Source organism: Camarhynchus parvulus, chromosome 13, assembly GCF_901933205.1.
Source record: "Camarhynchus parvulus chromosome 13, STF_HiC, whole genome shotgun sequence".
NCBI classification, from domain to species: Eukaryota; Metazoa; Chordata; class Aves; order Passeriformes; family Thraupidae; genus Camarhynchus; species Camarhynchus parvulus.
Genome location: NC_044583.1, coordinates 8,117,732 through 8,406,089, shown reverse-complemented (window position 1 = coordinate 8,406,089; position 288,358 = coordinate 8,117,732). Strand labels below are relative to the sequence as shown.

At 41.6% G+C, this 288,358-nt stretch overlaps 1 protein-coding gene across 4 annotated transcripts; it reads left to right on the top strand.

The window, feature by feature from the left end:
* The first annotated feature begins 65,573 nt into the window (after nucleotides 1–65,573).
* FSTL4 (follistatin like 4) lies at nucleotides 65,574–285,854 on the top strand. 4 transcript variants are annotated; one of them, XM_030957556.1, is made up of 16 exons: nucleotides 65,574–65,617; nucleotides 82,011–82,146; nucleotides 92,579–92,612; nucleotides 143,912–144,160; nucleotides 186,218–186,408; nucleotides 189,905–190,025; nucleotides 247,102–247,268; nucleotides 258,231–258,351; nucleotides 264,619–264,780; nucleotides 265,804–265,938; nucleotides 267,456–267,482; nucleotides 272,582–272,700; nucleotides 275,403–275,552; nucleotides 276,153–276,260; nucleotides 279,236–279,345; nucleotides 282,561–285,854. In XM_030957556.1, exons 2-16 carry the CDS (start codon nucleotides 82,018–82,020, stop codon nucleotides 283,261–283,263), a joined length of 2,526 nt encoding a protein of 841 aa, XP_030813416.1. In that variant the 5' UTR covers nucleotides 65,574–65,617; nucleotides 82,011–82,017; the 3' UTR covers nucleotides 283,264–285,854. The 4 variants fall into 4 exon arrangements, with proteins under 4 accessions (XP_030813416.1, XP_030813415.1, XP_030813418.1 ...); XM_030957555.1 differs by lacking the exon at nucleotides 65,574–65,617 and adding an exon at nucleotides 77,555–77,664; XM_030957557.1 differs by lacking the exon at nucleotides 65,574–65,617 and adding an exon at nucleotides 77,682–77,827.
* Nucleotides 285,855–288,358: the final 2,504 nt, after the last annotated feature.

Genomic DNA, 288,358 nt, shown 5'->3' with positions numbered 1-288,358 from the left:
TTGGGATCCAAACTTCTTCATTGGGATTTGTTTAGAAGTCCTGACTTCCTGCCGGGCAATCACTATTTACAACAGTCAGCACAAAACTATCAGCCTGGAACTTTGAAGGCATAAAGGCAATTAACTTCTCATTTTGTGCTCAAAAGGAATCAGACACTGTTAATGAAATCCCAAATCTATGTTCAAAACTCTCCTCTTGCATGGAGACATGTATTTGGTGCAAATATCTCTCCCAGTTCTTCTGTATATACAGTGCAATGCCTACCTGAGGCAACCTGTGCATGAATCCAGCCTCCCCAGGACTTTTGGCACAGCACCATCCCCTAAATAAGTGGTTACTCTGGATACCCTTGTTCCAAATGTGATTTCCCCTGAGTGCAGCCCAGATGATGCCTGCAGGACTTGGTGATGTGCTGAAATACAGTGAACATTTTCCTTCCATCTGCCATTTGTTACCCAAGCTCCTCTTGGTCTGCCTTAACAAAATTGGAATGTGGTCCAGAGAAGTGGAAGCCCAGGCTAACTTCTACCAAGCAGATGTTGTAAAGGGCTTGTTTTATCTTCTCAGCCTGTGTGAGTTTGAAAAGAACAAGTTGTGAGTTTTAGGGGTTCTCTAAAAGAATTCTGTGAGGTGTTGATGAGGAATATGGTGATATGTTGAACACATGGAGCGTGCCTCTTATTCTGATAAACATTGGATGTGGTTACTGTGTTTTCAGACTTCATCCCTTACATATGCCAGCCATGAGCTGCTTGACTGGCCACTAGCATGGGCAATTTCTAGGTGGTTGTTGTTTTGTATGCACAACTCCATGCCTACAGTTAAATATTGGCAGAATTTTAGTACATCAACAAACACGATGACCCCTACTGAGCCATCCATAAGCCTTCCTCCTGTTGGTACAGATAGCAGCAAGCACAGTATTTCTCTGGATGGGCAATTTGCATGGTCTGTCATCTGTGAAAGTGAGAAGATTTAAAATGCTCCATAGTAAATGATTGGAAAACTCAGGCATTGATGCTGTGGGACTGCTGGGACTTGTGCAGGGTGTAGTTGATCTCCCCACTGCCTCACTTATCTTCCCAGGTACATCCGCTCAAAATTCATCTCTTCTGAGTGTGCATTTTTGTTCCGTGACTTGTCAGATTCACTAATGTTGATCACTTACTTCCATTATTGTCAAGACAACATCTATTGACACAACTGGACAGACACGTCACTGCAATTGGCCAAACCATCTCAGAAATGTAGGCATTTTTCTAGAAGTGTTCCAATAATATATTATTCAGGTTTGCTTCAAGAATGTAGAAACAAGAAAGCCATTTACTTTGATCTTGCAGAGATTTTGACTAAGGGATACCATAAGGGTTGAGGAAAGTGGTTAACTACGAAGATTTATTCACTGTGGCATTTCAGTACTTAAAAAGAGGGGTTATAAAAAAGAGAGTAAATTTTTACACAGGAGGATAATCATAGGACAGTGGGGAATAGCTTAAAAATTAAAAGAGGAGAGATTAGATGTTAAGAGGAAATTCTTGCCTGTGAGGGTGGTGAGGCCCTGGCACAGGGTGCCCAGAGAAGCTGTGGCTGCCCCATCCCTGGAAGTGTCCCAGGCCAGGCTGGACAGGGCCCTGAGCAATCTGGTCCAGTTGAAGGTGTCCCTGCCCACGACAGGGGGCTGGGACTAGATGGTCTTTAATATCCCTTCCTACCCAAACAGTTCTGTGCTATACTTCATCAGAAGATGTTAAAATTTTGTTTTTATAATTTTTTAATACTTCAGGTTTTATTAGTTTTCTGTGAAGTTCTTTATTTGTGAGATGGATATACTTCTGAGATGTTCTAAAACTTGAAAAAATGCACTTGCTCTGTCATGGTCAAATGCTTGTCCTACTAAACAAAACATACACGGATGTTTTACTGATTATAGTTCATGCTCTAGGAAACAGGGAGCATCTCTGACTCCAGAGGTCATGGTTTGGGTGAGAGGGTGCTGCTGGGTCTCAAGTACAGCTAAAGGTGCAATGAGAATCCTTTTCTGTTGGGTACATGGCCACAGAAGGCTGGATAGAGCCTAGAAACTCCTCTGACTGCTCTGCAAATAATCATGGCTTGCAATGTTTTTTTATTACAGACCTATGGACTAAAATTTTCAAAAGCAAGTCAGGCTCTTGAACCTGTGCCCTGATGGGTCACTAGGATATAGTCTCCATAATTCTCAAGGGCCGTTGCTTTAAAGGTGGAAAGTCAGGGGAAATCTGGCCCATAAAAGCTTGTAAAGCTCTGGCCAGCACCAGTTTTGAAAACACTCGAGTGCTGGAGTGAATTATACTGATACACTGACAGGCAACACAGCTCTGCCTCCCATCCCCACCCACACAATAAAGACAGCTGTTAATTTTCATATGCCAATTTGTGAACTGGGATCTCCTGGGAGCTGCTGCACGTTCATTTCATGGGAGCACAAAGCCATGGGCGGGTGGGGTGGAGAGTGAGCAGCAGGAGCTGGCTCAGCCCTTGCAGTAAAATCATCCACCATTCCTGAACCCACACCAGAACATTGCTTAGCCTGTGCCCTGGACTGCAAACAAATGTGTGAGCTCTCTTATCTCTTATCTGGGATAGCCACACCATCATTATTGCAATAAATGGAAACAAGCATGCTCGAAGCTGTGTGCTTTTTAATCAATATGGAGTCACTTCTACTTGCAAAATTTTTTGTTGTTGTTGTTGTCAAGAGCTAAGCCAGCAATCCATGATTATAATGGAAAGACTAACTGTAATAACTGAGCATTGTATCACACTGAATGGCTTTCATTTACAAAAACAAGCAGCAATTCAGTGATATAGATGCTGGAGTTGCTTTGAAACACGGTCAGACCTGAGGGATAAATAAATATCTCAAAAGAATTGTGGATTATTTCACTTGCAATACCTACAACAAAGGAAGGAGCAGAAATGATTGGGGTTTAAAAAAGCCTGGTGCTTGGTCAGGGAAGGAATCTGCACTACCTGGTAGAGTTGTGGTGCAGAAGGGACAGACTGTGGCAATCTCCCAGCAGATCTCACATTATTGCACATGCTATATTCCTCTGTAACAAGCCTTTGAAAAAGCAATTTTAAAAATTCTGTGGAAAAGTGTTATGACCACACTATGCTGTTATTTCCCTAGCAAGACCAGGTCCTTGATTTGGTATGCAGTGTGGGCATTGGTACTAAAGCCATTTTGTGCAGGCTGTACATCGTGGCTTGCCCCATGGTCATGATTTGGGTTGGAGGGGACCTTGAAGATTGATTTGTTCCAACCCCCCTGCCACAGACAGGGACACCTTCCAGTAGAACATGTTGTTTCAAGCTCCATCCAGCCTGGCCTTGAACACCTCCTGGAATTAAATGTGATCGACTCCTTCACCCCTGTGAAAGAGCAGATGGATGGCATGGAATTTAAGGCAGCTTTGTTACCTCAGAGAGATGAATGTTGAGACCTACAGTGCAGCTGTTATGGCTCAGCACATTGTTTTTTCTACTGGCACATTCTTTCTTCTCAGTGATAAGACCCATAATATTTGGTGAAGGGACGACTTAAAATCTGACTCATTTTCTAAAAGTTGCTACATGCATAAAAACAGAGTGAGGGGAAAAAGAAAGGGGTTGGTTTTGCTGAAGTGTTTAAGGGAATTTATGTCAGGGGTGGGGAGTTTGAGCAGATGAAAATGGAAACTGAAGTCTGAGAAGGTCCAGCTTAGCCAGCAGGTTGTCATAAACTTCTCTCACAGATGAGGCTGAGCCCTGGCTGACGTGCAGCCACATCACTGTCACTGCCTGTTCCTGCTGCACTGCCTCACTGCCCTCAGCCCATATCAATCACCCCACACACCCAACAGCAGCAAATTCCCTCCACCACTGCTTCCTCCATGGGCTGGAATGAGGAGGAAAGGCTGTGAAGCTTCAAGGGATGCATTGCATGAACAAAGCTCAATACAACTAAATTAACCTCCATGTTGCTTAAATTAATGGTGCTCTTGATGGTGACAAGCCAAAGTAAACTAGGAAGGACCACCTTTCCTGAACAGGAGCTCACATTATGCTTTTTAGATCTGTGAACTGGAAAATTAATGGGAGGTTTTACAATCTCTTGTTGTACTTGGAAATGTAGGGCTTTGATATGCTCCTCAGAAATACATATTTTTAAAATTATACTTTGAAAGTATTGATTTCTTCAAAAGAACTCCTTATGTCATAATGATTTTTGCTATACACTTTATGTAAGTGTATAAATAATGTTTACAGAATGATAGTATATTTTATAATCTCATATATAGGCCAGTATTCCCCAAAAGCATCTTCAGAGCAGTGTGAAAATTGTTATTACTATATGAGCTCTTCACTTGTACACATAAATCTATCTTCCATGTGGGTTTTTCATACCCTGATGGGGCTGCTGCATTTAACTTCTTTCTCAGTCTCAATGTACCTTAATTTCAATTGGGAATAATAAATTATCATGGTAATTTGAATTATTCTCAGGCACAGAATTACAAATAGCAGGAGGTAATCAACATTGTTTGTTACTCACACTAGAAAGAGGCCTGAGATGATGATGGTGTAAGGAAACTTGAAGAAAAGTGAATTATATGCTGCATGTGAATTAGAGATGTGACAGCCAGGAAAAAAGCCTTATAAAGGCATCTGCTTTTTCCAAGGAAGGTAAATGTGACACAGACACGTGAACTAGAGAGGAAAATGACAAACAGAAGCTTGTCTGCACCCTCCACTGCTTAGGAGTGCTTTCTCTAATGGCTTCCTGTATGATTTTGTTCTTCCACTAGTGATTATTTCAGTGACTATCAGGCCTAAATCTGATTTTAAAAAGCATTTTTCTGTGTTAAGTGGGGGGGCGGGGAAGTGAATATTTGTCCTGGTTGTTTCTGATCTGTGCTTCCCTCTGAATTTCTAACATTAGTAATAATTTTTACCCTGCAAAAATATCCACAGTTTAAGGACTTGGTATGAAAAAGAAAGGACCAATAGCCCATGGTTAATGATACCTAGTCTGCTATTCCACTATCTACCTAAATGGTTTATAGCTCCACCTGTTCCCCTATTGTACCTTTTATTTCTGCTGCTACTGGACTAGAGGGGGAGGTAAGCCTTTCAGCACTCTCCATCGACTTTAGAATAACAGTTATGTTGGGTTTGCTTGCTGTTCTTACACTTGCGCACATTCTGTACTGTTTTCAAGGAAATCTTTTCCTCCCTCTTTTTACCCCTGTCTTTTATCCCTCAGCAGTCACTGTTCTCTTGCCTCTTGCATGCAGAAAATGAGAAGTCTGCCTTGATGTCTGCTAGATTGTGGGTTGCCAGTTTTCTTCTTCCCGTAATTTTCTAATGAACAGAGATGCAGGTGCTGGAAGAGCTTTGCTTGACTCCAGTTGCTGTCTCTTGGACCAGTCAGGATCTCCATAAAAGTTTGCTATTTTCACTATCTCCTGAGATAATCCACATTTAGCCTTTATCTTATGGAGGCAATTTTGTTGAGACTATCAATGGCTTTTTCAAAGTCGATAAAGTTAATGATGATGGGTGCACAATTCTCCTCTGAAACCTTCTTGTTTTCCTCTTAGCTGCTTGTGTGCCTCTGATTTCACCTGCGATAAAAATATCCTCTAACCAAGTTTTTCCTGATGCTGACAGCAAGTCTATGCTGCAGCAATGGGTACAATCTGTCAGATTACAGTAATTTGGCAGGTTGGCAATTAAAGCCATTTTCCAGTTGTTTGTTGCTTTCTTGCCTCTCTGGGTTTACTTGTGCTGGTTTAACAGCCCCACAGTTGTTTTCCTACATCCTCTTTTTATGGGCTATTTTGCCAGCCCCTAAATGGCTTCTGCTGCACCCTCTACCTTCCTGACTGTGAAGAAACTCTTGAAAATACTTTTCCTTCTCTACTAGTTTCTTATCCCAAATGTTGGCATATACCACAGGAAATCCTCCACTGGCAGTTTTTCCTTCATCTGCAACATTTTTCAGTCTCTCTATCAATTTTTTAGGGTTTTTTGTGGTGGTATTTCTCAGCCTGGCATGGGAGGACATCAGGCCCAGCAGGATGAACACTGCTGCGGCATCTTTTTTGACAAAACAGATTTCATTCTGCTGAACTAAGACAGAACAGGCAATAATCAAGAGGGACAGGGTAAGGAAGGAAATCACAGAATCATAGAATGGTTTGGGTTGGGAGGAACCTTAAAAAATTATCCAGTTCCAAACCCCTGCCATGGGCAGGGACAGCTGTGACCAGGTTGCTCCAAGCTCCCTCCAGCCTAGCCTGGAACATTTCCAGGGATGAGACATCCACAGCTCCTCTGGGTAACCTGTGCCAGGGCCTCATCACCATAAATTTCCTGCTTTCTGCATCAGCTCTTATTTGATTAACACATAAAAGAAAGAGACAGAAATAGGGGAAAGGTTTCCTCAGTACAGGGAGAAATTCTCTCAGTGCAGTATTTTTGTCCTGCATCAAAAAGCACAAGAAAATATTTCTGCCTTCTTGTCACTGGATGTTTTGCCTTCTTAACCTCATTTGCTTCACCCCTGCAATCCACACAAGGATGAACATTACTTCTATTATGCTGGAAAACCTTGTCCATCCTAAAGAATGTTCTTGTTTCTCAGGAGGCTGCTGAGAGCTGAGGCTTTCTCCTTCTCCTCTGCTCCCTGACCACAGTTGTGACTGACTCCTCTGGGTGTCTGTGCTGCACCACTGGCGATTTTCCCATTAATGTGACATTTAGGCAAGTGATTATAGTCTTTCTGTCCAGGCTCAATGGTATGGCAGTATTCTGTGTGATTTTTTTATTGATGTAAATAAGTAATGTGGGTCCTTGTAAGTAGGATCCACACTTATGTATTCACTGACTATAAAACTGAGACCAGATCTTACCTCATTTGTGAATTTAGCACATGCTTGATGCTTCAAAGGATCAAAAACCACACATAAAAGTCAAGTTGGAATTTCCTTCCTATTTTAGACTTGTACTGATATTACTTTAATTGCTGTTCTGGGGATCTGTGAATGCAAATGGGCAGTTAGACATTTTGGTGCTTATTAACACATGCTGGTCTACTAATGTCATGCAAATTGTTAAATCTGCGTGGGAAGATTAGACAAATAGTAGCAGATGTATTTTTATATGCTGTGTTATGTGCTTGATTTTTTTGAAAAACAAATATCCCTAGTGGGAGAACTGCCATATTTGAAATTCCTTTTTTATTCTTTTCTGAATGCGTGAGAAAGAAAGTTTTGGTATATCTCTCACAGTAACTACATCAAGGATGGCTTAGGATCACTGCCAGACAGGAATACAGGCTGGTTTGAGCACAGAGACTTTACTGGATCCAATTCTAAAATATGACCAGATTATATTTGTTCTGGGATGAAAAGTGAGAAAGGAAGCAATGCATCTATAAAACACTTGGCATGGAAGAGAGAGCAGTTTTGGAAACAGTAATTATAGGAATGACTTAGAAATCTGTACAGAGAGTTTAAATAATAGAAGGAGTGGTGGCAGGACTGTGCAGAGTATCTTGATCACATAGAGATCATTGCCACTTATTATTTTGTTAACTTTTAAAACAAGTTCTTTCCCATGTAAAATTTGGATCTTGTATTAGTAAGGTGACTAAGCTCCTGAGGAATTCAGACGTTAATTGTAAACTTTGGTTTCACAGCTATGGATATAGACACACAGCCACACACCCATATAAATATCACATTTCCAAGAGCTAAGTCACATATACAGAGAGATTTTCAGTAGCTTGACAAAAATCCTGGTAGACATTGTTCAAAGCAAGCAAAAATATAATTTTTCTTCTGAAAAACATGTAGCATGTTGAAATCTAGGCAGACACCTGTTTTGTTTGAAAACTAGACAAAAAATATAGATGGTAAGTCCTTAAATATTTGAAGCCCTGGCTTGTGGCAGCTGATCTGTGAGCAGAGAAGGGAGCCGCTTGCTTGTCCTTTGACTCAAGGGCTTTCTGCTGCAAGTGATGAGGGCTTAAATGTGACTGAGGATGAGATTTTGTCCAAAGTAGGTCAAGGGAAGAAAATCTTTCGTGTTTGCCCAGAGCCCATCTCATCCCTGGAACAGGAGAGACCAATGAGAACCACCAGCTTGTGGCCCAACAAACACAATTATTGTGCACTGTGTCTTCATTTGGATGCCACGCTCAGTTAATAACCAGATCCCCACCATACTTTTTTATTGCTTAGGCTGAAGGAGAAAGTAATTAAACTTAATAGGTATTGCCCTTGCTTTAAGGCCACTATACATTTTAAGCTGCCAACAAAAGCAATTAATACTAATAGAAGTCATGATTCCTAAACAAAAACATTTGTATGCCAAGTAATCTACAACATGTACTTTTGGGAATTTTTTTTTTCATTCTTATGCATGCTTATGACCATAAACTTGCTGCTTCATCGGGTTCGTTCTCCAATTTTTAGTGAATTTTCTTTTTTTTTTTTTTTTTTTTTTTTGGTGTGTATCTCCGAATGTCATTTTTTTCCCATGGGGTTTCTTAAGAGAACCTGTAAGTTCACCATAATTAAAAAAACCCAAAACTATATTAACAACTTTTAATTTGAATGCAAGTAGGAATTCTAAAATATGTATTTTGTATTGCAAGTTCTAATAATGCTGGGTAAGCATTGGGCATAGCTAATTGACCATATGGCTCCTTGATATCCACATGGTGGAAGATTTGTGTCATCATTAGAAATATGATGATGTCAACATCTTAATGCAGCTCAGCAAAGAGGTGGGTACAGCCAGCTGAAATACTCATGCACAGATGTGGCTATATGATCTTTGACTCATGATAGACAATGTCTCACCTGGAATTAGTGCCCTGTTTTTCCATCATAAATCATTTTCTACTTACCTGCCAGACTTTGCTTGGTTGGCTGCTGCATGAGAAAAGATCAATTTTTGCATAGAAGGAAGACAGAAATTGCTTCTAATTGTTTTCTGGGGCAGCCGTTAAATCATCCAAGTGAAACTTTGGTATATTTCCACGAACAACCCATTGCAATACTTTAATGACCCAATTATTTCAGTTCTTGAAAAAATGAGCAAGTAACTTCAACTCTTGCCAGCTTCCCAAGGACAAAAAGCCCAGTACGACACATATTGTCTGTTCTGTCAGAAGGATGCCAAAATTCCAGTCTGCTGGGTGCAGAACTCCCTGCAGAGCTTTGCTTGCTTGTGCTGAGCAGAAGAGAATCAGCACAGCATCAAGTTGTGCAGAGAGGAGAGGAAAACTCTTCTCTGCAGCTCTGAAGCTTAAACATTCTTAAGTGGCAAAAAGTGAAACACCTGCCTTGGGTTACAAACCTTAATCAGTGCCAGAGAGCTGTAAGTTTTCTTTTGAGGTTGCTTTTGTCCACCTTCCAACACTAAATTGTCATACCTTTTCCTCGATGTCAAATATTCCCGAATACCAAAGATTCCCGCGTGTGTTTGCCACTATTCTGTGCTGCCCTTAGGCCAACTCAATGAGCTCATCTCCAGGAGCTTTACACAGAAATAAAGATGTGCTTTGTTTTTCTGCCACTGGGTACAATCTCAGTCCTTCTTGTAGTCTTTGGGTGTTTCTTGTAGCTTCTTCTCCAGGCCAGGTTGGACAGGGCTTGAAGCAACCTGGTCTAGTAGAAGGTGTCCCAGCCCACAAGAGGGGGTTGGAATGAGATGAGCTTTAAGGTCCCTTCCAACCCAATCCATTTTGTGATTCATTGAGCTGTGAATCCTTCCATGTCCTTCTTGGTGTGTGAACTCAGAAACTGAGCACATTTCACAGCAGTTTTGCTAATGTTGCTTTAGGAGCAATATTACCAGTATGTCATGCTTCCTGCCTGTTGCAATTTTCGGGGGACTGGGTAAGGACAGTCAGTCTCTACTGGAAAAAAACCTAGTGACAAATGCCCCTAATGTTGTTTTAGGTAATATGTTTTCTCTGTAAGGATATTGACCAAAAGGCCATTAAAAATTACTAGCCATCAAGAAGGTTACTGAAGGAAAACAAAGATCTATTGATTTCTTGCTTTACAGATATGCTACTTATCCTGTTTAGCAGTTGCAGTTTTGCAGCAATATTTCTTGTAAGGGCAATTATTAACTCGTGAAATTAGTGATGTGGCCAGGAAAATCCTATGGAGATGTGTATGAGGAGAGGGAAGGGAGGCAGGAAGCAGTCCTGTGGCCACTGAGGAGTGTGTCTTCTGTCTGGCTGTGTGGAAATCATTTACCTCTGGAGGTGGTGCTGGGCTCCACTGTCTCCCTTTGATGTCTGAGTGCTGGATTCAGAGCTGTTACTGTGAAAGCCTCTGCTCAAAGGTTTGCAACAGGGTCTCCTCATTTACCATGCACTTGTAAGTGGGTGTCTGTACATGCCTACACGTACCCTTGGTCTTGATGAAAACAACAAACATGACTTTGAAGAAGACCCTGCCATCTTTGTTTTGTTGTTTTCATTTAAGAGAGACACAGTGTAGCCTGTTCTTGTTGCTGTCTTCCATCTCTTCTTCTCCACAGACTAACAGTGAGGTTCAGTTTAGGATTGTCTTTGCAGTACTCCTCTTCTCTTCTGTTCTCTTCTGTTCTCTTCTGTTCTCTTCTCGTTCTCTTCTCTTTCTTCTCTTCTCTTCTGTTCTGTTCTCTTCTCTTCTCTTCTCTTCTCTTCTCTTCTCTTCTCTTCTCTTCTCTTCTCTTCTCTTCTCTTCTTTCTCTTCTCTTCTCTTCTCTTCTCTTCTCTTCTTTCTCTTCTCTTCTCTTCTCTTCTCTTCTCTTCTTTCTCTTCTCTTCTCTTCTCTTCTCTTCTCTTCTCTTCTCTTCTCTTCTCTTCTCTTCTCTTCTCTTCTCTTCTCTTCTCTTCTCTTCTCTTCTCTTCTCTTCTCTTCTCTTCTCTTCTCTTTTCTTTTCTCTTCTCTTCTCTTCATTTTGCCTTTTGAACACTGAAATAGGTATGATAAAGATTTCACATGACTTCTTACTTCTCATTTTTCTTTGTAGTGAGCAAATAGATGGAATCAGAGCACCCTCTCTAACATCATAAATCAATGAAACATTTAAAGGAAACTCCCAGAGGCTGCTCTAAGCAGAGTCCCTTGAAAATCTCTCCAGACCTGTTTCCAGAAATTTCAGAGCAAAGGAGATGGAAAGAATAATGAACTGCTGGCTACTAGGTTGCTGGGATGTACATGAGCCTAAAATCAGTGGAAGGTCATGATTTTGATTTTTTCAGGAGGTAAACATTCCCAAGAGGAAGTGACTGGAACATGAAATTCGTTCTGCTGGCAGGGTCCCACTGGCTCTGCCATCTGCCCCTGTGCCTGCAAACCCCCTCTCCAGCTTGGGGACAATCTGCCTCTCCGCTGCTCTCTTAAAATTTGTTTTCTCCTTAGGTGACCAATGTCTCTCAAATTCCTTCATAATGTAGTGTAAGCATTTAATTTTTAAAGACTTGTCTTTTTATTAAGTTGCTAATTAATTAGAGTTAATAATTCAGACCTTTCTTCTGTCTCTGCTCCTGGTGTCTGACAGGTTGTTTCATTGCCTCTTTTCCACTTTCATGCTCTTCTGGGGTCTTCATCTCTCTGCCCTCCCTCCTTGACTTTTCCTCATAGCTTGAAAAATTTGACCCTGCTTTTAATATCCCTGCTGGCATTTCACTTAATGATCCTATTACAAATTCCTGAAGCCCTTTTCACTCAAGATTCTCAGGGCTCTATCAGTATCAATTAATTTCCGAACACCTACATTTTATCATGAAGATTTTACAGGTGGGTAAATTGGGGCATGGAAAAGTCAGACCGTGCTCAGCATCACAGCCAAAAGTAGCACAACTTGAAAAGGAGGTGTGATCTTCAGCACTGCTGAGCATCTCTGACTGCTGCAGGCTTCACTTGTGGCTCTAGGTGGTGAAATTCAAGCCAGGGTAGAGTTAATATTCATGCACTTCTCTGTTTCCTGTGTGTTGATGGGAAGGAAGGATCTCTGTTGGTCTGCACACTTGTAAAATGCATAACTGAGGCTAGCATGTCATTAAACTGAGCTCAAAGATGAGCTAGAGTGCAGGGTAATATTTAAGCTCCTCAGATAAATATCAGTGTCCCAAGCATCCAGTGACATAAACATATAACATCAGGAAAGCCACTCTTATCATATCATTTTTGTCTCTTGTGCTTTATCTTTTTCAAACACATTTATCATGAACGAATTTATCATGACAGAGCTGAAATTTGCCACCTCAGTACCAAAACCTTTAATGGCTTTTTCATGTGACCAGCACTGCAAAGGTCTTGTTTTGATTTACAAGATGGACATATAAATATAAATGCCTTCATCCTGACTCTTACTTATTCTTTTAGATTGAATTAATGAGTTTTCATGTCAATACAAATTAGATAAATAGCTGGAAGAACTTGTTAGACTGTTTCTGGTGGTTTGGATTTTTTAGTTTACTAGAATTGATTAGGCACTTGTTGACAAAGGCAAGGGAAAGAAAAAATCCATCACAATTATGCACATTTTGCTGCAAGGCTTGAAAGGCAATTTGGAAATCAAATGATAAAATAGTTAAACAGATATACTAAAAAATTGCAAAGAAACAAAATGCCTGCATTTAAATTGTCAGGCAAGTGTTTATGCACTTGCTCTATGTATGTCATCAAATAAACAGCAAAAAATCTTTGCATCCTAAAATGTCCAGCTGATATCTGGAGATAACATGAGGGATTCTCCTCAAATCCGTGCTGGACCAGGCATGGCTTGGTGATGGGAAGAGGCTTGAATGGAATTCTGAGCTATTCCCTCCCTCCCTGCTGGAAATCAATGGCAAAGCTCATGGTGGTCAGCTGTGGCAGGTCAGGGCACTAAGAAGATCCACCCTGGAGTGATGCTGGGGGCAAGAGATGAGCAGGGAACAGGCACACGGTGATTCTGGATGCTGTGGAGAAGGAAAAAAAGAGCAATAGTTTTTCCTTCTCGTTTAAAGGCAGAATAATATGGACATCCAACTTTATTCTCACGCTTTGAGATAACAACTTACTTGCAAACAGTCAGCAACAGCCAATTAAAAACTAATGTGCAGCAAATCTGGTCACAGTGTGGCACCCTGTTAATGAGCTCGTTCACCAGAGGTTTTGTGTTGTGGTCAGGGAAAATGCTCCTCAATTAGGACTTTTCTGCAGGAGGAGAAGGAAGTTCATGAAAATTAATTTGTCTCTCTGATCGTTACCTTTTCTGACCATTTATAGTGCATGACACTGTCCCACTGATGGCATGTTTTTCTCGTGACCTTTCTCCAGCTCCTTCTGTGGAGCTTCTGCCTGTGTTTCAAAGCTTGTTTTCAAGGTCTGACAAGGAGGGTGGCAGGATCTGAGCCAAACCCTCTGGCTGGAATCACTCAATGGAAAAGACATGTGCCCATTCCTGCATATTTGATACATCACTTCTAAAAATAAGAGGACTTTTTAAAATCAAAGAACAACGGATTTTCCATTTTACGTCAGAAATAAGTCAGGGGGCTCTGCTATACTGAGCTGTGGTCATAGACCTTTTTCTGCAAGATTCAATTCTGAAACAATATCTACAGAACAGGAGGGTAGATGTTGATTTTCAGCTTGCTATGGGGATTTTTCCATTTTTTTTTCAGAATATTGGAGATAGCCTGAAGGGAACAATGGGTTTTCCAAGTCCTGTAAGATAAAGCTGGAGGACACAGCAGAGCCTTGGAAAATAAATACAAAGTTTCAATACTAAATATAAAATTTCACATCTTTCAGGAGCAGAGCAAGGGCCTCCTCTGCCAGAGCAGGTTTTCTTCCTCAGGCTGCTCTGGGTCTTTGTCTCTGGCAGCCTCAGGCAGTGACAGGGGCTCCTCTGTGCTGTTCCAGGCAGATGCCTTCATGTCTGCAGGTCGTTGTGCTGCCCCACCACAGCTTGCTGCTGAGCTACAGGAGACACAATAATTAAAAGAATTTATCTCCTCTTCCCATGATCCTGCCTACCACAGCAGAAAAACATTCCTAATAAAATAATCTAAATGGAATGGGAAGGAAAGGGAAAGCTGTATGTGCTCAGTGCTACTCCCCAGGGATTGCTCTTTTTTGGGGTGAAAGTGAGCTTTGCTAGCCTGAACATCAGAAACTTAGGCTGAAACTCTGAGTTAAAATGAATTCATAAAACAAGCTCAATTAGGGGCTGGCTCTGCCATTCCCACCATGTAGGAAGGACACTGTGTCACTGTGTTTTTCCTCTCTCTGCATGTATTTGTGCCCTTTTATTTTTCCTGTAATTGTAGAGAGAGGCTTTCTCTCTATTTTCCCCTCAATTCATAGAGATCTTGTAATTTATCTCAGGCCCCATAAAGGCACTTTTTCATGCTTGCTGACCCTGTAATGATGGCTTCTGATATGCAGGAGCTACTTTCTATCTGCTGCTGTACTCTGGTGCTTGTGGAAGGATTGATGCTGTTCATTTTCTGCCACACACCACCATAAGGAGAAGCGATGGAAGGGGCTTCTTCCTGAGACACAGCTCCTGATTTCTTAATAGGAGAGCAATAAATACAATGTCTTCCAGGCATTAAGAGAAAGGGAAGAGAAAGCCAGAGCAGCATCTTTTCCCCCATCTGTTAGTGTGTTTTCTAGTTCTGAATTCCCTTTACCTGCATAAAAGGCTGAGCTGTGCCTTTGTGTGCAAAAAAATAAATGCAGATAATTCTGCTTAATTTAGCTTTTTTGTTTGGTTGTTTTTTTGGTTTTTTTTGCATTTGGCATACTTTGTCTGAAATCTTAGTTAAGCCTCTGCTCTTGGTTATTCCATTGTAGTTTTAGACCCAATAAGAAAAAAAAATCCTTTTATAGTGGCTGTCTGCAGCAGCATTGAGTGCAATCCTGGAATGACTGGTGCACAGTTTAGAAGGTTGCTAGAGAGGGCTGTAAATTATGTCATGTGTGGGTCATCAATTATATAGATAAAACTGTGAAGGAGAGTGGTTTGTCAGAAAAGATAAGAAAAGAGGGACTGAACTTAGATATATTTTCTGTGCTGATAATCTGGTGGCTTTTAGAAGTGAGAGGAGTCACTTGTAGAAGCCACTTAATAAATTTAATGACTATTGGAAGGGACAGGATAAAAAAAGAGCAAGGATAAAATGTTAAGTGTGCTTGCAATTGCAAAATCAGCGCCACTTTTCTTTAAGTTTGCTAATGAGTGTAGGTGTTGTCCGGAAGGAAAGCAGGGGTTGAAGAGGATGTGGATCCCCTCCTCTGACAGAAGGGGAAGGGGCCCCGTTTGAGGGATTTTGGCAGAGATTTGGGTGTCACTCAAGAGCTCCCAGGCTCATCAGGTGTTGTCTCAAGTGATTACACTGAAGATGTGACAAGATCAGGCACTTTCCCCCCAGGGTTATGTGTGCTTCCAGATGTGAAATGGCACAAGAAAAATGGGGACATTTTTATCATTTTTCTTCTCTGTTCCAAGTGGAAGTAGGAAGGAAGAAGAAGAAGGCAATTTACACATCTGAAAAAAAAAATAAAATACACAGAAACCTTTTGAAATATTGAAGGGAGCTTGGGCTATATTTATTGGCATTTCTCCTCTCCTTCACCCAGAGATGTTCATCTTACCCTGTGCCCCTTCGCAATGGGGAGGTGTGGGGCAGAGCCTTCAATCCTTAAATGCAGCTTCAAAGAGAGGGAAGAACAAATCCCTTTTTCTACCTTGTTGTCTTACTGGGGTTTTTCCAGAGCAGGAATCAGAATGACTTCCCATGTGTCAATGACAGAAAGTCCTCAGAGCTCCTATAGGGAAGGGCCCTAGGCAGGGAATAGATGACAAATTTACACAAACCCTGCTTTTACTAATACCCTTGAGAGTGCTTCTGCAGGTGACCTAAACCACTCATTCCCCACATGGGGGGTTTTCCTTCACTAAGTTGCTCTACAGCTTTTGGTGAGGTGAAAGTTCTTCAGGAAAAGATTAAAGGGGATATCCCCTCAAAAAAAAAAAAAAAAAAGAAGTGGGAATTGGAAGGAGGAAATGGAAAGGCTGAAATGCACAGTTGTCTTTTTCGTTTTAGTAGGCTTCCTGTCCAGTCATTTAATGGTCCCATTTCTCATGGAAATAAATTGTAAAACTCATGAATTCCATCCATGGGCTGCTTCACCAAGGCCCTTCGCCTTAAAATTAAACAACCTCCTTCCAACACCAGCCTAATAATTATAAAAAGTAAAGAACTTTGTGGCTTTATTTGCCAAAAGATGGCAATATTCAAACACAGAAAATTTTACAAAGAGGGAGAACTGGAAGTTGCCCCTGCACTTTGATCACTGCCACCTCTGCTCTGTCCTGGAGGGGGGACACTGTCGCCATCCCGGGCTGAATGGCATCATTGTCACCAGGGTGCTCTCTGAAGCCATTCAACATAAAAAGCTTTGCCAGCTCCCATGTCTGAGGGAAGACTTCCATGGGCAGCTTTTCATTAACAGCAAATGTGTTTGAGAAAATTCACTTCTGCTGCAAATCTGCATGACTCTGTTGAAATTATATCAAGTTACATCCTCAGTCAATGTGGATTATTATTTGATTTTATAAATTGTATCAAGACAGTATTTTTTTTCTATTAAACCCAAGCATTTCCCTTCTCTGTGCCTTATTGCTGACAGAAGGCTCTCACACAGCAAAGTTTACCTTTCATTTGTTCCTGTGTAATAACCATTAGGTCTGCTGAGAAATACCACGTTTCTTATGCAATGTCAACACCTACTTCCATTTACTCTTTCTCTTCAGAAAACACAGCATGAATCCCAGATGCTGCAGCATGCTGGTGTCCTTGACCCATTGGATTGCTAAGAGAAAGTAATTAAAGGGAACAAATTGATGACTTTTTAAGCCTGGTAAAACATAGAGCTTTTTGCTTTCTTTGTCCCTGTTGCAGTGATGAAGTTCATTAGGCAAGGGAGGTTGAAGGATGGCCAGGGGGGTCACAGACTCACTGTTGGTACTTCCCAAAGGCCAGAAATCTGAATAAGTCTAGGAATGCTTAGTTTCATATTTTAAATTTACTTTTTATAGTTTGAATCAAAGAGACTTCAGAGACTTCCTCTGTTACTAAATAATTTTCTCTGTTTAGAGAGAAGATAGGCAAGGTTAAACAGGAAGGTTCCATCTAACATTTTTATCTAGGATGTTTACCAACTGAATCTGCCAGCAATTTGTTTTCATTTTTAACTCCTATCTTTAGATAAAAGTCCACAGTATTTTTTGTGGAATGTATCAAAGTCATAAGATGCATTTCAGATACTTGAATAATTCAGGCACTGATGCATGCTACAGCTCATATTTCCACGTTAAAGTAACACAGACGTTATGCTCAGAGTTTTAAATTTTTTATTCCCGTGTGTTAATACAACAATGATTCTGAAAAACTCTTTCAGTCTCCTGTAGTGAAATCTCCAGTACTCTTCAAAGTTTTCACAGTAATTGTCTGCCACATCTGCAAATAAATCTGATGCAAACATATGGTTTGGGGGTTTCTTTAAAGATATACTCTAGCTTCAAGTTAGACTGATAACAGGTACAAGATAACTTCCAGAAACTGCAAAACACAATTTCACCTAGAATTAATGCTTCTGGTTTGGTATCTTTCTTTATTTTATCTTTTGTTAAATAAGAAAATAGAGCAGGGGCTCACAACCAACCATTTTGAACTTTGAAATTGCTGTGTGAGATCTGGGAAATCTTATTGGACCCCCAAAAAGCATTAAATCTCTTATGTCCTTCCCATCACAAGAGTTACTCAAAACAACCAGAAAAGCTCTAATAAGCAGTCCTTTTTTATGTGCTGAAATGGATTTAAGCCTTTCAGACTTCCTACTAACAGGTCCTTCAGGCTGCTGTTGCTCTGGCTTGATGGTGCTCAGCTGAAGGGGCAGCTTGGAGTGCAGCTGCTCCCAGGAGGACATCAGGGAGATGGCAGTGGGAAGATATGAGCCTTCCTGTAAAAATGGGAGCTGCGAAGGTGGGAGGGTGCAAGGGATATCAGGGGCTCATATTAGAACTGAAATAATTTGTAGGAATTATTGAATGAGGTAAAAGAAGGTTATTTGGGACTTTGTCTTAGGTTGGAGGGGTTTGTTGCCCCTCCAATATGTCATGCTGGAAAGCTTGGGAAGTGAAGCAGAGGGAGCAGTTTCTGGAGGCAGAGGAGTTAAGGGCAGTCCTGGGGGTTTCTGTATAGTGAGAGGCTGCATGAATCAAATAAGCCCTGAGAACTGCCAAATACCAGGTGACAGTGAACAAAACTGAGTAGTGTGGACCCAGAGACTGGGGAAACCAGGGGCTGTGGGGATGTACAACTGGGAAATTGCCCCCTTTTACCTGGGGGCTGCATCTGGGAGGTTGCTTGCTTTATGTAGGGTCTATGGGTGGAGCAGGATGTGGGAATTCATTTCTGCCTTGCCATGCTGCTGGCAGGAGCAGTGGGGTCAGTTCTTCCTGGCTGTATCTTCTTGTCCCCCAAAGGGCACATGCAGCTCTGGGCAAAGACCTGCTGTTGGTTTGGCTGAGATGTGCTGCTGAGAATTCAGAGGTGGATTGTGAGCAGGTGACTCTCTGCAGAATGCTCCCTCCTGCATGTTAGAGATCTCCTATTGCATCCCCTAACTCTGCAGAAATGTGGCACTTCTGACCCTGACCTCCTGCCATGAGGGCACAGGGAGGGTCTTGGAGCTCAGGGAGAACAGGGATAACAAGTGGTATGCCAGAAAAGGTCATAGAATATGAATGGAGACTCTCACTTGTAAATATTTTGCATAGTGAATTAATATTGCAGATATGTCTATTCTAAAACTAACCACAGCCATGGAGGAGAGCACTGACCAACAGATATTCAGCCTGACCCAACACTGATCAAAGGGGGTTTTTGGTGCATAAACTAAAGCAGTTGATGAGTAGGCACTTGATTAAACAACACTTGGGTACATAACTTAGGTTAACTTACCAGGTGCTTGAGGAGGGTGACCTGTGCAAGTTGCTCCAAAGTCACTCCCTAAGTCAGCCAGGAAATTCAGAGCAGACCCCAGGAGTCTTCTTCACCCGGCCTAAGCAATGTCATTTACACCCTGCTCGGGACTTGCTCCAAATTAAGTATAAGAAATTTTATATTTATATTGTACCATTTATGTTTTTAATATGATTTAAAAACTGGATGTTATTTCCACTGAAGACTGGGGTTGAAAAGTCCCTTGAGCACTGAAGCAGTTAACTTTCAACAAAATTTATGTCCTGAAGAAGAACCAAATTGCGTCAATTTAATTCCCAGGTCACTGGATTTCTCCTGGTTCAACCAAAGTAGCACAGAGTGTGTTTTTAGAATTTTCTCTAGTTCATTTGTTCATTAGTTTATTTTGGATTTGAGCCCACAGAAATCCCTCTGGAATGTGAACATTGCACAGCTCTTTATATTAAAATTCTGCTCTTTTTAGGACAGGTAAAATGAAGCCATTAATCACGTACCTTAGGACACATCAGTAAATGTAATATTTAATATGCACATCTTCCTATGCAATTACATTGAAAATTATGTGTACTTAAAGACCCTCATAAAACTGGTGGAGGAGAGAGTTGCTTTATGCCAGTAGGACATGGTAGGACATAAATACTTTGAAGTGAAATCCCAAGCAGACTACAGATGTGGTGCAATGGGCTTATTTCCCTGGAGGATCAGAGGCCATTAACACAAATTGCAGAGTTTGTTCTGTTCTCCCCAGAGCTGCTGTATTAATGCACCTTTTGGGTTACCACCTCAGGTACTCCTGGGGCTGGCTGGGAGGTGCAGAACTTGTCCTTCAGCTGCTAAATGCTGTTTAAGGAGTTGCTTCAGGCACAGCACATTAAGGAGCTCTCATCTAGGACAAGAGGTAATGACTTCCCACTGACAGAGGGCAGGTTCAGGTTGGGTACTGGGAGGAAATCTGCACTCTGAGGGGGCACTCTGGTTGCCCAGAGAAGCTGTGGCTGCCCCATCCCTGGAAGCGTTCAAGGCCAGGTTGGGCAGGGCCCTGAGAAACCTGGGACAATGGCTTGGAACAACCTGGAAGTCCCTGCCCCACGGCAGGAGGCTGTAATGAGATGATCTTTGAGGTCCCTTTCAAAACAAACCATCATGTGATTCAGTCCATAAAGCACCATCACACATACAGACACCCATTAATTTATCTCCTCTTTCTTTCTTTCTACCTGGCTCCATTTTCCAAGCCATCCTCTGAGTGGACCAGGGACAGTGAAGCATGTGTGTTTCAGAAACATGTATAAATGGACATTTGAAAGCCAGGTGGGATTTTTATCTCCTCCTTGTACTTCATACTTTCCTTTTTCTCCCTCTTCCACAGTAACAGAAATATTAGAGAAAGAAATGGCACCGTCATGACCACATACAACCTGTCTGGGCATATCCCTCACATTGTAGGAAATATAAATATTTAATGAAAAAAACCCTGCCTGGACTGTATTTATTTCCCGTGGGCAGTGATGCATTTCAGCCAGCCCTAATAAGGGTCTGGACTCTGGGATCTCATTGCTACTTCTGCTGTCACTAGGAAACTGAAGGGAGTTCTAACTTAAACCAAACTATCTTTTCTTTCATACCAAATTCAAAAATCTGCAGTCATATTTAAGTAAGGAAAGCATTCTAGGTTAAATGGTTAAGGAGAAAGGAAAGCCTTTTCATCCATTTCTATTGCATCTTTTGGAACAGTCTGAAGTCAGGACTTCAGACATTTTTCCAGCAATGAAAGCTTGTAAACACTGTGCCTCATTTTCTAATTTTTTCCTTTCTGTTTCATTCCCTAACACTGAATGTTAAGTAATGGAATTACTAAATTTGAGTGTTGGGACCCTGTCTATGAGTGTTGTGGTATTTTTGCAGTAAATCAGTAAATTGAGCTGGGGGTTCACAGGTATGGCTTGATGGAACCAGTGACCAAAGAATCTGACAGTCTGATCTTCAGGAGTTCTACAGGATGTTCTTGTGGCCAAGGACAGACCTTTTAAAAATAGAAAGGATGATTGTAATTCAGGTCTCAAAGACAAACAGAGAATTACTGCTCTATTAAGTATTAAAATTCCTGCTCTCTATCTAGTCTATACAGGGGTTTGGATGTGTATTTAGGTTAAAGATTGTCACATGTGAATTTCTAATTTTGAATATATTTTGGAGCACTCAGGGAACAGTGAAGCCCATGGGACAGCTCAGTGTGGGTTAAATCCTACAGACCCATATGTGGTGATGAGAGTCCATCAAAGGATGTTTTAATAGAGGAGGTCTTGGATTAGGATTTGTAGACTACATTTTTAGCTCAGCCACACATCTCATGTCCAGTCAGTCTGTTCCCTTTTTGCTAAAATAGGATGGATGTTTCCATTTGTTAGGAGTGGTATTAAGAAAACAAATCCAATAACTGTGAGTGTCTCAGATGCTGGTGATACAAAATGTCCAGCTCCTTGTGCAGAGAGCTCAGGTCACTAAAACCAAAAACTTTTCACGTTCTGTCTTTAATTTCACCATATGCAAAGAAAAGGAGTATTTAAAGGAGTATTTGAATGATACTCTAAACAGGAAAACAATTACATTGTTTGATTTTCCAAACTCTCTTAATTTTACTTTTTTTTTTAACTTTCATATATAGAAAAATCCCCAATGGAAGTATCCAATATCTGTTATTCTTTGAAAGTATATCTTATTTGGCAGGTGTGTGTAGAAACTCTGATTTTGTGGAAGGTGTAAAGATTACCTTCTCTGCCTGGGCTGGCTGATGCTCTACACCCACCTGACCCTCACTCAATGGCTGTGATGAGGGGGGAGGCAGATGTGCTCTGCTTGGCTTTGGGAATAAAACCCACTTCCCTGGGTGCCTCCCACTCGTTTGGTGTTTGAGGTTTTCTCCACGGGGCTCTGATTTTTCAGCATCACTCTTAGTCTGTAAGTAACTTTTTGTGCATTTTCAACTCTGCTACCTTATTTTCTACATGTTAATGAAACATGGGCTGTTTGTTACAGTTCCCTAATCAAACTCCAGAACATCTGTGTGTTTAATGAGTAGTACTGCCAGTCTTAACCATTCAGGAAGGCTGGATGATGAAAACATTTAACTTTCTGATTAAGGTATATACAAGTCAAAGCTGTGCTTCAGCAGGGTGGAATTAAATCCAAGTGGTCTATGGTTTTCCCAGACAACAATAAACTTCTCTTAGTTTTAAAATGTACATCTCAAACAGAGAAAGTTGAGGCAACCTAAAACTAATCACAGTCAAGGAACTGGCTTTAAAATTGATGATCAGCCTTGTACAGAGAACTGTACACCATGGAAGATGATTGGGAGATGGAGGTTTAATGCAAATGGAGGATCTGGTATTTGTGACCTTCTTATGGTTCCCTAATTTTAACTCTTTTATAAGCTGCCAAAAAATTTTTGAATTTGAGATGCCCCAGGTGGTCCTGACCTGGCACCCCAGCTTGGGATGGTGGCTGTGGTTGGGTGCATGACCTGGCCTGGCCAGGAGAGCCAGAACTATAGAAGATGAGATGGTATCATTCCTGAGAAATTCCAGAAACAAAAGATGAAAACAGAGGTAAAAGGCAGTTCAGGAAAGCTGAAAGGAGCAGGACAGGCACTTTTTGACTGGATTTTCTACCAAAACATAGTGAAAGCTTCACAAGTTCATAAAATGGTGTTTTAAAATATAATCTCTTCAGGCAAGAGAAGCAGATGGAGGGGGTTCCTCTGTGATGGTAAATCAGGCTGGTGACAAGAGCCAGCAGGTCCCAGATCAGCTGGGCAGGAGCTCAATTTCCTTTTGGAGCCAATTTCAAGCACAGAGGGATGTGTTCAAAGATACATCTATGCTCCTAACTGAGATTTGTGCCTTTGAAAATGCCCTTCCTAAATTTCAGTGCAATCTCCCTGCTCTTGGTAGATCCTGAGGCTGTTTATAGTCTCCTTTTATGTTTACCTCCAGGTAAACATGGGGGAGAAACACCTTTTATTGCTGCAGATAACAGTGAAATGAGGCCATGGGATACTCAAGGCTTGCAACCAGGATTTCTGACTGATAGTTCCAAGAAGTTCATTACAATAACAGGATTTCATCATCAACTGATGAGGGATAAACTGAGCTGGTTAATGGGGTCCTCCCCTACTCATGGCATCCCTGAGTAACCTGCACCTGGGGGCTGAATGGCTCTGGAAAACTTATGGCTGATGACTCTCACGGAGAAGGACAGATACTAGCTGGAAAAGTTGGGATATTTGGCTTTATTGCATATAATCAAAGTTTTTGTTGTTTTTTTTTTTTAATTCCATCTTGATAGGCGTTAACTCCCTCTAAAACTTTAAATATGCATATAAACATTACTGAAGTAAAGTTGCTGTATTTAGCAATTCCCTCTAACCCCCATTTTCTTTCCAAGACAAAATGTTAGAGAACCTGTAAAGAATTTCCTCAACAGTTTTATGTTATGAAATCATACAAAAGAGTTTTCAGCCCCCAAACAGGCAAAGTTCCAAGTTAAAGAAGATAAAACAGACCCAAAGCAATTATTAATATTCAGATTTGCCTGTCAGACAGTTAATAAAGATAGTGATGTTGAACATGGACTTTCCTGTATCAAGTAGCTGCACTGCCTGTTGTATGGTAGGACAGTGATCTCAAGGATCTAACCTCTAAAAGTCTATATAAACACATGAAAATCAAACAACATTAAAGAAAGACAAGAGAAATGCACTATATTTTTACTAGCACTTGGGGAATTCTAGATTAAAAGAAAAAAAAACAAAACAAGCATCTTCTAGGGCCTGCTGTTTCCTGAGAGAAATCTATAACCTGTTGACCCCAAAAAACCATCCTCAGCATCTTCAAGCTTTGGTTTGATGATTTCCCTGTACTAACTGAACCCTGAGAAAAGAGCAATTAACAAGAGTTGTGGTTGAAGAAGTTCAGATTTATGGAGGACACCTGACTCGCACAGCCCCAAACCTGCTCTTCATTTTCAAGAATGATGCTGTTCCCTCTGCAGTTACAGCTAAACAGTGCTGCCAACAGGAGTTAGTTCCAGATGTGAAGGACTGTCCTAACTCTAAGAGATGAAAGATTACTGCAGAACCACATAGGGTTTAAATTGAGGAAGTTTTAGTTGCAGGAAAATCTCCTAATGACTGGCATCAAGTAACATGTGGTCTTGGAGTTTTCAGTAAGAGGCATCTGAGCTCCTTTTTAGGAATATTCTGCAAAGCTCCATTTTGATGAGGAACTCCAGTTGTTGATGAGGAGAAGGGGTAGGTCTTTTGATTAAAGTGGTTAAAATAATCTTCTGATACAGAGATTTCTTATTTTATATGAGTCCTTCTATGATTATTTTAAGAGCAACTATTTATTGGAGTGATGGGGTTTGGTACTTTAGGGATTGCAGCCCTTGAACCCAACCTCCTGTAGTGCATGGAGGATGATAATCACCATGCCACAGTGTGGATATTGGCCCCCTTTCTGTCTCTATTCCTCCTTCTCCTGCTTCTCTCAAAGTGTCTCATTTCAATTATAATGCAAATTAAAATCCATTTCCATTTATTAAATGAATCTTTGTTTTCCAGCCAGTCCTAATCAAAACCCCGAGCCAGGCTCTGTTTCTGAACTTCTCTTTGGGGCTGATTTCAGTTGTCTTTAAGGAGACTTGCTGCCATTGCAAAGAGCCCTCAGAGTGCTTGATATTTCAAACACCATTTTAACTTGCTGGAAGACCAGAGGGTTTGAAAGGCTTCAGCAGTTTTATCCAGTCCTTCTCTGGTTGAATTATGTGTCCTTGAATTGCACACATTTACCATAGACCCTCACTAAAAATATGAGATATTTCTTGGATTTTCTCCAGAGATTTCACTCACTAGGAATACTAAGTTTCCTGTATATAGCTCTCAGATCTCTCTCTGTCTTCCTATATGTTTACTCCTTGTCTGCAGTTTTGCCACTATTCAAGTTTATGTCAGCTGCTGACACCATGACTTTTCCAGGTTTGAGGAGAGGAAGCAGTGTTGGTTTCCCTTCCCAGCCCCACCATTCTGATGCACAGTTAAGCAAAGCTAAAACTAGAAATTATTTCAGAGAAGCACATTGGAAAACATGGCAAGAAGGAGGCAGTTCAGCCCCTCAGTTCCCTCCAGCGATGGAGTGACAGTTTCAACAGTGAACTTAATCCCTGCTTAATCCAATCTTCCCAAGTTAAATATTTCTTTGATCTTCAAAGAGAAAAATATGTCATTTTCTCAAATTCTTTATGTCAGAGGAAAATATTATCTGGAGATGGAGCCCCTCATGTCAGAAGGCCTCCATCACCTATTGTTGCATTTTCCATCTTCCTTCTGTGGCCAGCTTTTCTCACCCTCTCCCTGTTGTCAGTGTCCACCTGGAAGAAGCTGCTCCAGCAGATCTGTTATATAGAAATACTGGTAGTTAATCTATGGCAAACAGTGGTGCTGAAGTTATTCTGTGCTGTGCACTAGGCAAAACCCAGAGGCACTCAGAATGTTCCCAGGTAAGCCATACCAAGGGAGCTGTGGAAATGATGCTGTGTTGCTCACCTGTGACTTATTTTGCCAGATTTATTTTCTTCTCCCCATCTTGCTGCCATGATTGTGGAAATTATGCTGAGGGAGCAGGAACACTGCTTTGTGGTCATGAGGGGTTGGGTTTGCTACTAAAAGCTGAAGGGAAAAAGCCTCCCTAGCACTATCTAGTTCTATTGCAGATCTAGAATTAAAAATAAGCAGGAACCAGAATAATATTCTGCCTTAGTTGGGGTCAAGTATTTTATTTCTTGAAAAACAATTTAAATGTCCATAATATGATGTTTTTTTCATGAATAATCTGCTCTACCATAGGCAGCTGCATTTTGTATTGAACTTATTCCCATACAATCTCACAGGTGAAAATGACCCCTATATTTACCACATCTGGCTGAACCATCTTCATGTTCATGGCATTGATATGGTCTTGACCTCAGACTACAGGCTGGAGTTTGCTATTTAGAGGCATGTCAGTACAGTGACATTTAGATTTGACTTGCTTTGGTCACTCTGTTCCCTTATTGATCAAACCTGCTGTACTGTGAATGAGTTAGTCTCCTAAGCTGTATATTGTATTAATACTAGTGATAAGAGGGCATCCGTTGGTGCTATTACTGATATACATCTTTAGTCCATTAAAATGCAAATTTTAAGGTGTGCAGCAGTAGAAATCTCTGCAACTTAAAGCACGGAAAAGCCTGGCTAATTATGACTCCAACTATTTTTCAGATAAGTGAGCAGTAAGTCATTATAAAATTCGTAATGTGAATCCTTTTATTTCCCTTGTCCCCTGACTATTGAGCTGCAGATAATCTCATAAGGCAGTCTCAGTTTCCAGAATGAGTGCCCAAGGGTTTATTCATTATTCTAAATTTGAAAGCAAATAGAGCTACGAGAACCAACCCATAGTTCCTATTATTTGTCTAAAGCTACATAAATATATGCAGCCCCAAGATGTGTAATTTATATCAACAAGACCAAAGATCAAGGATTTTCTTATCATGTAACTATAAGATGCCTCTTCAGTTTGCAGAGATGATTCTTGGGCAGTCCTGTTTCTGGTATCTTCTATTTCAAGGCTCTGCAAGTACTTAGAGATTTATGCCATTAAATATGACTCAAGGACAGATCTGGCCTCTTTGCCAGCACAATGCTGCCCTTAGAGGACAAATATTTCAAAAGTTGCCTCAAACCCTTTCATACACAAGTCCCCATGGTCTCCCAGGAAATTCCTCCCCTGAGCACTTAACTCTGGTGAGCCATTGCACCACTGCAAACATGTCAGCAAAAGAAAATGTTTTTATCATAATAAAGTCAGAAATTTCCAGGATCATTTGTGCAATGGCATTTAGGTATGCTTGAGCCTGAACGTCAATCTTTATATGTGTGAATACTCAGCAGGCAAAGTGTGCTATAGATTTCACTCCATCTGAATTTACTTTCCCACTGAAGCATCTCTTGATCTGGTTGTCTGGTATTTTTATAGTTATTCCTGTTTGAACACAGATGGCCCCATTGTGTTGCAGTCTACAGAATGAATGCTGTTGCTGTGATTAAATAAAGATACAGGAACAATTCAGCCTTCTACTTCACCCTTATGATCTTCCCCTTTAATATGACATTTATGATGGCCATTTTTCTCATTTTCCCAGGTTTCAACTCTTTTGGCCAGGCGATTAACTGTGTATGTGTTAAGTCAAACATAAGCCCTTGGCAATATGGCAGAGTGGCTTTGTAATAAAGCAGGTCTCAGTATTTGCTCCAAACTGAAGAGAAAACTTTTCTTTGAGTTAAAGTTTAGTTAACTTTCCTCATGTCGATTTTTCTTTGACTCTATTTGAAGAGTCCACCTCCAGCTGGCTTTTGAGACGCAACCAAGATCTTTGAAAGATCAGCAGCTACATTAAAGGAAGAACAGAGAGCAGTGCCAATACAGCAGGTTAAACAGGAAAGTCAGTGTCAGGGGCTTTAATTACAAAAATGACACTGTATGGCTGCACTGATGTACTTTGTGATAGTTATATGCAGCGCTGGAGAAAGGCAAACCAGATAACCTCTGCATAGGGTGCAAACAGGGAGAGATTTATAAATGGCGCTTATTGTTCCAGCTCCTGCTGACTTTAGGGCACAGAAGGAAGCAGTCCTGAACCCCTTTTCAGTGGGGACTGGGGATCATCTATCATCAGTGTGGGTTTGGGGTCCTCTCCCACAAAAATATTCTCTGCCACTGGGACTCAGTGAGAGCTGGAATGCAGCAGGCAAGTGCTTCTCAACCACAGAACATTTGAACTCCTCTCAAAAGGCAAATTCAGTTCGATGGTCTTGGAAAAGGGGCTCTTTAGCTCATTTGAGGGATGGGGGACTGGAGGGAAAAAAGAGTTTTTCTGTTAAAAAAATATGTTCTGGTTTTGAGGCATTTTATAAATGTAATTGGACAAGTGCAGCTCCCTCAGCGACTGCTGCTGGAGACTTTACAAGCAGAGAACGAAACACTTTAATGCAAGATCCCCTTCCATGCACATAGCTGCTGGCCCACCTGCAGGGCCCTGTGTCCTGGCCTTCCAGGGTACCTTATGTAATGGGGATTTTTACATTTAAGCTATAAAGTAACAGAATAGAACTCTGGGCTGCAAATGCTTTTGCAAATTAAAAAAAAAAAAAAAAAGAAAAGGTGGGGGAAAAAACCCATTCAGACCTCAATGCTTCTTATGCATGGGTGAGTTGTTCCACAATTTGCACATGGCCACTGCCTGGAGCCTTTGCCTGCAGGAGTGTGTGGGCTGGTACCAGTTCAGGATCTCTCCCTCCACTGGTTCTGGGAGCATTTGACTTTCAGATTTGAGGTGCCTGGCTTGAGTCCTGCTGTCTGAGACAAGCCTTTGGCGTGGAGTCGTTCTGGGGTGTGGGTGGCATTTCTCTTTGTGTTAAGCTATAGTGGAAGGGAGACAAGCTAATGCAGACAAAATTGGCTTTTTCTGCCCCTGGCCACTTCAGATCAATGAGAAGATCTATGGAAACCCTCAGCCTGGAGAAAATAAAGGAAAAAACAAAGGGAGAAAAGAAAACCTTTCTCCTGAGTGATCGTTTAAATCCCTCTGACAGCCTTGGAAATGGAATTTCACTTTCTCCTCCACAATTCCAGCCCAGATTGTTTACTCTTATCTGCAAGCTTGTCTTCACTAGTTTTTCACATTCAGTTAATTGATTGATTGCCACGAGATCGTTAGTTACCACAATGGCAAATCTGCCTGGGTGCTCCCCTAGCATTTGTGGCAGTGCTGTTACCCTGAGCCATGTCCCCGTGTTAACTCTGGAGAAGTATTTGAATAGAAAAACCTGCAGCATCTTTTTACCTGTTTGTCTGTGTATATGTGATATCCACAAACAATCTCTAGATGTAACAAATATTGGGCCAGATTTGCGGCAGAGGAAGTAAAGGTGACCTTTCCTATTAAATAAGGTCCTTGTAATTTTAGTAGCTGAGGTAAACCTTAGCAGGATTCAAGTAACATGTTAAAATACTGATTCCCACAGTGGAGATTGTTTGAATGTATGCTGAATAAAGCACAGGCAGCAGGCTGTGGAGGAGCATCTTTAAATTAAAACTATAAGTTTAACTAGGTCTTAGCAGAAAGCAATTACCCAGGCTGAAACTTGACCCAGCCATCAGAATTAATACACCATCATTCTTGAAGAAAAAGCCTTTGTATATTTAGATTTCATAAGCAGATAGAGGATTGGGTTTATATCTCAGGGGAAAAAGACAAATAGTAAATAGGAGTAGCTCTTGCAGTTGGCTTATTACAGAAAACTATTAAGATGTCATCCTTTGTATGGCTAGTGCCACATTTCCCATCACCTCTGTGGCACTTTACAGGGTGATTGCAGATGTGGTTAACACCTTTGCCCATACAGCTATGATGTTTGCATGCATAATATAAAACATCTTGCCCATAAAACTTTTTTTTCTCCTATATAATTTGTTGTGCCTGCATACTGGTATATATTTTTATTCAATCTTTTACATATAAATGAGTTTTATTGAATAAATGTTGCCATTGTCCATCCTGCACACCATATTTTAGCTCTGTAACTTTAGTGAGTTTATGATTTGTCTTCGATTCTATTGCAGTAACAAGTTTGTTTATTGCTTTTTAAATCTCTTGCACTGACACTGTGTAAAATTAAGGACGTGGTTAAATTCTTTATAGTTTCAGAGTGTTTTTAAAATTTCACATTTCCATAAAATTGGATGATCAGTGCCACAAATCAAACCCAAGACACCATGGTTAGGTAGGTCCGAGCTTGTGGCAAGTTACTGCACAGTTTTAGTCAGAGGATTGAAATATTGTATAAGCATTTTCATCTAGTTTTATTGTTTTTCCTTTTGTTTTACAAGTCCATGTAAGTGCAGGCTGGGAATCAGTGTGTGTCTGGCCATATTTGAAGGTTTTTCTGAGTAAACCAACCTAATTTCCTCTTGGAAGGCAGAGGATGTTTTGTGTGTATGAAACATTAATGCCAAGGCAGTGTGGATTTGAACAGGCTCGTCAGTTCCTATTATTGACAGAAACTAATTACACAGCCCAGTCTCAGGACTAATACATGCACAAATAATGTAACTATAACAAGAGAGGTCTGCAAACATTCAAAATAAAATGAAAACCCACAGGTCCTAATCCTCCTCTTCCTTAAATCAACAGGAGAATTGCCTTTTGGTGTGACAGGTTGTAGTGGTATCTATAAACCAGCACCAGGTCTGAAAAGTGATGGGGATTACTCTGTTCTCTGGCTGGTAGAGCTCAGGATGGGATGGACTGGGCTGGAATGGGCTGGGCAGAGCCCTTGTGTGCTGTTTGAACAATCCTATCATGCTGGGAGCAAGGTTGCATCTTCAGAGAAGACAAGCATTGTGCTACTTTCAAGTGTCCTATGCTGGATGCTGCTAGGCTTCATAGACTATTTCCAGGATTTTTGTGTCATCAAGGTTTAATATAAAGTTAACTAAAATGTAATTTATCATAGATTTCCTAATGTTGAAAGGTTTGGGGTTTTTTTTAATAGTGCCATAGTGAATAAATTTGTACTTGTATGTGCAAGCAAGGAATGTATTTGTGTTCTGTGTGCACCTCAGGTTTTGATGGGAAGACTTGTAATAGTCAAAATGTTGATTATTACAGGAAAACCCAAGACTAAGGCAAGTGAAACACTTTCAAACAGCCTTTTCAATAACGTAATGAACACACATTTTTCCTTTTTAATTTTTGATCTAGTAAACAGGTGATGTGTCCATCCCTTTGATTGCAGCACTGGGGATTCTTCTCAGCTTATAAAAAGATCCTTGTGGCTATTTGGCTCCATTTCATTTGTGCTCTCTGAGCACAGAAATGCTCTCCCTGCTAAACGTGGTTGTTGAACTCCTCTTGTGCTCTATAGCCTTTCCTACAAAGCTTTACATTACAGGGTCAAGAGAGAGGATATCAGATAAAAAATGACATTCTTAGGTAATTCAGTGTGTTAAGGAAATAGAGGAATTTCCATGGGAGTGAAATGGCAAATAAATACCCAGTGAAACTCATAGCAGGGCTCCCACTGCCTCGAAGGGTGTGAGAGCCTGACCATAACTCAGGCACCACTAAATTACCCCTGCTGTTCCAGGGAAGGTTAGTGAGGTTAGTGATTGCTAGCACAGTAATAGGGAGGAATCCAGGGGCAGGGGAGATGTTCCAGGGTGGGAGGAAATAGCAGAACATGTGAGTCCTTCTCTCAGATGGGGAGTGAACAAACAACACAAGGATTGGGAGCTGATTCCTGACTGATGGAGATGGGGAAACAAATTAACTCCAGCAACAAGGTGGAGGTGAGCTTCTCCTTCTGCCTCCCCAGAGCATGAGAGAACCAGGACCTGAACTGCAGCAAGGGTGGCTTGTGTCTGCTTCCTGTGTCAATGCTAATTTTGTCAAAGCAATATTGGGAATTTTCTGGGTGCTGAGCTTGCTTTTGTTTTTTAGCTTCAAAAATAAGGGCACTACATTAAACACCTATAGGTTGGATTCAGGTCTTTAAAATAAAACAAAGTGCATTTAAAAGCTTTGCTTAAAAATATAGATGCTAATTTCCACTTTTATATCATCCCTCTTGCTGCACTATCTGCATTTCTTCCGTGCACTTTAAGTGTTGTGGCTAACATCTGACACGTGTTTCATTCTTCCTATCATGCAGTATTTCAAAACCAACAGTAAATACTTTGCATAATGTATGGGCTGCTTTTCTTGGAGGAATACTGAGACCTGCTTTCCCTGCTGTGCTTCAGGGACCAGGCTCTGCCTGTGCTCAGAGATACAGCCCTGCTCACAAACCCCAGCTCTGCTCCCTGGTGAAGTGTTTCATGTCTATAAACGTGGGGATGCTTTATGAGGTCCACACTCAGCCTATGAACTAGACTGCTCCCCAGCTGCTTCTTTTGCTGTCTTTCCTAGAGATAAAGGTGTGTCTGAAGCCCTTGCAGGTAGATCCCAGTGGGCTGAGAGGTTACTCAACTTGGCTAGCAGTGACTGCAGGGAGCTCAGGGAAATCTTTACTGAGAATTCTTTCTCTGGAAATCTGCTGGGAATATAATTAGGTAGCAAGTCCAGGGTGAGTTGCATGCTGCTACAGTCAGCCTAGTTTAACTAAATAGGTTATCCTAAGTGAGTGTAACCCCAGCTTGGGCACTGATGCAGGAATGCAATGGGAGTGCAGCCGCATGTAGGGCAGTCAGGGGTGTGGGGCTGCAGCAGCATCCCAAAGATTCCTGCACTTGGCTCTATTGTAAGAGGAGAATGACATTGAAATTACTCATACAGAAACGACAGCTGCTGGGAGGATGCTTACTTGCAGTGTGGATGTAACCATATTTTGGAGCTGGCAAATGATGCTAGGTCAAATCCTCCAGGGGACAGGCCTAATTAAGATGTTGGGATCAGATTCCAAACTAATTATGCAGGGAAAGCGAGCTTTGTATCGTTATGTGTGAGTTGCTGCATTCAAAGGTAATGCACAGGGGTTTGTGAAATGGAAGGAGATGTGATCCATGGAGCAAGAGCTGTGCTGGAGCCAGAGCAGCCACCCAGCCTGAGCTGAGCAGCAGAGGGGCCAAGCAGCCTTGGTCACTCAGAGCTACAAAAGCCAATTGAACAGTGACTTATTTTGTGGGAAACAGTGGCGTGACAGAGGATGTTCCACAATCTGTTGGCTGCCTTGTTCATTGTGAATAATTGTAATAAACACTCTGGGAATTGCATCTGTGCCCTCTGCAGCCACCCTGCTGGCCATCCCCAGAGCACAGTGGCCACTGCACCCCACCAGCACCAAAACAACCACAGATTATTGAAACACCTTCTAGGAGTCCTTCCTCCAGCTTACAGCAGAAACTTACACTGTGGTGATGCCACTCCTGTTGTACAATTCCACCAAATATTTTACATTGAGCCACAGCTCAATTTTTCTGAGAAGCAGCATTTAATAGTTATTCTTGCTGTCATGGACACATGTGGCCAGTTCCACTGAACCCATGAGCAGGTCTCAACTGGCATTGCCTAAAACAAGGGACAGACAGTCAAGATAGAAATTATAAGTGTCTCCAAGGATGTAAAAGGTTGCCACAGAAATGATTGGTATAATTCTTTTACCCTTGTGTCAAGAAGAAACAGGTTCATACTGAAGAAGAGCAAGATTGGACATTAGGGAACAGCTTTTCTAATGTTGAAGATAAGAAAAGGTGGGAATAGTGCTAAAACAAGACATCACCCTCCCCATGCAGTACATTTTAAAAGGCTTCAAAACTAGGTTAGACAAACATCTGGGACTATAACCCTGTGACAGCCATGGAAACAGTCTTTTTATTGCAACTCTTCCTCCTGATCTGTGGCTTTCCCTGCTGCAGCCTTACAAGCCCACATTCTTACATAAATTTCTCATAGCTCATCTTTGTAAATAACTAACAAGGGTTTGAAAGGGCAATTGTGTTAGGGTCTTTCCTACAGACTGTGCTATAGAATGAGAATTTCTGAAACAGCTATTGTACAAGGGACTGCTCAAATCCCAATGACATCATTTCAGCCAAAAAATTTCTCCTCAGGCCAGTCAAATTTTGGAGTTACTGAGTAACTTATTTGAACTCCTGTGCTTCCTGGATGAGAGGACAGCTATGCACAAATGGAGAGCAGGACACTGTGTCCTGGTTTCACAGAGGCAGCCCATGTCACTGAGTGTGCTGTCCCTCTTGGTTTTCATCAGGGCATTAGAATGACCCAATTTTCCCTTGCTTTGCTATTATCCTCCCTTGCTTATAGGAACTGGTGATATATAAAATCATCCTTCTTTGAAGAATGTCAACTGCTAAGACTTCAGGACAGGTAGTGGAAATTGCTCATAGAGAAAAGCTTCCAAAAAACCACCTTTCTGGACTAAGTGATGTGGTTTTCTGTGGATAGGCTGCTTGGCTCATGCCCGTGATATGTTGCACAGGGCTCACTGCTTTCCAGGAGAAACAGTGAATAAACAGGCAAAGGGTTTGGGGAGGTGGCAGCCAAAATAAAGAAATAGGTAACAACAGAGGTTGTCACCATTACATCTTCAGACCCCAGCTAATACAAGGAAAAAACCCCAATACTGACACTGCATAAAAATGCAATATAATCAGATGCTATTACAATCTAGATCTGCTTGAAATTCATATGTTTTGGACTGAGGTTCACTTTATATATGCCTCTAAATAGGTTAATGTGCTCCCTACTTCCCCCTTACTCCTGTATCTTAATGAATAACAGGCTTAATCACTCCAGTATCAAGATAGCCTTTTTACAGCCATGCAAATGTTCTTTGGTGTATAATTTGTATATGCTTCACTCATCTATTATCATTGTTCTTTCTAAATGAGAAAATGCAAATGTTGCACCAAGGGCCTCATCTTCACAGCTTACCAAATGTAATTCCTGACAGTAACATGAAGCTGTTTAGCATAATTTTCCTGTTAATAAGCTGCCAATTACAGTAATTTAATTCTTAGTTTCCAAAGACCAAAAGGTATATGATGATTTCCAGTGCCCTCCCAATTAATGTCTCGGGTTATTATTTTGGTATGTCTGAGAAAACAGAGAAATGGGGAGGACTCATTTGTTTAAAAATAATACCAATCCAATTTCCTTTCAAATATTCAGAAGTTTTTCTTATCTGAGAAGCAAAATGTGATTTTGTGTTTGTGCAATCCCCCTTGCATGTGCACATCCATAGGTAGAAAACAACTACAAACAGCATCAGATATCTGTATTATATATGAATGTGAGTCAGCTTGAAAAACTACCAAGCAAAACTTTGTAAAAGCTCTTAGAAACACCTGCCAGCAGTGAAAAAAATTTTTTCTTCTCCCAGTAACTTTTGTTTGTTCCTCAAATGCTTCCAAAACTCAGGTGATTATACAGCACTTTATTAAAGTCAGTGGGAAACACTGCAAGAGAAAAGGGGAAAGAATACTTAAAGAAATGTTTATAGTTGCTGGGAAAGATTGAGAAGTATTATGTTTAGAAGCAATTACATTTGGAGCAGCTCTTCACATACACTGTTTTCTGCTCAGATCTCAACTTTTCTTATTAAACAGAATTTGCATGAAAACAGAATCCCTGTTTCTTAAAGAATTTGTCTGCTCTTCCTTTTTATTTCCCATCTGCTCCTGACATCATCATTTTCCTGATACAACCAAACAATTTCTGAGGCAAGTCAGGCTGATTTTCAATTGAGGAGTAGGCAATAGAGAGTATCTTGGGAATTAAAGGTGCAGCTTTCATTTCAAGTATCTCAGTGAGTAAATGTGGGGAAAAATTGTTTGATTTAGGGTGGAGTTGAAGGAAATAACTGAGCTGGATGGAGCCTTTCAGTTATCTTGCTTTGGGTGAGGACTTTTCCCATCCTACTTGGAAGCAGCTCAAGAACTGGTCCCACGTTTTCTGATGTATTATTTCTTTCAAGAATACATTCAATGACTCTGTGAACAGATTTTGCAAATTTTGTCTTGCATAGTTGCAGTTCAGTTAAAAAAACCTCACCAAAACTCCCCACAAAAATCTAAACCCTCAAACCCTAACAAAAAAAAAAAGGCCAAGTGGTCTAGTGGAAGGTGTTCTGGCCCAAGGCAGGGGGTGGAAGGAGATAAGCCTTAAGGACCCTTCCAAACTAAACTAAAATTTGATTATTAACACCAGGACAATCTTACACAATCCAGTGTCTACAGCAAGGCACGCTCTTTGCAAAGAAATTGCAATTCTTTTCTTTGACGAAAAAAATCCAAGTGAGCTTCTTGGGGGACTTTTTTCAAACATGGAGCACGTTACTAAGCTGGTTGCACATCTTTGATGTTGACGCTCGGCCAACTCCTCCCCAGTGCAAAGCCTCAGGCAAGGGCTCCAACAAGAGGTTCTTCCAATGCCCTGAAAGCTAAATTGAAACTAAGTTATTGAAGTTATTAAAATTTAAGAAGGTGAGAGTGCCTGTGCTAGCTAGGTACTTTTTGATAAGTATGTACTATTAATAGCACTTTAAAAATCCCAACTCAAGATCTGCAGTATAGGTACTTTTCAAGATGCTTTTGACTATTATGAGATTAATGGATACGGGGCAGTTTGAAACTGGTACATTAATTTTAATCACTTATCTCTGTTTGTATTAATGAGAGAGAAGTGGGCAAATCCTACAGAAAGACATGAGAATATATATACCTTATATATCTTAAAGGCATAGGTGGTGCTTCTGCATTTTGGGTTCAAAAATTCTTGCTAAGCACAATGGACATGGAATGATACAATGACAATGGAATTTTTCAGATATATGCAGCTGGGCAGGGAACTGGTATCTGTAATTGTGGCAGTGCCACTTCTCTATTAGGTTAAGCAAATTCTGAAATAAATCTGGGGAATTAAATAATTGTATTTCTTCCTACTGAAGACCTTCCTGTGTGGACATACAGAGAGTTCTGGGGTATGTTTGCCTGTGTTTTTACTCTGAGTGCAGTTTTATGAGCATGTTATGGGTTTTTTCACTCACTTGAGTGTTTGGCTGGTACTTAATAACTCAGATCAATCATATCACTTTCAAGTGCCTTTGATATAAATTTTTTTTTTTTTTTTTTTTGGTTTATAGACTTGAGGCTCTGTGCTATTTCCTTGCTGGCCTTGAAGCTAGTAGGTGCTCTTCTTTTCCAGGCTGACCTCTCTCCCTTGCTCTCACTGTGAGCTCAGTGCCACAGCCCGAGGCTGGAAAAGCGCCACAAGGGGCTGGAAAAGCGCCACAAGGGGCTGCCCTGGAACTGGTGTCAGGATATTAAATGGAACAAGGAAAGCACTTTGTATGGGAGTGACATCCATGTGAATCTGACCAGGGGCACCACCTCAGTGCCCACCCACGTTAGGTCTGTGCTTTCTCAGCCTGAGGACCAGAACCCAGCGTTAGTCACTAATGATGCACCCAGTGCAGGGCGGGCTGGGGGCTGCTGCCATCCTGCTGGCTTTGTGCTTCCTCTTCAGGCAGCCCCGAGGTGATTTAACACAATGGGATGGGATGAGTGCTCATCACTAGGAAGCCTGCAAATGTTTGTAGTTATAATTAGGAAATGTTCTAACACTCCTATTAACCTGATTGATGTGAAGTCTTGCTTAGGCAGAAAACTGATTTTTCCCCAAGTGACTCCAATAGAAGATCCATTTAGTTTGAAATGGAACTTTAAAGGAGTGCAAATTACTGCTGATCCCTGTAACCAGTGAACAAATGATTGGTGCATCTTCAAGGGTTTGTAGTGATGGGAGACTCCCCAAAATGAGGATGCATGTTATGAGAGGGTGACATTTTTATCCTGTAGGTAGGACCACAGCAGTGTCTGCATGGACACGTGCTCCATCCCACACCAGGCTGTGCCAGTGGTGCAAAGCAAAGCTTGCTGACACTGCCCCACCCATAGTCACTATCAAATTTAGGACATGTCTGTCTTAAAAAGACAAGACCATTCTATAATTGAGCAGAAGAACCAAGTGAAAAGCTAGGCTGGCCTTACCAGTGCACTGACAGAGGTGTGTCATTCAGGCTGGTGTTTGTGGGGTGTTGAGCTGCCCTTGCCACCGTGGGTCAATGTTATTTCTGATGCCTCTGTACCACCTTCATGGTACCATGAAGACATGCCCTTGCTAACCTAGCAGGGGGATAAAGAAATCTGCTCTCTTTTTAATATCATTCTAGGAGAAAATGGCTGCTTTTCAGAAATAGAATGGTTTCTGTTCAAGGTTTACCCAGTACAAATGCAATAGTGATGCAGCTGAAGCTGTGCTCTGGGCCCCTGCACAATGCAGAGTTTCTGACTTAAAGAAAAGCCTGTGTGCCCAAAAGCATTTTTGTTCTTTAGGTGTATTCACTAGTTTAATAACAGCTCATAAGTCTCCATGCAAACCTTGCTGTCTATGCCATGAACTCCTCTGTTCAAAAGGACTTGGCATTGACCTTAAAACCCCTGAAAACCTGTTAATTTTAGGCAGACTGAAGAAGATATGTAGAACCAGGGTGCATCGTGCTTCACTTGTAAACAGGCAAACAAAGTTCTGCAGTATAATGAAAGGACAAAAATGAGCTCTAAGTAGAGGCAATAGAGAGCCACAATGACAGTTATTTGACACCACTTTGTCCCATGATTATTTATGTATTAGTTGAAGCCACAATAATGTTAAAGTCACCCTCACTAAACATACAACACTTTGTATTTTGACAGCACTTCATAAACATTAATGAATTAAGCTGAAGTAAACACTTCTCTAAGATCAACCTTTCCTGAACAGAGCTGCAAAGGCAGATTAAAGGCAATGAGGAGCACATTGCAGTTCAAGCACATAAAACCACTCATCACCTGTTCAGAACTTGAAGGGAATAAATTTGGACCTTCTGTATGCTGCAGACTCATTAATGAAGTATCAGAAGTGACTTTTATGTGCCTTGTAATTTGAACATTACACTAACATAGGGTAGGAAGGGTCAGGATAAAATGTGGTTCAAAAGGACCTTGCAAATCTCAGTAATTTTGGACTTACAGAAATAGAGAAAATCTGTGCTTATGTGCTTGGGAAAAAAAATGGAAGTTTTACCCCAAGTGAATCTTGTATCTCACCGGTTCATTATCAAAATCCAGGAGATGTCACCTTCAGGGTGTATTTGCATGTAAAAAACCCCAAGGTGTGAACCAGTGCAGCGCAGCAGCCACTGATGTGAGTGATGTGGGGATGGTCACAAAACAGGGGGTTTTGATTTCTGTAAGGAAGGTATGCAGAGCTGTTTGCTGACCATGTCTCTTTTGGCAACAGCTGCTTTTTGGGTGACCCCTGTGCTCAGCAGAATAAATGTTCTCTTTGCCTGAAGCTGTGGTTCCCCATTCTGTGCCTGGGGGCTGCTCCCCCCATGGACAGAGCCAGGGAGCACCAGACTGGCTGTAGGAGGTGCAAAGTTCTCACAGGCCAACTTTTTAAAGATTCTTTACACAAAAGTGCTTCTTGTCTGAGTTTGGGGCAAGCAAAACTCAAATATCTGAAAGTTTTTCTGCTGAACACACAGAAACTCCTGAAAGCAGACTAAATTCCCCAAAAAATACAGACAAAAAACTTTCTTAGCATCTTAATGACCCCTTTGGGAAAGCTGGCCAAGTCAGACAGTAACATTCAGTAAATCCTTGTTATCTGTGCTTGCTTTACTAATGAGCCTGAGTATCATATTCAAATCCCTGTAGCTGGGTCTCATATATTGGCTGCTGTGAAAATAAAATATTTCCATTCAGCAATTGGTGTATATCACAGGGAGCTTGGCTGTGCTCCCGAAATGCCTTTCCTGTTATTAGTGCTCTGTGGGCCTTCAGATGGTCACTGTGATGGATAGCGTGGTGGAGGCCGTCAGAGGGCAACATTTCAAACCAAGAATGCTGCAGCTATTGGAGGGTAATTGAGATATTGTGTATTTACACAGGTCTGCCTCAGAAATATTCCTTTAGCAAAGGCTACATTTGATTAAGGGCTTTCCTCCTCAGATCATGGCGAAGTCAAATTCAAAGAGCAAGAGGAAAGAAATAGAAAGGGAAGCTGGAAAAATAAGATGGAGCATTTCCAGTATAGCCCAGCTAATGACTGGAGATACTGTTTGGAAGCAGATGGATGAGACTTCCTTTTGGAGGCAGGATTTTTCACTGATATGACCCATTTTCTTTTGATCAAATTGATCGTTTTGATCAAGCAACATTTTGGGTAAGGCTCTCCTTCCTCGGTGTGTTTTGCTGCTTTTTTGAGCTGAATTAAGAGGAAAAAATTATTATTTGTAGATTTACGTAGGTCTGTGTCCCCTAGGACCATAAGTAAAATAAACAGGCTCAAAGCTCTGCTGAGATTGTGTTTGGGAAGCTGTGCTTGGTCCCTCTATCCTAAACAGGGACTGGGACTGCAACTGCTGTGAGGAAGGCAAAAGGATTTTAGACTGAAAACACCCAGCCAGCCTAGAAGATAATTGTACTTTTCATTTCCAACCTCTGGGAATTCTCCTAAATGAGATAGAGGAAACAGCATGGGTGGTTATGGAGAGGCTTGCAGGGAAGGTGTGCTTCTAAGTGCATTGTTGGTTCTGAGAGCACAGGCTGTCTTTGTGTGCAGTTTTTATGTCCTGCTGCTTCATTATCTCAGTAACTTATTATAGTTTTATGTCTGTGTTGTGCTGCAAATGGACTGCCCATAATCCCCTTTTTATAGACTTAATCTGGTGGGTGATAAATGCCTATGGATTCAGCACAGCATCTTCCTCTTGGTGGTGGGGCACAGTGTGAGCAATTCCTGGGCAAGCTGAAAACACCCCTCAAGCCTGTATTTTAAAATCCCCTCTATTCCAATCTGACTTTAAATAGGTGTTGGTGCTGACATTTCTGTGTGAAATACAGCAGTGTGTTTACTTCTGGAAAGATCACTGCCAGCTGTCCTAGCTGCAGTATTCTGTTTGCACACTGTGCTAATCTAATTAACATCCCCTCTGGAACCTGGAATTTAACATTGGACAAGACTCTAAAGCTGTTTTTGAAGATTTTGGTAGCTTAGGTACTTGCTGAGACAGGCTGGATGAATTCTAGAAACTGCCTTCTCAAACATTCAGTGAAATAACTATTATGATTTCACATTACCTGTACACACAAGCCAGTTAATTTGTTTTCAGTGAACATTTGTACAAGTGAATTATTCACCCATCTGCAATATTTATCTTTAAAATGACTAGACAATTCAGCTCTGTGTGGAGATGTGCCTCTGTATGAATTCATAAATCCAAGATCACTGGCAGGACATTTTCTGCAGCAGCTGATGATCTATTTATTCTCCCTTTTCTTCTCTCCAAGGGTTAGCCCAGACCCTCCTGCTTTGACATGAACAACAAGTAAACAGCTTGTATAATATTTAATACTTCCTAGTTTGAAAATGAAGGTTCACCAATGCTCCCCACCACAGCAGCTTGTCAGGTGAGCTGCTCAGATTATTATTAAGCAGTTATTTTGTGCTAATTTTTTCTTCCCACACTGCAGACATAATGAGCATAAGGGATTATGTGATGAGCTGAAATTACTGAGCTAAGTGAGGAATTGAAAATGCAAATGTAGAGCCCTTGCTACTATTAATGGTCAGCTCTGAGCCTGCTAGCAGAGGGAATACTTTTGGGAGACAGTGTTTCTTTCTGCTCAGAGATGCTCAGAGCTCCCACACTCTAGGGCAGCACAAAGAGGACACTGAGGGGCATAAAATCACTGTTTTAGATAATCCTACCAATATTGCATTTACTGGGACTGCCCCAGGGCTGGCACTGCCCCTGGCAGGGAAGCAACTGGGATTGCTCTGGTTTTAGATGGCCAGTGCTTTTCCTGGAGGTAAAATGGGAAGAGTAGTACTGGCAATTGGTAGCTGCCTGAAGTAATGATTCTGAAAGTTGTTTCAACAGCTTTACCTTAAGAGAGTCTCAGCTTTAAAGAGCAGTAAGGATCTTTTTTAAAATGCCTTTTCAGTGTGGTCATTAATAAAGCCATTCTTTGCCAGGGATGATGAGCTTGAGGGAGAGACTTGGGAGGCTCCACCCGAGCCTGGAGATTTGGGGCTTGATCTCAACTTGTACAAACTAGAGCAGTTCCAGCCAACTAAGCAGTAATTTCCACAACCTTAAGAAGTAGTCCTGAATATCCATGGTTTTGAGGAGCAAATTTGCTGAAGCATTTACTTAAGATCTGCATTCTGTGGATATCTCAATACTTACTGAAGTGCTGAGGGCTGAGCAGTGCACTGAACCGTGCTGAGTGAGGGACAGCTTTTACCAGCAGTTAGTAATTCCTACACTGACACTTGGGTCTAATTGCTGACATGCAGCATACAAAGAACTCTACCTGAATTTCTCTCCAAAGAGTCTCTTTTTTCAAATATTTTCTTCATCCTTCTCCTGAAAAAATGAGAAAAGCAGGCTTCTCTGAGACAAAAGTATTTTTTTTCATCAGGAAGGAAAGGTTAGATTTGGCCCAGCTTTAAATTATTCTGAAATGACTCACAGATTTTACCTTGAAAGTGAAGTGGTTTGCTGCATTAAAGAGACTTGTGAAGAAAGCAGCTAACACACAGTAACCTATTTCCACCAATTTTAGGATTTAAGTTCTGCTAATGTCTATGTACCCTTTGTTAACATCTACATGGAGAACAGAGTGTTTTACACTTGAACTTTAGTATCTGAAAGTGAGAACAGTGCAGCTGCAGTTGTAGTTATGGAGCAGAAATGATCATACCCACTCTGGCTCTGACTGTTAAGTACCCCAAAAAAAAACCTGCTAGAGAGTAGATAAGTCATCTCCTGTGACAGGAAAGATTTGCCTAGTAAAGGGAGAATCTAAATCAAAATTCTCCTGGATTAACTAGACACCAGCTTTCTAACCTGTGTAATTTTGTTATCTGAGCTGCTTTCTCTCCCGTGCCCCTGTCCATGGTGCTGTAATTAGCTGGATAACTAACAGAGCAGTGTGACATTGCTAACAGGGACATTGAAGTTTTCGTTGAACACGCAAATTAGCTTTGAGGTTTCCTGCAGTCCTAAAGATTTTATGGTAATTTTCCATTTCTGCATAGGCATATTTGCATTTAGCAAGACAGTTTCACTCTAATCATCTGTCAGTTGTTGCCAATCTGCTGTCACTTGGCTAGAGCCATCAGCTTAGAGAGTCTTTAATATTACTGTGCCCATTGTCTTTAGTGGGCATCTGGAAGCTGGCTCCTGGGGACTGCTCAAGGATATTCCAGAGCCAAAAGGGCATCAAGGCATCAGTCTGACCTAGTGAACCTCCCAGACCAAGTCTGTAAAATGCTGTGGGCAAACTGAGCAGCAGAATCTGACTGCTAATGCCTTGCAGAGCATTCCTTACCTTCCACTCTTGTTTTTCCATTTTCCTTTGATCTGATCTGCTCAAGCACAAGCCATGGTGTAACCCCTGATTTTGCCCACAAATAGAGACATCTATGGGAACTTTCCACAGGTATCATTTGTATGAACACCTTCATGTGGCTATTGCTATTGGAAAAAAAAGGAGCAAATCAAGAATAACTTCAGAGCATAAATTCTCTGGATGTCTCCTCTCTCAGCCAGGTTGTGTTTTCATTACAGAGGCTGGGACAAGACTCTTGCTCCTTTGTTCTCCTGCTGTGCTGAAATGCAGTTTCTATTATAATGGGGCTTTGAGTAGCCTGGTCTAGTGGAAGCTGTCCCTGCCCATGGTAGGGCTGGATTGGAGCTCGGTGAGATTTAAGGTCCCTTGCAACCCAAACCATTCTAGGACTCCATGAATATCAATCAATTAAAAACATGGCACCCCTGTAACCTGTCTTTCATTCATTTTTCAGACTGGAGTGGTTTTTAGTGCTGTGCAGTGTGTCCCTCCTCCTTTCAGCTATCACCTTCAAAGTGTTACAAATGTCATGACTTTCCTTTGCATTTCCAGACTATCTCCATTATTATCTTTGGGCACAACCTGCACCTCTTCAGAGCCCAGACAGCCAAGCTGTTTCCTTGTCCCTCCTCCACTGGCCTCCTCTCTGCTGCTGCAGCAGGATGGTGTCTCCTGGCCCCTTCCTCTGGCTGTAGTCCTCTGGGTCAAAGGCACAAAATCCTGCCTCACTGTCCAGTGTGTTTTCAGAGCATGCAAAGATTCATGCCAGCTCACAGTTCCCCCTCCTGCAGCCCTGAGGGAGCTGTGCCCAGGTCCTGTCACAGCCCAGACCTCCTTTGTTGGCCAGTTCCTTGCCCAATTGATTATTTCACCAGCCTCGCTGTTTCAACAGCTCTATTGAAGTTCATGTAATTCCTGTTTCCAGTCTCAGTCTTGCTGCCTCTTGCTGTCCCTTTCTCAGAAATATAAATCAAACATTAATATTGATCAGCATTTAATGCCAGGCACAAAGGAAAATCTGCTTTCATGTGATGTGAGGTATTAATAAAACATTAATGAGGGCAAAGGAAAAGGTTTCAAACATGATGGCGAGCCCATCTTTCCTCCTCCTTAAACACAGGAGGCAGGTGCCTGGACTTTCAGCTGCACTGAAATTTGGATTTGACTTTTAAATCCAGATTTGGAAAAGTCAAGGGACTTATTACTCAAAAGAACTGACTGAGGGACCTCAGATGCTTTGATCCTCTGTATACACAGGATGCTTTCTCAAATACCAGTGCTCTGCATTTTAACATCAATCATTTTATCAAAGTCGGACAGGTTAACCACTTCCAAATGCTTTGCCTCATTTAGCCAGACATTTACTCATGCTCTGCTATGTGCTCCCCATGAAAGTACAGTCAGATTTCTAATGGTGTGGGCTGGTGCTTAGAAAGCAGCCACTGAGCTCTACTGGTCAGAGGGACTTTTACAGCCGAGTGCCTGCTGTGGATCAGGGAGACATGGGCAGCTGGACACTGCTTGTCAGGAACCTCTCACATATAACTCAAAGGCTGAAAGTGCCTTCTTGTTATCCCCCTATTAGCTTGAGAACATGGGGAGGGACAAAATAAGGAATTCAGGTGTAGAGAAAAGAACCAGAAAGTTAAATGCAGTTAAATCTGTTTGGAGGATTTTGAAATGAATCAGATTACTTTGGCCTCCTTCTAACCAAATCAGAGATATCACATCTCAACTCAGAGAGACAAGCAACCTCACTCTTTGCTGTGTAAAGGGAATACAGAGACAAAGCTAAGAGAAAATTGAAAGGCAGGAAAAAATGAAAACTGGAAGAGGAATACAAGATGAGAAGAGCAGAGGACCGAAAGAGAGGAAGATGAACACAAACATAATGAGAATTGCATCTATAAAATAAAAATACCTAAGACTACTCTGTTGTAAAATTATTTTTTTCTGGGCAGACTGTGAAGCAACTTCACCAGATATATCCAGCTGCTCTGGCAACACAAAGGCATTGCTGGATGCACTCCTGGTGCATTAGGTTTGATGCTCTCCTGGATTACACCTGGCTTTGATGTGGTTTATGCTGGTGCGTGTGAGAGAAGATGTACTCTGAGAACAATTGTCAACTAATAACAGTATATTAGAAAGATAGGGTTCAAAAGGTTATGAGAGCTGCCTAATCTGAAGATCTATCATTATACTTCAATCATCAGATCCTGCTAGGAAAAAAAGAGCTACTCCTGGCTCTTTATTTATCATGAACTTTGAAGAAACTTCAATGTTTACCAGTATCTGCTGATTGTTTGATCTTCAAGTTAAGAGTAGCCCCTGATAGATTTATGAGCTGCTGAAAGAAAGTGAAGAAGAGTTGTGTTTCTATCCCACTATGGAGTAGCTAGAGACACTGAAGTCCTCTAAATCATTACTGATTATTAGGAAAACTTTCGTTTTCACTGCTGCTGGATGACAGCTCATTTCAATTTTGCTTTCTGAGGATCCTCTCCATCAATGACCTGCAGTCTGCGTAAGTGGGAATGTAAAGCAATTGACATAAAATCAATGTTCATTCAGGAGTGTGTTGGATTTTTTTCCTCTGTTTCTAACAGGTATTTATCAGGTGTTATGACCTGGCAGCCTGAGGCAGATGAGCTTCCAAATGCAGGACCCCGGGGCTTGAAGGGAGGCTTTGAGCCACTGTTGTGTTGTGTGCTCAGCTCCACATCGAGATTAAGTATCAGGTTTGTGTTCCTGACTTTTCTCAAAACTGGTCACTGCAGTTATTTCCAACACTTGGACACACTGGTGTAAATTTCACAGCTGATTCACTCAGAAATTTCTTGAACAACTGCTTGGTTTTAGTACGTGTTTGAGTACTGTGAATTTGGCACAGTTTAATTTTTTATCATTTTAGGTGAAAGCGAAGGTGGAGAAAAATATAAGTTTGGTTAGCTGGGTTTTTTGGTCATGTTTTTTAAGTAGGTCTAAAGCAGAATTTGTCACTTGTGAACTTAGAATCAGGATTAGATTTTCCAACCACTATAGAAGAGATATTAGAGGAAAATTTAAAGGAAGATTGAGCAGATGTTCTGGGATTTTTTTGAAGAGGTGAAGTGGAAGGAATCCCAGGGATTTGGGAAAGAAAAGCTGATGCCTATGGATCAGTTTGGCACTGAAATCACTGCAGGATACACATGGTCTCTATGCTGAAGGCTGAGTTACAAACAATTTCCTATTTAAAGACAATACAGTATTTAATGTAGATTTGAAGCAGGTAGCACTAGAAGAGCTCCAAGAGGAACCTCTGCAAAGAGCATTGAGCCAAGGTGGTTCTAGGCACGACATCTCAGGACCCTGAAAGAGCAAAAATCTTAAATGCAGACAACAGGGGAAAACCTCCCAGTCTTTGCTCAAGCACTAATCTAAACAGCCTTGTCAACAGAGGTTTGAGCTCAGGGGCATTAGGGTTTATTTTTGACTTTTCAACCCTTTTTTAAATTTTGAGTAAATTGTTTTCTTGCTTCCAGCCTCAGTTTCCCGCTCTTGAAAAGGGGATTTGTGTTACTATCTCCCTTTACAGCAAACTTTGCAACCTGTTCCATAAAAGTGTGTACTAGGAGTTTAGCCCCCTTTGTTGTACCCAGATAATGGTTCTCCATTAGCCATAACCAATGGGGAGAAAAGGCCCATCATCCAAGGAGGCTGATCATGGAACCTGTCCCTCTCATAAGTGAAAGGAGAGGGACAAGGTCAAGGCTGCTGTGCATATCTGCCTCTGCATGCCATGCCTCTGTGAGGGATGGAGGAGTTTAGCTGCCAGGGCTGCTAATCTGGCACTTTTAACCAGGTATCTATAAAAAGTGGGAAAAATGATGACTCATCAGTCTCAGGTCCTTCTCAAGTGCTCTTGTTAGAGGCTGTTTGCAGTGGTCCATAGCTTTAGTCTGCTAAGAGCAATTCTGCTCATGGTCCTGTCTGCCCAGCAGATGAGCAAAATTACTGACAGCAGAAATATTCTGAAACAGAGGATATTAAGCAAGCACAGAGATGACTGATGTCTGCTGTTCTCCCAGTGGAGTTATCACTCATGTGATTTAAGTTCACTTCAGTGACATTTCTGCCCTTGAGGATTTCTCTCCTTTGCAGAGCTGTGTGCACTTTACTTGAAGTTTTGTAAAGAGCTGTGGGGAAGGATCTTCCTGTGCAGGGCTGTGCTTCCATCAACATCACAGGCATCAGTCAAGCAGAGCTTTTCCAGTGAGAGTAAATGTCACAAGTGTCGCAATGCCTGAGTCAGTTCTCTGCTGTTCATTTTACCAAAGCTCAGGTCCTCATGTCAGGCTGTAGAGTCTTCAGCTGTCTGAGAGTCCACCACTTCATGTCACCCTGCAACAGCACTTTTGTCAAAGGGGAGTCAGGCTGACTTCACAGATAAAGGCAATAAATACTGGGGAGGATCTTTAGATCTGGAATGGGTGTCCCTCAAAAATCTTTCTGGCTTTAAGTACACACTGCTGGAGTGGCATTTGTGGAGGTTACCCATACCATGGCTTATGAGAACAAAGAAGAGGCAGAGGAGCTATTCCTGCTATTCCTATATCAGCCAAGGCAAGGAATAAATCCATCATCTTACATCAACATATGCATCAAAGCCTATAAATAGACAAATAAAGTAAGCTCATACAGTATCAAACTAGAAAAATGTGATGTAACAGCTTCATTATCATATCTATGTCTTCCTAATTACACTCTGCTGAGATCACTTGCAAGCCTAGCATGTATTTCTGTATAATAGGATCAAATGTATTTGATCTTAAGCTGTTTTCAACAGAAAGCTGAAATGAAAGGTGAGAATCAGAAAAGAGCATGAAAATTATTGCCTAACATTAATACTAAAAGTATTTTCTCTTAAGAAAACTTTCCTCCTGTGACCCATTTTCTAGAATCCATCTGTATATTCATAACATGCTCTGGGAGCTGGGACTGAACACCAAGAATCTCACAGGCTGGGTTGGCCATATGCTAAGAAAAGCAGCAACTGTACATGGGGAAGCAACTTGTGGCAAAGGGAAAACTATGCCTCCTGCATAAATCATAATATTGACCAAAGTAATATTAGTATCTGGACTCAGAGGTCGTCTGAAATACAGCCTTGAAATACTTTTGCCTTCTGTGCTCAGTACTGGTTTTAGTCACTGGTGGTTTTGAGTGAGAGTTGTCAAAAAAAAATAGAATTCCTCATTTGGGAATTATCAACTCTCACAGTAAACAGACAAGGAAAAGTATCTGATCTTTATCATAATGTGATAAAGTGACTGACAGAGTTTTGGAAAGGATTGTTTCAAACTTCTTCTTGTCACGCTGTGCTTGTCAGAGTCTGACAAGCAAGTCTCGATGGCTCCAAGTGCTGCTGGTAAGATTGAGGTGTATTAGGAAAACTGCTCTCTCCTGGGCATGAAATTACTCCAACAGTTGCTAAGGAAATGTATTCCAGTAATCTATGGCCACTTCACATGTGCTGCAGATCACTGGCAATTGCTTCAGCAAAAATAACAGCTGTATTAATCATGTGTAAATTCCTCAGAAAACAACTACTTGCTTTATGCAGCAATTAGAAAAGTGAATTGATTTAATTAGTGTATGCACATTTTGTTGAATGTGTGCACATTATTATTCTACCAATTTCACAGATGCAAACCCTGAGCTCACAAAAAAAAGGCATCCTAAGAAATCATGATGTCAGTTGTGTGCTCAGTGTGGTCTGCAGTGGGTTCTCACACCAGCAGGATCAAATCCAGCTGAGTCTCAAGGCCCTGGACACCTGCCCTGGTCAGTGATCCTCCTTGTGAGCAAGTTGGTTCTGACAAATTGGTTCTGACAAATGGGCTGGTGTAGAGGACAGTGGCCCTACAGTGTGATATAATTTTACATTAGGAGCACTGCACTGAGATATGCAGGATAGCCTTTCCAAGAGGTCCTTGCCAAAGAAGCTTGTTTCTGGGACAGTGAGTGATGACTGAAGAAAATGAACAGGAAAAGTTAGAGGAAATGTTCTGAAGAGTCTTACTGAAGCTTTTTTATTCAGTATTAGTCTTATCCAAAGCTGCAGTAAGTATGAGCATTGCTGGAAAGATATGCAGAGTTCTGGCTTTGGGAACCACCCTTCAAAGTTAGTAAATAGTCCATTGGCTGGATCAAAACAAAGGGTAATGGATTCAAGCTGAGAGAGGGTAGATTAAGATTAAATTTTAGGAAGAAATTCTTCCCTGTGAGGGTGGTGAGGCCCTGGCACAGTGTGCCCAGAGAAGCTGTGGCTGCCTCATCCCTGGAAGTGTTCAAGGCCAGGTTGGACAGGGCCAGACCAATCTGGGATAGTGGAAGGTGTCCCTGCCCATGGCAGGGGGGGTGGAAGAAGATGAGGTTTAAGGTCCTTTCCTACCCAAACCATTCCAGGACCCCATGATTCCCTGACTGTGTTATTGCTGCCCACTCCAGCTAACTGGAGACAGCCCAGGGCTGTGTTTCAAGGGATGCTGAGGGATGTCATCCAGCTGAACTCTGCAGTCTGTGCTCCCTGTGTAGCATCTCAAAGTGCTTCCAGGGTGGCTGGCAAACTTAAAAATGCCTTGGCATAAGACTACTAGGCTTTATCCTCCCTATAAATTTGTCCAAGGACTAGGAGTGTTTTAAGGCACATCAACCTAAAGAAGTTTTAGAGTGCGCTGGAAAAGAGCAATAGTGCTGCAATTTACAGCCAGGAACACTCACCTGGACAATAAGAATCCTGGTGCATTGAGCTGAAAAATATGCTGCAGTGTATGGTATTGGCTTGTTTGTAATAAACCACTAGCCTGGTACATTTTATTGGTTTTACAGCCATTTATTGTTTTGTTTCCAGAAATACAGTATGTAAGCAAAACCGATAAAATACTTTATTACATAGCAATTGTTCAAGAAGGGGAAGACCTATCAGAAGAGGTATCTCTTAAAAAGTATTTAGTGGGTGCCATGTATTAGGGGACAAAATAAAAGGGATGGTTGAAGACCATGACAAGTTCCCCACTGTCTTTAGGTGGGATGGATAGAGAGTTCTTCACAAGGCCTTGGACAATTATCCGTGAGCTTTAGCAGTTGAATCTCAAATAAGAGCACAAAGCAGAAGAGCAATATTTACTGTTGGTTATTTATCATGCTTTTTTTAAAAGGTTATCCAGTGAGAAAGCAGAGAGAATCACCTCTGAGACAAGACAGATTGTCTTAGAGGAAAGAGCAGTTGGACCCAACACCTATTGCATTCAGGTGGCCAGCTGTGGTTCTCCTACCCCTTCCTTTGGATTCTTCTCCTATATTGTTTGATATGCTTGTTTACACTCAAGTAAACTCTTTAAAGTAGAGTTTAAAAGTAAACTCCACTTTCTTACCTGGGCAGCATATTAATACAGTGCATATAATGAGCTAAAAAATCCATGTGTATGTTTGCAAGATGGGGACTGTGGATTTCAGTATTTGTACAGTGAGGCTTGTTAATGACAAATGATCAATTAGTGTCAACCTCACAGGACCAAGCCCAAGGAGATGCTGTTGTAAGAAAACCACCAGAGTTCTGATGATTTAAGACAGAGGAGTTCACCATGGTGTATGCTGGGGATTTTACCAGAAATCTCAGGAAATGTACAAAATAAATGGCAAAATGTTGTATCAAAGCAGTTAGAGATCAGATAGCCTTAGAACATTTTTTCTCATCTTTGATTATGGTTAAATAATTTATGTCAGTCTTCAAGTGCTCCAGAGCAGCTCAGCACTAATGTCCAGTGTATTTCCAAGAGCAATGTTATCACTCTGCCTCTTCAGCATCCATACACCCTGTCAGGAGCAGCTTTTCCAGGAAACAGTGGAGTTCTGTGGTGTAACGTTTGTCTTTCCAGCCCCATTGAACAAGACCCTCCCCCTTTACATTTCCATGTAGATCAGCTCCATTGGTTGGAGCATGGCACTGGTAACACCAAGATTGTGGGTTCCATTTGGGTCACTCACTCCTGATTTGAACTTGATGATCCTTGTGGGTCCCTTCCAACTCAGCAAATTCAGTGATTCTCTGTGAAACAAAATAAAAGAGCCTCCAAACAAAAATTCCCTCCATTTCATGAGCTCCAAAAGGTGCATGTGGTTTTGGTTTCAGAGGTACAGAATGGTCATGGACCATGATCCCTGGCTTTGGACATGCAAGTTGGGACTATCAGCCATAGAAAGAATAGCTCTCCCCAAAGGATGCCTTTGAGAAACCAGTTTCTTTCAACACACGTCAAGTATTTGACATGGATCAGGGAGGAATGTTTGGTGGATATTCAGTTCCACCTGCAGCCTTTCAGCAGCTTGAAATGTTCTCTGTATCCCAGGTCCTATTTAACCTTTCCGTTCAGCTGTCTGTAATTGAGCAGCTCTTCCCAGCACACCCACTACAGCTTCATCCTTAAACTGCAGGAACTAGTTCCAACCTATTATTGCACTGCTTAATGAGCCCATTCAGGTTGTTTTGGAAGAGTAGTCCTCATCGTCTTACCCCAGGGATTTAAATAGGCTCATATATCAAGGCCAAGCCTTGATAATTCCTTTATTTCTGGTGGCATTTTAAATCACACAGAAACCAGCAGCTTCTGAGCAGGGAAATAACTTCCTACCATTAGGCAGCACCTATCACCAACCAAGAACGCTCTTGAAATTTATATTCTTAGCTGTGGCACTTGCTCAGAACTAATGAATTGGGCTGGGACAAACAAATCAGTTTTTCAAATATTAAGTATCTCATCAAAGGATTTGCTTCCAATGATGTGTTTTAGCAGTAAGAGGCTAGGGTTTTTCCTTTTCTTTTCTGTGTTTTTGTTTCCTTTCCAAACCCATATCCAATTCTGTATTGCTTTTTCTGAGTGTATCTCTTAGATCTCTCACACCAAGCCCTTGTTTTACTATACTTTTCCCTGTGTGCCCACATTCTCTGGTTTCTTCCTTCTCCCTTAAATTTCTTTAGCCTGTGAGTCAAAGGTTCATTATAGTGACGAGGGAGCAAAACACTAAACCTTTCATATCAAAATGAGAGCTTTTCTTTTGAAGAAATAACCTGCATTACGGTAATAATGAGCAATTATAGGAAGTTGGTGGCATTTCAATAATTGTACTCCTATTGTTTTGCTCAATAGATGTTAGTTCACATTCTAGAGAACTCCTTTTTGTACTACTAAGATCATCCTTGTAAAATGACAGATTTCCTGACCTTTTTGCTCTTCAAAGGATTTTCACCGAGCGCGCTTGTTCCACAGAATAATTGTTGAGAGCACTCCCGAACCCCAGGTACTTTCAGCTGAACCTCTAGCAGAGTGAAGTTTTTCAGCTGCAGAATGTGAAATTCTCTTGACCCCTGTTGAGAAAATCCCTACAGATGGATTTCTTTATAAATATTGTTGTAGAAATAGAAATTTATTACAAAGGCAGGAGAGGATGATACAGCTCTTTCCTTGGAGTGATTTTTACGGGGTTTGGAGCTTCCCTTGCATAAGGGCAGGAGGATTGTGGCTAGAAGATAAAATTGTCTTCCACAAAAAAGACAGAGGTTGAAAGCAGTAGAAAGAATAATTATTGTCCAGAAGTTCTTATTTAAGCAAGAAAATCAGGTCTAGACTTGATTTAGGATTCAACTAAAGGCTGACAACAGTCTGAATATAGCTGGAATTTTAACATGAGATTTGTTGCACAATACATACATCCTAACATATTAACTGCTCAGTGTTATTGATGCAATTGGAAATCAACTCACTGATGTAACTCTACTGCTGCTGAATCCCATGGTGACATCCATGCTCTCCCTGTGAATCTTTCTCCACCATTTTCTCCATGAAGTTCTCAAAATATATCCTGGCGTCAACATGCTATCCCTCTGCAGCCTTGCTCTGTGACCATGCTAGCTTGTTCCTCCTGGGCCAGGTTTGCCATGTATCCCTGAAAGGATTTGCCCCACGGACATGTGGTGATAAGAAGTGCTTTGAATTCATTTCCTTGTGCTTCTATTCCTGATGCCAGCTCTTGAACTCAAGTACTTCTTTAGTCTTTCTTTCTATTGAAGTTGATTGAGAGGGTTGAGCCATATACAATATTCAAATTGCTTTTATGCATGAAGAGATTTTCAAGAAATCAGTGCACTCTTTGAGTGACATAATTAATACATGAACTGGCTGCCCTTTAAAGACAGCAGTAATGTTCCTTACAAAGACCGATGCACTAATAGTACATTCAGTAATGTACTTTTTAAAAGCTAAATTCTTCATTGTTGGTATTTGAGTAGGACACAGAATTAGGCATGCTGAGCTGTATTTATTAGCAGAAAACTGATTATTATTACTGACCAATCTGCTTTTTAATGATTCAGTGAGCATGTTGTTTTTTATAGTAATGAATACGGGGCTCTTAATCAGGTGATCTGACAAGTGTGCAGTTTGCCTGGAAAATTATGCTGGATTAAAAGTGGTTTTATGAAGAATAAAAAAGGGGAAAGAACCTATAAAATGTTGGCATTTAAAGGAGAAAGAGTCAGGAAATGCTGAAGGAATAGAGCAATTCTTTTTGTTTATCATCTGTATGCAGGTATTTGGCCAAAATTCCCAGTTAGTGTTGTCAGAGATACATTATGCTCAACTCAAGACAAATTTCAGTTCTGGTTTTAACATCTACTGAAGTCCAAAGGAGGAGGACTGAAATGTTCTTTACAAGCAGGAGAGCAATATGGTACTATGAAAGGCCTCTGTAAAAATCAGATGGTTGCAACTCCCCTGGGCTCTGGGGACATGTTTACCTTCCTCTAGTTAAAAAAAGAAATAATTATTTTTACTTTGAGTACATATTTGTCTCATTTCTTACTCACTTATATGCCCCTAAGGTATCTTAGTCTTTCTACCAACCTGATCTATTTTCTGATACTGATCTTCTCTTACTTCGTACTCCTGAAAGTGCCTTCCCCTCTACCTGAGGGCCTGGCCTGGAGGATGCTGATGGGTCTTGGGGGCTGCTCTTCACACTCACCACAGACAAAGCAGATTTCACGCTGACAGGGTCTATGAAAGGGAATAACCGGCTTGCACCTGACAACAGTGATCGAATGAGGCTCCGTGGAGACTTCTGCTGACTTTGATGGCCTTTGATCAGTCAATAATGAGTCACTGTCACCAGTGACCTTTATCAATGTATAACCTGAAGAATGAATACACTGCTAAAAAATACATCAAACTTCTCTTTTTTGATTTGCCTTTATTTAGCAATCTCTCTCCCTGTTCTGGTCTCCATGATTGACTAGAGTGTACTTTTGTATTTCATTCTGTTGATCCAGGTGTAAGTGGGCGTCCAGTTCTGAGGTTCAACTTAAGAGTGATTGATCACCTTCCACTGCAATTTACTTTATAAAGAAAGCAAGAAAAAGCAATTTCTAAAAGAATGATCCAAAGAATTTGTTCATGGAAGACTCAATGTTCTAAGAAGGTAGATAGGAAACACCCTAGGGAGCAACTTCTAGGATTAGCACTACTGCTTTTCAAATTCTGGCATAAGAACAGAATTAACACTCCAGTTTTTGTCATGTGCTCTACATTCCATTTGGATAATCAGTGTCAGTCTGTGGCTGTTGTTTCCCAGGCCACTCACATGCTGAAGACTGACCAAAAGCTCGTGAGGTCAGTGTAAAGAACCCCATTGATACCAGTGTGCTTGTGTCAGCTCTAACTCACAGCACTGAGGCCCTGCTCATTGGGCACAACTTAATCCAAACAGTGTGTGCTGCCTGCAGGAACCACCTTTGACTTTATAAACTTTCTTCTTCTAAGCCTTAGGTCTGAATCTATGCCTCAAGAGAATTTCCCCTGAAGCCACTGAAAATGTGTGTATAAATAAAACTCTTGGAAACAATCGTTGTGTGTTACATAGGAGGACCAGGTATGCCTATTCCTCTTTCTTTTTCCTTCAATTTTCTTCACTTCCACAGCCAATACACAGAATCTTGATTAGAACTTCAGTGTAACAGGTATGTTTTCTTTATTTGTTTCAGGAGAAAAGCCATCAAATATGACAGACAATGAAAACAAGGCATGAAAGAATTTTCTGCTTTATGTTCTTAAAGAACTAAATGGAGCAAGGAGGCAATTTCAACTCTAGTCTCACAAACAACCTTACTTTTTTCCTCCTAGGTTCAGTATTATCTTTGTATTGTGCACCAACCTCTTAAAAAAGGGGGTGTGTGAGGCCGATAGAGAATAAGGACCATCAGTGAATCAATATAGGTGAACTAACTCCAGAAGTAAAAGTGCATTGGAGAGAAGCAATATTACATTATTTTTGTATTGTCTGCAACACCTGAGCCCTGAGTATCATTTGGAAATACAAAAATGTCCTTTTATCTATATTGTGAGCCTGAAAGGATTCCCTGTCTGTTTGCTTTTTGTCATCAAAAGCTCTTGTCTATCATTGCACAGTATTTTGTATTGTCTTCTGTAAAACTCTGAAATGACTGTTTAGATTGAATGCCTCAAGTGAGCACTAGGTAAGCCAAAGAACACTGTATTTCTTTTCAAGACCTGGGAGACAGATGCATCACTCAGTACCATCTTTTCTCTGTATTACAATCACAAGGTGCTTTAGTGCTTTTGTTTCACAATGAGGAAAATTGCTCTTCTTTTAACCTATCTTGAAAACCACTTTGTGGCACTTGTGAAATTTAGTATAGAGATCCTGTAAAGTTTAAACCTACAGTTGTGTAAGCATTAGACACTGATGTGGTCTGCAGTGGTCCTTACCAACAAGCAAATAGATGAGAAACATTCACTGCAACCTCCACCCTCAAAACTGAACCCCCACTGCTGCTATTGTTATTTGTTATGGTAAATCTGAGATAGCTGACAAAAACTGGGCTGCATTCTGCCAGGAACCATGTAAGTTCAGAACAGTAGATGCTCTATGCTCTGATGAGCTCAAAATTTGAAAAGACAAGGCAGCCTTGGCATGAGGTTAGGAGTATAATCATGTTTTTCAGTAATCTCTCATCAAGTGATGGATTTGTGATATTTTTTAAAAGAAGGATCAAATACAGTCTTCAACTATTATGATTCCCTGAAAAGCTTGTTCAGTTAGCTTTGAACACGAAAAGCTTTTTCGTGTTCAAAATCCCCTGGGTTGGAGCTGGATGATCTATCAGGTCCCTTCCATTCTATGATTCTGTGATCCTAGAACACTATTTTGTTGAAAAACATTGATGGCGTAGGGAACATTTCTACACACACAACCCACTAAAAACAATCTCAGCTTCTTCTCTAAGCTTCCAAGGCTGAACACCAGAGCCATTGTGGTCAGATGGCTGCTGTCCCTGCCATTAGAATCTGTAGCTTTCCAGCACAGGTTTAAATTACACCACAAAGCACTACCAGAACTGACTGGTCCCATCATGAAACCCTCCAGATATTAACAGTTGCAGGGGTTGTGTACTTTGATTGCAATATTTGTTTTGAAGTACCTTTAATATTATAAAACAATTTTCAAAAGCATGTTACCTAAAGTTAGAACACTTTTAGCCTCCAGGAATGAAAGATCCAAAATTAATCTTTATCTAGGCTAGGCCAAGTGAGCTCATGTTTTACATTATTTATTATGAAGGTCAGCTATTATTCTTTTCAGTGTCACAGTTGTAGACATTCAGTGTTTCCCCACATCCTCAGTGGAATAGCTTTCTAGTAGTAACAAACTGGGAACCAGTAGAGAGTCCACAAGCAGAGGTGGCTTATTTTTACATAACATTGTGTTGATTGTCTGGAAGTTTTGTAGTAAAAATCAATAGGAACCACAAGATGGGGAACTGGAGATCTAATATTCTATTTACATTGAGTTGGTAATAAGGAATATTACGGTAATTAAGAGATTTTAACAAGATATTTATGTTGTTTTCCCTATGGAAGCCATGGATTACTAAGAGCACCCTGTGTACTATTCCTGGATATGCTAAGCAGCTGCCTGTATTTTGCTCCATATTTCAGTTGTACTTTGAGAACTTTTCTCTGTAGTTAATGGTTTTCTCACAAAGTACATATTCAGTCTTCTGTGCAAACCTAACTACATCTCCCTGAATAAGAGCCTATTATGGCAATTAAGAGCTGCTGGTAGCCATGGAAATAATCATGTTTCTTGACCTGATGAAGGTGTTCTGCTCTCCTGCATCTCAGCTTTTGGGATAATTTACACATTCCTGATTTAGATGATGCAATGCTATTATTGCATTTTTGAAAATATGAGGCATAAATCAGTGAGAGTGGTTGCTTCATACAGGAAAAAACCCAGTTCTTGGGTGCACACATTACTTCTGACTGAAATCAATCCTGATTGCTCACCAAAGGACAGAACTAGTCCTGTGCAACAACAAAGAAACTGAGCTGACCAAGAAACAATGGGACCTGCACAAGGAGAAAAATATTGACCATACTCCGATGTAAAAAAATAAAATGTGAAAAGTCCATAATTTAAAGCTGCCCCAAGCCAAAATAAATTATTCAATCCTCAATTACATACAATTTCTCTGTAATATAGAACTATCTTAATAGTTTTTGTAAAAATCAGTCCATAGATCCTTAATATCTATGCATGTGTATAAATACACACATATAAAATCTCATGCCACAGTAATAATTTACTTTGTTTTATCAAGATTAGCTCTTTTTAGTGTGTGTCCATGAATAGTTATCCTGTTGGACTCTCTGTACTATATGATCTGCAATAACACCAGCAGTAAAATAAGGGTTTCCAAGTGTGACTTCTTTGGATTTACTCCCATATTCTGTATGTATAGTACAACAGCATGAAGCAGTGCCACCATGAGAATTAGCTGGAACAATAAAGCTGAAAGCATCCTTTGCCAGTAGCCTTAATTCACACCAGCTTTCCCTTCCCAGGATTGTCACTAATAGCCAATCTTAAATATTCTTAAATATTATTTAATAGCTGATTATTATTGCTAAATTATATGAATATTTTTTTCTGTGATTAGACAGAGAAGCTGCTTTGTATTTCAGGTTCCTGAATGGATATGTTTGCAAATATTTTGCCTGGCACATTTATTTAGGAAGAGCTGAAATCCACATTTCATGAACATGTTTTCTGAGTCCTTTAAATCCCTTTTTTACAAACACATCAATTACTCCAGGAAAGGCAGTGAACTTTTCTCAGATATGAGCAAAAATAATTTAAAATTTGGATGAATATAGGCTTATTTCTTTGCTTCATAGCTTCTTCAGTTTTATTTGAACTGTAGAAGAATATATATTGAATTAGGTAATAGAAGCTATGTTGGAAAGTCTTTGTCATTCAGCAGTTGCAGAAGAGCAATCTCAGGCAATGTGGCTTGGCTCATCCTACCTAATTTTGGGATTTAACTGAGCCACACAACTGAACCTTGGTTTTGGCATTTGCTAGCATTGCCCTCCTAAGACAGAAAAAGGCATGTTATATCTGAAGAAAATCATCTCCTTCACAAATGGTCATGACATAAAACACTCATTTTTATTTTATTTTTTTTTACATGCCAGATAAGTCAGCTCTATGGAACAGAAATCGTAGATTAGCCAGCCAGCAGCTTTGTCTGTGTAAATAGGTACATTTTGCTCCTACTGAGAGGCCCAAGTAATTAAATTTGTGAGCTCTTCCACAGAAGAATGACAACATTCATGGACTTCTGATTTTTTCCCTACCCCATCTTCACTCAGCCCCGGACAGGCAGGATTGACTTCCATCTCTCCATGGTGCTCCTGGAACTGCCAATGGATTTGTTGAATTGTGATAATAATTTTTAGGCTGTTGGCCACACATTTGTTATGAAATGAAGTAACTCTCTTCACATGAGCTGTCAGACAGAAATTACTTTTAGTCACAATCAGTCTAAATTTCAACTGGAGGCTTCAAGGTGATGGCTGTGAACTTTGTCACCAAGTAAAGGCTCATGAAGCATCCAAGCTTTTACATTTTTAACTCGAATAGGACTTCTAAACTCCTGTGTTGGAGAAGGTATTGTTTATATGTCAAAATTCTATAGCATTAAATGAAATAAATCCATATTTCTGCAGATTGCTTCCATCAAATTTGACTTAATTTCTTTAGGCCAAATTCTGTGCTCTCTTCCTTCTTCTGTTGAAAGCAATAAATGCTTTAAATAAACTCTTGGGAAACTTTCTGGCCTCATGGCAGTAAAACTCAGAAAAGTGATCAAAAACTTATATATTTATAGATTTTATTAGGCTTAAAAGTACCTCTGTTTTCTCTGTAAATGTTTAGGAGTTATTAAGTACATGGCAATCTTGTTATGCTTGTTATAACATTTCATCCTTAAACCATTGAGTATCGAGCCCATGAACTGAGGCTTTGAGATCTTTAAAGACTGTGGAAGGAGCTCGAATAGGAGGGTGAGCATCCATAAACTCTATATTGTTACACACACAAGGACCAGCGCTGTACTTTGCATTTGAATATTTCTCTTCAATGCCTTTTGCTTACACTTCATTTTTAATCAGGTACGTTGAACGCAACCCAAAACAAGACCTTTACCTAATGCTGAGTTTAATGACCCTTTTAATACCAGCAGAGCTGTCCTCCTTCACTCCTGCTGCTGTTCCCTGGTAGCTCTGGAGCGTTAAACGTGTTATAAAAATGTCTTTTTGGTACGGTTCGCAAATTAACTGAAAGGCACAGAGAAGCAGTATACTCATCCAGCATGAAATCAAAATCTAATCAATGCAGATTATGTTAGATTAGCTAAGCAAGTAAACAATTAGCCAAGTTAATGTTACCTACCATGTCCTTCAGCACTGAGCAGTTAAGGAATTTGTCTTCCCAGACATGTTTAGCTCCAGCTCCTGTTTGTGACATTGCAGGTTCTTGGATGAATTTTTCAAGCTACTATCTCCTGACAGCTATTTATTTTCATTCTGTTGTGAGTCTTGAACAAAAAGGAAGAAAATGTTGGTAGGAACAGGGGAGTCAGCTGCTTTGGAAGGAAATGTGGGTTTTGATGTGGACATATGATGCAGAGTAAGGAATTGTCCTCAGGCACACAGCAGCCTCCCTCCAGGCTGAATTACACAAGATTATGATGTTGCTCACCCCTCTAGCAGGGCTGAGGCTGAATCTACAGGTTGTGAATCTACACCCTATCTTTTAGAGGCAAAAAAGTTCTAACCTCATATGACTGATTTATGGCAAATATGAAAACTAAATAGGTAGTTTGTTTTGATTTTTTGTAAAAACCTACAGTAGCTTGGGTTGGAAGGAATGTTGAACACCACCTGGTTCCATCTCCTTTGTCACAAGGAGGGACACCTTCCACTGGACCAGGCTGCTCCAAGCCCTGTCCAGCCTGGCATGGACACTTCCAGAGAGAGGCAGCCACAGCTTCTCTGGGTTACAAGATTTTTTGGGGGCATTATTGGGGGTTTTATTATTATTTTTGTTGATGTGGTCATGCGAGTGTCTGAGTTGTCTCTGAATTCTCATATTGTTCAGACTGACTTTTCTTATTAAGGTCACAGTCAAAGTGGAATTAGCATCTGGGACTTTGGTAGAGAAAAACCTGCTCCATAGCTCTGCCCTTTCTTTTAGGTCTCCTGAAATTCACTGTTTAACTGGCATGGACTGATGGGTTTCAATACGTGTGTTGTGTATGCACAGATCTTTTAAAATATTGCATTTCGCCTTTGATTTTTTTCTGCCTTGCTTTCATTTGTCTCCGGATTAAGATCAGCACACCAACAACAATAATTAATTTAGCAATCTCAACCCAGTTTCTGACCATCCATTTGTTAATATCACTGTTACCAAGCCACAGTAAAACTTTGTCTCACTTCAAAGTTCTCACAGAAATGTAGGAATTAAATTGAGTTTATTTGAACAATAAATACCCAAAAAACAAGCATGATCAGTTTTTAGCTGCTGTTTCTACAGAATTGTAGAATGGAATGCATCCAGTGGTCATATCTAAAATATTACCACTATCTTCTGTCATTAACATGAGCTGTTTCAACTTTTTTCATTCTAAAACTCACTTTTATTTTTGTTGGGTCCATCACTTGCAAAATCTTACTCAACCTTAAAATTTTTTTATGATTTGTGAAGGATTGCATCCTATGTTAAACAGTATTATAGTTGGTAAAAATTTTAATTCACAAAATTATTAGTATTAAATCTGAACAGTGATTGCTATACCTGGGCAAATGATCCATATATTTCAATGGGATGGAATGAAAATCACAGAACTTTTAAGATGCTTTAAGCCAAGCTCAACTCACCACATATTTTAACTTCTCTTAGTAGGGAGGATCTTGCTGACATTAAGTAAGTAGTTTGACTTTGCAGCATAAAAATTAAGAAGGTCAAATACAGTTTTATTAATGAATATTTGGGATATTTTCCCACATTAGCAAATTAATAATATTTCCTTTTGATCTTAAAAGGCTTTGCTGAATCATTGCTGCTTCCTCTTTTTCTGACAGAGAAATTTTTAGGAATCCTGAGGAATAAATTGCCAACACCCAAAGCCAAAACCTGCTGGTGTTTATATGTTTCCAGATGGCAAATACATGAGGGATTGGAAAGAGTAAATAAACACCAATTTCTATATACAATATTTTTGCTTTTAAGTAAAAACAAAAAGGAGAAATGTGTACAGAAAGTCTTAATGGGCCAGATACTGGCTAAAATTTGTGATCATAGTTTCTTAACAGTGAAAGTAAGGGCTTTGTGGCTGGCTGGCAGGGGCAGTGGAGTGGGGATGAAATGAATGTGTGCAATGATTTCCATTGGTTCCAGAAGGTTTCCAGAATTTTCTGCCTTTTTGTCAGCTGGCAGGTTATCACCATGTTGACAATGGAACAAAATCTGACCCAGTGATGGGCCAAAGAGGGCACAGGATGTTCCTGTGGAGCTGAAAAAGCCATGGGACGAAGAGGAACAGGGTGGGGATGGGCATTTTTGGGGCTCAGCACCAGCTGCCCGCTGTGTTTTACCCCTGCTGCCTTTGTGCTATCCTGGGGAGCTGGCTGAACCCCTCTGGGCTCCATTTCAGTGAGAAGAACAAGAAGAAGTCTGTGGGCAGGGGTAGAAGCAGCAGTGAGGGGTCTTCATGAGCTCTGAGACCTTTGCTTCCCAACAGCCTTGGATTCATCAAGAATTGCACAAGGATGCTTTTCCCTTCACATTGTAACTCATATACAGTGTGTCTTTTCAAAAAAACTATGGAAACTTTCCCATCTATGGCCTTTCCCCATATTTTATCATTTGCTTCCAGACTTATTTTAAAGGGTATTTGGTTAAAACCAGTAACATTTCCAAAGCAGTCTGCCCCTCTCCCCTTAAGGTGCAGCAGAGGAAGAGACATCCCTGGAGATCCTTGACCCTACCCCACATGCCATGTGCAGCTCCTGGGATGCCCAGTTAGTCCTGACTCTGCTTCCTTTACTCACCCTGTGAAAGCTTATCCAGCAAATGGCCTGTTTGAAAGATGAGTCCAATCCCAGGGTAATGTATTGTTTCCCTTATATTTAACTTTAGCTGATCCCTACATGAATTTTTTAGCAGGAAAGTGTAATCTGTCTGGGAGATCTTGACAACAGAGGACAATGGAAACTTCTCAATCTGAAGAATTAAATGCAAACCCGTGAGGATGTGTTGTGATCAGAGGTGGTTTGCAGAGAAGTCCAAGTCCTGCCCAGCACCACTGAAATTTTCTCCTGAGAAAGGAAAATGTTTGGCATCATCTGGACATTCACCACAACCATCCAGCTCCTTGGGACCCTTCTGCAGGTGCTCTGTCCAGCTCCTGGCCCTGCTGCTGTCACAGAAGCACAGAATGGTTTGGGTTGGAAGGAACCTTAACAATTATCTATCCCCAGTCCCCTGCCATGGGCAGGGACACCTTCCATAGACCAGGCTGCTCCAAGCCCTGCCCAACCTGGCCTTGGGCACTTTCAGGGATGGAGCAGCCACAGCTTCTCTGGGTAACCTGTGCCAGGGCCTCACCACTCTCATAGGGGAGAATTTCTTCCTAAGATTGAATCCAAACCTTCTCTCTCTGTTTAAAGCCATTTCCTGGTTCTTTCACTGCATAGCTTGTAAGTCATGGCTGCAATATGAACACCAGGAGCAAGAAACAGAAAACGGTTTTAGCGCTCAAGTCAAAATGAGATTTCTTGTTGTTGTTGTGTTGCCAAGTATGCAGCTGAAGCCTTTCCAAGCAGATCTTTGGGAGACACGGATTTCCATTTATTCAACTGTTTGAGAAATTTGGGGATTGTTGCAGTTGATTGTCATATTAACAGTAGCAAGGATGCTTATCCTGTGATGTGGGTCTCTGGAGGCTACAATGATACAAACAATCCAAGCAAAAATACATGAAAATGTTACATGCCCAATGCCGTGAGAATTCTAATGCAAAAGAACCTAAATACAAATGAAAATGTTGATTAATACAGTTTTGTTGAATTCATAAATAAGACTGATTCATATAAAAGAATTCAGCTTTATCAAGTAATAGTCATAGGCTGATTTCAGAGACCTGAAAGTTTGAAAGGACTCAAACTTTAAATTGTGTTGCCTTTTAATTTTGAATTTAAAAATAAACCCTCTTTGAACAACTGAACTTGTAAGGAAATTGTGTTGTGGTTCATTAGAGAAATTCTGTATTCTCAGCACTTTTTTGTAAAGAAGAAAGGCAATCAAAAATTTTGCAATCTGTTTTAATTTTAAGGCTTTAGATTACTTAAGTGCTTTGATAATGTAAAGAAGTCTCTGTTAGAAAAAGGGAGCAAATTAATTTCTTGGTCATTTTCCAAAATTTCTTCTAAGACACATTTTCTTATTTTATGCTGGTCAAGAATCCAGATTATGAGATCAGTTCAAATTTAACGAGTGTTGAAGTCCTAAAAGTGTAACTGAAGGCATATAAATGAAGAGAAAAGTTACTGGGCTCAGGGAATTGGGATTAGGGTGAATTACATGTGATTTTGGCAAGGATTCACACCATTTTTGACACTGTCTTTTCAATTAAATTCTGTTTATTTTAATTTTTTATTCTAGTTTATCCACTTCTACAGCTTGATTCTCATTGTACTCCCTCGTTCCTGTTAATTTATTTTGATGGAGTACGCCTTGATTCATGGAGTTATGGAGGTGGAATGCTTAGCTATTCCAAATGAGCTGGATTTGTGTGTACCTGGGAATTAATGGGCAAAAGGGGAAGCACAAGTCGAGATTTACAGGTTCTTCCTTTCTCTACACCATTTTTAGGATGGTTTTTGAGAAATAATATGGAACAGAAAGGATCAGAGTAGCTTCTGGTCAGGAGCAGATGCCTCTTGCATCCTGAAAAGACAGAGGACTTCTGCTGGCTTGTGCTATGGCCCATCCAAACTCCAGCAGGTGCCTGTGAAAGCTTGTGTGCTCTGATTCACTTCAAACAATGTGTTGTGCAATGACTGTAAAGAACAAAAGCCTATCAATAATCAAGGGGTTGCGGTTAAAAAAATTAATGGCTCTCAATATAAAATTGGATCTCCAGGTCTTCACTCATCCACTTCAGAACTAGTTCAAAGCTATCCGAGGTAATAAAAGACATTGCTAAAATAAAAGACCTATCCAAGCTAATAAAAAACTTGACAGAGTTACTGTGTGTCATTTTCCAGGGAGCTGTAACTACTGTGTTATAGCCAGTTCATTGGGAACTAAGTACAGAGCACAAACCACTGACGAAGCTTTGGAAGAGGGATGAATTATGGGTGGACCAGATACAGACACAAAAGTGCCGTGCTGGAGGTTAAAGCCATTCCAGAAGCTGAATGCCTTTGCTTCATAGAAAAGGATGTGACAATGAGTTTCATTTAAAGACTGAATCCATTTGCCATGGAAACAATGAGGTTTTGCTTTTTTAATCAAAATGCAGACAAGTAATTTCTTAGGCAAGCAAAGCTCTGAATTATGCTAGGGAAGATACAACGTGAGTAAGCAGTCATTTCTGTAATATAGCTATAAAATATTATATTATACATATACATGAAATAAAGAAGTGATTGAACTTGTCATTTAATTGTATTATCAGATTTGTAGCTTGTGAAAATGTCAGGGAAAATAACACAGTGCATAGGAAGGGTCGATTTATTAATTGTGGATAATTTTTGAGCCAACTCCAGTCACTGCTATTGTATTTCTTATTTATAGGTATTCATCAAGTTGCTTGGATAAATAATTTCAACCAGCACATCAGTTTTTTATGGTCTTCCTACTTTGATTGCATCCTGGTTCTCTACCAGGATCAGTGACTGTTCGAGAGGCAACACAGCGTCATTGCTACCTGGATGCCTGTTACATTTCCAGTGGGAGGGCAACCTTGAATACCTGGTGAGTTTGAGCTTTTTGATGATGTGACATTTGTGGCAGTCTAAATATTTGTAATCTTTGAAAGAACAGGAGAAAAGGGGTGATTTATTCATGTGTGTTTTTCTAATTCTTGCCCACTTCCTTCCAACTCTATTACAGCTGGCTTCATTAGCTTCCTAAAGTTGAATCAAAGAAAAACTTCAGTTAGACAGTTGAACTGAGGGCCAAATCTTGGTCTAGATATCTATTTTCACTCCCACAAAAACTGGAAGGTTTTTATCAATAAGAACTTTAGGACTTAAACCTATCACCTAACAAAGCAAAATTGCCAGCTGGACCTTGAACCAATATGTCCATATATGCTTGAAGTATGTTACTGTCATTATTTTCACCAGAAAAGCACAATGACTTGGAGGTTTCTACTCATGTGAGGAGAAACATTCACATCCCTCTTCTTGGCAAGATTGCCTGAAACAAAGCCTCACCCACACAGATTTCCTGGACAGGCTATTTCTGTGCCTTCTTGGAAACGCAGAAACATTATGAATGTCTAGAAATAATTAGGAGGAAATTTGATCACCTGAGATGGAGCAATCAAGTGCTGCTGGAGAAGGGCTGCATGCACTCTCCAGCAGGATTTCCAAAACTACATCCAGCATAGGTCTTGGAGCACAGAAATTCATGGATTTTCAAAATATTTCAAGGCCAGATATACTTCTGGAAATCTTGCCACATCTGTAAGTGAATGAGAACAAAATGGAGGAGCTAATCAGGAGCTCTTCCTTCCTTCCTTCCCAGGGGAGAAGCTCTCCACATGGAGCTACAAGCTCCCCACAAAGCTCACATCTTCCAGTGGGGCAAATTGCTCTTGTGTGAGGTGGAAAGACATTTGGGAGCATGGAGAGTGGGGCAGGAGGAAAGCGGAAAGTTTTATCTACTTCACATGGGAACAATGCTGTAAAAATAGGTTTTGTCCTGGTTTTAAAAGACTTTTATATCAAGTTCCATCAGGTTCATGCCTTGACTCCAGCATCCCTATAAAGGTAAAGACCTCTAAGCCTGGCAGTATTTCCTCTTTATGCTGTGACTTTTTTAGTTTAAAGCCCTAGTTATTTGCAGAAACTTGTTTGTAGGTTGCTTGGTAAGCCTGGGGTGAACAATTTTCCTGGTTTTCAGATTTCAGTTTGGGGCTTCAGGCAGGGAGAGACTATTTAAATGAAGATATTAGATGGTGCCCATTGCCCTGGGGAGACAGGGTTCAAAATCTTCATTAAGGCCATGTGAGATGCAAGAGGGAAAAAAAAAAGGATTAATTTCTTCATGTTATTCATAGACAGGAATATATTGTCTTGAATATCAGTTGTGGGTCTTGTCCCTCGAGACCTGAACACGCTGACAATGAGGAGTCTTGAGCAGGTTCTCAGCCATTAGGGAGTTATACAATGCATGAAGAAGGTGAGATGAGAACAGGGACTAGATCTGTCCCTATTCTCTTATTTCTTCCTGTTTAAAATGCATCAATATTATAAAAAAAACCAACAAAGAACAAAAAAACCCCACCAAACAGAATAGTGGCAGATTCTGTAATTCATCAAAGAAAAAGTAGAAATACCATTTATAGAGCCTGCAGCTGACACTTTTTCCTTTCTTTTTCCACCTGAATCTGAGCTAATAGGAATAATAACTATTTTTTCTGCCCACTGACCCAAAAGATATGTGTTCTTGTGCTAATCCACTTCTACTGGTATTGACTGCTGGTCCCCAAGGGTTTGCCTTGCGGAGTCAGAAATAAATTACCCATCCAAATCAATGAAACTCATGCCTGTGGTTTACACAGATGTAGCTCTATCACCCATACACAAGTGATAAGTGCTTGCAAAGTACTTCCACACTTCATTCTTCGACCATGTTTAAGCCGCTCTTGGGAGAAAGCCACTCATCAGCACCTGGTCCCTTTCAGACCATTGCTCTGCTCTGTAGTGCTGTTGGGTTAGAGAAATTGAAATATCTTCAAAAACAGCATTGCTTTTGCTTCTTGCTACAGAAACAATAAGTTAATTGAGGGTTGTGCTGCTGATGTCTTGGTGACACCGAGGTTACTGCACTCCCTCAAAGCTCAAATCAAAGTCAGAAAGCACAGCTACTTCACAGCCTGTGTTGTGTCTGGTACACCCTGGTTTTTAGTCAGGTTGGTACATTATTTATCAGCTGCCAGAGAGTTCACTGACTGCAGGATTTGTGCTGCGAGTGAAAGAAGAACTAAGTCACCTCTTGTGCTGATCATTTGAGAGATCCTCCAGTAACATTAAAATACACAGGAGAGGGATGTATGCACCAAGTTTGTGCCAGGAAGTTGTGGAAGTGATTCAAGAACTCAAGAGCAGCACTAGTATTATTTAAAGGCAAGTCAAGAAATCTCAGGCTGAAGGGAGCTCTGTGAGAAAATTCTTGCAGATGCTGAGTTTGTATGTTGGAAATCTCTGCTGAAGCAGCCACATGGAGCAGCATCAACCAGAACATCCACAACCACAAGAGAGCAGACACAGTGTAGGTGAAATATCTCAGTTCAGACTGCATCAGGAGCTGTTGTGAGGGTGAGAATGAAATAAGAGATTTTTTACATGTATTAATCTTATTTAATACCACAGCCACAACTGTTCATCCTAATATCCTAAATGTGTTTTTCATCAGAACTTCTGCTTCTAGGCATAAAAAAAGACTTTGTAGATCAGTTTTCACTATTGATTTAGAATCCAAGCCTCTGCTTGGCTCTTTTAGTTACAAGTCAGCTGGAGACTTGTTGCTTTCGACAGCATCAAAATATGCATATCCCAATCTGATTGCCTGAAAGTGGTCATGGATTTAGCTGGTTATACTCACTAAGTGATATTTTTTTTTCCAGAGGCCAAAATCAAAAATTATTTGGAAAATAACAGAAGTGCAGACAAAATGATGTGGATGGCACCTGTGGAGGTCATTCAGCCCAACTTCCTGCTCAAGGCAGGCTCTGCTGGGGCAGGTTGTTCAAGGACTCATCAATTCAAATTCCAAATACCTTGAAGGAAAGATCCTACAACTTCTTTGAGTCCTTATTCCTGTCTTTAACTGCTCTTGGGGCTACTTCTCCCTCCCTTTATCCACCAGATCATGCATCCTGCACCCTTGGCCATGCACATTGTCTGTGTGCCCATGGGACACACTTGGTTCACCTTGCTGCCCTTCCTCTCTAGCTGCAGGTGCAGTGATGTCCCTCCTGAGTCTTTTCCTCTAAAGGCTGAACTTATTTAGATATGCCTTTATTCTTTTTTATGACATCCCAGTGTAGCAAGCATAACTACAAAGAATTTTGATTTATTTTAATTCACTGTAATACTTTTTCAATCTGTACTTGTAAATAGCTGAGATAGGAAGATGTACTTGTGCCATTTCCTTTCATACAAAACTTCTATTGGCTCTGTGCAAACTTTCAATTAATTCATTCCTAATTTTGACTTTGCTCCCATTTTGGTTCCTTCCACTCCTGAGTAACCCCCAGCAGAGTGACCCTGCCATTCCTAAAGGCAGAACATGAAACCGAAATTTATCCTGAGGAGCTGAATAGGAGGCAGGTGGTGAAAGCTGTGTTCAGCTGAAAGGATGCTGAAGGAAGAGCACTCAGCCTCATGGCACAGTGGCTGTGACAGCACACAGCTATGCACCACTTCATGGTGCAAACAGATCCTTGGGGCTGGGCTGGCGTTTCCAGGCCTCCTCTCTGTTCTGCAGTGCTGCAGCTGTTGGTGCCTCCTTTAAACCAGCTTAAGTGCCTCCCTGTGACTTGTAGTGCCATATTTGCATTGCAGCACAGATGTACCCAGTGTAACATCACATAAACCTCTGCAAAGGCAACATCTGGTCCATTAAGTGCAGTAGAAATACTGTTATTGGCTCCAGTAGGCCTGCTAGCTCATTTATTTATTTTGCATTATTTTCTAGAGAAAATAAAAGTCATTCATATGATTGAGTGACCTGTCTGAACTAGTGAGAGCTCTGACCCATACGTTTGGCTGCTGAGCAATGACATGGCTGCTTGAATGACTTGCCCAGACTTTATGCTTTCTTCCAGGTCTCTATTATTCTCACATCAGAAAATTCAAAGATCTGAAATCACCTAATAGTTTGAGGGAGACAATGCCTTATAAAAATGTCATTGCTATTGACTTTGTGGAAGATTTGATTACAATGAATTGTCAAGGAAATGATATAATACTAAACATTGACAATGTAATATCCAAGTGTAATTCTGAACAATAGGAGACAAGAGAAAAAATACATTTTCTTTTATTGCAGCAGAGACTGTTGCTAAACGGATAACAGAGACTCAGCGTAGCAACTAATGAAAGTGATATGTTTGTATTGGAAGAGTTACAGTAGAATTTTGGCCAAACATGAAAAATATATAAGGAAAAAATAATTCCATAAGCAGCTGAAACAAATCTAAAACTTATTTTTTACCCCTTAAAATATTTTATCAAAATGTGCCACAAATAAGTTGCCATATACAAGGCAAAATAACCAAAAATCAATTTTCTATACATGGTCCCAAGACAGATTTGTTGAAGCTGTTTAGCACCTTACTTTCTCATTGGTGTGTGATTGAGCCTTAAGCATGAGGAATTTTGACTACTGGCTCAAACTATGGTCCCAAATATTCTCTGTCATGCTTGATTATTTCCCCACTTCCTCTCTTCTCCCTTGAATTCCATCCCAGCCAGAGATTTATAACCCATTGTCTCACTTCAGCTTGGGATTGTGCTTCAGAGCAGCCAAATAGCTGTCCACAAGAAAGTAAAAATCTTAGTACGATTCCAGCCAGAGAGTTTTTATCTTTAAAACATGGCATTCTGAAGCCTAATGTCCTCTGGTTTTATTAGCTCTTCTAGAGGGGTGCTTGGCTGAAAGTGCAGCATCTGCCACCAGCTCCTTGCAGCTTTAAAGCCTCAGTGCCAAATTTCCAGCCTGGGCACAAATTTTACAGGGCACAGTGGGTGCTGGTGGAGGTGTTTTGCTGTTCCCAGCATTCCAGTTCCTCCAGGATCCAGGCACTGCAGCAGTGCACAGGATGCAACCCTTCCTTGGGCCAAGGGGAATTTGGTACCGTGGTCACTGCAGAGAACAGTGGGCCCTGCCTGTCTCTGGGAAACTGTCACTGACACATTTTATGAAAAATCCCTTCCTTAGGATTTTTTCTCCTGAGAAGCTGAGAGGCCTCAGGAACAAAATGTAAACAATGGTTATCTGCTGCTGTGGAATGCAACAGGTGCATCTGTGATTGGTCTCATGTGGTTGTTTCTAATTAATGGCCAATCACAGTCAGCTGGCTCAGACTGTCTGTCTGAGACACAAGCTTTTGTTATCATTCCTTCCTTTTCTATTCTTAGCTAGCCTTCTGATGAAATCCTTTCTTCTATTCTCTTAGTGTAGTTTTAATATAATATATATCATAAAATAATAAATCAAGCCTTCTGAAATATGGAGTCAGATCCTCATCTCTTCCCTCATCCTCAGACCCCTGTGAACACTGTCACAGGAAACCATCCTTTTTAGAGGTAAACAATCGTTTTTCAAGGTAAACTATCTTTTCCACCCCATTTCATGGGAAGCAGAGGGGTTACTGCTGTGCTTCAGAGCCAAATCTTCACCTGAGCACAGCAGGTATAAACCCTGCCCAGGAGCCTGTCATGTAGAGGGGACTGCATGGCCAGAAACACTAATTTAACATGAGGGGAATATTTCAGCCTAAGTGGTCTCTACTGTGTATAAAACACTCAGTACCAGTAACATTTGCTTCTTCTCTCAGTAGTAAAATATATTTATTTGTGAAGTGGATCCTAATCTATCTCAGAACAGTGTTTTTAGTCTTTCACAGTAGCATTTATAATGATTGAAAGTGTAGGCTGGAGAGGACATCTTTCCGTAGCAAGGAACAAAAATAAGAATAACTTTTCAGTATTACCATATATCAATAGCCAATTATTTTTGTAAGGATGGGTTCTGGCTGGCTGCTAATGGACTGACAATGAGATAAGTCTTCCAGGAGAGAAACCATCGTTTTAAAGATGGAGTGGCTGGCCTTTTAATTTTAAGGCATTACCAAAATCACACCTTTCACCTTTAAAAATTGTAAATGATCGCAGACTTGTTCTAAATCATTTAATTGCTGTTTTAACTGAGCCTGGCTCATGCTTTGCAGGGGTTTGTCTTTCTTAGCACTGATGGTGCAGCTTAATTTCTTAATTTTTCTTGAAGAACGACAGCCTCCTTGCTTGTACTCTCCCTCCCAGCTGCTTTCTGGCCATCTGTCTGTAAAGGCAATTTTAGGAATCTGCAGACAATTCACCCTTGCTCATATGCATTTCTAGATCCTGATACACAGCACAGATATGCACGGTTGCAAAGTAAAACCTATTCAATGAGATAAAATGTGAAGATGCTTAAGAAAGCTTTTTCCAATGTTTCAGATAAAGCAGGCTCACATTTCTTCCTGCTTTTTTCTTCTGCTTATTCTTTTATCTTCACCTGTTTCATCCATCTGCCTCTTTCTCTCTGACATAAGGAGTATGATGACATGGATTAGGAGTCCCGTGTCTCTCTCTATCTCTGCTAGAGCTCCTTGCTTTAAACTTCTCAAAAACAAGCTTGAAAGAAAGACGACCAAATGCTCTAGAATTTGCACCAAGGCTTGTCTGTGACTTGACTGTATTTGCAAATAGCCAACGAGCTTGGGAAAAATCTAAACACCCTGTTATTATCCACATTCATGGATCAAAGTCCCTTCTTGTTTTCAGATGAATGCTGCTCGCTGCTTTTGACAGTGTCTGGGAGAAGAGACCAACAAAATATTCAGATATGAGGAAAAAAATGAGGAAAATTGGTGCCATTCCCAAAGCCACAAGTTGGATTGATGGCCACACGATCTGCTCCCACTGCTCCCTCCAATATTTGGCCATGTGCCTGTGCCTCCCAGGACAATGGAGAAGGAGGGAGCTGCTCAAAATTGCCACAGCAATTTGAATTCAGGTCTCTGGGGCTATTTATTTGAACACTACACATGTTCGCTACACAGCAACAAGCCAGCTGCTCTGACAACTCCCAAGAAATAAGAAATGTGCCTTGAGTTCCTGTGACATTTTATATTCCAAATTTTGCCCAGTGGCTGATGGTTCCTTCCTCAAAGAGACATATTGATTGTGGTACACGTAAGGGTAAGTGTGATAGTGTTCAGTATTTTGAGCTCATCATCTGTTATCCCATTCCCTTTGTCATCCGATGCCCAGACACTATCAAATTGGAAGCAGTAGCGTAGAAAATTACAAACAAATCAAAAAAGACTACAGCTGTGAAATGAATCAAACCACTGTTTCCACCCTTCGCATTTCCTTCAGTACAAAACTTATTTTACCACAAAAAATTACAATTTTTTGTATTTTGGACTTATAGCTATGAAGGCAGGGATGAAGCACTGCAACAGAACACCCACCAAACATTTAGGAAACCACAACAAAGACAGAGGATGGGTCACCAAGGCCAGCACCTTGGCTAGATCTGTGCCTCAACCCATTTTGACCACCCAAAGAACATTCCACTGCTGCAGACATTTGTTCATAGGTATTCCAGCTTGTAATGATGTGGGAGAGCAGCACCCAGAGAATCCCCTTGTGTGTTTGAAGCTCTTGACCTTGGTCCTCTCCATTTGCTGCATCTTAAGCAGGGTGATGTGATTGGAAAAGTTCAAGTCCAAGCTCCATGTCAGCTTTTCAGAGCAGCCCCTCGTTGTGTGCTTGCTATACCCCGAGAGCAGGCTCTGAATATATGTGTGTTTGTATGAAGATGACCACATTAAATTTAAGCAGAAATAAATGGTAATTTAACTGGCACAGATACACAAGGCTGACATAATCTCTAAAGGTTTGAGGCTGCTATTAAATTTGTTCTCCTTGTTAATTTGTGAGCAAGAGGATAATGAAAAACTGGTAACTATAGAGTTGACATAAAAAGTAAGAGAAATACAGTTGGCAGGGATAATTTTATGCACTGTCAAAGTGAAAAGGCTTTGCTAAATGTACATAGGCAAAGATACACACTGTCATCTTAATGAGTAATTAAAAGATGGACTTCTAATAATTGAATCATGACTCTTGTCACATTTGTATTTGTTTAATATCTCTAGTTTTGATTGAATCTTGTTTTGAGTTCCGATCTTAATCAGGTCTGATTTAGGCTCTTGGTTCAAATAACTCAAAGTGATGAGCATGAATCTTGTTGTCCTATTACCTCCTCAGCTTCTTGTTCCCAGTGAATACAATGTTCTTTTGAAATATCATTATTAGTTACTGCATTAAGCTAGCAAGACTGGACAAGTGAGGTAGGTGGGTGATATGGTGGTTTGAATTTTCAAAGAGGAAGCCTTCTTCTCTTCTTCTCAACATCGCTTGCTAGATTTTGGAAGTACTTCAAATGGCTGACATGGTTACAAGTTAATTCCTTTGCTGGTATAGTTCAGGGAGCCTTGGCTATTTGCATTGCTCTGTTGTGCAGGTTTTTGTAAATCAGGAAAGAAAAGCTGTGTAAGAGATGATCATCTGTTCTTTAAAACTATTTTCCTTAAACCAACTGTCATGGTCACCCTGAAATGGGATCATATCTTCAGTGACACAGAGCTGTGCCTTGCCAATCTGTTTAAAATTTCTCATCAGATTCCTGAAGCCCCATCAGTCTAAGCTAACAAGAGGTTGCACATTTCCAGCTCCTCTCACTGAAGTACACAAAGCTGGGACTGGTACAAGTCTCTCCTTCTTCACAATCCTCAAATTTGCCCACATCATATTAATCTATTGTCTCTTGCAACTTCAATTCCTCTAAACTTCCAGTGTTTTCTGGTTCTAATATCCATTTTTTTAAAACAGAAGGAATGGGATGATGCTTTAAATCTCATTACAGTGAACAGGTTATCCTGTGTTTTGATGAAAAAAAAAAAGCTTATTTCTCCCCTTTCTCTGCCTAGGATTTTTTAGGTGCTCAAGTCTGTCTTTAAAACCATCAATTTTTTCTCTTCTTTTTAACTGCAATCATTGTTTTTTTGGGTCTCTTCAATTCCCAGTTCAAAAGAAAGCAACAATTATTTTGCTTCAAACTCATCCAGCCCTGAAGATGAGGAATTTATCACCTTTTCATTGCCAGCCTGCTCAGTTTATTTTTTCAGTTTTCTAAGAAAGCTTTTTGCTTTGCTCAGCTTCACAAAGGTGGGTGAACCAGAGCAAGAAGACAGCCAACTCCCTCCCTGAAAAGCTCCCACAGCATCTGTTCAAGAACACCTCTTGGGATGCAGACACCCTTCCACAGGGCTGTTAAAGGTCTCAGGACAGATTGAAAGTGTTTGCAGAAGTGGGGTATGGAGCTGGCTGGAGCAGAGGGTGTGATGAGGGGTGCTTCCATCTGCTTTTTATAAACAAGACTTGCAAAAGGTTGGAAACACCAAAAGATTTTGAACCAGAATACCAGAGAAATGCACAGGACCCAAATGTGTGAGAGGAGGCACTAAAAATGCTTGTAGGTACCTACTTCTGTCAGCGGTGGGAAAGGGATATCTGGCTTGGGAGCACGGACACCCTCAGCACCTGAGAGCTGATGGAAGAGCAGACCTTGTTGGTCCAACCCTGTGCAGGGCAAATTTATTCCTTATTTACCTGTTGAGATGCTCAGGGTGCTTATTTAAAGGTTCACAAGCAGGTGGTGAGCCCTAAGAGCTCCAGGGAGGGACCTGTCACTACAGGACACGAAACAACACGATGCACACACCGCTGCTCTCAAGGTGAAAAAAGAGAAGTTTTATTTCTGACTCCAACATTTATAGATTTCCAAAAGTGACAGCGGATTGGAGGGTGAAAGTGCCACCTCTCCAATGACACTGGACAAACCAACAGTCCATCAAATTTCTCCTCCTCCATAAAAGAATGCAAAACAATAAGTTATTTACAGAAAGCGTGTGAGAAAGTTCGTTACAAGAATGTAAACATCAGAAGGCTTAGAAAATCTTTAAAAATCAGGGCGATAGGACCCCACAGCCCCTCACTGCGGTTACACAGCTGATGGCACAGGGAGGTCCTGCCAGGCTCGTGGCACTGCCCACAGCTCATTCTGCCACCTGCCTTGGCTGCCAGCCCCTTGAAGAAACACGGCAGCCCCAGCCTGTGCATTGAAAACTGCATCAGATGATGTAAAATGAGCAAAATGTTCCTCCTGCTACAAAAGTGAGGTGGCAAATATCACCCAGGCAAGCTGCTGGTGGGGAAGGAACTCTGTATCCTCCAGCATGTGTGGATATAAATAAACACAGGCTGTGCAGATACTTCAGATGTCTACTAATGCATCTTGTATTTATGTCCAACTTGAAGAGATACAGAGAGATTAGTAAATACTTCAAATTGACAGCACAGACATATTTTCATAGAATAAATGATGCTGGTAAGTGGAGAGACTTTTCTTCCTTCCCTTCAGGAAATGGGGAAGAATTGTCTGCACTGATATTATTTCCAATTTTTTTCCTCTCAGGAAAGAAAAAAAGATCTCACCAGAGATATCCTATTTGTCGCTGATTAGATTTCAGTGTTATTTTTTTAAAACCTCAGATCTCTTAAACCTATAGGGCACCTATGAAATACAGACTCATTTCTTCCAGGACACTCTGCAAAGACCTCTCTTATGTTGCCTGGGCACAATTCACTGTGGATACTCCATTTTTTAAATTGCATTTGTGATTTCTTTTTAAAATCTAAACCTTAAATCTGCAATTTCGTATCGTCTAAAGAAGACGATAACAAAATAACAAATCCCTATGAGCCATTGTGATGGTTTGGGAGAAAAAGATCCATTTATTTGCAAACACTGAAAATATTTTAGTGGTATTGGATTTAACAGGCCAGAAACAAAGGTTCTGGAAAACCAACCAGTCTGATCACTTGGTATTTCCTGCAGAGAAAATAGAAAAGAGAAAATAAAATCGCCCAAATTTAGTTATGAAAGAGCCACTTCTTCAACTTCGTGCTGAATTTTGTAGACTGATTTTTTACTAAGCACATTTTCTCCTGGACTCAGACCCAGTTTTCCAGAGTAGCCCATGTCTACTAGCTATGAGAGGGATCCTGTCCTTTTCCTGCTAAAGCCAATAGCAAATCCAAACTAATTTTGCAGGCGATAAGATTCTTTACAGGAAGAAACACAAAATTTGTCATGTTTTATCAGGTCCTTTAGACTGCTCCTCTCCTGTTGCTAATTCTGAGTGCTCCATCACCTTTGCCTAAACCTCCTTGTAGCTTTTGGTACAAATACAGACATATTCTGGTTCTGTGGTCCTGCCATGCCTCCTGATCGTGCAAACATCCTTGTTAAAAGCTAGATAAGAAATTATTATATCAATTTTGTTTTGGAAATGAGATGAAGAAGAGGAGAGTGAATGAATTTTGATGTTTGCCTCTCTTTATAAACATGATTACGTGGGAATAGAAGGCACACCTCCAGAACAGCCCAATGCCGTGCAGTGCCCGCTGTGGCAAGTCACGGCGTCCCACCGCAGACAATCCGGTGTCCCACGACGTCTCCCCCGTTTGACGGCCACACGGCGTGGGGCCAGCGGTCCCGTGTCGCCATCGCCCCGCACCAGCTCTCCGGAGCTGCGGGGGGCGGTCAGACCGAGGGGCGGCTCAGCAGCCGCACCCCGCGGTACCGCGGTACCACGGCCCCACGAGCATCCCCCGGAGCTGCTGACCCCCCGCGCTCCGGGCACGGCTCCGGGATGCTCCCGCCCGCTGCCGGGGCCCGGCCCCGCTGCCCCCCCAGCCCCGGGGCGGTCCCGCCGCCCGCACAGGTGCCGGGATTGGGCGGAATATGCAAATGCGGCGCTGACGTCAGGCGGCTCCGGCCCGGAGAGCAGAAATAGGGCCGGCCCGGCCCGCGCCGCGCACTGCCCGCACCGGCCCCGCCGCGCTCCGCCCCGCCCGCCCGGAGCGAACCCGGCTCCGGCTCCTCCCCAGGTGAGTGCGGCCGGAGCGCCCCGCGCGTTCCGCTGCGCCCCGCGCTGCGTCCCCATCCCCGCTGACGGCACCGCGCCGCTTCCCTGCGCTGTCCGCTCCTCGGGGGGCCGGGGGTCTCTGGGTGCCGCCGAGCGCTCACCCCGCGGGCCGGGCCAGGTAACAGGTGTGTGCCTGCGGCGGAAGCGGGGCGGGACGGGCTGGGCTGCGCTGCGAGCCGGGACCTCCTGCGCCGTGCCTCGCGTGTCGCACCGTGGACGTGCCGCCCGTGTCGTGGGCTGGCATGGGGCGGACGCGGCTGCCGCCCCGGGGCCGCGGTGCCGCAGTGCTCGCCCGGCGGGGCCGCCCTCGGTGGGCGCGGGTTCGGGCGCGGGTCCCGGCGCGGTCGCGAGTGGGGCCGGCGGTTCCCGGCTCGGCCGCCGGGTGGCGCCGGGCGCCGGTGGCGGCCCGGGCCGGCCCGAGCGCGGGGAGCGGTGCCCGGTGCTCCGCCGCGCCGGCCGCACGCTGCCCGGGGAAGGGATGCCCTGCGACTGCTCCGTCCGTCACCTCGGAACAAAGCGCTTTGGAAACGTGTCGTGGGGCCAGCTTTGAAAACCGAGGCGAAATCTCTGCGAGGTTCAGGAGTTTCTTGCTGGTCCTGCATCCTTGTTGGATTGATGCCCTCCAGATTTATTCTGGAGCTTTGAAGTGTCTTGGAGAATTTCAATAAAATGAAATCTTATTGAATTTAATAAAATGAAATATTTTAAAGTAGCTTTTGCTCAAATGAATAGTCCGGTTTGTACTTACTCATCAAAGCTGGTTCCAATGAGTTCTTAATGCATCCAAACTTTTAAGTATTTAACTGTGGACAGCTGACCGAGTAATTATTTGGTTTCATTATGTCTTGCGAAAATGACTGGCTTTTCTGCTTAATTTTGTAGCTTAGTTCTGTAGCACTTAACAAGAAATTATGGATGTCGAAATTATTTTGCCAGCAATGGAAACGCTGTTTAGATAAGGCTGGAGCAATTGGAAAGGTTGATGGCAGGAGCTAAGGACCAGATTCTTATCTGGTTTTAATAGCATCAGTTTGAATAGAGGTAATAGTTACGTCCAAATGCTTTTCTTTTGCTATAGCAACAGTCAGAACTTCAGGTAATTAAGTTCAGCCTCTTTCTGATCTGAAGCTTGTTGGAAATTATTGAAAGCTATTGCAAACCAGTAATTTCTCAAATAAACTGCAATTTAAGTAGCCCTGAAACAAAACCAATAACTGCTTTTGGCAATTTTTAAAATCTCATTGTGGTCACCGTAATTGAATATGTAGAGCTTTTGTGTTATGGAGGAAAAAGTTGTGGGATCACTGCAGGATCTGATTGTTGCGTGTCACAGAAATGCTTTAAACAGTTTGTGCTGTTCTCCACTCAAATGGCCAAGATGCTTGGTCCCTGTTGTTTTTCAAGGTGACCCTTTTTGCTTGAGTAGCTTCCAAGCCTGTACCCTACAACCTGTGCTTGTCTTTGGCTGGCATCTGCTTGCTGCTCCTCCACTGGAGACGTTGCAGCCATTTGCTTTAAATTCGAGGCTCTCCCTGTGTGTTGGTGCCTGCCCAGACCCATCTGGCCTTGGGATGGGTGTTTTGCTGTTGCCATCGTGTTTGAGCTGCTTCAGATGACAGTGCACAGCCTGGTGCTGCTGCACTTGAGATTCTTGCCAGAGCAGTGCCAGCTGCAAGGAGAGCTGGAGGGCTGCTCTAGCTCAGAGGAGGAAACCACAACCTTCAGGTAAACTTCTTGGCTTTGCATAGTATATTCTTTATCAAGAGCCAGTATTTATTCTTTCTTTTGAGTACAACTGCTTGTTTTATGCAGGCATTTCCATATGCAAGCTTTGATTTCTCTGGACAGTGATCTCCGTACAAGCTCAAATCCAGCAACTCTGTCCCTCCCTTGAGCGAGGAAAGGAAATGGATAGTAAAACTTGCCTGAGCTTACAGCGGTGGTCTGGATCTATTCAATCAATTTGAGTTTTTCTGTTGACTTTAGGGAACTTGGAACCTGCAGTCTGATAGTGTTTTGTATGGTGTAGCTGCAGGCTGGGTTCTGCAAGGAGCCTTCCCTTTAGCTCAGGGTAAGGCGGTGCTGAGCTCTGGTTTAGGATGCCAAGTGCCATGAAAATGCTGTGTAACTCCAGAGTAAGCTCTCTGTTGATATTTATGGTACATATTTGTTGCTTGATTGAGGCTATTAAGATATATAATGTGTATTAATGTGTCCTCCTCTTACTGAGACTGAGAGCAATTAGTGTGCTGTCAGCATGCAATAAAAATAAGTGATTTCTAAACTGACTAAAGATGTTGTAGAAATTCTATTTATAAAGCAACCAGAGTTTCTATCAGGTAGAGTCTGCCCTTTCAGTTTCGTCAGTGTTACAGATCCTAATCCAAATACCTTCGTGCTTTCTGTCAGTTGTTTACTAAATATACGTTAAACTAGTGATTTCCCTGTTTTGCTCCAGGATTGTAATTTCAAGCAGGATATGATTCAGAGGTCTCTAGAACTGCTATGTTATTTGTTGTGATGGAATCAACTGAGCACACAAAATACCTCTATTACAGGAAAAAAAAAACAACCCAAAACCCTGTGAGAAACAATGTTGCTGTGCAAGAGCAATTCATAAAGGAACAATGTACTTGTCTCTTATTGAAGTAGTGACTTTGCTTTATTAAATATTTATTTGTAGCTCCAGTAACATTACATCTGAGGTTCATAATTGGAATTTAGAAAGACTAATAAATTTTGATTTCATCCTGAATGCTGTTCATTTGGTGTGTTTACATTAATGCCAAGAAAAGGCATTGCTTGAGCTCTGTGGGTGCTGTTTGCTGTGCTCAATCTAGTGATGGTGTGTCTTTGAGCAAACAAAATACCTAAGATTGTCATTGCTGGTGTAAATGGCCACGGCTCCAAAATTAGGAGTGATGCACCAAGGCTTGGATGTACCCTGTGGCAAATGCATGGCATGAAAACACTGTAAAATGAGTCTTGTCAAGACAAGGTATGTCATGGTGAGTTAATTCAGCTTGGCTGGATTTTGCCATTAGCAGGTAGCCCTCCTTGTTGATGTGCATGGCTCCAGCCAGGCAGCAGCCTGTAGAAATGCTGTCACTTCATTAAGGGTCATTATGCTTCATTAACGGGTCCATTTTAGCCTTCCTCAGCCATCTCAGAAATGGTTCCAGGCCTGAATATTCCTTTGGTATTTTAATTGTAGAAAGTAATGGCACAATCTTGTGTTATTGTTATGGAGGAAGCACAGCTCCTGGTTGAGCACCAGCACAGGGCTGCTGTGTGTGAAACACAGGAGTTCCTTCTGACACCACTTTGAATAACTGCATTGGTGTTCTTTCCAAATTCATTTAAAAAAACTACACAAGACAAGAACCACTGCTCAAAGTGCATGCAGATTTAGTGGGAATCCCTCCAGTTCCCCACAGATGATGTGGGGCTATGGTGAGCTTTTGCCAGGGAGATGGTGCTGCTCTTGAGTGGAGTGAGTGTGGGAGGGATTGGAAATGTCTCTGCTTGGGACAGAGGAATTTGAGTGCAGAAATCAGACCCAGATAGGACTCACCTCTGTCATGGCTGGAGAAACACATCAGGCCTCTTCACCACAGGATTTATTTTGTGTCTTTCAAGTTTGGGTGTGTTTGGTGACCATCTGGGCAGGTATCCTCCTTGGGAGGATGAACACTGTCCCTGTGTGCTGGTGTGAGCTGTCAGTCCTTGCTCACCCTACACACCTGACTGTAGCCAAGGGGGCTGCCAGTGGCTGTATCTGCTCAAGGCAATGTCCCCCTCTGACTCAGAGGGGAATAATGATTTTATTTTCTGTCACAATGCTGGGAGCCTCCAGCAGTCAGAGAAGCAAAGGTGTGTGTCTGGCATCTTCCTGAAAATCTGCTGAGGGTGCAGGTGTGAGTCCCTGACTGTGAGTGACCCTGTGCTGCTGGGGGCTCTGGAGAAGGGATAAAATTCACCCTTTGCCTTGTGCACTACCACAAGACCATGTTTTGATGTGGTTTGCTTTTGGCCACAGTAGTTACAGAAACCCCAGGACTCTGGTTCTGCAGGTGCTGTGTGGCAGCAGGCTGGGAACAGCATGTCCTGAGGAAGAGAATTTTGGGGTAAAACTACTACAATATGGGGATTCATTGCCAGTACACTGGAGACTGTAGAGCTCTGTGGGCACTGAACGTGGACAGACACTGTCAGCTGAAGCCTCTGTGTTACCAAACCTGAGCTGGGTTTTGTTGTAAGATGAATATTCTGTAACTGTTTCATTTTTTTTGTTGTTTTTTTTAACAGACTCGAAATGATGACACCAAGGAGCTTTTGGTGCTCTCTTGTACTGCTGGGGGTTTTCCCACTGGTCACAAGGGGATGGCTGGATGTGGACCAGAGCAGGAGCCTGTATTCAGATGTGGGGAGGTTGCCTCAAGAGGTACTGTACACCAGCTGCTGCTGCAGCCACAGCTCTTGGGTTTCTGTTCTTGGGCTGTGGGCAGGCTCTCCATATTGCAAACAGGGAACAAGTGTGGGCTTATCTGTGTGTATTTGCATTAAGCACCTCCTGACGAGGTCAGTGAAAAACAGTGAAACAGAAACTCTTACACTTACTGGGTGTATTGACATCATCTGGAAGTGAAATTATGCATCTGGCTGTTGTGGAGATGCTGTCTTTGCCCCAAAGACCTTACAGTGTGTTGTGTCCTGGGGCTGCTGACATCAGTGAAGCTAAATTTAACAAGCCAACTGTCCTGGCTCTTCACTTGGGTCAGTGGACATTTAGGTGAAACCTAAAAAAAGCTCTTTTGAAGGAAAGCTGAGCCATAGGTGGTTCTGAGAGAATCAGCAAAATTCCTGCCCAAAGTGTTTTTCTCCAGACTTCCTGATGTGACACCTTTGTGAAGCACAGAGGAATAGAGAAGGGGCAGGGAACAGTGGCTGTAGTGAGTAGGGATCTCCTTCCACCCCAGTGCCCATCTTGCTGGGGCAGGACAGCAGTGCCTCCTCAGGCTCAGTCCTGGCCTCAGGGAGTGCAGAAGCAGCCGAGCCTGTTCCCAGCGCTGAAGGTGACAGTGTTGGCTGCTGTCACAGGGGTGTGCATGGAGCAGTCCCTGTCCCAGCAGTGTCAGAGCAGCTGTCCCAGCAGGATGCTGGATTTCTGAGCCAGAGCTCAGCGCTGCTTGTGGCACAGATGTACGCTCAGATTTTCACAAGTCTCAGGCTGAGACATGTGAATAAAGCCACAAAAATCTGGAACTGTGACTTTGTTGAGCTGTAAATGATGAATGAATGCTGAAACAATTTTAGCTATTTAATTAGTTCCTGTATGTTCCCTAAATGGTTGCTCAAATGTCTGAAAGTGAGAGATGGTGCAGAAGGACAGGAAAAGGACACTTGGCTATTTTTTAGCTGCCATTGCCTTGAACACTTATGTGCTGGCAGACACATCAGTCAGTGCCAGGCTAATGATAAGCCCTTGATGGATTCATGTTGCAATTGGATCTATTTAAGCCTTGGGATTTGGTTGTAGTTGGAGGATCCCATTTCTCCCAGTCACACTCTGTCTACAAATACCCAGTTATCTGCATTATAGTTTAAGCCAATTAAAAAAGTGCTTTTTGCTGCTTAGCAGGGCTCAAAAGTAATTTCAATGGTGTTGGATGCTCTACAGCTGTGAAGTCTGTTTCAGGTGTATTTTGTCCTTGAGGTATCCAGCCTCTGTTCTGTAAAAGTGAATAACAGCTCCCTTCCACACCTCCTCTGTTATTTGGACACTGTGTAGGCTCAGGTAGTACACTGGCACTTTGTTTAACCTGTTCTTGCAGAATCTCTGATCAATTTTGCTTTTTTATTAAAAAATATTAAATATTTTGCATGCTTGTGCAGTTTAAAAAAGTCTCATTCTTTACAAATGCACATTAGTTTTGATTTTTTTAAGAAAGTTGCTCTGAGGAATTAAATTCGTTACTCAATTTACTTTAACATAAATCATAGAATTATTATATTACTTGAAAGACATTAATTCATTTGATCTTTCTCTAAAGACCATAATGTTATTGTACCAATTACTTGATCTTGCTTGAGGTGGAAGGATCTCAGCTAAAAATGTATTTGCTCAGGTTTGCACAGAATTTAACAAGTGTAAATATTAAAATCATGAATGTACAAAGAATGCAGTGAAAATAGATTCAAGAAATGTAAGTTATAAATCAGATTTTTGAAAAAAGTATCTCTACAGAAAACTTGTTTCCACAAGAAATAATGTTTATACAGTGTGGCACCAAACCCCAAAATTAATCTGAATGCTCTGAGCATAACTTTCAGATAGGTCAGTGGAACTGAGATAATCACCTTTTGAGAGTAAACAGCAGTTACTTTCTCTTTCAGAAAATAGTTTATCCATAATACCTTTCTAATAATAAAAATCACCTGAAATCCTTTTCTAGCATTAGAGGGCTTTGTTCAATTTGGAGCTCCTTATCTGTGAGAAGTTTGTTAGGTTCCAAATTTTATGGTTTGATTAATACATAGATCCATTAACATGCATTTAAAAAATATTAAATCACAACTAGAAATGCTCCTAGCAAGTCACTAAAACTGCTTTAAAAATGAGTAAAATGTTAATTTGCAGGTCAAATAATTTTGAAGTCTGCTCTGATGGAAAATTCCTGTGAACCTCATCAAAGCAAATACGTGGGTATGGGTCACTGACCTTCACTAATACTTATTCTGATCTGCATAGGAACAAGTTTACTGAATCAAAAACATTGCTTAATTTATGTTCAGATTGCTAAATCAATTTCTTCATGGTATGTGGTAGAATTATTGCAGCTGTGCTTTGAATTTATTAAAGAAAATAAGACTACAAGGCTTTCTGATCAGAACCCAGCCCTCTAATATAACAGTGATGTGTGTTTTTCTTGATGTGCATCCTTTCACCCCTCAAGTTTATGGGATGTTCCTGAGAAGAGGTTTCTTTTCTGGAATATTGTTAGTCCTGATTAGAATAGTTAATAAGTATGTATATACAGTATGAAATTCCAGTTTCAATGAAAGAGCTAAAATAGAAAAACTAATTAAAAAAAATACAGCATTAGTGTTTGACTGGAAAGCTGCAACATTCCTGGTTTGTATTCATTTTGGAGACTACTGCTGTGTTGTGTGAAATGTCTCATAGGCTGGTTCCAGGGGTTGCAGGAAAGCTCTTGAGGCTTCTGGGCATTGCATGTGGACTTGGGTGAAGCTTCTCAGGGCTGGACCATCATGAGATTAAATCCTGTTCAGTGGAATATGTCCTGAAATATCAGGTATATAGAACTTACCGTTCTGGGGTGTTGGTTTTGGACAAGTTTTTGCCTCTGCCTTCAGCAAGTCTGATTGCATGTTCAAGTTGGATGTTCTAGAGGTGACTACAATTCATGGGCAGCTCTGTGCTGGCTCAGAAGGGCTTTGGGTGGCCCATGACACACCAGGTATTGTGATCTTGGGTCACCTCTTCCTTCTAGAAAGGAATTCTCAAAAAATGCAGGTTTCTGAATCATTGCCAGTGATAGTGAAGAGAGTTTCAGTATGAGCAGAAGAGAGACAGTCTGGATCTGAAATAAGCCTGGAGCTTGGGTTTTGAGGAGAACTTGGCCAGGAAGTTCTGATGGAAAGCCAGCAGTACTGGTCTGCTCAGTCTCTGCTGGGTAATCCACACCAGTAGCTCAGGCTGAGGTTTTTTTTCAGCCTCCTGGGGTATTTTGCAAAGCATCTGAAATTTGACAGCCAGCTTCTCCCATTCCCTGCTTTCTCTGTGAGAGGCTGATTCCCTGTGCATGCTGAACCAAGCTGTTTTTGCCATGGTTCTTGGGGCAGACCTTGCATCTCCTTTTGTGAACCTAAAATGAGCAGAGCAGTGCTGCAGGTCTTCATGAGCCCTTCCAGGAGCAAAGCTCCTCTAACACATCATCACAGAGCTGCATTCTGGAAATTTAAATTCTGTGTTATGTTTTCTGGGGCACTGCTGGTGGGTAGCTTGAATAATATTGTCCTAGCTTGATAGTGTGAAAGTGGAGAATAATTCTGTTTTGTGGTACACGGAGAGTTGTTTTGTGCTGCATTTTTAAGTATTTGGATGTCACCAAGCTCCTGAGCAGTGACAGTAAAGGCTGGCAGGCATTCTGTGGTCTGTTTAGGGCTACAGAACCATAACTGCTCTGTGGTTTCTAGAAATACTTAATTGCTTTAATTTGCCTTTCATGCTGTGCTATTTTTGCCGCCCATCCTCCTACTTCAGAAGTCTCAGGAACCCATGCAGAGCCCCCCACGCTCCTGTGGGGAGAGGAGCTGTGTCCCTGGGGAGGCTCCTCTGCACAGAGCTCACAGGTGATGCTCCATGGGCTCATTTTTCAAGGCACCATAACTTTCTTCTTGCTGGCATTTGGCAGGTATTGCCTCTGTTGGCTATCCATTGTTTTTGTTCATTAATTGTTACTTGAAGGAGAGCACAGATTCCCATCCCTGGAGGTGTTCAAGGCCAGGTTGGATGGGGCTCTGTGCAGCCTGGTCTAGTAGATGGTGTTCCTGCCCCTGGCAGGAGGTTGGAATTGGATGATCTTGAATTCAAAGTTCTATGGCACCTGAACTGCTCAAAATCTCCAGGTATAAATGTACAGCAAACAGCTGGATCAGACCAGCCCTTCAGTGCCCTCATGCCCAGAATAAAGCCTTTCTCTGGAGTCCACTCACAAGCCTCAACTGTACTTGTCTGAGTATCAATTATTGCTGAAATTTCTAGTTATATTCAGATTCTTAAATGTTGCATGACTTACTGCTGCATCTGAAGATGACAGTAGGTTATTCTGGGCAGCAAGGGATTCATAGGGATGATTTTGGGCTCCTTCCCCCAGCAAAGTCATGTTTCCTAATCTGACAGACTAGGAAGGGATTTTTTTCTGAAGCAAGTTAAAAAATACAAAGGCTTTTTTTGATAAAAGCTTTTTGCTTCCAATTCAAATACAGACACGATTTCAGAGGATGAGCTTGGAATAAAACAGGCACAGTGTATAAATTTTATATACAGTTGAAGATCTAATATCCTGGTATTTATTTTAACTGTTAATAATAGTAATGTATTGTCTACCATTTGAGCATTCTTCCTGATTTTCAGTTTGGAGAAAGGAAGAAAAGAATCAGATTTAAATTTAAATCTATACTGTGCTACAGCCTGCTGCTGCTTCAAGCATTAATGAAAGTACAGGGAGACAAGACTTAAGTTTATTTTTCTATCACTTTGGTATGTAGTGATAGTTCACTCCTGCATTCATGTGGTATCTCTAACAAGCAGTAATTGCTTTTTTGTAGAGCATCCTAAATCTTAACAGGTATCTTATCCCTTTGGAGATGAGAAGCTTTTGCTCTGAGTGCTGGTTATCAGAGCATCTGCAGCTCAAGGTGCTGTGGAATGTTTTGATAATATTTATATTAGGCATGTTGAGGTCCTTCCTCTGCATCCCCAACCTCCCCCTCCACTTTCTTCTGTGTACTCACAGGGCTTAATAAATGTTGTATCTTACAGGATGCTCTTGTACTTGAAGTACTAGAAAATGTGAAATTTGGAACAAGGCAGGCACTGTACACTTGAATGACAGCAGAAAATTAGAAGAATTTTGGTTTACATGAGTGGTTATGGCTCAATAGTGAGTGTCAGGGATTGTCAAGATGCATCTAAAGCACAATCTGAAGATGAAACCCACTTGGTTGCCATCCCTTACAGAACAGCAATCCTGCTTCCTTTTTGTGTTTTTAAACTTCTGGTAGGATGCAGCGTGTGGTAGCTCATGGTGGTCCTGCACTGCCCATTTTCCTGGGGGCTGTCACCTTCCAGCCGAGAGAACAGGTCCCCTGCTGCTGCATGGGGCAGTTTGTGGCGCTTGGGATGTTAATGACCTCGGATTTCGGGCTCTTGGATGCTGTCTCTGGGAGCAGAGGGATGTGGGCTCCTGGTGCCTGGCTCTGTGCTGAGCTGTGGCACTCACTGACTGCAGGAATCAAATTTCAGGAAGTTTTTCTCATGTCACGGTTGAGCAACTGTGAAAAATCATACTGAGATAGGGAAATGCTGGTATGATTCTGAAGAAGAGAATAAACCAGAGTAAATCATGTTGCAAAAATGAATCAAGACAATCTTTACCTGGTTATGATGTGACAGAGGGTTAAACTTTGATATTCTGTTCAGAAGCCATTCAGCCTTAAATGACTAAATGTTGAGCAATATTTTTTTCCAAATGTAGCATATTCTCCCTTTGAAACAAAGGTTGTAGCATTAGTTTTTAAAGGAAGGCAGTTTTACTTGAAGTACTTTTGACCACAAAGCAGGGCAATTCTCAGTTTTTAGCTTAGAAAGAGTATATCCACAAATTTGGGATTTGTAAAACAGCTGTCCCATGGGTTTCCCCATCACAATGTGGAAATTTATGGAGCAATACCTGGGTTTCTCATCTGGAGTCCAGAACTAATAGTGAGTAAAATCAGAGATGCAGTAATTATCTCAATTAGCTACCGTATGGATGAGCAGATGATGCTGTGTGATGTGAGACATCAGAGTTCCTCTGTGTTCATACCAGACAGTACAAATCTAAATTGCCAGTGTCTGTACTGATAGCAAGCTTTCTCCAAACAGCAGCATGTGATCTATTTTTTCCTCATGCCTGATCAAAAAAAAAAAAAAAAAGAGGAGCAAATGCTGATTGTCAAACTAAGCTGTGTATTAGTCATACACTGTGCTGATGCTTCAGTCCTCATGCAGAGTGTCCCAGCAGCCCTGTACTGAGTGTCGTTTCATAGAATGGTTTGGTTTGGGTCAAAACTTGTCTAATTCTACCCCCCTGCCATAGGCAGGGTTGCCTTCCACTATCCCAGGTTGCTCCAAGCCCCATCCAGCCTGGCCTTGGACACTTCCAGGGATGGAGCAGCCACAGCTTCTCTGGGCAGCCTGTGCCAGGGCCTCACCACCCTCACAGGGACGAATTTATTTCTAATATTTGATCTAAATCTATCTTCTTTGCGTAACCCCTCACTGGAGATAAGGAGGAGAAGGCTCTGAAGGGGGGAAAAAATCCATGGCATGGTAATCTATTAATAGGAACAGCCACTTCTTTATTAATTTGCTAAATGAGTTAGGGCTGTATGTTTAGAAATTGTGCAGCAGTTAGGCTGATGCTGAGAGCAGGCCCCTGGAGACTTGGGGTGTGCAGAGGTAACATCTGATTTATTGTGAGAGCCAGCAGGAGCCCAGCTGCAGGGACTGGGTTTGATTTATCTGCTTGCACTGCCTTGTCTCCCACAAAGGGTCTGGTAAGGCCAGCCATGCAGGGAACTTGTGGATCTGGAGTGTTACCTGTTCTTCTGCATCTCTTCTTCTATTGCATTAATTTATTGGTTTTTTGCGGCTCATTGTGGGGGTTTTTTGATTTTTTTTTTTTGGTAAGTTTTGGAGTTGTTTTTTCCCCGAGTCCCCTGTATTAAATTTTGGCTATAAAAAGGGGAGCATTTTTACTAAATCTAAATCAGTATTAAAGGGCAAGAGACTGAACCCATTGCAAGGTTATCTGATGGAATATTGTGCTTTTTGCAGTTGGTATCTCTTTTGTATCTGCTTTGGTTATCCATGCTTCAGCATCATTTCCTACTGGGATCAGAGGCCAGGGACAAACAGGGATGGGAAATGCACAGCCGTGTGAAAATCTCTTAATACTGAATTTATCCTGGGAAGTGTTCAAGGCCAGGTTGAGCAGACCTAGTGGAAGGGGTTTGGAACAACATGAGCTTTATTGTTCCTCCCAACCCAAACCATTCTGTGATTCTACCTAAAACAACCCCAAAGTGCTTTTGCTCCTTGCATCCATTGCTAATGACCACAGGAAAACCTGTTTGTGGCACACTGGCTACCAAGCACTGTTTTATGCTGTGTATTCCCACTATGTTGTTGTGTTTTAACTGTGCACAATGAAGTCCCCAATGCTCTGTGTTTGTTATGAATGAAATCTGATTTATCATCAGTGCTCTGCTCATCCATGGACCCGTGACTCATCATTAATCAGGAGATATAGCATAAACCAACTCTTATGCCTTGGCATTCCTTTTGTAAGAGCAGAAAAGGGCTTTGTGCACACCAGTTGTTAAATGGCATCAGGTTCACACAGGTGTTGATACAACAAATTTTGGCAAATGCCATTGGTGCAACACACTGCAGCTACAGGGCAGTGAAGCAGTGTGACAGCAGCTACTGAGCTCTATTTGATTTTGATTTTCACCCCTCCTAATCCAGGTAGAAATAGAAACTTGATGACTCTGGGGTGCTTGGTCTTTTGGAGATGCAGTTTTTCTGTAGCTGCATATCTGGTGAAAGGCAATCCTGAAGCAAACATACTGCATTGATTTGCACATAGTTATTAGGCACTTCAGATACAGAACAGAAGGACCTTTCATTCTGTACTCAATTGACTAGCATTAAAAAGTAGGAAATAGGTGCTAAAAGTGAACCTTGACAAATAAAACTGTTGTATTGCTCTAATGAAATGCTATTTAAAGCAGTACATGAAGAAGCTTTTTAGAAGGAATGGAAAATCCAAAACAGTTTTTCCCTCCAAAGCAGATGATTTATGCTCTGATAAAATTAGATTTTTAGTTAAAGGAATTTGCAGTCATTAAATGGTGCCCATGAAATAAGTCTCATTTATAACCATCTGCTTTATGGCTTCTGCAGAAAAGTATTCCTCAGGCAATGCATTCAAGAACTTTGGTGTCATTTTTATCAAAATAGTTTGGTTCTCTATGGGTAACACTATTAAAGTCTTTGAAACCTCTATGTGATTTTTTTTTAAGTTGAGCATCATCTTCAAGAGAAGTCCACCTGGAGCTGCTGCCTTTTTGTACTGTACTTTAAGCCCTGCTGTGGCTGCCAGGCATTTTCCTGTTTTTTTGTCTACCCTCCTGAAATCTTGAGCATTCTCAGTGTCACTGGAGGTTTCTCTGGGGAAGGGATGTTTTGGGGGACACACCAAGTGCTGCTGCTTTCCCAGGAACAAGAAGTGATGGCTTGCAGCCTGACCTTGTGCCCTCCCACTGCAGTTCTAACAAGCTTTTCTTCTGAACCCTGCATCTGGTTTTTTGGATAGTTTATATTCATCAGAGCTTACAATTATAAGGGGAAAAGAATAAAGGAAGGGAAACTTTGAAGACCATCCTTTGTCTTTCATGATGTCTGTGCAGAAATGGAAATAACAAAAGGGCATTTTATAAAAGTGAGATGAGACTTGGATGTTTGTTTAATAGAGCCTTGATAGTCTATTTCCTTTTGATCAATATAATAGTTGTAATTAGTTTTAGTATTTCTAAGCTTTTGAACTGCAGAGAATTCAAACAGCTTGTTAGTGTGAGGGGATCTGGGGAACTTTAAAAGTATTCTTCTCTTTTGCATATATTGCATGTACACAGGCCTAATGATAGCAGCTGTAGCTGAGTTTTTTTATCCCATGCCCCACCTCTCAAACTAATATTTTGAAAAGCTCAGAGAGGTCCCTGGAGTATAACTGCCTGCACAGCTCAGAGCTTTGCTACATAAAGAGGATAAATGCTTTGAAGTCTGTATTAATCCTGAATGCCATTTTATATATTGCTCAAGATCACTGAGGTGGTATCCTACAGGGAATAATGACAGTATTTTTACAAGCAAATACCCTTTTTTTTATTATCCCCTTCAGCTGACTTGAAGGGTGCTAAGGAGACCATTTCTGGTATTCTGGTCCTTCTCTGATGTGGTGGAAGCTTTGGTTGTGTGAAGGAAGGAGAAGCAGCATCTGCTGCCTGCACAGGGGATGACAAAGGGCAGTATGAACTGTCACTGTGTTTGGGCAGGACATGGGTGATGGGAGGTGGCCCCTGGGCTGGAGGAGACCTCAGCTGTGGCTCTGTCCTGCCCTGGGACTTTCCAGAAGGTTCTGGGAGGGGGCAGGAGGCAGAAAGGGGCATTTCTGTGGCAGTCCATGGGGACCTACAGCACAGCAGCCTGTGGTGCCCAGAGCCTTCTCTTCTCCAGGCTGAACAACCCCGCCTCTCTCAGCCCGGCTCCGCTGCAGAGCCACTCCAGATGGTCCCCACAATTCCACTAGTTCTAATACTGGCTGCAAGAAATAGCTCCAATGATGGAAATTTGGACGTATTTGTAATTAACCCATAAATAGTGTTACTGCGTGGAATTAAATATTAATTCCTCTGAAGTCTCACCATTAGTATAAGCAGATAGTGTTGCCTGGGAATGCAATACCTTTTGAAACAGTGTTGTTTTAAAACAAGTTTCTGTATTAGAGATGATTGTGATGATTTGCAAAAAAAATTATGCAAAAAAAAAAAAACAAAAATATTATGTAGGTGTGCATGGATTGAAATGAGCACTCAACTTTCAGCATGAGTAGTCCAGTGGCTTTGAAATTACTCAGATGTTTGCAGAAGTCTCTGCTAAAAATATCTGTAATGGTTTCTCCTTCCTCAAGCCCAAATCTTTGGTGTAGTAATAATAACCCTCCTAACTGCTCCCTTTTAACATAAATAGAGAAAAAAAATCAATTTTCAAGACAAATGTTGTGCTTTACAATGTAATTTATCACATAGTGATGAGTCATTTTAGGTGTTATATTTATCCATTAAATATCTGTGGACAAACTGAAATGTGTGCTTGAAATTGCTCCTGAGTTATTGTATTGAGCTTCATAGATGCTTCCCTGGGTCAGTAATTGATGTTTTTAGGGGGGGTTGTTCATCCTGCCTTTGAACAATTCTTGCATTTAATAAAAAACACCACAAAAAAATTCTCTTTTTCCTTATAGGACTCCAGAAGGTTTGAAGTTACAAGAAGAAAAGGTAGGAAAACTGGTTTTCTTTCAGTGTGTGTGTTGGTGTTAAGTATCTTGCAGTAACTTTTTAAAATAAGCATGAGTTCACACACTTGAAAGGTTGTGCTGCTGTGGGTTTTCCAACAGTCTGTGCCTGGTGCTTGTCTGACAGTTCTTAGTGTTGCAAATTGTAGAATTTTTTTTTTCCAATGAAAACCTGCTATTTTAGCACAGAACTTCATGATGGTGTTGGGTGTGCATGTCAAGGTTTGGGTGCTGGCAGGGCACCTAAATGGCTTTAAGCTGAAGGAAGATAATTTAGATTAGATATTGGGAAGGAATTCTTCCCTGTGAGGGTGATGAGGGCCTGGCACAGGGTGCCCAGAGAAGCTGGGGCTGCCCCATCCCTGAAGTGTCCAAGGCCAGGCTGGAGGGGGCTGTCATTCTGATTTTTTAAGATTTTCTAAGCCTTCTGATGTTTACATTCTTGTAACAAACTTTCTCACATGCTTTCTGTAAATAACTCATTGTTTTGCATTCTTTTATGGAGCAAGAGAAATTTGATGGGCTGTCGGTTTGTCCAGTGTCATTGGAGAGGTGGCACTTTCACCCTCCAATCCACTGTCACTTTTAGAAAACTATAAATGTTAAAGTCAGATAATAAACTTCCCTTTCTTTCACCTTGAAAGCAGTGGTGTGTTTGTGTTGTTTTGTGTCCTATAGTGACATTGGGCTTGGAGCACCCTGGGACAGTGGAAGGCACGGCAGGGGGTTGGAACTGGATGACTTTAAAGGTCTTTTCCAACCCAGAACATTCTGTGATAAACTCAAAACCTGGAGAATTTCAGGGAGAAAAAGGCGCAGATGATGCTCTCCATGCTCTGCACAGCACAGCTCCACCCAAAGGTGCTCTGAGCTCAGCTCCTGCTCCTGGACACTCTGCTGCCTCAGAAACAATTGCCTTCTGCCAGGAGAGGCTCTTTGATGGCTCCTGGCAGCCGGGGGAGAATTGGCCATCAAAGTGCTCATTCTGGTTATCATTAATTTTGATTTTGTTCAGCAGATGTTTTCTGGATCAGGCAGTTGCTTTCCTCATCTGTCTTGGTAGAATGTGAAGCAGGTGGCACTCTGCTGTTCAATGGATTAATGCATTCCCTGTTCCCTTCCAGAGCTTCTTGAATTGTTTCAGGCATCCCATATGTTGGGAAGAGTTTGTAACTACCAAGGTTTTACTGCATAAGCAAAGAAGGTCGTGTCCAAGGGTAAATTGTCATTTGGGCAAATAATTTTTTTGTTGTTGTTCTTGTGGTTTTTTTCTTCTGTGAGGCTGAGGCAGCAGAGAGGCTTGAATTAATTAAAAATGCAGCTATTGCTAATGGTGAAATCTATTTGGTTTAGGTGTCCAGTGCGTGTGTCTGTTTGATCAAACTTCTGCCACTCTTCATGAAGCAATCCAGCTCTGTTGTACTTCCCTCAGCCTCAGGCTGAGGAGGGCTCTTGGGTGGGTCAAGGCTGCTTTGGGATGCAGAAAACCTCTTGGTGTTGTGGATGTGGACACTTTTCAGTCATGCCCTGGCTGTAGTTTGTGGTGCAGTTCATTATAGGCACAGAGACTGGATCCCGTCTTGTGGATGTACCTCCAGGCCTTTTTCAGATATGAGTTCTACTTCCAAAACTTTCTTCACAGTGAAAGTAACCCAGACATATGAGAGCTTAAAGATAGCAGTTCTTGAAATCAGGTTTGAGTTTGCAGATTGTGCGCTTGGAGAATGTTACTGCAAAGCAATAACTGAATTTGGAGATCAGTGCCTCAAGACACAAAATTCCCAGGCTAAGTGAGGCTGATTTCTCATTGCTTCCAGAGGATGGGTAAGACTTAACTTTTATTTTGAGGGGTAAAATCATAATTTTTTTGTTCAGAAGTGAATTCAATGTAATGGACTTCTGTTAGAAGCTTCTTAGATCCCTGGCTGGAGTGAAGGGGATGGCAACTGAGGGAGTTAAGATGTATAGATAAATTTGGCTTATGCCCAGCAAGGCAATATGTGGATTATCAAGTCTGTCTGAAGAACTGCAAACTCCTCTAAAGTCAAGAAAATGCTAACATGGTAAATACCTCTTGATAACAAAAGCCTGTTGATTTGCAGAGCTACCTGGGGATTTTCAGCAATGTTTAAGTATCTTCCTCTCTGGAGTTATTCCTCAATAGTGCCTATAAAATAATTCAACTAAAGGCTCCTTCAGAAACGTGTTCAGTATTAAAATGTGCACAGAGCAGATATCATTTGGTGTCAGGAAAAAAATAACAGGAAGGTCAGAATGTTTATTATGCACACAAAAGGATTTCTTCTAAATCTTGTGATATGGTATGAGGTGATTTTGATGAGGCCTTTTTCCCCCTAAAAATGGTAATTTTGCAGATAATGGTTTTTCCTGAGGATGATTGGAAGAGATTGGAAGTTGGGAGTTTATCCTTGTTCTATTCCCTTGGTAGAAATTTTGGCTTTCTCTTAAAAAGCTGGAAAACTAAAAAATATCTCACAGAAACACCCACAAATGTGAGAGCTCAGCAGCCTTATTCTCTATCTGCTTTTATTATCCCAGGCTTATGGATGATCCAAGATGATTAAAAAAAGAGCTTTTGGTGAAAGGAGGGGCAATCCTGGTTTAGACTTTTCAGAATTTTTCTTTATTTTGGGACGAAAGGTTTGAATCCTTTAGATTTAGAGCAGACACTTTTCTTTCAAAGGGAGCAAAGCCTTGATTGTTGTTGAGGATGAAGACACTTTTTTCTTTTTTAGTTGTGGATGAGTGTAGTTCAGCTGTGAGGTTTTGGTTTCCAAAGCATCAGGATTACATAGGCTGGAGAAATTTTGAACCTGCTCCAAAGCCCATTACAGTCAATGAATGGTTTTCCTTTGACTTCCATGGCATGAGATCAGCAGTAATTACATGATCTTTTAATTGCTGTGGTATGGAGGAGAGATGCTTCCCTGACTGCAGCTGGCAGCCACCTCTCAGTGATGTTTGGAGACTGATTTTCTTCTCAATTGCAATGGAAATGGCTGCAGAACTATTTTGTTCCTGGGATGCCTAACTGGTGTGCAAATATTATGCTTTTTAACTAAAAATAATTTTTAATCAAAAAACCCCTCAATCTGAGATTTTATTAGAAGATGCAGGAATATTTTTCTAAATTCACTTTGAAATTTACCTTTGAGTTGGTCACACATTCTACCCAGTGTGGTGGGTCATATTGTATTATATTATCATCCATATTATGCCCATGCAGTGGTGACCAGAAGATGGGGTAGGGTGCCAGGTTTGGTGTTGTGCTTTGAAAACAAACAAAAACAAACTTCCAACCAGCCAAAAAACCTCAAAACACAAGCTCAGGAAACACCAATGTGTGATAAACAAGCACAGGATTTGAATACCATCCCTCTATATTGCTCTGTTGAACTAAAATCACGGGAGAAGTTTGGGCAGGCAGATCTTTTTTCACTAACTGAATCTTTTTTCTCGTTTTTGTGTTAATTTTTCATAATTTTTCCTGCCCTTAGTGCAGAGGGAAGGGGAGTGGAGCCAAAAGGGGAATAAGCTGCACACTCCTTGTTGCTGTCCAGGGCAGCGTGATACTGCAGGAGAGCAGATGGGGAGGAGCAAAACAGGAGCAGGGAGCTGGGAAAAGCAGCAGTTTGTGCAGATCATGTGGACACTGCAGGCATTTAGTGTAAAGGATGAAGAGAGTAGAGAAAGGGATGAGGTGTCAGAATGGTTGGGGTTGGAAGGAACCTCAAAGCCCATCCCATTCCACCCCCTGCCATGGGCAGGACCCCTTCTGTTTTCCCAGGCTGCTCCAAGCCCTGTCCAGCCTGGTCTTGGACACTTCCAGGGATGGGACAGTCACTGCATCTCTGGAAAACAAGTGCCAGCATCTCACCACCTTCACAGGGGAGAATTTCCTCCTAAAATCTACACAGTCTGAGGAGAAGTCCCTGTGCAGGAAACTGGGAGACTGAAGGGCGTGTGTTACATTGGAAGAAACAGGACCAAGCTTGTAGGGAGCACCTGCAGACATTAGGCTGGACAGTGGCAGGGTTTAATTTTAAAGATTGGTGACTTTTCCCTGTGTAATGAGTGTACATGAATGCATAATACTTACCTGCTGCTGTAAATTACACCATACAGCTTATATATGTAAAAGCCACATAGATTTGTGTCTATCAAATTCCCCATGTCTGGCAGAACAGAACCTCCAGTTGTTTCCCCAATTATTTTAATGGCAAGGACACAGGAACTAATTCTGCAACTTCTGGAGCTAACAAATGTTCCCATTTCAGTTGGCACTGTGGGGCTGAAGGATGCTGAGTATGAAAACAAATTGTCTGCGGAGTAGAACTGTGCCCAAGCATATGTATAGTCACATTAAGCATAAAGAGCCAGGTCTTCAGTAGATAGAAATAAGCAAAGCTCTGCTGAATTAATGGACCACCTTTGCCTTTTACTAGCTGAGAACCTAACCCAAGCACTTAAAACTTTTAATTTGTTTTTATGTTGTTCACAATCATCCGTTCAACAAATTAGTGTCAAAAGATGCTTTTGAAACCATTCAGCCAAGAAATGTTCAAGTAAATTGCTTCTGCTTTGACCATATAATCTTATTAAATGAGATGCGACTCTAGATTTATTCAGACAGATGACATCACACTGGCATAAAGATACAAACTTTAAATATCTGGTTTGAATTAAAACTTCTTTGAATTGACACTTGTCTGAAGTTTTCACAAGCTCTGTGTTGTGGATGTCTTATTTGTATATATTTATTACAGATACAGAATCCACATTGTCACACTGTGATCCCTAATCACAATGTGGAGCAATAGAATGAAGTACACCCTGAGCTTTCTCAAGTTGCTAGAGTTGTATTGAAAAATCTCTGCATCAATTAGCAGTGGTAGAGGATCCAGCCAACAGCTTAAGAAATACTTCATTATTCTGCACTTGACATCAATTTTTATGTCCTACATGAAAACCTGACTCATGGTTATAAAACAGTAATGCCCTTCAGAAATTCTATTTACTTCGTCCTTTCTTTTCGCCCACTTCAAATGTTTGCCTCTCCATGGAAGATGACAGGCACTCCAAAATTGGCAGGAATGATAAGTTGCTCTCCTGAAATCCTTCAGGAGCACAAAGTGGTCAGCTGTAATTACTATTGTAGTAAATCACCTATTAATTTCCATTATGTTGGTTTTTTCCTATTACTGGAATTCAAAAACATCTGTGGTTTTTTCCTTATGATTTAGTCAAAACCCACCAAAAATGAGTAGCTGTGCCTATGTTGCTCTTTAGAAGAAACTGTGCCACCAGGATCTTGGTTGTGTGGCTATCCCGGTTACATCCAGATGATATAACAGAGAAAGTAAATATTTGCATGTATATGCTCTGTACACAGCTGGGTGTTCAGAAACACACTGGCTGAATTTCAGGACATTCTTCCAAAGTCTGAAGGACAGCTTTTACATTAAAAATCCCTGTTTTGTTGAATCACAAGTTGGAATATTTTCCATGTTTGTTATACTAGTTTTAACAATTACTCAGTCTTTACTTCAAACAAAATTTTTTGTCTCTGCCCATCTCAGCTGCTTTATTTTCATAGAAAGTTTTATTATCTCTGGCTTTGCCATTCACTGACAACATATGCTTTGAAATCTATTACTCAGGGAAGGAAGTTTGGGTCAAGATATTAATCTGATGTTTAGTGCCTGTGTTTCCAAGGTTATGAAACCACAGTTTCTCAGATTTTTTTGTACTTCATCCCGCTTGAACAGCCTAGCCCTAGTTGGGAAGGGGCAAAGTTGTTTGCTCCCACCACCTACCAGCAGTGGTGTTTAATTATAACTTGGCATATTTTGTGCTCTTAAGTGGCAGGAATTAAAAGAGGGAGTAAAACTCTGTGGAGGGGGAAGAACCTCAAATAATCAACACATTAGCCAGTGCTGGGCACAGTAGTAAATTAAACAGGAATGTGAACGCTCCTGGGCAGTGTTACTATTGCTGTTTGTATTGCACGTGTCTGGGACGAGGAGCAGAGAATTGCATCTTGGCCAGGGAGTTTCTGAGCAGCTCCTGAACCAAACAGGGCTGGTCCTGGTGGTCACATCATGCTGACAAATGACTGTTCACAGAGGTGGAACGCTTCTGAAAATGTGAATGGAGCCATGGCTTAGCCCAGCTTTGCCATAGGCATAGCAAACCCCTTGCATGCCCATCTCTCTGATTGTTGGAAACAGAGGGGTTTTGCAGAGTTAAGGTTCCTGTAAAATGGATCCATCAGTTTCTGTAGTAGAGTACTTTGGGGCAGGAGGAGGAATGAATTCTCTTCATGGCAGAATGGGCATGACTGTTTAGTAAGTAAATAAAATAGAGTGTGGCTTTGCTAGAGCAGCAGATTGATGGACTTGAAGGAGCTGGAGTGAAAACTTCTTGAGTGGCAGGAAATCGTGAAATTGTTTCCCAGCAGCAGGTCGGATCAAGCAGATTGTGGACAAGCTTAGGAAGTGGACAGCTTCAGTTCCCAGTGTGGGAAGACGGAGAAGATGCATATGAGTCAGAAATCTATGAGACCTTGTGAGGATTTACAGGGAGATACAAAATAACATATATATGTGTTCCATACTGCTGTACATCATAAATAAGTATGCCCAGTGCAGAGTGCTGAAGCTGGATGTGCCTGAAGGCATCTCTCTTTTTCCATCTGAAATTAGAACAAACTCTGCTGATTTGGCAGCTGAAAAAGCTGCATGTGGTGTTGGCTTTAGTCAGCCCTTACCTTCACAAACTTCTCTAGTTTTTCCATCTAAACTGGGAACTCTTTTGGAATATGCTGCTTTGTCCTACAAAACTTGTTTTGGCTGCATCTTCAGCCTCTCCAAAGCACTTTTCTCCAGCTGCCCCAGAGCTGTAAAGCAGGACTAGTTTGCACTGGTCTTCTAAGATTACCTGTCTTTAAGAATGAGAGAACATATTTTCAGACAAATGGGCTTTTCTTAAGTATCATTAGCAGCAGCCAGGTTGAAATACAGTGAGGTTTGAAGTCATGTTGGATTTGAATTTTTTGGTTGTTTTCAGTGGTGCATTGTTCTTTCTATGAAATTCTACTTTTGTGCCCAGCCACATAGCTCTGGTGAAATGCTGTTGTTACAGAGAGCATTTCATGATGTGGAAGCCCCTCTCATACAGAGCAGAGATGTGAGGCTTGTACATGATATTGAAAGGTGCAAATGCACTGTAGACCCAGAGTTTTCAGACCAGCTATAACATAAACTCATTTGTAAAGGCTGAATAAAAAACTGGCAGCAGATGTTTCTGAAAATGGCAACATAATGTAAGATGCAAGCACTGTCAAACAAATCAGTTTATCCAGCATGTTTTAGATATTAGGAAAATGAGTAAACTCACACTTTCAAACAAAAGATCCAATGTCCAGGATCGCTTCTGGGTCCAGTCAGATTTTTGAGTCATGATTTTTGAACATGCTACTAGTCTACTTAATATGTGTAAGAGTATGGTGCATTTTCAATTTCAGACTTAATAGGTTTCAACATGCCATTTCTTCTTGAACTGAGCTTTAACTGTGAGGCAGAGCAATTAGGGTAATATTACTGGAGCTTCAACTCACTGCTCAAATATGAGCTAAAAATAAGAGAGGAATAACCTTCTTTGTGCTCTCTTAGTTCAGGTACTTACTCCCAGGTGGTCATGGCCTCAGCCTGTGGAAGATGGAGGTGCTGAGCCTGTCACTGGGTTAGCCCAGCTTGGGGGGATGATTTAGGGCAGGGGAGCTCTGGAGGTGACATGGACAGTGGCTGAGGCCAACAGCAATCTTTGCAGTGCTTCACTGTGGGGCTGTTATAGTCTTGCACCATATCCTGCTCTAGCCAAACCCAGCAGAATGACAGAATCCCAGAATAGTTTGGGTTGGAAAGGATTTGAAAGGTTATCTCATTACAGCCCCCTGCCATGGGCAGGGACACCTTCCACTATCCCAGGATGCTTCAAGCCATGCTCAGGCTTGCCTTGGACACTTCCAGGGATGGGACAGACACAGCTTCTCTGGGCAACCTGTGCCAAGGCCTCACCCCCTCTCTGGGAAGAATTTTTTCCTAATAGGATGTGAAGAATGAGCCATTCAGGTGTTTGGGGCCATAGCCATGTCCCTGGCTGCTGTTAGAGCAAGTACTCTGCTTAAGTGAGTGGTTTTCAGCGGGGCCCTGCTTTGTGTGTAAATGGTCCTTTTGGACTTTACATTTCTAAACAAGATTTCATTTTGGTAATTAGCATGTGTCAGTATATTTTTAATAAGAACTTAGGAGCCTGTGAAATGGTCCAGTTCACGGTGCTTGGGAAAGAAAAATCTGCTCTGTATAAGGTAATGTAATTACTTTTCTAAAGGAGTTTTTATTATGCATCTAACTGCACATTTACTGTTCTTGATAGACCCAAATAAAACCAGAACAGAATGAATAAGCCATTGGGTAAATAAAAGACGTAAAGCATTTATAAATATGTATTTAGTCAACAGAGCTGATTGGCCACTCTGCAACTGCTCCAAGGTCTCAGTAATCCAAGTTTAATAGCCTTCCATAAATATTTCCTTGTTTGTCATGAGACTGGAGTTATTTATCCATGCCATGCTGCTTGCTTGTGTTTGATGAGAATTTTTGAAGAATATTAGGCAGGTTTGTTGTTTTGCATATAACATAATGGGCACTGTGTGTTTATGAAGTAGCATGAGAGTGATCCTTGTATTTTTGTCCCCATCTCCTCCTCATTATTATCCTTGCCTCTCCCTCATAGGTGGTATGTCTTTTTGTCATTCTTTTTACTCTCTCAGTTTTAGTGAGGTTTAGATGTGCCTTCTTTCTGCTGAATTTCTAAGTTCTGTCTGGTAAAGGGTCTCCAGTAATGTGACAGTCTTTAGGCTGAATATCAGCCCAGATGCTTTTTTTAAATGAGTGTAAAACTGTTTGACTCATTTCAGGTATCACGAAACTCATGCAGTAACCAGGATTATTAAACCACGTTTAACCAGGATGAAACTAAAATATGTGCAAAGTGATTCTGGACCTATAGACTTCAAAGCTGGTTCCTTGCAAAGGCATAAGTTGGATTTTGGCTTTTAAATTTGTTCAGCACAGGGGACCATGTCTGGTTATTAATATACTGTTTCTGGGGTTTGTGTGCACAATAGTTGTTGCAAAGGCTGAAATCTATCTTGCACAGCCAGCAGATAATAGCATCAAATTATGCTCTAGCTTGGAAAATAAAAAAATACAAGAAAAAACTGTTGTGTTTTCCATCTGCAGATTTGGAAATTTTTCAAAATGTCACTTCTTACAAGATTTCAATTTAGTTTCTCATTGCAACCGCAAAGTAGGTGACAGTGGCATGCAGCGCTCCTGCCTCTAGTTGTTTTGCTTTTCCCATTGAAATTCTATGATGTGAATTGCCTATAACAGGATCTTTTTTCTTTACTTTTCATATCTGAATGCTTTAAAGAATCATTTTTCTCTCCTTTACTGAAGTTAGGTTTTTTATTATCCTGGTTTTTATTTCTTCTTTACCCATAATTATTTTTCAAAAATTATTAGTTTTCCCTAAATTATATAATAGCCACATTTAGTTTTGAACTCCTATTGCCTGTTAAATACAGAAGTTCATCAGCTGCTTTTAACAGAATCAACATTGTGGCAACCCTTATTCCCTGGGAAATAGAATCAGTGAAGCCAGAAATTGGAAGCAGCCCTGTGCAGCTTCTCTGCTGTTACCAACGTGTCCAACTCTGTTGGCACCAGTGTCAGTGAGGGCTGATCCATTGCCAGAGACATTTTCATGGGAAAACACCAGTTGGTGAAAAGAGAGGGTGGCTGTGCTTGGAGCAGATATCCCAGCCTGGGAGGTGCCTGTGTGTGCACTCCTAGATGCTGATAGGATTTCCCCGGTGTGCAGGAGTTGGGATCCAGGCTACATCTGAGCACTGTGCAATGATGAAACTGTGTGACCCATAAAAATTCTGATAAATTAAGAAGTTCATTCTCCTAACTCTGTCATAATACTTTAAGCAGTGACGCTAAGCAGCAGACAGGATGAGACCCTGAGAGGGTCTTTCAGAGAGGGGCTCATGGTCTCACTGCTCAGGGTAGCTGGATTAGTGTGCCTGTTCTTGATGCTGCTTTTGCAATAAGCAGCTGGAGTCATAGGAAAGTTGGAGAGAAGTACAGGTTCTTAAATGCTTGTAAAACCAAGCTGGGTTTTACCATCATGATGATGAACTGGCCAGCCAGGGCTGCAGTGTGTGTGCTGGATAGAGGACTGTAACAGCTTCTAGTGGGCTGGGGGTGTCAAAACCAGTAAGGAGCAACTCTACTGTAAGGCAGAGCATGTGGATTAAGTCAAAGCCCTTACCAGTACATTAAATTATCCAGAAAGCCCTGACTGCTCCTCAATACTACAGTGTGTCCCTATCAGAACTAAGTCTTCACATAAAGATATCAGAAAAGGAGCAGAGACTACTCTTTTCCTTTTGGATATATAATAAACGCTTCCTGCATGGGGAGGTTTGCATTTGGATGACACCTGTAACTATATTCCAAACAGGTCAACTGGATTAGAGAGAGTGCTAAGTGATCATTTTTGGTGACTAACAGAGTTTGTATTATCACTGGATCATCCTAACATGTGTGGAGATGCTGGTGAAGTAATTGGGTTCTGAGTGAACTTGAAAATGGTTTCTTGATTGACCGTGAGACAATGCTGAGAATGACTCTTTCACCCTTTTAATGTTCACCCAATATAAATAACACCACCAGAACAAGTCCTGCCTGATCTGTGTGTTGGGCATTGCAATTCCCTTCTCAAAGGAAGCGTGTTCATCAGGCCTTGTTCATCACATCTGGGCTGTGTTCCCTCTGATTCAATGATCCCATCATCATTCACACATCTTTAACTGAGCACCCCCTAGTATTCTGAAACAGAAATAATAATTACAGCCCTCTGTCTTTCCTTTCACCCCTCTGCCTTTTCAGCAGACAGAAGCTCTAATGTGATTATTTCTCAGGATGCTGTTTGCTCACTGGAGGGTGAGAGGCTGTTCTTGTCGGGAGAACGGCGCTGCGGGCCTCGCTGAACACCTCTGCACAGCACATGGAGCTCTCTCTCTTTGGGAAACCTGTGGGATTATTTTCAGTTTCAAATGTCACAGCAATTAGTATTTGGAATTACGTAACTGAAACATGTTTTATTGTACTCATTTAACAACAGGAATGATGATGAAAATAATTTAAAGTATCCAGCTTATTTTCCTTTGCATCCAGTAGCTAATTTTGACTCAGCCCTCTACCAGTGGAGTTTCCATTTCACTTTCCTGATTTTGCAGCAATAATTTTCAGACTTTCCTTGAACCAAACCTGTTGTTCGTTCTTTCAGTGCGTTCCCAGGGGACGGGAGGATTTCTGTCAGAACAGCAGAGCAGTTCCTTTCAGGAGGCCGAGTGGAAGCAGGAGGAGCGGGAGGAGGCAGTGGCTGGGCGCGCGCGTGCCCCCATTGCTGATGTGCTGATCAGCACACGGCTGCTGTGAGCAGGGCTCTCCAGGGACAGCCAGCTCCAGCGGGAGAGCCATTAATATCCAGCAGCTCTGGCAGTGGGAGCTAAGCATAGTGCACTTATTTAATTTAGACGTTAAATCTCTTTCTTAGCACAAACAAACACTCCTTTGCTGGCTTAAAATTCTCCTCGGCTGCTGTGCGGATGGAGCTTTTGTCTGCAAGCCTGCACTTTTGGCAAGGGCTTGGAGGGGGATGTGGTCACAGAAATATGGAATTGTTAGGGCTGGAAAAAGCCTCTAGGATCAACTAATCCAGGCATTAACCTGGCACTGCCATGTTCCTGGGAGCTCTCCTGAGCTCTGAGCTGACCCATGCTGGCTGGTCGCTTCTGGGTGAGGGGTCTGCATGTCTTTGGGGGCTCCAAGGGTTTAGGTCATTAAGGAGTTAGAGGTGGTTGGTCAGAACTGCTCTGTTGGGTTTACAGTTGAAATAAACAGGCAGAAACTCAACCCCAAACTAGATGCTTTTAGTTCACTTGCAAAATCCCAAATCCCATCTGCAATTTATCAACAGGCACCCTCTAGCATTACTTATAGGTGAAGTGTATTTGAGCAAGAATAAGATAAGATGAGGTAATAATTATTAAAACTAGGATTTGTGCTGGCTTAAATACAACAAAGTTTTTAGGTTTTTTGTTGTTTTTTTTTTTACTTCTGGTGAGAAAAGGTGAGTTCAGATTTTGCCTCTTTGTCAACACATAGGAGGCTAAGCATTGTCTAGATCTTGAGTGAAACAAAATCCTTACTACTTGATGCTACACGTGCTGCAGTAAAAATAAATGTTATTTCCCACAAATACCACTATACTATGTTAGTATTTCTCTTAATTACTGGAAAGATTGCTGGTACTACCCCTGTTTCCTACAGGCAATGCCATATGACAAAAAGAAGGTCTGAGGTTTCCAGGAACATATGCATGGCATATGTTTTCTAAAGCCAAAAGGGTTGGGTTTTGTTTCACGAGATTCATTTAGTCCTTGATAGAGCACACAAACTTTCTTCTTTAAGGTCAGATAAAAATCTGTTTTCTGTGCTGCTAATTTATCAGGCACCAGAATATGAAGGTCATGGTTTGTAGGGAGAAGAAGCAACTTTTACTAGGCCAGCTGAGAAACGTGGGAAGCTGTTGAGCACAGGAACTGTTCATCAGGTCTAAAATGTTAATGGCAACTGTCAGATAGTGAATTCACTCCCTTTATACTTAAACAGAATTTGCTGGTTTTAAGGCTAGTGTAAACACAGCCTTTTTACTTGTTATTGTAATCTAATGATGTGTGTTTGCCAGCTATTAAGATAAAAATGGCTTTCAGGTCTCCCATTCTTACCTCCTTTGGTTTTTTTTTTTTTTGTCTTTCCTTTTTGAAGGAAAAAATAGAGGTAACTTTGGAGAGTGTGTCCTGTGATGCCAACTGATTGTAGGACTTCTCCAAGAGTGTGATTTGGCAGCAAAAGGTTTGGAGGTACACTGTCATGGGGAGGATGACAGTGATGGGCATATTAACTTTTCCCTTTATTTACTTTCTAGCTTACAATTTAGATTTGGTATATTGGAATTTTCTTGGTGGTGGTGGCATGGATGTGGCCGCCCTGCTGTGAGTGTCCCCTACAGACCTGTTGTGAGTTCATTCTGCCCTCTTGAGAGTGGGGCCAGGGTTTCTGTCTATGTAGGGATAATGTGTGCCATAAGGAGTGCTGCTGTCTTCATGCTGTCATATGAAATGGTTTAGATTGGATATTAGGAAAAATTTCTTCGCTGAAAGGGTTGTCAAGCCCTCTGTGCCCAGGGCAGCGGTGGAGCCCACATGAGTTTGGCGCTGCTGGGTCAATGGTTGAACTCAGTGATCTTAGAGATGTTTTCCTAAACATTTCTCTGTTTCTGTGCTTTATGTGTGGATGACAGCATGGGGGTTCCAGCTGAATGCCCAGTGTGTGGCACAATCTCTGCATTAGCTGCCTGGGATGTTATTTTGCCCAGACCTAGACCTTGTTTGGGAGCTAGGTTGTTAGGAATTAAAATTCATGGAGCAGATACTTAGAGCAGATGACGTTTGTCAGGGTGTGATGCTGCACTCCCAGATCCCAGCTCTCTGCCTGTGGGTGCAGCCAGGCTGCAGCTGGCACCAAGGGCTGAGGGGTTTAGCTGCAATTCTCTACTTGCTTCTTGCACTGAGACCTTGGTCAGGATTTAATAGGAATGAAGTCTGATAGAAGTTAAAAAACAATGATCACTTCTTCAATAATACATTTTTCCCCTGAAGATTTCCTTCTGCATCTTCTAATAGGAAAAAACACATGAAAACAGGGTTCACTGGAGTGCAAACATCACCAAAGCTGGTGTGATTTCAGAGATAAAATCAGCTGAAAACTAATTATGATAATATTTAACTTTCTAACACTATCACAAGTGTCAATATCCTCTAAACTGATAGTCATGATGTGCCTTTTTCCTTACAGTGTTAGTGAATCCTTTAGGTCTCCCTGCCTGACAGTGGCAGTCTGTCATTGTTGCTGATCCAACTCTATTGACTCTGAGTTCTAAATAATTAAAATTGTGTGCTTGTATTGGGAAAAAAAGGCAAGAAACTTTCAGTAGCAGAATATCCTGCAACACTGGAGTGTAGCTTTTAGCATTTCCTTCTTAATTGCTGTCTTTAATTTGCAAGAAAGCTGTGACCCTCTGAGTGAGATGGGCTGGTATTAGTGAGATATAGAGTCCCACAGTTATTTGTGTAATTACATAATTATTTGTCTGAGAAAGTGAGGTTTTTTTACATGATGAGAAGAAAGCTCTCCTCTCCAGGTGGGGCTAATGTGGAGTGTGTTTTTAGTGTATTCCCTGGAGGAGAAAAATGCACAGGAAGGAGCTTCTGCTGCTGTTTCTTGCTCTTGTTTGTATTTTGTTTTTAAGAATAGGAGCACAGCAAAGTGGCTGATCATTGAAGGCCATGAGCCAAGACCCCATCCCTGACATGTCATGTCTTACTAAAGCTTTTGAGGAAGCAAACCAAAACATTGTGAACTTAGCTCTATTGATGCCCAAGAGGCTCCATTCTCTATTCTGGTACTTCCAGTAGCAGAAGCAAAGAGGAAATTTTATGAGAGTGACTAAAAATAGTCTTATTGATTCCTGGAGCTTAGTTAGTCTCAGTGATTTCTCTACACAAACCTCGTTCAGTTGCTATTTTCTGCCTTTGTCGTGATTTCAGTGAGGGAGGTGTAAAGCAAAGGTAACATCAATTGACCTAAATACCTAAATAGCTGTTAGTGGAAAAGCAGGCGTAGCATTGGGAAGAGCAACAGGGAGATGCTGGCTCCTCTGGGATGCTGCTGCTCCAATGCTTTATCCTGTATCAGCCCTGCTTGTGCTGAGTGTATGGATTTTCTGGGTTTATGTGCATTATTTCAGCAAAAGTTGCTTTACTTTGGCGAGTCAGGGTGTAACTGATAAACCTGTTGTTTGGTCTTAATGGGTTTGCACACCCTAAGATGTATCTTGACTGTCTTGAGTCTAATACCTGAGTGACTTGGATGCAGTAATAATCTAACTCCTAGACACACAATTCTGAAAATAACAGGAATTCTTTGTATATTTATATTGACTATATATATGTTCTCAGATGGATTTCAGCATTTTATATAGAATTTTATTGGCTGTTGGGTTTTTACCCTAAAAGTCACTGTGTTATCTTAATCATAGCAAGTAACCTTTCTCATGTGTGAAATGGGGATAACACTGGGTAAACTTAGAACTGTTGCGTGGGGTGGTTGGAGTATTTTGGTCTCTTTAAAATAAAGCTCTGTGTGTGTGTGCCAGCAATGTACTTTGCTTTCTGCCCAGGTTCAGCTGATGACACTTTGTGAGTCAGTGGCAGAGCCAGGTACAGGAAGCTGCTAAAATTACTGATGGGTTGGGGGCCACTGTGGTAGTGGGGTCAGAACTTGCCTGGTATTGGGGTGGGGTTTGAATATACCTCAGCAGCATCCCTTGCAAGGTCTGCAGGACATCTCTCCCTTACTGGAGTTACTGAGACAGGAGGGTGGACAGGCTGTCACCCAGACTGTTGTCCCCCAATGATGGATGTGTAGAAGGACAGGTGTGTGGCAGGACCATGATTTGCCCATCAGAAGCTCAGAGTGGGGACCTCTGTGCTTGGTGAGGGCATTATCTGCTCTGCTTCTCTGGCCCCTTATCCAGTAGGGTCCTTTCTGCAATATAGTTCAGACTAAAGTGTGCCTGATACTGTCAGACGTTAAATATCAAATTATGGGGGATAATCATGGGGACATGACATCTTTGGGAACCTCATTGAAATGTCTCTGGTTCCCACTGTGCTTGCTCTGCAATACTGCATCATGTGCAGGTGAGTAGGGAAGTCTCTTCAAGTCTCTTAAGAAAGAGCTTCAAAACTCTTCTCTGGAAGGAAACTTAATGGCTAAAGGAAAGTTGATGGGATCCCCCATGAAAACAGCAGCAAAATGAAAAGGCTGCCAGGGACTTTGCTTGCTGCAGGGAGGAAAACTAGGAGGGAGGTGCAGAAAGGTGAGGGAGATCTCAATTTCTATCCTGTAACAATTAGAAGTAGCTTTTCCTGTGTACATATTTGGAGCCAGTGGTTTCCCTGTTGAAGAACTCAAAAGAATAAAGCTTGACATCCTTAGGTTCACTCTAAAGGGAAACACTGGGCATTTTAGCATGGCATGCCATGACAGATACTGGCATCCTTTCAATGCTGAAAGCTTGCTATGTGCCCTGGTCCACAGGGTATTGCTGGCCTCACTTCTGCATGGAATACTGTCCTTCTGCCCCACATTTCCCTGGAAGTCAGGGCCTCCTTCCCATGACCCTGCAGCACTGCTGTGGGCCAGGTCTGCTTGCTGAGATGCCTTCACTCCCCTCAGCCCATGCTGCTCACTCTGCGTCTCTGGTGGCTGCAGTGGGAGTTGTGTGCTTGGCTGTGTTTGCAAATTTGGCCTTTAGCTGCTTGCTCTCCCGTTTTGTTGACGGCTGGAGAGATCATACAGAACATACAGAGGGATGGGGCTGTGTGCAGTGAATAACAATGAAATGCCTGGTTTGTGCTGCTGCTTGAGCATGGTTTGAAAGAGAACCTTCGTGGTGCTTGTGTTCAGAGCTTCTCTTGAAGCAAGGGCAAGCTTAAAAGGAAAGAAGTAGTGTCAGGATTTCACATCCTAGCCACCACCTCCCAGAGCAGCACCCCTCTGGCTGTCAGACATCACTGTGCCCCTCTAGAAACCCTCCCTACCTTTAACAAGTAGCACTGAGGGTGCTGGAGGTGAATTATCTTTAGAGGAGAACTCTGCTGTCAGAGTGGGTATGACTGCTCTGTTTAGCTGTGCTGAATTATTTTGGATAGTTATTTCTGTGGTATGGACCAGCCCCCAATGACTCTGTAATACACAGCTCTGCAAAACAGCTCCTCAGAGCTGTCTCTGGGGAAGGCAGTGCTTTCCACTGAGAGATGAGATTGCAAGGGCTGCACTTACCTCCCTTAAAAACAGATAAACATTTCAACAGCATGAGGTGACTAAGTGTTATCCTGGTATTTTGTAACTACTTTCTTTGAACAGAGCAAGGCTTTGTTAATACTGTAGTACTGGAGCAATACTCTGCAGCTGACATTTGCAAAATCTCTCATTGTATTTCATTATTTGAACAGATCTTACTCAACCCTAAAGGTTTTGCTTTAGTAAAGGAAAAGCTAATGTGTGTACATGTGATCCAGAGTCATGAAAGAATATGGGTATGCACCCTTGCTTTTTTCTTTCAAATAGGAGATTCAGGCAGAAAAAAAAAAAAAAAGTCTATTTCATGGCCATCTGTGATCTTCCATTCAGTTAAACCAGGGCACCCCAAATCCTGGGAGTGCAGGGATCATGAGCCTATGCATGCATTTAGTGTAAATGCAGTAGTGCTTGAACCACGAAGGCATGGCAGCAGCCCACCAGCTCATCCCACTTTCCGTACTGACTGTCCTGGATTTTGCTGCTGGTTGTTTACCTGTAGGAGGTGAGAGAAGACTGAAGCCTTTACAGATTTGTCAGTGGTCATGGGGAACACAGAAAAGGGCACATGGTGGCATCAGCAGGAATAGATCATGGGCACTGTGCTTTATCTAGAGCTAGTGAAGATTTTACCTCAAATAACTTATCCTGCTCTGTCCTTCTTATCTCTACCCCAGCCTTGCAAAATGTATTTCAAATACACAGTGTCTCCCTGCTTGAGCCAGTTATCTGCCTCTCAACAGCTACTTATTCTTCCAAAGTACTCTATTACTGCTTGGATTTGATTTTTATGTATATACAATCATTTTGCTATTGTGCTGCCTGTGTGTGGATGCAAAACTGCCTTAGCTCCCTGCACTCCATCTTGCTGCAGTATTGATGTTGCTATACATGGTGGTAAAATTAATGAAATTATGTTCTCTATTTATGAACTAGTTTATTACTTTAATTATTTATTGCTACTGCAACTAATTTGATTTAGGCAATATTTAGTTCTGTTTCAGTAACTTCATTTTAAAAACAAGCTGCTGGTTGGAATTCATTGGCATTAAGAACCTGTTATTGATTAGTTTGGCCTCAAACTGTGTGATGAGGAGAGTGGCTGTGTGCCATGCTAAGCCTTCAGCTCAGAATGTTAACAGCAAGCTGCACTTATTTTTCTGGGAATATTTCTTTGGAAAGTGTATGAAGACTTGCAGGTGTGTAAGGACAGTCAAAGCCCTTCAACAATTTCTGTGGCTTGAGCTTATCTTTATAAAAGAGAATAAAGTAAAGACTGCAGAACTGAATAACTGCAATGCATCTCCCACTTTTGTACCTCCATCAGTGCTCAGACATGCCCTTTACTACAGCTTTTTGTTGGTGTAGTGGTGACATGCAGTCTGCTCATCTGTGCATCTCTTCAGTTCTGCTCTCCAATTTCAAGAGCTTAATTCAAAACCTATTAAAATCAATGGTAAGGCTTCCTCTTTCATTTCATTTAATTTCATTTCATGCTGTAGCTTCAATGACTCCCTGGCTTTTCTCTGTGTTGCCACTTTCTGCTGGCTCTTCATGATTCAAAGATGAAGAGGTAAAATGGCTTCTCTTCTACCATCTCCAGTTACCTGGGCTAAAGCTCAAGGGCTACACATGAGAGCAGAAGACAAAGGTCTTTTTTGTAAATTAGAGTTCAAGGTCGGTTTGCAGAGTGTTCCTGAGGGGTCATCCTGTTTTTCCATTCATCCCATAGGGACAGTCTGTATTTGGTGACCTGTCCTGCCATGACCCTGCAAGCCTATGTCCAGAAGTGAGGAAATTATCTTGAAGACTTTAATGCCAGTTCTTTTGCTCTGCAGTAGTTTCTCTGACCACAGTCGTTCTCTTTGGAAATGAAGAAAGCCAACATGATCCAAAGGTTGGGGGATCTTTTCAGGTGGTCAGCACTGGGTTTGTTTATAGCCCATTTGAACATGTGCCAGCTCAGCTCTCTCCTGTGCCCAAGCCAAGGGTGCTGCTGCCCAGCCAGGGGAGGCTGGGGCTCTGCTCCTCTCCATGGTTCTTACATTGGGTCTGGGAAGCTGCAGCTTCAGGTCTTTGCCTCAAATGCCACAGGTGCTTCCAACAGATATAAAATGCTGTGAGTCGTCATGGTTTTTTCTCTTCTAGAGATGCAAGTTATCCTTTTTTCTGTTCTTGAGCTCTTCTATGGAAAAGGGAAGGGCTGAGGGAGGCTTTTCTGTAACCTCCTTACTCTGAGGAGTATCTGTCATGGTTTTACACTGATAATGTATTTAGGACTTATCAAAACCACATTAAACACACAATCTTCACTTAGGACAACAAAAACAACTAAACTAAACAGAAGAAAGAAGTTCCCCACACCAGATCCAACAATAATCCCAGCACAGAACAAAAAAGACAAATTACACAGAAATACACCCTTGGACCCTTCGCTGCAATTATGGTACAAATTTCCGACTATTATTCTACTTAATATGATTCAATGCTTGCTTTACCCGTTGTTTCTCCCAATTAATATCCTTATCTCAAAGTCCTCATGATGGCCTGCAATTCTCCACCAAAAAGAGAATTGTTGTAGTTTGGCCAAACTCCAGGCACCCATGAAAGCTCTTTGCTCACTCACCCTCCCCTGCCACAGCTGGGCAGAGGAGAGAAACTATTTACAAAGGGTTTATGAGTTTAAATAAGGACCAGGAGAAAACACTCTAAGGGCAAAACAGGCTCAACTCAAAGGTACTAAGTGAATTTATTACTATCAGAATCAGAGGATAATAAGAAGTAAAATAAGCCCTTAAAAACACTCTGTGTGGATCTCTGCACCCCCTGTAGATCCCCATGGGCTGCAAAGGAATCTCAGATCTGGCCCCTGGAGCACCTCCTGCCCCTCCTTCTCCACTGACCCTGGTGTCTCCACATTGTTTCCCTCACATGTTATCATCTCCTCCTCTTCTCTGGCTAGAAAAATTGTGCATGTCTTACTTCATTTTGATTTTGTTCTCAAATCTGTTACCTCAGAGGTGTTACCAACCTCTCTCATTGCCCAGCCCTGGCCAGCAGCGTGTCCATCTTCAGAGCCATCAGGGATTGGCTCTGCTGGACATGGTGGAAGCTTCCAGCAGCTTCTCACAGAAGCCACCTCTGTGGACCCCTGCTACCAAAAACCAGGCTATGCAAAAACAGCACAGAATCCTTTACTTATTCTGTACAACAGCGTGTTGTTTACAGCATATGCAGTGATATTAAACAGCTGCTACATCTCAAGGCAGAGGTGACTGCAGCAGTCCTGGAGTGCCAGTGTAAGCTCACATCAAATCCTCGTGGATGAAGGGCTCTGTTAAAAATGTAAGATCATTATCACTAATCTTGAAAGTGGACCGATGCATTTAACATATATGATTATAAACTTTGAAACAAGATGATTTCATCTGGTGGAGCATCTGGGAATTGTTTTTTCCTTATCACGCTGTAGAGAGTGAAAAGTCTTCCCGCTCTCTCGGAGGATTTTGTGGGATTAGTTGCTGCTGTTTGCTGTGTGTATTCCTGCAAATGTTTGTATAATTCTGTGCAGCTCTAGTTCACTCTGCATCCTTCTTGGGGGGTTTTGCACAGCCCTCCCCAGTGATGTGCTGGGATGGTTCCCTTCAGATGGCAGGGAAAATAAGGAGAAGCTTTTCCCATGATCAGTTTGAAAAATGATCTGACAATATGTGCAGGAGTTTACTGATGTGGCAAAGTACTTTCTTGTGCAATCAGTTTGGGAATAACCATACTGACTCAGAAAAATCACCTGATAAAGTGATTTATATGAATGATATTTTCAGTATGAAATGCAACAGCAGCTATGCACTGGCACTTTCACTCAAGGGTTATGAATTCCCTTCTAAACCTCTGACAGCTGGTCCCTCTGTCCAGCCAGCAGCTCTGACCAGATATTTGCAAAGGTCTCCGGTCCTGGTGATTGAAATTTTTTTGCTTATGAAGAAAGTGCTTTCTCAGTTGGATTTTAAGATAAGAATTACAGTCAAAAGTCACTATGAGAATGTGCTTTTATCTGATAAGGACAGCTTATCCCAGTATGGATTTTCAAACTATAAGGCTATTTGCTGTTGTGACAAAAACTGATCTTAGACTTTTCTATTAGAATAAAGCTCAGTAAAGGCAAAACCAAAGCATTTAAGTTTAAAATGAGTAAAGACTTCATTTCATCAGTTTAGCTGCCTGGTTGTTGCTCCTCATTTTCGGAAACTTAACTAGAAAGGAGATGCAGAGGAAGACACAAAGAGGTAAATAGTGTGAGAATGGGAAGGGAAAGGGGGTACTTGGAGATGGTGCAGTTTCTACACTTGGCTGGGATATCAAGCTGGTGTGTTGAAGAGGTAGCAGCAGCTTTTTGAGAGCGTGGGACCCACAAGTGTAAAAGTGGTGAAAATGTCTTGTAATGGAAAATTCCCAAATTCCTGCCAGGGAAAGGACCATGGTAGGCTTATAATTTTTTCCAAAATTAGTCTATTTCTGGCCAGCCAAGCAGGTTTAAATTTGATCAGTGCATAAGGCTCTTAAATCACATCCTTTCACAGGATGTTTTAAGAGTATTACAAGTCTTTCTTGAGATGTTGCTTTCCTGTTTGCAGAGGTGAGAGAGGAGATACTGATGAGAGAGCAGGCAAAGCAAGGTTGCTTGGGAATAAGGATACTCCAGAGAGTCTCAAAGAATAAAAGTTTAATGGGAAGTTTCTTCCTGTTCTTCTTGCATAGAAACAGTTCAGTACAAGCAGAAAAAGTGACAGAGAACAGAGAAAAGAGAAACTTGTAAATAATTTGAGCAATATAGAAAACTAGCATATAATATAATTTGAGCATATGACCTCTTATAATTTCTTGCCCACATTTGAAAGACACCTTAAGGCTTTACTGCAAGGTCTCAACCAGCCTCAGGTCTTGGTATTTTAAATATTAATGATCTTTTCAAAAAGAAGATGTGAGTAAAACAGAGTCTTTTTGCAGACTTTTAAAACTTAATTATTTTACAAAGGTAAACTTAATTAATAGAATCAATTGACACCTGCAGCTGAACCAGCTAATACATTCTCTTCCCTCAAATGTTTGACCTCTACTAATTGATACTATTGTGCAGTCTGCTATAGCATCCCTAACTTTGTTCAGCTATGTGGAAGCCAGGGTTTCTTTTGTAAGAACTCAGTTTGGACTTAATGATCTTGGAGGTCTTCTCCAACATAAATGATTCTGTGATTTAACTGTAACATCAATTCCAAATCCCAAATCTACACTTTTCTTTGGAGATAGGAGTGTTTAAGATGCATTTCATACTTTACAATGGGGCAGTGTAATTACCAAACCTGATTCCACTGAGCACGTCTCTGTGGCTCCACATGGAGTCATTCATTCCTCTAGAAAAACCATTTCAATTCTTGTCAAAGTCAGAAACTTAGGATGAGGTACAATATGTGAAGCAATTCCATGATTTAAGACAGAGGAACTCCTGTTATGCCTCTTGCTTTGCTTTTAAAGCAATTCCATCAAGAGAATTTGAAATCAATGACTTTAAACTCCTCTGTGCATCCACATGTCTCAAGGAAGGACTGGGGATGTTGCTGAAAATTTAAGTAATGACTTTGGAAACCAATAGCAACATGAAATGAGTACATCTGTCAGTCACTGCAGTCCCTGTGTGTGGCAGGAAAGTAGGCTTTAAAATACACCAGGTGAGACACTGCCCCTTGTGACACTGCACACCAGGTTGTACTCCTCTTGATAAAGGTAATTTTTAAGGTTTCTTTTCTGCTAGCACAAAACAGGCGATTAAAGTCAGGTGAAGTTTTGTGCTTGTACAGTGGCTTGGATATAACTTTAAAACATGATGGTTAATAAAAAAGATGAGAAGTAAAAGGGGATGTTAATTTTACTTGGTCTGTAATATTGCAGCAGTTATGTTCAATCATTTGTGAGACAGAAGGCTGTAAAATACATCCTGTAATGAGGTTACAGTAAAACCAAACATCATCATCAATAAAAAAATCTCACTATTTATTTACTCATCTCTAAATAAAGTGTGATTGGAGTAAATATGATGGGAGACATTTAATTAAACTGAATGAAGGAGTGTTGTAAACATCACATTGCAATGAAAACAGAAAATTAATATGTTGGCAGACCACATAGTTAAGACTCCAAAACACATTTATAACTATGTCCTTTTGATAAATGTTTTAGTACCTCTGTGAATGCCTTCAGACTGATTCAAGGATGTCCAAGTGCCATGGTACCTTGCCCAGCCTCTGTCAGGGCTCTTGTCCTTCTTATTTTCAGTTAAAACATTGCAAGTAAAGAATGTTTCCCATAAGGAAACCTGGCTAATACCCACAACTCCATAAAATGAGAATACAGCTTGCATTGGAAGGATTAATGAGTGTATTGTCACAGATGTCAAACAGTTATAGTCGTGATGGCAGTAAATTTTTTCTGAAGATTGCTTCTTTTCTCTTTTTGATATTTTCTGTAAAAACATCAAAACACATTTTAATTGATCCAGTATTTGCTAATATGGTTCTGCTCAGTTTTTCTGTTTTGTTTTGAAATTGGTGGATCCAGAAATGAGGATCCTATTCCAAGAGAGGAAACCTTGTCTTATAATGCAGTTCCTTCTAGAGGTGTTAACTTGGAACAGCTGATGAAAGCCCCAGGTCTTCTGCCTTACTGCAGTAGAGTTTGCTACTTGTATCCACCATGCAAAACGACTCTACTGCCTCTATGTAAATCCTGCCTCCTTTTTTGTGTCTTTTTTTTTTTTTTTTTTTTGAGGGTGATGTAGTCAGTCATGCTCAGACTCCAGTTTCCCACTGGACAAGCTGTTGTTGTCATGTGGTTTTGTAGAATCACCACTGAGATGTTACATCTGATTCTCAAACACCTCTGCCTTTCACAGTGGGAACAAAGCTTAAGTTTCTTTGCTGCTTTTCCAGCCAGACCAGTTCCCAATTAATGGGAAGCCCATATGCCATCTACAGAGCTGCGTTCATCAAAAATGTCAGAATTCCTCATTACATACAAAACAGATGCTGAGAGTTGGGTTTCATGGGAGAGGTGTCAGAACCATCATCACACCAAGCTGGCAAGTGCTGACTTTGTTCTTTTGGAGGACTTTCTCCATAAAACAAGGTCGAAAGGAGTTAAGTTGGAACACCAAGTACACTGCACAGACAGATGAAGCCAGAGACCACTAAAAGCCCTGTCTCTTCAAGTGTACTTTGTGATAGAAGTGCATGAACATCCCTTGCTGCACGTCCTCATCTATAATGGTGTTAATGGAGCTTTGAATAACGCACTGCGGCACCGCTGCAGTCCCATGGTTTTATCATCCTTTTCTCATTATTTCTTCTTCTTCTGTAGGAACCAGACTCATCCTTTCTATTCTTTCTCTTGCTTCCGAAATAAAGTGTGCAGGATGCTGCTGGAATGGCAGTGATGTATGTGCAGGCTCACTGCACTGTCCTGGGCAGCCTCGCACACTCTGCAGCACAGATAGATCTTGTGCCTAGCAATTAATTCCTGTTTCTGCATCCCCTTCCTGCCATTCCCTTGGAGCTGGGCTGAGGAAGATGTGCCACAGCCCTGGGGAAGCTGGGAAGCATAACTACTTGTTTCTCTCTCCTTGTGTATTTAAATGAGTTGGGAGCAGAGCGCTTGCTCCCAACGTTGCTCCTGACATTTTATCAATACTGCCTTCGTTAGAAGTTCACTTCTGTTCATTAAAGTTCCCTTTTTAGATGTAATGTGTCACTTCTGCCCAAGGGAGAAGGAGGGTGTCTGTAGGAGTGGGGCTGCTGCATTATTTTGATGTTGTCAATTCACAAAGAAATGGGTGATATGAGCCTATTGTCTGATGTTCCCCTCCCATTGCTGGAGCTGATTCACATTCAGATTAAAACTCCACAGGTTAAGACCCCTCAGCAATTTTGACTGGTACCAACCATCTGAGCTTGAAACTGTGGGTTTTGTGGAGACAAAGCATCCTTCTCTTCCCTACCCACATCTTCCATTTGACTTGCCAGAAAGCAGCCGTGGCTATCACCTCAGCAAGGCCAGATTTCAAATTCAGTACATGTTTGTAGTGGAAGGTTTGTTTAGAGTTGTGTTCTTAATGAATGTCTTAATGAATATTGCTTAAATCCAGTGTGTGAAACTTTGCCTGGTGATTCCTATAGTGTCTTTTCTAATCTGGACATCAATATGGTGACCCATAGGCTACTGAACTACTATGGAAAATTCTAGGAAGTTATTCAGGCTTCTTTAAAGGCTTCAAGATATGCTACATGTTTATAGCTGTAAAGGAAGACGTAGTTTCTTTTCCCTAAAATTTAAAACAGTCGAGCTGAATGTGGAAAATTGGATAAGAGCCTCTTACCAATAAAAACTGCCATATTTGCAGTGCTCTGAGGTTTCCCATTATGTGCAAAAATGAGCTGTTGGAGGTATGTGGTTGATCATCCCAAAATTTAAAACTGAAATAGCAGGTCCAAACTGCTGGTGATATGTATAAATGCTTGAAGGAAAGACCCAGCTTTCCTTGCTCTCTGAATTGACTATGCCTTGATTCATATTTATTAAGTTACGATAAAAATTCTTGGTGAATTCTTGAGAAACAAATATAATATTAGTGTTGGCAATTAACCCAGTTGTTCTACCATGCAAAAGGTGCAATTTTCCTCTTAATGAAAAATTTAGATCTGCTTTGATCATTTGGAAAGCATGAAGTAAACTAATGAAGCAACTTCAGGACATGAATTCCAACGTTCTCACTAGGTAACTACATAGCATCATTCCTTGTGGGCCCAGAGGATCTAACTATAAACTCAAAATAGAAAATCACAGAAGAAATTGCAATTAATTTTGCAATGCATTCAAAGAGCTGGAAGGAATTGTGTCAGGCTTGAAAGTGTATAATTTATTCTCTTTGCTGATGCATACAGTCTCTTCCTTCTCCCTGAGAAATGGCACCAGCCCTCCAAGTAGAAAAGCTGGCACATAGACATTTTCTAGGGCATTAATACAGTCAAGCATAGAATCAAGGTATTGATAAAGCAAACTGCAACATGTGCAGTAGGATGTCTGGGTGTGCATTGTAGGAAATGCTGTTGTGGTGATGAGTAACATACCCAGGGTGTGGATTCCTCTGGGGAGAAGAAAATCCTGTTTGGGCTGCCCTAGGGGTACCTGAGATTGGTGATGAGTTGGGGGCTTAACCTACATGTTGGTTACATGAAAGGGCAAGAAGTCTGGCTGGGGTACTGCTCATGGTGCTGGCACAGAGCTGCAGCTCAGGCAGCCTGTGAACAGCTTCAGTTTACTAGTCTGGGACTGCAGGCTGCCAAAATCCCTGCAACAAAGCCAGGCCCTGCCTTGTGTGGCTTAAATTACTCCTTCAGGAATGTATCTGCTGTATCTCTTCAGGGGAATAAAGGGATGGTAAATCACAATGGTGCTAATTAATTGTTGTGGAAAAAGTTTTAGCACTTTTGAAGATGATTTTAAAGGTCTTTTCCAAACTTCCGGAAGTTTGGAAAAGACCTTTAAAATCATCAAGTCCCACCATCAACCCAGCACCACCACCATGGTCATCACTCAGCTATGTCCCCAGGTGCCATATCCACATTTCTGAACACTTCTGGAGATGGTGACTCACCACTTCTCTGTGCAATCTGTTTCAATGCTTGACAATCTTTTCCATGAAGAAGTTTTTCCTAATACCAAGTCTAAACTCCTGGTGCAACTTGATGCCGTTTTCTCAGGTCTTGTCACCTGTTGCCTATTTTGCCGTGTAAGTCTTCAGTTCAACTGCTGAACTAACACCAAGCTCTGCCCGGAATGAGGAGCATTCACACCCATCAGCACTTGAGGGCCCTGTTAATTTAGAAACCTTTCAGGAGATACAAAAATTATTGCTGCTGTGAACCTGGCAATAAGGCTGTGAATGACTTCTGAGATTCAACTGCATTGAAATTGTGAAAATTAATAAAGGAGATGTGCAAGCACATGAAAAAGCTTTGCAGGCAGCTTGCAACACTCCTGCCTCATGAAGAGCAGCAGCCTCAGATGAGCTGAGATGAGCAGATGAAGCTGTGATGGGAGGACCTGCAGTACCCAGCTGTGCTGGAAGTTGGACCCAAGGCAGGGTGTGACCAGGAGCCACCAGGACCAGTCTGGGATGGAAAGGTGCTCATGCTGCAATTCATTGCTGCTGTCACTGTGCCTAGAGAGGAAATCCCCACCTGTGGAGGGATGGAATGTAAGAAAATAAAGATAGTGCAGAAGGTAATCTCACCCCTGAGGAGTTGCAGCTGTACTAATCACCAAAGATTAGGAACAGGCCTGCCCTTAATAGGCCACAGCTGTGTACAATAAGAAGACGAGTGCTACAAGAGAGCTGGAATTTGTTGGTTGTGCTGTGAAGAGAGTTGGAGTTGTCGGCTGTAAAGAAGAAGGAGTCAGTGCTGCGAGGAGCTGCCCATGAGAAACCACCGAGAAGGTGTGGACTTTTGCAATAAGATGACAACACCCACCAACAGAAATGCAAGGCTGAGGTGACAAGGTAGGGCAGAGGAACAGAGCAAAGAGAGTTCTGTAAAGTTCATCAAGTTCTAAAAAGGACAACCCATCCAGAGGCTTTTTTTATGTACTTCAATATGTGCATCCATGTGTATAACTGAAAGAGAAAGGTATTAATTGCATTCAGAGAAAAGTGCCAAGATGTGTTTTGAAAAGTATTCAAATATTTTGATAAGTTCTGGAGCACTTCAAGGGGTAGCTGGTTTTTTTCATAGCTTGGTTTGATGTGAAGAGTATCTCTGCAATGTGAAGGAAATTGTATCTTGAAAAGGTATCTAAGCTTACATCGGCTTAACTCTCATTTTCATGCTAATAGGTTATTAGAAACTGAGTTAAATTGAAGACAGAAAGCCTTTAGGGTCTGTTTAAGGCATCATAAATATGAATACTGATGTCTCTTCATGTAACTATTTTTATTAAGGAAAAAAACCAGAGCAATCATTTATCTTGTAAAGACCTTACTGAAAAGAATTATTAGGATGTTAGGTTTATTTTGTGAAACTTTTTGCATTCTGGAAGTGAACACACTCAGTGCTGCCGTCTCACTCTCTGTGCTTTCCTTGCACCAAGGCTGCTGACACAAGCCTGACCGGTGGACCCTGTGCTGCAGGAGGTCTGGCTGTGCACTGAGCCTGGGGAGTGGGGAGGGCTCAGCCTTGGCAACCTCTCCCAGAAAACCAGCAGGGAAACTGTGCACACCTTCTGCAGAAGGTTTCATTTGCCCCCCTTGCTTCGCAGTGTCAGGATCCAGCAGTGTCAGTTATGTGATGTCTGCCATCCACTGTCAGGGGGCATAGTGGAACTGGAAAGCAAAAAACACATCTTTAGAGACAGCTGAGTCTTACAGCATTAGTAGAAAATGTGGTATGGAAACCTGCTCTCTCAGCTGGCAAGGACAGTGTTTCTGTTTACTTCTGGTCATTAATATTTTTCTCTTGCTTCAAAATGGAAAAAAGCCCCAAAGTCTGGGCACTGGAATGGTTCAGGATGAGAGAAGCAATCCACATGTAATGCTTTAGATCATTATTTCCAATCTCATCACTGTGCCAAGAACCCAGTTACTATTAAGCACTGAATTTTGATGAGATGTTTATGCACAAGGCTGGGAGGTTAAGTCTGTTGTCTCAAAAAATCAGCCCTCCTGGCCATTGTCTGAGTCTTGTCCTCCATCTTTTCTGGAACAGCCCAAATTAACAGTTTTGATGATGTGACACAAAAATGTGAAGGATTTAGAAGGATTTATTCACTTTGGCTGAATATAGAAATTTCTTTCCATCAAGGAAAACATTAATTAACACCAGCCACACGGCAGTTAAGGGTAGTTAATATTTACATAGCGTTTTGAATGGGCACGGTGATAAATTTGTATATGATTTTTCAGAGGTAAACTTAATGTGAAATCCATGAATAAACAAGCCACAAACAAAACAAAGTGAATGGATATTAGCATTCTGCATCCATGTCCCTTCTGTCATTTATCCTTCTTGCTCCTGCTGTATTGGAAAGCAAAGGCAGTGGAAGTTGGGATTCTGCATCAAAGGAAGTTTCTTGCTCTTTACTCTGATTTCTTTGCTTCATATTGACCATGCTGTCTCCTAGACTTTAAATTAATGGATATTCGTCCATTCTTCCATAAATAGATCATGTAGGTGATAAGTAGCTCTTTGAGAGTGTAGGTCTACACACTCAGCAAAACTACATGCAGGGAAACTTGCCAGAAGCAAAATCAATCTGTTAAATTTTGAATATTTCAAAGAAGTTCAGTACTGTGTGTGAACAAAGATGCTGTAATGCACTCAAGCACTTTTTTTGGCTACAAAACTATATCTGGTGAAAAAATAGCACTGCTCAAATATTCAGAAGTAAAGAATACCACACAAAAATTAATTGTTATAATGACTGGTCTCATCCTTCTAATAATCCAGCTCAGATGCAGGGCTTTGATAGTCTGCAAACTGTTGTAGTTTGACTGGTCTGCAGAGCTTCCAGGAGAGGATTAAAGCTTCACCTGTCCAGAATGCATTCCCAGTTGTCTGAATTAGTTGGGCTTTGGGAGGTCCTGGCAGTGCTAGCGCCAGTGCTGCTGCCAGTGTAGCTGTGTCCTGCAGGGACCCCAGCCTGGCAGTGCTTCCAGGGCAGAGAATCTGCATGTCCTGCTGTGGCACAAGTGCCCCTGCTGCTGCTGAGGTGTTCAGCTCCTCCAGGGTCTGTGCTGTGAGTGAGTCCAGCAGGAGCAGGACCTGAGCATTGCTCGGGCGCTGGGCCCCAGGGATGAGGCTCTGGCTTGTGGCCAGAGGGATTCCCCTTAGTGCACAGCCAAGCTGATGTGTTGTAAATCTCTGAAAATCTCATGGAGTTTTATTTATGTGGTTTCTTAAAGACCCTGTAGGTGTTTCTTTTAAAGAATCATTTTTGTTCTTTATTGGGCCTCCTGTTCTCCAGCAAAGCTGTTTCTGTTGTATTTGAGGAGACATTCCTGTCTCTCTCCACAGACTATGGCAGTGTACTCTGGTTAGGGCTGTAGGAGAGCTCACAGGGAGAATACATTGCCATGGGTTTATGTTTCAGTTTAGGTGTGATGGAGGACCTTGGTCTGCAGATCTCCACTGTATTTTTACTGCACATGTAATGTTCACTGCTTTTGTGAACACTCTTCTCAATCTTTGCTACAAGTTCTTAGTTGCACAAAATTTTATTAATAGAATGTATTTAAATAATCTTTTGTACAAAGGGATTAATTTTATTCCCTGTATTCTACTGAGTGTTTATTGGAGAAGACATAAAATAATTTTGCAGACTTTTCTGAATTTAATTGGAATAACATTAGCTTACCAAATGCACTGGTTTTGGAGCCTTTCCATACTCCTCTCCCTTTGCATACAGCTGTATGCATCTTCTCCCTTCCTATTTCCAATTAGTTTTCAGCAGCAAGGCATTCAATCGTTCCACTCACATGGCTTCTGCTGTTGCTGTCTATAAATTCTTGACTGTGACACTTTGACTTGTCCCTCCAGCTTGCAGGATTCCCAGGGAGCCCAGCAGTGACCAGCTCACATAACTATAGGTCTGCAATTGAAGCAGTTTCAAATGCAACTAAACATCTGGAAAGGATGTGCATAAACCCTCTATGCCCTTACTGTCTGTTTTTTTGATGTTTCCTTGCAAGTTCAGTTGTATTCTTCTGAAATGAGTTAACTTGACCCTGAAAGTGCTGCAAACAAGTCTCACTCGTTAACCAGAGCTGATTAAACAATGGCAAATAGATGCCACAGGCTATCAGGTTTTTGAAGACCGTGGGGAAGTAGCTGCTGCACTTAGGAGAATTTTCTTTGACAGCACAGTGATGAGTTTTGGCTCAATATTTGCTTGGAATTGTCCTGATCTGCTGCAGAAAGCAGTCTCCCACTGGGATCATCTTCACTGATGAGGAAACTAATTCTCCATCCACCAGTTGTGCTGTGAGGAAATCCCTGTTCTCTGTGTGGGCACATAGAATGGTTTAGGTTGGAAGGAACCTTAAAGATGTTCTTGTTCCAACCCCCGGGCAGGGGCACCTTCCTCTAGACCAGATTGCTCTAAGCCACACCCAACCTGACCTTAAACACTTCCAGGGACAGAGCAGCCACAGCTTCTCTCTCCTCGTTCTTGTTTCCAGGGAAAGGAGCCCTGCCCAAATTACAGGGGAGGTGAGACACAAAAAAGATCCTGTGAAATTAATAATTTTCTCATCCCTCTTACCTATTTCCCTTTTTCATTGAGAAAATGCAGCAGTTCTGGCAAAGGCTGGTGCAGCCTCTTCTGATGCTGATGGTGTCTGACACAGCATTAATGTGGAGTCAGACATGAAAAACAAGGCAAGTAGCATTGATTTGTTGTTTTCCAGCTTGGTTAAGTTCCTTCCGATTGAGGGAAGGGATTTAAATATAGCTTGGCAGTCTGGAGGGAATACGTACAACCAGGAGTTGTGTTTCCACTAATCTTAATGGTGACACTCTACACTACTTCCATGGGATTCTGAAATTATTATTAAGGGTGGGACTCAAGTAATGCTTCCAAAAAAAAAAAAAGGGAGGGGTAGTTTCCCTTGGGTCTCAGTGATCCTTATGGATCCCTTCCAGCTCAGGCTGTTCTATAATTCATCATGGTAGATGTTAAATGCAGCATCTGCTATCCACATTCATGCTTTGACTTCATTGTAATTAAATTCCAGTTTACAAATTGCAAATTTTGATTTGTATATGGGGCAAAAATGCAGGTGAAGGTGAGCAGAGGTATTAAATACAGTCTTATATAAATAACCAGGACGAATATCCATTAATTTAAAGTCTTTGAAGGCACTGCTGGTGCTGCTTTCTGCCAGTACCTGAACATTGAGCTCTGCTGGGCAGGGGGCTGTGCTGAGGCCTCCAGGAAGGGCTGTGATCTCCAGGTGTTCTAAAGGGGAAAAGCACTGTAAGGATCAGCAAGGGAAAGCCTTTACAAGGTGGTTCTCAGACAACCCATGTTAGTAAGAAGGGTTTCATGAGTAGAATTGCTTTTTCCCTAAAATGTTGTGGATTTAAAAGCTCCAGTTTTTTAAATACAATTTTTTAAAAGAAAAAGTGAACATTTTTCCAAAGTTTCAATTTTTTTGTGCTTCATTTGAAGTGAAAGAACACTTTTTGCCATGTAACCTGCCTACACCCTGACTCCTGGGGACCTCGATCAGACAGATGAGTGTGATGGGGCTCAGATGTGGGTGGGAACAGGCAGGAAGGTTGAGTCCTGCTGATGCATCACACCTGGTGGTGCTGGTGGGAGGTGGGGTGGGGAACCTTCAGTGCTGGTAATTCTCTGTTCCCTCCAGTTGCTGCCTTGGTGTGCCTCTCTGTGGTCACATTGAGACAGTGTGGAAGAGGATTGGGAGTCATGAGCAGGAGGCAATGTACCAGGCAGAGGTGGATGTGCCAGGTCAGCAAGCTCTGGAGTAGCACTGATGAGACAATTCCTGTGCTCTGGCTTGACCCAGCAGGACCTTGCCAGGTGTGCAGTGTGAATGGGGGTCCTGGATCCTCTGCAAGGGCTGGTGCTCACCCAAAATGTGTGGCATGGGAAGGTCAAATGTGCATTTGTTCCATGCTCCAGGGGACAGGCAATGCCAGGCTCCTTACGGTGGCAAAAAACCAGAAATGGGCTGTGTGTGCTGGAAAGCATTAATTTTGCTCCCCCTCAAATACAAACCCAAAATAAGCCTGGGGCTGGAGGCTCCCAGCTGTGTAGCCTGGGCTGTGCTCCCCAACCAGGTAAGGCAGAGCCTGGCTCATGCCTGGTGGGGGCACATCCAAGTGGGATCAAAAGACTTTGTGGAGTAGTTTGGATTTGTAATTGTAATGAAGGACTTTCCCCCCAGGTCAGTGAGAAGTGCTTCTGTAGCAGGGATGCCCTGTTCTCTCTTGAGCATGGTTTTGGATGGCTGTACCATCCCCAGCCCTGGAGGAGCCCACAGGGATCACTGCAGAACTCTCAGTGCTGTTGGGAATGAGCATCCATTGCTCTGCTGCTCCACAGGGCTGTGAGAGGACTTGGGAAAGGATGATGGGATCCTTCAACAGAGAACAAGTTAAGGAAGGTTTTAAAGCTTTCATGCAGAGATAACCCTTTGGTGCCTAAAGGAGGCTGCAGAAGTCCTCTGTTTGGATGTTCAAGTTAGAATATGGGATTTTGGTGGTTTTTTCCCCCCTATGTTTTCATGACTCAGCCTTAGGCTGTCTAGCTCAGAGAGAAGGATTTTATCAAGTCATTCATCTTACTAATTTCCTCTAAATTTTTTCTAGTTCCATGTGTGCCCTGCATGTTAACTCTCTGTCAGTGTAAGGGGGCAGCAGGGTTGCATACACTGTGTTTTGTCAGTCAGGGGTAACATAGTCCAGGGCTTTTACTGAGCGTCATGGCTGTGTGGGGGTTCAGGTGTTCAAAGAACCACTGGAAATGCCTCTTTAAATTCTTCTCCAGCTACTGAAATAAATCATAAATAAACTTAAATTATGATCTGTCTTTTTTGCAGATTTCTCTCCCCACCTCATGTAGCAGAAAAATCCATGTTGTAAATCCCCTGTGAAGTGCTTTTTGCTGGCAGTTCCCATGGCTGCATTACAGGGATGCTCACTGCCATATTTCAAATCTTGGGCACCTTTTATTTTCCTCATGCAAGTGTGCTCCTGGGTGCAACTGGGGGAGAAAGACAGCAGTTTGTCTGGATGATGTGCTCTGCAAGCTCAGATAAGAATATCATGACCTAGAAAAGGAGAAAAAAAAAGGCAAAAGAGCCCCCATAACTCAGGGTTTCCTGTTCCTTCAGATAATATGGAGCATGCTCAGCGCACCTGGGGATGGAGAATCATCTCCTGGGAAGCAGTGAAATTAGGAAGTGCTGGTGCTGCTGAAGGTAAAAATGAGAGATTGAGTCTTTTGTCTTTTTCTTACATGAGGCTTCAGCCCTCTGCCAAATTTCCATATTCTGCTCTGAGACAGAAGGGAGCAGCTGTTACCTCTTGCCACCATACCTGCTCCACTTTGTTGCTGATGTTCTCAGTTGAATCAGAGGGAGAGGAGGGGGGAGCAACTTTTCTTGCTGCTTTCTGTTTACCAGGCTGTGTTTCAAGATTAAATTGGGACATGTCTCTTCCTCTTTGGGCCATGGACATGGATGTGCTGAATCTGCACATGGGGTGTAAAAAAGGACTTTTGGACCAAAGGTTCAGGCTCTGTGCTGATGGGGTTTTTTGGGGGTTTTTTGGTTTTGGTTTTTTGGGTTTTTTTTTTTTGTTGTTGTTTGTTTGTTTTTTAATGGCACAGCTTAGCCAGACTTGTCAGCTGAGCACAACAGAAAAGAAGCAAAAAAAAAAAAAAAAAAAAAAAAAAAAAACAAAAAAACCCAACCAAAACAACAAAAAAAACCACCCCGAAAATCTGGGGTTACAGCACTAACTGCAGAAAAGTGGTACTTAGAGTGCTGATGGTATCCTGATAGGGATTCCTATCTTCAAGTTCTTGTTTGATTTCTGCAAAATTCCTCTGTTGAAAAGAGTTGATCTGAATAACAGGAACTGTGGCCAGACTGTAGGCTTGGCTTGGGCTTTCTAGGTTGTACATTCCTTCAATTCAATTCTACATTTGTGGATAGCATAAGTTATATTATGCCACTTCAGAATCATCCTATGACTAATTGCAGGGAGGCTGATGAGACAGAGAATGGATTGGTTGAAAAAGCTAATTTTCAGGTGGGGCTTCTGGCACCCTCATTCCCAATGCCTGACGCCTCAGGGATTCCTATTTCTGTGAGTTTAGGTTTTCCACTAAAAGCAGTATGCTGTGGGTGAACCTGAGAATGGTGGGACAAAGCAGTCACTGTTTCAGCTTTCTTTTGTTTCCATAAGAAATGTTGACTGGTTTAGATTGAATGATCAATTAGTACCCCTCAGCATGCACACACACTGAATTAATTTGATAATCCCTTGGGTAAAAGAGAATATTTTTTGTTAGTATACAATAAGAATCATATCCTGAAATGGGAAATGTCATGATACTGATCAAAAATTTGCAACAGCATCTCCAAAACTTGTTGCCACTGCTGAATACTCTTTTCCTTTCTTTCCTCCTTTCCCTTTAAAGGTGCCTTTCAATACCAACTGCATCACTAAACATTTCAAGGTGTGTTGGTTTTGTTGTTGGTTTGTTTTTTTCCTTTTTCCTGCTGTTAGTACCGAGTGGTTTGTGCTTGACTGATCATTCCTGGTGAAATCCCGTGTGAAACAAGCTGTTGGTGGGACAAGGTGGGGGTACCCAGCTCAGGAAGCAGTTGCTCCATGGCGTAATGGAGCTAATGGCACTACAGCTGTGGGTACATCTGATGTTAAACTACCATTATTTAAACTTTATGATGCAAGAGACTGCCAACTCTCCCACTTGCAGCATATAAATTATGTCAATTGCTCATGCACTTTTTTTAACCCTGATTTCTCTTGAATTATGGATGATAGACAGGGCCAGAATTTGCTTTTAGTGTTCCCTTGTGACTGTGTGTGTGCTGAGTGCGCTGAGCAGTCATAATCTCAGTGTGTGCAGTCAGGGGATGTGTAACATAATTTGGGCTATGACCATGTAGCTTGTACCCTTACCATTTAGGGAGTTACATCTGAAACTTGGAGCTATTTTGGGGCCGGGTGGGTGCTTTGATGCCAGGTTTGACCTGCTGAGGCTGGAAGGTTTCAGAGCTGTGAACTCCACATCCCTGGTGGGTTTTTGAAAGGCAGTGTGATGTTCCCTTTCAAGAGAGCCCTCTGTTGTGGGGATTAGAGCCTGTCTTCCAGGCTTCATTGTGGGGAGGAATAATAGCTCCTGTCTGTAATGAAAATATTATGATTGCCATGCTTTGAAGTTTTCCAGCCCAAATGTGTAGCAGTGGAGTGCATTCAGCTATTCATTTAGTTGACTGAATACTCTTGTGTGGGTAGGGAATGGGTTTGCCTGAAGCAAATTAAAGCAGCACACTCTAAAGGTGATGGGGACCTGCCAAGCTGCTGGCCTTGCTGCAATTTTGACTATTGGTACTGCTCCTCAGCAAGGAAAGCCTTTTAAAAGGTGTCAGTGCTGTGCGTGGATATCGTAAAACTTTTGCAGAAGCAAGTCAAGGCACTGCTGCTTTTAAGATAATTTCTGCAGCATTTATTGAATAATGTGTGTTTTAAGGTGTACTAACAGCAGGTGTTTGTAAATTACATGAGGCAGCTATAAACAGTGTGTCTGCACTCCTGTTGCTGCATCTGGATTAAAATAAAATTTAAGACCTTTTTTTCTTGCTTAAATATGAAGAAAGCTTCACTTCCTGGCATATTGATTTTACAAGCATTAGCACTTTAATCAAACAGCTCTGAAGTGTTGCACTTCATTAACTGATCTTTAGGAGGAAAGTGCAAACTGTTTGCATTGGGTGAAGCCTGTCCTTGCTGATAGCACTTGAAATGCCCAGTGCTGGAAGATGTTAGACATGAGTCTTGCTTGGAGTGGGGGCAGCAGAGCTCAGAGCTGTGGAAATGGCTGAGTGGGAGAAATTAGTGTAGTCAGGAGCTGGGGCAAGTTTTGCTACAGGAAAACCCACAGCACTGTCAGGGAACAGGCTGCCCAGGGCAGTGGTGGAGTCCCCATCCCTGGAGGGATTTAAAGGTATGTGGATGTGGCACTTGAGGATGTGGCAGACTTGGCAGTGCTGGGGGAACAGTCAGACTCGATGGCCTTGCAGGCTTTTCCAGCCTAAATGTTTCTAGGATTCTGTGATTTCATAGGAAAAGTCTTTAGGCTGGTGAAGCCATATGGAAGCAAATCTTAGTTTAGCTCAGAGGAGGTGGGGATGGGATGTAAAATTCTTTAATGTGGCCAAATGAATCCTCCTGCAGAACAAGGTGCTGCTGTAGAAGCTCATGCAGCAGGATCAGCCAGTGGGAATCTGGGCTGGACACTGCTCCCAGCTCTGCTGCCCATTGCTGCACATCAGGCTTCTGAGGGCACTTGGATGGCCAATATTGCATTTCTAATACAGTAATACTGTTTACAGGCATGGTTATGAGGTCTTATTAATAGTAAGTATTGTATAATGAACGCATTTACAAATAATGACTTCATAATGTTGCCTGAATCATTGCTTTAAAAGTGGCTAGAACATTACCTTATTACAGTAATGTTTAAAATCTGAAGTATGCCATCGAAGTTATATTTCCTTCCATATTTTCCTTATTCTTCTGTTTTCTTTTTTTTTTTTCTTTCCACACTTTTATTTTTGACATTTTGCAGTATATGCAGTCACCAGTAAGATATATTTACCAAAAGTACTGTGGAAGCACTTCCAAAGTATTAAACCATGTCTGTTGACAGCAGCAGTCTCTCACTGGCACACATATGTGTAAAATACTTTTATGAGACCATTTAATGGGTGCAGTTCATTAAGACAGGAGAGAAAAGTGCCCATTCTTCCCTGCCAAGAGCCTTGCGGTCCCTGAGATGCTTTGCTAGCACAGACCTCTCTGGAGAAAATCCTTTAATCCTTGGGTGAGCAAATACGATGAGAATGTTCCGTGCTTTGTTGTGTGCTATGATCTAATTGAGATTTAGTGCATTCTACCATGTCCCTGCTGTGGACTCCCCTTGGACCCTCTGGTACTAAGCAAGGTGTTGGCAGCTTTTTTTTCTGGGTCCCAATTTATGCCTTCCAAGACTTTCAGGCATTTTTATATTTTTTTTTTTTTTAGATTGCACATGTGGAATAGTTGTGCTGGCAGAGATGCCCAAGAAGGGAAGAAATGAGATCTTTGGTTTTCCTTTCAAAATGCAATATTTGCTTTATTGAATATGATTCTTTCATATTCCCACCCCTCTGTTTAATAACTATGTATTTGCTACTGATCATGTTAAATACATCTGCACCTCGCACAATGGTATCTAATCCCACAGCAATATTTCAGTATAAAATCAATTGGAATTGCCAGTATAAATGTGTGTAATAAATCCAGTGGGAGGAAGTTTTGGACAGCTTTTGGAGCTTATAAGGGAATTCAAGTCCACAATGGTGCCTGTGCCAGCCTGGGGACACTGAGCCCCTGTGCCAGGTTGTGCCTTTCTTTACTGATCAGGAACATGCATTGGGTTTTCACATAAAAAAATGCAAGAAAAATGGTTGTTCTCCTCATCCCTAAACTCCATTCCTGAGAATCTGAGCCCTCTTTCTAATGGAGTGACATTTACATGAGAAGGGATGTTGTAATTTTTAATTGGTTTATATGTTTTAGCCACTATAGTGGGCATTGTTGAGGCAAATAGGACTTTAAAAGTGAACTTTGGGAAACTTTATTGCAGTTCAGGATCACTCCTGCCATCACACTGAGAGCAATTTGCCTGTTTCTTGTTTTCTTTTTTCTTCCCCTTTCCCTTCCTTGCCAGCTGGTCATTCACTCCATTTCACTGGGAGAGCCAAGGGTTTTTTTTTTTTATTGACAGACTCAGACCTTTTTTCTTCCAAAATGGGCACTCTGCATGTTCTTCCACCTGAGTAACCTGGAGGCAGCCATTTAGTGCCTGCAGGTCCTGTTGGAGGCAGTAAATCACCTTCCAGGATCCCTGTGGGGACCTGCTCTGCAAATGCAGCTCCCATTGGTGTCAGTGAGGATTATGAACATGAATAGTTGGCAGCTCTGGTTTGTCCTTTAGGTAGAGACAAATATTTCCATTGAAAAATGCAGGTTTTAAAAGTCAAAGCTGTGCTACATTATTTAGTGCAGAAAATTTTCAAATAATACCTTTTTTCCTTTTTTTTTTTTCTTTTTCTTAAACATGAGCTCTATCTCATGAACAAGCCCAGCTGTAGGAGCTCTGAAGTTGTTTGAATCTCCCATGCTGGGTGTTAATGGGAACAGGAGCAGTTGAGCACATGCACATCAATAGGAGACTCGGAAGCATAAAAATTGAGTTCTCTCCTGCCTTTCCCTTTCCTATAGAGAAAATAGGCCCCATTAGTACAGAAAGCTTTGGCAAGGTGGTATTTGCAGTCTAAGACTGGAAAGCAGCTGCCATCCCCAGTGTGTTGTTCAGCAGAGGACTTCACTTTTCATTGCTGCCTGTAATCCTATTTACTGTGAGCACAAAATGCCAGCTGGGTTTTGGCTGCTGGATGTGAGGTTCTGTTGTGAATGGGTTGATGCAGTTTCGTGCTGCAGTGGATCTGATGGAGCCACACACAGGGACACACTGCCCAGCCACTGGCAGGGACTGTCAGCCCTTTCCAAGTCATGGTGTGATGGGAAGAGCCAGGCTGGAGGGGATCAAACACGATTTCTGTCTCTAAAGCAAATGTTTTTGGAAGTGAACTTTTTTTCCCCCAGGCATTTGCAGTCATCCCTGTCGTGCTGCTCGTGTATTTCCTTTGCAAGCGTTAGGCTCCTGCATTGCTGTGCTGAGCTACAGAATATTCCAGCTCACCAGGCTGGTGAGGAGGCATTGGTGGGTCCTGGATGGGGTCTGCAGAGTGGGGGGACCCGGGTGCCTTGTCAAAGGGCAGTACCTGCTGCCTCTCTGCTGATAATTCATCACTTGAGCTCCACGTGCTTATGGAAAAGAGTTGTGTCCTTGCCACAGGATGTTCCTATTTACTATCAGTATGTATTTATTTATTGCCTTTACTCCTGCAGAGTCAAATATAGTGACTCTCACTACTTTTTTTCCTTTCTGGTCAGTCATCCAAAAAGATTGGTGGAAATTCTGCCTCTTTCCTTTCTTTTGATCTGTTTCACCATTCCCTTGTTCCCTCCAAGCTGCCCAAGAGCTCTGTGTGCTGATCCAAGGGGTCAGTGGCAATGACAGAGGCTGGGGTGACAGACCAGGGAGTTTCTTGAATTGTCCCCCCTTTTTACAGTGAGATTTACTTCATTTTTCTAAGGCATCAAGGAGTGAGCTTATAAAAGCCTAATTCCAGTCTCCTATCCAAAATATGATGCCTTCCTGTTCTTGGCTCATGCTGGGGATCTCATGTCTCTGCTTTAAACTGGTGCCACTGGTTTTCTGGGGCTTTCATGGTGTTCATCTCACCTGTGTGCAGATGTGACCACTGCTTTGAGCTCCCTGTGTCCATGCTCTCCTTGTCCTCCTCTTGCTGTAGTTGTGCTGCATCCGTGTGGATCAGCCCCACAACATGCCCTGCACCAAAATTCCTTTTGTTCTGTTCCCTTTCTTAAAAGAATAAAAAGCCCCATAATGCTGCCTTTGCCCAGTATACTCTGATGTTGATGACTGATGATTGCTGCTTATTCCAGCTTTTTATCTCAAGCTTTTTCTCTTCTGCTATTAAATGTGACCCTCTTGTTTTCATTTGGTGCCTTTGTATTCAAAGGGAAACATGTTCAGTTGATTTTATCAGTTGTTGCTTGTTTCTATTCCGTGTACAGAGCACTTTTCAAAGGGAAGGGAGTGAATGTACTTTTATTTTATAACCACCCTTTCAGATCTAGCTCTCTCCATGCTTTCCTGGTGTGGGTGACTGAGGAGGGCTCCCACACCCTGAATTCAGGCTGCTGTCTTTGTTTGGCAGCAGGATGAATCCTGGATGGACTCTTTGCATGGCTGTGGACCAGCACTGATGCCATGGAGGGGAAAAAAGCTCATTGTGGGGGTAAAGGGAAGGGGCTCTGCTCTCCTGGGCAGCTTCCCAAACCAGATGCCTGGCCTTACAAATAAAGAAAATTCAGATTAAACTAAAACCATCTGAAACAAAAATACCACCATTGCAGAAACCGTTAATTAGTTATGGATTTTTGTCTATTTTTTCTCTCTTCTGTATTTTTATTTTTAGATTGTGAGTCTCAACCTGAGAAACCAGTGATACATTCTACTCCTCACAATAAAAACGAAAAGCAGCTAATCTTAGCATTTTGGTGCTAATGCTCCATTTCTGCACTGGTACCTTCAGAGCCAGTTTTAACATTATATGAAGTTCAAAGGCTTTTCACTTTCAAAATAGCTTTTTAGTAGGTTTTTTTTTTATTCATCTTACTGTGTTATCCTTTCAGGAGTTTCAGTAGCCAATAACTCTTCCATCAGGTAAATGCACTTTAAAATGCTTCCTTCAGCATAGAACAAATACAGAGAGAGTAAAAGGTTTGTAATGCAGGAGAAATGGCATTAATTCTGCTGTCCTCCTTTGTAGAACAGCACAGGGAAAAGTACTGGAGTTATTTACCTCAAGAGTAGGAAGAGATCTTGAAATGTCATTATTCAGAGGAGATAAATCTTTAATCACAGTCAGAGTGATTTCCATAATTGATGCAAAATTAAAATCCTCAGGGAGAGGCTGAGAAATAGGTTTGCCCTGGGGACAGAGCCTCGAAATTCTGGGTATTAACAATGGCTGTTAGGTCTGACAGGCACTTGCTGACAGACTCAAGGGCTTTGTTCATCATGATATGAAAGCTTCCATGTGTTAACATTGGCTTCAGATGGAGATAAACAAAACGGTGTGTCCACAAAATACAGGTGTCCTGGCTTACATAATAAATAGAAAATTAAACAAGTGGAGAATTACAAAATTAGCGCTAGGTGCAGAAGACCTGCATACAGTTGCTTTTAAAAATAGTGTTTCTCCTTATTTCTTAGTCTTGGAAAGGAGTTCATTAAGGATAACAGAGAATGGGAAAGGGGAGTGCAAATTGCTATTGACTGGTGTTGGGCTGTGGAGATGTTTCAGTGTGGTTTCAAGCTCCTGGAGCATTTCCTGCTCACTCCCACTGACCAGCACTGAATTAAAGCTTAGGGTGCTGCAGTCTCTTGTGCTAGAACAAGGGCAGCTGCTGGGGCACATCTGGAGTCAGGAACTTGGGGGGGATGCTTATATTTTTTTATAGATGTTGGTAACATTGCAATTAAAAGCAACTTGCTCTGCCTGGCCATGCACACACCTGAGTGCAGCTTGTGCAGTCCCAGTGCAATATGTGCATTTGTCTTCAGGACTGTCCCATTGGAAGATGTTTGGTTTGTTTGGATTTGCTATCATTTAAATGTGCTTTGTTCCTGAGTTTTTTTGAACCTTAACAGATGAGCACTACATAATGTATGTAGAGAACATTTTAAAGACACATCCTGCTCTTACTAATTTTTAAAAGCAGTCCCAAGGTGGGATGCTGTCCTGCACATGCTGCCAGCAATGTGCCTCACATGTCTGCCTTGCACATCCCTGGAAGTGTTCAAAGCCAGACTGGAAGGGGCTTGGAGCAGCCTGGACTGGTGGAAGGTGTCCCTGCCCACAGCAGGGGGGTCGAAACAAGATGATCTTTAAGGTCCCTTTCAACCCAAACTATTCTGTGATTCTAGGAAAACTATTTTATAAGCTATCCTTTCTTCTGTATCCCAGTGCAGATATAACACACCTTTCTACAGTATTTGTGGGATTGTAATTCTCCCCATAATGGACCTGTTTGGCTCCTGCTTCACACTTGTGCTGTGTGGTAACACTCCTGAACTCATAATCTATGAGGCTCTAAGGCATCTAATTGGGAAAACATAAATGAAATGTCTTGGGGAAAAAATGTGAAAAGACACTGTGCAGTCTCAACAGTTTCAGGCTGGAGGTTTATGCTGATTTAGGTGTGATGCAGGAGGGACACTAATCCTGTTGCTAAGGTTGCTCCTCAATCAAGAAAAATGTCGGAGTCAAATACAAGTTTGGCTTTACCCAGGAGAAAAAAACCACCCAAACACAAAACACCTGCACTAACACAAATCCCATTACAACTTAATAGCTTTAATATTTTTTCCCCTTTTACTTCCAGCGAACGTTAACTTTCATAGAAAAGCATCAGTTCTCAGAAACAGACTCACAAAATTAATCCAGTCCCTAATTTTCACACAGAGCTCTCTGTCTTCCTTTATGTGTAGTAGTAAATGACAGAAGCATTCCAAGTTGCACATAGATGCAGCTATTGATAGAGTCCATCTGGAAGCTTTTACCCTTGTAAATTAATCTGCGAGGGACCAAAGGGCAGGAGAAGGAAGGGACAGGAAAAGACTCTGTAGATTCATTTTCTCAATAGATTGAGCTGAGTTGTTCTTTGATATTATCACCCTAAAGATTTTTTCCCCCTTCATAGCATGCCTGGTCTTTCTTATCTCCAGGGGATCAAGCAAGGAGGGTGGATTTAGATCAGATATTAGGAAAAGATTCTTCCCTGTGAGTGTGCTGAGGCCTGGCACCAAGGTCTGTTCCAACTCAAACCATTCTGTGATCCTGTGATTCAATTACTGTATATTTAGCTTGTACCCCCTGCTGACATCCATCGTTTTCTAATCTGCTGTTTCTACCTCTTGAAGACTTTTGGGTTGTCTTTAAGCAAAGCTTTAAAGATGTTCATCAAGAATATGACTTCATTTGTAAGGCTGAAGTGTGTGACATGCACCTCTTAAAGAAAAGAAAATTAAATGCTTCTGGAAGTGCTGACACTGCGGTGACACTAATGGAGGATTCTAACCTGTCATGATGAAACCTCCTCCAGTAGCATTTAAACAGTTTGGTGCAAGTCAGATGATTTTTTAATTTACATAGAGCTGATTTCAAGAGTAATGTAATAAGGAAACTGAATGGGTATTAATTATAAAAGCTTATCTATTCCTTTTCCAATTAAAAATAAATAATCAGAATAATGTTGGGGGTTTTTTTGTTACTAGAATGATGAAATGTCTTTCTGCTTCTCTTCTTTGGCTTCAATGAGCTTTATAGACTGATGTCTGAATGAGAAAATAAATAGAAAACTGGGAAAGTCTTTCTATCCAAGCTGAAATAACATTGCATTTGTGCATATGTAAGGGGAAAATAGGCATGCAGTAAACAATTTGATTTATTTTCTAATAAATGGTCTTATTGCAAAGTAATGAGTCAAAAAATAGAAAAAGAAGAGATCTCTGTGAGACTGAAGAATGCTCCTCAGATGGAAACGGGGTGTCTTTTGGTCTTGAAAAATTGGTAATATTGCAATTTACATAGGTGTTGTAAGTGATGGCCAAGCAAGTTCTCTGCCACTGCAGCATGTCCCAGTACACTTGGTTTATTGGTTTCACCCTCCCCCAAGTAGAAATGTTCCAAATGAGGGTAAAATTGTGAAAATTTTATGATAGATGTTGAAAAATAGGTGGAAGTGGGAGATTTCTGCCTGGTTCCAAGGAGCTTTGGGGGCAGCTGTGCAAAGGTCTCTGGGTTTGTGGTGGTGGTGGAGGAGCCAGGGGAGGTGTGGGAGGAAAAGCCTTGGGTTGTGTGTCCAGGGGCAGAGGGGAGCAGGGAGCAAGCCAAAGGCAACATCCATGGACAGATTTAAGGGTTAACAGCTGGGAAAGATCCAGGCTGTCCAGCTTCTCTCCAGGAGCTCCACTGGTAGTGTAATTGGAGCATTCGACATGAAAACAGACAAGGCATCTGTAGTTGTTTTATTATTGGATTGTAACCTCCCCCTGGTCTCTGCCACAAGAATTTCATTGAAGGAATAGCAGAAAGATACATGACACAAAGGATAAAAGCCCACTGAAAACAAGGAAGGGGAGCCAGGCTTGTACTGGGGGTAGGAGCGAAGAAACAGGACAGACAAAAGATTCATGAGCAAGATTAAAGGCAGAAGGACTGAGTTTGAGCAGCGACCCATAGGAATTCCATTGCCTTCCTTCAGAAGAATCTGTTCTTCTGATATGGAGTTTTGCCAAAGGAACCAAAGTATTAATGTGATGTGTTCCCTCCAGATCTGAGACTGAAATTTTCAGCTTTTTTTTTTTTGGGGTGTGGAATACTGAGAAAATTAAAACCGCAATCAAGTAAAATGCATGTGTGTGCGCACGTGCATGTGCATGTTGCTTTTATGCCTCACTGGGTTTCTCACAGCACTGGAAATATGGGTGCCAAAGGAAGCATTGAATTTACTCACAGAATCATTAAATGGACTAGGTTGGAAGAGACTTAGAAGCTCATCTTTTTCCAGCTCCTCTGCTGTGGCCAGGTACACCTTCCACTAGACCAGGTTGCATCAAACAATGTCCAGCCTGGCCCCAAAAATTTAATCCTTCTGGCCCCAAAAATTTAATCCTTCTGACCAAAGCAGGAAATATATTAATTTTCTGCTAGCATTGTGCTGTCTCTTGTCCAGCTGGTTGTGGGGACCTGCTAAGCAGCTCACAAATGCAAGGAGAGGTGTGATGCCAATGGGAACTGCACAATTTTACCTTTGTGTCTATACTTGCCGCGCAGGAGTATTGTAATAAAATTGCCTTCAGCATGCAGTACCTATCAAAGATAAATTTAAATAAACATTTAATAAAGGGCAATTTTATTAATTGCCTTTTTATCATCTCTTTTGAGAAGAGAACAATCAGGAAAATTGTGCACAGTGAAGTTTCACAGCAAGGTTCTAAATATATATGGTCTCATACCTCTGTTGGTGTTTCTTCCTCAGTAATCTCTGTCTATGCTTTACATAGTTTGGGTCTTTTCATCTCTATGTGTCTTTTGTCTCTTTTTTGCTGTTAGTACCCTCACAGACTGCAATACTATCCAAAAATAATATTTGATTAAGCTTTTGATCTCACAGTGGTTAGATGGATTTGAAATGGGACAAAATTAGGCTAATCACACTAAGAATAGCATAGTTACTTCTGATTTGCAAATGCCTTTTCATGGTATGACCTCCAATGGTTTGCAGAGTTCTGACGGATACAGAAAGTAACATTAATTCCCATTTTCAGATGTAAAAAATTGATACAGAATATTTTTCTATAGTATTGAGCGCTTCCTTGGTGTTGTTTGCAGGGTAACTGCTTGCTTTTATTGAGCTTCTGTTGAGAATTACAATTTGTTTTTATTTGGTATTAAACTGCAAACGCAGATTCAGCAGTTCCCTTCATTCTGGTGTCCTTGGTGCAACTATCTGTCACAACCCTTCTTTCCAGAGTCTATTTTCCTTTCCTTTTGGGTCAGTTTTGTTTTTTAAAGTCTATGAATCCTCCTGAAATAACAATATTTGGGAAGTCTTGCTGTCTTTTGTTCTGAGGTGGCTGTCCATATGATCCTGCCTTTTGTTTCATGTAGGCCATCTAAACTGGTGAAAATTATTGATTTTCTGTCCTCCTCTTCCAAGGCTGATGTGTCCCTCTCCATCCTGCTCCAAGATGTGCACAAACCCACAGAGTTGTCTCATGGATCTTGAAAGAAAATAGTTTGTACCTATAGCAAATCATATGCTTGAAACACATCTTATTCTCTGTGTTATTCTCCAGGACAAGTCACCATTTTTGCTTTGTAAAAATAAATAAATTATAGCACCATTAGGCTAGTAACAGAGACAATGAAGTTGCTGTTGCCTTGCCCAGGTGATTTACCATGGCTTCTCTGCTCTCCTGTCAGGCACACAAAGAAAAACCCAGGAACTCTAAGAGAGGTCCCATAATAGAGATTATTATGAAATTCCTGCTTTGTTTCCTTTCTTATTGCATTGTGCCAGTAAGGACATGTGCAGCACACAATTTGCTTGCTGATCATAACCCAGGCTCCATATGTAGCTCAACTTTGGCTGCTTCCAACCATGAGTTACTCAAGAATCTACTTAAGATGTGCTGGGTAAGGAAGGTTTAGGAAGCTGTGCTGCAGCGTCTGACTTTGTGTCACCAGCAAAAATGAGTTGTGGCAAGGGAGGTGCATGGGAAGTGTGTGGATGTGCATAATCTGTGTGGGACTGGGTGCATGTAAATACACACTTGAACTGTACATCTGTGTGGATCACTGTCACAGGGGGTTGGATTTTATTTTTATTTTAATACAACATTTGCAAGGTACATCATTGCCTTGGAAGGGCTTGGTATCAAAGCTTCCAGTTTCAGTCATCTATAATTAAAGTTTCTAGTTTTAGCCCTAGCTCTGGTGTAATGTCTAAACTTCTTCCTTCAGCAATAAACCTGGATACCCAGCTGCCTGCTGGAGCTCACTGTTACTTGAGGCCAAATTTCCTTTTAACATATAAATGTAATAATTTACATTTCTGCTGTGTATAAGTCACTTTCTATGACCAGTGATATGATGGAGCTGTTTGGTTTTTGGGTTTGCTTTCTGCAATGGATTTGTCTTGCTGGTCCTAAGTGAAACCAGTGCTTGTCCTGAACCCAGCCTTCCTTTGGGAGTTTTGAGGCAGTAAGGACTAGGATTGTATTTGGGAGAGAAGAAAAAAAAGCCTGTGTGCCTTAGTCTGATCTGTAACACATTTAGTGGTGTGCAAAAGGTAGATGAGGTCCCTGTCTTTAGGAATTAATGCACAGTTAGAGGATGTGCATTCTCCAATGTGGCAGGAACATCTTAATTTCCTCATTAAAGTCTTGCTTTGAGATGCAAGCAGCCTGAGCTTATGAAGTTCCTGAGCTCAGTTATTTTCTGCCTGCACCAAGCTCTTGTCAGTTTTCCACTGGAATTCCAAATTTCTCAGGGGCAACCAGGATCTAATTTGAGAAGTCAGGTGTGTTCATGGGTGTATGAGGCTGGGCTTCCTCTGTCCATCCTTCTGTCCTTAGTGGAATGTAACACCTCAGACTGTCCATGGTGAGCATCATTAATTGGTGTTGAAGAGTGTCTTGCTTTGCAAGATGATAGACTTTTTACCTATGTAAATTACCTTCTTTGCAACTAATAAATTGAATAAATTATGCCTTCTCCATGCAGTACAGTGGGGCTCATAAATACTTTCTGCAGTTAGTTGGTAGTTTCACTTGATTGCTGTTCCCATTTCTGTTTTTAATAATCCTTGTAAGAGTGAGGAGTTCAGTCACTTTTAATAGTTCCTAAAAAAGCAGTGGAAGGCATGTTTCACAACTGTGAGCTGCACACCAGTGTCTTGCCTGTGGAATCCAACTTGATGCAATCAAGGAAAGTTGCTTTCCATGGTTCATGGTGCTGCTCCAGATAAATTAGTTATTGGATAAAGACAACAGTGCTTGCACAGTCAAACACTTCCTTTCCTCTCCGTTTGCTCTGTTCTGTTCCACACCCTGTTGCTCTCCTTGCTGGGCAGGGGGTCCATTGGTACAGCTGAGTGAGCTTGTGGGGAGCTTTAGTTCTTCAAAGGATTATGCAAATAATAATTGAATTAAAGAGCTGCTGTCAACATTACGAGGTTCTGGCAAAGATAACTGATGTTAGCACTCTGCCTGCAGGCACAGGGATTTCAGAGTGGACTTGGACAGGAGAAGCACATCAGGATTCCAGAATACTTGAATATTTCCTTTCTGGCTGTTTGTGGGGTATATTTCTTATCCCTTTACCAAACTAAGCTGTTTAACCAGGAGTTGTCCATCTGGGAACACGGAGTAAATTAAACTGAACAAAATGAATAAAGCATAAATATAGCCAGGGTATCTGGGATTTTTCCATAGTAACTGGGATAGATGGAGGAAGGATTTAGTATTTTATATTTTTATAGGCTGGTTCTTTAACAAATCTTTGATGTACCATTAAAAAACTTTAAAATCCCATTCTGTGTCTTCAGTTGTGCAAATTTTATATTAAAAATCAAAATACCAGGATTACTTGAGGCTCTTAAGAGGGTTTTTGCTGCTCTCAGGGCAGGGCACAGCTGTCACCTGCTCAGATGTGACCTGGTGCATTAAATTAGAGCAGTACCTTGACTGAGGAGGCAGCAGTAACCTTCAGTGAGATGCATAACACAGTCCTTGGATGGTGCAAGCTCTGAGAGATCAATTTTTAGTGATCAAGGCAGCCCCTGAAGGTCTTTGCTGTAGTTGTATCTGAATGACATTTATATAGACAATAATAGTTGCTGAATCTTGATTTTTAAATAACTTTAATATCAACCACAGTCCCCAAAACATGTCTTTTAAGGAACATTGTGATGGAAAAAGGCAAATGCCTGTGCTGATGCAGGTCCTGCTACTGAGAGGAGGAAGAGGAGGCTGGACCAGAGCTTCCTTAAGTCCTCATCCTTTGGGCTGCTCTGATTTACAGCAGGCACTGATAGATAATATGACCTTTACAGTGAGGTCTCCCTGAGGTCACAAAATTTGGATTTCTGAGGATAATTTGCAAAAATTCTGGAACAATTACTGAAGTAAGTAAAGAATAGTCAAATACTCCTTCCATGAGCTGTGCTTTGTGCACTGCTCAGAGATGCTTTGACCTTCTAGTTTATTACAAGTCAGGAAAAGTCAATATTTCTTAGCTTGCCAAGCTGGAGGAATTTTAATGAGTTATTGAGTCAAATAGGTAATCCTCCAATAACAGACTTTTTTCCCTTTCAGATTTACTGTGATAAAAACAAAGGCTTAATGGGGACCAGGGAAAATGGGTTGTTGTTAGAAACTCTTGCTTGTCTCTGTGCACACGCTTTTAACCCCTTGACCACAAGTAGATGAAATGGAGCTTCAACACTGGGACATTTTGCATTGGCATGAAATGCTGGGCAGGCAGGGGCTGTGTTGATGTTAGCAGGGAATTTAACATGATAAAATGAGATTGACGTAGCTGGTACTGATGCTTCTCACATCTCTTTTGCATGTGATAAGGGGCTGGATGGGATCTGGTCTGCAGTCCTACACTGAACTGTTTGGCTGCTGGAAAAATCTGTGAAGGGAAAAGCGCTGGGTATACTTTAGAAGATGTTGTGGCATCCCAGGTGCTGCAGGGTGTGTTCCACTGGGTGCTGCAGCACGCCTGGAGTAGTGCTTGCACTTGAACATGCTCTGAGAGCTGGCACACACCAAAACCTTTCCAAGAGCCAAACTGCATGTGGTAAATGTAGAGAAAAGGGATTTGCTTCCAAACCATCTTGCTGGTCCAGACTGAGTCCCTGTCTCAGTAGGCAACAGCCTACTGGTAGGACCTGCGAGTAGGACCAGTCTGGCAACAGCCAGAGTCTGGCTGTTGGAAGGCTGTGCAAGGCTGGCAGTGGGTTTTTGCACAAGGAAAGGCTTGATCATGGTATAATGGTGCCTTTTGCAATTCCCCTTTCTAATGCTCAACTTGGTGAACTCCAATTAGCAGAGAATGATCTAATTTCCTGAAAATCTCTTCATTGAGTGTAATGCTAATTATTGCTCTAAGTAGTGGCTTGTTTGGAAGTGCCCTGTCCTGTGTGAATTTTAGTAATGTTCACTGTAAGCCTTTAAGTGAAGAAACTTCATAAGCAGAAAATGTTATAGTACAAGGGCAGTCCTTTTAATAATATCAAAGACCACGTAATATTCAGAATACCATATCCAGTGAATTCTTATAAGCAGTAGAAAGTTATTTTTCACTATATGTCATTACTCAGAGTGTAGGAGTAGGTACTGATGGTCCCTTTTTGGATGACTAGCGTTTTCCCATTTCATTCCCTTCAGTGATATTCAGTAACATTCCTTTCAGTAGCAGTCTTTCTTGGGGGTTATTTGTTCAAAAGCTCTCAGCAGTTGTTTGTGTGAGCTTTCCTTGAAACCTGTGTGAATTTTAGCCAGGAGGATGTTCTGCCTCTGGGTGGGAGCTTCTGGCTCCCATGGTGAGAGCTGGACTCTGAATGTGCACAGGAGCTGAGTGCTGACACTTAGGGCACTTTGCTGAGTTTTGTGGCTGGAGTAGCGCAGGGTTTCAGAATTGCTTTCTGAGTGTAACTCATGGTCAAAGTGTGGGCACTGAAATGCGCTCACTGGGCTTTATTCTAGGCTCCAGTTTTGTGAAGAGCTAACAGAACAAAGGGTTATGTGTCCATCACTTTCCAAGGAAGCGCTTTGAGCACACGCTCAGTGTAGTGATGAGGGAGAGCTGGAGGTCTGGGAGTGCAGATCTGAGCGCTCTTCGAGCTGCTGCTGTTCAAAGGGGAGCGCTTTGTACCTCCAGCACCTTTGCTGCTCCCGTCAGGGCTGTGCTGCTGCAGCAGCTGTGTGGCCTGTTGAGGTGAATGTGGCTCATGGTGGCGTTTTCTGCTGTCCCCAGTGCTGCAGGGGCAGGAGGGGCTGCGGGCGCCCTGCGAGAGGAGGTTCTGCGGCCGGGGCAGCCGGTGTGTGCTCAACGGGGACACGCAGCAGCCCGAGTGCCGGTGTGTGGAGGACTGCAAGGCCACCTACATGCCCGTCTGTGGATCTGATGGCAGGTTCTATGAAAATCACTGCCAGCTGCATCGAGCCTCGTGCCTGCAGAGGAAGAAAATCTACATTATCCACAGCAAGGACTGTTTCTTCAAAGGTAGGGCGTTGTTGAAAATAAATACTTCTGTAGGGCTTTCATCGCTCGTCGTAATCCTGGTAAATGGCTGAATGGTGTGGTTTATTTCTAAGAGCTAAATTTTTCAGGGATGATTTATTCCAGGACAGCAGAGAACATACACAATGTTTTATGCAGCTATTAAGCCCCTGAGTGCCATTGCCATGCAAAATGTAATCATACTGGGAACTGGTAAATAATTAACATCACTGTATGCATTGTGTGCACTGTAGTTGTGCTGCTCAGTACTTTCAGCTGCTAGTTTAATAACTTTTTACAGTCCAATTCATTTGAAAAGGCTTTGAACAAGACAAAGATGTTAAGAAAAAGTAGATGGTGTAAACAAAAGTTTGCTGCAACATTGAGAAACGAAAACCTAGTTAGGCAAATGACACAGGCAAAGGAAAGGAGCTGCTTAAATGAAATAAGGAATGGGGACAGATTTTAAATAACTTTAAAGACAGTTCTGGTAACCAGTGGGATGCATACATCTGGAGCTCTTTTACTGGTTCAGTAGCAAATTTAATTATCAATTTTTCACCAAAGCCAGTCCCAAATCTTTCCCCTTAATATTTTGTATGCCATGTACCATCCTGCCATCAAGGGAGACTGCAGGAGAGGAGCATGTGATAAAATGCCAAAGAATGGAAGAAGCTGTAAATTATTTTACTTCTAATGAGAGGTCTCACAAAGGGCCTTACTCAAGTATATCTTGAAAGCTCATTGCCAAATATGACTCTTTATACCTACAGGAAGATTTGATTGTGTTGTTGCAAATATATCCAGTGACATTTACATGATCAAATATGAAAATAATTCCTTTATCTTCAGCTCACTTAAGCCCCCAAGGAGGTTGTCTGTATACAGAGCTATCCATCCTGAGTTCTTCTTTGCTAACATGATGCTAGGAGAGCCTATTTAAGAAACAGGAGCCCATTTGGAGAGGCTTATTAATATATCCTTGTGATACCCTTTGGAGATAGAAAAGCAGTGCCATTCTTGCGTCTTGGAGAAGACATTGTGTCTTTTTGTGACTAAAATTTTTCCAGTGGTATGTAGGTACTGCTTTGCAGTGCATTGCAAAGTCTCATTTGTTTTGAAATCTGGCTGTGGAGAGGACAACACAACTGGTCAGAGCATTGATTTGGTGAACACTCTGGGTTAGTTTGTCACAGGCAGCCTCTAAATTTACCAAACAAGTAATTAGGATCAATAGACCTTGTAGAAAGTAAATCATGGAAGGGGTCACCCAGAGGCATATTTCAAGCGCATGAGTATGTCAAGCAAAGAGGGATTTTTTGCTTGTCACATTAAAAAGGAGTATCTAAAAAGGACACTTGTGCCTTGCTCCAACTGCTGTGCTTCTGCCCCTGGGTATCAAGTCAGATCAGGGTATGGATCAAGCTGGAAACAGTGTCCATCCCTGAGTAAGATGCAGGTGGGCCTCTGCAGCATGAGAAACCTTGCAAAGAAAGGGAAAGTCTTAATTTCAAAGATGCTCAGCAACTCCCCACTCAGTTCAGGGGATTTTCTTTCCCTGACTACCAAGAACATTCCTTGGGCTTTTCATTCTTGACATCACCTACCTTTTTATGACAGTGTGTCTGCCCTGGGTTTCTATTTGTTCCTTATCACATATAGTGTTAAAGAAAATGAGTTCTTATTGCAGTAATCAGCCCCTGCAGTGGCTGTATTATGCCTAATGATAGAATGTCACGCTTGAATACTTCCCTGAACACACCATGAAATGATGTCAGAAAGTAGGAGTTTTGTGTCCCAGTTTAAAGTAACCCTTGAACTCTTGCCAGGGAGCACTGCTTAAATCTGCTTTTCAGCAGAATAACAGCTTTATGGAAGGGAAGAAAGAAACAAGCTCACTTCTCTTCCCACGTGAATAAATAAAAATGTACTTCACACCTCTGTCTGCAGAGATAACATACAGAAAAAAGTTTACCTTAAGTGGGGAATAATCCCACAGAATGGGACTCCATAGAAATACTTGGCTTCAGCCCTTTTTTCTACCATGCAGTTCCTGAGTAACCTTCTGTGTATCGCTCTGTTTATTGGTACTTTAGTCTCCTATTTCTAAATCAAGAATGATAGTGGCTTCCCTTAAATCAAAATTTTCAGTCAGCAATTAAGGTACAGGTTTTTAAGCACCATTATAAGTGTAACATGAAATGTAAGACTTTGCCTGGAGAAAAACCTTTAAGGTGCAAAATCACAGAATCCCCAAATGGTTTGGGTTGGAAGTGACCTTAATGAGCCTCCTGTTCCAGTCTCACTGGTGTGGTCAGGGACACCTTGCACGTGTTTTCTGTTTGCTTTCAATCAAGTAGATAATTTAATTATTTGGGTACAGTCAGACTGATGAGTGGGCTGCTTCAAGTTTTTTTTTGTCCCTGTTGACTTGTTCAATTAAGATTTAAATTCCTGTGTAGAGCTGAGGGATGCTACAGACTGGATGTCTGTGTGTGCTCTGCCAGTTTGCCCAGTTATCAGTGACAAACTGGATGGACTTAAAGTAAGACAGAGATCAAATACCCTGATTCTACTTTGGCTGAGCTAGGCCTATCCACAGTAAACTGACAATAAACCAAACAGCAGAGATTTGTTTTCTTTTGTGTGTTTTGGGAAAGGATTTTTTGATCTTTTAGCATATTTATCAGATGTGAAGTGCTTTGTAAATACTAGTGGACAGCAGATATTCCTGTGTGAGTAGAAGCATTTGCATTCTGTACCAGTAATAGTATTAGGAAGAGCAGAAGAAAATTTGTCCCTGGAAAAATTATTGATTTCTTTAGTCCAGCCTGGAATAAAATGGCTCCTTGAAATCTTGAGGGTCCAAAATATTGAAAAAACTTGTGGAAATGAGAGATCTCAGCAGGAGTGATCTCCCCAGGCTTTATCCTTCAGCCTCTGATGCAGCTCAGTTCCCCTTACACAAAACTATAAATGCAGTCCCTTTTCTTCATTTGATAAAGGAAATAGGTGGGAAATTTCACTTGGGAGTTTGAAGTCACAAGGGAAATACTGTGAAGCAGAAGCCCTAAACCCAGAGATCTCAAGAGAAATGTCAATCCCACTCACAGCCCTTCACATTCTCCTTGATCTAGTTGTCCTTCCTGGTGTGAAATACAGTTTGGTGTTCCCATAGGAAAAGGTTCTATTTAGGACTTTTCTACCATGTGGCAGGGTTTTTTTCATTTTCTATGTTTTCACTACTTTGTGAGTTTCTGTAGTCATTTGATTGAGGTGTTGGTGATTTTTACTGGGTAAGAAAATACATAAATATAAAAGTGAATAAAAGTGAAAATAAAGAAGTTTTTCTTCCCCAAAAATTCTCCCAATACTTATGAAGACTGGAAAGATAGCTGTGCTCATAATGACAATTGTCCCATGGATGTCCAGAATGAGCACTTGGCCTGAAAATGTTCCTATTTGAATAAATGCCTTGGATAATGAGGTTATATCATTTTAACACAGTATTTTGGACTACACTTTGCTTTTTCATAGCAGTAGTCCCCTTTTTTTCCACTGCTTTTCATTTTTCTTTCCTTTTGACTGTCTACACCCACTCTGTCTCTTCCCTTGCTTTTCTCTTATTATTTTTGGCCAGAGATAGCTGTGCAGACACCGTCCAATAATTTTTCTTCCCTTACCTTCTTCCTTCCACCAGAAACATCAGAGCAGTGCACTTCCCTAGCAGTTTGCATACATTACAGAAATTCTGTTTTGAGCTGTGATTTTCCATTTTCAGGATTTAGGAGTAATTGTCCCCTTTCTTTCTTTTTCTTCCTGCTTTTTTCTGCTTGATCAGCAATCTCAGAACTCCTGTGCATCAGCCAAGCCCTTGCTGGAGGAGGGCAGCCATGTTTGCTTGCTGAAGCTCATTCGTTGTTTTCTGTGGTTCTGACATTCTCTCTTTATCCAGGTGGATTGGGTTTTTTATAAAAAGCTCAGCTTTTCTTGCCAGCCTGTACAGCAGCTTTGTGCTGCAGCTGGTCAGATTGAGTTTGTGCTCTGGAATGAATTCAGTCCAACTTAGCTGACCAAATTCTTGAACTTTCCATTATGAAAATGCACTATACCTGTGTTGACTACTTAATATATTTTTTTGTCCATTTGGTCCACTTGTACCAAAGCTCTAATTTTATGAAACCTGACAGAATTTTATGCAGAGAGATGGTGTGCTGTAAAAGCATGTTCATGTCTGGTATTCCAGTCCCATTCTCTTCCTTCCTTCTCTACTGAAATGTCAGTATTAATTTTTCAATAATTTTGTCCCGTTGCTTAAAATATGTCTGTTTTTTTTTTCTTTTAAGCAACTATCTGGCAGTAATTTTCCTCCTTATACAAGGTCGTTTCTTGCCCCATAATAAATCATAATTTTGTACATATTTTGTACAGAATTTTATAAGAAATCTCTGTGAAAAACCGCCTGCCTTTCTCCTTTCTGTTACACACACACAGTCACACTGTTTGGTTTGAGGCTTACACTGATGCTCAGAACAATATTTCATGCCATGAATTTATATATAAAGGCTTCTGGAGTGTGCATGCCTGTGTGCTGGGTTGTTGTGCGTGTGCACACGTGTGAGTGTGTTTGCCCATTGACAGAGCCAGAATAATGGGTTCTCTCAGGACATTTATGCGCAGGTAGTTTGCACATTGGTAGAGCCAGAATAATGTGCTCTCTCAGGGCATTTATGCACAGGTAGTGTAGCAGAGGATGGAACCTGGATCTGCATGGAGAGAGAATGAGAAGCAAAGGACACAGCTAAAATGGGATGTTCAGCTGATGTAAGGAGATGGCTTTTCCTTGGAGACTGGTTGAGGGCTGGGACAGGCTGCCCAGGTGCCATCTCCATCTCTGGGAGCTTTCAGAACCTGGCTGGGAACAGCCCTGAGCAACCTAGTCTGACCCTGCACTAAATGTTTTGATGGAAGCCTCTTCCAGCCCTTATCATCCCATAATCTTATGATTTCATGACCTTAGGTAATGGCATCTTTCATTTTCAACCACTCTTATCTTTCTTCCAGTTCTCAAAAAGATTTTTTCTAATTAAGAAAAATGATAATCTTCTGCATGTTGACAGAAAATTTTCTATGCTTGAATGTAAATAAATTACAAACCTGGGAAAAAAACCAAAGAAGCAGGCTGATAACTTGTATCACTGCAGTAATCTCAAATACATATGAATTCAGCCTCAGGTGGTGGTAGTTTATTTCCTCTGTACTTTATTTGTTGTCCATGTGTTAGTTCGGTGCTTTGTTACTTCCAGAAGTAATTTGTTCTACGGAATAGCATTTCAAAACATCTCTGGGAAGGTGTTGAATGTTTTGCTCATTATGTGCTTGCAGCACAGGCAGACCCGCTCCATTGCTGGTTTGCAGACTGGAAGGAAATCTGCTCCATTTAACACTCTCTGTCTTTCCAGCTGGAAAAATTCTGAGTGTGAACTAATGGCACTTTTCCCAGCTGGCAATTAATATTTGCTGATTTAACTTTGCAGCAGTGCTGCCAGACTGCTCCGGTGGCCGCGAGCTGGGAAGGGGCGGCTGGGAGGAAGGCAATTAATCCCTGCTGGAGGAGGCTGGGGGCTTTGGCATGGAGGTCAAGCCTCTAATGATCATTTCAGTGTCCAGTGTAAATATATTAGGAGTTTAAAGTGTTATAAAGAGAGATAAGTGCTATATAAAATGAAGGAATGTGTTTGCTGTCAGTAGAGCTGATACAGTTCTTAATAAACTGAATTCCAGAGGGATTCCTTTCTATTCTCACACTGCCTTTTCAGCTCCCTCCACTTAGTCTTTTGGGGAGGGATCAATTTTACCTGGCTTTTCAGGCTGACTGCTCTTAAATGTGATTTATAGCTTTACACCTAATAAACAGACTGCATCAATCTTTGGGGTAAATTATGGAAATTCCATTGATTTATTTGAGGATACGAATAAGGGACTGCTAGTCTGCTCCTAGCTTTGGTAATAGAAATTTTCTAGGAATAGGTTTAGGATCTTGAACAGTATTTTCCATTTTAAGAGAAATTGAATGCTTACATTCCTGAAATTCATGGGAGGGAAATCTTGGCTAACAGTCAGTTGTGAAACTCCCTGGTATAGGTGGGCTTTCACTGGAAATTAAATGCCAGTAAGAGTGGGGAAAGTCTAGGCATAAGCAAAAGAATCAAAAATAGTAGAGATACTAAAGTCTAACAAAAAGAGATCTTTAATTAAATATTAATTACATATTAGTAATAGAAAACCTTTGCTGGAGACCTCATGGCCATAATGGGAATCCCACAGGTGGGAGGGAAAGTGGGACTGGAATCCTGCGGTGGACACTGATGGACATCTTTTCATATGGTCAATCAAAAGATGAGTTATGCTCACTGGAACTCCTCACAGCAGGGCCATTACCTGCTTCTGCTTGGCCAGAAATAAAAATCTGTTTCCCTGCTGCTGGGACTGCATAGACCAGTGACAGATTTTAGTTCCAGTCAGTAAAGCCAAAATTGAGGAACAGACACCATGGATGAACCTAGTGGAAAAAGTGGTGTTATCTGATGTGATCCCTGTCCAGCATTCTTGGTGGTTTTATAGCTCCAATTTGAGGCAATAGCCATTTGGGGAGTGCAGGAATAACTGTGATGTGGCTTTTTATTTTTTAGATATGAAATTGTGTAACATTTGCTTAGAGCAGTCGTGACCGTGACCCCCATGAACAGTGTTATTTGGTGACTATTACCTATCTCATCTTATTTAGGGCCCAGTCTATTAATCTTCTCCAGTTGCCAGTCTTGATGTGTATGGTCGTAATATCTCCCATAAAACCAAAAAGCTTCATACTATGTATCAGCTAGTGAACAAAGGAATTAAAGGATATTTCAGCAGCGGTATTAACATCTTGAAAAAGAAAAGTGAGAATTAATCTTTCTAATCTGTTTTCCCCTTGTAACTGAGGATGTACTGGTTGAACTGGAGTCACTGAAGCCATGGTTAAAGGGATGGGCAGCTGGAGGACCATGCCAGCACCCAGCACTGTGTAGCAATCCCTGCCCTCCATGAATGTAAAGTAGGAGAGGAACTGCTTACATGTTGAAAATAGAAAAGCTCAGCCTAAATCTCCATGGTGTGGAGGAAGACAATACTCCATGAGGTGGTCTCAGTTTGAAGCCCCCCACGTTTCAGCTTCATGTTCTTGAGGGCCAGGAAATGAGATGCAGGTGGCTTTAGGGAGCCATCTGCTCCAAGCCTGGGTCTGCAAAACCTTCACTGCAGTGCTTTCAGGAAAGCTGAGAGGTGATAATGAAGCTTTTTTTGAAACGCAGCCTTAGCAGTTGTGATGGGGGACGGAGCAGAGGAGGAGGATGAAGAATCAAATTAAAGTGTGTGGGAAGAGAAGCAGGGAGGTGGTTTGTATTTACCAGTGGAAGTTCCTGTGCCAACTTTGATGCTGCTTTCTGCAACACTCATTATGTCAGGGGGTGTTTGTCTTTTTTTATCTATTTTTGTGTGCTCTTTGTATCTGACACGTGCTTGTTGCGATTTGGTGGCAGTCTGAGCTCACTGTGTCCACATCACTTTTCTTTGCAAGTCACATTCATGTTTATTGTACATTCATTTTGGAGCTCAAAACATACTTAAATATTGAAGAGCCTTATGTAGGAAAAGGTTTTGCTTTTTTTAGTGTGTTAAATTTAATATTAGCTCTCACCATTCCGTCAGCGATTTTCCAAAACGCTCTAAGTGGTGTAAAACTGGAGAAATGCCAGCAAAGTGGGGCATTTCAAAGTCATGATTAAAAAGTGACACATTTACTGAGCTCCTGCATTGCTGAACCACTCACAACCCTGAAAAGAGCTTGGATGCTCAAAAGTTTGTCTACTTTTTTCCCCAGCTCAGTTATCGTAAAGGTCTTTTCCAAACTAAAATATTCTGTGAAGTTTCTACATCCATAGTTTTCCCAGTGGAAGGAAAGGCTAGCATATGCCAAGTAATTTCAAATGAATGAAACAAATACTGTAATACTTTTGAAGTCACATTTATTTCCCTAAAATTACATAAATTTTATCAATAGAAAAAAAGCTGACTTGCTTAAGGCCCCCAAAAGTCACCTTTTGAGAAGCAACACACAGGTTGATGCCAGGGACTCTCCATAGGACACCTCCAGCTCTGTGCTGAGACAGGGGCCAGGGAAAACCTTAATTTCAGAATAAATAAAAAAGCTCCAAACCTGAGAGAGATAGAGAGATTGCTTTAAATGAAAACTGAAAAGGTTAAAAGGTAGAGATGAGCATTAAAGATTAAGATGATTAGATCATGGTAAAGGGCGCTGGAAGCTGAATGAAGGAAAACAAATGGCTGGAATAAATTTTAGGGCTGGGGAGACTGAGGCAGGGAGATTTAGAAGTCCTTTAAAGATAAAAAGAACTGATTAAAATAGCTGATTAAAAGCTATTCAGCACAAATGCTAATTTTTCTGGGTGCTCAGTATAAAAATCTTTGGAGCAAATTGAAATTCTGAGTGTCTGGGAATACCAACAGGCTGGATGCTGCAGATTCAATTAGGTAGCTGCAAGGAAAAAGCTGGTCCAGCATCCCCCAGCCTTCACTCCCTTCCTGCCTCTGTCCACCAGGATTTAACAGGCACTTCTTGCTAATATGCATGAGAGGGCTGAATCCTACCAGAGATGTCCTGAAGTCATGGGAATACGAGTTGAAATGAGCACTCTCCAGCATGGGATACTGATAAAGCCCCTTGTAATTTCCCAGTTGTTTTTTTGGTGTAGAATTGAAGCTGTTCTCTCCTCAGGGGCTCACAGGGTGCCAGGGGTGAGATTATCTGCCTTTGCTCGCCTGCCTGAAGTGCAACTGCTCCCACAAATAATAAAATTTGACATGGGGAGGTAATGAGTGATCTGCAGATTTATTCTGTCTGCTCATGGCTTGAAAGCTCTTTGGGTAGAAACTTTTTTTTTCCTGCTAAAAATCCTATTAATAGAGATTAATGTCAAACACAAAGTACAGAGTTAATTATCAGCGCAGTTGTAGGAATGGCAGGGCAGTGTGTAGGAGCATCACAGAAACATCATTGATTGCTTTGGGTTTGGAGGGGACCTTCCAGTTCATCCAGTTCCAGCCCCCTGCCATGGGCAGAGGCACCTTCCACTATCCCAGGTTGCTCAGAGCCCCATCCAGGCTGGCCTTGAACACTTCCAGGGATGGGGCAGCCACAGGGCAACCTGTGCCAGGGCCTCAGCACACTCAGAGGGAAGAGTTTCTTCCTAATATCCAATCTAACCCTGCTTCCTGACAGTGTGAAGCCATTCTCCCTTGTCCTGTCATTGCTGGGTGCTGGTGCAGGGATGGGGGGTTTGTGTAGGGATGGGGGTTTCTGCAGGGGGGGGTCTGTGCCCCATCCCTTTGCCCAGGGCTGGTTCAGGTGCTCCCAGTGCAGTGCAGGGTGCAGCAGTCAGCCATGGCTCACACAGTGCAGGCACCAATTGTCTGTGGATTAGCACCATTGCTCTTGCTGGCACCTTCCTGTGGGGTCTGCTCTGCTGCTGGAGTCCACATGCAAATCCCATTGCCTCTAATTGAGTGGGGATCAATCACAAATTAAGGAGTAAGAGGAAGGTTTCCAGGTGAGATTTAAATAGAAGGCCTTTACTGATAATATTTTGAATTTTCCATCAAAGTGTCTTAGAATGCTTTACAAAGATTAATGAATTAGACCTCACAACACCTTTGCATGCCAGGAAAATAGTAATCCAGCCATTACAGAAGAGGAATTGCAGTCTAGAGGAGACCCAGTGAGTTTCTCAAGGTCACAGAAAAAGGCTTCAGGACTTTTGCTAAATTATCTCAAAAGTAAAAGTACCCTGTCCCTATAAAATCCCATGGCTGGTTCTTCTGTAGGTTTTGACAGGGGTGAAGGAGGGATATGGCTGGGCCAGGGCTCCAGAACACAGAATCCTTGTGCCCAAGCAGGGATGAACCTGGTGGTGAGTGGTCCAAGGAGGAGAGTTGTGCCTGGAAGGGTGGGATTGTGCTGTCCTTGGTGCAGCAGCTTTGAAAGCATCAGGCTGCTGTCCTGGCATAAAGGGATGACCCATGTTTGGATTTGCAGCTCTGGAAGGGAAATACAGGAATTACACAAGTTCACTTGCAGCCTCCTCATCCTATAATGGTCTTGGTGAAAAAAATATCCCCATGGTAAAGAGCCCATGTGATGGAGTAAAACAGAGCTCAGTCTCTTCTGCTCTTTAAGTTAAAAATTGAGAAGGAATGAGCCATGCAATGGAGAGGGAGCTCACAATTGAACTGTATCCAAGTATTTAAATATTTAAATGTAACCTTTGTAGTAAAAAGTTGATTGGTGTGATGTGTCCAAAGGAAGACATTTTTATTTACCTTTTGAATGAGGGTTGTTTGCACTGCAAACAGCCTGATGGGTTGAGCAAAGGCTCACCTGGAAGAGTTTGCCATGGTGGGCATGGGGTTTGTCTCTTCTGCAAGTGACTGCAGTCTCCTGTCAGGATCTGTCAGGGCTTTCCTCTTCCTTCCTTCCTTGCCTTTAGTCTGCCACACTGGCAGTTCAGTTGAGAGTTTTGCTGTTTTTCAGGAATAATGAGAGGGGGGTTATTTTTCAAATTATTTCAAATTTCAGTATGAAGTTTTACCAGGGTTTTATTTATTGATCCTTATTTACCTGCTCTTGCACAGCAGCTCACCAGGAGGTTTTTGGGGCAGGTTTGGAGGTGTTGGTGCCTTATGGTCCCTCTGCAGTTTGGAGATGTACAAGAACCCTGAGGGCACAGGACAATCCTGGGCATCCTTGTCCAGCACCAGCCAATCTCCTCAGCAGTTTTCCAGTAGAATCCATGATGCTGGATGCTAGTCATTGTTACAGGTTGGGGTTTTTTTCATTTAATCTAGAACAAGCCAAATACTGTGCAAACATTTGTGGTGAATATTTAGTTGTATTGTCACATGTAAGCATTTTGCTGTATCCATGGCCCTGTAGTTTGCTATTCATGAATATTTTAGCAAATTGGTTTACTAACAGGAGTGTTGCCTGGAAGCAAATGTTCCTGAATATTTGTAGAAAAGCAGATTTAACTTTGGGTTTGCAGTTACTTGCTGTGGGAGCATTATCTAAGCCCCATCTTAATGCTCCTCTGGGAAGACCGGCATAGCCAATTAAAGCAAATCTTGTTTGGAAATGGGATTCTTATAACCTGCCCATGATAAACTGATACAAGGAGCTCTGTCTCTATATAAAGACTGACAGACAGCTGGATCAACTTTGTGCAGCTCACCCTTGGCACAGCACCTGGGTGCCTTGCAGATAAACTGGAAGCAATAGCAGCATTTCTTGAGGGCTTGCAGGAATCTCTGATATTTGGTGTGTTTTTTGGACCAGAGCTGTGCTGAGGGACAGATTTAGAAATTTATATTTTTGGTTGGTGTGCCACAGGTAATATGTAAGTTTTGAAGGGTAACTACTCTGGGTTCTGCTGCATTCCTCTGGCTTGAGTTGTAAAACAGTCTTGAGAGAAAATTGCTGTGGTGCTGTTTTCATATGGCCAGTGTTCAAGTAGCTATACTTGAATTCTGGAATAACTAGAAAAAACAATTGAAGAGGCCTGGATACCTGCTCAGCTCAAGGACTGCAGGTGCTGTGAGCTCACTGTGAGCTGCACAGGGGCTGTGGCACTGCAGGACTGGGGTGGGTGTTTCGTGTTCAGGGGCTTGAAGGGAGGAGAGAGACCTTGGTCCCCTCAGGGTGGAGCAGAGCAGCATCTCTGTCTCCAGCACTCCACTGTTGGAGCTGTGCAGACACCACAGCACTGCAGGCTGAGGGAGCTGCTCTTTCCTGTGGCCTCGATGCCATCAGTGAGGACAGAGACTGGATTTTAGGAATAAATTCCTCCCTGTGAGGGTGGGGAGGCCCTGGCACAGGGTGCCCAGAGAAGCTGTGGCTGCCCCATCCCTGGAAGTGTTCAAGGCCAGGTAGGATGGGGCTTGGAGCACCCTGGGCTAGTGGAAGGTGTCCCTGCCCGTGGCAGGGGGCTGGAACTGGATGAAATGAGCTTTAAGGTCTCTTTTGTGATGAGCAGCATTTTGTGATGATTCTATGAAGTTGTGCTCACAGTGCTGCACCTCTCCACCCATGGCTTCCCATTCCTTTCCCATTTGTTCCCTCCAATGGTTTCCATCAGACTTCATCCTTCACCCTCTGTAGGCATGTGTGAGATGTGCCCATTTTCTTGAGAGTCTTTGCCTTGGGAATGGTTTCCCATAAGCAGAAACTCAGGAGTCAGCCTATCTAAATGCAGCTGGTAAAACCCTCACAGCATTTTGGAAGAGCTCTGCATCCAGCATTTAAGTGAGGTGCTCAGCACATCTGGAAAACATCTGTCTTAGATTCATAATTTGGTATTGTCATTCTTGGAGTGAGTGGAAAACAGGGCCTTGTGGAAAATGCTTAATACTCCTGGACACGTTGTGTTTTGAGTTAATGGGGAAATGGCTTGTTAGCTCCAAACTAACTGGCAGAAAATCTTGCTGGAGCTGTACAGTGTTGAGGAAGTAAAAAGCTGTTAAGGCTAAAATTTCAGCCTCTCTGAACCCAGTAGATTTTGGCTGCATTTTTACTGGAACAAAATTGAAAGCTAATGAAGGCATTTGGTGGCCCCACACTGGCTTTCAGCTAGCTTTTATTTTACATAATGTGTTGGGGAAAATTGGAGTGCAGTTACTCTGGGCTCACTTTAGAAATGTGAACAGGTTGCAGGCTGCTGTTCCGGGCTCGTCAGTTATAGCTAATTCCTTTGGCTCTTTTAAAACAGAAATGCTTTGTTTTCCTTTGCAAAAGGTGGCACAGGCAGCCCACAGGGCTGCTCCAGCTACAACCAGCCCAGGAAAATCATTGGAGCCCTGCCCTCCTGAGCAGTTCTCTCCCAAATCCATCCTCTTTCTGGCCTGATGGGATTTTTTCAGGTTTTTATTTAAAGTCATATTTCACCACTTACTTAAATTGATGGCAATTTCCCAATAGATCGAATTTCTTCAAATTGCTTCTTTTTATGTTTTCAGAAACAGTGTCTCTTTTTAATTTTTTTTTTTTTTTGCACGGGGCTGAGGGGTTTTTCATAATATTATGTGAACTGACATGTCCTTTTTTATTTCTTTCATCTTTTCAATCTTGGTGTATTTATCTACTTCCTTGCAGTCAAGATGAAGAATTGGAGAAGTGTTAAAGGAATGCTTCATTATCCTGTTTGATGCTGTTACACCCATGAATGTGGATCTAGTTTGTGCTGACATCTCATCTGTACTGCCTTGTTCACACAAGTGGAAGCCTTTGGTAGCCTGAGCTCAGGGAATGCTGTCCTTCTGAAGTTAGGCTCCCACTGGCAAGTGTTCTTTTGTAATAACTTAGTATCATGAAGGTAACTTATTTTTACTGACACTAACAGACATAAAATACTAACAATATTTAGAAAAGAAGCAGTATTGAATCCCCAAATCTTGTCTTGTCTTCCTCCTCCTTGGAAAGGCTCCAGACAAAGCCGTTGTCCCCAACAAGGAGCTGGAGAACTCTGACATTTCAAAGTAATCAGGTAGAATTACTGCATCTCCAGATATCTTTAACCTGTTTACTGACATTTCATTCACATCATCTCATAATGTTCATTGGATCAGAAAACAGCCTGGAGCCACATTTGCAAAATGCTTCATGAATTGTTTTGAACTGGGAATGCGAAAGCATTGTATAGGATAAGGTATAGGCTATTTATAGGATAATCAAAAGGGATATCATAGTTCTTGATATTTTTTAAAGTTTTTGTGGGTTTCTCCCTTTGTTATTCTGATTTTCTCCTCCTTTTGGTCACTGAGCAGACATTTCCATACTCCCAGTGTCAGGCAGGAGGCTGCCATGCTCTTTGATGGGATTTCCTAACCAAGCATCAACTGGAGCCAGCCCCTGAGAAGTGCAGTGATCCTCACAGACATTTTTAGCCATATTTCAGGTGCCTGTGTAAAGGGGCTGGTCAGTCAGGACACAGAGCTCAGCATTGCTGCTGGAGCACCAGTCAGGAAAGATAAACTGCAAACGGAAGCTGGAATTTAAAAAATCAGTGCAGAGCATAGGAGAGCATCAGCAGTGGAAGGATCAGGTTGCTCAGGGTTTTTCTCAGCTCTATCCTGAAGCATAAAAAACGTACAGTGGCTTCACCCAAATTCAGAAATGTGCCTGATGGCAACAGGCATCTGCAATCAATAAGTTCAGAGGAAGCTGGGAATACGATTATGACTGTTGTTTTCAAAAAAGAAATACCAATTTTTAATTAAAATGCAGGAAGAGCATTTTTAGGGGCATTGGAAATTATATTCCGGCACTGCAGGTGGTTTTTCTTCGTTGTATCCTTTGGCAGGGTTGTCGTGGCTTTTGAATTATGGCATTGGAAAACCTTCTAAAAACTTGCTCAAAGAAAGGTTAAAAAATAATCTAATTTAGTGTGTTGAAGAAAATACTTAACAGTCTTGTAGAAATAATGTTCTAATTAACAGTCTTGGTCTTTATGAGCTTTTGAGTGAGCAGGTGCTGTCTAAAGCCAAGCCAGGTGAGGTTTATCCCTCTTGAGACAGTTCAAATACTGAGTAAACAGGAGCTTTATTTATGAATTAGTTTCTCTGATAAGTCCTGCCTTTCTATGCTGCATGAATTTGTGCATGTTTCTAAGATACATGTTACAAGTTCATATTTTTCAAAAGTTTAAAACAAAAAAAATATTATTTATAGATATCTTCTACTCTGACATTAATGGTAAATACTGTGAAGTGATCTTGGAGGTTTTTTCCAACTTTAATGATTCTGTGATTCTATGTGAGGAAGCTCCCAAGCACTGTGGAAGATGTTGGTGTTAATTTTCCTTCATTATTGCATTTGGCTTGATGCTTATTAGAGTAGGAAAAAACAACTCCCCAAATGTTTCATAACAAAAAGCACAGAGCAAGTAAAACAGCAGCTATTGATTTATTGCTGTTGTATTTCCACCATCAGCTTACAGTTATCTTTGATGAGGAAAGCACGAGCCCGATGATGGAAAGAGCTTTTTATCAATAATGGCTGTTGGTAGGAATTTAGTACCTGTAACAGAGAGAAACCAGAGGGAGAATTTTTCCCTCTGTGCCTTTCAGTCCTGTGAATTCTCCCCAAATTTCAGAAGCAGGGAGGAGCTGGAAGGATGACAGGTGACACAAGCGGGGTTTTGCACCGTGGCTCCCCGCTCCCTCTGGCTTCTATAAAAACTCATTCTGCTCCAGCCCTGCACTGCTGATCCTTACAGCAAAAGGTGCAGGCAAATGGAAAAATAGATTTTGTTAGTGTGAAACAGGGAGGAGAATTGTCATGCCCCTGTTTTAGGTTGGTTTACACTTTTCTGTGTATTATTGTGTGATGAGGGCTCAGCAGTTTTGATGCAAGACCAGGCTGAAGTTTTGGTCTGAGGGATCTGGGATCTCGTTCAGGGATCAAGGACACTGTCAGGCAGGTGGCATTAGGTGTGCAGTGCAAGGCACCAAATAAAGACAAAATAGGCTGGTTTTTTTTTTCTTTTTGGGTGTTGTAGACTCATTTTCAGCACACTGTATTGAAGAAATTGTGATTAATTGGGAATTTTAATTAGCTGCTAACTAGTTCCCTACTTGATCACTCTAGTTACTGTTTCTTAAAGTACGCTGTCTTCATCCAAGGGAGAGCCTGTGTCAGTGCTGAGGGCAGCTTCCCAGGTCTGCCTGTGCCACCAGAGAAAAGCCCATGGGAGTGGGCTCTCTCTTTTGCTCCCTTTAGTTTTATTTTCAACTCCCTGTGTGGATTTATGCACTATAATTTTTTTCCTTTGGCAATTGACTTACAAGCATCAAGCTGAGTAGTGGAGACTTTGCTCACTGAAAAGGGCTCTTCTCTGCAGCTGTATTTCCCCCTGGCTCTTGGGTGAAGGGCCTAAGGGCACCAAGGGGCTTTTTTACTGGTTTTCTGTGGGCGCTGTTCCCACGTGTGATGGTCAGAAGTTCTAAACAGCAGCACCAGGAGACAGGACAGTCTACTTGCTTCTGCAGAACCAGGGCACCACTGAAAAGGTGCCATGCTTTGGAGGAAAACCTTTTAATTTCAGATTCATTAAGTAATTTCCCCTAAAAACAGCACTGTAAATGAACACTTCAGTAATAAGTACATTGTTTTAAACCAAAATTAAATCAAAATAGTTAAAGACCACGAAATCAGGTTGAAAATTGAGGGAAACTGCAGCTCATAAAAAAATTCTTGCCTTGAAGGATTGGAGTCAATGCAAGAAGGAATTCTCTGCATGAATAAACTGTAATAATTTTTAAATAATTGCTGTTAACACTTTTGGTGACTACCTAAGTACACGCTGACATATGGTGTGTCAGCATGAAGCACTGATTTAGAGTTTGATGTTCTATACCAGTTTTCAAGCTGTTAGATGAAAGCTGGAGGAAGCATTATGTAAGCAGACAGGTGGCAAGGATTCAGCAGCTTGGTCAGCAGGTGGGATTCTGGCCTGCTGCTCACCATGGAAAACCCGTGCTTTCCTCCTACCTCATTGACCTCTTTTCCCCATCTCCACGTTGGTTTTTTTGTTTCTTTTGCCCCTTTTTTTAGCATCCTGTGCTTTGCTGGGGGAGCATCCCCAGCCCAGCTGGGGTCTTTGGGGCACTACAGCTCTTCTTAAGGCAAAAATCAAAATTTCCTTACAAGACAAGGGGAGGAGGAGGAAGAGTAGGAGGCACATTCTCATTTTATGCCAATAAAAAAAGCTTCTAAAAGCTGCAGGTGAGCGTTGAAAATCAACTCTGCAACTTAAAACCATCCTATTTATTGTTCTTAAAAGCATGTACATTTTCTTCTGTGTTCCAAAGCGTGCATGCTTCAATAACCCCCTTTATGTACATTTTGTGTAATTTCTTGCTGTGGCAGTTGCAAGTGAAGATGCTCAGAGCTGCCTTTGGAAGCTTCAGCAGCCAGCTTTTGAAAAGGAAACTCTGGCACTTTTCCCAATTTTCTGCCATCTGTTGGAAGCAACCTCCAAAAGCCCAAACTTGCACCTACTCTGTAAAAGTTGCCAGGTAGGAAATCAGAGTAATACAAAGACTGGATGTAAGGTAATACCATGTTAGTGCAATGTGTGTGCAACTGCTTATTCCAGTTAGTTCCAAACCACACCTAGGTTGGGCAGAGCCCCCACAGACCACATGCAAGTGTCTAAGGTCACTTTGGCTCCTTTAGGGATGGCTTGTACATCCTGATTTGTAGAAATTATCTGCAAGAAGGTGTATCCAAGATGCTTGGCATAGAGAAGGAATAGTGGCTTAGTTGATTCCTTCTTTTCCTCCTTATCTTCCCTCCTCACTTCTGTTCCCCATCTTTTCACCCTGCTTTTTAAATTTTTTTTCTGTAACTCACGAAGCTGCAGTTTATTCTGGGGAAGCTTAACAGCAGACGTGCTGATTGTGGAGCAACATGAAATCTGTGATGTGAGGAGCAATTGAAGACATCTCAGCTGGAAACAAAGCTCCTTGCCAGGCTCAGCACAGCCAAATTTGTCAGTGCTCAGCAAGCAGCAGCAGATGTGGGGCCGGTGTTGAAAGCAGCAGGGCTGTGGGGAGCCTCAGGAGCAGGGAATCCTGGAGTTCATCTGTAGGGTGCTGGGAAATCACCTGTGCTGACTCTGACATCAAAGTCTGCCTAGCTCTTGCAAAAGAGCTCAGGGAGCAAGGAGTTCTTGCACATGCAGGGAGAGAGTGGGGTTATAGGAGGTGATGCTTTCATTCTTCCTCAGAGGAGTGTGTCCTTTCTATCCCCATCATCTACTGGACACACAAACTGCACCCCAAATTCTATATAAATAATCCCCACAGGAATCTCAGCTGCTGGATTTGAACACATGTTTTAAAAACATCATAGAGTAAGAGGGGAAGGAGGCAATATTAATAAGTAAATTTTACATACTGTAAGGATGTAGGGTTTTTGTTGCACTCAGAATTTTGCAGCCTTACACAACTTCAGCAAAAGTTGAGATTTCATTTTTTGCTTTTGAGTGTTATTATGATTGGATGAAGCCTTAATTGTTGAAGTCTTCAACAATTGCACTGCAGTAAATATCTGAAAATATGAGTGTAAATAGAACTTAGCAAATGAAATGCGAATATGTTTATTTGTGTAAAATGTGTCCTCATATCCTGCAAGCAAATTTACATTTTTAAGGAGCTGCTTTGAAACACCATCTGCAGAAATCCCTTAATACTAAATAAATAAATCTTCAGACTGGATTCACATGTAGAAATAACCAAATATATTCTTAATACAAAACAGTTCTACAGCATCTAATGCACTCTGTCTAATTCATCATCATTTTAATGGATTCTGGTTTAATTGCTCGTACCCCCCAGCTGAAAGCCACAGCTGAAGGTGGTTTTTCCTGGTTCTTCTGAGGACTTGTTGATATCCTGAGAAATTGCTGGGGTCATAGCCTAAGCTAAAGCACTTTTGCTAAGCATTTTCCCTACATTTGGAATAGGAGTACAGCTCCAGCAAACCAAGCTGCTGGGGCTGTGGGCTGATGCTCATGGAGGAGCCCTTGGGTTTTGCACCCCAAGTCCCTGCAGCCTGAAAAAAAACAAACTGATGTGTCATATTTTGCTCTGGAAATCAATGCCATATTCCCAGTGAGCTCAGACAGAGTACTGGTAATTCCTAATATCTCTGTAAGCCTCAGTATAACAGCAAAGCTTTGCCATTTGATTCTGCAGGCTTATCCCAAATCAACCTCTATTAAAATGGAATTACTTGCCAGGAGTAAGTCTGGGGAGAGCTCTTGACTTTTCCTGATGGATCCTAGTAGCTGTTCCCAAATTCTTGTGGACACTTTAGTACTTCCTCAGATTGCTGTATCTGTTACTCTGCCAATGGCCAAAGGTTACCACAGGGAGGCAGGACATGGGTTTGGGTTTGGTGTCCCCTATGCAGTGAAAACTCCTTCTGGGATTGCTGACTGACCATCACAAGTTTGGGTTTCTCCTGGTGAGTTTTGGTTTCTATCAGTGCTGAGATAATGGCTCTGCAGACAGTTGGGGGGATTTGGAAGCTGTGGCTGTGCTCGCTGCTGGAACAGGGAGCGTGAGGCAGTGGGGATGCGGATGAAAGCGAGGAGTTATAGATGGTGTCTGCTTAAGTCTTTGATAGCTTGTAGTAAAATCTTACCAGCAACTCAGTTCACGTCATGTCTTAAACTGCTTGTGAAATAAATATAACTGACAGCTCTGCACGCAGCAATGCACCGTTTGTGCACAGAATATTTTTCATTTGAAGCAACCCAGAGGCAGAAAGAGATGAAACGCTTGGAGCGGCAGCCTGCATACCCACAGCATGTGTCACTGTGCCGGGGATGAGTGACACATGTCCTGATGGATTTGGGATGGCAGTAGCTCAGACACTTCTCTGTGCTGATAATGAAAACAGTGCCCAAATCTGATTTGAGATCTGAAAATGGGAAAAGTGATATAGGCAGCTGAAGTGTATCATTTACCTCAGGAAGCCTCGTCGCTTGGATTGCCAAGGGGAAGTTAGCAAGAGAAAACACCTTCCAGTCTCCAGCTTAACCCCCCTGGAAGAGGAGATGCCAGGATGTGACCAGGGCTGCAGGGTGAATGTTTATAGGGCAGTTTGCCTTTAATTTGCACCAGTATGACATAAATTCATCTTGGGGAATTCCCCTGGTAAAGCACACAGGTCTGTGTGACAAGCTTCTTTTCCCTTTTTTTTTTTTTTTTTTTTTCTTTGACCATCTTGCATGTTTTCTTTAAAGAGAGATGAAGATGCATCCCAGCTGTCCTTCTGCTCGCTCGTGTTGCAATGTTGTGTTACTTCATAAAGCCTGAGGTTGGAAAGGCCCTCCAAGATCATCAAGTCCAGCCATTAAGCCAGCACTGACACTGGCAAGCCCACCACTAACCCATGACCCAAGCGCCACACATCTGTTAAATGCCTCCAGGGATGGTGACTCCACCACTGCCCTGGGCAGCCTGTTCAAGGCTGAACAACCCTTCCTATGAGGAAATTTTCCCCAGTATCCCATCTAAACCTCCCCTTGTGCAACTTGAGGCCATTTCCTCTGGTCCTTTCCATTTCCATGGATGGGGCTCATTATCAGTGCTGGGGGCTGCAGCTCTGTGTGCTGCTGTAGATGTGTTAATCATCACGTTGGAGGTGGGAGTGAAGCCAGAATCTGCTCATGAGAGCTTGTCATTAGCACTGACATTATTAGAATGCCTCACCTTTTTCAGTAGGTGCTGTTTTAGATATATAACAGAAAAAGGGAATCTATACTACGACTAAACATACTCCTGAACAGTGTATTTATGGCTCTTGTTACACTTTGATGGTTGTGGGGTGTTTTTTGCTGGGAAAAAAATGTTCTTTCTGTTGTATTTTATGAAGAATTGGTGACATCTGGTGATCATTTATAATGAGCCCTCTCAAGACTGCCGACAGAAATAAACCTTTTAGTCACAAAGATTTGTCTTGCAATGTGTCTGAGAGAGCGACTGCAATTAGCACAGACTCCCTGCCCCCCACTCAGCTCGGGAACATTCAGAACCTGTGCCAGGGCAAACACTGGTTTGAGCATATTGCAAAATGAAAAAGGTTGTTCCCTGGCTCTTAGGTCTAATTGAATAAAGGCCTATCCAAATGAAAAGGGCAGCACTGATGCTCCGGTCCCTGTGAGATGGGCTCAGGGAGCTCGTGGTAATGTCAGGGGGGATGTTTGCAGGATCAGAACAACTCTGTCTTCAGCTAAATGCATTTATATTTGTGGGCAGAGGGTAGAGGCTGTTTTACTTCAGAGTTTTGTCATTTGGTTTTGAAGTCTAATAAGGCAAAAGTGAAATAATGGAAAGCTGTTTAGGAGTGCTGCAGTGTATTGATGATGAATTGATCAGGTGGGAAGGTTCCATGAGTCTGCACACTGCAGGGCTTCCCAGTTGGCACTGAAGCCCTTCAGGTGTACCTGGACATGCTGCCAGCAGCCAGCTGGGCTTTGGCCTCTCCTATGAGGAAAGGCTGAGAAAATTGGGGTGGTTCAGCCTGGAGAAGAGAAGGCTTTGGAGAGCTTAGAGCACCCTCCAGTGCTAAACTGGCCACAGGAGAACTGGAGAGGGACTCAGCACAAGGGTCTGTAGTGACAGGACACAGGGGAATGGTTTCAGACTGACAGAGGGCAGGGTTAGATTGGGTATTGGAAAGAAATTCTCTGTGTGGGTGGTGAGGCCCTGGCACACGTTGCTCAGAGAAGCTGTGGGCTTGCCATGCCTGGAAATGCTCCAGTCGAGATTGGATGGGGCTTGGAGCAACCTGGTCTCGTGGGAGGTGTCCCTGGCCCTGGCTGGGGTGTTGGATCCCGATGGTCTTTAAAAGTCCCTTCCAACCCAAACTATTTTATAATTTTATAAATAGGATGGTTTACATTAATTGTCTCACCTGTTGATTTTCTTAATCAATACCCAAACTGTTAATACCTTTCTTGGTACTCTGATGTGGGGAAGGTTGGGTTGCCATGGGTTGCTCTGTGAATCTGAACAGTAAGGTAGCTGTGGGGTGTTTATTAATATATTTTAAAGGAAAGAAGAATGTTGGCTTGATTGTAGAACTTGGCCTGGTTTTACTGATAGTGAAACCATCTCTATTCTTACTATGTCACCTTTGTTTGCAAAACAAAGTCAAGATTTAAATGTTTTTCATTTTAGAGCACTTGACCTTGTTTTGTATTTTGTGATAGCTTTTTAAAAAAAATTGAGATGTTTTCATTCAGTGAAATTCATGCATATGTCTGAAGTCTGATTATATTTTTATTTTCTAAATAGTAACCTTGCTCATAAAAGGCTATACTTTTGTTTTAAAAAACATGAAGAGAATTATGGGTTAATTAAAATATTAAATTTAAAATTCAGAGTCTGCTCTGAATGACTCCTTGTTTCTCAGTGTGCTTTGCCTTGGAGCTTTCCTATGATTTTAAACAAACAAAAATAAGCATTCAGGAAATGGGAAAATAGCCCTCAAGGAAATCCCACCCATTTTGTGCAGAGCTAGATTTATTGAAGAGATTTGGACAGTTTAAATCTTTGAATGCAAGTGCTAAAGGCGGGTAAAAATAAATGCATCTTATGCATATGATGCATCTTTCAAGGAACACAGTTTTAACTCAACTTTGCTCTCAGTATTGTGAATTTTGCTCTGTGTTTCAGGAGGGGGGCAGCTCATGTGCTTTTTGTGGTGCCAATCTGCAGCTGCTTTCAATTAATGGAAAACTCAAAAAATCTTGGGTTGGATTTATTTTAAGAAAGATCTCTCCAGATTATCCGAATTGAGCATGTGTAAGGCCTGCATGCATAATCTCTGGAGAAGTTGTGGGTGGTTGTGAATAAAGTGAGTTCTGAAACACAGAAGGAATGGCCACAGTAGCATTTCTTTTATTTCTTTGATAAAGTACAATCTTCTCTTGCTGTTCAGTTTTATAGTAATTTTGGAAATAGCATCTTTCTAATCACATCCAGAGAAGCCAGAGAAGTGCTCTCCCTTCCTGTCTGCGTGACTTTCTCTTTATGATCCCATGAATAGATAATCAATGGAAGAGGCTCAGTGCTGACCCTCCATTGTTTTCTGGTGCCACAAATAGATGAAGTTATTGATAATAGCTCCAGATTAAGTGGAAAACAAAGCAATAGCTGGCTCCTTGCAGGCACAGGGTAATGCACACACTGATAGGGAAACCATATCCTTATCAGCTTTTTATCTCACTGGTTTGTCAGGGAGATACCAGTGCAAGGAACAGCTTGGAAACAACAGTCCCTTAATAACTTGTGCTCTGCTCTGAGCAGGGAGGTGGCACTTAGAGTGGTGTGACCTTGGTTGGTGTTCTCAATGGCCAGACACAGAGAATTCTAGGATTATTTGGGACCTCAAAGAGCATCCAGTTCCAGCCCCTCTTCCATGGGTAGGAACACCTTTCACTAGACCAGGTGGCTCTGAGCCACACCCAACCTGGCCTGAAACAGTCCCAGGGATGGGGCAGCCACAGCTTCTCTGGGCAACCTGTGCCAGTGCTAACACCTCAGTCATCACTGGTAGCACAGGGTTTTGTCAGCCTGTGACATGGGCAGTTCATCCTTGACGGTGTTGGGGGTGTTGCTCTGTCTTCTCTCAAAAGGCAGACATTATCCTTGGGTTTTTGATGAGGAGATCATCTGCCTGTACTAGGGATATCAGCTGCTTGATTCCTGTGAACCCCAGAGAAACAACATTTGGTACCTATTTAGAAAATGGATACATCTGAAAAAAATATTTTTATATTCTGTATTTTTAACACTTTTCCTGTCCAGGAAGGAGAGAGATGCCAAGTCCTCTGGGAACTGTACTGGAGTGTATTTTTCTGAGGATGCCACAGAGGCACTAGGAAGTCATATGTGACATTGGCCTTGGCTCTTCTTTGGGTTCAGCGCTCGCTGCCTGTGCCAGCAGCCTCCTTGCAGTGAGTCAGGGTCATTTCAAAGCTTGCCAAGTTCTGGGTCCTTCATATTTACCCTCTAACAAGGTCTTGCTTGCTGCCCTGGAAGTCAGCATCCGATTTCCTCTAATGGCAGATTTGTTTCAGAGGTCAGGAAGGGCAGCTGTGAATTACTATATGGCTCCTTATTCATCGTCTGTATAAAAGAGGTGCTCTTGAATTGGAAATAAAGGTGGATGAACAGCAGACCTTTCTGAAGACTTTTTAGCATGTGGACTAGATCCTCCTGATCTTGCTTTGCTTCATTTCTGGCATCTGTAAAACCCCCTGCTCTAGCACAATGTGCCAGCAACAGAGGGGGGTGGATGCTGGGCCAGGTCAGGGGGATGCTCTATCTTTTCATGGTGGCTGGTTGCATGAGGGAAAGCCCACTGTCCCTGGGAATAATTGGGAAGAAAAAGTCTCTATAGGAACGCTGTTGGAAGTTTGTTACCCTGCAAGACTGGAGCATTTTTTTGGATAAATTTTATTGCAGCTACCAGGCTGGGAAATGTCTGTCTTGCTCCACACAAATCATCTGAATCCTTACGTGTCTTAACTCCCTGGATTAATGTGAACAGACAATTAATTGATCTGTGTATTTTCCTTCTTCTGTAATTTAATGTTTTATTTTAAGCAGTGGGGAAAAGCACTGCAGGAAATATCCAGCCACCAGAGAGTGTGGCTGGCAATATTAGTTACTTCTGTTGTGTTTCATTCTATGCTCCCAACGATGTTTTCCAAAACTTTGTTGCCTTACCTGCAGTTTTGACCTTCTTGATGGTCCCCATCACATCATCTTCTTCCTCAGCACATGAGCCTGTTGAGCAGTGTTGAGGAGGGTGGAATTGGTCTGGAGCAATGTGCACATCTGCTTACTGAGGTATCAGAGATGGGAATGGTGACACTGAGTGGCATCACATGCTGAGCTGTTGCCTTTGTGCTGTGCTCAGTATCAAATAAAAACCTGCTTTATGTTTTAGGGACTATGCAGAGAACAGAGCTTGTGGTTGCCAACACAGCTCTGTGGACTGCATTTTACAGTCTAGCATGTTGGCTGTGTCTGAATAATTGCACTAAAGAGGAATCAATAGCTTATAGATCTTATAGAAGTAAAGGATGTTTTCTGTCTGCTCCAAGTAGCCATGACTTGGGTGGACGTTGAAGTATTGCCCCTCTTGCAGGTAGGCTGGGTAGAGTCACTGAAGGACTTGCCTTTATTATTAATTTTAATTTCAGTCTGATTTTGTGATCTGTTAGCTCCATTAAGATATTTAGGAGTTAGGATCACCAGTATTTTGGTAAGAATATACAGATAGTAATCATTGTATGAATAAGGCCATTTCTCATTATTTCTATTGACTTTGATGTGCTTATATTATCATTTCAAGATACTGATTTGAATTTAATACTGTTTAGAAAACAAATACATGTCCAAATTGGCTCCAGATGTGTTTCATTTAATTTTGTGCCTTTCAAGATGTTTTTAACAGCTGATGTATGATTGTGGTGGGAGATTGCCAAAACAGATGCTTTTTGTTTCAATTCAAAGAAGCAGAAACTCTTCATCTAAAACAAGGCAGGATTTTTTTCCAATGTTTAAAAAGAATCTCAAATTATAAATTTTAATTAAAGGAAATTTCTTTTGGCTCTGCGTTTAAAGCAAGTGTCAAACATCAATAGTTCTCCTGCCAAGACATCCATTTCCAGGTATTGCCAGCATTCAGGTTAGGAGAGTTTAAGGCAAGAAGGGTGACAATGTGACCATCTCTCCATGGCACGAGTAGAGCTACATGCTTGAATGACCTGAAAGGGATGGAGCCCTGCTAAAGAACACCATTTAAAACACTGCAAAGGGAAACATTTAAAACATTACAAAGGGAAAGAAAATAATGAAGCAAACAAGTCCAAACCAGGTGCTGGGGATGTTTTGAAAGCTGTTGGTTCTGATACATTAGATGCCTTTTTTTTCTGCAGCAAATACTAATATTTCCCTTGTAAGACAGCATTAAAGGAAGAGCAGTACAGTTCCATTCCTAGAATTTTTATTTTCTAATTTGGAATGGGTTTTTCTGAGGGTGTAAGCTTTCCCATGCAGTGGATACTCACTTGCAAAAGCAGACGTATGTCCCAAGCTTTACTCCTATTAAGGACCTGACTGACACAGTTTAGGGCACGATTTTTGACCACAAGGCTGCCAGTGCTGAATTTGCCAGCAAGCAGCTCCCCTGGGTCCTGCTGTCGCAGAGCCATGGAGAGCTGGGCCCTGCTAGTGCTGCACTGTGTCCTTGTGTGTGCATTATGTACATAAATGTATAGAAAGGTATTATAATATGCATGTCCTGCTGAGATGTTTGAATTTGGGTCCATGTGCTGCCACCAAGGTCAGGATAGTTTAGATTAAAGAATTCCCAGGTTTCTAGGTCATTATGCTCAGTTCTGGTTTTAGCAGATAGAAGGAATAATGGAATTTAATGTCTCCATTGTCTGTATCATGATGTGTGCTTGAGTGATGTTTAGTTATGCTTCACATTTAAACTTGTAAGGAATAAAAATAATCCCAGCCATATAGATCAATGTGTGTTCCAGGTTCTGAGAGATGCAGCTGATTATTTCATTTTTGTAAGTTTTATAGTCAAAACCTTCATCTGCAGTCTCACAGTGCAAGGCACTAATGGCTGTGAAAAAAGCACTGTTAAAAAGTGCTCCTTTAACAGGAGAAAGAGAATTCCTTCTCCTCCTACCTCTTGATACAGATTTGGGATATTTTCAAGCTCAAAGGCTGTGTATTAGAAAAGCTGACGTGCAGATAAGCAGTAGCTGATGGCTGGAGCCAAGGGATTAGTTTCATGCTCGATGCTGAGGACTGCTCCCATTTTTTTACTTACTAATGCAGCCTCCACAAGGCTTGACACTGTCTCACAGCAGTGCCATCATGGTGGAATGATGGAGGATGTTGCTGGTGACATCCTTCCTTAGAAAGTGTCCTGATTTGTCAACCTTCTTAGTGCCAGGGCTCCTGCAATTGTACTTTGTCAGCATTCCACTCCTTGAAGGAATTACTGTAGCTCAGTCTGTTATGACTCGGTCCCATCTGCAGGTACTTCTGCCAGGTGTTGTTTTAAATGTGCCATTATCACCATCTTGAGCAGTGCTGTTTGATTTTTACCTGAGATGTTCATTGCATCCCTCCCTCGAAGAGGAGCAGCCAAGGGAGGGAAGTACCATGGAATGAGGCATTAGCCAAAGTGTGTTAACTACACCTCCCTCAATTACAAATACATGTTCATGGAAAATGTGCTCGTGGAGCATGACTCCTTCTCAGATAAAGCCTCCTCCTAAATGGCTTTTGAGGAGTTAATAAATTAAAACTGGGAAAACAAATTCATTTCTGTGTCTCTCTGGTTTCTAATAATGGGCATTTTTTTCAAAGTTCAGGCTAAGCTTCCTTAAAATGTATTTTAACTTAAAATCAAAGAATCACAGAATGGTTTAGATTGGAAGGGACCTTATAGATCATCTCATTCCAGCCCCATTCCTTGGGTAGGGAACCTAAAACACCATGGGGATCTTCTTCCTGACAGGAAAATTGAATTCTTTTGTAAGATGTAATGAATTAAAGATTTTACATTTGAATATCAGTCAGAAAGCAATTATGCCATAATATGCCACAAAGCTCCCCAGACAAAAGATCCTGATAAAGCCTTGCAGGGAAGGGCTGTTCATTAGCAGGAGGAGACCACGCATGCCTTCCCAAGGCAGGGTTTGGAAGGCTCTGGCATGGCTTCTTCTGAAGCTTCAAATGCCCAAGGTTTCCTCAAACAGTTTCCTCAGGTCTGGATGTATGGAGTGAACAGCAGATTGTTTCAGTAGGGAGTTAATGAACCAGAAGTCAAAAGGATTAAATAAGATTCCCAAAGACATGGAAAAAAGGTGACCTATGGAGTGGCACAGCCAGAGGACAGTCTGGATTCTTTGTGTGTCATAGAAAACAACGATCAGATTTTGAGTATTACTAAAGATGCTGCTCCTCTGACATTTGCTGGTTTGCTCGGGGCCCTCGTGTGTGTTGTGTTTTCCATGGATGTGAGAGGTAAGAAGTGGTGGGCACAGTGATTTGCAAGGGAACTGCTGTGTGGGAACGCATTTCTGTAGTTTCTCACTGTGTCTGTGGTACAAACATCTCCAACTGCAGAGGGGCAGTGCTGGTGACCCCTTAGCAGAGATCCAGATGTGTAATCTTTCTATCTCTTTTTTGTAAAAGTCAATGGGTTTACACTGCTGCTACAAATCTACTCACAAATACCACCATCACATTTCATGTATGGGTCGCTTGCAATATCTTTGAAATATGAATTAGACCAAGGAGCTGTTGGCTGATATATTTGGGATGCCAGGATACTGCTTTATGGGAGATAGCAATATATTTTTTTCACAGCTGAAAACAAATTTATCTGACAGCCATAGATATATTTTCTACTTCAGTGATTGCAGCTCAAAACATTTTGTGGTTTTACAAATTCTAGCATATGAAGCATAAAAATTCATAAAAAGAATATTAGTTTTTAAAGTTTTCAGACATTTGGCTGCCATTGTATAAAAAAGAACAAAACTCAAGAGGTTACTTCAGTTGCCTGGAGAAGTTTGAGCTGGGAGCTTTGTCCCATTAATGTGACTGGCCACTGCCAGTCAGAGGGAATGGTTAATTTGTTTTCATTCTGTTGATGTGGATGCAGACAAAGCTATCAAATAATGGTCTGAATGTTGTGTTGTTTTTCTTACAGAGGTCATTCCAGCCCAGAGATGAAATCTGGGGAGCCCCTTTCTTTAGGGAGGTCTGGAGGGAGCCTGTTGAGGCAGAGCATGAGCTGAAGCTCTGCAAGGCAGGGACAGAAGTGCCAGTGCCAGCCGTGCTCTGCCTGGACAGGCAGCTCCCTTGGGGACATTGCTCCCTTTGTCACAGATCTTAAACTGTCCTAATTCCCTCTCACTGTGTTGCTCTCATGGATCAAAACACAGTGATTTGTCATTCATGCTTTACCCTGGAATGTGGCACTCTCAGTGCTGAAAATCTTCAGGAAAAACATGTTTTCATCCCCTTATTTCTGTGATAAGAAGCTTCCCTCTGTAGTTTAGTGGCATATATAATGAAAAATCCCACTGCCAGCAGTTGGTATGGGGATATTGTTATCTTGACAGGCTTCCAGCAGATGTAGTCCAGAACTGGTGCCCTGAACTGCAGAAAGGTTATTTGACTTGTCAGTAGCAAAGCACTTCCAGTGCTCAGATAACTGTCCCATTCAGCATCCATCATTATAGTGCTTAAGAGAAAATATTAAAAAGAAATCCCACAAAGAGGAGAGGATTAATCCCCAAAATTCAGCCTGTAACATCGGTGAGCTTTTATTTATTCATTCTGTTGCTTGATCTGCTGTATTTGCTGTTCATAACATGGATTTAGAGCAGAAATAAAAATCTTGTTCCTGTTGCCTGGTCTCTGAAGGGAGAGGACAGGAAGCAGTGATGTGGGTTTGTGGTGTAAATGGGAAGTTAGAGTAGATGAATTTGTGTTTTTCTCTCTGTCGGAGCCCTCAGAGTTGTAAATGCTGCAGCTGCCTTCTATAGACAGGTCAGGGTGTATTCAGAGGTTGAGTTGAATGCTCTGGTTGATTGGGCAGGTTGGTGCAATAGGCATTGGAGTCCTCATCTCTTTGTCACATGGGAAGAATTGGGTTTATCACTTTACCTAGCATAGAGCCATTGAGTTATTAAGTGGCACAATTTCACTCTCCAACTGTATTGGTTTCTGGAGTGCCATATGTGTATGACACTATATATGTGTGTGATTATAATAACAAAAATCCAGCTATTCTTTATCTACTAAGTGGAGAACTTTTGACCTCATTAAATTCTGGAGGAGTAGGTAGGCTCTGGTGTCTACATGTGCGTGTTGTAAATGTTTCCCTTTCATCTGTTGTTTCTGGACTAATTTAAGAGTTTTCTGTGTGAAGTTTCTTCCTCCTTTTTAATGCCTTATTTCCCCATTAGAAGTACTTTCTGTCCCTTGTGCATGTTTTCCTCTTCAGAAGTTAACATTTTATAATTGCAGTAACACCCTTTAGGGTGTATGTTACGGTCTACTAATGAGATGTCTGAGAGGTCTCCTAATGACATCTGAACAACAGGCACAGCACATCGTTATCAGACCATTACACACGTCCTTAACAATAATAAATACTCCTGCTTACTGTAATTACATGTGCTGCCCTTTAGTGCTGTGCGAGAGGATATGGGAGACTCCACAGTTCAAGTGCAAGGTGGGAAGTGCTGTAAATCAGCAGTGTTTTGCAGAGGATTTCTCTGAATGCCTTTGAGGATGTGGAAGGACACACAATTTCTGGAGAATTAGGGTGTTTTCCTCTCGCTTATGGATTGAAAATGTCACGAGAACGGCTTCCCTGTATGTGCACATACTCTCTGCTCTCCCTGTTATAAAAATCACACACCTTCAGGGTAGGGATGTTCTTGAGAGATCAGGTACCCACAGGCAATGGGCTCAGAATTGCTTTAAAAACTCTGTGATAGCTGTCCTGTGGCAGATCCTGTGGTCCTGTGATAGAAGTAAAAGTGTCTGCAAGAAGGTATCAGAGAAAACCTGTGCACACAAATACCCAAGAAAAAGAAAAAATGTTCTTGACTGCATCCATCACCAAAGATGGTTCACAGCAGCCTTTGTAGTACACATTGCTGTCCACTTTTCCTGTGCATACTTCATACAGATAAGACACCAGACAGTTAAAATGAAAAATACCTTTACCAGGGAGTCAGATTCATGAAATCTCAAGCACTGAGTGATAGTGAAGCATTCCTTCTGACAGCAGAGCCAGTGAATTGTTTGGAAAGGTGTTTCAGAGCAGAACAGAATCTGCAAAATTTACATTAGTGCCGGAGGACTTTAGCGTTTATTAAAGCTTCCAAATAACACATTTGCTATCTAGAAGTATTTGATAGATATACCAGTCAGCCATAAAAATGTGAGCATTGGTTACTTCCCAGAGGAATCCAGACAATTTTGCTTTCTCTAATAGGAATAAGGTAGAGGTTTGTAAAATGTCAAACTGCAGCTTGTGCAGCATCACCAACTGAAGCAGGCACAATGAGCAAACGTCCTGTTTATCTAACAAAAGCCTGTTTGGTTTATTTACTTTAAATTAAAGGGTGTCTGCATTAAAGTGCTAAAGACATTTTACATACAGAAATGAGGAATAAGTGTTGGCTACAGTGATAGGTATGCCTGGCTTCCTGCGCACTCAGATGGATTGAGACTCTTCCTCACATAACTGCTGAAGAGTAAGTGAAGCTAATCATCACTGCACATAAATTCATGTACAGCTCATAATGACAGTGGTTTTATCATATATGGTTTCAGGTGCTTCAAATAGCCAGAAAGACCTTGTTTGTTTATTTCTGTCCTGCAGATCACTCAGGAAGATTTGGCTGCATTGTTAACAAAGCAGCACTCCCCAGACATTAATGGTCTGAAAGGTTAATTCCCTTCATTTAAAAATAGCAATCTCAGGTGTGAAGAATTAAGCTAAAGCACAGTATCAGGTGTAAACTGGTGCTTACAGCAGATACATTGCAAAAGATATTGCTGGCTTTCAAACAACTCCTCAGCTTGATGTATTTGGTTTGGGTTTTCCCTTGTCTGTGGCGATATGCATCAAGCCAAGGTTGATAGCTCTTAACTACTTGTCCATCTCCTGCTTTTGCTGCCTCTGTATTGAGGCTGCTATCCATCACTGACACAGCATCTGATGCTGTGTGTGTACAGATAGAAGGGTCCCAGCAGATGTGTTGTGCTGTGTTTATTCTGCTGTTTGTGTTTTGGCAGCGCTTGAGGCTTTAAACCCATGCCAGGAGCTCTCTGAAAGCACTTTGAGAACCTTATCTCAGAGCCTTTGAATGGATTGGACAGACATGGACAGGGAGAAGTCTGTAGGTCAATACAGGCTGCTCCCAACACCCCAAAATTCCCTGCTGACCTACAGCTGTCCTCCAAATACTCCTTCATAGCCCATCACAATGAAACTGTGCTGATCAGAGCCTTCCTGCCATTGCTGCTGGCCCAAAGGTTCAGCCTGTGGAAAGAAACCTGTCATCCAACCATCCTTACAGCAAAAGCACAAGGAAGTATGTAAAATTAATACTATCTAGTTAATTCTTGCTAAAAGCAGAGTGTTTGGTTTTACCACTCTGTACAGACTGAGTGTGGAGGTTCCTGGAGTGTCCCATTGTGCTGCCATGGAGCATCAGGGCTCTGGGATGGATGATTTGACCCCAGGAAGTACAAAGCACACAAATGGAGATGTCATACATAATCATACACAGTAGGTTTGCCTTTAATTACCTTTGATTTGCTGAAGTGATGAAACAGAAATTCAAGCCTGGATTTACAGAGAACACCCGCTTTCAAGAGTGCTTCTCAGCTGTTACTATCTGGGAGTGTGTCTTTTCACAAGTAGGTCTATTTGCTTTTTTGCTGGTCATTTTGTTTTGGTTTTCATATTGGAAAGCAGTATTATGCAGTATCCCTTATGGGTTCTATTGAGAATCCTCAGCACCCACCTTGCCCCTGCCCAGTCACCTCTCTTGTCTTCTTTTCTTCTTCTTATCCTTTGATAAAAATCCCATTGTCTTCCCGGGCTCTTTCAGTACAGTGTTTCTCAATCACTGAAGCAATTCCTTATGCTGTTTTTTTGGTATCTTAAGTAATTAGACATTCTTAAGCTATTTTTGTTGTATTTGTTAAAAGACCTCTATAAGGGACATTTTCCTCTCCTGCTCCCTTCCTCCCTTGTCTGCACCTTAGGATGCAGCATCACCAGCTCAGCTTAATAGCTTTTAAAAAGCAGAATAATGCAATCTTATTGTATATATAATATAATTTGGAGAGAGAGTACACAACAGTCACAGAGAGCTGAGTGTGTGAGAGTGTGTGTGTAAGATCACATCTCTGTGGGGAGTAATAGATTTACAGCAGAGTGGGCTGTGTTTTGAGTAAATTAATCATTAGAAACAGACAGTTTTCAGCATAGGACTCATGCATAATTCACTCAGGATTTCTGTTATATTTACACTCACCTAATAGTTGAGACAAGCAATACAGGAGTTATGAGTTGTTTGCCTTGACTGCATGGTGTTCCTTCATCTGCCTTGATGTTCATGACGTCGTTTCTTCCCTCTGGTTTGACAATAATTTTTAATTTTTTAACACAAAAATAACAGCTAACACTCAGCAGGCAGCAAATATAATCAGTTTGTTTGCTTTTGTGCTTTCCCAGCCCAGGCATTGCTGTTAGTTAAATCTTCTTTATGCTAAACAGTTTTTGGGAATGCTGTCTGAGTGGATCTTTGGGAGAGATGTCCTGGTGCAATGAGAGCAATCATCCACCAAATCATCTAGAAATCCCTGGCTTGGGAATGTGTTTGGGCTCTTTGTGGGCAGTGCACACAAAACAGTGTGTGCCCACTACCACCTTGTAGTACCAGGAAGGGTCTGAGCCAGCTCAGGTGTGGCCACTGAATTTTGGAAAAGCCACCCACTGCTGACTAGAAGCCAGAGGTTCTTGCAAACATGGCCAGAGTCATTTTGTTGCCAAGCACAGAAGGATAAAATTCCCAGAAAAGAGACAAAACCCAGTCATTCAGAATGTGAGCTGCCTTAGTGAGAGCCATTGTATCCCACAGCTCCTCGAGAGGACAGGTGTAACATGAGATGAGCACAGCAGACCTGGGAAGGTGATGTGGAATATGAGACTTAACAGTTTGATGTACCAGATAATATGTGTAACAAAATTCAGTGGATGGAAATTGAAGCTAAACAAATTAAAAATAAAATGTGTTTGCCCACTGAGACTAAGTAATCATTTGAAAAAATTGGTCTTTGATGCTTAAATTAGGCCTGGAAGCCTTCCTGGGTGGTATACTATAGAGCAAACAAATTATGGAGCTGCTGCAGGGAAAATCTTGTTGAACTTGGGGCAGGAGGTCAGAGTGTGTGCATAATCCCTCTTGGCTTTAAAAATCTATAAATCTGTGGCACACTGCCTAGGTGGTGATAGGCACTTGATAAATTACGTTTATTGTGTGTTTTCCCATCTGCAAGCTTCCTCCTGCCTCCCTCCCTGGGGCTGCTCCTGCTCCCTTCCAGGCAGGACACAAATCTAGAACTTGCCTTTGGACTTGGCAAACCAAGTTGTAATTCTTGGGCTTCCCAAGAAGGCCTGCAAATTCATCCGCCTCTTTCTGTGCCTTAGGGGCTGAGGCATACGATTCATTTAACTTTATACAGTTTGGAAGGTAATTGTTTAAGGTAGGAATAGAGTTTTTGTTTATAGAACTGGGAATTAATATTCTCATGCTGTAAGTTTTTAATATATTTTTTAAACTCACAGAGTAATAGATGGGTGCTTTTTCTTGTAATAAAATGAAATATTGAAACAAATATACACTGAGGCAAGCTTTAACTCTTCCAGGTTGTAAATGTCTATTGTTTAATAGTATCTACTTCATGGCATATATTCCATTCCATTTCTGTGATAAATTTCGTGAGCTCCCAGTAGCTGCTAAATTATATATGGATACCTGATAAATGTACATCTTATTAGCTGAAACACATCCCTAAGATAAGCAAGTTAGTTTGGATTTTTATTGTTAATTGAATTTTTTCAGCAGAGGCAACTGAAGGATGTTCATGAATTTGCATGAAGTTAAACATCTGCTCCTCTTAGCAGGAACTGAACCAGAGTTTCACTTAACCTGTAAATTCAACTCAGGAATAAAACAGGTACTCAGCCTTTGAGGGGCTTGCTTGTGTGTAAAGGAGGCAGGCAGGTGATGCTGTGAAGGGAGCAGGATGTAATTAGCAGCATTGCCTTAATGTCACATCTGTGGTGTGTGGCTTCCTCTGTGCACAGAGATGGTCTTCAGTGATGTTTGGAGGCAGCAGAATGCTCCCTGTGTTATTATCAGGTGTTACAGGAACACTGCAGTGGGGTTATGTGCAGTGTAATTGCTGCAGAACACAGCCTGGTGGTTTATAGGAAGCTTTCTCTGAATGATCAGAAGTTAAATGGTTGTTATCACTGATGTTTATATATTAAGATTTGGGTTAATTTCTCTTCATCCTAAATTGGTTTGCTCAGACCTTGCATAGAATCCTGGAATCATTAAGATTGCAAAAGACCTCCAAGATCATGAAGTCCAATCTTCAGCCAAATATCCCCATTACCACTGTCCCATTGCAAAGTGCTGCATCTGCTCATTTTCTGAACTCTTTCGGGGATGATGACTCTGCCTCTTCCCTGAGCAGCCTCTTCCAAGGTTTAACCACTCTTTCAATAGAGATTTTTTCCTAATACCCAACCTGTAGTATTTACAGCCTATAAACATCAGAGTTGGGAAGATTCAAAACTCACAGAAATCTCTAAATTGGAAGAAATTGTCAATTCCAAAAAGGTTTCTTGATGTTTTCCTCCTGCAGCTGCACTTGCTCAGTAAAGTCTGTTCATGTAAATTGTTGAGAAAAGCAGTTGTTTTCTTCTTTCCAACCACACAGGAAAATTAGGAGGAAAGTCCAGCCAAATTCTCCATGCATGTGCAGAAACAAGCAATTAAAGGAAGAGAAAGATAGAAAGAGACAGGTAAAAAATTTGCATGGCAGAATGGGGATTTGCAAGGAGACCCCTGAAGAACTGAAGTCATCTTTAATTTTCCTGTCCCCATGTAAACTTGTTTTGTGGAGTCAAGCAGGCTGTAATGCAGCAGATCATTGGGGTAAAGAGTTCACATAATGTCTCACTCAGGTTCAGCAGTCTGATCTTTTGGGACCACATCTCCACTGTTCAGCCAACACTTTCATTTTGTATGTAGGAAAACGGGCTGCTGCTGATGAGGAATTTTGCCATAAATGGCACAGGAATTAAGGAGCCACACTCAGAAATAAATTCAGAAAATAAATTTTCTGATCCTTCTAACAATGCCAGGTAAAACCTGAGTGAAACACAGGGAAAGGGCTGTTTTGAAAACAGGACTTTTCTCCAACCCCTTTAATTTTGTCTAGAAATGTTATTTTCAGTAACTATATCTTTTTTGCCCTATAGATACGGATGAGAAAACAAATCTTAGTGCTCTCATCTCCTGCACTGAATTTCTTCCAGGAGCTTGAAAACTGCCATAGGAACAGCTGAAAATAGTCAGCATGGTCTGAGAGGATCTGTCAAATAAATTGACACCTCCAATGCCTCCTGCCTTAGAAATTACACTCTTCAGCCGGCTCCAAAGTGCTCTTTATTGCCATATATGGTGGTGCTGAAGGGTTGCCTAGAAAATTAGTGCCACTGGAGTTCCCCCTTCAGTGGTGGGTTATTCGTACTGGGCTGTTTCCATCCTCCCCCAGGGAGACAGTGAGCAGGAGCACTGTCCTGCCCTGGTGGGTGGATTTCAGGCAGGTGATGGTGAGATCCAGGAGCCAAACAGGGCTGGCAGCTCTGTGTGGGCAGCTGGGTTGTTATGTCCTATCTCACCTGCAGGGATAACACACCGAGTCTAACCCTGTGCTGGGAGTGGCAGCACAGTTTCATATTTTCAAGGGCTGAGAGCATATGGACTATGTATCCGTGCTGCAGCTGTGTGGAGATGCCACTCAGGGGAAAGTTCTGGAGAGTTTTTGAAGGGTCACAAGAAGTTTGAACCTGTTTGTTTGCCTTGTTGTGTGTTTCTTGGTAATCACACACTCAGCCTGGATGCTAATGGCTGCACAGCTTCTGTCAAGGACTTTAGGAAGAGCTGCAGGTGCCTCCTGCCATTCTTGCAGCCCGTGTAGTTTTGCTGAGAAATAGCTCAGGAGCCAGTGGGGCTCAAATGCCCTAAAGACTCCTGTGTATGTTCAGGCTCACATCTGCTGTCAGGTGATCTGCACACCAAGGTCTCAGAGATAGGTGCTCTGTAGGTGTTATCAGATCATTTTTGGTATTTAAAGAAGTACTGACACTTCGAGTAATCATTGTATTGTAAGGCACCTTGCACAGTAATATTTCACTGGGAGATTAGTTTCCCCATCAAAGGAAGCTCTTCGCTTCCTCAGTTTATTTTTATTTTGTACCCTGCATTCCTTTGAAGGACACTTTCATCTCCAGCCTTGCTGTTCCTCTGTTATCTGCTTTTACTCAGAACTGGGTTGAAGATTGCTGTGGGATCCAAGTGCAAAAACCTGCAGCAATTCACAGAAACCAGGAGTAAAATTTTTAAAGAGGACAATTATTGAGGGAGCTGGATTAATGATCTGTCATCACAATTTAGCTACATTCACCACTGACCTTTCACAGGGAGGATGCTCTTGATAAATGTAGATCATTACTGAGTTCTGACATAAAAACATAATGGCATTCTGTGTTCCTTGGCAGGCTGATCAATATTTTATCTGCCAAAGCATGCAGAAGTGCTAAACAGGATGAATTACGTGGCTGCTGCAAAACAGAGCAAGAAGCAGCATTGCTTGGAGCAGAGCATGTGCATTTGACAGTTATTTGCCACCTTTTAGCAATCACACCTTCATATGCTGGATTTTTCTTTTACTCTTCTCCTGTCTTATTGTTTTTCTTTCCCTCTTTTTTTTTTTCTTTTAATTCAAACGGTTCCAGGCTTCACTGGGTTTGAAAATGCTCTAAACTGATAAGAAGGGCTTGTTTCATTGGAGATCTTCCCCAGCACGAAGAGGGAAATAATGGACTAGAATTGAAGAATCAGTTTAGGGCATAGCAGAATAGCAATTTTAGCTCATCCAGAATCTGTGTGGGTATCTCTCTGTGTGTTGGCTCCCAGCTGTGTGGTGGGGATGGTGCCTGAGTACACACAGGGGTCAGCTGGCAGTACCACACAGGTTCCTGGAACACATGTGGTGGCATTTCTGATGTTCAGAAACCGGACAGGGAAAGAGCACTTCAAAACCCCTCTCTGAAGAGCAGCGGTGGTCAGCTAAAATCAGAATCACAAAATCCTGAGTTAAAAGGAGCCCACAAAGATCATCAAGTCTGGCTCCTGGCCCTGCACAGGGTAACCCCAGAAGTGTCACCATGTGCCTGAGAGCATTGTCCAAATGCTCCTGGGGCTCTGTCAGGCTTGGTGCTGTGACCATTCCCCGGGGAGCTGTTCCTGTGTGCAAACACCCTCTGGGGAACAACCTTTTCCTGACATCCAAACTAAACCTCCCAATACAGCTTGCAATTGTGAGCAGAATCCAAGTCCCTGGGAAGCTCTAACAAGGAAACCAAGCTGAGAGACATCCATTAGCAAGACCTACCAAGGAGAGCAGCCTGAGATGAGATAAACTGCTAATGGTGAGTTAGTGTTGCAAAGGAAACTGCTGGGGGCAGTCAGCAGAGAGAGAGGAGAGTGGGGATAAGTGAGAGGGCACACAGACAGCTTTTCTGACATTCTTTTTGCCTAACAGTCAGATCTGTAATACCTGGAAGAACAGAACCAGAGGTGGCAGAAGCTTAAAGAGACAGTATTTAGTAGATAAAGTTGGTAGATGCTTGGCACAGTGTAAGAAGATTACAGATGTCAGGACAGCAGGAGAGAGTTGAGAGGGAAGGAGGGGAAATACAGAGCTTTGCTCTCCAAAATGTGTAAACCAGCTCAGTGTCAGCAGTCTCTAAGGAACTTAGGTTAAAAGATGCAATAATAATGCTTAGTAAATAAGGGGAAGGATCTTTGCTGCAGGAGAATCTTGCTGTCTTTGGTATTGACTTTCCAGATGTTTTGAGTAGCCTGAATGTGTCTCCTCCATAACTTGGCTGAGCAGGCAGTGTCTTTTCTAGGACATCCATGTCTGGTTGCTGAAACACCTTATTTTGTTTGAAATAAATAGCATTAGGTCTGGGTTGTGCAGCAGCACATCAGCTCAGACACCACAAGCACAGATAATTTCTGAGCTTTGGCCAGACTTAGTATAAAGTTATAGTTTCAGGTCAGAGTACATCAACTGACCTGGAGAAGTTTTCCCTCTGTTCTTCCACTACAGTAAGAATAAGTATATAAATTATATATTTATATGCATAAATATATATATATATTACAGTTGTAATGCATTTTTCTATCAATCTTTTGGTTCAGTCAAAGGAACAAATTATCAATCTCACACCCTGGGACAGAACTTTATTGCTTTTACTTGTGTGCTGCTAAACAGCTCAGCACTGCTGGGCTCTGCCCAACTGCTTCTGTGTCACTGCAGCCCTCAGATGTCTGGGGTGTCAGGGAAAACGTGCAAAGGTGTGAGACCCATGCAGTCTGTCACATCCCCACTCTGGAGAGAGGCTTGGGATCCACTTCCAGCAGAGCTGGAGACTGTTATTTTCTCCAGAAGGAAGTGAAGGTATTGATTTGACAGGGGCTAGAAGCACCTTCTGACTTTCTGCCTGCAGCATATTTTAGCAACATGTGAAACTGGACTTATTTTTTAAATAAGAGACATAATTGTCTTACTGCTGGTTTTCTTTGTTCACCATGGACTGGCCTTACCCTGCTGTGCAGGATGGGGGTCTGCTGGATCCATGACCCTGAACATAGCAACAGTGAGATGGGGAAAAACGTATTATGAGTTTATAGCAGGATTTGGGAATTGCTGCCAGCAGCTGTCACCAGCTCTGTCCTTCTGTGCTTTCCTTTATTTCACTCCTAATGCCCATCACACTTGCCTGGAAGGTGCAGCATGGCTGTGACCCCCAAGGTAAATGGGCACATTTACCTTGGGCTGGCTGGCAGCCCAGATCAGTGTGTAGTTTTTCAAGAAAAGCAGTTTTGTGGTGGCTTTGTTTTCTGAGCATGGAAGAATGCAGGAGGGTTGTAATTCAGTGAAAGGAGATCGCTGTCCCCTGGCTCACACCATACTTGAGGGAACTGGGGGGTTCAGCCAGAGAAAAGAGGCAGAGGGACTTTCTCTATAACTACTTGAAAGAAAGTTGTAGCCAAGAGAGGGTTGATCTCTACTGCTAAGTAGTAAATGACAGGATGAGATGAAATGGTTTCAAGTTGTACCAGGAGAGGCTTAGGTTGAGGATTAGGGAAAAATTCTTTTGGGTTGACTCCATCCTGCCCAGGATCATGGTGGAGTCCCCGTCCCTGCAAGTGTGAAAAAAACCCCATGTAGATGTGACACTTGGGTTAGTGCTGAGGGAGGAAAGCTGGGAAAGCCTTGCCCAGGTAACTGCAAATATCTACCAAAAAAAAGTCCCAGCTGCTGAAAACAAACCTGGAGGTGTAAAGAACTGCTTTGGCCTGTCCTTGTGGGGAGCACAAGGTAGGGGGGTCAGCCCACCCAGGTGTCACCATGTACACTGCCTGTAGCACTGCTGGTGCTCACTAATGGAAACCACAAAGCAGAAACAGAAGTGGAAGAAAATTAAATCACTTCACCTATCCTCATTAGCCCTAGATACATTTCTGGGATTAACTTTTGATTGAAAATAAAATTCCAACTAGGAGAAAAAATATTATTGCAGTAGCTAAAACAGTATATACAACAGAATAGTTTGATTAAATGGATACAATAATCAGGTTTTCTCTTAAACAGCTGGTGATTGAATGAAAAAAATATATACTGCCTTCACAAACCATCAGATGACATGGTTGGAAATAAAGAGTCAAGAATAATAAATACAACTAGAAGTAGCTGAATAGCCTTGTTTTTTCTGTAAAACAACTCTGATCCCAAGTGGAACCCAGTGCTTTTTGGAGGTTGTTTACAGGGAAGGAAAAATTTATCAGCTGCTTAATATCCCTGAGCAGCAGGAAGCTCTCCATACTAGATGGGACTGAGTTCAGGGTAGGAAATAAGCCTTGTCTTGCAGTTCTTGTTCGTGTAGCAGGAGGGCACTGACCTGACTGGTGAGCACATGTTCAGGCTCTGTGTCCTCTGTCACCTTCTCAGGTCACAATGCTTTTGAAGTTGTGAGCACAAAATATGAAGGGTGAAAAAAACCCTTGACAGTAGATGGGTTTGCTATCAGAGAAGTGCCTCCCACCTGGAATTTTAATTGGGTTTCAGTTGGAGTGGGACCAAGAGGTCCAAAATGTTGCAGCTCAGCAAGAAAGGGACAGGAACATTAGTTGTCACTGTGCCAGAGTCTTCTGTTATTTTTCAGGGGAATAATGTTTAGAGTCTTTGGGGAGCTGATCTACAAGGGTATTGTCCCTTAAACTGAGGTGGGACCATCTTCTCTTAGATTTAAGAGTAAATCTTAGATTTAATCCAAGAGGATCAGTGATGGGATATAAAGGAAAGGTTTGATTTAAACCCAGTATTTCTGAGAGTAAGGCTTTTACATTATAGGGAAGTTACATTATAGACACAAGGACATCTGAGAGGAACAGCTGGAGGTGCTGATGCTGTTGGTGGGGTGTGGTTGGTACCCACAGAGTGTGGGACAGCTGGAGCCTGAGGGTGCTCCAGGGCCTGCTCCAAGGCTCCTGCAAGGCACCAGCCACTGTGCTCTGCTCTAAAGAAAACAGATTTGCACAGAAGGACAGCTGCCATTTCTCATTCTGCTGAGGTCTGCCAGCCAACAGATGAGCAGAAAAGGGTCATAATATCTTGTACCACTTTGGGCATGCGGATGCATTTCCTTGAGGAGGGGAAGAGCTGGATGCTGCAGGCACAGCTTGAGCTTTCAGGGTCAGGAGGGTTCAATCTGATTTCTTCAGCCAAGCCAGGGTCACTTCAGGGAGAGTGGCTTGAGGGCTTTTCCCTGGTAATAACCTTTTTTCCTGGTCAGGGACAGGACAGTGTTTATTTCAGCCTGCAGCAGGGTGATGAGAGCAGGCACTAGTGACACCACAGCTGCAGGGGCTCCCCACAGCCCTGCACTCCTCACTGTCCTTCCTCTGGCTTTCTACCAGCCCAGGCTGCCTCTGAGGATTCCCTGAGATCAGCCCCATGTTTGACACAGGGTGACAGTCTGAGGTACCAGTTACATTAGCGGAACTTTCTAAACATCAGCTTCCCCAGGTTTATTTTTTACTTTATGGGATAAATTTATTCATATAGAAAAGCACAGAGCCAATTTAATATTTGTTGGAGTTACAAAACCGAGTGTGGCAGTTTATAACTGAGGCCCTATAAAATCTGGATGGTAACATGCTGGAGAGTATCCCTGACAGCAGGATTTAGAAAATCTGCCAGCTATTACAAAAGGCAACGACCACAGGAGCTCCTCAAGTGCGGAGCTGAGTGGAGCTGAACATACAGACATATGTACCTAATTTTTTCCTTGTATAGGACCTCAGTCCTTTGAAGAGATCAAGGTAAATGCAGATGGTGCAGTGATGCTGTGTTATCTCTCAGGGGACAGGTGCACAATGGCAGACTACAGCCGGCTGAAGAGCATCCTGCTGGACCTGCAGGCTCGGCGGCAGAGCCCGCCCGGCAGCCTGGCCAAGGACAGGCCAGCCCAGAAACGCTTCCTCATTGAAGAGCTCTTTAAGCACTTGGATCTCAACAGTGATGGGCACCTCAGCAGCTCTGAACTGGCTCAGGTAGGTTTACTGTTCAGTGAGAATGGAATTATGAAGTGGATTTTCATTTGAAGTGTGAATTGAATGTAACGCAGCAGCACTCAGGTGGGAATGGTCATTTGTACCTGTCCAGTCAGCAGCAAGTACAGGAGGAAAGTCTAACACAGTCAGTGAGTCTCTGTCTGCATCTCCCAGCATTGTCTCAAACATTTGAAGCTCATCTCCAAACAAAAAACATGGCAGCTTTCCAGCCCCATCCATCCTCCTCAAAATAGATAATAATCCTTGCTGTGCTGACTGACATCTTCTGAAGTATTTCCCGTTAGCTGGCTTGGGGAGAATCAATTTAGATTTTTTAGGTGCATGGAAGTTAGGCAGCAATCTCTCAGTTCTTCTCCCTGCCTTCTGGACTGTGCATTAGCATAGAGTAATGTGACAGCAAAGTTGGGATGTTTGTCAGCAGGTATATTGTCCTAAAATCCCTGGGCAGATGCTGAAATGTGGATTAGCAGAAACTGATAGAAAAAGTAAGAGCTTGAAAAAACTATTACTTCTAATTTCAGGCATGCTGTGCTGTTGGAATTCATTTGCTTGGTAAAGTGAATCAAACAGCCGTCCTGGGCACTCAGCCTGGGTACTCTGGGTCCTCAACTTGCTCTTTGCACATGCAGACCTGGGAGAACAGTCCTGTAAAATGTCTTTCCATTCCATTATTTCATCCATGAGAAGAATTAGAAGCAAATGCCTTCTAAGAGCCCTTTGGAAACCAGTCCTATCTGGGACCTATTCCAGTTTCCAAAGTTGTTCCTTCATAGAATTATGGAATAGTTTGGGTGGGAAGGGACCTTAAAGCTGACCTCATTCCACCCCCTGCCATGGGCAGGGATATCTGCCACTGGACCAGGTTGTTCAGAGTTCACCCTCAAGTGTCTCATCTGCGCTCTGACTTCCCAGGGAACACAGAGCGTGTTACAGGCACGAGCCTGCTCCTCCCTGGGCTCACTCCTCTCCAAGACAGTTGGTGCTGCATTTTGGTCCTCAGGCTGTTGACAGGATGCTTGATCCTTTCCACACAATGCAAAGTGTCAGTGTAAATTCCCTCAGATCTCAGGGCTATGAATATATGCAATATTTCCTCTGAAGGCAATGATTTTTTCATAGAGACACGGTAGCTATAAGAAAACACTTTTATCTGAATTCAAAGCCAGATTTTACACAGTGGCATCTAAGTGTCTGTTCTATTGTCCAATTTTTTTGCCCTTTTTACATGAAACTTATTTTATTAGGATTTTAAAACTCTCATGGAAATAAAGGTTTGGCAGCCTGCAAGCAATTGTTACTGCAAAGGAACTCAGGCAGTGCTGCAAGGTCTGCCTCGAAGTTCCTCAGGGCTTTGTTTGCAGATGTGCCTGGAGCCCAGGTCTCTCTCACAAGTGCAAACACAGACATTGGCTACTCTTATTTTAATTCTTCTCACTGTTATCAAAATCAGGAAATGTGCCTGAACATCTGGAGCCCACTACAGTTTGATGGACGAGAATAAGTTCAGCCTCAGCCAGGAGCCTTCTCACCCACCCATTCTCCACACAATCTGGCCACCAGCATGGCTGAGCTGACAGTGGGATCACCTCTCAAAAGACAAAATATTGCCTATTAATGCACAATTTAGATAAGCCACAAGTGCTTTTAATCCTGAGCTGTGTCTCTGGTCTTGGGCCCCTTGGTGGCAGCATGGCTGTGTCCCAGCCAGGCTGGGGACACTTCTGTGGGCAGCTCTGGGCTCTCACAGCAGCAGGATTCACAGTTTATTTGTAGCATGCCAATTCTTTATTTTTCTCTTTAGCAAGATGATTTTTATGTGCTCTTACAAGACCAGTTTACCCACCCAGATTTCAAGGAACTTTTTTTTAGGTAATGAGCAATTTTTAATTACCCAGGTTACAGTCTTAACTATTCTTACCTCTTTCTTAGGTAGATTTGTAATTGATTTGCATTAACTCTCTATCTTGAAGCTCTCTGCAACTTTAAATTTCCCCCAAAGATGAGAATTTCATTGCCCATGGGCAGAGGAAGCTGAACTGAACGTGATGCAGTGAGATCTTGTTCCCTCTGACTGCTGGATGAGCTGGTGCTGGGCCTTTGCTTTGTTTCATTTAAAAGAAAAATAGTCTCTTGAGCACTATAACTTTGTCTGCAAGCAAAAACTCAAGGCAGGTAACTTGCACTGCTGCAGTAAAAAGTGATTTTTAAGACCTGGAAGTGGATCTTTAGGAGGCTCATTGCAGAGGGATTCACCCCAAAGGAGTGTCTCTCCAGGGGAGATGGTCCTTCATGATTCAGCACCCATCTGTGTATTCTCCACAGCAGGATTGCTTTGAGCAAAACAATGGCAACAGATGGCCCATCCCCTTCTATTTAGAGCTGGTTTGCCTTCTGTCTGCTGGTAGACCCTATCCAACATTTTCCCTCTGGACCCGACAGTGAAATTGCCATGTAGTTTTGCAACTATGGATATATAAGGCTGTTAACAGTGGTGGTAATTGGAATATTATTTCCATTTAAATCTTTAATGTATTTTAAAGTCAGATTCAGAAATCTACTAAGTGTGTCACAGCTGAAGTGTTTTCCACTGTTTTTTTCCCCTGACATTAAATCAAAAGAACTGGTAAAACTTGTCTGTCTTATGAAAAGTTAATGAATTTTCTATACAAAGGGTAGACAAAGGGAAATTTCCATCTTTAGAGGATTGATCTTGGAAGTTATGGTTGATCTCACTTTTATTGAATATTTTTTACTTGCTAGGTGAAGGGTCATTTTTTTAGCATTATTACTTTAAATTGCTTCAACATAATGGGTCAAGAGTAGAATAGTAAATAAAAGAATCCCTGGCCTACAGGAAAAAGCTTTCCTGTCTGGAAGATGCAACAGTTCAGCAGTTTTCTTCATGTTCTACAATAAATTCAGAGAACCCAAATGAAATGCTGAAAAAAACAAAAGAAGCAAACTCTCAGGGGTTGGAAAAGCACATCAGTGTTGAGTACACCGTCCACTGTTGCCTATTCTAGTCCTAAAATCAGGGACTATTTTGTCCTTACTTACAGAGGAGACAGGAGAAGCAGACTTTCCTTTTTCCCTGCTGAATATTAATTTTTCAGTCCGTTTTCAAAACGGAAATGCATTTCTGTGCTGCTGATAAAGGAAGGGGCTCTTCAGTCCATGGTCCATGAAGTGCTGCAGGAATACAAATATCTCTGTAGAAAGCAAATATATAATGATAGATATGATAATTTATCTGACTGACTATCTATCTATCTATCTATCTATCTATCTATCTATCTATCTATCTATCTATCTATCTATCTATCTATCTATCTATCTATCTATCTATCTATCTATCTATCTATCTATCTATCTAATCTCCCCAAAAGGTCATTTCATGGAAAATCTGCCAGGTGAGCCGGGCCAGCAGTGTGTAGCATTGCATTTCATGTGAGGTTACCTGTTCTCTTTGCTGCAGTTGACGAAGAAGGAGGACCTGGAGGGTGATTTACTGGGTTGTACACTTGAAGACCTTCTCCAGTTTGATGATTACAACAACGATGGCCACCTTACCCTGCAGGAGCTCTACACAGCCTTCCGTGAGTCCTTGCTTTGCTCTGTCCTGGCTTTTGAGGCATGGCAATATCTGTGAGGGCACTGTTGTCTTCCTAGACATGGTCAGCCAAGATGATGCCTTTTTTGTCTTTAATGCCATGAAAACATTTTGGAAGGCTTGTTTCCAAGGTGTCTGTGCTCCACAGTGTGGAGCAGGAGGTTGGTACAGGTGTGTCAAGTTTGCTGTTTTCTTCTGTGTTTTGTTGTGCTTCTTGTTGGTGGCAAGGGAGAGATGGTGGCCTGGCCAAGGTCTGTAGACCTGAGTATGTGTTTTGGTTAACCCTAAAGAAACAAGATGGAAACCTGTCCAAAGCTCCTGTGGTAATACGAGTTAGTTTGCTGTGGGGAAGGTATTTACTGAATATTTTGCCTGGGAATTATGTTTTCTACATGTTGTTTCCATGTTAATGAGTGTATTAGAGTTTGCAATTGTAACACAAATCTCAGCATCCTGTGCAAGGATTGGGGGAGCACAGAACTACTTAAACAGGATTGGGGATCACAGAGCTACTTAAACAGTGGGATACAATAAATATTTCTGTTATCTGATTTATCTTTATAAATAATTCTTGATTCAAGGTAAGCATTTGTTGAAGTCCTTCCGTAGAAAAGGCCCACACTGTCTCCATCTGGGTGATAGAAAGTTGTATTGTTGCCTGTTCCTTTGGGATATTGAAGAAAAAGGGAAATGGGCAGGGTTATTCATTAATCAGGGTAGTGAGCTACAGAGGACTTGGGTGTGGTTAAGACATTGTGGCTGAAACTGAAGCAGGATTCAACCACTGACTCTGTTGAACGCAGGGAAAGGGCCAATAACAAGTTGGTTACCTTTTAAGCAGGATTCTTTTCTAAAGAGAGTGATCTCTGTTTTCTTGATTTACAGCTGTTCATTTAAAAAACTCAATTCAGATAATAATCACAGAATGGTTTGGGTTGAAAGGGACCTTAAAGATTATCAAGTTCCATCCCCTGCCATGGGCAAGGACACCTGGCACTATCCCAGGTCACTCCAAGCCCTGTCCAACCTGGCTTTGAACCCTTCCAGGGATGGGGCAGCCACAGCTGCTCTGGGCACCCTGTGCCAGGGCCTCACCACCCTCACAGGGAGGGATTTCTTCATAAAATACCCAGTCTAGCCCTGCACTCTGTCAGTTTGAAGCCGTTCCCCCTTGTCCTGCCATGCCCTTGTCAAAAGTCCCTCTTCAGCTCTCCTGTAGGCAACCTTTAAATATTGGAAGGTGTTTAAAGTGCTTTAAGATTAGCCCCAGTTGTCACCATGGACCTGTTTGAACCACACATGCATTTAATTCAACACAGCAGATATACAGTGAAACATAAAATCTTATACATTAAGAAGGCATAAAGTGTAATTAACCCAGCTATAAAGGCTTGACATGCAGTTATTTGGGAGCATATTTAGATCAATGGGTTCTCAAAGTCACATCAAATTAAACCTAAATTCCAAGAATTATTTCTGTGGGTTTTGGTTCAGGGAATTTTAAGTAGGCAATGAAAGTAAGACAAGTACAAAATATTAACCAATTAATAGCAATAATATTGATAAACTACACAATTATCTTAACAAAACACAAGGTGTAACAATGACTGTTTGTCAGAGGAATTTGGTATCTGAACAGAATTGCTCACCAAGTGAAGCTGAAAACTAGGCTGACTTCTCCATTTTCAGTTTTCCCAGAATCCTGATTTTATCAAGAGCAGGTAATGGCTCACCAGCTTTTAATTTAAAACCAAAGTTAATTTACTTGCAACTTTTGAAATTTTGGGGAACCTGGAAGGAAATTTAATGCCTGATTGAAGTATATTTTTTCCCTTTACTTTATTGAATGATATAGGAAAAAATACTTTAAACACTTAAGGGCACACTTTGGTTTATGAAAATTTTGTTTATCAGATTTCTGCTTTGTTATGAGTCAGAATTTGGCTTGCAGCACTAAAGATACATCAAATGTGCATCCTGCGCATTTCCCCTATTTTTTGCCTATTAGAGAGATCTTTTTGTTGCCTGAAGTTCACCCAAGCCATGAATTGTGGCTGCCACAGGCTGGCAGCAAGGTATGGGCACGGCTGCACAGCAAGCTGAGTAACATAATTACAAGAATTCAGTGACATCAGAAAGTCTCAATCGAATTTATCCTCTCAAACTCTGTCACATCTGTTTTGGTGCTCTGTGCTCTGGTGGAGTGTTGCAGTGTTGGAGAGGTTTGAAAATGACCTTGATAATGTGAAGAGCTTCCCCATCTGACATTCCTGTGCTGCATTAGAAGTTGTATTTCATTTTAGAGAGTCTTGTGGCCTTGCTGTAACTCACAGGGCCACAAAATGGCCTCTTTCTCTCACTCCATGTGTGTCTCTTGCTTTCCCTTGATCCATCCTCTCTCTAAGACTTTCAGGGACCCAAAGGTTATTTTTCTTCCTCATCCTGTTGGTCATCTGTAAATAAATGAAAAGTGCATGAATGAGAAAAATCTCGTCTTACATTTTCTGAAATGTGGTTTTGCCAGTACAAGCACTACATCTAATAGGTGCTGTTTTTAATCATAACTTCTAACCATGCTAATAGTTTTCTTATGCATTTTAATGCACAGTTTTGGATTGTGGACAGAAATAGTGGCCTTCTTTCTAAACCTACCATCTTTCTTATGGTTTTCTGAAAGTTCTTTTGTTCCTTAATCCCAAGAATAGAACTGTTAAGCATTTTCTTGCATCTATGAGGATGACTAGAAATATCTGTTAACACAGGATTGAAGTGTCAACTTTCAAATTGTCTTAATCATACACAAGTAGTGCACGAGACAGATGAAACACTCTCCTGGCAGCTCTGGTAAGAACCACTTGTAGGTGTCTTCTAATTCCTCATTAATAAACTTTTATTAGATAAGGAGTCTCAGGACCATCATTATTAAAAAAAAATTGATATGATGATCTTGAGATTTTTCACATGCCAAAAATAGAGTACTAGAAAGATTGTTTGTCTGTTGTCTTTTCTTTAAGTTGTCACAAAGATTCAATACATGACTAATAAATGAAAGGCTTAGATGTCATAGGAGCTAAAGCAGTGCATGCATCTAATTGATCAGCACAGAGATAGCCTGGTGAGTTGGCAAGCACATCACCCAGCTGAGTCACACTTTTAGGAATGCTCAGATGGGTGGTTTTTGGATATAACTTCTGGCACTGTATCTCACTGGAGGTCATTAAAATTAGGCATGACACTTCTGGCATTCCTGTTGTCTTCCCTAACGGGCAAGTGGCAGGTTGGCAGATGTGAAAGCCCAACTTAAGAAAAAAAGTCTGTGTAATCTTCTAGATCTGTATCCTCCTCATCATCATCATCAATATGGACAGGTCAATTTGCAATAGAGATAATTGAGGGAGAGCGAAAAGATGCATTCCATCAAAATGCCTTTATCCTGTCAACACTGTTTAGCTAATAAGGAGTTATTAAACTAACAATAAAATCCCCTTAAATTCTAGATCATGGCCCATTAAAGTACTTTCCTGATGTCATAGCTGGACCAAAACAACCTACAAATGAAGTTTGAAAGAAAAATACTGGTTTGTTATTTTTCAGTCCAGTTGTTATTTGCCATGGTCTGTTGCATATAAGTTACATGTAGACAGAAAATTGCTGTTTCTGTTAGATGAGAGGCTTGTCATCCATGGATATATTGCTATGTAAAAAACAAAAGTATGGACATTTTTCATGCAGGAATGAATGCAGCAGCAGCTGCAGGATTAATGTGCTCTTCTCTTAACTCCAATTAAGGAGTATAAGACAATGTTTTTCTTTACTCCCTGACTCTGTTTTAGGTCAAATCTTCCTTTTTAAATATGTCCTTAATATTAACCAAAAAGCACCAGGAAGAAATACGAAAATGAGATGTACACACTTTCAGCAGGAGGTCAGGGGGATGCTGGGTGACAGCCAGGGAGGGTGGATGGTGCCAGCCCCAGGCCCTGGGGATCTCCCAGCACCACCACCAGGGCTGGGAGACCAGATGGAATTTGAATGAACTGGGTGAAAAAATGAATTTGAGAGCCTGGGCTGGGCATAGGTGTCAGGTAAATCACTGCCAATGCAAAGAAACAGTGTTGGACTGGCTCCAGATTTACTGCAGTGATCCTAAAATCTCCAGGAGTTGTGCTCCCCACGGCTGTGTGGTGTAGAGAAGGGAGCAATCCATTCCTGATTCCTCCACCATTCTCCAGAGGCTCATTAGAAGTGTGGAGTAGAAAACAGATTTATTTTTGAGTTGTGCATGTTTCTGATCACTAGAAACTACTTTAAGGCAGAGCTTTTAATTGTCCCAAAATTGTGGGGATTGGTGCTGACTGGGAAAAAGCAAAGCTCTACATGGAGAAACAGGGAATGAAACATAAAAAGGGACTTGCAGGGTCAAGTGGGAGAGGAAGGTGTTGAGTGAGGAAGAAGCTCTCAGCAAGGTATCTGCTCTTGGTAGATATATCAGCACAGCCAACTCTGTGGTCTCATAATAAGGTGATAATGGTGAATAAATACTGTTTGAGGAAAACAAATACCCCTATTTGCTCTGTGTGTGTGTGTGCACTCCACACACATGTGGCAAGCCAGCTGTTCCAGCAGCAATTGCACCTGTAAAATCCATGTTCAAATGAAGTGTTTATTCACAAATTCAGGAAGCTGTTCTTGATGACACAGCACCTACAATCAGCTATTTGTTGCTGTTTCCTTCCAGCTGGATTGGTCAAGCCCAGGTAATTATATTGGACAAATATATTGTGAGATAAAATCTTTTGCTTGCAGTGTTTTCTTAAGCAATGTTGTAGCAACAGTTATCTACAGAATCAAATCATAGCTCTGAAATATTGACAGTTTGTGCCCCATGCTCTGCCTCTCCTGCTGTCATCTCCCTGGTATGTGATTTTTCTTTCATGTTGCTGCAGATATTGGTACAAACTTGGAAATAATTCGTTAGCTTACCAGCATTGATTGCTTCTGTGAGCGATGTGATAGCCCAACTTCAAACACAGTTGGGCAAGCAGGGGAGCAACAGCCTCTGCTTTTGGTTTGATGTGGTGTTAGAGGAGCTACTCAGCAAAGAAATGAGGTTTCCTTTAGCTGACCAAAGCAGCCCATTCTTGATTGCCTCGAGGAATGGTGTGCAGATGTGTTACTGAGGCAACTTATTGGGCATTTAGTAATACTAGTAGTAATATTTCATTTTTATTGTTACTGTTATTATTTTCATTATTAGTATATTAATACTATTTCAATAATGTAATCTTATAGCAGAAACAACACTAAAAAGATTAAAAATTCAAGGGAAAAATTCAGCTTGATTCCTGCAGAAAGTGCCAACTGGCTGAACAGGGATGACAGAAAAACCCAACAAGCACCCAAGTCAATGCAACAGCCCTTTGTCACCAGCATTCCCATGGCTGAGCCATGACATCATGCTGGATTTTTGGGCATTTTGAGGATGGAGCTGGTGTGTGTTGGAGGCAGACACAGCATCTCAGCACAGGGGAGAGTGCCCAGACTCATGAGTGGGCAGGGTTGAGTTTTGGGCATGTGTTCAAGGATGGAGGTGCCTTTGATCAGCTCCTGAGATCTCCCTGCTCAATGTTTTGACTTTAGATCATTTTCAGAAGCACCTAACTCCTTGCCTCGCTCATAAATGCAGTGTAAGATGCTTGGCTTGAGCACTAGGAATGATCCTGCTGCACCTGAAAATGTAATTTTTGTCTGGTAGGATGCCTCAGCTGGGGATATCACAGTGAGTTCATCTGTACTGCATTTTAGTGGGCAGCTACTTCTTGAATGTTGAAAATTTTCTTGCTTGGATTTTCTTTTTTTCCTTACTTTTTTCCTCCCTTGCTATCAAAGAAACACATTCTGCAAAGAAAAAGAGTTGATTTCTTTTTCTGTCTCTCTTTTAAAGCTCTTCTCATTGGGAAAACCTTTTGCACTTCAAGTCTAAAATATATCTCAGGGCTCCAGCAAAGTGCCCTGCATTGTTTGCAGTTCCACAAAACAGGTGTCAGAATCAGGTTTGTTGTGTAGGTTCAATTGTTTTGCTGCATTTTGAACAAAATGTATCTTCTCAGAAAAAGAGAAAAATCTGAATTAATTTTTAGCAAGAAAGACAAGTTTAATCTAAGCAAAAAGGTTTCAAAAGCTAAAATGCGGTCCCAGAGAAAAAGCTGAAAGTGCTCAGATCAAGAATAATTATGTCCTATGTGGATGCATGCTTACCAGTGGAGAGAGGGACATGGTTTTGCCTTAGGCTAAAAAGAGAAATGTTTCCACGTTCAGATCAGACATTAATTCATTTAATCAGGGCTGCTGCTCAGTTTTGTACTATACCCACTTTATATATTTTGGCATTATGACTTCAATTAAGAGAGCCTCCTCAAATAAAATTTTAGCACAATTACTGGTAAACATAGGTGTGGTTAGAATGATTGTGGTTTCATGTCAAGAACAGAGGCCAGATTTTTTCATGGAAATCCAGGGAGGGTGCCTGACACTGGTTTGGCTGTTCCTGTATCAGAACCCCACATACTCGAGTGCCAATTGTCAAACTCCAGTATTTTTTCCAGTAGGGAAGCACAGAATGGTTTGGACTGGGAGGGACCTTAACCTGTCCTGTCCTAACCCCCTGCCATGGGGAGTTCTTCCACTAGGACAGGTTGCTGCAAGCCCCATCCAACCCTGAGCATTTCCAGGGATGGGACATCCACAACTTCTCTGAACATCATGTGCCAGGGCCTCACCACCCTCACAGGGAAGAATTTCTTCCTAATATCTAATCTAAACCCAGGATCTTTCATTTAAAGCCATTCCCCCTTGTTCATTTCCAAAGATATCATCTGTAAAATGTCAACACTCTTAATATGCAACAACTGAATAAGAGAAAGTGATTTAATTACAAGTTGTTATTGGAAATCTATTGTCTACAAATTGCAAAGAAAACTCACTAGAAGACAATGTACTGTTGATCTTATAATGTTTTTCAGGGTGCATTGATCTGTTAATCTTGGTTTTAAATGCAAGAAATTGCCATGTGGAGTAGTGCTTCAGACGTGATGTAGTACAAACCATATCAAATGTCTACACACACTCTAGCAGGACTAAAATATTTAAATATTTATAAGTATTTATGAGTGATTCACTGGCGCATAAACCAGGCAAATACCATTACTCAAAAAATTATTTGATCTGCGCTGGCAGTGTTCACTGAAGCAATTTCACATGCACAAATAATAGTATTTTGGGTTACTTGCAAACACAGAATTATGTCAGTGAAGAGCAAATACAAATATTGGTGAAGTCATAGAATGGCTGACAGTCCTAGACACATGTTGAGTCACCACCAACCATTAAACAAATGTGTAGCTGTGGCACCTGGGGACATGGTTCAGTGGTGGCCATGGCAGTGCTGGCTAACAGTTGGACTTAATGATTTTAGGGGGCTTTTCCAACATAAATGATCCTATAATTCTCTGTGCACCTTCAAGTCAGGTATTTAGGGTTCTAAAATAGTATAATTTTCATTTTCTGTGAGCTGGGAGTGAAGAATTGCAGGGGTTCCTATGACTTCCTTATGGTCTTGCAAAACCAGAGGCCATTTCTGAATGATGATTGGACCCAAACTTGTGTTGTTTTGGTTTTGTGGGGTTTTTTTACTTTTTAGTCATATTATGTCTTTCTGAGGAATTTGTGAAGCAAATGCAATATTTTCATGAAGCAAAAATGACATTTTGTTAAAAATGGGCGAAACTACAGTTACAATGCCTAAGACTTTACATGAAGTCAAAGACATGATATGGTAGGATACTGAGCCAGATCTTGTTTTATTACATACAGTCCAGAACTTTTTAGCTGCAGTTTTCCTTTTCTTTCTTGTTTTATCTCCTTCTATTTCCAAGTGGGTAATTGCTCGAGTTTTATTTTTCTTTCAAAATCTGCCTTCATCTGAGGAGAGCTGCTGTGAATGGTCTCTCTGCCTTTACAAGCACCTCATGGATGCTTTGAATTGCTTCTCCATTTTCATGTTCTTCATCTTTTCTTCCACTGGTTGAGCAGATTCATAGCTTCTATGGCCAAAAACATTCCATGATATATATAAAAAATTACCTAACACAGCCTTAGTCCCACCAGAGAGTAAGTGCAGAGGGTAAAACTTCCTTTATTACCCTTCCCCTCCCATGTTACTTCCCTCATCATCCAGGCAGGGATCATGTTGCTGTTGTGTGTTTTGTCACTTACTGACCCTTTTCCCAGGATTAGTGATCTCATCTGGTTCCCTTTTTGTGTAGATCCCTCTGAGAAATGCTTTTAGAGATCTTTCCATCAGCCCGTTCTTAGTTCATTTAGGACAGATTTTATTGACACTGTACAGCACTACAGAACTGCAGTGCTAATTTTGTAATCAAAATGCCAGAGCAGCCATCAGAAAATTATTGAGTACAGTACATATTCCCAGTGCAGTGATACAATTTATGGAGAGCCACAGCTGAGATGTTTTTATTTCATGTTCTTCACAGGAGAAAATCTCCTTGACAAATCCAGGATGCCCAGATAGAAACTTTAAAAAAGAACAGCAGTAGCAAATTGAACTAAGCTGAACTCAAAGATTGATTCTGCTTTAATACTTCCAAAAAGAATTAAAAAGAGTTCTAGCCTTTAGAAAAAAGCAGAAAGCTTCAGAGATGCTTCAGTGGCATCAGGATTTGAGTTGAAACTCAGCTGTTGCTAATATCTGTCTTTAGTACCACCATAAAAAACTCATTCTCATGATTCTTGATGATCAAAACTTCAGAAAGAATATCAGGAGCCATCGATGGACATAAATAAGGGCAAGCTCAGCCCTGCTGTGCCTCTCAAGCACTGTTCCTGCTGTCAGCTTTTTCATCTGCAATACATAAAATTCAGCTGCAGAATTTTTGTTTCTCTTTTTGCAAACAAGTACAGGCACTACTGAACTCATGCTTTATGCCACACTTAGATTCCTGTTGCTTTCACCACAGTTCAGACACTGATATTCCAGCAGTGTTATTTGAAACTTGCTGCTTAGAGAAGTAATTTGTGGCCATGATTTAACAGAAGAAAAAAAAAAGGAAATGTGCTATGTCTGTTTATAATTTGTCATTCTGTTCACCATACAAATCTGAATAATATATTGGTAAAGATCTCAGGTCCTGTCCTGGACACTTGGAATGCTGTCCTGCTCTATGGCCAGCTGAAACCCAGCATTGAGTAGTAGCACCATTGACCACAGCCCCAAAAATTGCAGGGGGGATGGGAATGGAGAGGGTGATGGAACAGGGAGTGAGAATGACAATGATTACACAGCAAAACACCAAAAAGGAGTGGGGTGAAAAGAGAATGAAAGTATCCTCACCCTGGGATTTCATAGGGTGTATATACACACCTTTTAAATATGAAATTAAATGAGAGAAATGAGAGTTTGAAAGACCAGGGTAACATTTCAAATGCCCTTTCAGACTGTATTTTGACATGAACTGTTTCACAGGGTTCTCCCATATCCTGATTTCCTGTAGTGTCAGGGCAGGGCTCTGGTCTGATGGATTGGCTGCTGGGCTGGAACTGCTTTCAGGTGCAGACTGATTTTGAAGATTTTCCTGAAAGATGCTGCCCAGACAGACTCTCCCTGTGGTTTTGTTCTCCTGTCTGGCTCTGTGACCTGGTTCTGCATGTTGTTCATGCTTAGTTGTAATAATGGAGAAAATTCAGCTTTCTCCAGTGTTTTGGGCTGCCACGAGTGGCATCATCAGTCACAGCCCTTTGCTGAAGCTCCCACATGCAGCCAGGGGTGCTGTCCTGCTGTCCACATGTAGCAGCAAAAAAAACCCAGGTTAGTTTGACCCTGATCTGTGGAAACCCAAGAGCTGTCACCAGTCCTGACCCTGTATGGGCAAGGTCAGGCACTGTCACTGCACTGTTTGCTTTTCATTGAATCATTAAGGTTGGGAAAGACCTTCAAGATCATCAGGTCCAACTTTTACAGCAATACAAGCATATATTTTATACACGTGTATGCATATTTTAATATAACATCTCACAGCTATTATTTGATAGCTCTTAAACTCATAAAACTTTTGCTACACAAATTTTCCATTCTGTTCACTCCAGAAAGGCTGTTGATCTAAGGAACCCATTGCTGGGATGGGGAAAAGACATCATTTCTGCCAGGAAAATTCAGGGGCTGTGCCTGGAGTCCTTAGCAAGCTGATGAGAGGAAATGCATTTTGCTACTGCTGGTCCGTGCTGAATGTTGTTGGTGGTGCTTAACCTGCCCAGGAGCCTGTAACAAAACTGGGAGCTGGAGGAAAAGCATTTGTTAATGTTTGTGTGATGAAATAAAATGGTATGCTGTGTCACCTGGTACTCAGCACCTGCCCAGGAATCCAGAGGTTTACACATCTGGGAAAATGTTCCTCCAGAGGATGGCTATTGTGGGCATAAGCCCACATGTAAAGTTACAATTTCCTGCAGTTTACAACAGTGCACTTAAAAAATAACCATTGTTCAGGACCTAATTTGCAGGACAGGAGTCTCATTTCTTTATTGTTCTTAGAATGCTGATGTGTTTTTCTGTTAACTGCTAGTTCTGAAGCAAGACACTTTGATTTCCTGTTGAGGACACCTTGGCTGGGGTGGGAGGCACGGATCTCCCATCCTTCTGCAGCAGGAAAACCCAGATTCATCAACAGACTAAACCAGCTGGAACCAAAACTCCTTTTTCTGCCCTAAATACCCAAACAGCAACTTGTCAGTCCTGGCATCTGTAGCTGATATGCAGGCATCACTAGATAGGGTTTACATTCCTGTAGGACCTGGAGGCAAAGTTCTTGCAGAAGAAATGATATCATCTGGTTGCATTTGGTCCTTGTGGATAGTGGAAGCATTTGCCTTCAGTCTCTTCAGGGGACTGCAGTTTATTGTAGCTACAAAAAAAAAAAAAGCTCTGTGCCAGATTCTCCCATAGTAAACAGCATAAAAGTCTGCCCTGTCTATCCTTAATTCCTGTAACACTGGTAGCCACCAAATTCGTCTCCAGCCTTTGGAGCAGTCTATATGGTAACTGACAGGCTCAAGAAGGTATAAAGTGGAGATATGTTTTGGCTGTTTTAGCACATCTCCACTTATTTGAATACTAATTATTATTGGGTTTTTTCGCCATTAATATTTATTCAGTGCAGTATTAAGCACAAAGAATACAAGTGTGTCTCCTAGGTAGATTGGCTTCCAGTCTGCTCAGAGGCGTAGTGTGTCTTCTGGCAAGTCTAGAGAGTTGTGTGGCTTTTAATGCAATTTGCTAAGCAATCATCTGCTAAAATATGAGATGTATATGAGGCTAAATTTGTTACAGAATTGCTGTTATCCTCCTTATTTTGTTTTAAGATGTATTTTTATGAACCCATTCACTCCAAGATGCACTCATGGAAAGACTCCAGTATGTTAATCAGTATTTATTGAATACCTCAGTGTAGTGGGATGGACAGGCACTGTGGATTGTAATTAATACATTGACATTCAGTGACTGTAGCTGAATGGAAGATGAAAACAGCTTAGTCTTAGGACAGGGTGTACATTCATCTTGCAGTGCTACATGGACACCCACCGAGTCAAAGACCTCTCAAAAAGAATGGAAATGCATTTTCTTTGCCAAGCAGGAGTTTTTTGGCAGAAGCAAAACATACTGACCTGGCAGAAATACAGAGTGTGGGTGTTGGAGGGGCTACTAGTGCATGAACTCCTCTGGAGAGCAGCACATCCCTCCAGCATTATCCATGAATGAGACGGATGCTTAGCACATAAAAGAACAAACTTGACTGCTGCCATCCAGGTGAGCACAGCTAGTGTCTCCTTCTTGCGCCCTCCTTCCACCTATCCCTTATCCTGCTGAGTTGAATTCAGTGAAAAAAATTGCATTGAGGGAAAGGATTTACCTCAGAAAATATGGGTTTTTTTCCTTTCTCAAACGTAGTGATAGTAACCCACTTACTGCTGTGATGCATTAGCACAGGTAGCCTCTGAATGCAATGCATTAAGTAAATTATATGAGCTGCAAATAATGTGGTTTGTATTCCAGTACATAAACAGGACTTCAGCAAACATGTAAACCAATAGCCAAAAGCTGCTTTTCAGATTTCAAGCCCTGCAGTGAGGCACTAATACAATTATGTCAAAAGTCTGTTGAGCAGATAGAAGTAATGAACTGTTGGATTCCTGCTCTGTGAGAGCTCTTTAACAGCGGACATTGAGGAATGAAACATTTCCCCTGCACCAGGCATCATGTGTCCAAGAGCTTTACATGTAACAAAAAAAGAGAGTGGCAGGTTAGCTTCAACCTTCTGGCTCTTGGGAGGGGATCAACAGCTCTGAGCCATCATTGATCAGCACTCCTTTTGTTAAACATTAGGCAAGAGAAGGCTTGGCAGGTGTAATTTCCTTTAAGGAGAAAGCAGGAGGGAAGGGAGAAGGAAGGCTGGGGGCTTGGTACCACCCTGTACTGAGCCATCACCTTCATCCTCCTGTGCAGTCACTCTCTGAGGGGCAGATCTTCCATCAGGCTCTGCAAGCACCCCATGAAACAAAAGTGCTTTAGTAAGTGTTAGTGATCCACTAATTTCCTATAATGAAAGAAACTTTGAAGAAATCAACAGGGCCAGTGGCAAAGCAATTTCATTACATGTCTCATGTCAGCCCAGTGGATAATTTACTCTGAAGAATAGATACAAGCTGCTTGTAGAAGAGGTTGAAATATCTTATGAAGCAGTTATACCACTTGTGGGGATGTTTGACTTCCTATGGTTATTATTGCTTTTGTTATTAGTTTTTGTGGATGATATCCCATAGGAACTGGATTGTGAGGCCCAGCTAATTTAAAATTCCAGCATCAAAAACTGTCAGATAAAGTCCATTTTAAGTTGCTTGAAATAACAGATATGTTTCAGTGCAATGGAGATAACTGGTGCTGGGCTCTGCAAGCAGCCCAGTAAATGCTGCAGTTGTGGTTGCACCTGTACAGAGCCAGTGGAAGTGCTGTGTGACTCTCACTGCTTCGCTTTTCATTTTCTTGTGAAGAATTACTTAATAATCAGTCAGAGTAATCAAGATGATTTTGCTGTGCTGGAGTTTTATCTAATTAGTCTTCTGGGTGGTTGTGCTGTCAGAGCCTGAGTGAGCCCCAGGTTATGCAGAGGCTGCATGGTTACCCCAGCTGACATGCCCAGTCTCCAGCAAACCCAGCAGTGTCTGACTTTGAAGTGTGTTACTTCTTGTAAATCTGTTATGTCTCAGGTTTGTGTTTGAAATACAAATTCTGCACACTCTGAGTCCTTGCCTATTCCAGTTGTAAGCTGGAATAACAGGTTGCCCAGAGTAGTTGTGGATGTCCAGTCCTGGAAGTGTTCAAGGCCAGGTTGGATGGGGCTTGAATGGAGCAACCTGGTCTGGTGAAAGTTGTCCCTGCCTGTAACTTTAATCATTTTAAAAAGCTCATTTACTTGTAAGTGGAATTGTTCCTGGGTCACAATTCCCCTGTCTATACATATTTGCAGTCTCTTTTAACCCATTTCTTCTGCCCACTCCATAAAATCAACAAGACATTGATCACCAGGGCAGCCTGCCTTAAAAATAAATAAATCAGTAACAGTGATGCAGGAAAAACAGCCCAGGGAGAAATAGAAGCTGCTAATTTATATTTTTTTACTTCCTCCCTACCTTCAGCAGGCTAATACAGTGCAGGATCAGGGATCCTATGTGGCATTCCATCCCAGCCTGCTCACAGCCACCCAGGGCCACAGAGGTTGAATGCCCATGGCCACCAGCATCTTCACCCCCATCTTCACATGTCTGGCTTTCTCTTCGTAATTAGCCTATTTTTTCCTACCTACTCTGGTATATTTTCCATCTACTCTGATGGAAATGAAGGGAAATGTTTTTAAATTAAGGCACAAGAGGAACAGGAACAATTCCTATTTGGGCAAATTATTGTATTTCTAAGCCTTGTCCTTGTATAACCCATGAAAAGGTTGACCATGGATGTCCAAGAGATGTTTCCTTTGTTGCTCAGAAATTATTCTGGGTCAGCAGCAGATGGGTCTCAGCTGTTAGGGGCTATGGCATCTCTCTTCAATTCATGGGTGCTGAAAAGCTGGAAAAGTCAAGGGTAACTTTTGTCTCTTACCTCACAAATCTCTTTCTAACCAGAGTAAGAAAAAAACCCATTTTTTCACCATTTTAAATCCTTCTAAGCATATCTATTGCAGGACTTGTGGTGTCCTCCTCCTCTGGTCATGGGCTGTCTCTGATGTCCCTGTGCTCTCCAGTGCAGAAAGAAATACATTGGCACTGCACATGGAAAGGTTACACGATTGCTCATTCCTGTGCTACAAACTTCTTAGATGCATCCACATCAGCCTTAGATATGGAAATAATAGTGGGATTTTGTCCAAGTGAATTAGATGTTGCAAGCTCTGCTGGTTTCTAAGGAGGGATTCCTTTGGGAGATATCCCTGCTCCAGTGGATGGACAGCATCTCCCTGCTGTGGCAGTGCTTCAGGAGTTTCTTTTCTCTGAATTAGCTGGGCAGCACATCAAGAGCTATATCCAGATTTCACATCATGTGATTTTATTATGACTGCTCATCCCATTGGTAGCCTGTCCCATGATGGTGGAGGTTGGTGTCAGCCACATGGCAATGCCCCTGCCAAAAAGCAGGGTCTTTTTCTTCAGTGCTGATTTGTGTGGTCTGTAGCTGTGAGAGTGGTGTTTCCTGGCAAGAATATCTGTCCTCTACAAGGTGAAGGAGGGAATAATCCATATATTAGATAAAGTCTTCAGGATTTTGTATGCTTGAACACTGGTACAATGTCGACATCACAATCTCATCAGATCGCAGGGTTTTAGTTAAACCAAAATGACAAGACATTTCCTTGGACTTTACCCATCACCTGAAGAAATTGGTTAGAGTCTGAGTTTGTAGAGCAAACACATTGAAATGAATTTGAAGAACTTCTGGAAATAACAAGACCTACATGGGTAACTTCCTTGCAATTTCTATTATGAAGATTTAATTTCTAAAATTGCAAACTATGACTGGGAATTATTTATTATACTACCTGAGAAATTTCTTGGTCTTCCTATCTTTGTGAATTACTTTTTAAATTTTTTTCAATGTAGCAAAGGGATTAACCACTTCTCTTCCATAGCTACTTACACATTTCCACTGAGCCTAATGCTTTCCTAGAATTGAGAGTAATCAGTCTCTGTTAAATGGGATTCAGGGTTCCCTCTGTGTCACAGGACAGCAAGGCCAGAGAAGGGGAAGGGTTTGGGTGCCCAGTCAGTCTGACTTAGCTCTCAGTTTTCAGAAAAGTGGTTGTTGTGTGGGTTTTTAATAGTATTCGACTTTTTGCTTTTCTGCCCTCCAGCGATAACCTTAGAAGCCATAAAGATGGGCATGAAGATGCCCTCCCTGCAGCCAGCACCAAACAGGCAGCTGTTGGCATCTGACAGTGGAGTTGGAGCAGGGCCAGTGCCTGAGATGGCCCAGGGAGCTGCCACTGTGCCCAGGGATGCTCAGTGCTAGCAGTGGCCCTGGCAGACACAGATCCCTCACAAGGACATTGTCACTCACTGCTGCAGAGGGTTGTCATGCTGAGCATCGCAGGTTTTTCCCCTCTTGGCTAAAGCCCAAACTGCCTTCTAGCTCAAATGAGACTTTTGAAGAACGCTTCATTTTCCCTGTGCCTCAGAGTGACTTCTCCCCAGAGTCTGACCTTGCTGTCTCCAGCTGAAGCTGCTGCAAGAGCTGGGGGTCCAGGGGAATCGCTGCCACCGCCACTGCTCATCTCCGTCTAGAGTGGGAGAGCCACACCCATGTACCACACACAGGGACTGCAGTGACTTTAAAGCTGAGATGATGATAATGCTGAGGAGTGATTTACAAATGTGGTAAACGATCATGCTTTGGATTTTTAAAAGCAGTGTGTTTGCTGTGGATTGTTCCTCTCAAAGCCCCCCCTTGTGCCAGGTACAGAAAGAAACCCTAGGACAGAAGTGCCAGATTTTCCAATTATTTAAATGCCATCATTTCATTGCAATAAGTAACCTAACTGTGATCATAAAAGTTAGAGGACCCTGGACCATGAAAGAAATTTTTTACAAGAGAAGATGTTGTTTCATTTTTATAGAAAAGAATGAACTGTTCATCATGTGTTGGTAACAAAGCAGCTCTGCTGATGGGGGAGGATACAGACTAAGCTTATAACTGTCTTCCAGAGCATGCAGAAAAAGGAGTGTTGGGTCCTGGATGGACACCAAGAGTTAGGGCATGTCTCTGATGGGGAAGGTTGAGGAGGATGTGGGGACTGGCGCCTCCAGGCAGCACCTTCGGGAAAGGACAGGAGCAGCCTCACAGGACAGGGCTGGAGCAAGGAGAGCATGGTTGGTTGTGTGGAAGAAGGCAAAGAGGCAGTTCCTGGTGTTCATAACTAAGCAAGACTGTTGGAGCAGAGCTGTCGCACAAGGTGGGCTGGTGGCACCCCTGCACTGGGTACTCTGCAGCTGGCTGCAGCCACTCAGGAGCTGCCTGGTTCCCCTGACTGTTGCAGGGTAATATTTGTGGTGTCTGGGAACAGCTGTATTACCCTCTTCTGCAGCTAAATCTGCTGTAATAGTGGCAGGAGCAGATGAAGAAGGGATCTGTGGAAAAAACCTCAGAGGTAGGACTGAGTAACTCTGCCCTGCAGAATGTGGGACTGTCCAGCCTATCTCCCAGAAAAATAGCACCTCCTGCAGAGTATGGTAGGAAAGAGAGCACAGTGGCATCTGTGCTCCAAGGCTCTGTGTCCTTAAACCAGTGAAACTGAATTTATAGAAGTGAACCACCTGTCATTTCCCTTGTGTGGATTCTTTTTAAAAGCAGCAACGTTCCTTTACATCACCTGCATGTCAGGGCAGTACATGTGGTCTTTTTCCATCATGTTACCTGGCTGGAAACAGCAAATAAGGACATATGGAAAGATTTTACTGTTTTCTGAGCAAACTCCCCTACAGGAGGCAGGAAGGAGCCTTCATGTCCAACTTGATGGGCTGTCTGGAAAGGTTCAGTCCAGGATCTTACAGCAGTATTTCAGTATTGATCACTTCCATGCATTTGCCAGGTAGCTATTTGCTTCATCTCTCCTTCCCACTTCCCCTAAAATTGTTGGGTCTATGTACTAGCTCCAGTCACATTTCTTGAGATACAAAAGTTTTAAATGTGCCAAACATCATTAAAAGCAACAGAGGAGGAAACAAAAAATTGCATTTTTGTCCCAGGTGAGAGGAGCACTGAAGAACAAGCTCACTGCCTGGGTACACATGGGGGAACACCGATGAGGTCCTGCCAAACCTCCCACAGGCAGAGAGCATCCTTGGGAGCTCGCATCATCTTAGATGCCAAAGTCAACCTACCTTGGGCTGCTGCTGGATAAATCAAAACTGCTTCAGTTCCACTGCTGAGACATGCTCTTTCAGAAGCATAATCAGATGCTCAGATGTTTGTTGTTAAGCTCCCTTCCCACTGTATTAGTTTGTGATAACACTAAGAGCAGAATGACTTCACTATAACCCACGTTTTACTTTTCCTGGTAGGACATGATGTCTTTTCACAGGGTATTTATTAATCACCTGTTCCTATTTCTTGAAAGATTTTTGAAAACAGGGGTTTGAGCAGTTCCCCCAGTCCAGGTTAAACACGTCTCACCACAGCTGTGTTTCAAACTGTTCAGCTCTGCTTTGCTTATTGTTGATTGTTCAGATTCCAAGAGGTTACATATGGCCAGGGAGGAAGATTCATCTTCCTTTAAGCTGTCTCTTCACTCACAGAAGCCAATAGGCTGAACAGCACCCTTGCTGGCTGAAAACATAAAGCCCCATTTAATTCGTTTGCTCTCCCTACTTCCAGAGATTGTAATATAAAATTATTAATCTGGATGCAGCCTCTATGGCAGCTTGCAGCCTTGTTGATATTTCTCTGTTGCTCCAAGCAGAGAGAACTTGCATTGTTGCTTAACAAATTGACTGCTTAGAATTGTTTAGAGAAATAATTTCTCTTTTAGTCTGTTCTTTTCTTGGGGGCATGGAAAGCTTTCAGTAGTCAGCTCATTATTACACCTGTGGGCAAGCAGAAATATGTTAAGAGAGGACATAGAGTTTATCTTTACTGCATTTGCATAAAAATACAATTCAAACAATTTTCTTTTTCCATATTTTTCTCTCCACAAAGAGAAAAAATAAAACAGACACAATTGTGTTAAACTGGTGTGTGTTGTAACATGGCAAAGTCTTTCACACCACAGAATCCTCAGGGCAGGAATTGTGCCCTGGCTGTTCACATGGTGTAGAGAAAACTGGGAGCTGGGAAAACCAATTGACTTTGGGTATTCTTGTATTAAGCTAAACTCTACACTGCAATCAGATGCTATCCCATTGTTCTTAGAAGTTGATTGAAATTTTTGAGTCATCTAAATTTGTTCAATGCTAAGTGTTGCGTGACAATACATTCAGAATTTCTGCATCATCTCATGCAGAAAATAAAGAATGAATGTTGGAAATCTGGTTCCATGAACTTTTTAGATTCAGCCTGGCTGGACTAATTGAAATAAGTATGAAACTGTTCTTATTTCATTACTTTGTTTTGGTTAATATGATGATTAAATACAGTTGTGAGATGTTCTGTTAGATTGAAGTTAAGCTAAAACCAATTATTTTGAGTGATTTCAGGTAGAACAACTTTCCATGGTTTTCTCAGGATCCATTTTATGCTGGCTTGCATAAAGATTGAAGCTGTGCCCCTGTTTTGGTAAAGAATGCACACAGTGGGTATGTGGGCTGTCTGAAGCACTGTCTAACAAGGGAATTCAAGCATGTTTTCCCTATTTTTTCTCAAATACATTACTTCTGCAATTCCGACAAGAGTAGATAGTTTCTTCTGTCTTTTGTTCCCTTTGTCCATTACCTCATGAAATAACATAGCAGCCTTCCCATCAAGGTTTTGTGGCCTTGATTAATCACATAAGGTACATATTTCACAAGAAGAAGTAAATACTTGCCAGTTGTGTTTGGACATCCAAGCTAAGGGGATGGTGAGAAGCTGCAGGCTGTGTCCTGAGGCTGAGGTGGGATATCTTTTCCACATCCTTCACGACATGTTTCAGATGCACCATTCTGCTCTGGTGGCAGGTAACAGGTGACCTATGGGCCTGTGCAGCTTTTTTGGTAGATTTTTATATTTCTAATAAAATGTTGCTGTTCTTCAGTCAGAGGACTGCATCATTTAAGGATTGCTTGTGTCTGCCTAGAAACCAGAGAGAATAAGCACATACAACTGATTTAAACAGGCCTATGGTGATGATGTAATTAGGCATTCAGGCCATTGTTGCCATTTTTTATTTACTTATTTAGTGTTTATCACCTCTATAGAAAGCCTCAGTTCTTTGCTGCTTCATTAAATGCTGCAGTCTCCTCCCAGCTCCCTCCCATCTCTGTTTAGATAGATTGGACAGATCCTGTTAGCTTTCTCCTGGTGATGATGGGGACGAAAAAGTCATTTAAACATATTTGGCAGATCATATATCTTAATGTTAACAGTAACAATTCAACAGGAAAAAAATCTTGTGACTACAGGCTAAATTAAATGAAATTTGGGCTTTGGGTTCCCTGGGGGCCAGAATCCTCTTGTCTTACTTGATGTAAATGAGATGGGCCTTTGAGCTGGGTAATCAAGATGGAGAAATGATGTTCAGGGTTCTTCACTGGAGAGATGTGGTCTGAATTCCCTTTCAGATGGGCAAATATGCAGAGAGCCTTGCACAAAGAGGTACCTCAGTGACCCAGAGCTGATGGCTATGTGCAAACCCTCTGGTAGATGCTAGCCACACCCAGCAAACTGTAAAATCTGCTTTTCCAGCAATGAAAATAAAGGAAAGAAACCAAGAGCAAATAGGGATGACAGGCAAGGGTGTTTCCATATACTAGGAAAAAATCAAATATGTTGTTCATCACTGCTGTTGCAGGGGGAGCCCCTGAGGTATAAACAGGGCACAGACATTTTTATTACTGTGCCATCAAACCCTGCCCAAGGGGATTTAAGGCATTATTGCTGGAGGTAGCAGTCAGTGTAGTCAAAGAAGCATCTAACCCAGTGAAGAAATTATCTAAGCTTCTTCCTATAATAAAGTTTATTTTCCCAGCATTAAATAAAAGGGGAATATGTGTGTCTGGGGTGGGAGCCATGCCTCTTCCAGCACACTCTGTGCTGCTACCTGCTGTCACCAAGCTTTTGGTTCAGCTGTGAACTTTTGATAGCAGCCACTTCTTCTGGGTTGCATTTATTTACCTGAGCCACACAAATCCTGAGGTTTTATTACCCAGCTTGTGGTTTGTGCGTAGTTCAGGCTGGATGCCTGTGCCCAGCCATGCACAGGAGGGAACCAACTGCCCAAAGCACTGGAGACCTCTTGGCCAGACATTTTAAAGGGTTGATAACCTCATGTGCATCAGAATTTCAGCTTGGAGCCCCAGTTTTGTGTGTCAGGTGCATCATAGGCAGCCCAGCAGCAGAGTGAACATCAGGGGCTTGGGTTCCTCAGGCAGGTGCTGCCCTGAATCAGGGCTGGCATCTGTCTGCCCATCCCCATAGGACCAAGCCCAAAGAGCATCATTTGATGCACTGATGCTGTTTGAGGTGTTTAATTGCAAAGGGACATGTAACATACCTGGACTGGCAATGCTGTTGGAATCAGTGGAGCTTTTCTAGTGTGCAGCCAGTGTCTGTCTGGGATGGACACAGGGCTACCATGCTCTCCATGACCAGGAGATGGGAAGCACTTGTGGCCACCAGGCAGCTCTCATGGGCTGTGATGTCAGGCAGTCTCTTCCATGCTTCTTCTTGCTGCCATGAACTAATTTCCAGTTTTGTGTTGTCAACAGGTTCTCCTCCTTCCATTAAACTCTCACCCCACCACCCTGTTCTCTTCAGCAGTGATTTCATTGCTTTTTAAGGATTTGATCCACTTGTTAAAAGCTCCATGACAGAAAATCCCAGTGCTTTCCAGGCATCAGATCTGGTGTCATATTCTGCAAGGCTTCTTTACAAGTGTTTGTGTGGCTGTAAAAAAACCCAACAAAAACAACATGAAGAAAACCACACAAGCAAAACCCTGAAATTAAAATGACAGCAGAAGAGAATACAGGTGCTAGAGAAGAGATCTCAGCTCTGTTGTCATTTCAGAAACTTCATTATCCAGTTATGGGGTTTGATATTGCTATTGATTTCACATAGAAGATACTCAAGTGCTACAGGAATGAGGATTGTATAAAACCCAAAGACAGATCACTGCAAAAATATTATAAAATGGTGGTTACAGCTTACATTTTTGGTGAAAACTGCCACTAATAGAATTCTGTAATGAAATTGCTCTTTAAATGAATTATTATTCCAGAATTTTCTGATTAATATAAATCCCCTATTATGTCATACTCCAATTAAATTAGACAGGATATTATTTTATGTGATATTGTAATTAACTAAACTGGAATTTGTCCAAGTAGTCATAATTTATACCTGGACTGTGAGAAGATGTATGAGAATTTTAATATTTATAGTTGGTTGAGAACTACCCAAGTTTCACATTAATCCAGATGATGATATTTTGCCTTTTGTTCACTGTTAATACTGTAGGACTGATTTAGGACTTTGTGAGTCCTACCTTCAAACTTTACTTTCTTTCCAATATTTCTGTGTCTGTGAAGTGACTCCTACACGTTTGTTGAAGGGGGTAACATTTCAGCCAAGTTTGGGGGTGGTAAAAGTAAAAATGTGATGGCCCTGGCTCAGGTTGCCCAGGGAAGCTGTGGCTGCCCCATCCCTTGCTCAATAGGTTGGACAGGGCTTGGAGAAACCTGGGACAGTAAAAGGTGACCCTGCCCATGGGTAGGGGTGTTGGGATGAGATCATCTTTAGGGACCCTTCCAGTCCAAGGATTCTGTCCCTCTGTGTCTGCACATCTGGGATCATGGTGTGCACCTGAGTTTGCAATGGAGCCGTGCAAGGAACGGGCCTAGCAAAGAGAGTGCTTTGAGTCAGGGAGAGAAAAAAAAAAAAAAGATGCCTGGAATCGATACTTTTTGATTTAGGCTTCTATTTTATAGGATTAAAAATGTTTCATGAGTGACCCAGAGGAAAAATGTAGACTGGAGGCAAAGTAGAAATTATTACTGTATCTAATAACTTCCAGATGTCCAGCAATATTTTGAGTAAAAGGGTGAAGTGTTAGTTTCCAAGCATTATATATTATTAGTTTTGAAGTGAGGTTTTGATTTTGGCTTGTTGCTGTGTTGTGGGGGGGTTTTTAATTGCTACAAACACAGTTTTTGCTGGAGAACTTTCAAAATATCTGCCTTTTTTCTTAGAGATTAATACCTTATAAACAATATTTTTAGTAGCTGGGAAATGGGAAGAACACTCTGTATTTTGCAATGTAATTTTAAATCATTCTAGTCACAGGTTTAACACAAAAAGCAGATCTTTTATATAGGAGTATAAATTGCTGCACAAGGTATTTGGACCATTCTGTTCTTACAGCCTGGCAAGCTATTTATGGAGCTTTACAGGACTTAATGGATTTGTCATGGACTTAACATTAATAGCAGCCTAATGTAAAGTTGCCCATCTTCATGGTATTTTATTTCTTCGCTGGCTCTGCAAGGATTTGCTTGGCAGTTTGGGTGAGGAGGAGGACCTCTCCATTGTGGCAGTGGAGGGAAAAAAATTCTGGAAAACTCTGAAGTTTTGTGTAAGTTTCCTGATTGTATAAAAGTAGCCCTTTGTGTAGGCCTGGAATAGGATTACCTGTGTGGAATTGCCTATAGTTTTATTGTAAGACAGGAGGAAACATGACAGGTCATGAGCCATGAGATCTGTTGTGCACAGCAGCTCATTACTGTCAACAGCAAAGTCATGGAATCACAGAACTGCTTGTGTTGGAAAGGACCTTGGAAGTTCATCTCATTCCACCCCCCTGCTATGGCCAGGGACACCTTCCACTGTCCCAGGTTGCTCCAAGCCCCATCCAACCTGGCCTTGTTGTTTGATAACCTCTCAGAAAAAAAAAAAAAAAGAAAAATTAACCAAGACAATACCCAAAAATTAACAACAAAAAAACCCCTCCAAAATGTTAAACTCGTCAGCATATATTTGTTTAGATCCCAGTGTATAAAAACCTGTTGGTTCTTTCTCTGTGTTTAATAAAAGTAAATCGCTTTTCTCACCTGGCAGCTGTCAGCAATGGGAACTTCACCCTTCAGATTATGTTTTATTGAATCTTGAAGAAATTGAATTGTTCATTGTGTGTGTCAGCTGTAGTTTGCTAGAAAACTTCTGTCCCTCCAGAAATGGGCTGATTGCTGTAAACAGAGAATTGATTTAGGCTTAAATTTTAGAAATTCAGATGCAGCCCTGGAGCATGTGCCTTCATCCTGTCCTTTTAACATTATTGTGGAATATTTATCACTATGAGTCTGTAGCATTAACTGCCCATCACCCATAAACCAGATCTACTTTAAAATATTAAAATATAGTTTTAATTTGGAAAAAGAGGGGTTTTTTTTTACAAATATGGATTGCATTAACCTTTGCCATTTTCTCTCCTAATATCTATACCTCTTTATGGAAATGTACAGTTCATGTCTTCTTGCTTCTGTGTGCAACCCAAACATCCAAACTTCTTCTCAGTGTAAAAGGTCAGAGATCTTTTCAGAAGAGACAGATTTAATTTTCCTCTTGCTTCTGTCAGACTCAGCTGGTGGTTCCTTGAGCTCCACATTAGGGTGTTGTTGTGTAGTGGGGTTTATTTCTGATAGATAACAGCCAAATTCGTGTGTACTTGGCTGGCTCTGACTCCTCCTGTCACAGCCTTCCTGGACACTGTCCCATCCATCCTGTGAGCTGATCTGTATTTACTCATGGGCACATCACTTCATCACTGTACAGGTGCTCACTCTCTTCCCAGGTGGTTTGACCTGCAGAAAGTGCCACAGTACGGAACTACAAATGCCTTAAAATTCATTACCTGATGTAATTAGTGGGATTGTTAGTTCCTTCTGTGGGTGGCACAAATGTGGACTATTTCCAGCAGGGTGATCACATCCACTGCACTGCTCACAGCACTGGGCTGTTTGTAAACGCCTTGATTCAGTGGGAGATAGTGTTTAGGAAGTGGCATGTGGGGTTCTTTTGCAAATATTTTACATGAAAGAAAATGACTGGGAATCTAGAGGAAAGGAAGCTTAGAAGCATTCTTTTATCAGAACTGAAAACTAGATAAGGATTGAAATCCTGTCTCATTCAACATGACACCTTTCTTTTTTATTCTTTAACAATTGTGGGAAATAAATGTTGTGGCAGTAGCTTGCATAGTATGAGAAGTCTTGTAAGATTACAAGAAGGTGCTTGGTAGAAGTCCCAGCAGGAACAGATTCTTCCCAAGTTGCAAAGGGATTCAGGAGGATGAGGGGAAGGAGCAGAGCTGGATGCTCTGTGCATCAATTAAAGGGCTCACCGTGTGTTGCTGGGAGCTGCAAAAGGACCAGGTGGTGCCCCACAGGACAGAGACTTCTTTATTGGAAAATGAGGATAGTTATACATTTCTTTTGGAGAAGTTCAGCCTGTGGTTTTCAGTAGGAGATTGAACAGGGGATTGGCAGTTCAGGAAAGACGTCTCCTAAGAGCAGGTAGTGTGCAGGGACCCTCTGTTTTGGAGAGAAGCATCATGTGATTTACACATCGTGCTGTAAGAGCCCGTACCTGGTAAACAATCAGACAGCAATGGAGTCGGTGTCTGTCCCATGCTTGAACTGTCACTGTTGGGTTTTGTCCGTGCTAGACAGGAATGGCTAATACAGGGCTGAGCAGGGGAGAGAGAAATCGTAACCCAGAAGAGATGAGGTTAAATGATAGTGACTGGCATTGGACAGGCTGTTCTGGGACTAGTGCCCCCCTTGGGGTTTTTTGGGTAGTGTTTGGTTTTTTGGTGTTTGCTGCATTGTAGTGCACTGTATTCCCCACTGGCACAGGACTGGAGACCAAAGACTCCTACTCTGAGATGACTGGTAAGATCTCAGCTCTTCTGAGACTTCTTTTTCCACCTCCCAGCCTTATTTTTCCTCCTCTGTTGGACACCAAAACCAGTTACTTGGTGAGGTGGGGGGGAAGTGGTCTAAGCCTCCTTGGTTGAATCAGGAAGCAGATTGATTGTGTTATGTGAGGATCAGCAATGGAAGTGATAAGTTCTGGGTTTCTGGATGTCTGAGTTAACACTTAGGATGCTCTATGGCCAGCTGCAGCACAGTAATATGTCTATATATGTGTGTATATTTGTGTGTGTACATTTTTTATGGTACTTGAAGAATTCATAATATTAATACAGCAGTCCTCCATATTATTCCAAGTCAGCCTGTTTAAACCTTCTACACAAACGTGGATCTATTTTCAAGTGTCTGTATCACTTGTTCTGTTAGAAACATTTGCTGATGTAGAGGCAAGAGCTCTGAAGACAGACCCAAAGCGCTCTCTGGCAATCTGGTGGCGTTGTCGTTTCATAAATGAAGTGCTGTAGAACTTGTAGAAATAAATTGCTTTTTTCTTTGGTAAGGAATTCTTTGCCAAGTATGGGTTGCAAGCTGTTTTCTCCTCCTGATCCCAGCCCTGATGGTGAGAGCCTGCAATGTAACCCACAGCTGCTTCCTCCCTGCTCATTCATTCCAGGACAGTACCACTGCTGTAGGACCCTGTGCTTTTTCTTATCTCATGAGAAACACTGTCATTTAGGGTAAATATTATGCTGTTGCTAATGGGTTTAAAATTCATTTCAAGTTTTCCAATTACATATTTCATTTATTTCATGAATGTGAAATGACGCTGCAGAGCACAGAGCTGTTCACAGGCATGCACTGAGCTGGAGAAGGTTTTACTTCTCCATTTTCCATTAAAACCCACAAATATGATTATTGAAATGAAAATTGTTCTTGTTTACTCTGAGATCATTATGTGTACCTACCCCTACTGTTTTATATAGAAGGTAAAAATGGTCCCTAGTGGCCTATCCAAGTTCTGACCTTGGGTGATGGCTGGTGGCATGTTTGGGAGTTGTTTTGGAGACAGGAATACTCTGCATGAACAACCTTTGTGTTCTTCTCAAGACCATGGGTTTATATCCATTTTCTCTTGCAACTTGCCTGGCTCTGCCTGCCAAGCATTTTCTTACCATAGCATAATTATTGGATTAATTTTATATATAGCTTTGAAAACCAGAACATCTTGCTGGTTCTCACTCTTTGCTCTGGGGAGAGTTAGAGGACAGCACCACATAATACAGAGCATGTTTTCCTGTGCATTTACACATTCAAAAGGATGTAAATACCTGATGGGAGTTCAGAAGTGAGAGCAGATTTTAAGTGGGAGATGGAGATCTGCTTGGGCATCCCTGAGGTTTCATAAAAATCCAAATGATGCTAAAAAATAAACGTTAATAAATAGCCAAATGAGAATAAATAGCCAGATCTAGAAGAAAAAATAGAAGGACCATCCGAATTCACAATTCTGCATGGTGTGAAGCCACAAAATCCTGCCTATTTTTTCAGCTGTTGTTTATTTGTGGCAAGTTCATCAAATCCTGTTTAGGGCCTTAATGTATGGATCATCTACTGTGGTACACTGGGAGACAGAGCCCAAGTTTTAGATGTGTGAGTGCTGTACACTGATTAAATTTGCAAATCAAGTGTAGGTTGATTTGAGGGTACAAACCCAGGGACAAAGGTACAAACCAGGTACAAACCCAGGGACAAGCAAGGAAGATGCCCAGGATGTCTTTATTCCGGCCCAGGATGAAGATCTGTGCCATCTTTAAATATGAAAGCCTGGTGTTCAGGGGCTTATTCTGCAGACTGAAGAGAGAAATCAGATTTCTTTGCTCAGTGATCAGAAATAAAAAAATGCACATGTCAGAAAAATGCATTCATATCTTTATTTTTCATTTGTGCATGAAAAGGATCAATGAGAACAAATGCTTGGTGCAAACATTAGAGATGATAAATTATTTTGGATATCTTTTCTCAAAGCATAGGGAGCACTCAAGTGCAGCAAACTATCCCAGTGTCCCAGGCACTAATAAAATCTCAGCATAATTCTTAAACCCACAATTCTTCACCAATCTAAGATACATAGAAAGATAATTTAAGTTATTTCATCTGAAGCTGAGAGTTTTACCTTTTTAAAATGGCAAACTGATTTAGAAGGCTTCTCCTCTAAAGTCCCTTAAAGTAAATTACCTGTCACAAGAGTTGTGGATCCCTGTCTGCATGTTTGAATAAAACGTGTGACAGATTTACAGTGTTAATAATGGGGCTGCCATGGAAAGCTCTCAATTTGCAACAGGAGGAGTGGAGAGATGGCAGTTTGGTTATTTAGCACCCTGCTTGTCTTTCCTCTGAAGTTCTGAGAACTCAGTTGCCAATTATTTAAGATGTGCATCCTTTTTCTGATGGGACCTCCCCAACAGTCCTCCCATAGGCCTTTCAGTGCTCCCTCCCCAAATCCATGGGTGTCCCTAGCTGCCCAAATCTTTGTCTCTACATCTGGTGGTAGGTGCTGAGCATGTGGAGCACAGTGCTCAGTAGATGAGGTGGGGGTGCACACTTGACTGAATTCTTCATCAACAAAAATCTTCAGATCAACCAACTGATTTATGTTGACAACGTTTGATATCATCCCTGCAGGAACAGAAATAGTAAAATTGCTATTTTAGAACCTCTTTAATAAATTTCAGTATCACTGGGATAACATCATGTCTCTGCAGAAATTCATATACTCATGTGTACATCTGTGAAATTAGACTGCTGCACTTGAAATAAAATCCTGAACTTTATGAACAATTCTGGCTGGGCCCTGTTGTAATAATATTTCTGTATCAGACAGGGATGAGTGTCTCCACAAAATAGAAGTAGCTGCTCTTCCATCCCTTCCTAGGCTGTTTTATATAAATGCTTGCTGCAGAGCCCCAGTGAGACAGCCTGTATATCATACTCATCTGAGAGGAGTTTACATTTCATTCTCATTTATCTGTAAAGAATGCACACAGCTTTATGACAAGGGAGAGATGAATGGAGGTGCTGATGGGAAATTTACTGCATATCTGAAATGCATGCAGAGACCTTTGGATACACCTCCTCTTTTTCAACCAGATCCGTTTGCTCCAGGCTTGGGCAAAAGCACTGTTCTCTCTTGGTGAAGCAGTGGGTCCTAATGTGAGCAGGGCTGGCTGTGGAAAGGGTAACACAAGGTTTCAGAGCTTGTCAGAAGCTGCCATGAGTCCATACCTAAGCTGTGCCTTGAAGCTGCCCAAAGAGAGCACAGTCTTTGGGCTGAGGCAGTCAGGACTTGGCATCCTGTGAGAATGAACATAGCTTTTCCATCTTTGGTAATTTTGTTTGCTCAACTCCATATAGTTCCTGGTGGCCTATTTCTCCAGTGGGTTGGGGTCCCTCTGTAAATCTCAGACAATCTCTTCTAATTCCTCCAGTTCAATAAAATCAGGCTTGTAGTAATTAAAAATTTAAAAACCTTCAAAGGCTGGGAGGAGCACACACATCTGAAGGACATGGCAGAGTTCTTGCTCCTGGTAATAACTGCTGGCCAAGAGCCAAGATGACCTTTCCAACATTTCATTTCAGAGCCGCTACTGCAAGACTGTTCTTGCAAAGAATGGGAAAAGCTGCCTGGGGCAAAAATCCTACCATGGGGAGTGAAGGCAAGTGCTCTCCTCCAGTACCAGTGACTTCTATACCATGTATGTGGTGTAAACTTGAGAGAGCTTTTGCCAGCAGGGCTGATGGGGTAAAAAAATACACTCTAAACTGGATAGAGCAGACCAGTCAGAGGATGCTGCTGTGCCATCCAGCTTCTTGTGCTGTCTAAGGAAAATTGAATTCTAACGAACTAAATTCACTAATTCTAAGTGAACATCTTTCTGTGCCAGGCAGGGACTTCATTGGAAAGTCACACATTTATTATGTATCTTGTACAAAGTGGTAGTTAAACAAAAAAAGAGCAAGATAAAATCACAGGCAACCTGGAAATCATTAAAGCATTCCAGGAAAAATTTATGGAATACCAACACTAATATTTTTGTTTCAACACTATTAATAATCCCAAAATAATATTTCCCATATCATGCTATTTATTGAAATACCAGTGCTGTATGTTTTGGTTTATTTGCAAACCTTGTGCCATCTGGATCTGAATCAAGTGAAAACCACTTCCAGTGGAGTAAGAAATAAGGTGTTCTTAGAATATTAAATTTCCACAACCATTTATATTGCATTATTTTTAATTACATTAGCTTTCTTGACACGTCATTATTTTGCAAATATGTTCCTGACTAAAAGATGTGTAGATGTGTTTGCACTGTTATCTTCCATCCCAAAGTGTAACAGTGCCTTTTGGTAATTTTTGTATGCGCATAACTTAACTGGGAAATTCGTTAAAACTTGAAAATCAAACCATAATTTGAATATTGGAACCATGTGCATTCTTTGGCAACCTGAGGTTGCTTCACTCTTGCTGTTGGCATTGCTGAGTTCATGCTGTGCTGCAGATTTCACTTGGAGGGCTGTACTGACCAGGAAACTTTTATTTTCCTAAGAAAATAAGGAAATGGGACTTTAAATGAATGCAATAGGCAGGTCACCTTCACTGCTGTTGTAAAAGGCAGGTACAGTGAAAAGGCAGAAAGGCAAGTTCAGTGGGGGTTTGGGATGGTGATGATGTACCACAGTTAAAAATGCAAAACTTTAGAGAAAGAGATACCTGATATGGACCTGGCCTTGTGATGAATCAATCTGCTGATTTATTTTCTCACTTGTGCCAACTTTAATTGCACAGGTTTGCTACAGTGGGTTTTTATTCAAAATGATGTTTTAGCTAGCATGTAGATAACATCTGTGTATGTTACCTTGCAGTAATTTAAAATGGAGATAACTATAAAAGGTGAATCTTGTCTATATGGTAATGTCTACATTAAATTATTATAATTGAAAATTAGACTATTCTAGTGTATAAGAGCCACACACAGAGCTGTCAATTTAATTGCATTACCTTATTGTCCATTCAAGTAGCATGTACAGTCCCTTCCAAGGAATGAGACATTAATACTGTAACTACAGTGAAAAAGGATATGATTGCTAAGATTTGATGTGGTTTTCCTATTGATCCTTCATTAGATGTTTGCAGGGGTCTGCTGCTAACCCAGGTGGAAGTCCTGGGCAGAGGAAATAAGCTGCTTAGGGTCTGGGAAATCAAAATTGTATGTAACATCCACAGAGCCTAAGGTTCTGAGTAATCTTTTTCTCTCTGTTAACAGTCTAATACATGGCATTATAATGTAGAGAAAGACATAAATTGGTCCCCTAATCAGTGCTCAGCTATGATTCAAGGATTTTGATAGAAAAGTGGATATTTAGGACTATTAAGCTGGGAACCTCAAGCAGTGAGAGGCATTGTATTCCTGCAAGTGTGACATTGCCTATATTTAAAGGCAAACCTTAATTCAATAATTTTAGAATTCTAGTGCTGCTAGTTAATTAAATATTATTGATCCCTTCTGTGGGTCTTGATATATTGCTGTAAAAGTAACACCATGCTTTTTCCTGTTTTCCATATGGGAGAGGATTTTGAGATGTTTTCCTTACTGAACCATTATCTGCACTTCCCTTTCCCATCCTGTGCTACCCCTGGGTGCTATTTTCCTGCCGGTAATTTGGAGTTTTGCTCCATTTTTGCTCAGTGTGCACTTTTCCCCAATCTTTCTTGGGCTGTGCAAGCTTTTGGTTTTGGTGTTTGGCTTTTTTGTGTGCAAAGAACTGGACAGAGTTTATCCTTCTCTGATATGGGTTGAGTATGTCTACAGGAAACATCCACAGCCTTCCTGTGGGATGCAAACACCAGTGCATCACACTGGCACCATTAGCATTACTCAAATGCTGTGGGATCTTGCATCCATTTTTGTTATAAAATCGTTTTATTCATGGCTGTGTAATTAGGAAAAAAAAGCCTCCAAAAATCTGTAATTTACCTATCAAGTAATGTGCAGTATTTGTTCCTGGATTTGGGGTTTCTCTGTATTCGTGCGAACTAAATGAAAGTAAGTCTGTAATATCCAGCAGGGTGTTAATGCTAAATTGCTGCTTTGCATGTACTGCTGGAATTTAAACACCATGCAAGAATATAACCAGAAAGTTGGAGGTGTGCTTGGCTTAAGCAGTGGTCTGCTAATTAGATCCATGAGCCTTGGAGTAACCTTTTCTGGGGTTTGTTGCTTTTTACAAGGAAAATCTTTAAAACCTTCCTTCATAATCTAAGTGCTGAATGTGCCACAGAGGGTTCTGACCCAGCAGTAAAAACCACACCATAATATTTGTAACATTAAAATTACTGTGTTCAGTAACATTTATCACTGTCACAGTGATTATCTGCCTCTAATTAGGAAAGAGCAGGGAAATATCTCAGCCCTGGTCACCACAGCAGGCAAGGGGTGGGGGTGGGAGGAGCTCTGGTTAACCTTGTGTCTAAACCCCAGCAGCAGAAATAGCACTGTTCTGCTCAATCCATGTGGTTCTCTCCTGACACCTGCGAGATTCCAGCTTACAGAAACTCATTAACATGTATTTTTTAAATATCTGATGCAAATTACCATGAAGTGCCCTTCATCAGTTTAGAACAGCAAGTTGTGTGCATCTTGTTGCTCAAGCTGTGCAACATCCACACCCTCCAAACCTGATGTGGGATGCAGCTGGGCTTCCCTGTGCTTCTCAGGTGCTCTGCACCCCCTGGTCTGGGGAGGAGCACGAGCCATTGTCACTTGGGGCAGGTGTTGTCCCACGGGGCAGTCGCTGCATAGGTCAGTCACACCCAGGATGAAGAGGCAATGTGCACTGCTGATGACTTGAGTGGAAATTTTGGGTGATTGATTCTCAAAATCAGGGACCAAAGATGTTGCTCACCCCTCTGTCCAACCTCCACATGTCCATGGATGTCCAGCCAATATTGAGGGACACGGTGTGATGCCACTGACTTGCTAAATGGAACTAAAACCCGCACTTTTCTTCTTTCTGTAACTTACATGAAGTTATTCCAGCACAGAAACTGTCTCTGGTTATTTTTCATTGCAGAGAGTGAGACTGATCAGGACACGTTCTGCCCTTCCAGGGTAGAAGGTTTTTGTAATATTTTTATACCTGAAATAACCCCAGCATCGATGCATTGGGCTCAGCATATTTGTGTTTTGCCAGGATAGGTATTTCATTGAGGGCTGCTATAAGCTGCAGCAGCAAAGCTCATTTTATGCCCCTATAAATGGCATGTGGACAAGGCAGATTTGCTGCTGTGGCTTATCACAGCTGCACTTCTATCAGCAGCCTTCTCCTAGCAGGCACCTATCTTCAATTTCCACTTTGTCCCTCAACACGCTGTATAACCAGAAGACTTTTGAAAATCTTGGAATAACTTGCTGAAGGCCTTTTATCCATTACTGCTTTTAAGCATTTAATATTTAAATACCATTTTATCATCCTAATATTCTTATTATTGCCTACACATCCTGCTGTTCCCTGGGGTCCTTATGAATGTAAGCTGCCCAGTAGGTCCCCATGTCCATCCACTCTGCTTCCACCCTGATGCTGGTCCTGGGTCACCCAGCACAATCACTTGATGCTGATACATTAACAAACTCCCAGTTTAAATATTCCCTCAGCACAGGGCAGAAAAAATGCAAAGCAAGCTGCATCCAGCTCTTCCAATGACAGTCAAGGGATGAAATATAATTTATATTTTTCTGCAGTAGTACTGCAAGTTGCATTGCTGTATGAAAATGCTAACAAGGCTACAATATTCCATTAGTAATGAGAATGGAATAAATTATCTCCAGATGAAAATTTTAATTGAATTGCAATCTAATCTGACTAATATATTACAATAATAAGAATATTAGGATAATAAAATATATTTAAAACCTGAGTCATCTGAAATGCTAATACTGGTGCTGGGTAAAAGGCCCATAATGTATATATGTCCCACTGATTCTCAAAAATGGGCAAGTAATTTGCTGCTGTTTGGCTCTGTGGAGTCATAAAGCTCCTCTCTGATGTGTGCTTGAAGTGTTTGTTGTCAGTTTTAAATGTTTCTTCCCAACAGCAGCAGTACTGGGGACCACCTAAGTACAGTCATTAGCTATAATATGTTTTGTATAAGGCTACCAGAATACTCAGGTAATGGTGACATGGAAAAACCTTAGTTCCATCCTACTTTCCTCTGGGAGAGGACTGGGTACTCAGCATCAGAGCTAAAATCCTCTGGAGAGAGTGAGAGGGTTCTGTTGGTGTTTCTGAATTAGTTAAACTTGTTTATGTGTGCTGGTGACTCTCCCTGGGTGACTTACCTGAGCAGCAGGGGATGTGGTTAGCAAGCAGGTTGACTCCAGTATGATGGAGATTAACTCTGTTTGCCCTGGAGATTTGATGGCTCACTTAAACAGCCCTGTCCTGTGCTTTTGTAGAGCTCATACAATTCAATCACCCATCGTGCTAATTACTGGCAGGTAAAGCATTTGCTGGGAAAGCTTCAGGTAGGAAAAATATCACACTGGCCATTGAACCTGCTTTGTGTTAGGTACCTTGTCAGCTTCTTGTTAGCAGAAATGCAGCTGCCTTTGAAATCAGTCATTTTATATGTGAGTTATATAATATTTTATATTTATGTAAGTCCTGGAATGGACTTTTCCTGCTTGACTTCAGTAGGAGTAAAGGACACAACTTTAACTGCATTCCTCAGGGAAGTCAAGGAGAACACACTGTGCTAGTAGCACAGCATGGAGAATACTGGTCTCTTCCCACCCTCTGCCTTTCTTCTTCACATTTTTCCTCCTTACTGTAACCAAACCATCTTCCATTGAGGAGTCCATGAAAACAAGAAAAACTGTTCATCATTTGACTCTTCCGGGGCTATGAGGTTCAGTCCTTAGGCCAAGAAGCACAAAAATCTGCCACAATCTGTTTTAAAATTTATTGTGCCTTAATTGATCTTTAATCACCCCAGCTTGGTTAGTGCTTATTTACTGCTGAGTAACTGGTACTCCAGAACCCATAGAAATAAAAACTATTCCAGGAGAGAAATTGCTGACTGAAGACTCCTGCTCCCAGTCACGGGGGAAGCAGCACACTTAGAATCCTGTTAAATGAAAGCCTGTGAAGGAAGAGCCAGCCTTCTGTGAATGGAAAGATAAAGTGCAGTCATAATTTAAGCTGTTTGATGTAGTAAACAGTTAGAATGTGTTTTGCAAATTCCTTACTGTAGAAGTGAATCACTCCCAATTCAGTCATTGCACAAATAGGCAAAGCAAAAGTGTTTATTGTGCATTTCCATCTGGGAATGGAACAGATTTAAGGGGAAGTGTCTAAACTGATGTGTGCTTTAGGAGTGTGTAAGCATGTGTGCATCTATAGATACAGGAATTCACACATGCATATACTGGGAGCATCAGAGGCTACCAGTTCAAGCCCTTGAAAATCATAGTATGCCAGATTTGCAGTTAGAAATAAATAAAATAAATTGAATTGTGAGCAGTGGAAATAGTTCCAACCTCCTGGTTGCTGACAGACTTTGAATCCTTGTTCAGATCACTGAAGCTGCCTCTCTTGGAGGCACAGGGGCAGCAGGAGGCTGTAGGATCCAAGAGGAGAGCAGTGGGTCCTGTGATCCAGCTGCCTCCTTGATGGTCACAGAATTGCAGAATGGTTTGGGTTGGAGGGGAACTTAAAGTTCATCTCATTCCAAACCTCTGCCATGGGCAGGGACACCTTCCACTAGACCACGTTGCTCCAAGCCCCATCCAGCCTGGCCTTGAACACTTCCAGGGATGGGGCAGCCACAGCTGCTCTGGGCACCCTGTGCCAGGGCCTCACCACCCTCACAGGAAAAGAATTCTTCCTAATATCTCAGTACTACCTAAATCCACCCCCCTCCAGTTTAAAGCCATTCCCCCTTACCCTGTCACTCCATGCCCTTGTCCAAAGTCCTTCTCCAGCTCTCCTGTAGTTCCTCTAGGCACTGGAAGGGGCTCTAAGATCTTTCTGGAACCTTCTCTTTTCCAGGTTAAAGAACCCAAACTCTCTCAGCCTGTGATGAGTTTAGTGGAATGAACAGAGTGTTGGTCATGGGGAGAAGAAATGCAAAACTTGAGATGGGAGGAGAGGACTTCTTAGGATGTGAATAGGGACAAGGCTTTGAAAGTATAATATGGTTTCAGAAGGAGCCATGAAAGGGCAAATAGGCAAGAAAAGAGGAGAGTTTGGAAAAAGATGAAGCTTTTCACTCCTGCCCAGCTGCTGTGGGGCTCTGGGTGCCCACATGCCATGTGCATGAGGCTGGGAGCAGAATCCACTCAATGCTTCCTATAGAGACTTTCTTTCCAGTCCCACCTTTGCCAATCCACATGCATTGGCGCTGAAATGTTCCATGCCAGGAACCTGCTGAAAATGAATTTGTAGTTTTTATTTGATTTCTAAAAATTGCATTAAGAATTGCTCAGAAGCTTTTGGTAACAAGATTAGAAAAATGCCCAGTGTTTAGTCCCTGCTACAGAAAAATTATTACTACCACAGTGTGAAGGTTTAATACTGGATGTTTTGCAGTAATGGATTTAAACCTGGCAGTTGGGCTGCACTTGGAGTCAGGTATCTCCCTTCAGCTTAAAGCTGGATTTAGAAATGAGCTGAAGGGATGCACTTCTGTGCTGTCCTGATGTCCTCAGTCTGCACCGCATAAACAGTGCCAGCCCTGCCAGCTGGGGAGCCTGATCTTTAGGATTACAATTAACTCCTTGACCCTCTGCCTTTTATTTCAGCTTTTCTGGTGAGCAAAAAGTTTCAAGGCTTTAATTTGTAAAAAGCTGGGAGCGAAGGAACACAACAGGGAACAAAAGAAGGAACTGTGGCTTTGTCCTCTTGAGGGGGAGGCTGACCCTTGTGTACTATCAAATTTAGTCCTAAATATATTTTACCTTTATTTTAAAATGCCCTTCAGCTGGCACAGGAGCTTCTCATGCCCTGAGCTAATGCATTCAACAACACGAGCTGTTCAAGGTGAGAATTGAATCTTGTTGCCCCTTGACAGAGATGGAATAATAGTGTAATGCAACAGAACATATTTGAAATGCTAATACTTGCCACCTGCAACTTAATTTTATTTTTTTTCTTATTGCTTTTTTTCATGACATTTCACAGTCCCATAGTCTCAGTAGATGGATCTGCATCATAAAAATGACACAGGGATGATTTAAGGAGGATAGTCAGTCTGAGTGAAACGGATGGAGTGCTTTAAGAGTGTCAGTTTAGCACCTATTACATAGGGTCAATGTTCATTTTCAATACATCATTAAAGCATCCTGCTAAATCACTCAGAAAATGTTCGCCTTCTCCTTTTGAGCCGCCATGTTAGATTACAGGGATAATGAAGTGTAACTGCACATAAATGGCAGTATTGCACAAGCATATTTTATTGTTTTCAGGGCCAGTGTTTTAGGTTGTTCTGAATATGAAACATTAAAAAATCCACAATGAAATACTGAGTACTTTCTTAGGTGATAGTTCCCATGCTTAGGTTTGCAGTCAGCTACCAGCTCCATCAAATTTGATAATCTAGTGAGGTCATTTTCCCACTCTATCAGTTTTACAATATACAGTGTTCACTAAACTAATATCAATAAAATCAAAACTACCCACAGCCTAGTAGCTAGTTCTTAAATTACATTACAGAAGATGTATTTCTGTTATTTTGAGAAGAACCTGGGAAGCCCAGTTATTTCAACAGCAGTCACTTTGCCAAGGTCATTTCAATGTCTAGGTGATCTTTACTGTCTCCAGGTAGTATTACTAGAGCAGAGACTCTGATATCTCTATCAAAATAAAAGTTTTGATTATCAGGATAAATTTAAAAGTCAAGCTGTGGAAAACAGGAATCATGACTTTCAGGTATAAAATGTTAAATCATTTCAATAAGTCATAATTTTTCCCTATTGCTGACCCTTTCTATGATACATGCTGGCAAACACTTGGCATGAACCTGAATTCCATCGATAGCATATACAAATACTGAAAATATTTACTTCTGTTGTACTGAAACAGGGAGTACAAAGCTGGCATCACCCTAGCAGGGAGAAAAAAAAATGTCAGCTCCCTTCAGGGCTATAAAATATTTATTTACTTTTATTGCATTTTGTAATGGAAAACATGGGTTTTATTTACAGAAAGGTGATGTAAGTGTGTCCTGAGGCACCTGTTTTTCATCCCACCTTATCCAGGGCATCTCACTGAAGGGCTTAAATTAATTCCTTGGTTACTTTGGGCTTTCACTGCCTCCACAAGTCAGAGATGGGCACCTCCAACTTTTTCTGTGTTCATTATGGAGGACACCTCCAGTTGCAAAATCCTGACTTCTAGATCACATCTGTTAGGAACCACCAACTCTGTTGTTTCGGATAGTGTCATTTTGGTGTATAAATGACAACAAATGAAGGCAGAGTGAGCTGGGATATGGAAAAGGGAGTTTTGAGGATATTGTTATGGGGAGCTGAAGGAGCAGGCTGATGATGAGGTTACAGCTGCAGAGGGACACAGACTTGGATAAAATCTAGCTGATGATTGGGCTGTATTTTCAGGAGAGCATGGTTTTGCTCAGTTTTTTCTGGTTGTCTTTTCCTTACATAGGAAGTTCAGTTGTGGGGGTCATATAATTTTCCTAATGTTGTTCTCCTTCACTCCAGGTTAGTGCAGAGATCCTCTTTGTCTGCAGACAGAAAGGACCCACACAGGCAGAGCCATGAGAGGCTTTGTGGAGAGTAGGAATCTCGATGGGAAAGGCTCCAGGGTGGATGTGGAGCAGAGGAATGGAGTTGAGGGTGGCTCTGATCATTGTGACATGGAGCTGGAGAGGGTGGAGGAGCCTTCCAAGTCAGCTAATGATGCAGGCATTACAGGATTTTTAATGCTTCAGTTGGGAAATTCCTACCATTACCAAGACATCCGTCTTAATGACAGGCTTACTTTAGAAAACGTTCAAAGCTAATAACTATACTCAATAATGACAGTGAATGTTATTGAGTTTTCCCCATTCACCTGTAAAGGATTGTGAAAGACTTGTACCCTACTGCCAATAAAGTCTTCAGCAAGCCATGCCCTCTGCTGCTCAGCTCCTCCAGACCCTTGCTACCTGGACTTGCAGGGAAGTGTTACTTGGGAAGCTGCTGGATGGCAAAGCAAGGAATAGTTTTGCAAAGAACTTGAGGAAATGCTTTTTCCCAGTACAAGTGAAACAATTGTGATCTGCAGTGGGAACTTCTTATGTGAAGGGGGTTGTATTCCTGGTCTTTGTTCCCAAGAGCTGTGGTTATTTAAGCACATGGTATTCTTTCATTTTCAATCCTTTCAGGAAGGAGATCATGGTTCTTCCATTCTTTTTCTAGGATCAGGTCACAGGCATGGTTTGAGGTTGGCACAAGTCCCCTGTCCCCTCTTTCCTCCACTTTCTGATCTGTGTGGAATAAGCCCTTGAGCATTAACTGGGGTTGGGGAGCTCCCTGCAGTCCAGGTAGGGTGAACCTTCATTTGGGTCTAAGGAAGGACATTACATTTGAATTTGTAGAGTAAATTATTTTCCACAGAGTCAGTAGAAGGGAGTCTCCTGAGCTGATTCAGAGACAATTTATTGTCTTTTCAATTTCTTTTCTAGCCTTCCCTTCAAAAAGAAGACAGTGCTTCTTTCATATTCTTGACTTCAGTTAATTGCCTGAAAAAAAATTTTGAAGGTCTGTTTGTTTTATTTTGTGAGGCTGTTCTGGATTCTGAAGTCTGACTATATTTCCTTATTATAGCACTCTCTTACTCCTTGGAAGTGTGGCAATATATCAGTATTATCAGGTCTCCAATTCTATCACTTTTTGAAAGCCTCAGTGGGCAGTTTCAGCGTTTTCCTCGTAAGTTAAGAGGAAATGTCCTTTATTTATGCCCTACCCTCAACCTTTCTGATCCTGGGCTGGTTGTGGGGCTGTAGTATCTGTTTGACAGAGCAGTGACACTGCTCCTTGCTGTGACTACCTATAGATAGCAATTCAAAAGACAAGTCACAAGGTTTTGTTTTCTTCTTATGGCATAACAGCTTTGCTTTGACTTTCTTGCTGCGCACTAGCTGGTGGTCTTACAGGTTTCTGTTCAAAATCAATGAATAAATTAACCCTCACATCCTGCCAAGAATTGCACAAGTGCCTCAGTCAGCAGCTGCTCCTGCCATGGGTCTGTGCTTGGGGCTGGTTATTTCACCTTTGCCTGCACTGAGCAGTGCCTGATTTCTGCACCTGCAGCTTCTTTGTCACACAAAACTTCTGGAAGACAGCTCTAGTCTTCTTCATGGTTTAATCTGTGCCACTCTTCAGGAAACTGCTTGACCTCAGTGACCTTCAGTTTTGCCAGGAAAGGTTTAGATTAGTTATTAGAGTTATTAGTGGAAAGTTATTAATGGAAAGAGTTGTCAAGCCCTGGAACAGGCTGCCCAGCAAAGTGGTGGGGTCACTATTCCTGAAAGGGTTCAAAAAACATGTGAATAGGGTGGACATGGTTTAGTGGTAAATATTGTAGTGGTGCTGGGTTGACATTTGGACTTGATGATCTCAGAGGTTTTTTCCACATTTAACAACTCTATGATTCTAGACCTTAGTGGTTTTCTGTTGCATGGAGAAGGGACATCACTTGCCCCAAGTCCAGCAAGTCCAGCTCCACATTTCTCCCCACAACCTCATGGCTGTCATCAGGACAGCACTGGCCATGGCTCAATTCATGATTTATGATCATGGTCCCAAGGGAGCTGCACTGCCTCTGTGGGAATTGGCACAGCCATGAGGGTGTGCACAGAGGCAGCCCTGCCCCACAGAACTGGTCATTGAAGCCCCTAGGGCACAGGACCTTCCGTGATAAATACAGACAAAGAATTTTAAGTATTACCTTGAGACTTACTGTGCCATCTGATTTAAGTATTCTGGCGTTTTACTGACAGGTCAAAGACAAAAGGTATTCTGTAAAGCAGCACTGCACTTGTTCAGAAATGCTGCAGCTGAAGTTTTTTAAAGGATTATTATTCACCATGTTTTAGGCAACCCTGTATACGCATCATACCCTCTAGCAGTAGCTCTCAAACATCTCCAAACCTTTGAACCAATCATTTATATGATGCATCTTGTCTTCTATGGATAAGCTTGTCCCACAAATGATCTTGAGGTGAATTATTCATAAAAAACCACTGTACCTCATTTAGTAGAAGCAAAGGAGCCTGAGCATTGGCATAATTTCATTGTAGAGGCTCAGACATGGTCTGATGGTGTGGAAAAAGTAGCCCTTGTATGTGTGGATGACCACAGCTCTTCTCCAGTGAAACCCAACCCAATGAAAATGCTTTGGCCTGATTCATATACATCCCTGCATCTGAATGTTACACCACTGTAAAACAAGATACTAGGGGATAAAACTTTAAAGGTTGGTCATAAAGGAGGTAATAAATGGGGATATACAAAAGGCTGATGGGAAACTTCATTTATTTCCTTGAGTTATGGATGACCCCATAACTCATGAGTGTTAGAGCGAGGCGGAGTTGTGAAAGTCATGAAAGGTCATCAGTAACAAGTGGAAATAAGTGAGTTAGTCTATTGTATTTTCTGTTTGTGTGCATCACTCAGTGGTAAATGTGACACCAATATTGGGATGATGAGGCTGGGAGGGAGCCCAGGAGGAGCAGAGCACCCCACAGCAGTGCTGCTGGGACCCCACCCTCCCTAGGACACAGGGCCATCTTCTCAATGAGAACTGGGGACAAAGAAAAGCTTCTAGCTGAAGTAGAAAATAGGCAGGAAAGGTGCCAGCACAGCAAAGAGGGTGATTTGTTGTTCTTGTCCCATAGAAAATATGGCCATGGGATGGCACATCCTGTTTTTCTCTTGGGAGGGGGAGCTTCTCTTCAGAGCACAGCAAGAGCTGAGCAAGGATCAAAAGACTCCAGCAATATCAGCTCAGATGACTTATAAGTGCAATGTAACAGCATGAAGGTGCAGAAAGTCCTGAGCTGACACTGTTTGTGGTGTTAGTCTGTTAGTTCAGTGGTTGTGTATTTTAGCCCAGCCCCCAGTCTCCTCTGAGGCTCTTTTCTCAGGTTCAGTGATAACTTTCCCCACTCTGCCCTTCTGCAAACCCCCACAGGAGCCGTGGCCAAAGCAGGGCGTGACGATCACTGAGAACTCACACCTTGCTCACACTTCAAGAGGAGCAATCCAAGGAGGCAGCTGTGTGTACATTGCTCTTCCACCCATAATGGGATTATAAAGTAATCTCAGAGAGGCTGGAAGAGTAACCTTGGGAAATAAGGCATGTGTCTGGTTCTGGTTCAGATATGCTGTGTAACTGCAGCTAAATAACGTCTGTCTCTGCTTCACCTCACCATCTGTAAAGCAAGGATTTTTACATTCTTTCCATAAAGGAATATTACTGAGAGAAAAAAAACCAGCTATGAATTGTGCAGATATTCTTGTCCTGGTGAGCCAGCCACAGAGCAGTACTCAAATGGAAAGTCACTAGAGGTAACTAAAGAAACAGTGTTTTGATGAGTCAGTTAAAGAGCCAACACTCTTCCTTGCTGACAGAGTATTGAACTTCAAAATTTGGTTAGAAGGCACTGTTTTGCTGACAGTACTGTCTTTCAAAGGACATGCAAAATCAACATCTGACCATCTGTAGTCATTTAAGATTCACCCATAAAATATTTTGTAATAGAAGGGTTGTTAACCTTGACATCCTGGGCAAATGCCAGCTTCTCCCACTTGGTGTTGATCATCAAGCATAAGCAACTCACATCCTCTTCTCTCATGAAATACTCTTTTGAGTTCTTGGACATTGGGTGCTATTCATGCCTTGAGCAAGTGCAGGTTTGTGTCTCCCAGTGCAAGTTGCAGCAAACCATAAGATTCAGTGATGTAATCCAGATAGTCCTGAAGTGAGGCTGCTTAGACCTGAAGTGGCCCCAAGACTGTGTCCCCAAGATACTGTTCCATGCAGGTTTCTCCTGTCCTGCACAAGTAGTGCTCTGGCAGGTGTGGCAGCCAGACTTTTCCTTGGAGTGGTCTTCAAGCATCTGCAGGGCTGATGTGCCTGCCATTCATGGGAGATTGGGAAGAAGGGATCTCTGTGCTTTTTACCAACCTCTGTAACCCTGCAGCAGGTAAGGATGCTTTACCCTCAAACACACAGCAAATTCCAGTGAGCAGTTCACTCCCTCTCAGGTATTGCTCAGAGAAGAAGGAGGAAAAAATAGGTTAACCAAGTGTCCACACCACAGTAGGCAGCATCACAAGAGATGAAGAAAGAAGCATTTCTGTGCCTCTCTGCACGACAATATTGGGGAGCGCTGTTGGCTCTGTGTTAGTGCCCTTGGCTTTTCTCCTTCCTTCAATCACTGTCTTCCATAACTTGGGAATAGAGGCCCCATTCAGCCTGAAAGGAGCAGTCCTGTTGCAGTTTATGAGTATTTTGTTTGCTTAAACATCTGAAATATATTACTCTGAATCATTAAGAGCCTTTTTTCACAGTATGTCCCTGACTTCATCCTTGATGTTTCTTATATCCACATTGCTCTTGATTTACACTGAGTTTTGCTGATTTGCAGTGCCTTAAGTGAGACAGTCAAATCTTCAGCAAGGGGATTTAAAATTACAGGAATAGCTTTAAGTGGAGCAAAGAACAGGGATGCCTGTGGAAGCCATAGGCACACCTTGGTGCACACCTTGAGGTACCACTGATGCTTTTCATTTTCAGGAACAGGTACAGGCTTCATCCTACACTTTTGTTCCAACCTGTCTGGTGAGGTTTATCAAGCATTACCACAGCCCTGCTGTGCTGTGAGCCTGTGTAATCCAAGCACTGCTTCGCAGAATGTCTGAGGGATTTTTCCTGAAAAGTTCATCCTGCCCACGGCTGGAGATGAGGTTTGCCTGACTCATGGCAGGAGCACTGACATCTCCTTCTTATAATGAAATCAGGGTGGAAAATTACATCCTTGATCTGACCTGGACTAAAAAGCAGTGTCTCTCAGCTTTTGGCACTAGTTGGAGGCATTTTCACTTACGGGATGCCCTTTTTGTAGGATCAGAGGCAATCTTTTCAATTCCATGTGTTGGCATTTTGCTGTCTTGCTCAATGTAGTCTTAGTAAGGGGAAGGCAGAAAACAGCAGAAAAAATAGAGAAATTAGGGTTTTGACAAAAGATGAAACATAAGACAAATGAAAGAATATTCACGTCACCTGTTAAATAGCATGATCTAGCTAATGCTTATTAAATGCCTTCCATCTAGAATTACTGACAGGAGCACTCTGTGTGTTCCACGGACAGGAACATTCACTCACTCACCTGGGGTATTGCCAGAGACAGAGAAATCCCAAATACTGGTAGCTGAATTGGTCACTGAGTTTGTTTCACTTTTCAGAGTGAAAAGACACAAAATCAGAATTCAGCAAGAAGAACCAATTTTTCCCACACTAGTTTATGACTCTTTTGGGGGTTTGTCAGTACAGCTCAGGAGTAGGGAGACAAGGTTTGCTCTGCTCAACACAAGTCATGTTCTCTAACTATGCCATGATTTCTCATTCCATCTTCTGGTTTTGTTGCATATTTTCATTGCAGCTCTCTGGGGCATGAACTGCATTTCTAAAATATTTTTAATATATTTTTGAACACAGCTTTGCTCTGTGAAGCCCTGGCCATAGCTGGGCCCTTTTGATGTCTGTGGCTCACATGTAGAATCCAAACCAAACCCTGTCAGGTATCATGTGTGGCACTGTAACAGCATTGGGACTAATGAAATAATAGCTCCATAAATTACCATTAATTGTTTACCAAATTAATAATAACACAGTTGAACCAATTAAAAATGTAGAATTTGATTACTTTGAAGGGGTATAAGCCACAAAGGACTATGCATCAATTAAAATACAGCAGAAGGCTTTTCACTGCATGCCCTGCAGGTATGTGTTATATCTGAGTGAATGAATGTCATGTTGTGTTTGTGAAAATCATTTCATTAGCAAAGCCATAATTTACAGAATGGATAATAAATACTGGCATCTACAAGTCAACCACTGATCTTATTAATACTTGTATTGGCTGAGGGGTTTGCGTTGGAAATTTTTAACATTACCATTGTGAGCAGTAACTACACTTTAATGTTGATTTCAGTAGTTTTCTTGTCACCAAGGTTTAACTTAAATAAGATATTTCAAAAGCAATTGAGCCATCAAGGCTGATGTTTAGGCTCTTTATGATGTACTAATTTGTATCTGACATCTGGTGAGTAAATAAATATATTGTGGAGGTTGTTTCTGTGTCTCTTCATAAAGGGCTGGTTGGAGCAGGTGAGGAAGGTTCATGTTCAGCCAGGAGCCATCTCTGAGGATGGACACCATTTAACCACTTCTCTGGTATGGTTGTTGTGATGTGCACATGGTCATGCATTCTGAAAGAATTTCTGGGCTCTTCTTCACATTAAGCATGCATTATTTCTTGGGAAAACAGAGCATCTGGCTGACAATATTCGTGATGAGTGCTGTGCTAAAGATCTTAAAAAGAAACTGTCTCCAGACTCTTGATGTGATGAATACTGTTATTTGTGGTGTTTGGCATATGGTGGCTATGCTGGCAAGTAACTTAGCATTAAACAGTCTTTCATTTGGCCCACTGGGTTTCTGGTGTGTTTTAAATTAAATGTATATTTAAAGATTGTGTTGATATTTAATTTATAGACTTAATCAACAGTAATTCATTATATATAGTGCACTGTGCATTCCTCAAATGTTCAGTTCGTTGAGCTGATTTTAATTTGTAATCATTAAATGTAAACAAGGCATGTATCTACTGCAATCGGCCTAAAAAGTCAATATTAGCAGCCCTCACCAAAATGGTGAGATCTAGGATCCAGTTCTTTCAGTACAAGAGAAATCTCTGTGCTCTTTGCTTGTACTGGGAGAAGGTGTGGATAGCACAGAGCCATTTAATGTCACACACAAAGAGATAATGAGATGCAATGGATGGCAGTTAAGAAGGAAACAATTAAAATATAGGAAAAAATTAAAAGACCATTTTTATAGGAAGAAGGAATGAAAATATGCCCATCAGAGAGAAACTGTAGTGACCCAGTCACTGGAAATGTTCAAGACCAAGTGGGGTGGAGCTTGGGGCAAGCTGGTCTGGTGAAAGGTGAAGGGAGGGTGGAACTGGATGTTATTTGAGGTCTCTTCCAGCCCAAACCATTCTGTGGTTCTATGATTTTGAATACTGTTGGTTGGAAGAGCTGATGAAACACGTGTTGAGGCGGGCTGGTGGTCTGGAGAGCAGAGACGGACTGAGCACTGGGGGTTTGGCACAGCACAAATGGGGCCAAGTTCTGAGGTGCAAACTCAGGTGCAGATTGCACAGACTTAGGGAAAAGCTTCTCTGGTTTTGGCAGAGAAATTCCTTTGGTGAGAAGTGGTGGGGGCCGTCCCTGCAGAGGCAGGAGCAGGACCAGGCCATGCTTTGTTCCATCAGCCTCTGCTGGACCTGGGAGGCATCAAATCTGGATGCAAGGGCTCTGCTGGGGCTGTGGGGAAGGGAGAGGGGCAGCAGCTGTCCATGGGATGACTGGTGAGGGCTGTCAGTCACAGTTACAGTCAGTGAGGTGGGGTGACTGAAGCTCAGCAGGAATGGGAGATTTTGGACAGGTCAGAGCTGGGAGCATGCTGAGCAGAAATGAGGCAGAAGGGCTAAAAAGTTCTTTTTGGCAAATAATCCCTCTGTGAGGCCACATAACTCAGCTAAAACAAACATGTCAAAGGTGCTCACGAGCATTTCTGAAGACGATTTAATGGTGAAGGGTGTTACAGAAAAATCCAGGGAGCAATGAATCATTTCTGCCTTCTGAGCTGCATTTGAATAGTTGAAAATAAGGTTGAGGATATAAGATAAGAAAAATAAAATTGTTGAATAGCCGCTTTCTAACTAAATCCTGTCTGTTCTGTGCAAACCCGGTGAATGCCAACAGAATGAGAAGGGTGCTGGGCAGCCCAGGTGAAGGAGGCTGTCACTGCTCCCCGCTCCTGCAGCCGCTTCCCATCACAATCAGAATGTTCTTCCAGTGCCAAGGGGTTTTATGTGACATAAGACTTATAAGCCTGAGTGATAAAGAACAGCTTCCATAAATCATTTTGCTCAGCAGATGTAAAAGTTTCAAGATGCTGGTGTCAGGTTGGTACACAAAGTACAGCTGGCCACATTTTGTCAGCATATCTTGCTTTTCAATATGCTTTTTAATATGGTAGTCCAGGTGATTTGTTTTTCCAGTTACTTTCAAGGATGCAGCATTTATCTTTTTTTTTTTTATACTGGAATTCAAGTTTCTTGCAGCAGAGGCTTCAAATCTCAGCTTCAAAGTATTTTTGTGTAATTAAATTTCAGTTTTATATGTGGATTTTATCTGTGAACCTCAGAGGGGCTTTAATAAGAAATCCAACATGCTTGTGGGTATTTGTGTGACACCTATTATCATGGTTCCAAGAAATCTTTTCAGACACCTTATTCCTAGAATGGTCCTGGAGAGGTTTCAAATGGGGGAAATTGAGGCAGAGTAGGGTTTAGCTGTCTAGACAAAGATTAAATCTGCTTCTCCTGCTATGACAACAGCTTGACATTCTCTCTGGAGCTCTCTGCAGAGATTTCTGCTCCACTGAAGAAGCCACTTTGGTGGCTGTACTTACCCATTCCTTACTGGTCCCTTCCAAACCTTTTGTTGTCCACCTTGATTCCAAATCTTGTCCCAATGTCCCAGCTGACTGCCCAGCATTGCACTGAGTTCTAATGAATTAGCCAGTTAAAGGGTCTTCTCTGCAGAGAAGAGTTTAAGCAGGACAAAACCTGCCCACAAAAAACAATGCTGTGTTTCCTGCTGATAGCAGAGAACCAGGGATTTTCTTTAGGAACTGTGCTTTGCTTTCTGCTTTCCCTGCACCATCCTCTCCAGAAAGGAATGTCATTGAATTAGCTGGTTCTTTGCATTCCTCTGCACATTCCTGACTTTCTCCTTAACTTCAGTCAGGTGGTTCTGAATCAGGGAAGGACATGGTGAGAGTGCTGATGCCGAAGTTTTTACCAACTAATGTATTTTGAAAATGCAAGATGTTAGCTGGATAAATGTTGCTGCAGAGCAACCTTGCTGTAACCTTGCAGGATCCTCACTAGCCAAATTTGTGCTGTTTGTGCCATCTCCAGACTGGTAGATCATTGCAACACAGATTAAACTGGCCACCTTCCAGGGCAGGACCAGCAGCACCTCAGGATGAGAAGAAATGCATCACAGCTGGTTTGGGTTGGAAGGGTCCCCAAAGATCATCCAGATCATCCCATGGGCAGGGACATCTGCCTCTAGACCAGGTTACTCCAAGCCCCATCCAACCTGAATTATGTCAGGTTGTGTCTTGGAATTGGCATGAGCACAGGAGAGCAGGGTCTTTGCATTTATTAAGCATCCTGAATGTAGCTTTAGTCAGGAAAGATGCAAAATCCAGATAATCACCATAGCTAAATTTGCAGTCATCCATAGAAAGCAATGAAAGCTCCACAAAAAACATTACTAGTGCTTATTTATAACTCCAAATATGTGTTCGTCCTGATTTGGTTGTTTAGGAGCACAATAAATGTGGGAATGTGAAAGAAACATGCATATTTGATTTTAAATGCTTGGGATTTTTTTTACAAACCCTTAATCCGAGGTTTAGAAGTGCAAGATTGGTTTCTAGGGTCCTTGTTTCCTGGTTCATTCATTTTTCCATGCATCACATTCATTGCAAAATGCTGGCCAGGAACTCAAAGGAAAATGGACAGAGAGTGAAAAATCAGAGCAGTTTGATTAAGCCACTTTTGATGACTCAGGGGTTGTAAATTATATGTGAATATTTCTTGAACCCCAAATATGCCATGGCCTGACTTGTCTCTATATTTGAAGTAATTTCTGTACACATCTTAGTGGTTCCCACGAGTCATGTTGAACTTAATGTTCTGACAGTATTTCCATGATAAACCCTAGGGGTTTATAGAGCATCCATAAAAATTCACTCCAGGGAGAAACTTGGCGTGCCACATCCTCCACTAGAAGCTATCATCTTCTGCCTCAAATCAGGTATAAATCAGTTCAGATGTTGTAACTTAGAAAAGTTACAAAAATAAGTTTAGTGGTTTTGTACGGTTTTTTTCTGAAACTCTGAAATACCATAGTTTAAATATAGATAGTGGCTGTTCGAAGTCCTGTTATTTTGACAGAACTTGCCTGTGCTAAAGAGTTCCCAGTCTCAAAGCTAAGGAATTTCTGGATTTGGAGAAACTTTTTAACTCCTAAAAATGCTGAAATAAACCTTTTAAAAGAGACAACTATTGCTTTTGTGGCAATGAAACAGCTGATGCTAATTGTGTCTTACAGTCCCAGTAGGATAGAAAATGTGAAACTCAGAGAGCAGCTGCAACACTTCACATCTGTCCCCAAAAATTCATAATGATCTTTATTTTTTGGTGGGGTGAGTGAGAGGTTTTAATTCTGCTCTCTCACAGTCATTTGGAAAGAGGCAGAGGAGGACCCTGTAGTGTGATTTTTGACTGTTTTTAAGAAAGAGACAAATCTTTTGAGTCTCATGTTAAACTGGTGTGAACAGGTTGCCCAGAGAAGCTGTGGCTGCCCCATCTCTGGAAGTGTTCAAGGCCAGGCTGGACAGAGCTGGGAACAACCTGGTCTGGAGGAAGGTGTCCTGGTCTGGAGGAAGGTGGAATGAGATGAACTTTAAAGTCCCTTCCAACTAAAACCATTCTCTGATTCTATGACTCCCTGAAGGAATTCTGAGAGCCAGTTAGACCGTTAGGAATTTTACTTTTCAGATTAATAAATGGGGTGGGGAAATGCATGGCTGCTGCAATCTCAGCAGGATGCTCTTGGTACAACATGGGAATATTTTATCAGAAATTAATCATATCAACATTGCTCTCAATCTGTGGGAAATAGGAATTTAAAATAAAAACAAATGCTTTTATGTAAACTTTTTTTCCAAAATAGTCTACTTATGCCTATTTACATAATGAATCCATCACTACCCTCAGGAGATTAGATAATTAAGAACTGAACAACTTATATTTATTCATGTACTTTCAAGAATGAATTAATTATCCTTTCCTGCACAAACTCAATGTTCTCTCTCTGATTAGTAGCAGGAGGACAGTGATGGGATTTTGTGATGGAAAGTGTGTTGCTTGTTTCCTTTAAAAAAAAGGAAAACAAATTTATCATTAGGATCAAGTACATAAAAAAGCTGTGTTTGGTTAAAAGTCAATATAAACAGTTTTTAGCAAATTTATTAGCAATGTGAATATGCTTGATACAGATTCATATGAGAGAGCTGGCCTTCTTTTCTTAAAAATGTATAATTTTTGGGAGGACTTTGTGTGTAATTTAGATGATTGTTTAAGCAGCTGTCTGAACAGTTTGGCTCTCCAGATGTGACATTTCCAGTGCAGGTGGCACAGAATTACTCACATGAAGATTCTCTCTACTCAGTTCTTGGGAGAGATCACCAAGCCAGGCAGGGTGACCCAGGGTCCCAGGTGGGCGCAGAAGGGGATTGAGGAACTCTCTCAGACATGACACCAGCCTCCAAATCTCAGGTTCAGGAGATCTGAGTTGATCCTCAGATGGTCTCAAATCCAACTGCTGGACATGATGCTCATCTTCCCATGGAGCATTCCTTCCAGAGAGGAACATGCAGGTATTTCACAGAAACAGGACAATGTGGTCTCTGTGAAGTTCTAATCCTCTTAGAAACTGGCCCAAACTCTGACATTAAATATTTTTTTTCAAATTATGCTTTATTTTCTGTGGCATATTCTCATTATATAAATAATCAACTGCTCTGAGCAACTTGGTCTAGTGGAACTTGTTCCTGCCCATGGGAAGGGGTTGACAAGATGAGCTTTGAAGATCTTTTCCAACATAAACCATTCTATGAAATGTCATCAATAGCATTTTATGGACACAGTGGCTGAAGAAAAGCAAAAGGCATCATAATATTTAATTATTTCAATAGCTGTTTTTCTCCTATACTTGTTCAAAGTCACAGTGACATTAGGTAGGGATGAGAGGCAGTGTCTTTACCACCACACCAGAGCTGAGTGTCATGCCACACATTTATTTTGAATTCCACAACAAGATGGGGTTTAGCTTCAAATGTAAGTTTGGGGCCTACCTTGGGGATCCATAGCCTGTGGCCATCAAGAGTAATGGCAGAAGAGTGCTTCAGGTACTAAATTCTGCCAGATATATAATTATGCCTTTTTATGACGTAAAAAACAGCATTAGTGATTTAGTAGAGAATTTACAATAAAATGTTCTCTGAAGTAGCCCAGAAAAAGTCCTGAGGATTTATAAATTACATTAAGAACCTAAATTTTTGCAGTTACAAAATAAAGCTGAGAACATTTCTACTCGGCTTTAGGAATCATTTTCTCGTTCACATTAATTAAGCTTGCAATCCTTAGAGTTATGTCTCTTTGAGGGACCCCAAGCTCCTGAGAATGTCCCACAGTGGCAGCTGGGCAGTGCTGGGTCACACCAAGGGTGGCCAGAGGCAGAGCCAGCTCCTGGTGGTGTTTTTCACAGGTTATAACGCCAGAAACCTCATCCCCAGTCACCTACACTGAACTGATGTGGGAGCTGTAGGAATTCCCTGGGTTCATTAATTGTGAACTACTTTAATCATGTTCATTAACAACTCTAAGGTCGTTAATTAATAACATAAACAATTTTAGTAGCATGACTGACTTTCCTCTAATTCTAAGTTGGTGTTCAGAAAATGGAGTATTTTTTCACTGGGTGATGGATCATCCTTTCACCTGACTCTGGGCAGGTGAGAAGATGTCAAATGTGTCTGGGTAAGACCAGCTTGTTGAACCTTAACGACCAGCAAAATGTGATGGCATGGCAATGTTTCTTCTGGAGATAATCCTGAAAACAGCCACTGGAAGAGATTTGCAAAGGCATGCAAACCCAGGGTAATTTGTGTACTGAGGTTGTTACTAATTCATTTATTTGGTCTATAGAGTAGGGTAGAAACGAAATCAAATCCTAATATAAGCAATTTATAAGCATATTGTACAATGTTGTACAGTACCCAGTGTGAATCATCCTTCATTGTTTTTAGCCTCTCCCTGCTGTGACTAACCAGATGATATCCTATCCCAGTGTGTCCCCAACAGCCACACCAGAGTCCCTCCTTGGCTGGCCAAACTTCAGCTTCACTTTCATGTTTAGAAATGCATCTCACAAATGACGCAGTCATTTTAAAATCAATTAGCTGCAGTTGGCTCAGCTTTAAGAGAGTCTAAAATTTCTCCAAACTCTATGCAGAGCCAAATACATCTCATCAAAAGTATTGGAGAAAAGAGTAATTATAAAAGGTATATCCTGTTTTTAACTATGTTCTATTATTTTTTTCTTTTCTAGATTCAGTTAGCTCCTCACCTGAGAATGTGTTCAGCTAGAGAACTCTTTTATCTGTTGAAACAAATGCTAAAATCACCACTGACCTTCATGGCCACAAGGCAATAAACAGATTTTACTAATGCAGTGCATAAACACAGCTGCAGGACTTGGGGAATTAAGTAGGCACTAAAGTTTCCATCCCATTAAATCACCTCTGGCTTGAACCATTGCTGGAGAAACACGATGTATTTAGGGCTGTGTTACCCATGCTTCAGTTCACAAACAACAGGTCTCTCTGCTTTAATTTGGGGGCAAGAATCAGTGCTGGAGACTTTCTTTGAAAGTCATTCTCCTGTTGAACATCAAACAAGGCTATGTTTTGGTTCATTGTCTCCCTTCTGAGGATGAGTTACCAGACTTAAAAAGTATTGCCTTATCTCATAAGCAGGATCTAAGCAATAGAACAAGAGTAGATTAAATATTATAGGGAAATTCTTCCCTGTGAGGGTGATGGGGCCCTGGCACAGGATTCCCAGAGAAGATGTGGATTTCTCATCCCTGGAAATGTTCCAGACCAGACTGGAGGGGCACTGAGCAGCCTGGTCTTGTGGAAGGCGTCCCTGACCACAGCAAGGGATTGGAGTGAGATGATCTTCCAACCCAAACCATTCTGCAATTTTATGAGACTCTGTTTCAGCAAGGGAAGATATCCATGAACAACTGTAGCAATGAGTGAAGGTGGCAACAATGCACTGAAATGTGTGTTTTCTTTAGATTTAAGGGAAGATATCTAATTCATGATATTAGGCACTATTTAAAGTGTGAAATCCGTTTCTGTAGGTAGTGCAGCGCAAGCAAAGGCAGATGCCCAACATCACCAGGTAAATTATCTCCATGCCATGCTACATCAGTGAGGTTTTCTGCATAAATGTTCATTCCAGGCTGCTCCCTGTAATGACCTCAATTATACATGTCTTCATTGTGAAATTATGATTGCCTTTGGTGGGCTGCAAGTGACAGCAGAGAAAAGATTTCCATGCTAAACCAGCACAACGGGTAATACCTGCTGCATTAGTATGCAGAGCTTGTGGAGGTGCAGTGTAACTCCAGCTTAGCACCTTAAATAACACTGGAGAGGAGGAGGGACAGAGGAAAATGTTCAGCAATATCTTGACACTTTTTTACAAGGAAAGGTATTACTAAGATTTCACATTCTCACATGTCACCGTGGGACCTGGTATTGCAAGAAATTTAATGTGAGAACATCAAGATGGTGACAGCTGGGTCACCAAAGGTGCTCAGTGCTTCGGGCTGAATATCATACCAGGCAGGAAAGGTGGGACAGGATGGACAAGAGTGGTCCCTCCCCTGAATAACCCCTTGGCACTAACCCCCAGCATGCAGGGAGGGATCCCTTACCCTCCTGAATAGGGGTCTGGAGATGGCACTGCCCTAATTCCTGAACCACAAGGTGTTCAGGCACTGAGCTGCTGCCATCACCAATGGAGAATTTGTGGGGTCCTGGTTGCCTTTCACTGACCTTGATTTTGTTCCATATTTGATGTCTTTCATCTACATGATCAGGGATTAATCCTGGTCCTCTGATACACAGGCACATGCTTACACCTATTCCCTTTTAAAGGGGAGCATTACAAAGGTTTTACCACTGTCTGGAACCATTAAAAATTGAGTGAAGAATGATAGCATCCCATTCTCTGATGATAGTATCTCTCTCTGATGGCAGAATAGTTGACAGGAACTTATTTCCAGCTGGAATAAGCTGAGGAGCTACTTCAGCTGAAATCCCAGAGTATCAGGTTTGACACAACTTGGTAACCATGGTCAGCAAGGACTGATACTGGTTGAACCTGTGGAATGTAGAAAAATTGTTTGCATGCCTCATCCTGCAGGATTTCCAAATGAACATAACATTGCTTGATTTTAGTACCAAATTCTATTCCAGCTTGTTTTCTTCTGCAAATGAGCACCCTTTGAATATTGTCTATTTGTTCTGTTCAGTTTTATACCCATGGTAAAAATCCTTTTATCTCCTAAAGGTTTTTAAAAATAAAATGAACAGTGTTCAATACTTAATCTAGAAGCTCTACACAAAATCATTATGGTGACTTGAATAATTTTTGAACATAAACCAACAGCAGCTGTGTCTAAGCTCTATAACTTAATACAATATTGAGTCTTTTAAAAGAGTTTTTAAAAACTCAGCCCTCACATCATCTTAGAGAACCCTGTTCCCTCCCCAATACACCTGGTTGTGTAAGGAAATCTTTTTCTATTGAAAGCAAAAAAGCAATAACTGAAACCACACAAAATAATTCTGTATTAGTAGAAAGGCTTTTAGATGTTAATTAGAATCCCTCAAATGTACTGGTAATAAGATGCTGTCAAATATACTCCATAGAAATACTCTAAAAAGGAGTGTGTTTGTATGTTAAAGTGGTCTGTGCTAATTACATGCTTTAACATAAAAAAACTCATCTTTTGGCCTCATATGGTTCATCCAAGAATGGCAGCTGGACAAGGTGTCTTCTTAATTAAACCTTAATGTATTTTTCATTACTGTGCTTCTAAAAAGCAAAAGCCAAAGCCTCTTTAGCAATTGTTTGCAAGATGGGCAGGAAGCCTTAAATTCCACTGCAAGAGAGCACTGAAAAACCATTGCTGAAGAAGGAGCTTATGGAAGCCCAGCATGTGCCAGGGAACTCAAGGCACCATGAAAAGCAGCAGAGGGAATTAAGGAAAACAGCAGTAAGATGAAAAAACAATTCTCTTGTAAATGAATGGCCCTTTATTTCATTTCTCCTCAAGAAGAGATGTCCTCATTAGCCCTACTGCATGCTACAAATTATTGTAATTATCAGTTCTTTATCCTGTCAAGTGCACTCCAAATATTTTATTCATTAAAAGAAGCTCTTCATTATGTAGAAAATAACTACATTTTTAGTGCCTATGTGCTGTTTACATGCTTCAGGCATGATGAGGGTGGTGGGATGAACTCTCCATCCCTGGAAGTGTTCAAGGCCAGATTGGATGGGGCTTGGAGCAGCCTGGTCGAGTGAAAGATGTCCCTGCCCATGGCAGGGGTTGCAAAGATGGTCATTAATGTCCCTTCCAGCCCAAACCATTCAGTGGTTCCCTGGGACATCTTGATTCCTATGGCCCACTGCCCCTGAGTTGCCACATCCCTGATTTCTTCCAGCAGGTACCTGAAGGCAGTGTGATTTACTTACATGTTAGGTCTTCCCAGCTTAGTTGCTAACCTGCTCAGTGATCTGTATGGGTGATGTTCTCTTCCCAATATTCCTTCATCTCCCCTTTTGATTTTTAAGGTTTGATGGTCAGACTCTGTCAGTCTTGTCATGTAATGCCTCTGGAGCCATCATAACACAAATAGTAGCACCACGTTGGTCAAACAGTCTTAATTTTGATCAACCATCTATCAAAACTGTAGTTACCTTTTATTTGGAATAGCTTCCTGAAATAGTACTGGGAATTTTAAGTGGGAGAAGTGCTCACTGCTGGCAGACACATCAATGCTGTATGGACCCTGCAGCCAAAAATCAGCCTCAGATCCACAGTGGTGAACACTTTGTGGCACGTTAGCTTCTCACTTAGGTGGAAGAAGCAGAAGAGTAGGGGTGCTGAGCTGTTGGAGTATGTTTTCACAAGCAGATTTTGCACTAATTCTTCACAATCAGTTGCTATACCAGAGCACTGAGTCTGTCCAGGCTGCCCAAGGCTGCTGAAATACACTGAATATTTTAGTGACAGATTTAAGAGGTTTGCTACTCAAGAGATGTTAAAGCAATTTTTCAATTAGATAATATGTGAAAAGGTGGAAAATTGTGCTTACAAATGTCAATACTTTTTTTTTTTCATTTTCATTCCACGCAAATGACATTCAGATCTTGTGTGGAGTGTAATGACTGAGTTGTGAGTTAAGTGGATGGGATATAAAGAGTAACTTTACCAGTTGATGGGAGGGAGTAACCTGATCCCTGTATGTCATTTTAGAGTGTCACCACTGCTTGAAGAGTTGGTTTTTTTTTTTTTTCCCAAAGCACATGGCCTTGAGTGAGGCAGCATCATTCTCTTTAATCTCTGTTTTACTGCTTTTGTCACCAGTAGACATGAGGAAGGAGGAACCTTGGTGCTGGGAAAGGTTGTTTCATTCCCCGCCCAGGTTTTGGAGTTGGCTGAAGCAAAGTAACACGAGCTGTGAACATTCCCTGTTCCTCTCAATGGACCACTACCATGAAAAACCAGTCTTCACAATTTACGTGCAATACAGTTTTCTTATTGCAGAGCTTGGGAATGAGAGGAAGCAAAAGCCATCCTGTGAATTACAAAGCTGTGGCTACAGGAGCTTGGACAATGTGACCTGACTGCCCGGTCACTGTCACTGCTGCCAAAATGCTACATAATGGCAATCTGCACCCAGGGTAGTTCTGCTATCAGGTCTGACCTTTCTGTGTGACCACACATGGCAAAAGATGCAGCCACATCTCATGTCAGTGGCCAGAAGAAAATGGTGTGACATAGTGTGGTTTCAGAGAGATGGCAGGAGTTTCTTGTGTGTGGCACACTTAAGTCAAAATAACTAGGATTTTTATTTAAGTAAAATATTAGAAAGCTTTTATATTTTAGGACATCAGGTGTCATATGTAGCTGTGTTTGGTAAACAAGTTTTCAAGCTTGGTAACTTCCAGTGTTTGGGCAATTTGAAACTAGGTTTATCTATATTTCAGTGGCAGCTGTCTGACCTTAATTCTTCCTCAAGGAACAAGCATGACTCATTCTTGTACCTTTTAAAAGTTACAAGAATGGTACCTTGTGAGGTACCATTTTTGGTAGGAGACCCTTTGAGAGGCTTTCCTACCAAAGAGAGGTAGCAGAGTGAGAAGTGTTGTAGAGAGGAGTGTGGTAGAGAAACAAGCCCAGATGATCTCAAACTGGAGAGCCTTTGCTTGTCCTCCTGTTGCTGGCTGCTTTGTATAAACTGCTGCAGCCAGGCTGGCCAGCTGACCATTATAGTGCCCTCATGCCACAGCTAAGGTGCCTCAGGAAAGGGGGGCAGGGAGTTTGATTGAGACAGATTCAATTTGTCTCTTGCTTGGCTTTATTGTTGATGGGGTTTTTCTTTGTATAGCATGGGTACCCCATCTCCCTGCCAAAATCCTCTGAAGTTATTCCCAGAATGAGAACGGAAGTCCGAGAGGGGAGAAGAGGAGCAGCTTCCCTGTGTGGTGTTTGATGTTGTGCCTGTTCTCTTGCCTTTTGCAGAGGTGGTTCAGCTGAGCCTGCCCGAGGAGCAGAGGGTCACTGTGACCACCATCACCGTTGGCCTCAGCACTGTCCTGACGTGCAGCATCCGTGGGGCGCTGCGGCCGCCCATCGTCTGGAAGCGCAACGGCGTCGTGCTCAACTTCCTCGACCTGGAGGACATCAACGTACGTCCTGAGCCTCTCCTGTCATTGTCTGATCACAACCTTGAGTATGGCCTCCTTTAGCAGGTGGTGGTTATAAGGGTGCAGCTTTTGTCTTATTGTTATGGGAAGCGGAAGCTGGTGCAATATTTAGGTTTTATGTGAATATGTCTCAGGAATGAAAGCAAAGCAGTGTATGTGCAGCAGTACTTGGAATAAGTTACATAAAATTATGCTTCTTTCATTGGTGCTTCTTTCATTGGTCTGGACCTGTGCTCTAGAGACCTCAAAACTCAGGGGAAAACAGTTCTACAGACCACTCACTCCTCAGGGGTGTCTTTCCCAGTATAGTGGAACAGGTTCATCAAGAAGATGAATCAAAACATTTGTGGTGGCTATCAGTCTCTCCTCTCTTTAAACCAAATAATCCATTTTTATCTCTGATCCTCCTGTTTCTCTTGCTTTTGAGTCAATTCTCCTCTCTCATTCCTTGGGTTATTTCTGAGGAGCAGTTTAAAAATGGGATTATTCAGCAGGGTGTGGTGATGCCCTCACAGGAAGGAAGATGAATCTCTTTTAATTCACAGTGCTGGTCTGATCTCTGAGTCATAGTTGGTAGTAAAGACAATACCTGAATGATGGTATAAACTTACTCATTTATTTAATAACATTTAATTACAGAGAGAGTGGAAAGTAGTGTACAAAAAATATGGTCTGTATTTCATTTCTCTTTTCATTAAAGTATATGGTAAATCAGGTTTTATTTTAATTACACTGCAGCAAGAGTTGATTTATATTTTTATTCAGTTCTTGTTAATTTGATAACCACTCAGTTCAGAGTTGTTACAGTCAATACTATAGCTCCCTAAATTGTTGTGTATCCAGGATTGCTGAAATGGGAAAAATCTTTGGTTTATTCTTCTGCAGTAAAATGTGGAAATTACAGCGCACGGGACAGAAATACACACAGAATCTCACTGCTTTATTTGTTGACTCTTCCTTAGCAGAAGAATCATGTGCACCATGTATAGGCAATCACTGTGTGCACAAACTTAGTAATTAAAGCCATCTAAACATCTTTTTATTTTCATCACAGCAAGTATCTTTTTAAATTCTTTGTATTTCTTGTTACTGCTTTGAGCTTGACATGGAAATGCAGCAGAGCCTCTGAAGGCTAAAGAGTGGTCTTAGGATTTGTTGGCCAAAAATAATGAAAATTTCATGTATTTAGTTTACATTTATGAAATTTTGGTTATGATGACATCTTAAAGAATTAAAGTTCCTGTGTGAACTGGACACAAAATGACAGTTCAAGAACCTGAGTAGAAACACATTATTGAAGGAATGATGGCACTTGGCTCTGAGGTTCATTTGCAGCTCCTACTGTTTTAAACAGAATATTGAATGCATTTTCAGACTGAAATGCCAGTTCCTCACATAATTCAGCACCGGCCCAAGTGGATTTCTGGTTTGCTTATAAGGAATTCTGTTTCTCATTGTTGATTCTATGTTAAGAGGCAGAGTTATGTCCTTGCACATGAGCTGACTGGTTCCTGAATGATTCAACACTCCCATGGAGTGTAATACAGCAAAAAAACATCACTTTTTGATCTGTTTCAACTAGTTTATCACTGAGAAACTATACCAGAAGACCATTCTGAGATTGTTACAAGGAGAAAAAACAAGATTTGTGCCTCAATTTTAATGTGTCACATATCAGTTTATGACCTCTATCACATTGTCATCTAACACCTGCTACTAGTGAACATCAACCTTTCTAGTCTAATGAACACCTCCACAACTTTTTCATCTTTAATTACACTCTGTAAATATTTTATGTTCTGTATATACACTGCTGTCTGTATTCTGGTCTGATTGCTTGAGGAGGCACAATTTGGCCATTTTTTATTTTCCCTCTTCCACAGTGGGTGTTATGTAGGATGCTTGAGCTCAGGCATGTCCACTCTCTGGCTACTGAGGATGAGCACCTGCATGTCTGAAGCAATTGGTGGCAGCAGGGGGTGGTCCTTTATGATAAATAAAAGCTGCTGAATGCTACCTTTTATTTATCATAGAACCACAGAATGATTTGGGTTAGAAGGGACTTTAAAACTTATCTAGTTCCAATCCCCCTTGCCATGAGCAGCAACACTTTCCTCTAGACCAAGCTGCAAAATCTCCATGCAGCCTGGCCTTGGACACTTCCAGGAATGGGGTATCTGCAGCTTTTATGGGGAACGTGTGTCATGCCTCACCACCCTCACTGGTAGGGTTTTTTCCTAATATCTAATCTAATCCTACTCTCCTTTAATCCATTCCCCATTCTCCTGTCACTACATGCCCTTGTTTAAAAGTCCCTCTCCACCTTTCTTGTAAGTTCCCTTCAGGTACTGGAAGGACACAATTAGGTCACCCTTAACCCTTCTGTTTTGCAGGCTGAAGAATCCCAATTCTCTCAGCCTTCCCTTATAGCAGAGGTGCTCCATCCCTCTCTTCATCCTGGTCTTTTCCTAAACACCAAACAGCTCAGGTCAGGGCGTGGCAGCAGACAGTTCAAAGCTTCAGCCTTACCTGGGTACACAAACTCACATTAAACAATAATCTATTTAAAGGCACTGACAGCAGAAAGTAAAGGCAGTGTGCTTCTTAATGTACTTGAAGGCAGTTAATTAAATTACTCCAGTTTTCCTTTAGTACGCCTCAAGCAGAAACTCAATTGCATTTCTGCTTTTCACAATAAGGTTGGCAATTTGGCTAATTGGAAGTGCAACAGGAGATTAATTGTACCTTTTTAACTTCAAGAAAATCCTCCCTGCTCTTGGCACGTTGCTAATCACATACAGACCTACAGGATAGTCACACACTTGGAAAAGTCCTGGTATTATATTTCAATTAAACTCTTTCTCTTCTAAATGCTAATTCAAGAAATCAAATGAAATTAGAAGCTCAAGTCTGAAAAAAACAGAATCCTACCAACCAGGTGTGACAGCATCAGAGGAGAGGCTTTGCTGAAGTGTCCTTTGTTGCTTTATTCTCTCCAGAGTCATGTCAAATGTGATCTGAGAAGGTGACCTGTGTTCCAGGGTAATACTGGGAGGGACTAAGACAGTCATCAAAAAACTAGATAAGCCTAAATTTGCACAGAACTGAAAGATTTAAAATTACTATAAAGCCTCATTGTTTGACTGCATTAGTTAAATCACTTTTATGTGATATCTTGATTGGCAACAAAATATTTATAATTTTTCATTGCTCTCTTAATCAGAAGCTTTCATAAGCAACTAGTAATAATTTGTCATGTCCTGTCTATGGGAGCTCTGTTAATGAGTTGTCACATAGCTATTGCAAAAGAGCCATCCTAATGGTACATGTAATTAAACAGTTTCTCTTGCAAACATTTAAGATTGCTTTTACCATAAAAATATTATTTCTCCATAAATTACCCATCCATATTATTTATCCATTAGAAGTCCCTTTGCAGTTCCACTTTAATAAAGTCACATCAACTTTTCTCATGCAGAAAATAACTATAATGTAGCTGAAACTGATAAATTTGTTGTAGCTATAAATTGATTTCTGACTACAAAAGTGAAGTGGTTAAAATGTGTCATCATTCAAAATAATATACTTTTGCCTCCTAGGAACAAGTGATACGTTTTCTCAAGTATGTGATTATGAAAGCATTCCTCAATTTGAAAATAAAATAAACTCCTCATAGAGTCAAATGCATATAGTATTTATAGGGTATTGTTTCACATGATTTGACATTATCTCCAGAGAAACATGTGTAAATTGATATAATTTATAAATATAAGTTGCTCCTTCAGAAGGATGGTGAAAGAGAAGGTTACCATAAGAAAACAGATATGGTGAAGAGGTAGATAAGAATTTGGTGATTTACCAAGTGTAGTGCAGGTAGCTATAGCCTAAACTCATTAGTGTCTTTCATTACTCATTTCATTTTAATCTGTACACTCTAACTCACACTGGCGTTGGGTCATTAGTTCAAAAATAGAATTTATATATTTATATTTACACAGTATAAGTTGTGTAAATACAGAGTTTTTAATTTCTGCTGATGTCAGGTAGGATGGCACAGCCTTGCTCTCTCCAAACATCCCACCCAGGGACAAGGACAGAGCTCCAGACCACAGCCTTGGCTGCTGGACTTCCCCATCCCCTGGGAAATCACCTCCATGTGCATCTCATGGCCCTTACAAGAGCTGTGCCTGCCTGAGTCACATTTCATGCATGCTCATGAAAATGTCCCTTTTCCATGTATAATATTTGAAACCCAAAGCAAACAGCCAGTCTTTAAAGTGCAAGTCACTGGGATTAATTTTCTCATTAAAAGAGTCTGTATGAAGACAATGTGTTCCTGTTGATGCTTTTAATGTAGATTCACTGTTAAATAATAAAAAGCTCATGTGTGAATAACCCCATTAATTCCCTTCTAATAGAATTTGGGCCATTAAAATGATCAAACCCTGGGCCATCCTAGATACTGCAGTAATGCAGGGATGGAAGCAAGTTACAAAAATTTAGGTATTTACAACCAAGTTTTTTTCTCTTTCAAATCAAAGTTTATGAAATTGCTTATAGCTTCTTAATGCATTTACAGGCTCTAAAATAGAGGTTAAGTGCAAAATTACTACTGACAGTATATTCTGAATATATAGTCTCACATTTTGGCATAATGAAGATTACAGAAATTGTATCCACTTGCATTTTTAGAGGAATGTACCTACTATTCATTTTCCTTGTTATGTTTACTCGGATTTTCTCAGGATGTAAAACTCACCCATTTTTTTGTTATATTATAATTACACAACTATCTAGGAAGTTCATGTCCGTATTTTCAAGGCAAAAAAAAAAATTTGACTCAGCAGCATGTTATGTTAAATTCTTTGAGCAGAAAAACAGGAAAAGATAAATTAATGCCCCATCAGGCTGTGTTTGCAACAGTATTCTAGCATTTGCTTAAGGCTGAATTTCTCTCCATGTAAATGACTAAAGTGATGTGTAAAACCAAGAACAAATAATATTAATGAAGCATAAGTTTTCAGCTTGTCTCTAGAAATGAATTATTAAAAGCATCAAAGAAAGTGATTTAAGGACCCATGATTAATTTAGTTTTTATTATTTTTATATGAATCACTCATAAATCTATTGTAAAAAAGATCAGAGGCATTTCATTAGCAAGGAGAAATCATTTCCAAAGTGATAGCCATTGTTGTAGATTTTGCATAATAATAATCTCATTAAATGCTTGGGTACATTTTGTTTTAAAATCCTGTAAACATTATCAGAGAGAGATTTCTAGGACACTGAGGATCAGGCAAGCTTTTTTAGTGTGAACTAGTTAATACAGGTTGCTTTGCTGATGACTGTGAGATCAGGATGGTGTTTTTCTTCATCTGGAAGTGTTCAGGGCCAGGTTGGATGGGGCTTGGAGCAGCCTGGTCTAGTGGAAGGTGTCCCTGCCCATGGCAGGGGTTGGGCAAGATGAGCTTCAAGGTCCCTTCCAACCCAAACCATTCTGGGGTTCTAGTGGAAAATTGGTGACACCACCAAGCCCTCTTTGCCAGGACTGGTTGTGTCAGTAGGCACTGAAACCACGTTGAGGTCTCCAGCTTCCTTGGGCTTGGGAAAGGCCTGGAATGGAAGGGGTTAAAAATGAAGTGAATTATTGTTAGTAGTAGTAGGGGTAATAATAGTATTTGGAAAGCAAATCTCCTGAGAGAGGAACCACTCAGGGAACTTCATTCCCTCTGCCATTATTTCTGCTATGAACACTTTAAACCATCACGGTGAGAGGGTGTTGACTGTCTTTAGGGCTTCCCTCCTGCCCAGTATTTATTAGGAGCATTCAATATCTGACTTGGATGGATTTCAATCACTCTGTGGGTGTAAATGGCTTGAGCAGGGGAGTGTGCCACCCATAGTGCCATACTGGGGGGTGGCTGGTGCCAGTGTGCCCTCCCTGAGAGCTGGGGGGATGTGGGGAATCTCTGCCTTCATGTCAGTGGGATTGACTTACCTGTTTCTTCTTCCTGTTTATGGTTTGAAGTCGTTTGAGTGTTTTTTCTCAAGAAACTGGAAGCTAACTAAAAAATAATAAGCATCTGTGCTCATTCCTCTTCGAACTTTCTGAAAACCAAGAAACTTTGACAAAAATTTAAAGGATTTAAAATATTGGAACAACCCTAAGGCATGTTAGAAAGCTTCATGAAAATCTGTAACAGGCAGAAGGTGGGGGGCAGTGCCCTTCACCCTATGGCATCACAGCCAGCTCAGCATCCAGGGTTAATGTGGCTCCTCTCTGCCAGCTCCTTCCTGGGTGTCAGAGCAGGAGATTTGTGCTGTTACAATCACAGGCTGGAATTCACTTGAGACAGAATGTGAACAAGATTTACAAGTAATATGCAATGTTTTACACATCTCTGAGCACGGTGTCCCTGAACTGCAGCAGAGTGCATGACCAGGGAATGCATTAGAATGGGAATGGGATAAATAAATATGAAAAATCTTGTGTTTGGAAAGACCAATGCCTTGGGTAATCAGTAGTGATGGAAAGGAAAGGAAATACTGTACCAAAAAAAAAGGTATATATCCATTTTCTAGGATCTGCTTTGTTATTTTTTTAGAGCAACTTTTTTTTTAAAATTTTATAGATTACCAAGCTGTTATCAATGTAAAATGCAGGGTGATGCATTTTTTAAATCTTGAAAAGTTAAAACATATTCTGAGGTCATTTAATCAATCATTTGGTTGAATGGTAAATGCAAGACATGAAAGGAGCAAATGAAGGACAGAGAACTTTTTATTTGAAAAAGGGAGAAAAAAAGTGATACGAACTGCTAGAGAAGTCAATTTATCAGCTGCCACTAGTTGCCTTTATCAATTATGAGAAATTATAAGCATAACTTTCTGAATTATTTTTATTCAAAAAACTACTTTATAATGAAATTCGTAAGGTAGAGGTGACCCTGCCCTTATCTGGCTGCTTTGATGCAGGGCTTATGATTCTGTGGGGTTAGATGGGTACTCCCTCCAGTTTCATCACTTCTCTTTCTTCCTCTTCACAAGAAAATGGTGAGATGCCCCATCCCTGAGCACCCACATCCATTCCAGAGACACCCCATCCCAGGAAGTGTTCAAGGCCAGGTTGGATGGGGCTTGGAGCAACCTGGTCTGGTGAAAGGTGGCAGGGGAGGTTGGACCGTATGATCTTACAGGTCCCTTCCAACCAAAACCTTTCCATGATTCCATGATAATTCACCTTCCAGGTAAATGAGGAAAACCAAAATATATCTCAGAACTTGCTGGTTTTGCCTTTCTACTGATTGCCTGTTTTTCTTCATGGGATCATACATTTAAATGTCTTTTCAATTCACTGTGGGGCATTACTGGGGTCAAGTAGGGCAGTAACAGCTCCCTGGGGTGTGCAGCCCTTGCTGAGCCTCCCTGACAGCCCTGAAATACTGTTTTGAAGCTGGGATAGATTTGGGGAGAGAAGAATTATGTTGCATCAGTTTTATAGATGTTTTTGTTCTGCTCTGTCTGCTTTCAGGCTTGTGGTGACTTGGAGAACTGGCTTAACAAGCAAAAGCCATTTGAACTGAGTCAAAATATGTGAAATTATTTCCTCTGCTTTTTCCTGTGGTGAATTATTCCGGTTCCCTCTGGCCACCCCATCCACATGCCAGGCACAGCAGAGCAGCAGCTCAGCAGCTGTCAGTGCTCACTCACACCCTGTTAGCACAGGGCAGGGGCCTGTGAGCAGCTCCTCAGAGCTCCCAGGGGCCCTGCAGCATGGAGGGGGATGTGGGACACATCCCAAATACGTCTCACAGCTTCCAACTGCAGCACAGCACTCCTGACTGCAGGATGGGAAGTTAGAGGCTATTAAGGAATCAAAGACTCATCATTTCTTAATGCTCCTGGGCTTGGGTTTTTACAGCACTTCCAAAAACACCCCTATGAAATACACAAAGAAAGTGCTTGTGCATAAGAATGCATCCATAGATATAAAATGTAACAGTGCAATCCTAATGTACTAACTATATCCACAGGGAAACACTGGAGAAAACCGTGAGCTGCAATAAACACACAGAAAGTCATTAATTTGTTAGAGAATTCAGTCTACTTTTTGCAGCAACAAAAAGTTCAGTGTTAAACATTTAATGCCACAATCATTTTCTCCTTCCCACTCCTAAACACTTTCAATTCTTAACAATTGTGTAGTTACATATGAATTTTTTGTGCGTGCAGGTTCTAATACAGGGTTGATAATTCCCTTCTATGCCTGACATGGTGATATGGTGCTGACCTAAATCATCTTTGATAACTTTCTTCAAACACTAGAAGTCAGAAAATAGATTTTAAAAGTCACAAACTGTGCTTTTACCAGTATAAGCCCCACTTTTCAAGAAAAACACTTTTGGAAAGGAAGTTAATAATACAATATTGTTACTCCTGTTCAATTGTGCAAGGGTTTTTTGCTTATATTAATACATTTGTATGTGTTGGAAAAAACAGATCATCCTTAAAAAGACAATTAGAGAGCACAAACCAAGCATTCAGAATATTTTTCTGTGATATTTTAAAGGAAGTAATGTACTTAAATAGAGAAGATTATATTGTCCTGTTTTTCCACAACTCCCTTGGACTAAATTATTCTATTAAAGTAGCCATCCTGCTTTTATTAATCTAAACTCAATTTTAGTTTCTTTTAACTTACAAAAACTGTTATTAAGTCCCCTCCAGTGCAATAATTTTCTGTATCTCATGCAAATATTTGAACAGGGTTGGTGTCTTTTCCATTAGCAGTTACTCATGCATCTTTGCTTTCCATCAGGAAAGATCTAACTGACCACAAAACAGGCAAATGCTTGAAATGGGGATTTTTGAGTAGATATTTGTAATAATGTATTGGAAAACTTAACCAGCTTATCCCATAGCATAGATGCCTGACACCAAGGTGACAATAATATCTTAGGTGCTTTTGATTATAGATAATGGATTTGATAATGATATAGATAATGGAAATCAGATAATCTGTGGATTTACTCTGATTCTTTGTAATTGTTCATACATTTGCCCATGGGAGCAGCACAGCCAGCAGAACCAGGTTATGATTGTGGGTGTGTCTGTGCCCTCTCAGGTGAAGGTTTGTGCTTTGGGAAGGGTTGTGTCCTACCAGTAAATTCTTTATTTCTCAGTGCTCACTTTCAACCTGCCTTAAAACATGTCTAAAAACTTAAGCAAGCTCTCTAAATTCTCTCCCCTCTGCCAGTGCTGGCCTGCCACTGAGAGGTGAGGCATGAATATGCTTCTTAATGCCAGACAGAGGGTTTTGGAGAAGGTTCCTGAGCTGACAGAAGTAGTGCCAGATCAATCCATACTGCAGGAGATGGGCTGTTTTGTACTTCTCTTGGAGGGTGCCAGCTGGCATTGCACGTCTGCTGCAGAATCACAGCTTCCTTCAAAAAATGTTCAAAGTGTGGTGTCTGGAAAGGAAGGTTCAAACGGCAAAGCACATGTACCCTGAACAGGCAGGAAATGTGAGATGTAAGGAGCCCCAGAAGGTTTGGGTTTAGAAATCAGCCCATGTGCTGATCAAACAGCTCCAGCCTGTGATCTCTGAGTCCTGGGCCGGGCTTGGCAGCAGCAGAGGGGTGTGGATGGTTCCTTACAGTGCTGGAGCTGCCATGGGTGCAGCAGGGAAGGAGCAGCATCAGAACTTGTGTGTGTGGATTCCCTTCCTCCAGCACAAAGAAATGAGGACCCAAGTTCTGTACTCCGAGCCAGCCGATCAAAGTGATGTTCCTGTTTAATCTGCCCCCCTGGTGGGTTCTGCCGTGCAGAGGAGGCAGTGAGCTGTCACCTCCCCGCTGCACACACTGGGCTGCAGGCTGGCTTCCAGCTGCACTTTGGAGCTTTGAAAACAAGTCCTTGTGTTTTCATAAGCAGAACCGCTCTGCAGCATTCACCCTGTTGTACTGGGTTTGTGCCCCCCTGACTGAAAGTTGAATTTTCCCATAATATTGTAGTTAAATTACTCAAAGAGTTCAATTTGACATACTTCACACCTGAGGATGATTACAGAAAAATCTTTCAGCACATGAGCTGTTTCAAAATGTATCCTCCTCAGTTTGCCTAGAAACACAAACACTCTGAAGCTGAAGAGAGTCTGAAGGTTGGTGGAGTAACAAGAGAAGCTGCTTCATTTAGCCATCAGTGCTGTGATTCTCTTAGCTATAATCCAGTAAATAAACATTGAAATTAATAAATAAAAAATGAATTTAAATCAATTCCTAAGCAGGGTGCTTGTACAGCATAATCAAGTGCCAAAAATGTGTCAAATAACTCAGATCCTTCCCGTCTGTAAGCAAAAATTGAAACAATGCAAGAGCATGTCTAAAAAGATGAAGGGGAGGAAGAAAGATACTTGTTAAGCAGTTACAGAACTAAACAGGTATGTTTGAGAAAAGGCTTTTTGTCTTCTTCCTTGTCTCCTGCCTAGGATGTTATCTGAGATAAGTAAAAAAGAGCTTCAGTTCTTTTTCATCAGGTCTCAAGGCTGCAGTGCATTTTCTAAGAACCAGCACAGATAAAGGAAATCTTAACCCACCCAAATGTTAGCATTTTATGCATCTGAGGTTAACAGGTAGATATTAAATTCCCCCATAAATTAAACAGCTGGAAATGACCATCTTTTTTATGTGCAAAAAGCACCTTGTTAGCAACAAAGCACAAAAGTTCATATTCTCAGATGAGTCACTTTACCTTACTCTTAAATCGCTGCTCATTTTCTCCCTGTGTGTTGATTTATGAACTTTATAGCCTACTGTTCAAAATTCAAGCTGTGTCCCCAGGCTGCATTGCTATCAAAACCTCTGAACAGGTAGTATCCATTCATGTAGTGCTTAAAATATTGTTACTGAATAATAAGGCACCTTTCCTGTCTTTTGTTCCATTCAGGATTTTGGAGAAGATGATTCCCTCTACATCACCAAGGTAACAACAATTCATATGGGCAATTACACCTGTCATGCCTACGGCTATGAGGAGCTGTATCAGACCCACATCCTTCAGGTGAATGGTTAGTAAATGGCATATGTGACATTCCATGAAAACATTCCCTGAGAAAAGTTGTGTGTTAACCTCATTCACACAGAGATGTGTAAAGCCACAGCCCAGATTATCTGTGCACGAGAGCAGATGCAGCTTGGGGTTTGCTCACTCGCACTGTCACACAGGCAGTCAAAAATAAAAGTGTCAAGGGGAGATGTGTATAATTACCTGGGCTTCAGGAGGTATCTTCATTGTTAAACAAGCTGTCAGTGACATTTCCAGAGAGTTAAGAGCAGCGTTTCCAAGCATCTCTTAAGTAATTACTACTTTTGTCAACAGAAGCGTTGCCTCAATAATTTCTTCTTCCAGAAAATCATTTCTGTTGCATGAAATAGCCCAGGATATTTAAATAAATACAGCAGTGTTTCCAAAAGCAGCTAACCTCCAGCTGTATATCCAGGTTATTACCTGCTTGTACTGAGCTTGGTTTGCTGAGGGCTGTTTACACTGGCTCACTGGATTGCAAAATGAGGGCAAATCATTTTACAGGTGAGAGAATCACACAATTCCAGCATTCTCGTGCACCTCCATCCCCTGGACTACATTTGTGCCTGGTGGAACTGATATTCAGGTTCTCACTATCTATCTCCTGACCTCAAACTCACTCAGTTGGATTTAGTTTAAAATTACATTAGATTAAGTCAGCATTTCATCAAGGGACCAGCCCACAGAGTGTCCACCATCCCCAGCAGCAACAGCATTTTCCAGCTTCCAACCCTTTTTCACATGTGCTGATGATGCCCAGCAGTGTCTCCAGAACAGGGGCACCCATTACTAACTGTGGGTACATTCTGGTATGAAATGGGATGTACACTATGGGATGTACTCTGGCATGAAAGCATTTATTTTTAATGAAAATTCAGTAACTTTATTAGAGGGTATATGTATTATAAGGAAAACTAGTATTTGTTCCTTTCTCTAGATGTGTGTTGACCTGCACAAAGGAGAGCTTTCAGCTGCTAAGAGCAAGTCACAGAGGTGACACAGAGGTGGCACACAGGTCAGCAGTGAGAGGAGAAACAATAAAGAGAGATACTTAAGCATCTTAAGAAGAGCCGTGTTGGTTTTGTTTTGAGGTTTTGTTTTGACTTCAGCTCAAGTCTTCTGGATGTGTGTAAGTGCTCCCCCCACCACACAAGTACCTGGAGGAGAGCACAAAGTATCTGGTTGATCTGAATGAAAACTGACTTAATGTCTCTACATAATAACTTGCCATCTTTTTGAGAAAGTAAACTGTAAATCTCAGCAATGTGGATAACCAAGTCGTGTGTGCTGCAGCTGAGAAAATAGGTTTCCTTCCTCAAAGTGCTGTTTGTTTGATGAATGGCAGTTGAAAGAAAAGCCAGCTAACAACTTAATCCCATGTCTATTATGTGCTGTATTATGAGGCCTGAATGGAGTTTAGTTGGCAGACAACAATGTAGACTTTATCAGCACTGAGAATAGAAGGCCCAAAGGCTTTGAAACTTAAGCCAGAATGAGAGGAAAGCTGGATGGATTGTGGGGAGGGGGTGATCTGTTCCATACTCACGCTTGCCACTTAGATTTAACTTGTTCTTGAAAGATCACATTTTCTTTTTAAGTGGAAGTTTCATACCATAGCTGCATGGGGGCTTTCTTACCAAAAGAAGAATGCTGTTATACAAAAAACACTATCTATGTGGGCTTTTTAATATGCTATATAGTCACTAAATACAGAATAAAAAGCCTTGCATTCTGGTATCAACTCAGGCTTGCTAGAAAACACTGCAGGGTCTAGAAATCTTTGTCTCACAGCATCTGATATTCCCTTGTGAGCCATTAGGCTTTGCAAAGCTGGGTTTTTGCAATTCTTGATGTGGCTGCCCACATCAGTATATTCCCTCCTGTTCTGCCTGTGTCACAGTTTCCTCCAGCAGCTGATGCAGGGGTGACAGCCCTGATGGCAGGAGAACATTGTTTGCCTTCAAATGCATTGGAGGGTTCCCAAGGCAGAGCCTTTCACAGGGAAACCTCAGTTTTAGTAACTTAAAGGACAAATTGAGGAATTTTTCTTGACAGGAGTAGAGGGAAGAAACTGAGCCAAGCTGAATTGAGTGAAGATGCTGAGAATCTAAGTGTAGTTGATGGGCTCTGTTCAGCACTGGGGCTTGTCTCTGTCTGTCTGTATCAAACTAAAAACTCCATCTTCAGCATGGAAGGGTTTTTGTTGCTTTCTTGTGTTGGACTAAAATGGTAAGAGAATGTGACAGAAGCAAATCAGCCAGAACTCGGGTGTATCTGCTTGCCTGTCTCCTCTAGGGAGGCACTGATCTACTTTCAACAGCAAAAACATGGGGGCTTTTTATTTTATTAAAATTATCAGAATTTTTCTTTTCACACCTCCCAAGTTTGTCTGTTGGGAGAGAATAGAGAAAGAAGATCCAACTAGAAGTAAAAGGGTTTATCCCCCACCCTTCCCAAGCCTGCTGTGTCTCTACAGGCAGGTTCTAATTTTTAGACTGTTTTTCAGTTAATTCAGTGTTTTCAAAGCTGCAGTAATTCTTCCAGCATCCTTTGGTCCTTTTCCATACCACCTGGGCCCTGTCTTACTGTTCCCACTAAGACACATCAATGAGCTTACAAAAGATTCTGATCTTAGTTATGTGTACTTTCTTCCTCTGCTTTTATCCAACATATTAGATGCTCTTTAGCTTTTTTTTTTTTGCCTCTTTTTAACATTAAGCTAGATTCTTATGTTGATTAGGTAATATAGAAAATAAGGAAATAAAAGCTTAAATAGAAAGTTTGCAGCCCAATTTTGACATTAAATGGTTCTGAGATTTGGTGCTCTACTACTGCTCAACTGCTGAATGCTATGCAGTGTTTCCTTTGTGTCAGATGGTTCAGGATATCCCAAATAACATGGGTGGATCCAGATGCTTATTTTGACAAGCAGAGATGAGAATCCTCTTAGGCAGAAAATGTGAAGGTCACCAGGTGAATACCCCAAGCTGCTGGCTCACATCTGGGCATGAAGCATGAAGCACATGTGAAATTCAGCCTGTTTGGTGGGAGAGGTTTGGTTGAGCTCATCAATCTCAGGATTCACAGTTACTGGTGAAATTTAAGTCAGTGTATTTGTGCAGCTTGCCCTTAACATCATTGGAGGAAAAGAAATTGCTGAAAGGCAATGTTTAAACATTTTAACAATGGAAAGTTCGTCTTGTGTGCTGGTATCTTTGATCAGGAGGAGCCAAGAACAGCAGGAAAATTTTGTTCTCTCCCATGTATGGATATTGCTTGGGAAATGTCTGCAGTATACACTAACTGTCAGGAGGAAGCAATTTAGCAGTTTTAAAAGAAAAAAAAGAGGTCCGGAGGATAAAGAATCTCATAAAATAATAATCAACTATGAAAATTGGTAAGTCTCTTGGTAAATCAAGAGATTTACTGAGTGTAGGAGATTTTCTAGGTGTAGGGCATCATTTTCCTTGGTCCTTGCGCTTAGGAAAACATCAGCATAAATCAGAATATTGTATTCCTTGAAAATAGTTTAAAAAAAGCCATTTGATCCTCAGCCCAATTATAAGGGTCCAATAGGACAAATTTTCCAGTAAGGGAGATGTTGTAAACATAGATGTTTCATTAATGTGGCTTTTCAGGAGAAAACGTAAAATGCTGCAAGCTCCTTTCAAATCATAAATGTAAAACATCTCGAGTAAATGATTAATCTGTTAATTATTGCTACACCCTGGAGTATAGAGCTCCTACAGCAGCAATGGATGTCTTTGGGCCTTGGTGCCACCATCTGTGCTCATCGTGTGCTTTATCACCTGAGCTGTTTTGTAGTAATGAATTGGTCTGCTCACCAGTGAGGTGCTGCTCAGTATGCAGTGGTAGGCAATCTACCCAATCTCATGCTTGTTTCAATGCCTCTTTCTTCCTACTTTGCTTAAGATAATGGCATTTTTATATTGCCCTTGGCTGCAGACACAGTAATGGTTAGCAATGATATATATTCACCAAGGGAAAAAGCAAAAGGTAATCCATATATCCCGAAGTCTGGAACTGAAATCTTTGCAAGTTTAATGTGCTTACTTGGAATGTATTAATTTGTAGCAAGGACAATAAAAATATATTCTGCAGTTTGCTGTTATCACAAGGCATTTGCATGAAATAATTTACCTGTGCAGTGAATTATGTAAGACAAGGGAGAAGAAATAAAAAGTTTAAAAATAGAAGGAAAAGGAAAAGAGAGCAGAAATGGAGGTGAAGCACATACTCTTTGTAGGTGAAAATAAACAGTTTCCTTATTAATCACTCTTGAAAAGATACCTTGCTATAATTTTAACTTAATTTTCATGCAGAGCATTGATTCGGTGTCTAGGACCTGTGAGCTACCTTTGGCAATATAAATCTGTTGTGTTTGCAGCCCTCCAGGTAAAATAGGTGGGTTATTCATGTGCAGACTATCAAGCTGTGAGGCAAAAATGTGAGAAATGAAAGTACAGTCTGCTTGTATTGCCCTGATTCTGGGGAGCTGATGGCTGTGGCCAGCCTGGGAAGTGCTGACACAGCTGCCCAGATGAGCAGGAAAGCCTAAAGCAAACACTACTAAGGAAATAACAGCCCACAGTGGTTTTGAGAGCATTAAATAGGTGATGACTGGGGTGGGCTGTGTCTCTGAGAGCTGGCAGGTGAGAAGACACTTGGCTTGGAGTGAAATTTCTCTGGTGCCTTTGGCCATGTGAGATCTCAGCCAAGTCAGCTGATTATAGGATTTGAGAATCAGACCCTCCTGAATATTGTAAATCTTTTTCCTCTGCATTTGTAGAAGGCACACTGTCCTTCAGCTGTGAGTCTAAATAAATCATGTTGGCCTTCAATGGACCTCAGTTACTCAATCATTTCATTCAAAAAATGTTACTAGTAGCATCCCATTCAGGCTGGCCAGATCCACATTGGACTCTGGCCATGATTTTACAAAACTGTACAGCTTTCAGCAGCTACATCATTAATCCCAAAATCTCCCAATCTGATAGAAAAGTTGACTGCTTCATTGTGAAACAGAGATACCATCAGCCACGGTATGAGACATCCTCACATTTCCTGTTATTTTTCCCTCAAGTTGAAAGAGTCTCACTGGTATCTTTCACTGATGCTGCAATATTGCGATTTTTTTTTTTTTAAGTGAGTCAGTAAATTGTTAAGAAATAGTTAATGGGTGGTATTAAGCCATGTTGGTTTGAGCAGTGAAGGAAAGATGATTGAAAATCAATGAACATCTCTGAAATCTTAATATAATTAGTAGTTCTGCCAGTGGAGTATATTAAATAGCTCAGGAGTGCCTTTGTGAACAAGGTAAGTCATGTTTTAAAAACCTCTCAGTGAAAAGAAGTAATTGATAAACACTTTATTTGTTCAGAATAAGAAGTAGTGAATACACAGTCCACTTCCTGATGGATAATTAAATACTGAAGATTAAGTTATTTTTCATAGGCAAGAATTCAAATTCCCTCCTAGATTCACTGAAGATCTGAAGTTTATACTTTCATTTTTAAATATGTGAGTACCCACGTTAGGTTTTAATCCAACTGTTAAATTCAGTTAGTCACTCAGTGAAAGTCTAAATACAGAATTGGATCGCAAGGTTGCTCCCTGGCATTGGTATATTAGTTTACTCTTTTCTGTTATAGAATCATAGGATCACAGACTGGTTTGGGATGGAAGGAATCTTAGACACCATCTCAATAATTTCAATCCAACCCCCTGCCATGGCCAGGGACACCTTCCACTAGACCACGTTGCTCCAAGCCCCATCCAGCCTGGCGTTGAAACTTCCAGGGATGGGGCATCCTCAGCTTCTCTCATATGCCAGTGCTTGGAAAAGCATTCTTTTCTATTTTCTGCCCCCAAAGTCAAGCTGTAGAAAAATCGTTCTTGTAGCTTGCACTGACAGCCAGACCAAGCTTTGTTCTCTGATTCTCAGCTCAGAGCCCCTCGTGGCACTGCAGGACAGCAGTGGCTCTGCAGCTCCGGTGCGGTCTCAAGTCCCCAATTCCTCAAGTCCCCAATTCCTCAAGTCCCTAATTCCCTAATTCCTCAAGTCCCCAATTCCTCAAGTCCCCAATTCCTCAAGTCCCTAATTCCCTAATTCCTCAAGTCCCCAATTCCTCAAGTCCCTAATTCCATAACTCCTCAAGTCCCCAATTCCTCAAGTCCCCAGGTCCCCAATTCCCCAATTCCTCAAGTCCCCCTTCCTTGCTCCCCGCAGTGCCTCCGGTGATCCGCGTGTACCCCGAGACGCAGGCGCAGGAGCCGGGCGTGTCAGCCAGCCTGAAATGTCACGCCGAAGGCATCCCTAATCCCCGAATTACCTGGCTGAAGAACGGCATTGATATCATGCCAAAACTATCCAAACAGCTATCGCTCCTCGGTAAGAACAGAATTTTGATTAATTAAAGTATTGTAGGCAGGGATTAAGGAGGATTATTTTGCACTTTAAACCAGAAGTTCTTGTACTTTGCTAAGCCACAGTTGTAGGAAATCGTGTTATAAAACCCCTGTTCTTTCTTTTTATCTCTTTCTCCTGTGAATTTCCTGGGAAATACACTATTGATTGATGTAAGTGGTAATTGCATTCTGTTCAAAGACAGCCTGCCTGTTTCTTCATTGCCTTGCTTCTTGTGTACAGCACAGGAGAAAAGAAGTGCATTAAATTATTTGAAGAGAAATTCATTCAATTATTTGTTCACGTCTAAGACCACACTGGATGCAAGTCAGCTGAGTCATTCTCCCACTCAGCCCTGCTGAAGGAATTGGGCTTTTAACTCCTCTAGGTCCCCATTCAAATGAGGGTGCAACAGGCATAGCAATAAGCAAGAACATTAATTTGCAATTTTCTGTGTAAAAATATTAACCCCATCCTCAATGCAGGCCCCAGTCTGGCTTTGGTAGATTGTGCCCTTTAGCCTGTGTTGGTAGCACTGATATTGCTGCATGACACATACAATGTCTCAACGTGTTCCACAGGTTTTAGCCATTGGTCTCACTGCAGGAAGCAAAATGATAGGAGGAACTATAGAGAGATCCCTTTAAACCAAAGTTTTTTTGTGATCTGATGAAAAACAGTTTGCAAAACTGAAATTAATTTTTCTTCACTAAAGCCAAAGCACTTTTCTAACAAAAAGAAGAAATAAATGAAAGGTAATTTATAGTTTGATTTGATATTGTTCTTTGTTCTTTTCTGGTGTGGAGCATGTATGTGCTGATGGGAGGAGGCAAGACATCAGCTCCCATGAGAATCCCCACAAACCTCTAGTTAAATAGGGGGAGACACGGTGGGGTGGAACCACCCTGTTGAGCCTTCACTGGGTGGCTGTGGTGATGGAGGACAATTAAGGCAGGGACAGCAATTAGCAGCAGTGAGGGGCACTGTTTATGAGTGTCTCTCTTACAGCAAATGGAAGTGAACTCCACATCAGCAGTGTTCGCTATGAAGACACTGGTGCCTACACCTGCATTGCCAAAAATGAGGTGGGAGTGGACGAGGACATTTCTTCCCTTTTCATTGAAGACTCAGCAAGAAAGACCCGTAAGCTCAATTTTCCATGCATTTCTTTCTTTAAATAGTGTTGGAATGGTATACATTTAATTTAATTTAATATAATTTAGTTCAGGCTATTGCATGCAGTAAGTTGGATCTTACACAAGGTAATGACAGTTCTGAATGCCCTTTGATCAGAGGATTGGACACTTTTTGGGGTAGGAATCATGCAGAGAAGGTAAAATCTTGTCCAGGAAGATGGTCTCTTTCGTGTCCCAGAGGTATACTGGATGTGTGATGGGTAATAAGCTTTATTGGAGTAACAAATTGGCAAGAGTTTCAGATATCAGAAAACCCAAGATGTAATATTTTGTCACATTCTATAAATCTCATTCATTTCTGTATAAGGCTTCTTTTGAAGCCAGTTACCAGTCAAAATTCTTGAATATTTAGATATCTGAAAAATGTCGTGATTAAATTATTTTACCTGATTTTACATCACTGACTGGCAAAATAGGTTTCCCTCAGCGTGAAATTATCTTCCACCTCAAAGACAAATACCCTCCCAGCTAATCTTCCCCCATCTCCCATAGGAGTGCAGCAGTGTTATCTTGACCACACTGACCCCAAAATAGAATTGCTGAAGGAGATGATCAGTTGTCCCAGTAGAAAAGCTCCAAGAGGCCTGATCTTTCCCAGTTCTGCTTTCTTGAATGCCTGGGAGATTACCTGGGTTTATGGTGATACTAAAAGTCTAGGTGCAAATGGGATTTTTACTGCTTTTCTGGCTGCTAATATAGAACAAGAATTGAAACAAAGTTGCCCATAAATATGGGCTTTCAAGGAAGATCTTTGGAAAAGATATCCTATTCCTCATTAGCTAGATTTATGTACTCTTGTTAATATTGGTCATTTTCCCTTGAATACTTGAGCAAGGGAAATTACAGTATGTTGAGAAATAATTGGATGTATCTGGAACAGAAATTCAAATGCAGGTGTACTTTCAAAGCTTATGTGAATCCTGAAAGAATGCAGTTGCATGAAGTTCCAAGGGAAAAGCAGCCAAGGGTGTAGCTGCTGTAGCTGCCAGTCTCAGGCTTCTTCTGAAAGATGCTGGTGGACCTGGCAGTGCTGGGTTAATGGTTGGACTCGATGATCTTAGAGGTTTTTTCCAACCTTAATGGTTCTATAATTCCATGTTATGTTTCCTCATGGAACCTGCACAGAAAACCACAGGCTGTACCACACCTGCAGCTGCATTTGAAGGTAACAGCTCCTCTTTAGTAGGTCATTGATCTTTGCACAGCTGCCTTCATTTCAGAAAGGATTTTTCCCATGTCAAAGTTTCTTAATTGTCTCTAGAAGGAGCAAATGTGTTTAGAACTCTCTGTCTTTCTTGGTATTTTATTTGAATGAATGTTACAAAATTTTCACCAATTAAACAGTTCATGTAAACATGAGTATTTATTCAGTTACTTGATACAATGAAAGTTTTGACATTGTTTTGTTGTTTTTTTTTCTTTTCCTGATTATTTTCTGGCTTTCCCAATATTCTGATGCTGCAGTTGCAAACATACTGTGGCGAGAGGAAGGTACTGCAGTAAAGTTCTTTTGTTGTAGTGATAATGTGCTTGTCTGCTTTAATAATTCCATGATGGGCCATTCTCCACTGACTTACCACTAACCCTATCAACTTTCACAGTCACCAGATTAAGTACAGACCAGACTTTTAAAACCTAAATTATTCAAATAAGAGATGTCACTCTTGTACCTATCACTTCTTGCATTTTCCCACTATGAAATAAAAATGACCATAAAATATATAAAAATATGAATTTTATATATACTGCCAGAAATGTGAGTAGCCTGAGATTTTCAAGCTGCATTAGCAATCACACAAGTGTCAGAAGTGCTCTCAAATTAGCATAATTGAACAAGTAAGGCATAAATTCAATATACTGCATTTTTAAGCAGGCAATTCAAGCTCTTCCTTTTCAATAGCATGTATTGATGTTTTCTAGGTGAGCAACAGAAATTGTGTTCTTGACTGTTAGGCAAAACAAAAATCCAAACCACAACAGGTTTTCTTCCCTCTATCCTTTGAATCAATGTAGGGTTGCCCACTTTCTCCTTGTTTTAATTGGCAGTTAAGAGCTCTAGTTTGATCAAACTTACAGTGTGCCCTTCACATAGTCAACAACTGTGTATCTTGGAAGCCAAAGTAAAACAAAAACCCATCATGAGCAGCTAATTGACTCAAAGATGTCATGGAGGCCCTTAAAATTATCTTATTGTGTACATCCATACGTGCTGTCATAATTTCCAAAATATCCAGTAAGAAGCATCATGCAGCAGCCCGGGGGCTCTCACAAAGGTTGTCCATCTGACCCTGTGACCTTGGGCTCCTGGAGGGCTGTGAGCAGGACACCCACTCCCTGGAGGAAGGTTCTGAGGTTCAAGTGCACATGTAAACCAGTTTTCTCACATCTGCCAGCTGCTTATGAGGCAGCTGAGACCTTGGTGTCCCTCAAACTGTGTGGGAAGGGTTGCTGTGCAGTGACAAACTGCTCTCAGCCATGTCCCCCTGCCCCCTGCAAACCCCCAAACTCCCTCATGCTGCTCCTCCAAGAAGGGCTTCAGGCTCACTCTGCTTTTGGAGGGTGCAAAGCCCCTTTGTCAGTAGTGCCTCCAAAACAATAGCTGGCTTTCCAGGCTCAGCAGGAAGGTTCTGGGTAGCTTGGGCTTGGCACAAAGGATTTTGGGGCAGAAGGAGGGTGCCAGGGCGTGGTGACAAACGCCTGGTGCACACTGTCAGTGCCACCATTGGCCACAGACACATGGAGCAAATACACTGGTTTATTTCTAGAGTCCCTTCCAACCCAAGGCAAATGCAACTCGCTGGAGGTCAGGGAAGTGGCTCAGTCACCTAGGAGAGCTCCCCAGCACTTCTTTCTGAACACCCCACCAGCAGGTTCCTGGTGCAGGGCTGAGAGGAATCGTCACTGCTGAAGTTCCTGTAAATGGCATTATGGGCACTAAGAATTGCTATTTCCCTTCTGCTTGGAAATGAAATCTCTAATGCATCTCATCAGTCCAGCGTCACCTGCACGATGCTCCATGGCTGTTTATACACAGTGTCCCTTACGCTCCTTTTAAAAGAAAGCAGCTGGATAATCCTACCAGATGTAGAAGTAGAGGAATATTTAAAGAACAGCTGAGAAGTTCATTGCAGAAAGTCTTATAATTTTATTAAATAGATGGACTTACTGCTTATCAACCTTGCATATTTTAAATGAAAGTATGAGCAGTGTTGAGGCAAAACATGGCCAGTAAAGCAGATCTGCTATTGATGGTCCTAAACAATTCAGTATCTGTGAAGCAGGTTTATTACCCTGCTTGTGTTGTTCTGTAGTATGTGATGGGCACGTTCATTCTAGAATATACTTCAGCATGTGAAATCTTGGCACAGAGAAGCTGGAAGACAGGAATGGTATTTTTGGTTTTACATTTTAATATATTCTTTCAATTCCTTACTATGTACAAGTAACAATATTAACAAACGCATTGGTAGATTTGAGCTCCTTTAAAATGATCACAACCTCATCCCCACAAGGTCTGGAGTAATTAAAAACTTGGGAAAATGCCTAAACAAAATATGGTATACAACAAATTTTTGCTGCAAGTCAAACTTTTAAAACAAGTATTTGGTCATTTTAAAAGTCAGTCTGTCAATTTGTTCTCAAAACCTTTCAGATCATGCACAAGCAATGCCTTAAGAAATTAGTGCATATAGGGCAACCAGCCAGTTAAACCTGGGGCTGGAAGCACATGCAGTATTTACTCAATGTACAAATAATTTTTAATTTTGTCCAGAGAAAACCATGAGTAGCCCAAATGTAAAGCAGAGATTTTTTTTCATGACAGTGTTCATTTCTGTAGTGAGCATTGCTTACTTAATACCTGGAGAAAAGGGGCATTTTGTGCCAGCAGCCAATCAGCAGTTATGTGAGTGTATGCACTTAAAAAGCTGAAAGCCTTTTCATTACCAAATGTAAGTTCTAAAATATTTCCAAGTATTTAAATTAAGTTGAGAAAAACTATTTAAGTATAAGATCAGAGGAGAGTATTCCATGGTGAGAAATTTGCCCTTTGATCTCAAAGGAGGGATGTATAAATGTACACTGATGGAGACACTGTATTTCTCAAATAAGCTCTTGTTGACATCAGGTGTTCTCCCAATGTTTTTTTGTTAGACCCAGCTTCATCTGGAATGGATCAAATAAGAACTGTTATGTTTAGAAAGCCCTCCCCATTCTTAATGGTTTTGGTTTTTTATATTAGGGATATTTTGCTATATAGGTGAAGTATTTTGCCTTTCATAATGCCTTTAGGTTTTGAACTAGTTGTGTCATCTAACCTGAAACGTCCTCAATTCAAAAGGAAAAAAGTTTTCAAAACTCCTCATTAGTCCCCAAGTTCCCAATTTAGTCCCTGCCTCGCTACTATAAAAAACACAAAATACTTCATTGCCCACCTCTGTAATGAAATAATTCCCAAGTCCCTGCACCAAGGAGTTGCATCAGTATAACAAAAAATTGAGTCTGTTCTACTGATGTCCATGAGAGATTGTTTAGGATGCACCCAACCAAGATTTTGCAAACGTTTCATAAGTCACAATAAAACACCTAGTTTGTCTAGTAAAATCCTGCTTGGCCTGAATATCAGTATGAAGACCAATCTCTAGGGGAAAAAACGTGGTTTAATTTTAACTGACAAACTTTTTTAAAAGAGAGTAACTGGATGCTCTCGGAAATTTGTAGTATATTTTAATCAGTCTGCACAAAAACTTGGACTCATTTTACTGTAAAATAAGTAGTAGAACTTGCCAAGTCTCTGACTCTAAACCTATTGGGGTAAAATTTTTAATCAAAGTATTTTTGTGGTAATTAAGGTCTTCTTAAATACACCCTCATTGTAATGGGATCATCAGACAAAATCACGCTACTCTTGTGCATGAAAATAATTATAAGCATCTTCACAGTAGTCCTAATTGATTGCCTGCCTGTTTTCACTTCTGAGGATTAAAATCCTTTACCCATGAAATGTCGGCACTCATTCCAGGCCAGGGTCAAATTCTGCCCTCTGAGTGTTCATCAAATCCCACTAAAGCAGGTGGGAGTTGTGTGGATGCTGGGAGTGCAGCTTTTGGTCCAAAGTGCCTGAATGAATTGTATTACCAATATACTTGGGGAAAAATAACTCTTAGTCCACGAAATAACTCACAATGGAGTTTTTTTCCTACATGCATGATCCAGCCCTGTGCAATCACATTTGAGGATCACAGCTCTTGTACCCACCTGATCCCCTATCTGGGGGATTTCTGTGCTATGGTTCAGAGATTCAACTTGAACCATGTCAGTACAGCAAACACCACATGCTGACACATTGTTCTCTAGAGCTACTCATTTGGCATCAAAAGAAGGGGGCTTAGCAACAAAAAAATCCTTCTAGCCTTACTAAATACAATATGGTTTACAACATTTTCCAAAAATGCATTTGTCCAAATTATCCCTATTTTTACTGTCAAATTTCCTGTGATGATTTAGATCTCAATCCTGCAGACAGTTAAGAAATGTGAGAAACACTGTCTCTGTGAGAAGTACTTAGAGCCGCCACCACAGGACCAGCAAAGGGAATTTTTAGCACTGAACACTGTTCAGAGCCATGCAATGGGGGCTTTATTTCTCCATGGGAAAAATGGAATAAATTAGAAGATAAAAATTGTATCATCACCATATTGTTGGCAGATAAAGTGCACTCTTAACACTGCTAGGGGTGACAGTGGTCATTGCAAACACTTACTGGTGGTGGTGTGAAAAAATGGAATTATTGGATCTTTGAGACTAGAGGGTTTGAAAGGATCCTGACCATTTCTTAAAGATCTTGTCACTGCAATTCCCTGTAGCATGAAATAGGCGATAAAACACAATCTCCTAATGGCAAAGCAATGACAATCAGCCAGCTTTCCAAATCTCCTGGAATGCCCTGGTTGGATAAATGAGTGCTAATGCAATGCTGAACTACTCCACATTTGTGAGTTACAGTTTTCAAGATTTCAAAAATGTATTTATTTTGGTGGCTGTAGTTAGTTCTTTCAGATATTTTAAGAAAATAAATTATATATTTTCATTCATGGTACAGATGCTAAACACTTCCATTTAACATCACAGTTACCAGTGGTCAAGTTGCCTGTAACAGGATGACCTTCACTTTAATTTTTACTAAAGCTTGTCTTTCGGTTCTCAAATTATTGCCAAGCTGTTTTTAATGAAATCATAGGAAAAAACCAAATTCATAATCTGAGGGGGGTAGCAGTACAACAGAGAGGCTTCTTGGGATCAAATCCTGTTTTGGTACCTATTTACAAGACCCAGACATAATTATTTGGGTACAACCACCGCCACCAAGGCAATGCATTTTTGAACATGTTTGTACCTCTTCACTCCTTGAAGCCCTTGTTGTGACATGAAATTTGATTTGTGAATGCTCCAACTGCATCCAAATGAACAACTTTTATGTAAGGCAGATTTTGTTTGTCGGGAAAGGAAGACAAGTTCTTTAAAAAAGTCCTAACCGCTATGGATTCATGCAAAAAAAAAATCCAACTCCTTCTTCTTTATCCCCCTTTAAGGCCTGAGTGTTGGGAATATGTTCTATGTCTTTTCTGATGATGGGATCACAGTCCTTCAGCCAAATGAATGTGAAATCCGGAGACACATCAGGCCTGAAGAGAGGATTTTCACAAGTTATGTAAGTCCTGAACCCAGCAGCTACAGCTGACAGCTGGGAAACTTTCTCTTAATCTCTTCAAAGGTTGTTATTGCTAAAGGACCTGTTTGCCACAGGGGTGCTGGAGCTTGGTGGGCTTCATGCAGCATCCCTGAGGTGTAGCATCTTCTCTTGAAAATCAGGGGATCCACGTAAGTTCTGAGGCTGACATGGAGGATTTACTGACACGCTGCAGAGAATTTGGCCAGTTATCACAAAAGCAAAGATTTTCATTTGTCCTTTTGATCCATTTACTTATCCATGTCCCAAATTTGTAACTGGGCTTTAGGGAAGATACAAAAGTCAACAGCAGAGAGATGTGCACATCATTCACTGGTGCTCCTTTTACTGATGGCTCCATAGGCAAAGTGAGTTACTTTGGGCCACTTTCTGCTCTTTGGAAATGCTTTGCTATGTTAAACTGCAGCAGGGAGGCAAATAAGAATGCCCAGAAAATGGTTGTGCCATGGAGATCCTCTGCATCTTCTGCACTGAGAGAGAGACTGCACTGTCTGTGTTTGCTGTTGGCACTTTCCTGTCTGCGCTGAATTTACCTAGCCCTTGCTTTAGGAATTACACGGAAAATTTTTTCAGGTGTCAGAAATGTCAAGTACTGGCTTGTAGGCAGTGGAGCTCAACATGGCCAGTGGGATAACACGTGCCTGGAGGCTCTGTGAGGTCAGTGTTCTCAGTGACCTGTTATGTACTCCTGCACAGGAACATACAGCAGGCATATCCTCATGAAACTGTCAGTTCTTAAAAAAAAACACAGGTGCTGAAATACATTCAGAAATGCTTTTTTAGTCACTCCTTTCCTTAGTTTCTAATTTTTAAAAGGGGAAGTTGAAAATGTGGCTAAAGAATGTGACTCTTCTGAAAGAAAGGGCTCAGCCTTGATTTTAGTTTTGGGAGGAATCTAAGGCTAGAATTGCTGTCATGAGCCCTGCAGGTTGGGTCAAGCTCTGTGTCTTATGAGTGTGTAGGAAGTATTTTTAAAATCTCAATAAATTTGTGGTTGATACTGGGGTTTTTTCCACTAGATTTTAATATACCTTGGAAGAAGTCCAGATTGATGCTCCCCCCAAGGCTAGTCCTTACCATGGACTTAATGCTATTAAGCCATACCTAAGCTTTACTAAGACAGAAATCCAATGTTTCTTTTCTAAAGAACTGTAATTAATGAAGAACTGGTCCTGGAGAAACAGATTGAAAAGAACAAAACACAGAAGGCACTCAAGGAAATAATGTCAGCACGTTGGTGTGCATGAGAGGGATTTTTAACATCACTTGGCTGCTCTTCAGAGACACCTCTGAGGGATTCCTACAGATCTCCAAGGACCCTTCCCTTGGTCTGGGGATAACTGACATTTTTTCCTCCCTTTTCCCTTTTACTATCTTGGGTGCTTGCTACACAGACAGTGTCACCAGCCCAACTTTAGGAGTGGATCTACAAAAAAGGTTGCTTCATTTGCTCATAGAGGGCCCAAAAGCAGGTGGAGCAGCTGCAGCTGAGCCCTGTAGCAGAAAGACTGGTAACTTTTCCCTGCTCCCCTTGGCTTGGGTGGATGCTGTGTTGTGAGGGCTGAGGATGAGGAGGGCACTGTGAAGGCTGGCAGGTGTCTGACTATGTGAATGGCTCCTGGAAGCCCAAGTCTGGGCTTTTGTGTTATCTTCTGGCTTTTAGCATAGATTCTCAGCCTAGCTGGAGAAACAGAAAGGAAAATGCTGCCAAGTAATTGAGTCTTTTATCTTCAGCCCTTACTCATGATCTCCACCAAGACACTCAGCCAGCAGAGCTGTGCTGCTTAGAGGTGACAGCTTTCTGTCCATAATTGTTGCACATGGTGTAGGTCCCTTCCAACTCAGGATATTCTATTCTATTCTACTCTATTCTATTCTATTCTATTCTATTCTATTCTATTCTATTCTGTTCTGTTCTGTTCTGTTCTGTTCCTCCAGTACAGACACAATGCTGACTTTTTTTTTTTGTACCTCCTCTTTCCCTGAACAAGCTCTGATGCATCTCCAATCACATTTCCCTTAGGTAGGTGGGCCATTATTTGATATTACCCAACACAAGGTCTAAAATCAACTGTTATGCTCACTGAAATTTATATGTGTTCATTCTCATTTTACCCCATTTCCTCCCCACAGCCTGGTCCCATGCAAATGCTCTTTCAAATAAAGCATCTTGACAGAAGGAAGAGCAATGAGAAGTAGCAAACATGCAGAGAGTTGTTGGTGAGACCAAAAGTGACTCTTCAAACTCCTCTGCAGAAAATGAAGACTTTATGAAAAATATAAAGAGCAGTGACTCAATTAATGTAAATCACTGTTTTTTCAAAGCACAGAGTGATCGTTCTGTTGCTAATAAATGCTGACAGCACTGCAAGTCTTGATGAACCACAGCATGCTTCAAAAGATCAGTCCATAGGCTCTGTGGTTATTGAAATTCAATATAGGTTTGCAGGAGGTCCGGCTGTTTAATGTCATTGCATAGAGCCAGGCTGAAGTGTGGTACCTGATAAATTAATTATTTCATGTTTTCCAGGAAAGAAAGGGGAGAAATATCATCCTAATGGAATCCCCAGGGATTTTTTCCTGCAGTTTACAAGGCTAAGCTTCTTGCAGCTCTAGGCCCTGAACTTGTAAAAATTAAGCCTTCTCTTTTTTTAACCCCTCAGGAGGAGATCTGTCCTAGAGTGGAAGGTGAAGACACTCAGTCCTGCCTCTGGACTTCAGCAGTCAATGTCAGAGACAAGTACATTTATGTGACACAGCCAAAGCAGAACAGAGTAATGATAATTGATATCCAGACTCAAAAAGCCATTCAGGTACTTACAAGTGAACACATTATTCACTGATGAAAAAAGACTTGATATAAGACAAAAAAAAAATCAGATCTTTGCCCAGTGGATCTGCTGGGCAAAGATCTGCTGATCAGTAAAGAGCTGGGCCTGTGTTGCTTTGACCAGTGGCATCACATGGAGTTCACTGTTCTGTGACCTCACTGGCAGAATAAACTCTCTGTGGGCTGGAGATCACAGTCTCAGGGCTGCCTCTGTAGCCAAGCTCACAGTGAGTCTGGTAAAATAACACTGGGATGAATTCCTGGCTTAGCTGCCTGACCTGGGTTATAAGCAGTTTGGAAAGAATGCTTAGAAATGGAAAGAGCTGGTGTGGGTACAATTCAGGCAGAAAGTGGCCCTTGATCTACTGGCTATAAGTAACAGCAGAGGATGGAGTGATGTCTATCCAGAAAATGGCACCAAACAGCCAAAATTTTCAACTGCTTCTGATCCCCCACTTGATTTGAAGGCAAAGCTGCGCAGGGAACATAACAGTGGTGCATGAGAATGCCTGCAGGGAACTGATGTGATATTTGTCATGTTCATTTGAGTCACTGTGTAAAGAACTCTCTCTGGTTTTTTAAGTCCTTGGATGTGGACCCATTACCAACCAAATTACATTATGACAAGTCCCACGACCAAGTGTGGGTGCTCAGCTGGGGGGACATGAGGAGATCATCACCCACACTGCAGGTAAGTCCTTACACCTTGGAGCCTTTGCTCTTCCTGGGCTCAGCATCGCTGGTAACACACTGGTGGCTGGGGGGTTGCAGGTAATTAGCCACATTTAATGGTCTGGATATAAAGCTGTTGTTTCATTTGCATATCCAATGTGTTTTATTCATCCCTCCTCTGTCCATCCTCACATATTTTTCCTGCTGTTTAATTTGTTTTTGAGCAATGACTGTGCCACAGGCTGACAGCAGGGCTGTGTTGTGCCAAGGTCTGATTTGTTTTAAGACTGGTGACAGAGCCAAGAGCCAAAAAGTTGTACAGCAAGGGCTGGCAGCTGGCTGTGAGCAGGACAAGAGTGCTGTGCTCTGCAGCACTGCTGAGGCACATCAAATCCTGGGTTCAGTTTTGGGCTCTCACTGCAAGACAAACATTGAGGTGCTGGGATGTGTCCAGAGAAAGGCAACAGAGCTGGAAAAGGGTCTGGAGCACAAGTCTGGCAAGGAGCAGGTGAGGGAGCTCAGGGGGGACTTTATCAGTCTCTACAATTCCCTGAAGGGAGGTTGGAGCCAGATAAAAGTCAGTCTCTTCTCCCGTGTAAGAAGTGATGGGATAAGAGGAAATGGCTTAAAGTTATGCCAGGGGAGGTTGAGGTTGGTATTAGGAAAAATTGCTTCACTGATAACTTTCTCAAGCCCCAGAACAGGATGCCACGGGCAATGGGGGAGTCACTGTCCCTGGAAGGATTGAAAAGACCTGTAGATGTGGCACGTGGGGACACAGTTCAGTGCTGGGCTTGGCAGTGCTGGGGAAATAGTTGGACCCAATGATCTTAGAAGGCTTCTACATCTTTAACAATTCTGTGATTCTGTGAGTCTCTTACACTAAAATGCAAGAAGGGGCTCTCTAGGGCATGAAGGTAAAAAACCAAACCAAGAGAAGTAAAACCTTGGGGACAAATTGTGTTATTGGGTGTTAGTGATTCCGGTGCAGGGGTGCCAATGATATCTGTGGAACTCCTCCATGCTCAGCACCACCAGATCCATAGTGACACTGGGACACAGCACTGCACATGAGTTTGGACACCCAAATTAGCTTCCACTTCTGGATCACCTTGGCAGATTTACTCTTCTGTTGACAGTACAGAGAATATGGAGAATTGCCATCTAGTGGAGCATTTTGCTGCTGCTGTATGATGTATGACAGAGTTGACACCAGATGATGGATCTGATTTGATCCCTCCAGACATCCCATTCTCTGGTGGTGGTTTTCTGGCACTTGCTGCCCAGCGTTTCTGGAAAGAAGTGTCACGTGAATAATCCTTCTGGCAGAAGTGTTTGCTGCTAGGTCTACATTGAAGCATTTCCCAACAGGCAGAGAAGAAGGGGGGCTGTGCTTTCTGACCTAAAAACCAACAACTTGAAGTCTGCATTAATTGTGGGGCTACCCAAAGCTTCTGCTGGAGATACTGCCCCATGAAGATGGGATGAGCCATCCCTGCCATATCCACATGCTCCATCCAGTGCTGACTGTCAATAATAAACACTGGACCAGCTACTCATCACAAGCAATTTCAGGAAAAGATGCCAAAACCAGAATAGAGGCGTATATGAAGGTTTCCAGGGCAGCAACACCAGGTTGTCTCATCTGGGGATGTGAGTTTCCTGTACAGGGTATAAGGAGACAAAATGGGCTCTTTTTACCCTTTCTGACTTAATTTCTTCCATCCAGCTGTGAGAGGTTTCTGTAACTAAAGGAGAGATGGCACAAGCATGTCATTATTAGGGAGAACACACCATCTGCACAGTTGGAAACTTGTTAGAAGGTTCCAGGTCTCAGATAGTCCTTTCTGTTATCTTTATGATGTGCAGTTACACACATAGAGATGAGATTAGCATCATCATCAGCAGATCCTTTCTTTTTTCTGACCTTCTTTCCCAAAGGTGGGCAGTAACTAATTGGACAAAGTTCCTTCTTAAAACCTGCAGTGTTCAGTTGCAGAAATGCAACAAAATACTTTCTTTTAATGAAGAGGCTGCTGCAGAGGTTGATCTAAATTTCCACTCCTCTGGAAGTCAGGGATTTATCAAACTGTCTGTGCAGCCAGCTGAGGGAATGCTGTCGTTTGGCCATTACTGGCTTGTGGGAAGTAAATGCCTGGCCTCTTGCAAGCACTGTGCTAGGCTGGGCATCCTTCTTGAGCAATCTAATTGGAAGAAATCTAAATGGCATGACCAGAACAGCTGTCTGAAATAAACCTTTTAGGGATTTAGCATGTCTTTCATGAGTTAATGTAGCTATAAATTCAAAGCAACAACTGCTGCAGATTAGAGCAGCAGAAGGTCCTAATGAATGGACTAAAGTCATCTTAAACCTAGCAAACAATTTGAGTGTTTAACATTTTAATTTTTGAAAACTTTTCCTTTCTGGAGCAGTGGAGGAGCTGAGTTCCCCTGTCCATGGAGCTCTGTGCTGTGCTGGAGGACAGGGCCAGGGCACAGCCAAAGGGAGCTTCTCTGCTCCTCCCTGGACTTTATATTGATGGATGAACAGTTTTTCTCCTTCAAAGTGATAATTAACTGCTGTGAGTTAGTGTTTGATCCTTCAGGGTGGTAAATTATCACTGTGCATTTAAGTGAGATTAATAAATATGACCATGGAGGGAATGTTTACTTTAGACAGTGAGGGATAAATTATTATGGTCCTACTGTTGTCATACTGCTCCAGCTCCTGCTTGACTGCTCATTCTTGAGATGTAAACAACTTACAAGAGTTAAGTTGTGTACTTACCTCACAAATGTCATGCCTCAAATACTGTTTGCTAGCACACCTTTTCAAGGCAACTACACCAAACAGTGTTTTGAAATCATTAATCAGTTGAGTCTACTACAGTCTGGAAGGAGCCACTCACTACCGTGCATGTCTCTAATCTGTATTTACCTTTCTGCCTTACTCAGTGCTTATCCTGTGCTCAACCTTGTGTGTATTTATTGTAGGTGATTCCAGAGGCAAGCACTGGAGAGGATCCACATGTTATCCACACACCCTTTGAAGGAGTGGAAGATTTTTTTATACCACCTACAAATCTTATTATTAATCATGTTAGGTGAGAAATTCTTTTAACGAATAATAATGGTGACCATGCTGCTCCTTCCTCATAACCTTAAAGCACTTTGCAGATATGAATGAAGAAATGAATGAGTGAATGAATGAATGAATGAGTGAATGAATAAATGAATTTGTGATGAATCTTAACTATATTTATCCCCATTTTCACACATGAAGTGGAGAAAGGGTTGAGGAAAATGCCAGTAGTTATTCAGCTAATCAGTAAAACAGCAAGAAACAATCCTGGACTTCCCTTAGACCATGCACAGGAATTCAAACCTCGCCTTAGTCAGCGATCCCTCCTTGCAGTTTATGGCACACTGCCCTGGCTTACTTGTGCCAGGAATTTGATGGCCCAAAAATCACCTTCCTTGCCACAAAACTGTTACAGATCTGAGCAGAAATCTGTGTCAAGGATATGTTGCTTGAACTGGCAAAAATATACTCTGCCTGAAGCATAAAATGTGGTTCTTTCACATGCTCCCAACTTGTTCAAGTATTGGATCTCTGTGTGAGCTTTATGGCTGGAGCAGAAAAATTGTATGCACTGCAGATTAAAAAAAACAAAACAAACCTCCATGAACTATCAGTTTTGAATGTTAATGTGATGTAGTGGTTAATGAGGTTGTGTAACTAACATACTAATAACCTGGAGTAATACTGGCTACTTCCCAGCAGGCACGGGAAGCCTCCCATTAACATTATCAAAATTGATGATAACTGCACAGCAATTTATACTATTATTTCCATGTTATAACAACTGTTTAACCATCTTCTGTCCTCTATATAGTTTAACTAAGTTAAACACTCAAAAAACATAATGTAACTCATTGCAGTAATCTTAGGTTTCCTGCAGGAAACACCGAGAGAGAAGGGGTTACACTTAAATGATTATGTGTTGAATCTGTTCCAAAATAAATAATTTTGCCTGCTGAAACACTAAATAATGATGCATGCCTCATGGCTGTCATTTGTAATTTCTCTCTACTTCGTATTTCTTTTTTTTCACAATTTCATTATGGCTAATAGTAGTGCTAGGAGGTAGATGACTCTGGTGAATGTTAAAGCCTGAGCTGAGAAGGTGAGAATTGGATTCAAAGACAGGAAAATGGAACAGTTACACATTTTTGTTTGTTTAATTGTCCTTTTGCTTCAGTGTGATTAGTTGGCTGAAATAATAAATATAGATTACTGTCCATAGTTTTCCATATGCAAAGCTGCAGATGCTGTCCCTGATTTCCTGTTGCATTTGTTTAGGGCCAGTTCTTTGTCTGTTCTCTCTCACCCTCAGCACAGAAAAAAATAATTGCTTGCAGGCTAATGAGACTCATTGGGATGATTTTCTAAATTCTCCACTCAGAAACAATAAATGGCAGTACCAGCCTTTCCCAGGAAGGTGAACATTTAGGCAATTTCTTCCACTAGCCAAATAATGTTTGTATGCAAATACTCCTGCATATGTATTTCAGCTGCCTCTTATTTTAGATGGCTATCTAGAAATGTGTCCATTTTTATTAGTTCCAAGGGTAGACTGTTGTCTATTGAAAACTCTCTAAGTACAAGGTTTGCTTTGAGATTTCAGATCACAGATTTCATGAAAGGGCTGAGCCTCTTCTGCAACTGTGGGCACATAAAATATATCCTGACCCACTTCTTTAAACAGAAGTTTATGATAAAGATAATTTCTTAAGTTCTTCAGGCATTTGGCCAAGTATTAAGAAAGTCTTGGGAAAAAAAAAACTGTAAGGGAAAGCACTTTTTAAAGTGTACTTAAAATTCATTCATCCAGGAGAAATACAAGTGTCATATCCAATTTCCACACACAGTGCACTACGACTCTCCACTGCAGATACTTTATGAAGCCTCTAATGGATGTGAGTATAATGGGGAAATGAAAGGCTTAGCCCAGTGATTTTCATGGGATCACACACTAGACTGGCTCATTCTTTAGAAGTGAAATCATTGCTGAGTGTCTCATTGACAGATGGATTAAGAATAAAGAAATAAACCTAGTGTTTCAAGCAAAATGTGTATTTTCTGCACAGAAGCACGTTGTTCTCCACATTTCACAAGGCAGTTTTACATCTTCTGAGGAAGAGATACAACACTAAGCACTCACTTCATTTCCCTCTGTCTGCACTGAATGGATGAAAAGATAGTTGATGTAAAATTAATTTTTGTAAGTCTTTGTCAGTGAATCCAGTGGAACACAAGCAGGCTGTTTCTAAGGGCTCCCTCTCAAATTAAGCAGAAACCTTTTTTGGCTATTCTTGACCTTTTCTTGTCTTCAGCAAAGGTCAGATGTGCTGCAGTATATATCTTTTATGGAACATTTATCCTCTGCTCACTGTTTTTTGCCCTGTCTTGAGACAGCAAATGAAGACCCCTTATCTTCAGGGCACCCTGGTTATGTTCCTCAAGGAATGTTTTACACCTTCCCTGGGCTGGCAAAATGGTTTTTAAGAGTCTGCTCTGCACCACAGCCTTGCCATCTCCTGCAGTGGTCCCCAGGCACCATGGGTACCAAACACACAGCACAGCTTCCTTCTGGTGCTGTCAGTTAAGAGATAAGATTAGATATGGTCTTCATTCAGTGGTTATACATTATATTGTACATAGCTATATTTATTATATATAATTACTTATAATTATTTATTACTTATAATTATTTATTAATATAATTACTCTCTGACCCCAACCTGGCAGCAATATGCTTTATTTTGAATGCTTTTCTATTTTGGGATTGAATGTTTGCTTATATATTGAATTTTATTACTGTAATCTCAGACAGATTTAAGTACAAACCTGGTCAGTGTTAGCCTACTGAACACTCAAACCTTGATATCACTTCTGTAGAAATTGGTCTTCCCAATAAGTTCCCAGTAAGTTCCCAATAAGTTCCCAATATAAAGCTGCTGTTTCATTTGTGTATCCCAATATTTTGTGCCCAATTTTTAAATCCCAATAGAAGATTTCAGCTCTCAAAAATTCAAACAGCTAAGCAAATGTTCAGATTTCCAGGATCAAGTTGCTCCTTCTAGGATGTTTTAGAAGCACTAAAACAAGACATTTCTTACAAAAAGAGGCAGTATTATTGCACACGCCTCCAAAACCAACAGAGTAAAAGGTCCCCAACTCTGCTGACTGTTGTCTTTGCTCAGGCATGTCACCATGTCTCCAGAGGTGACCTCAGTGCCTTGTTTTCTGTTTCAGGTTTGGCTTCATTTTCAACCATTCCAAACACGCGGTCCACAAGATCGACCTGGAGACTGTGACGCACATCAAGACCATCCACCTCAAGGCCTACGGCTGCGTGCCTCAGGCCATGGCCTACACTCACCTGGGTGGTTACTACTTCGTGCAGTGCAGGAGGAGCCGCCTGGGGGCCCCCTCGCTGCAGCTCATCATCGACAGCGTCACCGACACCGTGGTTGGCCCCAACGGGCGCGTGGCGGGCGCGCCCCACGTCTCCCCCGACGGGCGCTACCTGGTCAGCGCCGACCGCGCCAGCGGCACCGTCACTGTCCAGGCCCTCACTGTCCGGGGGGAAATCGAGTTGATTCATGACTTGAAAACAAACATACACGTGTCCGATCTGACATTTCAGCCCTCTTTCACTGAAGGCAATCAGTACTATATATACGCTACTTCACATTTGCAAACAGATGTGCTTTTTGTGGAGCTGTCAACGGGGAGGATGAATGTACTGAAGAATTTAAAGGACCCTATCGCGTCCAAAGACTGGCCCTGGAGCAGCTACAACAGAATTATGAAAGACAGTGGATTATTTGGACAGTATCTCATTACACCAGCTAAAGATTCGTTGTTTGTTATAAATGGGAGGCAAAATACATTACGCTGTGAGGTTTCAGGTATAAGGAGGGGTAACACAGTGGTCTGGGTTGGGGAGGTATGAAAGGGCAGTAGCAGTGGAGCCTTCAGCAGGCAAGGACCAGTTGGACCTTTACACTGCAGGAAATGAGCAGTAGCATTGTATATTTTTACACTGGGAAAACAAAAAGACAAAAAACGCTGTATAGGCTTCATGGTACAACACTGGTCTACTTGCAAGTTTTATAATATAAAGTATGCTCTGCTAATAGGAAGTGGTTTTGAAGGGATATTTTTTATTTGTGGGTATGATTTCTGGTTATGAGAAAAATGCTGGGAAGCAAATAATATCTCCACTGAGATATCGTACAAGCCACGAAACCTAATAATTCTGTAGAACAAAACAGATTTTGACTTTCCATACTGAGGAGCTTTTATGTTCTGTCCCAACATCAGTTTTCTTCCCTGTATCCCTTGCCTGTTGGCTGCACTGACTACCCCACCCCAGCACAGGAGACAGCGGCAGTGAGGACTATTCACCTTTGAATATTCACCTTTGGGTGATGAGGGAAAGTAAACATCAGAGCAGTTTTCAACCCAGAGAATCCTAGGAGAGCAATTTAATGAAAACTGATCAGTTTTCTCTGCAGGATGGCTTTGAGAGGATTCACTGATGTGATTTCAGAAGGAGGAATCACAGAAATAGTAACTGTCAGCTCGCTTGCTTCTGTGCTTCATTTTGCCCTTGGTCCTACTGAAGGCAATGGGATGAGTCCCCCCTCTTCCAGTGCACATTTGTGTGATTGTATTTGAGAAATTTGCCATGAAATATCCAGGCCATTACCCATCCAGGCCTGAGTAAAAGCTGGAAAATACTGACAGGGGGGTCAGAGTTTACGTAAACAATTTTGTTGAGAAGGTGGCATTAGTCTTTCAACGGCTCATGAGTGTGGTCAGTTTGGGAACAATATGCAAAATCTACTCTGTGGGGTAGAGAATTAGTTATGGTTATTCCCATAGAAGACAGCAACAGTTCTAGAAATCATTGGTTTCCCTCATTAAATATTTAGGAGCACTGGAATCACTTGGTTCTTCATAAAATAACAGTTAAAATAACAGAGGTTATTTTTAATAGAAAACTCACTCATTTTCTAGTCATAGCCTTAATTTGGCTGTTTCTTTTCAGAACAAGTAGGAAACAATTTTTCTTTGTTTTTTTCCTTTCTGTTTATAGTATACTTGTTTATAGTCAATTATCTTTTAGTTATGAGCAAAGACATTCATGTAAAAGCAGCTGAATTATCCAAGAATGCAACAGCTGGCATTGAGAAATTTCAGTTGAGTTCCCATAAAAACATACAGCCATTTATTTGCACACTTGGAAGATATAAAAAACTTTTCTATTTGCATTTTTCTAACTTTCTGTATCCATCACCATGAAGTAACGAGGGCAAAAGCAGCTGTGACAGCAGAGCCAGGCAAGAAGTGGTGCCATCCAAGCAGTTGTAACCATCTCTTGGAAAATGGGGTCTTCAGGTGGGTGAAACCTCTCTGCAGGTAAAATAGCAGTAGCATTGGAGCCACCTATTGGCCTCTAGACAGACCCAGCTTGGTTTGCCAAGGACCTTGTTGCCTAGAGTCTGCAGAAAGCTGCCCTTGAACACGTGCAGTGATAGGTAGTGGTGTAATTATTTCCGTCCATAGATGCTTTAAGTCACCCATTCCATAACACACACAGAGGGATTTTAAGCAAGAAGGATACAGAATAACACTGGCAGTCTTTGCTTTAAATGTTTATCAGAACAGCAGCATTCTAGCATGGCTGTAGACCTGAGGTATTTTACACCATTTCAGTTCTATAGAGAATATAAAAATCTGTTCCGACAGATGAAGAAGGGGAGCTGAATCCTATGAATTCATTAACCATGGAGTCCTTGAAATTGTCCTTCAACATCCATGTGCTGAATCCTACATTTCTTTCACTTATGAGCCATAGGAGTTAGAAGAGACTCTTCCATCTTTGCAGCACAGACATGTGAAACAGATGGGCATAGCCTTCCTTCAGCAATGCATGGTGTCCATGATTTTGTATTCATCCCATTACGAAACATATCCCATGTCAAAGAAAGGAGAAGACCAGCTTTGTAAGTACCTTTAAATATGCACAGCTCCTTTCTTGAACAAAGCTGTATCCATACATTGCAGCCATCCTAAATGTGTTTTACCAAGGCCAAACACTGCTCTCGTGTTACCTTTTATGACTTCTTGAGTATTTTATTATGCCTATGGTAAGTTTTCCCTGTAGAGATGTTCATTGTGTCATAGAGCAAGCAAATATTACTTTTTTAAGAATATTAAAAAAAAAAGTGTATATATATGTTCAGGTAAATATTCTTGAGGCTGGTTTATATATAGGCTGTGAAAGATGTGTAACAGACCTCACTTTTTCCTGTTTGTTGCAAAGTATTGGAATAACATTCACTTGAAAAAATCCCACTTGGACCTTCCAAAGATGTTCACTTTGTTCCCTCTCCAACCCAAGTTCCAGTGATGTGTTTTTCTAAAGTATCCTAATGGTTATATATCATGCTTAGAAAATGAAGTATAATTTAGATTGTCCACACTACTTGTGAACAGTTCCAATGACAGTCAAATCTGACATTAAAGTGCTGCACATTTGTTATTCTGATATTTTTTTTTTTACAACATAGAAATTTTATATATACTCAAAAAAATGTGTCAACTCATATTTGCCTTTCAGCTTTGTCAAAAAGAGACTACATTTCCTTGTGGGCAATTTCTTTCACTATCCTTTTGGTTCTCCACCAATTCACACTTAATTCCTAGTTACTAAATTATTAATTAATCATGGTGATTAATCAAGATTGATCTAAATTGAATTAATGATCTTTTCATTAACTTATACACTCACATGTCAGTAGGATGTTCTGACACTAGAATCATGGGAAAAATAATTCTTGGTTGCCCACTAAGACTCCAGTGTCAAGATCAGATGCATTTGCAATTCATTACTGAGGTTAAACAGCAGTAGGATAGAAATGCTGGTTTGTCTTAGTATTTCTCTCTATATTTTCACTTTCTGAATGGATGTGCCTGTTCAGAAACCATCCACTTTAAAACTGGAAGCAAAACTCTCAAGTCCCTCATTTGGAATCTGTGATGGTTAACATATTCTTATCATTAAATACTTTATATTTTTATACCACCAAAAAAAATCAGCAGAAGTACCAAGATATTTTGGTGGGCTTGTCTGCAGAATGGGTGGGAGATGGGAACTGGCAGGGTGGGTTGGTCTCCCCTGCAAAAGAGACTTCATGAGGAGCTATTGAAAACACTCTGCCTTCAAGGTCTTGGGCCATTTAGCTGCACTGACCTCCTTGAACACAGCTTTGCCCAAGAGGAACACCAGTCCTGATGACCTGTTGACAGGTACTTATTTACTTGATTTATACCATGATTAGGTCTTAATTGCCTGAGTGCCTGATAGTGCACTGGGTGCTGTGTAAAACAGATAAAACAAGTCAAGGTCTCAGTTCTGTAAGGAGATAATGGCTAATTCCCTGTATGACCCTACAGCAGGTCAACAAAATGAACAGGAACACAGGAACAGAGGTTGGGGAGACAGATATGCATTAACCTGGCTATTAATAAGAGATGTGGGCATGCCATAATGCCTTGGTATTTTTTTGCCTCAGACCACCTTTGTCCCTCCCCGTACAAGGCTTTGTGACTCTCTCTCAGGTTACAGGTGCTGCTGTCACCCTTCAATGGCGCCCCAGGACTCAGGGATTTCCCTTTCTGCCATGTGCCCTTATGACTCACTGCCTCACTCCCCAGTAATTGCTTTCTTAGAAAACCTGGGGGTAAATCCTGCTTTCCTTAAGGAAGTGCATTATGCAAGGCAAGCAGCAGCACCAGCTTTCTTTATGGGATTCCCATCTGAAACCAGCAGCCATCACTTCACCCTCTGCTTTGTGCATTTTCTCATGGGCCCAAATTAAAAAAAAAAAAAAACAAAGAAAAACCCCACTGAAGTCTGTGTATAGGAAACAGAGATCAATCTTACAGTTGTCTCTTCCAGTGCTGCTATTTGCTCACTGGAGCTCATTTCCCAGCCTGGCAAACTCCCCTCCAACCTACAGAAGTGCATCCCCTCTGCCTGTCACACCTCTTTTCCCCTTTGTGCATCTGTAGCACAAGGCATTTCAGACATGATGTGGGCACAGCTCCTGCCCATCACTGTGGTGTCCCATTCACTTGGCTGCTGCCAACTTCCCCCAACCACTTCTGCAGAAAGGGATTTTTATTTCTATTCTGTCCCTTGTTAACTTTTTGAAGTAGACTGAAATAAAACACAGGGACATCTCTCCATCTGGAGACCAGGAAGACTCATGTGTTTCTTTAATACACAAGGTGGTGTGGTGGTGTGTGGTGTTGAAGACCAGACGAATTCCCAGCCAAGCGCTGCAAGCCCAGGAATGGACTGCTCCTCTCTGCTAGTGGAGGAAATGTCTCTGCTAGTGACCTGAAATGTCACTCTTTTTTAACCTGCCTCCAACAAGAGGGTTGGGGGTTTGTTTGGTTGGTTTATTAACATTTGTTTCTGAAAGAATAAAATAGCAAGGCTATAAAGATTTTTTTAATAAGCCTGAAAACAGAGAATGACAGGCAGGCAGGAATCTTACATCTGCTCATGTCTGCTAGAAATCAGGATGCCCCAAAAATACAGAGTGTGGACCTGGGGGTCATACACAAGTGATGGGGTTGAGCTGAGCTTGGGCTTGGGCTACCTGAAGGAGCTGCAAATACAGACCTTACATTCATTTATTTTTTATCCCATGCAATGTGAGCTGACTGTGCAGCCCAGCTTAATGCATTGGCCAAAATACCCTCAGTTCTGGCTGCCCAGTAGAGTGCAGTCAGATTTACAGCCTGTACAAGCAGAGCAGGATGGTTTGGGCAGGACCAGTGCAACTTGTTAAGTTCTTGGCCCAATCTACTCTGTGCACCAGCTGAATTAATGCCCATTACTCAGTTCTGTGGCAGCAAAAGGTCATCACCATGCAGCCCTGAGGGAAGATGTAGTGGTACCTTCACACTGCTGTTAATGACCCTCGGTGCCTTGGCACAGGATGCTCAGGTGACTTATAGTCCTCACA

Excerpts from the sequence above, each read along its gene's own strand:
- FSTL4 (XM_030957556.1), top strand. The coding sequence starts at position 82,018 with ATGATGACACCAAGGAGCTTTTGGTGCTCTCTTGTACTGCTGGGGGTT. Across the intron at positions 272,701-275,402 it reads AGAGGATTTTCACAAGTTAT|GAGGAGATCTGTCCTAGAGT; the intron begins GTAAGTCCTGAA and ends TTAACCCCTCAG. Across the intron at positions 276,261-279,235 it reads GATCATCACCCACACTGCAG|GTGATTCCAGAGGCAAGCAC; the intron begins GTAAGTCCTTAC and ends TATTTATTGTAG.